The 249,852-nt window shown below is 38.4% G+C and overlaps 6 protein-coding genes across 17 annotated transcripts; 5 read left to right on the top strand and 1 right to left on the bottom strand.

Annotated features, from left to right (window-relative positions):
• Positions 1–7,314: 7,314 nt before the first annotated feature.
• BLTP3B (bridge-like lipid transfer protein family member 3B) lies at positions 7,315–64,136 on the bottom strand. Of its 3 annotated transcripts, none has more exons than XM_035551740.2 (21): positions 63,915–64,136; positions 46,732–46,894; positions 45,648–45,686; positions 42,512–42,603; positions 40,837–41,026; positions 38,505–38,645; positions 37,803–37,973; positions 36,311–36,491; positions 34,855–34,938; positions 29,313–29,495; positions 29,095–29,213; positions 27,145–27,286; positions 25,827–26,020; positions 23,334–24,823; positions 22,726–22,901; positions 21,158–21,294; positions 19,542–19,692; positions 16,353–16,609; positions 14,104–14,212; positions 11,403–11,572; positions 7,315–9,605 (listed from the first exon to the last, which is right to left on the bottom strand). In XM_035551740.2, the coding sequence occupies exons 1-21, from the start codon at positions 63,956–63,958 to the stop codon at positions 9,480–9,482; spliced, it is 4,359 nt and encodes a 1,452-aa protein (XP_035407633.1). In that variant the 5' UTR covers positions 63,959–64,136; the 3' UTR covers positions 7,315–9,479. The 3 variants fall into 3 exon arrangements, with proteins under 3 accessions (XP_035407633.1, XP_035407634.1, XP_035407635.1); XM_035551741.2 differs by lacking the exon at positions 63,915–64,136 and adding an exon at positions 56,499–56,616; XM_035551742.2 differs by lacking the exon at positions 63,915–64,136 and adding an exon at positions 48,399–48,475.
• A 4,903-nt stretch (positions 64,137–69,039) lies between these two features.
• ACTR6 (actin related protein 6) lies at positions 69,040–78,017 on the top strand. The gene is made up of 11 exons (XM_035551800.2): positions 69,040–69,286; positions 69,601–69,718; positions 70,709–70,777; positions 72,149–72,272; positions 73,015–73,150; positions 73,242–73,298; positions 74,022–74,120; positions 74,306–74,384; positions 75,719–75,890; positions 76,774–76,912; positions 77,729–78,017. Exons 1-11 carry the CDS (start codon positions 69,219–69,221, stop codon positions 77,856–77,858), a joined length of 1,191 nt encoding a protein of 396 aa, XP_035407693.1. The 5' UTR covers positions 69,040–69,218; the 3' UTR covers positions 77,859–78,017.
• A 1,731-nt stretch (positions 78,018–79,748) lies between these two features.
• Positions 79,749–118,991, top strand: SCYL2 (SCY1 like pseudokinase 2). Of its 2 annotated transcripts, none has more exons than XM_035551575.2 (18): positions 79,749–79,983; positions 84,769–84,966; positions 93,212–93,369; positions 96,284–96,428; positions 96,992–97,141; positions 97,785–98,006; positions 98,867–98,983; positions 100,566–100,691; positions 102,051–102,227; positions 104,886–105,008; positions 106,127–106,240; positions 106,714–106,846; positions 108,666–108,784; positions 109,466–109,566; positions 110,229–110,295; positions 110,418–110,507; positions 111,690–111,809; positions 112,436–118,991. In XM_035551575.2, the coding sequence occupies exons 2-18, from the start codon at positions 84,790–84,792 to the stop codon at positions 113,087–113,089; spliced, it is 2,793 nt and encodes a 930-aa protein (XP_035407468.1). In that variant the 5' UTR covers positions 79,749–79,983; positions 84,769–84,789; the 3' UTR covers positions 113,090–118,991. The 2 variants fall into 2 exon arrangements, with proteins under 2 accessions (XP_035407468.1, XP_035407469.1); XM_035551576.2 differs by lacking the exon at positions 79,749–79,983 and adding an exon at positions 82,704–82,781.
• Positions 118,992–127,633: 8,642 nt separating this feature from the next.
• SLC17A8 (solute carrier family 17 member 8) lies at positions 127,634–156,462 on the top strand. 2 transcript variants are annotated; one of them, XM_035551663.1, is made up of 12 exons: positions 127,634–127,734; positions 134,360–134,612; positions 136,956–137,074; positions 143,177–143,291; positions 143,761–143,848; positions 146,533–146,619; positions 147,385–147,524; positions 149,141–149,290; positions 151,085–151,217; positions 152,551–152,661; positions 154,053–154,180; positions 154,837–156,462. In XM_035551663.1, the coding sequence occupies exons 1-12, from the start codon at positions 127,634–127,636 to the stop codon at positions 155,173–155,175; spliced, it is 1,764 nt and encodes a 587-aa protein (XP_035407556.1). In that variant the 3' UTR covers positions 155,176–156,462. The 2 variants fall into 2 exon arrangements, with proteins under 2 accessions (XP_035407556.1, XP_035407557.1); XM_035551664.2 differs by lacking the exon at positions 149,141–149,290 and having other exon boundaries at positions 154,837–156,405.
• Positions 156,463–173,604: 17,142 nt separating this feature from the next.
• On the top strand, positions 173,605–213,642 carry NR1H4 (nuclear receptor subfamily 1 group H member 4). Of its 3 annotated transcripts, none has more exons than XM_050713919.1 (10): positions 173,605–173,726; positions 180,253–180,389; positions 189,790–190,152; positions 195,607–195,747; positions 199,127–199,260; positions 199,772–199,870; positions 200,919–201,018; positions 202,541–202,687; positions 211,141–211,254; positions 212,685–213,642. In XM_050713919.1, exons 2-10 carry the CDS (start codon positions 180,305–180,307, stop codon positions 212,921–212,923), a joined length of 1,422 nt encoding a protein of 473 aa, XP_050569876.1. In that variant the 5' UTR covers positions 173,605–173,726; positions 180,253–180,304; the 3' UTR covers positions 212,924–213,642. The 3 variants fall into 3 exon arrangements, with proteins under 3 accessions (XP_050569876.1, XP_035407542.1, XP_035407543.1); XM_035551649.2 differs by lacking the exon at positions 173,605–173,726 and adding an exon at positions 179,799–180,155 and having other exon boundaries at positions 195,607–195,759; XM_035551650.2 differs by lacking the exon at positions 173,605–173,726 and having other exon boundaries at positions 179,800–180,389.
• Positions 213,643–213,889: 247 nt separating this feature from the next.
• GAS2L3 (growth arrest specific 2 like 3) lies at positions 213,890–233,172 on the top strand. 6 transcript variants are annotated; one of them, XM_050713912.1, is made up of 11 exons: positions 213,910–213,953; positions 216,039–216,075; positions 217,272–217,381; positions 218,664–218,711; positions 219,698–219,866; positions 220,523–220,641; positions 222,081–222,222; positions 225,891–225,954; positions 226,682–226,820; positions 227,788–227,895; positions 228,609–233,172. In XM_050713912.1, exons 4-11 carry the CDS (start codon positions 218,682–218,684, stop codon positions 230,028–230,030), a joined length of 2,193 nt encoding a protein of 730 aa, XP_050569869.1. In that variant the 5' UTR covers positions 213,910–213,953; positions 216,039–216,075; positions 217,272–217,381; positions 218,664–218,681; the 3' UTR covers positions 230,031–233,172. The 6 variants fall into 6 exon arrangements, with proteins under 6 accessions (XP_050569871.1, XP_050569868.1, XP_050569869.1 ...); XM_035551787.2 differs by lacking the exon at positions 213,910–213,953 and adding an exon at positions 213,981–214,542; XM_050713914.1 differs by lacking the exon at positions 217,272–217,381 and having other exon boundaries at positions 213,890–213,953.
• Positions 233,173–249,852: the final 16,680 nt, after the last annotated feature.

Below are 249,852 nucleotides of genomic sequence, written 5' to 3'. Positions count from 1 at the left end.
TTGCTTACTATATTTTCGTACAGTATATATATACAACCGCAAAGTCAGTCTGATGTTAAGGCTGCTTCTCCTATCTGCCCAGAAGAACAGTTAAAACCAAGTTTGACAGAGATGATGATTTTGGGAAGCTGATACTTCACTCGCAGCACAAAATTAGGGCCCCTAATGTTTTATTCAGTTAGCCCAACAGTGAAAAGGCTCTTCATTCTTAATTACTTCTCCAAGTCCCACAAAACAACATTCTAGAGTGTTTATTGAAATTTGAAAGCTAGTCCTGTACTGCCTAAGGAAGAAAGTTATTGCTTTTTGCATGAGAGGACATGGTTATGCAGTGAATTTCTAAATCTCATTTATCTCTTGTGTAACTGGATTAGGGAGGAAAATATTAGCATGAGTAATTTGTTTGCTAATGTGACAACTCTCTCATTTTCAGCCTTCAGACAATACAATAGATTTTGGTCAAAAATAATAATTGGTAAAGTTTCTGGCTAAAACAGCCAATTCATTTGATTTATGCCTTATTTATCTGAACTGAAGGTGACTATCGACCCCAAGCAAAAAAAGCACTACTAATTTTAATTCAGCAGCTGAGTTAAAGCTAAGAGCTCAGGGGCAGAAACATACACAAAAAAATATTAAATGTAAGATAAATCTTTAAAGAACACAAAGGCATATTTACCTAGACCTAGTAGCAAAGGTAGTGGAGAGGATTACAGGAATACCAGCGTATCCACAACACTCTTCTTAGTGGAGCTGATTCAGCAAAATGCATTTAGGATTTAATCTGTGGATCCTTTTCCATAGGAAGAAAAGGGGCACGGCTATACATGGTAGATGTTTTACTTCCATATTCTGTTAAGAGGATAGAGAGTACAGAGACATACTCTGCTGTGGATATGAAAACAGGCTGACATTGTTGTAGAAAAACATGCAATAATTAATGCAATGTAATCTTTAATCAAATAATTAGGTATAAGACAAATCAAAGCAATTTAATATAACACAAATATTTTTAGGTCCTCACCTCTGCCCCCCCCAAAAAAAAAAAAAATATTCAGCATAAGGAGTGTGTATGAATGTATTTAAAAGCAGGGTTAATAATTAAAGTAGGAAAATTCTTCAGTCACATAAATCTGATAACTGCTGTGATGGTTTTAGTGGAGGACTTGTTAGTGTTAGGTCAGAGGTTGGACTCGGTGATCTTGGAGGTCTCTTCCAAACTAGATGATTCTGTGATTCTGTGAAGTCTTTTACGTTTTTTTTCTCCATTCACGTCTGAACCTGTCAAGCACTATATAATTTCTTGAAAATAAGTTTTGCTATGTCAAATTTGTGAGCTTGTGGCACTACTGTTTCATCACATAATTCCTTTTTACAGTGAAGAAAATACCATAAAACAATTGTAAAATTGAAACAGCAAAATACGGAACTGCCCAGTTTTATTTCGATGCTAGCATTTCATCAAACTGTTGCTTCTGAGAGCAATACCCCAGTGAAGACTGACCCTGCATTAGCCTAAGACCTTTTTATGGTCTAGTTTGTTTCCCCTCACCTTCTCCCTCTCCCTTATTTTAGCAAGGAAATGATTCAGCTTTAATGTATAAGCCAAGTCAACTGCTTTTGTTTCATGTAGGACTGCTTTTACATCAAATCATCTATCCCACTCATTTTGAATCTTTCGATACTTTTTATAACGCTCATACCACCTGTTTTAGTAATCAGCATGTCTTCATTTCTTGCCTATTTCTTTCTTGCTACAATCTTTAAACCTCCTTTCATAAAAATTGTCTGTTTTCTACTTTCTTATCTTCTTTAGTATCACTCCATATTTCTCACAGGGAAGATTACTCTGTTAGGATGGCTGTAGTGTACATCATGCTTCGGATACATTCGAGTTACAGCTCTGCCTCATCCTTTTTAAGTATGTGCTGCTTCAGTTACCTTTGTCCAGTAAGAACACTTTGCCTCCATTGCTTCTGAGTCTCAGATCCTTCTGGCTGGCCCATTTCCCATGGATCTAAGGAACTATGCTGTAGGTGAGCTCTTGGAAACACTACCTGATATAGTGGAGTCTCCTTTTATCCTAAGTCTCACTTTAGGTAGCTTATACCAATTAGTATAAGTTTCCAAGTGTCTGCAAAGTGAAGGGACACCAGCAAAGTGGGAAACCATGGCAGTGATACTCTAATGGCAGCGTTTAGCAGTTAGTAGCCAGCTAGTACGTACATTATGGTGTTGCTCCACATAAAAGTTTCTATCACCACATGGAAAAAACAAACAAACAAAAACCATTACTGCTTATAAATCACTAACACTGCTAGGTACAACCCTTGCTTTTGACTGCAGCACCCTGGACATAAAGGCAATCACAATGACCTTAAGGATGACAACAATTCAGCTGGATAGTAACAAGTTTTCTTAGAAAAGTTACTCAGAATTTGCTCTAATGTATTGTTTTCTCTGCACTTATTTCAAATACCCTTTTCCTCCCCTCTTCTGACAGCAGTGACTTACAGGAGCTGAACAGAGTGCACGTTTTGCATAATGGCAAAGAAAAAGAGAAACTGCGTTGTCTGTTTCCACTGCAATGTTTTCTTGAGCCCCATTTCACAGGGTCTTTTAAAATCTTCTTAATGTTATGACTGAAGGAATACTTTCCTGTGGTATAAGTTGAAGATACTTCTGATAATTGCAAAGGAAGATTTAAGGGCCTCAGCATTCAGGTCATGAACTCTCTCAGATATGCCTTCAGATGAATATGAGTTGGGAACTTTTAACTTGCAATTTTTCTTGAGAGTTACTTGTTGCCAGCTGTTAGTGATTTAGGAGGACTTAGGATGCAGTTAAGGCAAACAGCCCTGATGCTGCTTTAAAGAATTTCTCAATGACTGTTTGCAACTGACCATATTTCTTGCATTACTCCTGGATAAGTAACGAAATGCTGGGGATTTTATTATAATTTTTTAAGAAAGCTACTGTACTCAAGAAGTATGTAGATAGATTTTTTTTTGTGATTGTCTTCTAGCACAGATATTGAGTCTTGTTTTAGATGTAAATGATTTTTCAGGATTTTTCCTGTTAACTTTGAGCAGAGATGCCTCATTTCTACACCAAATTCAGTTCAGATTAAGTGCCTGTGATTATGTTGTTGTCCAGTATATTGACAAATTTTGCAACATGTTCTACAATGTGGCATTGCAGCATGACACCTTAAAAACAAACAACAACAAAAAAAACCACAACTCTCCATCATACCTATCTTGAATTGCAGTCTCTTACTTAAAATTAAAAAAAAAAAAAAAAAAAGAAAAAGAAAAAAAAAAAGAAAAAAAAGTGGAAGGAACAAACCACATTAAGATTCCAGTGGAATGAAAAGACATCTGTTTGCTATGTTATTTTTTCCAACTATCTGACAAAAATAAAGTGGCCCCATTCCTACAGTAAATTTTATATAGATTGCTTTTCTCTCTGCTTAGTCATTCTGCCTGTATGTTTTTTGGAAAGCTGAACAGGATATAAAAAGACATGACTCCAGATCACACACTACAGTGTTAATATAAACTATCTTGTTAGATTACCATCTGGTGAAGGTGGGTAAGGTAAGCATTTGTAAGGGATTATATATGGTTATTCCCCCAAAACACAGAAAAACTTTTCTATATGCTCCATTTACTAAAAATGAATAAATAAAATCAGAGGTTTTCTACTTAGCAAGATAATTGAATAAACTGATAATGTCAAGGTAGAGTTGTTCATCTGCACAATCCTAGGAAAAATAGAAAAAAAATCCAAACTTTCTATTTTAACAGAAAATGATGAAGCACTACAACCACAATAAATATTTTATTATGAAAGGCAAAAAATGTACAAGATTATGTTTTTATTATTTAAATCTAAAAAGAAGAAATAAAATCTTTAAGCGTTCAGGCAGTCCAAAACATGAATATGCCATAAAGAAGTCAGTAGAAACAAAGAATAGCTATCTAAATTAAAAGTGAAAAAAGCCTGACTTAAAAATCATGCTATGAAATTAATCATCAAAAGTTTATAATATCTCCAAATGTGTATCCTGACATTTTCTAGTTTAATGAGACTGTTCATGAGTCGAGAAACAAAGCAGATTGGTTCCCAGAAGGACATGAAGCTACAAGTGACTTCTTAGACTGCCATCTAGCGGTAGCTGGATGAGGGCAGACCTGCTCACCATGTTTTGTTCGTGTTTAAAGGGAGAATGAATGAATAATTCGGAATTCTGAGAGCTGTTAAGCACTATTTTTCCGTATTAGTAAAACAATAGTTACTAGTGCAATGTAATTACACTGTAAAATTTATGACACTTGCACTTTCCATGGTAATGGCTTACTGAGGTTTGGAGAAAATGTGTAGACATCCAGACTTGTTCCAGAGTCTCACTCATTATTCAGCCCTTACCAGTTCACACTACCACTTCTGAAGTACTCATCCGTGCATGCGTCTATCTGATGTTTGAGATGCTTACCAACCATCCAGCTTGAGTCAAGTCATGGTGGTTTCAAACCTACCCTAGCCTAGAAGAACTGCATTAACCAGTTCATACATCCCGATGCTACCTGCTTACTATCACAGAAGATATAGCATTAGTCCTTATCCCACACACTATGCAAAGCAGTCAGCATTTTCAGAAGCTCCTTGCCTAGTTGTGGTGCAACTTATTTTTATGTTCAAACTTATGCCCTCAGAAATTCTTAAACGAAACAAGATTTAGCACTGGAATTACAGGGGAAAAGCTTTAGGAAATGCAGATACTCCACTTCTGCTCATGTTAAAAAGAGTGACAGCAACAGAAAAGGAGGTGATAGCAAAGAAGTAACAAAATAGAGATGCTTTCATGTAACTGGTTAGGCGTGGTTTGGGCAGTGATGCATGAAAACCAAAATGACCTTTTAACAAAGTTAATAATGTTTACCTATTTAGGTAGCTGGCAATGTGAGAGAGTTCTCTCTTTGGAGTGCAGAAGCTTCCCCTTCCTTTGGGTGGGAACACAGGCTATTAGGAGAGTTCAGTTGGTTTTTGAAGATTCATTCACTCCTGCAGTTTTTTTCAGCTAGCAAAGTCATGTGGCATGCTTGAAAGATGTTCTATAGTATTTGAGAAGCTGCAAGTTGCAAAAAAGTCTTTTGTAAATCTTCAGAGTGTTCCAAAAATACCTTTCATAAAATTGTTTTGATTTTTCATATCCAAAATCCACATTAGCCAATAAGCAAAGATTTTAGTTAGTAGCCAGACAATGTAAAGATAAAATTCGAAATCCTTCCTTACACTCATGAAGAAGTTCAAACTGCTTGAAGCTTGTGAAGTGAAGTGGCAACAGGTTTGGTCCTGTACTTACACTGAGGAGACCATTAAATTTTAAAAAGTCACTTAAAATTCAAAGAAAAAATAATTTTAGAATTATGAGATTTTAAAATTTAAATTCTTTCATAAGAATGCTAAAAAATACATAGTAACAACTGTGACCAAACAACTCCTATTTATTATTAACTTTAAGATTGATGCTTTTTATTAATTGCATTGAGAAATAGTTCTGTTCCTCCAACAAAAGATCATGTTGGTAACCTCTCCCTATACACTCTTTGCATCACCTACTACTGATTCACCTGATCTTTGTGCTGCTCATCCTGTCACGTTCCACGTGGTTAATAAGTAACAGAAAATCAGGAGGTACATTGCCACAAAACTAAACAGTGTGCACCTCAGTGCAAGTTGTCTGCACCATTAGAAGCTGTGTGTTTGCCTCCACACATTGCACAGCTGAAGCACATCTCCAAAGCCTGCTAGGAGGTTCTTAAAGTTAGGTATCTTAACTGAGGCAATGGGGCTGCTGTTCAAAAGCTGTCAGCTGAAGTGAAATGGTACAGGTTGGAAGAGAAAAAGGTTGTATCACAGTGCTGCTGAAAAGCTCATTTCCCTACTGGGAAGGATGAATTAGTGGATTTCTCAGCAAGTACCCACTCTGCTGCTACTTGACATATTAGCAAAGTCATTTTCAGTTCCTACAACAGATAAAGAGACATTGGTTTAAATCAATACCTGAATCAGAATCCAAAGTACTCTCCAAAGTTCACAGATATCAACAGTGAGCTTAAAATCTACTTCAAGCATTTTGGGATCAATGCTTTTAGAACTTGACCAATACAAGAACATTTTTATACAGAAACTGCTTTCTCCATCTTTACGTACCCCAAATCTGGTCACTTGGAGCTGTTTACTTCTGCAATACATTGGCATGTTTTGTACTCTTGGAACTGTAGATGTTTGATAGAAGTTTTTACCTTGATCATCATGTTCCCCTTACATTTATTGCGACTAAAGATAACCATCACCACATCAGCCTCAGGAAATGTTCTGCAGCTAGCAATTACCCTTTAGAGATCAATTATGATTCCCACTTAAGCCTCTAAATCAATTCCTAGGGGAGACGGCTTATGGATAAACAGACATAGCTAATGGGACCAGGGGAAATGGATGCAGGCAGGGAAAAAAAAATCAGTTCCCTCCCAGCCAGTGCCATGGTTCCTTCTAACAATGGCCACAGTGGGCTTAATCCAAGGACAGGAAAAGCTACTGGTGTGAAGCAGGAACAGGGACGTCAGAGAACAGCCAGGATCTACACACCACTGCCTCTCCAACAGGTATTTTGTAAGTAATTCTGTAAGGCTATATAACTTAATTTAAAATTGGTGCTTATTGGTATGTTAAGAGTTAACGTAAGAACTAGGACAATGCTTGCCAAATGATTCGATGACTTTTCTTGAGAAAGTGCACAGCCTCTTCAAGGTGAGCCAGCTTGACACACTATTAGACTTTAGAACAGTGTTTCTAAATAAGTTGAATGAGTGTTAGGCTAACATGTAGACCAGTTTAAATTTCCACAGAAAATGTAAAATAAAACTTGGTAACAGTTTGCCTGTAAACCTTCTGGAGTCAGTTTTCTGCACACATTAAAGTTCTCCAAACTGTTCCCTACCGTTCTTTGCAGAATAAAAGGCCACGATTCATTTAAGAGGATCTACCAATGGTACAAATCTCACATGTATGAGTTAAGGAGGTTACAAACACTAGCAGAGCTCTGAGAATGAATTAAATCTTTTTATTTAGTCCGAGGACTTCTAATCACTATTTTTTGGGATAACCTACTAAGGCTTAGTTTAAAATCATTCTTTTGGACATTAATAAACTCTCTCTCCCTTTGTACTTTTTCAACAGCAAAACTCATTTCAGGGTGACACAGTACTATCATTCTCAGTAGTGTCAAATCCACAAGCAAACATACTCCTCTATATGAGGATATACAGAGCATAATATGAGCATATTATGCTCATTGCTACAAAACTGCCCTGAAGAGAAATGTATTCAATTGTAATGAAGTGCAAGAAGGTGACGCCCAGAATTTCTGCATCTGTACTGGAAAGAGCTGTTTTGGGATTCTTTTTGTTGTTGTTGTTGTTGCTAACAGAAACAGGTACTAGCTTGTGCAGTAAGAAGGAAGAGGTGTTTAATATTGCTGTTTATTTCTTTTTAAAAATTAAACAAGTCTCAACATATTATTCCAGCCACATGCTACTAACCACTCTATACATTCCTTTCTTTAGAATAATTCTAACTAGAGCTTGGCAGGGGTAAACTGAGTTAGAATTACTGACTTTAACAGTACCAATCAGAATTCAACCAGCTGAGAACTCCTCCCCTGAATCTGACATGACATTCATGTTAAATTGCACTACCTATATTTAATACTGTGTTGTCTTAAATACCTTTTTGAAATGCACATATTAAGTTTCTCTCTTAGAAACAGTCTTGTTCTTTTTTTTTTTTTTTTTTTTTTAAATCTTATTCAGAATAAGATAAAAGTTCCCATGGGTAATAAAGGGAGTTTCAACTATGGTTTTGGGAGGCAGGCTTTTAAATAGTGCCTGAACCAGTTCTTCCGTAGAGTCCCCGATTAAAATTACATACTTTCAATAACTATTTACAGCAGTGAAAATTTCGTGTCCTCCAAAAGTTTTGATGAAAATCAGTTTAGGCTATCAAACTGGTTTTAATTAAATATGCAAAGTCAAACCGTAGGATACTAAGTATTTTTGAGTTTTATCTGCATATCTACAAATAAAACTTCCCTCAAACATCCCATGGAGCAGAAACAACTGTGGTAGTAATTAAAATATTGTTAGTTGTCAGATTCAAGGTCACTAGTTAAAATATTCAATCATTTTTATTTCTAGCGAAAACAATCTCTTATGGGCATGTATGTTTTTTGTATGTTGTTTCCAAAATTGTTTAGAAGCACACTCTGATATTCTCTTTTAGTGTTGTGCTTTTTTATTTATCCATCTGTACCAGTTTTTAGCTGAAAATTATTAATTTGTACAAATCAGCCATGGTTTAAATTGTATAGTTACATCTCATGTAATCTCACCATTTCATAGGGTAATTGATTCTCTAAAGCTTTTTTTTTAAATATATATGTATATATATAATCAAAAAAGCAATATACAATTAATGAATCCCTGTAGGAATTTCCACCCCCACCCCCCAACAAGCATTGACATCACATATTTAAATACACTGGACCAAATCCTTGGTCATGTCTGATGAAGTGCACGGAATCAGACATGGAAGCAAAATGGCTCAAATCTCACCTTTCACGAACTGCTGGATCCTACGGCAGGGCCATCTCCTCATCACAGAGAGAGAAAAACAAATGTGTGAATGTCTAAATTAGACTAGCTGTACAGATGTAGCAGACTTTCATGCAGAAGGAAAGCCCAGTAGTATGCCCTCTTACTTAATTTCTCCAGCATTTACTGTGGTATTTTAGGAGTGCATGTGGAAAGGGTGTATGGAACAATATAGCACCAGAGGACTATTCTTAAAATCCTCTCTGGGCAAGTTATACTGAATTTAGGGACTAGTTTAGGGCTACTATTTTGATTTTCAATAGCTATACTATTCTAGAGGATCTAACCCATATTATCATAGTGCAAATGCAACCTCCTATATAGACATCTTCTGGTAATAATAGAACATAATCTTAACAAACAGAGGTACAGTTTGTTAATGAGGCATGGTACATTTTACTCAGTTATGCAGCTAGGCACCTTCTTTCATTGCTGAGCCATCTGGTTTTCAAAAAACATTTTAAAAATAACATCTCCTTTGATAATATTAAAAGTAGATGATATGATTTTTTTCTTCAGTAAATTAATAAAGTACAGTATAAACTGATTTCTCCAAAGTCATCTCAGTTTAAAACAGGCTGAAAAAAGTTACAATGTTTAATGATAATTTCAGAATAGTAGCTATTTCACAAACATTTTGTTTGTGATGAGAGAACTTTGTGACAAAAAAATAACCATGTCTTCCAGCAATTCACAAACAGTACTTCAGATGCTGTGATCACCCAAAATTCTGTTGATGCCTCACACCAACAGAACATTGTCCTACTGATGATCAACATTCATCTTCTTTATACGATGAAGGAGGGCATCATTTTCCATTTGGACCTCAGCAAGAGCCATTTTAGCTTTGGCTAGTTCCTGTTTGAGACATTCATTTTCTTCAAGAAGCTGAAACGATCAGGTTAGAAACACATGTTATTAATATTCCTGCATACTGCCGACTTTTTCCATTACAGCAACTTTTAAAATAATATAAACCAATGGTTACATTCATTGCTTGGTTTAGGTTTGTTGGGGACAGCTGACTGATACCCAGGTAATGACAGTGGAACATGGAGAGAATTGATGAAGATAGATCAGAAGGCAAGGTACCCTGGACTTCATGTTTTAGTTATGCCATTTCCATTCAGGAGAGGAGTGGAAATGAGACTGGGTTCTGAGCTCCAGGAATAGATTGGTATCCAGTAGGGGAAAAAAAGCTAAAGCGATGTGTGAATTTTTTCACCAATTCAAAGTTCATGTATGACTGACTGATAGGTTACTAAGGACCTGACTCAACCATCTAGTCCTTCACCTGTGGCAGTTGTGCTGTGCACGGATCAGGGAAATATTCAAAAGAAAGGAGAGAGGGTTATTACAGAATTTGTGAATCGCTTCTTCATAAAACTCCATCTGACGTAAAGGGGAAGAATTAGTCTGCAGTGTATTACTACCCTATTTAGAAAGTAGTATTACATTTATTTTGCATGCCTATGTACTGAACTATATTATCTGTATTTCATAGTTTCCAGCTCAGATCTCTAAACAGAAGTAACCCTCCCCCAACCTACTCCTGGAAAACCAAACAACTGTGATGATCAATTGTAGTGGGTTTACGTGGCAAGGTTTTGGTAGCAGGGGGCCATAGGGGTGGCTTCTGTGAGAGGGATCTAGAAGCTGCCCCATGTTTGGTAAGGGCCCCACTGCTGACCAGAGCTGAGCCAATAAGTGATGTTGTTTCACGCCTCTGTGAGAGCATATTTAAGATAGGGAAAAAAAATGCTGCGCCACACAGCAGCTGGGAGAATGAGAGGAGTGAGAAACAGCCTTGCAGGCGACAAGGTCAGTGAAGAAGGAGGGGGAGAGGTGCTCCAGGCGCCGGAGCAGAAGTCCCCTGCAGCCTGTGGTGAGGACCATGGTGAAACAGGTTGTCCCCCTGCAGCCCATGGAGTACCATGGTGGAGCAGGGTTCCACCCTGCAGCCCGTGGAGGAGACCATGGTGGAGCAGGTGGACCTGCACCGACGGAGACTGCAGCCTGTGGAAGACCCCTGCCGGAGCAGATTCCAGGCCGGACCTGTAGCCCGTGGAGAGGAGACCACACAGGAGCAGGTGACCTGGCAGGAGCTGCTGCCCATGGGGGATCCAGGTTGGAGAAGTTTGCTCCTGAGGGATGGACCCTGTGGTACAGAGCCATATCTGGAGCAGTTCTTGAAGAGCTGCTGCCTGTGGGCAGCCCATGTCGGATCAGTTCAGCAAGGACTGCATCCCATGGGAGGGACCCCATGGCACAGGGGACGAGAGTGACCGAGAAGGAGCGGCGGAGAAGAAGTGCTATAGACTGACCATAACCCCCATTCCCCTGTTCCCCTGCGCCGCTCGGGGGGAGGAGGTGGAAGAGGGTGGATGGGGGGGAAGGTGCTTTTGGTTTCTTTCCTTTGTTTCTCGCTTCTCTAGCTTGTTAGTAATAGGTAATAAATCTTACTATCTCCCTACGCTGAGTCTGTTTTGCCCATCACGATAATTACTCTGCGATCTCCTTGTCCTTATCTCAACCCTTGAACCCTTTTCATCGTATTTTCTCCCCGTTCCTCTTTGAGGAGGGAGAGTGAGAGAGCGGTTGTGGTGGAGCTCAGCCGCCCACCCGAGTAAAACCACCACATCAATGATTATTGCAACTTTATGGGAGTGAAGGAATTCTCATTACCTCATTTTTGAGGAAGTCAGCTGAATCACTGCTTGATTTAAAAGGTCTGGGAATTTCACAAGTAGTCTGTGTGGCTTGGTCCTGTGTTTTAAATCCAGCAGGTCTAGTTGCTTGTTGCAATGCACTACTTGAATTCTTCATCTTTGACACATCATTTACTCTTTGATTGTCTGTAACACAGAAAGATACTTGAGAGTAGCATTTAGGTTTTTGTATTATTTTTTTTTTATAAAGTTTAATTGTCATCAGCACTAAATTAAAAGCACCTCAGCAAACTCATTTTTGATATTAGGCATGTCTATATTTACCTTACAAAATCAAATACAAAATTTAAAATAAAATTAAATAAACATTGTATACCCGTTTGGAGGAAGAGAGAAAGAAGGCATAAGATGAAACTATATGTGCATCTCCCAGCTCAAAGAAAATTACCACATTTTTATACTGACTGCTATTATCACCACATGATATGTATCCTGAGTAATTAGCTATACAACAAAGACAACAGAGCTTGCAATTCAGAAAGTGTATCTAAAGAACTATATATTTCAGATCTTCATTATCCAATGCCTGAAACATGCACTGAAACAGGGGGGAGGGAGCACAAGTTTGGTAACTATTAATATTGCTACTGCAGTAACGTCTGCAGGTCCAAATTAGATCTGATGACTGCATTTATATTTGAAGACAGTGAGATAAACTTGCAGAATCAAGTTTTTAAATTAGAAAACAACTTTAAAGATTTACCATTAAGGAAACTTTCTAGCATTTATAACTGAAGTGCACTATAACTTCTATTAAAATATACTGCTGTACACCAAGGGTAAAATGAGGGCGCCACTCTTACTAGTCTAAAATTCCTTTTTCTTAAAGAATTTCTTCTAAATTTTCTTGTTAAATTAATATTTCCTCCAATGTCTAGTATCTAAAGATGACCAAAATGCATTTTTCAAGCATTTAAAGATATTCAGTCTATTAGATGGAGAAATTAAAATACAAACACATCATGCCACCATGCATCTCTGAGTAGTCTGGTCCATCTTTTCTATAACCTCCCATTAGGTAGGTGAAGGCAGTATTAAGATCACGCTGCAACCTTCTCTTCCTCAAGTGATACAATACATCATATATTGTCAGATTAATTTATTAAGGGCCTGGATGAAGGGGTGGGTGCACCTTCTACAAGTGTATAAACAATACCAAACTGAAGGGTAAGTGACTGACAAGATGAGCAAGGCTGTTCTTCAGAGGGACCTGAACATGCTGGAGAAATAGGTTGACTGGAGTCTCAGGAAATTCAGCTCGTGTGAAGTCCTGCAGGTGGGAGTAAATAACTTCTTACTTCACTGTAGGACAGGGATCAAATCAACAGAAAGCAACATTACAGGAAAGGATCCGTAGGCCTTGGTGAGCAAGTTGAATGTAAGTCAGCAGTGAGCCCTCACAGCCAAGATCAACCACATACAGGCTGCACTACCAAGGGTGTAGATGACCAAACAAAGAAGTTATTATCCCTCCCTATACTCAGCAGCAGTAAGACCACATCTGGAGTACTGGATCTAGTTCTGGATTCCCCAGTGTAAGAAAGATACTGACAGCAGAGGACTACCAAGATGATCATGGCTATGAGTACACGATGTACAAATAAGGGGATTAAGAGAAATGCATTTGTCAATCTGAAGATGGGAAGGCTATGGGGTGATCTGTAAGCTACCTTTGCCTGCCAAGTGAAAGGGTATTGAGAAGATGGACCAGACTTTCCCAGAAGTGTTTGGGAAATCCTCAAGCACCTCTGGCAAGACAGGTGGCAAGAGACATGAGCTGCAACAAAGGAAATTCTAAGTAGGCATTACTAAATGAAATTAACCATAAGGGTGGCCAAGGATTAGGACAGGTTGCTTAGGACACATTGTGAAATCACCTATTTGATGCTCAGAACTTGACTGGACAGGGTGTTTAGCAACCTGATCTAAATTGCCCCTGCTTTGCACAGGGAGAAGGACCAGATGACCTCCTGTGGTTTCTTCCAACCTAGATTACTCCATGATTCTTTGACATATCTGTGTAAGACAACAGTGCAGCTCTACCTCTAAATGTATTGCTTTGTTAACAGTATTTAGTATTTGCCTATACATGTAGAAAGAGAAAAGGATATACATAGTTCATGAAAGGTATAAAGTTAAATCCCTACTCGAAATACAGTTGCAGTGCCATCGTAGCCATAACCTGCCAAGATGCTACCATAATATACAAAATTGAAAAGTTACTTGGACTTTTCAGGTAAATTTTTGTTTTACAATATGCTCTACCTACTACCTGTAAGACAAAAACACAAAGACAACACAGAACTCTCTTGGCTAATTGTAAAGAAATGCAACTTTTTGTTTGATTTGTAGTTGATCTTGAAAGAATCTGAGACTTATTATGATGAAACACTGAGGAAACATACCCTCAGGAAGTTATATGCATATTTCTATTTCTCACAGATTGATTCAGCTGTAGGTTATCACAGACAATACATTACTCAAAAAGGTAACTTTCTTCTAACTACACTTAGAATTAAGGTTTATCGCAACGCTACTTACACAAATTATCAGCAATTATTTTGTCATTATTAGACATGTCTACACAAAAAAAAAAAACAGTGTTAATAATAATTAGATTACTATGTTGAGATATCCAGCGGCAAGAAGATACAAACCTCTAATGAAAAAAGAGCCATCGTCATTTCTTTCTATCCAGAGTATGTCAATATGCAGTTTTATGGGTACTAGCTCAGACACCTTGAGATTTTCACGTGGACTGTCATCCTAAAAAAATATTAATATTCAAAGATGAGTTTACTAGGAAATCAAAATAGCTAAGATGTTAAATTAAACATAAGTTCATTTAATGAACCTTGAAAGGGAACATTTCAGAGCAGAAATTTCTAACAGGACCTCCACTACTCCATTTTTTTTTCCTGTGGATCATATTAAAGGCCTATATTTATCTCTTGAGTAAATTCACTGAACTCAATATATACAATCTAACTGAAATACTTCAAAGTATTTTTACAGTCATCTCAATAAGATTAAATCCCAACTCAAGACATCCTTTAGCTCAGGAGCTTTCAGAGTCAGAGACAAGAACCCCACACTATATCTGATTTTCTTTTGAATGATTTAAAGATTCAAAGGGACATGTATCATTCTTAAGGGGACTTTGTCATTTTAGAATTTAGTTTGGGATGACACCAGCTGTAGTTCAGTTACATTATTATACTCATCAGAAGGGAAACGACACAAATTACTTCCTTTGAGGTCCCCACAGGACATTTTTTAAGTTCATTATCCATGTCAAGCCGAGTAAAGCAGTATAATCATAAACTATACATATCAGCATTAAGCACATAAAAATAAAGCTGTTGAGGTGTAACTGATAAAGTTTCTTGAAACATCACTGAGATTGCAGTAGAAAGTGCAAAAATAAATCAAGAGTTTAAGGAAGGTTATTTTCTTTTTTCTCCAGGAAACACACTGCATCAAGTCCCATTCAGAAAAAAATAATAATAATAATATACAGTATTGAATAGTCAGTGCAGCATACAGTTGAACTATATCTTCTTACTCTTTACTAACCAACAATGCTCTGGAAAGGAATCATCTGTGTCTCCAATCTGCCATCCGTCAGCCACCATGAGCAGCTTCCCTGTGACGTGCACAGCTGAGTGAGCACTTTAGTGCTAATGCTGCCAGGCAGACCCTTATTGCCCGTTTATTAATGCACAGCTGTTTTCTTGAGCAGTTTGCTTAAGCCTGCTTTCTTGCCAATAAATCAGCACAATCCCGTTTTTAAAATTTAGGTGATTGTATATTGAAACCTTTCTTTCTGCACTTGAACATTCACATTTGTGATGCACCTAAATCTGGGGAACAGATTCACAGCTCTTAGAGAACATCCTTGCGCTACTGCTGGTATAGAAATAGCCCTAAAGGAGTGTTTAAGAATCCTCAGGGGATGGAAAAGCTGCACCAAGTAGAGAGGGAATACTGGTGGATTTTGATATTCAAGTCTGAGTAGAACATTGTACAGGTAACATTTGACCTTCCAGTCCAGTAGGTTAGCAGGTTCAAGGCCTTAGCCTATGATGCAGAATTGGAGCTGCTACTCCAGTCCTTGCTATATTCCACATTTACATAGGTGATTATTAATTTCCAATGTAATGTTATAATGATTTTTTTTTTGCAAGTGTAATCATCCTTGAATCCAATGGTTGTGCAGCACTGACACTCCTTTTAAGTGTCCAAAAGGATATCACCTGGAAGACTGGAGTAGCACTGTCCTCTTAGTGTTACTATTTTAAGCTAGAGTGGTGAGAAAAGCTTGCACTGTTTAGTAACTGTTTCTAGGTAGAGCAGAACAGAAAAATCTGGGTTCTAAGAAGCAGTATTCAAGTGGTTTGAACCGGAGTTCTTGTAATCTCTTCCTTCTTTTGTACTGCACTTTCATTACATAACCTGTTCTTTAAGTAGGAAAGACAATTACCCTCAAAAATCTGTTTTGTAATTAAAATACCATCACCATGCTAAGCAAAAAAGCCCAGCCAACAAAAAACAAACAAAACCAAACCAAAACAAAAAAGCACACTGTGCCTGTAGGAATTTGGTATACATTACCTGTAATACTCCTAGATCTTGTCACTCTATAAAACTGACTAGGAAAGGATGGAAAAAAGTACAAAGTATTAATTCACGTAACTAGCTTGGTCATGCAGAGAATTCCTCTCTAGGCATACCACAGAGTTAACCAAATCTATGGATTTTTAAATTGTTTTACTGTTATCTAAAGACTTTACAGAGTATGATAGCAGTTTCTTTGAAGTTAACTGTATCCAGATTAGAAGGTTATCATCAAAGAAATAAGAACACAATTTCTTTAAAGCAGCCAAATAGCTTATCGTTAACATACTTTTAAATTAATCTTCGCATTAGAAACTTTTATCTTCATAGGCATCACTTCTGCAACAGTTTCATCTTCTAGAAAATGCTGAATGTTTGTGAGGGAAGAAGTTAGGAATTCAGCACTGAAGTTCTCTACATGACACTGGAGAAAACCATTTTTTACAGCCAGCATAGAATGTATGATAGCACTGGGCCCACTTTCCCATCTCAAACTAATCTCAGGTGATGAACTAACTGGTCCGGCCACAGATTTACAATCAGAACCTGTTACAAAAGAAAAATAAGTTTGCATTAAAATTTTGCAATGTACAAAAAGCAATTATGATGCAATTAATTCTGCTTCTATTGTCCAAATAATTTCCCAGAAGTACTTTGGAAGTATATTCCAGGAATTACAACACTGTGTATATATAATAAATTCAGACTAATTTTGTACGTATATCACTTAAAAGTACTATAGAAAAATAATATATAAAATAAATATAGTACTTATACTTCACTGTGACAACAGAAAAGGGTGATACAGAAGTATAGTTGTGCATAAAGGATTTGTGTTTTCTCAATGTCTTGAGAACTGAAAAACAATTATTTTACATATTTTTCCACTAAATCCTTCAGTCTTAATTCAGAAAAACATTTAAATCAGCTCACACTCTCAGGAGAGCAGGTATTCTCTTGAAAAGGCATAATTTCCTGATTCAGGAACTTACTTGCTAACACACAGGAACGTAAACAGCAATTTAGTAAGATAGAGAACATGAGCATGTGTTGCTTCTATTATTTGGGTGGCAGTAGATTTGAACCTTAAAGGAAACTAGCATTTTCTTGTTAGTTTCAGTATCTTTAACCAGTAAGGACAACTGTAACATTCAACTGAACAGTTCTAAAAACAAAATAAAAACACCTAAGGTAACAAGATACTGAAAAACTAAGCCCAGTATCCATGTGTAGTTCAGAAAAAAAGGGTTCACCACCAGAAACAGCTACCCCAAGGGATTTGTTAAAGGTCATATCTGTCACTATGATGTCTGACTTAGAGAAGTGATTTATACAACAAAAAGCATATAATGTTCACAACAATCATGTTAAGAAACAAACACTGAAATTTGAAAGATATTTTAAAAAGTAACTCAATTAAAACTAATTGAATTATGTCCGTTTATATTAGTAGAGCATCTACCTGTTAAATGAATTTGAGGACAGAATTAATTAAAAAAAAATCATACAGATGCTTCTTGGTTTAAACTCAGCAAAGTCCAATGCTTACAAGCTTAGAAGTTGGAAAAAAGGTAGGCCCTAGGTATTGTGGGACCAGGAAAGAGCACCTGCAACATTGCTCAAAGACTCCAAAGTGTAGAAAACTAAAAGACCATGCATTAAGTCTCAGCCATGAAGCCAACATCAGTTATCTTGTAGCTACCTGAAACTGCCATAGTTGAGAGAGAATGGGAGAGAAATTGGGTTAAGCAATTTAGAAGTTTCTACAAACTTCCACATGCACGACAAGGTCTCAGTGAAAAGCATTCTCTCCTATGCAGAGTACCTCTGCACCTCTTCTTTTGTTATTGCTGCCAGACACACGATCTGATGAAAGTCATCATCCTGTAGCCAGCTCTGCTGGGACGTGCACAGCTGCCACACTGCCCTCAAACTTACTCCTGCAATAGCACACTTTTCCCTTCCTACATTTACTGTGCTAACATTATAGCAAGCTGTAACTGGTTACAACTGTTAATTCAATATTTGAGTAAGTTTTGTTAAAGATCTAGGGGGGAAGTTGCTGTTTTTTGGATGCTTTTCTCATGCTTTTGCTCATTCATTCTTTTAGTTACCTTTTATTACTGTTAACTCATTTAAAGTGTTTCTTTCAACCCAATTCTCAAGCTTAATCCTAACCTCGATCCTCTAGAATTTGTTTTATTTTTAAATTGTTTCCCTCCTTAGTTCTTATATTAGGATATACGTAGCAGATATGGAGCAGCACTGGCTGCAGAAGATTCCTGACTTGTCCTTTTACGAGGACATGACAGATAACCAGAACTGGCCGCCTGTTGTCTGAAGGTCATCAATGAGACTTCCCTGCTGGACCTCCCTCATGCCTTCAGATGCAAGAACACGATTGCAACATCATGCAACAGCTGCTCAAGCAGCAGCTGCTGGCAACAGCTCAGCTTACCAGAAAGTGACTTTTTTTTTTTTTTTAAGCTAGGACATTGGAGGCTGCTTCACCAAGCAGAACCTCCTGAAGAAAATCCATACTGCTGCAAGGCTGGAAATAAATGGCAGCCAACTGCTGCTATAATTGTTTCCTGGGAAAGGAGATGAACCAGAAGCAGGAGGCAGGTGCATCGGGGATCTGCACCCCCCAAACCCTGCAGTGCAGCAGAGCTGGCATCTAGCAATCCATGTGGACGGCTGGCAAAGGGGAGCAAAACAAACTGTGACAGACTGGCATGCCAATACAGCATGCCAAGAAGAAAACCTCACAGTATGTGAACTAGGTTTCCTGGCAGATAATGTACATGTATCCATGCCCAAGAACAGCTCAGACTTAATATACTGGTTGATCTAGTTGTGCCAATATCTGGCATGAAACTACTCTCTGTATGCTTATCAAGTGTATTTAAAAAAGAAAAGAAAGAATAAAGGCTGTCATGGCAGCTTGTTTTTCCTGATACAAAGGCAATTTTAACTTTTCTTAAAGCACAGATTATAAATCGGTTTAAACTGTGGGTTTTAATCTGTTGTACAGAAAAGTATCTTTAAGAAACGAAGGAGCTGTCTTCAGAAACAGCCCTTCAAAACCAGGGTACAAATAAGTATCATTAGAGCAGTAAGAGTTCCATATTGATGAAACAATAGGAAAATGTAATTTATTTTTTTTTAAACTCAAGTTGTATTAATCAGGAGAAGTCAATGCAATTAATGCATTTTTTTTTACTCCCCCATCAGAAACGTTTCCATTTTCAATTTTATTTATTTATTTATTTATTTAATTTTTGCCTCCTATTCAATGTATGGCAATTAGGAAAGAAACCAGAGTAGATATTCTAAACCAGCATAAAAAGGATGTTACCATACTAGCAGAAGCATAAAACTGTTTTTGCGCTTTAAGGGTAATACAGTGTTTTCATTTATTTACAACAAATGTTTCCAACTCCAATTTCACAATAGAGATCTCGTTATTAATTCTTACCCACAGTTCTGTTGCAAAGATAGTGTCGAACGCTGATATTTCCCAGTTGATTTGGTATCACTTGGTTGACCTGAAGGCATATTTCTGTGTCTTCACCTCTGATGTCGATTTCACCATTAACACCAAATATTTGGAAAACCACAACAGACATCTGTCAACAATATTAAGATTAAAAAATGAGATTTAAAATTGAATTTATATTGGTTATTGTTTATGAAGTTACCTAAACCTTTCTCTCTTCCCTCAAAAGGAAAAGAATCTTTGCACCCATAACTCTTGCTCACAGAAAGTTTTCTCATTTCTTCTTTTCTTTTTGTACCCATCGGCTTGACAATGGGTTGGCTCGACTGTCTGCCCAGACAGACCCTTGTGTTCATAACCCACCCATAACAATTCAGAACTGGCCAGAAAAGTCATGAAAGCGAGATAGCCCTTCCCCACTCTTGTTAAAGAAGCATATGTGATACCTGACGTTTTTTGAGGCTGCACCCAGCTTCATGTGTATTATAAATGCAACCAAGCATTTCCAGTGCTGAACCAGACCACGGTGAAGAACCAGGACAGAATACTAAACTTCGGCAATTTGCACAGCAGTCAGCCCTTTTTCTGTACTTATTGGATTGCAGTGTCTTTTGAAAAAAGTAGCAGCCAGTTTCAAAAGTCAGCTTTGTTATTGGAATGTTTTATATGTCCATCATCACTACTACTTTGGGCTTTTTTTCTATTTTTTTTTGTTTTAGTTATATTCTGCAAATAGAAAAAAATGCCAGCATATATTTGTGTAACAAGCTGCGTGAATTTTATTTTCTTCATATTATCTATATGTGCAAGTAACAAAGTTTATTTGGAAGGAACCAATAATTCAGGTGAGCTTTTTTTTTTTTTTAAATGAAGGTGAAATTCATTGTGTTTTGTTTGACCCATACTCTCTTAGGTATCCAGTTCTCAACGTTAACTGATACAAGAACATAATTTGAGAAATTTTGATTAGTGCAAAGAACAGCAAGAAGGAGATAGGCAGATAAAGAAAGTTGGTGCCCTCATGGTGTCTCAGGAAGAGAATCTTTCTCCACAACTCCTGTCTTTATAGTCTTCTCTAAATACTGGCCATTGTCCTGACATCATCCTGGACAAGAAGCATTTCTCATCTGACCCGGCTGGACAGTTGTTAAGGTCCTATTTGCAAATAGTACAGAATGCTACCAGTGCCGATGAAATATCTCCATGTAATAGATGTCAGAGTTATGCTTAATATACCTTTGATATGAAAAAGCTCTTTTTAAATATACTCAATATGTAGGAGCATAAAAGAACATGCTATTACAAAACATCACTATGTATTAAAGCGGAAATATTTCCTGACACTTTAAAGTGGCTACTGTCATTTATCAATAGTGGCTACACAGAGGAGATAAGAACAGAGAATGCTCAGCATAACTTGAATTATAATCTTCATTTGTATTTATTACAATGGCACTAGATCCATAGGCCTACATAGCGCACTAACAAAAACTCCCAAAAATAGTAGAAAATCCCCTCAAAAAGCATTAATTTTATCTTTATTTTAAAGTTCAATTTACTGAACCATGTATTCTAATGCAATTCAATAGTATTACCATTTCTTCACTAGTCTCATGGGCATTCTCCGAAGCAGCACTCATGGCATCTGGAGATGACCCATCACAATTTTCAATCACGGTGCCTCCTTCATGGGCATTTTCTGATGGGCTTTGATAGTTTGTGGCTGTAATACCTTCCATACATGCATCAGAAAAAACGCAAAATTAGCAGAGCATAACCTGAATTGGTCCTGCATTAAGAATAAACTCAGTGTCTGATACTGCATGAATGCGTTAACTCATTTTTAAAAATGAATTGAACAGCATATTAAACAAATATTTATGACTGAACTGCCAAACCCATTCCTCATTCAGAGTTTGAAGTTTTAGATGCTATGAAAGTAAGGCAGGATATACTGACAAAAATGAAACAACACTCTGCAGGCATTGCATGAAAAACTGCGAAGGGTCTTAGTCTTCCAAATCAAATCTAAAACAGATTCAGCAGAAAAAAATGGTAAAGATTCCAAGGTGTGTATCTAAAATACTACACAGCACCTTTAAAGCAAATGCTTGCAGTTTTATATTTAGAGAAAGAAGTATATATTTTTTTTTCATTAGAGTCATCATGATAGTTAGTGTTTCCTTGACAACTGGGAAGCATGCAGACTTAACTAGCAGTTAAATATTGTTTAAGTTAAAAAGACACTAAAAGGTTATTAAAAATGGAAAAAATATTTTATGGCATACTCCTACATATGCATATGTAGAAATGCTCCTACAATCCAAATTTATAACAGGTCTGCAAGTGAAACATTCTTCTCATTATTGCTCTAGGCCAAAAAGAAAATCTACAGAAAAAGAATGTTGTTATTCCTCACTCAAAAATAGAATTTATCAGAAAAGAGGTACCAATAAAACCTTATTATTGTATTTCCTGACATTAGAAAATTATTTAATCAGTTCTACCAGAGAGTTAAATCATTATATTTGCACAAGTCCACAATGCTACAGACTACATAGAGACAATTACTGTACAGCTGAATTCCTCCCTCAGATCAGGAGCAAAGGCACATGCACAGATGAGCAAAAACTGGACAAGTATTTGCTGTTACACAGTCAATAGGAAGAAACTGCTTCATATGGAACAAGCTGCAAGGAGACTACCAAATTATCTTTCTGATGATTTTCATGACAAGCATTAGTGAATTTTTTTTTCCCCACCTACTCTTAAAATTGAATCTTCTTTACCACTTCAAGTGTAACACTGATTCAAGGTGCCACCCGTAAGCACTTACAGCCAAAAATGGGTGCTTAAAACCAAAGCAGGGAATAGTTCTGCTTAACTCAGGGTTCCCACACAGCACTGCAATGCTTTTACTCTCCTCAGGAGATGAAAACTGACTAGTGCTTAATTAAGTAGCACTACTTAAGTAGCACACCCAGCTGTTTTCCCTTGAAATGATGTGCTGTGAATATACTTGGTATTACTCACTAGTGAAGCTAACAGCAATAGTGTTGTAAGATACCCAGGGTTTGCTGTACCACAATCCTTTTGGGTATTATTTTAGTAACAAACAACATTTTCATAGATTGCTTAAAAATATTTTGTTAAATCTATTTACCTTTCTCCAGAAAGCTTTGGCTATCACTTCCGTCACTCTCCACCAAATGCTCCTCTAGCATCATACTATCAATAGAGATGGTATCCAGAGAGACTTGCGATGGACTTCTTTTCATATTCTTGTAAGAAACAGAGAATGCAGGAAGGCTGGACGGGCAGCGTTCCTTAGGCTTTGCACTTTGAAATATAAACACATAGGAAATTACTGCTTTACGTGAAGGGAATTTCCTAGAAGTTACTTTTAAAAATCCTCTAAACCAGATAAGATATAAAAGAAAAAAAATCTGATTATTCTATAATCCTTTGGCAAGAAAGAGTTAAGCAAAGAAACAACATGCATTCCTGTACATATTTGTGTCAATTATTTTCTCAATACATATTTTGTAACATTTAAACTGAAAGTTAAGTAAATTGTTTAACACAATTAGCTAACAGTTTGTTTTAGCTTTTACTGAATGTTACCACATATCTTCAGAATTTAAACACTTTTAAAATTTTCATCTACTAGACGTTCACTTTCACTGATCATTACTAGAAGTACATGGACAAAAAGACTGATAAATATTTTCAAATTGCAGTAAAACTGATTTAGTATTAGATCTTCTATACCTTGATGAAGGCTGGGATGTAAACATTCTAACTGAGGTCACTTTCTCTTTGTTGGTTTCAAGCTCTTCAGATTCTAAGGTAGTTTCTGTTTCCAAGTCAGTGACTTGGTTAAGACAGCCTTCAGTTGTACCTTCCTGTTCACTTAACTTATTTGAGAACATACTTTTGTCATCCTCTTTATCAATAAAAAATTCAGTAGAATCTTCTCTCTTATTTAAAATGGACACTGAGTCTCTATGATGTAAGCTACTTTTGTCACTTAGAGGTCCACAGACCTCCTCTGAATCACTTCTACTAAAAAGTCCACTGCTTCCTCCTTCACTGGTGTCTCCCAAACCTTTATCCGATGCATCATCTGAAAATGACATTCCTTTCTGAAAATCCGTATTACTCTCTGATTTAAACAAAAGAGGATCCGTTAAAATGCCTTTGTTAGGTTCAGCATTCATAGGCTTGCAGTCAGATACATAATCAAGCACTATCTTATTACCAACTAATTTATTCTCTGAAGTAAGAGCTACTCCATTTCCTGAAGGAGAGAGCTCTGATGCCACAGGGCTTTCTTTTTCCACAACTGGAGACTTACAAGGGTTTCCCTGAGTCACTGGGTGGAGTAGTAAGGCTAGTTCTGCGCTTTTCAGCAGAATCCCAATGCAGATATCTGTTTGCTTTGCAGGTTTTCCTGTCACTGCTTCTACATCATTCCTTAAGTTTTCCAGGAGCAATACAAGGGATTCATGGAGAAACAGCAAAAAAAGATACTGATAATGATTGATCTGCATGCTTACATGTTTTTGAACATGGACTAGAACATGTACATCTGCATCAGAGGAAGAGCTTTCAGAAAGCACTCCTGAAGTGTCTGAGAAATGAGACACTTGAATGCCATTGCTCAAGGGCTCTGACTCACTCCTGTAATATTCTTTTAAAAGTTTTTTACGTTGCAATCTATTAGCAAGATCACTAGATTCACTTTTTGGAATGTTAAAAGTTGTCTGATTATGCAATAAAAGCTCCTTTTGCGACTTTGCAAATCTTAATGGCTGGCAAATCCAAAGAGAAAGAGGGAAAGAGTCCACGAAGCTTATTGGTCGGCCCTTCCCACTTTTTGTTCCTTCGTAATCTATCCAAAACTGGGAAAAATGCAAGGCCCAAACATCAGTAGCTGCAGATGTCTTTAATGCATACTTATTCAACTTGGGGATGATATAACCTTTATAAACATCATGCATTTTAGTATCTTGTTCATGAGCATGTCTCTGGAAGATAGGATGCAAAAGATTAAAATTCTTCTGGGACTTAGGAAACGTTGTGAAAGTTCTACTGAAAAATTCACAGTCTTTGAAGTTCTGAAACAAAGCTTCCAGATCAGAGTGCCTGCAGTTTGGCGAGTATCTTGTATTTGTAGCAATCATCTCTGAACTCTGAATGGAAATTGCACGGGGTTGATCTTTATGAATTTCAGGTTTATTTTCAGATGGGATGATGAACTGCAAGAGAAATACATTTCATTTAGTTATAAAGATATAGATTAAGAAAGTATATAATTTTAAAAAATAGCAGCCACAAGAGCTAAAATACAGCAATATAATTATATATTAATTTTATATTATTAATTATATATATATAACTCAAGTATATTAATACAGAACAGGGGTAAGTCAGGCTCGCAGATTAACATTTATATTTCTTCTAATTTTTAAGAGGGATACTGTGGCATCTAAAACTCAGTGTTTGTACAAAAACATAAGGGACTCAGGTTTTTCTTCTCTGAAAGACTTAGATTTAAGACAGCTACGTTAGACTGATGTGTCTTATTTCTTAGTTCAGCCAAAAAAAAAAAAAAAAAAAAAACCCTCCTCGACAAACCTTCTCCTCCAAAGATGATGACAAGGAAGGCAAAAATCTGATGTTCAGCTGCATTAACTAATGTCATTCTTCTGAAATAAACATGTAGAGAACAAACTTCTCTACCTGAACTACAGCAAAGGGACAATATGAAACAAGAAATGTAAAGAATTGGTTTTAGAGAAGGACATATGCATTCAGATGGACTAGTTTCTTTACTCCAGGAATTCCTTAAGAAGACCAAAGAGCTTTGATATACTACAATCAGAGGAGCAAGGAAAGTCGCTTGCATTAATATGCAGAGTGCACATATGTTTGCTAGTTATTTTAACTGCAGTTCTAAGGTTTTTCCTTTTGCTATGTCAGCTTCATTGAACACATTGAAATAACGTGTGTTAATACTCCCAATTCAGATCTTCAGTTAAAAACACAAAAACACAAAAGAACACTAGGATATGAATTAGCACCTTAGACAAGTCTGTGTCCAAACCATCATATTTGCATAGTTTTCTAGAGCATTGCTGCTTACTGCATGGGTTGTTTGTTCACTTATTCCTTAAGCTGCTTGGCTAATGGCTTTTCAGAGTAAGAGAATAAGCATTTTCTTCCAAAGAAGCTCAAAACCCCTAATCAATGACAGTATACCTTTAACATTAGTCCATCAACTCTGACATCAACATGTTCATCTGATTTTGAGTTGTCATTTAACTTGTACATGGCCATGAACTGAATAAGACTATGTTTCAAATCCAACACAAACTGGTTTAGCCAAAGAATACTTCTCTCATCCAGGGTGAACTGTAAAGCATTCAGCTGGCCATACAAATTTGGACATGGAACTAAAAGAGAAGACAAAATAAAATCATTACAGTAAATTTATTTATTTATTTATTTAAAGTGAGTACAGACTTCCATTTCCATCTGTATTTTACGTCAGAATAATGGAAACCCACTCTTTTGGTCCAAAGGAAGACTATGTTGTCAGGGCATGCCTAAAGCAATACTCCTTTCTCTTCAAGCAACTAACTGAATTTTTTGTAAAATATTAAAATAGAATGGAGTCAGAGAAAAGGAGGAGGCTGTCCTCCTTATAGAGGAAGGGTAGAACCAAGGAGATTTGCTGTCCTCACGTCCTATCCCCAAGAAATCTACTGACATTTCTGTAATATAAAACAGGGCTAGTCCCGTAACACATTAATTAAATTAACTCCAGCAGATCTTTCATAGCATCTTAGATACTACTGCATTAGTCTGAGTTTTTATGTAGCCAGGCAGTGTAACTACAGAAACAGTATGTATTGGAGAATGAGAAATTTCTCAGTAAAAATCACAGAATCACAGAATGGCTCAGGTTGGAAAGGACCTCAAAGACCTTTTCTAGTTCCAACCCCCTTGCCATGGGCAGTGATGCCACCCACTAGATCAGGTTGCCCAACCTGACCTTGAATACCTCCAGGGATGGGGCATCCACCACCTCTCTGGGCAACCTGTTCCAGTGCCTCACCAGCCTCGGAGTAAAGGATTTCCTCTTAACATCTAATCTAAACCTCCCCTCTTTTAGTTTAAAACTATTCCCCCTTGTCCTATCATTATCTGCCTGAGCAAAAAGTTGTTCTCCATATTTTTTTTGTAAGCCCCCTTTAAATATTGAAAAGCTGCAGTGAGGTCACTCCGAAGCCTTCTCTTCTTCACAGACTGAACATCCCCAGCTCTCTCAGCCTTTCTTCATAGAATAATAAAAACGTTGTGCTTATTTTCACACTTAAAAAACAGTATTTATAAAAGTCAATATTTATAGGGATTTGCCAGACGCAAGCACTGAAGAAATGAAGCAGTATTATGTACTTTCAAATTTAGAAAACCACTGACCATTTTGAACTGTCAACCTGGAGTCAATATTAAGCTTCATAAAGGGGAAGATTACATAAAAATTTATGTATCAGTACAAAAAAAATCATCTTACTAGGAAAGTCCTTTCCATCTGGGTAGTAATATTCTGTGAATTCAAAATGAATAGCTGGCATTTCTGGTGGAAGATAAAGCGACTTTTTATTGCAGGAGACCAATGTTTTAGGGGAAGAACGGCACTGGTCTGCTGTTGAAACCTGTAAAAGACAAAAGATTAACTTCATTAATACATTATATTTTCATCAATCATTAAGCATTTATAGTTGCAAAGGACTGCCCCTGGTAGGGTAACATTCCACTGCTCTCAGATGTACATCCCTGTCTACACAAAGCGCAAACAGTACAAAACACCTGGTTAACTTTTAGTAGGAGTCTTCACAGAACAGTTGCACAAGAAAACTGTATGGTATTAATGGTACCAGATCCCGTTCACTCATGAGGCAGGATGCAGTAGGTCACTTTCAAAAGTATTCAGTAGAAGCCTAGAGTGGTCTGATATCTTTATTGCAAACACTACAATTCCTATATAAGCAGTTATGCTAGGACATGGCATATTTGCATACCAGTTGTCCAAAAAGGATCCCGTATCTAGATGATAAGGGATCAATAAGCTAGGTAAGTTTATTATGCAAACGTCATGAAGTCCTTGTACTATCAAAAGGACAGATTCCAGTACATGGGCCAACTCTGAATTGTATGTTGCTAGGCAAGGTATTCAGCATGCAACTAGCAGAGATATGTATATTTGGCTGTGCCCGAAGGTCTACTTTACAGAAGAATCAAAACACCACAGAAGAATAATCTACTACTTCTGTTTCTTTACAATATAAATTGTGAACCAAGGAGGAGATTGCCTTTTGGTATATATTGGACTCTAAATTTCATGGAATGTACCTTAGTTTAAAACATAACTTGTCAAAACAAAGCTCTTTCATCCAACACTTTGTAGGTCTGACTGCTAATTTGAAGTTGCCAACTTCTAAATACTCAATATATGATGATATATGTAATAGTTTCACTGGAAAAGGTGAAGCCTGCTTCACCTATATAGCTGTTTTCAGGTTACAAACATCTCTGTATTAACACAAATTTAAAGAAATGACAGATATATCTAGAAAAATTTTATTGTAATGTCATTATTTCTATATGATTTTTTAAAAACTGAAAAAGTAGCTGTATAGGAAGGACAGGGAGACAAGCGTCAGAAGAGTAGAAGACAAATGAAAACACTGACAGTACAAAAACACTTGAAACCCAGATGAAGGCTCCTGGAAGCAAGCTCCAACCTCCCACTCTACCAGAAGCGATATGGAAAAAAAGCCCTGGAAATCTGAACAAGAACAAATAGAAGTCACAATGACTAGGGGAACACACCAGGCGTTTTTGTTTGGACCTGAAATTTGGAGTTGGTCCTCCAGTATCACTACCATTCTGCCTTAGAATTATACTCCTCTAATCCAGTTGCCTCCTATCCACCCCAGAGTTAATCTGGACCACCGCCAGCAGTTAAAACAACTAGCTGAAACAAACAAAAAAAATGGTTAAATTCTACTCAAAATATCACTGGGGGAACAGGCTAGAGAAGAATAAAAACCATCATTTAACATTTCTTAAAAGCAAACAAAAAAAAGACAACAAACACTACGTACTTTGAAAAAGATATCAATAAGAGAAACATGAAGTACAAAATCACATTAAAATACTGGGTACCTAACAAAGTATAGTGAAGGATGAAATTCTAAATGTCAGGATTTGTGGGATGATAGAACCTGGATCCAAAACATAATTGTGGTATTGTGGTAGGGTACCATGCAATATAAAGTCAGTAAGAAAATATTCACCAGTTTTAATAAAGTAGAAGCAGGCCCATAAAAGTCTTAATACAACAATGAATGGAAAGACTTCTGTTAAATTTCAACAGCTTTAGAACTGCCCCTTAAAAAACATGGTTACATACCAGCCAAGGGCAAAGCAGCCCCAGTTTTACTAACTCAAAGAAATGTACCTGATATATATTGAAATCTGCAAGTCTAACCACAACAGGACTAGACATCAGTTTGCCCTTTGGTTGTTGGGAAGATACAGAGGAAGCCCTAGATGTTCCTTTCGGTATCTGTTCCTTGCCTGTAGGAAAGAACAGTGATGGAATCATTGAAAACAGTTGTCTTTACGATAGTTTCAATATTGAATGGAATTAGAGCATTAGCGATGTAAGCAAAGTACCTGTCTGTAGCTTTTGAGGAGATACAGCAGGTGGTGATGTGGCAGGAGAACCTATAAACTGATCCTTCACAGCCTGCTTAAGCAATTCAACATTGCTTTTGAATTCATTTAATAATTCTGTGGCCCATCCACTTCTGGCTTTAGTGGCGTCACTATAATGCATCCAGTGATTGCAGCTATCTCCTGCAAATATGAAGGATGGGAGAAAATATTAACTCATTTTATTTGAAAGTTTGCTTCTAACTGGATAACAAATTTTCACTACTTCACTATGTTTTCTTCAAAATATAATTCCATTGCATGCTGCAATTACAGAACTTAGATGCTACAACAAAAGTTACATATTGCATAAAAACAAGTTGCACTGCTTCATAAATTCACTCATAAAATAATATAATATTGCTACCTGCCTTTTAACACCGTTAACTAATGCTCAAAACATCACTGGGTATTTCCAGTTCCGAGAAATTTGATGATGCTAATTTCATATGCTAGAAGATGTCAAATATATATATATGCAGATGTACATATATATCTATACATATGTGTATATGCATGTGTGTTTGCATCCGTATATATGTTTCACTGAAAAAAAAAAGTAAGAGAATTTTCCCATGCTCACTCTTTCTAATCTTATCTTCCCCACCAAACTGTGTCCTAAGTTGTTCTTGGTCTCTTTTCAGAAATGTACTCTTTTTGTCTTGGTTCTTTAGCACCTTCACACTGAACGACCAAGAAGAAACCAATCAGTATTCTAGCACAGTACACAGCCTTAAAAATCAATACCAGTGGAAATTCTTTTATTTATAGCAAGTTTCTGTTTGTAAAGCATTTAAACCTCTGAAAGAAATTGGGATATCTTCTAAGAGTCTCTGTAAAGACAGTCTACTAACCTGTTCAATCGTAAGTATGCAATACAAGTAACTTTTACCAAGCAGTACATTGCTCTTTAAGTATCAGTATGTGAAAACTTACTTCATTTGGGACTTAATGAAGATGTGGAAACTAACACCGGAGTTGTGTAAATACAGTTGACATTAAAATAGGAAAATGCCTTGGGAAAAAATTCTGATTTCAAGTCTAAAAGCAAAGATTTCAGCATGGAAGACACAGTAACAGACAAAAGTACCACAGGAGATGGCATTTTTCCCCATCCTCCTACCTCGTAGTGTTTTGATGGCTATTTGCATCTTTCTAGCTAAGGAAGAAGAGAAGGGAAAAGGGAAGAAAACAGAAGAGTGCAAGAGGGCAGAGGTAGAATCATAGAATCATAGATTAAATTCAAGTCCATGAGGATGTTTTTTTCCAAAACAGGGATAAAGTGGGGTCACCCCAGGCATATGCATATAAACTACAGGACAGCAGCATTACAGGGAAAGGTCTCTTACCCTTCCTGGGAAGTCAGTATGGGTGGGTGCCTCTCTGAAGTAACTTTACACCAATGCATGCAGCATGAGGAACAAGTGGAAGCAGGAGTAATTAGAGATCTGCATGCAGTTGCAGGGCTATGATCTTATCGGGATCACAGAGACACACACAACTGAAACACCACTAAGGATGGATACAGGCTCTTTGGGAAGGCAAGGAGGGGGAGTGTCCCTTACTGTGAGAGCGGTGCCTTGCGATGCATGATCAACCAGCCGAGAGCTTACAGATCAGGTCATCTCATCTCGAAGACCATGAGGCGCTCCTCAGACAACTGGAAGAAGTATCACATTCACATGCTCTGCCGGACCCGATTCTTACCGAAAAGGAAGAACTGGCCAGGGATGTGAAGGTCAGGGGCAGCCTTGGCTCCAGTTACCGTGAGATGGTGGAGTTCAGAATCCTGAGGTAAAGCAACAAGGCAAAAAGCAGAATGACAACCCAGGACTTCAGGAGAACAGACTGGAGTACTTGAAAGAATTTCATGGTATATAACCCTGGATAGAGGAGGGGTACAGGAAAACTGGTTGATTTTCAAGAATCAATTCCAAGCTCAAGAAAGATCCACACTGAAAAGCAGGAAATCAAGCAGAAGAGGTGGGAGGCCTCTGTGGATGAACCAGGAGTTCCTGACTAATTTCAAATATAAAAAGGAAGGGTACAAGATGTGGAAGCAGCAGCAGGTGACCCAGAAAGAATACAGAAGATGGGGCTAGGAATGCCGAAGCTGACCTCACAAGCTGACATGACATCTGGTAAGACATGTGAAGAGCAACAAGAAACCCTTCTACAGCTGTATCAGCAGCAAAAGGAAAACTAGGGAAAATTTGGAGTTGCTGCTCTTGAGCAGGAGACCGAGTGATAAAGGACATACAGAAGGCAGAGATCCTCTTTGCCTTCTTTGCCACAATGTTCACTGGTAAAACTTGCCAAAACTTGCCACTTGTTCATTGGTAAAACTTCAAAAGTCCTAGGTCCCTGAGACCATGTGAGAGTTTGGAGCAAGAAGACCTTCCCCTCAGCAGAGGAGCATTAACTTAGGAAACACTTTAACAGATTAGACATGCCCAAGTCCACCAGATCCTGATGGGATGCACATGAGGGTTGAGAGAGCTGTCTAATGCCACAGGAAGGCCATTCCAAATTATCTTTGAAATGTTATTAGTGAATGGTGATCAAGAGAAGTTCCTAAGGACTGAAAGGAAGCAAGTGTCATTCCTATCTTCAAGAAGGACAAAAGAACAACAGCTTCATCTCAATTCCCAAGAAGGCAGCAGAGAAGTCAGAATCCTGAAAACCATTTCAAAACACATTAAGGACAGGAAGGTGACAGACTAGTCAGCATGAATTAATGGAAGGGAAGTCATGCCTCTTGAACTTCATAGCCTTCTACTGTAAGATGACTGGCTTGGTGATGAGGGAAGAATAGTGGATGTTGTTTACCTTGAATATTACAGCAAGGCTTTCAACACTGTCCCAAGACATGTTCAGTGACAAAATGATGACGTACAGACTAGATAAGTACGTGGTGAGGTAGACAGAAAACTGGTTTAACTGTTGGTTTCAAAGGGCTGGGACAAGCAGTATGAAGTCCACTGGAGGCAGTCAATAGTGGTGGTGTATCCCAAAGGTCAATACTGGGGACAATATAACTTCATTAATAACCTGGATGATAGAACAGGCTGTAACTTTGCAGATGGGAGAAATAATTGATAAACCAGGTAGTTGTGCTGCCATTCACAGAGACCTTAAAAGGCTAGAAAAGTGACCCAGTAGGAAGGTCAAAGGAAAATCTAAGTCCCAGACAGGAATAACCCTGTGCAACTGTACAGGCTAGGGGCTGACCAGCTGAGAAGCAGCTTTGCAGAACAACCTGGGAATCTTGGTGGACAAGATCAGCTGCACAGGTAAGGGATCTGGTATAAGCTTCTGTGAAAGCAGGTCTGGGAAGACCAGTAAAGAAATGGACTGCTGTACAGACAGGTTTACAACATCCAGCAACAGTCTGTCTTATGTTAGGACTATCACAGTCAATGGACCCACATCCTGCTTCACTTTTCTTAAGTACTATGAAAGGCTGTTGTTGGAAGGATTGATGCTCAACGGATTAGAAGTGTATCTTACAGCACACACACTCCCATTAGTCTTGCTGTGGTATGGAACAAAACAAAACCAAAAACCCACAATAGCTCCATCTGCAAATATTATTATTAATTATTGAGGACTTTTTCCTGAAGAGTTCATTGCAATTCCCAGAAAGACTATACCAAAAGAAGCATTTCTAAATATTCCATGGGCCAGAAAAGTACAAAACTGGAAAACAGCCTGGTAACAGTCTCAGAGATACATAGTTGTTTCTTCCTTGCCCGCTGTTAGGGAGTATTAATATGCTGTTTTCTTTAAGGACACAGTATTGCAGCATATCATCTCAGTAAAGTGCTCTGCATATCAGATGACAGTACCAGACTCAGCAGTATATATAAGCATGACACCCACATGGGTAGAGAACTCCCTTTGAACTTACAAAATTAAAAAGTGCTCCTTTTCCCTGGAGTAAAGGGGCTCTCCCACCTCTTACAATTGTTCGCCCATAGAATTGCCACATTATTCTAATATAGTGAGAAGATGACAACTTCTTAAATTGGAAAGAAAAAGTTCTGGCATGGGCCCTTCCCCTCCACAGACTGGACCAAAGAGGAGCACCCTCCTACATGTTTTTGTGGTTGCCTGCTGTTAGAGAGACTTTGATTTCTGCTACTTAAACGTACTGTATGGAACACTGTTTAAGACTGCAGGAGAACACTACCTTTGCCCTACAGATGACTGTTTCCATCTGTGTTTTCATGCTGTGGGAGTCATGCCCCAAGTATTCATTTCTTTTAAAGCATTCTCAGTCGGCTTCTAACATGCCGATCCAAGAGCCTACTGCTTCAACCTGGCTAAAAATTCTTCCAAAAGAAAAATCTAATTATTAGTCTACTTCTTCCATTTCTTCCTCCTTTCAAGAGGAGACCTCACAGAAAGTGTAAATAGCGAGACCAGATGTTCCCCTAGACTTGGTAGGAAGTAGCAATGAAAAACGGTATATGAACAGCTGAGTCACAAGACAGGCATGTTAAACACCTGTGACTTGAGTTCCCACTTTCACAGGAAAGAAAACTAACATTACACAACTCAACTGATATTGGGCCAATCTATAGAAATGAATATGCTTGTCTAACCCATGCTAAATTACTATAAATTTTATAAGGTGCTAAAACTATACTTGCTATTTAGAAATGAAGTAGATTGGCATTAAATGATTCCATCTGCATCCATGAGTGACAAGAATGACCTGCAGCAAGCTACTGCTAATTCCTGTCTTTAATGCGCATGGATATCACTCCAAAGAGACTGGTTTGTGTTTGTAAAAAGCAAAACAAAAGCACAATGCCCCCAGTCCCCCAAGCAGAAGTCCCTCTCACACTGAAATAGATTGCATTTGATCACAAATCCAACAGCAAACCTCTTTTGTCTCTTTTTTTTTTGATAATTGGATAATTGCTGCTGGAATTTTATTTTAAGACTTCTGAAGAACAGATTTACTAGGAATGCTTTGTGAGAAATTCTTGGTTGGAAACTGCTAGCAGATGTTTCCATAAAAATTCCCCAAAAATATAACTAAATGCTGCCCAGCTGACTCCCTACACACTAGCGTTCTTGTTTAGGAAAAAAAAGCAGTTTGTAAATGCCCATAAAATGATAAAACTTCTATATGGAAAGAAATCTGCCATATTAGAAGGCTGCATCTGACTCCCGTAGGTATCCAATTAGTGAATTCTCAGTCTGTCTTCTCCTGTCAAAACACATTTTTTTTCATGTCAGAAAAGTGCAAACACCATTTTGCTGGCGAAACGAAACAGTGAACAGGAAAACTGTTTGGTCTAGAATAGTTCATTTACAGGAATTTAATTGGTTCCAGATTGTTTTTGTTGTTTCATTTTACATACAGAAAGAGTATATTTCAAGTGTTTGTAAAATTATTACTATTCAAGCCATATACACATATTTATTTATTTTTTAATTTTAGCTATGCAGTTCCACTTACAGGCAGTTCAAAAAATGCTCACTTTCATACCTGCTTTGTGAAATGGATAATAGTCCACTGTTAAATAGCTGAAAGAAAGCTGCATGGCCCCTCCTGTGACACGTCTATTTGAATCTGTAAAATAAAGCAATGCTCAGCTCTGCAGATCTTGGATTTAGAACGGTAGTTCTAATGTTCCCTGAAACACCTAACAGCTATTCTTTCTTCCCCCTCTACTATCTCTCTCCCCCCCTACAATCTCATCAACTTCCCTCAGAATTTTCATTCAGGTCGTCTTCACTGTTTTCTAAAGATCAGCTTGTAGAAAGAAATCTATGTTCTGTGCTCAGTCACTACTAACAAACTGCATATTATTTTAAATGTTACTGAAAAATAAAGGTAACAAACTCTTTGTACACGTAATCCTGCAGTTTTTCTGAAACAAAACTTTTCATACTGAAGATTATGATCAAAGACAGATGTACAAGAATACTGTAAATATAACCTGTTTTCTTATCTGACAGATATTCCTGCAGTGAAGAGGGATGCTGAGAATCTCTCTGTCCTGATTTTCCACTAAATTTAAAATTTCATTAAAAAAAGGAAAAAAAAAGATTGAAAAAAAGAGATCTCTCTGAGAACAATAAATCTCAACTTCAGTAGACACATTTCCTTGCACGTCATTTATCTCTAGCCAGTGAGCTGTATGCTCTGCTGCTGTACAAGTATCTTTCCTAGTCATGGAAATACATTCATTAAGTCCTACGTTTTTCACTCTCTTTTACAGCAGACCTTGTATCCCTCTGTACATTTTTCAGTGACTAGCCAGCTCCTTGAATATACGCTGATTCTTCATTCTCTTCTGACGACTTTAAAAGGCATGAAATGGGTCATTTGTCTTTTTTCCTCTAATTATAAGCATGGTACACTGCAGTAGCCTTTGATTAAAATAGTACAAGTACTACAGACAAAAACTATAGGGCCTCAGAACACTTGTTTTGTTCCTCCAATTTGCTGCAGAACATCCTAAATTTTCAAAATTAGTAACATAGAGAAGATTGCTTGTTTATTAGTGTAAACTATCTGTATTTTATAAGGAATATTTACATGAACAGATTACACAGTGACCCCTTCAAGCAACAGTACTATTGCCACTGCAGTGCTGATAATACAGTTAGCTAGCAATATAAAGGAAAAATCAGCAGAAACCATCAGTCTGGACAGAATCAGTTTCTAGAAGACAAAAAAGCACTGAAGATTCTAGTACTATTAGCTATTTGTTATATTTATTTTAAAGTAATTGCATTTAACAATGTAATATTCTCCTGCTAGAGGCATCTAGCCAATTTTATATGTGTCTAGAGACACAGGAAGACAATTCCTCTAAAATAAAAGCTGTTGATTAACATTAGAAGACATTTTGAAGAATCCAGTAAAGACAATTACAGTTTATATGCATGTTACTTTAAAAAAAAAAAAAAAGGCAAAGCAAAACCTGAACAGTTACCTTTTTCTTTAGAGTGGATATCATCACATATATGTAGGTCCAAATGGGAAATTACTAAGTGATGAGAAGTTTCCTTAACATCGAAATCATTAAACAATTTCACTATTGCATCATTTTGATCAGCTGCTGCTGTAGTCTGGTGCGCTTTCACCTGCTGAGAGCTGGGTGCAGGAGCAGAGCTCTGAAAATATTTAGTCACATCAATTGGTAGAAATTTATCCTTTCCTTCAAGCTTAAAACCACCACAACTCTTCACTTACTATAAATAGGCCTTTCAAATAAGGAAAAATATGCATCATACACATTATATTCACTTTGGATTGTGAATGAGATTTAAGAGTGTTATTTTAGAATACAGATAGGTTGATCTAATGGCTAGGTGTCACAAAGAGACAATGTCAATTCACGCCCTGTTTTTCCCTTTCCCCACATCTTTATACCCTGTTCTTGCAGCACTGGTATTTTTCCAATTTTTGTTGCAAGCCAGACTAGCACAAAAATATTTTTTTGCTGGCATCATTTCTGCTAGTTTAGCTCCCCAAACTGTATCACTATAGGCTCAAACACAAGCCAGCGCCAGGATCAGGGAATCAGCAAGATGCAAGTACAGGGAATTGAAGAATCAGAACCTCCCTGCTCAGTGACAGCTAGCCATTTGATTGCTGTATCTGAACCATCAAATCACTTTGCAAATCATCAGGACCACCACAAGAACTGAACTCTGCATTACAGTACAATAGCTTTATTGTATGAGATTCTACACAAGTGAATTTATTCAATCAGTCCTAGTAATAAATTGTGGTTTACAGTCCCATCTTTTATCAGGGTATTTGTGCTGCTGCTTCACAGACAAAAAGAGATCCTCCCCACAACACTCACTAGAAAGACCAGTTGGTCTAGCATGCTATATGTGCTGAAAGATGACAAATGTTTATGTAAGACTATTTTACATACAGCATAAACATAACGTCTATGCCAGCAGATATGTTAAAAGTAGAATTATTTTTTCACCATGTATTCCAACAAGAGAGCTACATTAAGGAAAGCTCTGATTAAAACCTAGCATTTCAGTACCACGAAAACAAACTGGACCAGCACTTTAAACCATTATAGTAAGTGTATCTATTCATGCATTAAGTTTACTTTAGTGTCTCTTAATTTTATTTATTTATAATTCTTCATCAGAAACTATTTTAAGACCATATTTACTAAATAATTTATAAATTTTTAAGTAAACACAGAAGTCAAAATACTCTGTACATGAATATAGAAACATTTTTTTCTTTCCTGTAATTGACATTAATACACAAAATCTTGTAAAATTAAGTCTTTTATACTACTGTGATCATTCATGATGTAATTCAAGATAGACAGTTGAATGAAAATTAGTAACTTGCATCCTCAAAAAAAAAATCAACTAATGCAACTAACCACATTGTATTATATTTTTAAAAACTTGATACTCATAAAGTGAGACAACCAGTTATCATACCTGAGCTGTTTCGGAAGCCAAGCTTTTTCTCTGCTCTGTTGATTTCTCTATGGCTTCACTAAGAGATTTGGCATACTGCACCATGGCTTTCAACTGGGAATCAGTCAAAACCCACAGCAAGTCATCCAGAATCAGAACCAGTTTTGATGCCACCACGTTACAATCCTTTAGCTATAGAATGAAAATTTAAAAAAGTGTCTTATATCAAATGTATGAAAAAGACTGAATAGAACCTCACACTTCTTTAAAAGGAAGTTTCTCCCATATTGAATAAGATTTTAAATGAAAGATACTCTTATTATTTATCTTACCAACTAAAAAGTGCCTATGATGTACCACAGCATCTTTATTTGTGCCTAACTTATTATGTGCGTAGCATGCATTGAATTCTGAACTGCTTATGTAACCATAAGTAATGTAAATATCGTCTGAATCTAGAGAGATAAGACAAGATGCATCATCATAAATAAAGCTCTGGAGGTCAAATAATTGAATTAGTAGGACCTGTGGAAGTTCTTCATTTTTAAATTCTGCCTGCAGTTATTTAAATTCTGACCACTCTTTCAGTCTTACTGATTATATGTTATAAAAAATTAAACTAGATTAAATTAAAAATCTTTACAATATGCATATATGCATGGAGAGCACAAGTTAATTATGAATTCATAAAATAATAGAAGATTTCAAAGTTTTCAAGTTTACCCTTCTTTTAAGTGTGACCCTAATTTTTGACTGGTTCGTAATAAGTCGAACTGGAGCACTCATGATTTCATGCTTTGAACTCTGGATTGCATCCGCTTCTATTCTGATCATCTGCCAGTTGATTTCTTTAAAAGTCAAAACCTTTAAACAGAGAAAAAGAGAAAAACACCTTCATGAAATATGATGGTTTACTTCCAACAACGTATGTGAAGAAGCACATGTGGGTGTACGCATATATCTGTACGGACACACACATCCTTCACGGAGAGCTATATGAACAAGTACATTTTACTCATTTATTCCACTTAGAGGTGTCAAGAATAAAAGCCCTGATCCCGCTCTTTACCTCCAGAATATCGCAGAAATGTCAAGTGAGTTCAAAGCAGGCAGAAGGAAGAACCAGCATTTAAAATATTCAGAAAAAAAAAAACAACAATGAAGGCATATTTCATACTAGGTTGCTTTTAGTAGAGAGCAAAAAAGATTGTCTAGCGTGGTCTCAGAACGCTAAATCCTAGTATGTAGGAACAGAGTCAGGAAGGAAGCAAAGCTACAAAAAAGTAGGGGGTTTTAGTTTTTTGTTCCAATTAAAGAAAGAAAGTTAAACATTAAATATATTTTAAACTACATAGACTCCACAAACTTTCAAACCAGGAGATAGATTTCTAGAAGACAGTAGGCAAATGTGAAAATAACAACACAAGAACATCAAGTAGAGCTGGATATTGAAAGTCAAATATAGGAAAATGAGTGATTATCCAGTAGCAACATGGAAAATCAAATGAACTGGGACATCAAGAGGAAAAAAAGTTAATTCTAGTTTCCTTAAAACTCATCCCTACATTACTCTTTGAAGAAAAAAGTTCCGCCACAGGGAGAAGAGGAAGAGGGAAGAGTTTGTTAGGTATGTGTCTTATTTTGCAGTTGCCATTCTCTTGTCATTCAGAAAACTGTACAGCCTACGTCCTGTAAATATAAGCAGAGACTTAAGTAAAACATACCCAGTTTGTCTGAGGAGGTACACACAATGAAGTAGAAAAGATAGAAAGGCATAGGGAAAAGCAGCCTGAAAAATACTGTTTGCAGAAAAGGAAAGTATCTACCCTGTTTGTCCAGAAGCAGTGTAAACAGAACCTCCTAAAAATTCTAAGGAAGATTCCTCATTATACTATGTGTAGGTAGAACACGATCTAGAACTTACTTCCTTAAAATGTTTTTAGCATAAATTCCCTTTTAGCATAAATTACCTTTATAGTACAGCGTTGGTTTCGTTCTCTCACCATTTATTTTAATGTAATTTATCGCTAACAAATCACTTGTTACAGTTCCTACAAGTTTGTGTTTCCAGAACTCATTGAACCTAATGAAACGCTCCTCAGGGAAAGCACTGTTGTATAGGGGGAGACTATTCCGAACCAAATTCTTCTTAAAAAGCATAAAATCAAAAAATATAGCAATACAAAATTCCATCTATTCAAACTTGAATTCTTCCTATTTAGACTTCATTAACACACAGATAAACTGCAGAAGGGACATGATGGAAACTGTAATAATTAATAATCAGTAATAATTAGCTCTAAGTTTCACCTTTTTTTTTTAAAAAAAAAAAAAAAAACAAACGCCTACACATTCAAGGTCTGCTGCACATCAAAAGTAAGTAGTTGTCAATAGAAAATACAACATTCAGCATCAGCCTTGCACTAAGTATACATTTTACTTCAGTTACATGGGAGAAAACAAAAGAACGATGTACAGCAATGCAGGACTTGCATGTTAGTTTCCACGGAGAGCAGCAAAGTATGTACTTTACTGCTATTACTTTTTTGTACATGTATGATTTAATTATCCCCAGAAAAGTGTTCAACTCTTGCATAGAACCTTTATTAGAACTCAGTTAAAATTGTTTAAAGAAAAAAATCTTTTTTAGGAAAACTCTCACAAGCAAATAAATGACCAGCTAAAGCTTTAAAAATTAAAAAAAAAAACTTAGTTAATATTGACTTTTTTTTTCCTTCCTGTATTCTTCACATCTGCTGTAGTTTGCATTTTAAAATGGTCAGAGTCTTGGAGAATGTAACAGTGAAACTCTACATATGCTTGCCTTGGTATTCAGTCTTCCCTGAACATCCCCTTTGGGCACTGCTAGAGACATATCCTTTGATCTGACTCTCACCTACCATTTTTATGTCCTTGGGTTCTTAGGGAACAGCTGAAATTACTGAGTGCAGTTTCTCCATTCCTGGTAACAGCATGTTTCCTAGTGTGCATTTCAACTACCTCCTCTTCTACCACAAAAATAACATAAAAAAAGTTAGCAAAAGATAATATTCACCTCTCCACGTTGACCTTCTTGTATTCTGGTAAATCTCAGGTCAGCATGTTCCCAATTTGCATTTACACTATATATTCTTAGCTGGGAAAGTTCAAATGAAGCATTAAAGGCTTTTGCACCAATCCTTATTACAATGGAGTTCACAGAAACCGAAATTCCTTCTACCACTTTTTCAGCAAAGCCATATTCACTACAAGGTGAAATGACAATGTATTAATTACAAGACAAAGGAAATGTCACAAATTATACTTATTAAACAACTGAAATACAACATAACACAGACCATAATATAAGTTCATAATTTATTCTTTATCAGTTACAATTTTTTTGTTAAATATTTGACCCAATTTACACTAACTTCTTCTCTACCCCCGATCCTTATCTCAAAACAATCATTCTGTGAATAAAGAACATATTTTGGACAATGATCAAACTCCATGAACTATAACAATTAACACAACTTTCCATGGTAAAATACGCATAGATTGGTATACTTATAGATAAAAATTGCTGTGTTTGTATTAAAACAATCTACACTACTATGTAGATACATTACTCTTCTTCATGTATACAAGAGTAATTAGTGTTGAACTATCTGACAGTTCCAATCTGGCTGGTATTTCTCTCTATGAGCTAAGTTATACTGCCCATTAAGACAACTACCTTTTTATATGCAAAATAGTATAAACAGTTCGCTTTGTTTCATCCTACTAAAGAAAGGCATCCTAAATAGACAAATTTACAGACCAAATCAACAGGTATTCCAGCACTGAGATAAAGCAGTTGCAATTAAATTTTTAGTAAAAATCTTAACCGCTCTGAATGTTCTGGATTAGTGAATGGAAAATACTGTTTCATATACTCTTTTAACATGTAAATTTATTTGGCTTTGGGTTTTTTTCTGCTTGTTTTAAAAGTACAGTTTATGTGGTTCGTCATTCCTTTGCCTTTTTATAACTTTCATCCTACACAGAATCTCTATGGCAATGATTTTCAAGCTGTACTCTGTACAAGGAGACAGAGACTCATGGACTACTTCTAAGTATTATACATAAGTTACAATAAGAAAATGAATTGTATCATAAAATTCATTTCTCTATATATGGGTCCCTATGCTCACTGAAAAACATTTTGGGTCCATAAAAGAAAAAGATTGGGGAAAAAAAAAAAAACACACTGCTGTAATGATATGTCATCTTCCCAGATTACCAGATATATAGCAAGCATGAAATCTTTCAATAAGATTTGAATTATAAGATAAAGAAACTAGAACATTAAAATACCACACTAACAAATCTTAATAACATTCATTATACAAAACACACACTCGCACACCATTATAAATATTTTCCAAATAAGTTGAAAGGCAAGATATTTAAAATTTTGAAAATTAAAGACAAATCAAATGAGTATATTTTTAATGGAGTAGTTATACTTAAATGAAACATTTCTAGCAAGTTCCATATACGGTTTAGATGTTTTTTCCAGACACAGGTCTGAAACTAAACAGCTCTATCAGCATACATATGTAACTCTGTCCAGAAGTAATAATATTTTAGAGCTGCAACACTATATACTACAGGAAATATGCAGTGCATCTAAGTGTTCTACACTAATTCAAAAAGAGAAAATTAAACTTTTTTTAGATCAAGTACAAGAAAGGATCATTGCTGACCTCTGTCCTGACGCAGTTGCTATAGGAGAGGGTCCATTAGGGGCTCGTGGTTCTTCACATGTGCTCATTTCCATTACAACTTTATCCAAGGACTTGAAAAACAACAGAAAAAAAGTTGGAGACATAAGAGGTAAGAAAGTAAAAGGCTGATGTATGAAGAAAGAAAGAAAGAAAGAAATCACTGAAATTTTTTTTCTAAATATACGTAAGACATTCCGGACCATGGCATTTTCACATAAACTTTTGTAAAGTACCAGAATTACTTTTATTTTTTAAATTTGTTTATAAAGGTTTTCATATTTTGAGAATTCTAACACACTGCCCCGGTTAAATATTGGATTGTAGAATTCTTGATTCTTTGTCATTATTTACCCATCGTATATACTTTGAAAAATAGCATTTTGAAAAGGGCATTTAAAAAAAAATTGATTTAATGCATACTCATCTGGGTTTTCTTCCTATATGGTTGTTCTTTCAAAGAAATATTTAACACAGTTCAAAAAAATGTTAATGGAAACTATTTGAACCTAGTCCACTAAAATTCATAATAGTAGTGGAAGTTTAGCGCTGAATCTTTAAAACAGAATCCGTACATAAAAATTCATTATATGACTCTTGGCTAATCTAGCAGAAGTATTTTATAGAAAGATGCATTCTAGTATAATTTGCAACACACCATATTCTAGTATAATTGTATGCTGTTATTGTATTTTTGGTACTTGAAGTGGGATCCTTAAAAAAGAAGCTGGGAATTAAGGGAATGAGACCCAAATCCTGTTTTAATTGAAGGCTTTATTTAAATAGCAGAGCTATAACACAAATTACACATAATGCATAATAACAGGGATGAAGAAAAAGATGTGAATATACCAAAAGCAAAACTTTATTTCTAGCAACTGAATAAATCCATTAATCTCCTAGCTTATTCACAGTGCAATGTTTGTGACCTAAATTTTGATATAAACTGGGAAGGCTCTTGATTTAAGGCTTATAGTTCTGCAATCTTGTCCCATTTCATGCTCATTAGAAACTCAACAGCTAATATTATGTCCCTGTCTAGCTCTGAGTTCATACCACCTCTTCTGAATTCCTCCATTTACTCCCTTCGCCAGTCAGACGAAACACACCAAAAAGCTTTGTCCTCAAATTAGATTTTTTCACAGGTCAACCTGCCCTACCTACTGTACTTTATTATCATGCTGATCACCACAATTCACTTGATCCACAAACTATGCTACTCTTGTCCATAAAGTGATAAGATCATAGATCTTATCCGTGATCCCTGGCTACTACCTAGAAACTCATTAGCTTCCTACTCCGTATTTTCTTATACTTCACCATACTGTGAATACTGCTGTCTCAGTTAATGACTTGCTTTGCAAAACATTGGGGGGGGGGGGGGGGGGGGGGGGGGGGGAATCTAATCCCTTAGTCTGGGGAGGGACAGGAGAAGCAAAGGTTTATTCTAGTTATCCTACCATTTTGGAATGTTTGACCGTTCTTTTGAGGTTAAATTAAGACCTTTGGAACATTCTCCTTTGTTACACGATTCATGCAAACAGTAGGGCACTGAATACAGAATTCTATGTAATATAAATCAGAGTTAATTACGAACACCTGGATGTAGACATCTGTCTGTTGTTTCCTCACTGGAATCTATTTGTACTTTGTTAGAGGAAAAACTGCTGCATAGCATCCACAGGTCTACAAAGCAATCTTCAAAATTTTACTGCTCATCACATAGAAACAGGAGGAGAGATTGATGAAGAGCGAAGGAAATTTAATATTTGCCACTATGTTAACAGATGGAGTTTTACAAAGGATGACTCAGTTCCAAGAAAGTACTTTTGGCTAGACAACTGGGTTCTAGCTACCTCCTAAGCTATGCAAAAAAGGATGCCAACTAGGGAATGTTAATTAAAACGTAATCAAAGTTTCAGTGATAAAGATATCCCAACCGAAATAGTGGAAATTCAGATGTAATAAAGGGCTGAAGTTGGACACTTAGGCCTTTACATTTGTCTTCCTTGAGAAGTCAGAAAGACTGTTGTACAATCTACCATTGAACAGTTATCTTTTGATGTCAGTTTTCATTTAACACATTTGTTCAAGAAAAAGTTTATATAACAAAGTTGACCTTGAAAATCACCTTAACCTCAAAGATTACTAAAGTAAGTTCACAGCAAGCAAAGCAAACTGGCCTTGTTACTGTAGGTCAAAGTACGTAATCCTTAAGAATACCATGGCTTAAACTGCTTTCCTAATTTGGCAATTGCATCTTACAGGCAAGAGGTTGAACCATCCCACTTCAGCATTACCATCCTTTAATCTCTGTGTGTCAGGGAAAAGCGGCACAGGCATTAGTACATTACAACTAGGTCACTAGCAAATCCATCAAGTATTTGAAACAACATCTTTTTTTCCAAGTCTGATTCAGAGCTAAGGAATCAGAAGCACATTTAAAAAGTCACCGTGTGTCTGGGAAACACAACAGTTAAAGGCCTGTTCATTCCTAGGCAAGCCCAATTAAGAAAGTTTAACCACCATCAAGCAAATTACTTCTGGTGTTACCACGTTTCTCAGTAAACTCGTTAAAGAGAAAAATAAAAGAAGTGCAAGAAATAGAATCCATTCTAATTGGTTTTGAGTCTTACATACATCTTTTACATCCTATTTATATCCAAGCTGTATCCTAGGGTGTTATAGAAATCCTGTGAATGTTGTCTGTACCAAACCTGCCGTAACTGGGACCACTGGATAGACTGCAGATACAGAACAGAAAAGTCCTCAGAAAAAGATAGCTCTAAAAGATAGGTAGGAACTTGTAAAAGTACTACTTGAACAAATAACTACCCTTCAGATGAACTTGAGTTAAAACGTAACGCCTGAGGATCTTGACAGAAATCAGCTAACAGCCAAACATTATGACAATGCCCAAAGAAAAAAAGATTAAATAATTACAACAGTAAACTAACAAAAACATTATGGTATCTTGACCTGCTGCTACCCAGAGGACACTTCGTAACTGTCCATTAATGTTTCAACTATTTCTAGAATTAATTTGAGAGAACAATATAAATATTTGAGATAAATTCTGCTACACAGTCTATATTTAGGACTTGATCTCAGGACTCACCAAAGAGATGGGATGTGTTTTCAATTTTGTCCATGGTATCTGCAATGGAAAACATTATCCTAAGACAAAGTAAATATTAAAGATACAGCAAAATAAAGCACTTGCTTAGGATGTGGTTTAGGTATACAAATTATAACTCCTGGACTCAAAAGAACATTACTTTCAAGTTACAAAGTTTATCTGAAAGTACTGTATAAGAAACTTATGCACACATCTCTTTCAGGTGTTAAGAAATAAACTTCAAAATCTACTGAGCTCTGAAAGGAAAACACAGAAGAGCAAAACAGAACCTGTCTCTTTAATACTGAGTTGTCAAACATCCGCAAAGGCAACACTGCCTTCCACATTCTTACCTTTAAAAGGAAATAAAAATCCACATTTGCTCTCTTGGCCTATAAATAATTGCTTGTCTGTAACAAAGTATTAAGAACTAAAGTATTAAGTAAAGAAAGAAGAGACTGAGGAACTGCTAAAATTTGACCAGATAACTTCTGTCAAAACAACCCATAGCTTCATTTCTTACTCTAAATACAAGGATAATCTAGGAGAGGAGATACATTGCTTCAATTCTTCACAGCCACCAGGATCAAAAAAGTGAAGTTGGCTAGATTTAGAGCGTTTTCACATCTCCCACAGAGATAGAATCCCTCCAAAAGATATTTTTGGAGATTGGAAAGGAACAAGAGGGAAAACAGTAAAAAAAACAAGAGGGTGAAATAGAAGAAATAAAACATAAGAAAGAACATAGTGAATCATTAAAAGATACCAATTATATCATGGGCAAATATAAGCTTATACCTCTACTTCTATTTCTGAACATGCAAGAATACATGCCATACAAAGAAAAAAAAATTAAAATCACTGTTTATTTTCACCATTTCTTTATGTATTTCATGCCATCATAAGAGAAAAAAAAATAGTGAGAAATTATTGCTGGTAACAGCTTCATCTTTCTCTAAAATTTTATCAAGTATTCACCCCAATTTTCTGTTAATACAATGTTGCTCAAAAGTTTGCAGAGACAGAAAGGGGGAAAAAAAAAAAGATATGGTTAATTGCCACTTCAGCATAATAAAACACTCACCCTAATGGATGCCTTATTGCAAAAGACTTTGTTTATAGCAAGCCATGTTGGAAGATCCAGCATGTTCTGAAGCACCTCTTGATCCAACTCTAAATTGGTCAGCTGACCTTCCCCCTTTAACGTGCTCAGGTTGATCTTGTCAGGCGACAGATTTTTGGTGAACCTAAGAACAAACATGCAACTTAAGTAAATGCACGTACAGCAAATCGGAGCTGTCCTGCATGCAGCAGACAATTTAACTTAAAGGAACGGTCTGGCACAGTAGGCAGGGGAGATGGAAATTATCTTAGGTACAATTTCACCCTGAAAAGAATTAGTACCATGAAATTTCATGTTTGCTTTGTCTCACTAAATACATAGACAATTAAATACACTATGAGGTATTTCCCTACTTGTTCATCACCCAGAATAACAGACATTTAATTCAAAATACGTAACTACTTATTTCAAATTATAGAAAGTAGAATTGAACCCATTTCACTCTATTTTTTCAAAAGAAAAAAAAAAATCAAAACCTCTGTAACATATACCGTAATTCCTGGAGCATGCAGAAATGGCTGATAATTTAACTCAGGACAGGTAACAAAAAGGTACTTTTAAACAGTACCTATATTTATATATATATATACATATATATATATAGGTACTGTATGTGTATATATATATATATATATATATACTGTATGTGCGTGTATATATATACACACACACTATATCTTGCAAAGTTTCATTTATAACATTGTTTTAGTCAGAATTTAACAAAGAAATACATTTACATAAACAGGCACACAGCAGTATGGTGAATATAATATACTGGCTGGAAGCTTGAAAAAATAGTCTGATATGCAAAGGCTAAAAAACTGTAGCTACTTAATAGAGAAGACATGCAATATATGTCACTATACTTAAAAGGTGCTATGATTTGCTTATACAATAGAGCAGTCGATGTAACTGTGTCAAATGGTTGACATCCTTGTGAGAGAACACGACAAAATCATGAGTGCTCTGCCCTCAAGTCAACAACCATAGCATTATACCTACCACAAGCTAAAGACTGGCTGTATTTAACCGCACCCACATACAGCCATGGAAATCTGTTTCTGCTCATGAGTGGGTCTAATTTTACAAGATTAGATAGAAGAAAATACTGCTGCTTGCGTTACACTTTGAGACATTTCCCACTGAAATCCGCCCATGCTGGTATTTTCCAGGCAGAGCGCAAAAGAGTTGCTCTGTCCAAAATGGCGGTTCTGGTGCGACCCAGAAGTTCCCTTTCCATTCAGACTGGTTTCTGTACAAAGTCCCTATTAAGTAAGACACTCGGGGAGATGGTAGAAGAAGGTGAAGAAGGCTGGCAATCTTTTCCTCCTAACAGTTTCCAACTGTGGCTTGAAAACTGGCTACCATTTTCTTAGCCCAACTGTTTCATTGCTTTCTTATCATGGTAAGCTTTGGAAATGCATTTACCTAGCCTGACAAAACCAAAATGCCCATATTTACCAGTTCTACAGACATTCAGACAGACATCATAAATCTACAGAATTTCATCTCCCTGTCAGTTTAAGCATAAAGAAGAACTCTCAAAGACCAAAACATCTGGGGGTGGAGGGAGCACAGAAGCTTGTTCAGAACTTAAAGTTCAATTATTTTTATTTTTAAAACTGTACCAAGTCTGTAGTTATCCAGGATGTATTTGCAAAAAAATACTGGACGTGCTGCTTATGAGAGAACAGCTGCAGTTGTTTCTGTTGGCTTAAAAAAAAAAAATTAACCAGAAGAAATGAGCTTTGATTCAAGAATAATATATTTTAATAATTACAGTATTAAAAAATATATTAAGATCAGACTACTGACAAATATATTTTCCTTGACAACTAGTACTTCTAAATGCTCCATTTAGAAACATTAAAATTATTTAAGCCCTCTATTCCTCACGTAGTTTTCCAGTTACCCTTCTTTGTTCCTCTTACCAAGAAGGAATAAAGTGAAGAGCTGAATATCCTGCCTCAGTAAACCACCCTGTCAATAACTGCAAAATATAACGTCTCGTGTATCAGAAATCATACTGACAAGTCTCATCCAACTTCTTAATTGAAATTCCTAAAATAAACAGCCATTGAACATTTTCAGTCATATCACAGTATCTCTCTCTACTTACTAGATGATAATCACCTTTAAAATAACACCAGTTTGTGATTTTTAAGTCACATTTATACAGCAAACGCAAAATATTCTATCATCACATACACACATGGCTTACTGAGACTCTGATGCTCTTTGTAGGAACTCTATAGCTATGGCACACAAGAAACAGCACTCAACTCAAAGGCAGACAGATGTAACCACCAGCTTTGTCTTTGTACTGCAGACAAATCACAGTAAAACCCAGAGGATCTACAGGAACACGTTTCCAAATTTCACAGTGAGAAAGACACCAAAATACCATCAAGGATGAGAATAGAGACAGTAAAGCTAATCTTAAGTTACTTCCAACACCCTTGGACAAAATAAGAGCTGTATCCTACCAACAGGGAGCAGAAGGACAGGGAAGGCAATATCAGCAAGCAGTGTCATTTTTCCTCCCTTTCAGCATAGCTTTTTTTTTTTTCTTTTTTTTTAAATAATTCTTCTGAGTGCTGCTTTCAATTTTTCACCTTTCTTTGCAACCAGTGAAATGGAGAAAGCTCTGTGGGCTGCTTCATCTAGCACCAACCAACACAAGAGGATATCCACCTGGAAGTCTACACCTTTCATTTCAAAGGTCAGAGAAAGGAACTTTAGTAGGAAGGTTGTGAGAAGGTATTTCAGGTTTAGGCACCTCTAACAGATGATTTCTTCATTCCACTTCCCCAGCTGGAATGTCACTGATGAGCGGATGCTGGTGAGACAGTGGCACCTCCCCAAAATCCATAGTAACTTCATAACATATGACAACCACATCTGCTCTGCCCAGAGCCAGTTTTCCACAGAGGATGCCAATACTTTACGTTTCTCTAATAATTCCCTGCTCCTTCTAAACTTAATTGTTCCACAGAATATACTTATGATTGTTTAGCACTTTAGCACTATTTCATACACTACTTCAAATAACAGGAAAGTTTAATTTCATATGGTATTTTCTAATTTATAAATAAATAATTCAAAATTACAAGCTGGCATATTTGAGCAGCTAACCCTGCAAAACACAATGTGATCATACCAGTTCAAATTTAGAAGAATTTGAAACTTCATGGATAAAATTAAAAAAGGGCCAAACAACAAAAAGAACAGCATTTTGCATTAAAAACAAAACAAACAAAATCAACAACAACAACAACAACAAAACCCTCTTAGGGTAACTACAACTCTCCAAATGGCTTTGTTCTAGGATCCCACCATGTATCAAACCAGGACACGCCCAGAAGGTGAGCCATGGACACGTTGATGCATTTCTAGTACAGGTTCCAGTGAACTTGCTATGAGTGGGCAAAACCCACCACTGACAATATTGTTAAATAAAATAGATAAAATCAGATAAAATCTGAAACAATGTTTTAATACTATTAAATTTTAATGTTATTTTTCAATTTAATGTTAATAATATTTTTAAAACTCTGGTGTTAACAATGCCTTGGAGATGTTTTCAAATATTTACTGTCAAGGTTTAAGAACACCACAGCATGGATTTTTAGGCTGGCAAATTACCTCTACATCTAAATAATGACTATCTCTCTTAGCACTACAACCTGGAATGCTGAAATTGCTTAAACTTTGAGAACTTATTAGGCTACCATATTTACTATACAATTTTTTTATAAAATCGAGAAGTACGTACCAGAAAGTTAGAACAGAATCTTGTTATCCTGAATAAGCATTCATCAGAAATATTTGATAATGTTTGACATTGTGAACATGTTAGACAGAAAAACATTTTAAAATTCTCTGAGCTTTTCATGTAATTTCCTGGAACTAGCAGCGTCACCAACTTCACGACATGCACACACCCTTCTCTCTGACTCAGCCCATGCAAACAGCTTCCCCCATCCTGTCTTTTGTTTTTCACCCTAGCATACATTCCTTAGAACAACTTAGTTACTCCTTAAAAACTGGCTCAAACTGGGAGCAGAGGCCTTGACAACTGGGCCATGTCTCTGCATAACATCTCATGAGCTTCCTTTTTGAGGGAACAGACAGTGTTGGTGACCACTGCTTGGTGCAAGAAATGAATCAAGGAGAACAGAGGAAAGCAAAAGGAAAGGGCAAGAGGAACAGAAATATAATAATGTACATGGTTGAGTTCAACAAGGTTTTTTATCACATTGTTTTGCTGAGTTAGTAAGACATTCATTATTAATGAGACAATACATAGTTGGCTTGTTAATACCACGAGCTATTCTTAGCAAAAATGTTTTCATTGATTTAGTTTCAATTTAACAAACTATCCTTCCCTTCTCAGAACATACAATCTGAAGTTTGAATTACTACATCTAATAGCATGAATTTCAATCCAGTTTAATATTCAATTCTATAAGGTGATAGATTAATGCCATAAAATATCTGACACTTTAAATGCAAGAACCCTGAAATACAGAGTTAATACCACAAGCAACTTGACACAACTCCCCTGAGCTGTGTCACACACACAATTAATATAATTGTGCTGTTAGACAGACAGTTCAATCTTCTTTTTACAGACTATTGATTAGGAGTTCAATGAAAAGCATAAAAGGTCACAGAATAACAGCACGGTACTAAATAAACGTATGTACAGTAGTCAGGAGCACAATGAATAGTAATCTAGAGGTCTCAGTAAAAGAACTAAAAACCCATACAGAGATGATTTTTTCCTTGCCCAAAATATTTATATTCTGAAGTTTTGCTTGGACAAGAAAGGCTTGGAGTTCTGAATGGGATCTCCACGTTGCAAACAGGAAAGATGGCCAAAAAATGAAACTAGGAAAAAATACAGCGGAGTGGACGGGGGAAGAATCTGTTCTGAAAGGATTAGCTCATGTTTTGTAGAATCGAGCCCACAGATTACGTGAAGTTCAGAGCAGTACTCCACAAAGGTTTGGAGAGATGCCTTGTCACGTTCAATGAACAGAAACTCCGACCTCTAGATTTAATAGAGAAATTATGGAAGTCTGAATCTCATTTGGACATGGGACACTCAGATGTTTTGCTCATCTACTGAATAGATAATCTGTTCCACCTGACTCTACCATATGTCCCCCCTGCCTTCTAAATAAAATTCCCCCAGTGATTTGATCCTACATATATGCCCTGATCATGACAGACTATTGAATGTTAATATGAGCCACATGTCTTGCTTATGTCCTTACTATGAACCAGAAATCCTTTAGAAGATACATGGTTCAAAACAACAGGCTCAGAAAAAGGGCAGCATGTCCTAACAAGAACTGGCAACTGTATCAATAATAAAACAGTAAGAACTCACCAGGAAGATTACTTTCTTCCTGTTCCACCTGGCCGAACCAAGTTATTAGATCACTAAGAAATTCAATGTAATTTCTGAAGCAAGAAACACAGTCTTTTTTTAAATTGTAGTTCAGTGGAAGATAAAGGTTTCCATGACTCTTGGTAGAAAGGAGGTCTACCATTATTCTGCTCACTGTACCACTTTAAATTTTAAGATTTAGCATTTAAACTGAAAAGAACTAACTCTGTAAAATCTGTAAAAAGAAAAAAAAAAAAAGATCACCACAGCATCCACAGCATTTACTGTTATGAATGACTTCCTTGCATATTTGCATGTGTATCTCATTTATAATACTGCAGATCAAAGTTGATTTTCATTAACTGCTCTGATCTGAAAAACCTTTAAAGCCCTCCTAAGGGCTTTCACTAAGTCACAAAAAAAAAAAAAAGTGTCCCAGAAAACAGAAAATAACCTGCTGCAGGCGACATAATAATTTTCTCTCGTATTTATCTACTGTAACCAGAAGCAATAAATACCAAAGTCTCTCAGGAACAAAACATCACCTGCAGACACTAAGTTCAGGAGCATTGCAGTACTTCTCCTCATGACAGCGTATCATTAGTTAAGTCCAAAGTACCAGGATGCTTAGATTTACATGGTAGCAAGTCCTAGATGAGAAAAGACAGACTCCCTAGATTAAAAAAAAACAACTCTACATACCCATAATAAGCACAATGACCTTCAGAAGAGTTCTTAGTAACTGTCCCTTCTTGACCCATGTATGACAAGAAGGAGAAAGGATAAGAGAATGAAAACAGTTATACAGCATCAAAAAGATTTAGCTGCCATTGAGGCAAAAGTGTCATCTAAAGACAACAAACTTCACAGATGCAAAGTGCTTGACCTGTACTGAATACAAACAACACGCTTCTGTGGAAGCTGTCCATGCAACAAGATCAGAATCAAGCAACTTTATCTTTTCTTTGTACTTAAAAAAAAAAGAAAAAAGAAAAAAAAACCTGCAATCAAGATGTCACAAAAGCTGGTACAGAAATTAAGTATACATTAAGTGGCTTAAGGTTAGTAGAAATTGGTCAGGAGACTACAAGAGCACCATGTAATAAGCCCAAAGGATAAGTAGAAATATAAAGGTAGTGGAAAAGGTAGTAGATTGTGAGTAACAGAAACCTTTGAGTGAATTCTGGCTGTCCTAGCGATGTTCTATTTTTAATGCAGTGCATCACAGCAGTATTTCACCCAGAATGAAATCATTAACTATGGTTTATGTAAGATTTAGAGTAAATGAATTTTAGCTCCAGAGAATGAGTTAAAATGTGTGATAGCTGACAGGTAACATTAAAGTCACATTCATCAAGTCCTCAGAAAATTGACCTTCTGAAGAACTCAATAGATCAACAAACAGCTTTGCAACAACAGCTGACTCATTGATGATGCAAGATACTAGATGTTTGAAGATAAAACCCAGTAATTTCCATGAATTGTAAATGAAAGGGTTTTTTGTTTATTTGTTTTTGTTTTGTTTTAAGAAAATAAAATTGGAAGATAAGAGAAAATGATGAAAAACTGCCTGACATATAAGGCTCAAGTACTACTATATAAAAAGTATGAATAGGAAGTAGCACTAAATTTCACCATAAAATATGATGGCATGCCCTCATTTTGGATAAAACATTCATTTCTGAAAATATTAAAGCCAATTTAAAAACAGATAGGATAAACAGAAAAAATAATGATGAAGTAATGAACACTGCACAGAAAGTTAATTGGGTACTCATTTATCAATATAAGAACAAAAAAGACATACCAAGCCAAAAGAGAATGCCTTTAAAACCAATAAAGGGAAACACTCATTACAGAACATTTTAATGACCATGGACCACCAGGACAGAACACAGTACCAAAATCAAAAGCTTAGTAGAATTAAAAATAATAATAATAATGATAATGATCAGGCAGTCATGGTAAGATTTGTAGGGAGGGGTAATACCTTTTATGCCATCACCACAGTACAATTGACCAGACACACTTGCATAAACACTTCAAGTTCTTTACTGAAGAATGTCCACAGTACATTAGGCTGAAAATAAAAACTTGTGAGGATAAATTTTAATATTTCTGGACTAAAACCCTACCAAAAACAATGACTCTCCCAACCTGCACCACAAAAAGAATTGCCATAACACTGTAAAAAACTCACCACCACTATTAGCAGGTAACCAACAGGCAAGCCTACAATGGGCATAATTTTGGTGGTCTCAGAGGCTATCCTCCAGCCTTTGTCCAGAAGTCATCTGTATCGGCAAGGTTGTGTCTTGTGTGGATTCTCAAATACCATGTGCTTTTCTGCCAAGAAGCCCCTAACAGTAAATACACTGCAAGGGCTGCCGTTCCCTATATTCTCATATAGGTAATCACAGGAGACTCGTAAATGGCAATACCAACTGCAGCAGCTGCACCAACCTGCAAATTTCTCAAGAACACCTACCATTGTCTGTCTATAGTAGCAGACTGGCACCTTTTTCCACCCACTGACAACAATTTCTACAAGAGAAGAGTCTAACAACTTTACCCCAATGCCCTTTTAGAGGGCATTCCCGTTTGCACACCCTGCCTGGACCTACTGCACTCAACTGTAAAAAAAAAAAAAAAAAAAAAAACACCAGATGTGACCACACCACCACCTGTGACCCTACAGCTTCAGGCAGGACTTTTCAGGCTAAGAAACACGACCTGGAACACCTGAACAGCTCTTATCAGGCCTTCTGATTTGTCATAGTCTAAAGACAGATCTTCTTTCCCCACCCCTGACCAGGCAGATCACTAACTGGAATCCTGACTCAGCACCCAGCCCATGCTTCCACAACCTGTCGCGCCATCCCCCTTATCTCTCCCATCCTAGGGGGCGGGTGCCTGAATATTACATTCAGTTTTCTGATGCCTTCCAAATAACCGCTTCTATTTCATCACTACACAGACAGGCTTCAGCATGGACTTCTACTCAGCTGCCTTCCTAAAGACAACTTAATACACTCAAGGGCGCTCTAAGTCCCATTTCTAAGTCAACGCTTTCCCAAATACTGACATTCCCACCAACTCTCTTAACAGTATATAAATCTCCCCCTAATTAGTTCTGTAGTAATACATACAGGAAATTATTTCCCTTCTATTTGTAAAGGAAGGTCTTGGTTGTTCTTTGGGTACAGATAGAACCGAAACAGCTGCTGTCATCAATAGCTATTATCTAATTACATGTCATGCAGCAAATCTGCTCAGAAATAGCCAAGCATTGCACAGAGATGAGGAGCTTTCATTGCATGAATGCTAATCACCTTGTAAGTAAAATATTGCTCAATCGTTCATTTATGATAAAACCTCAAACAGACCAATATCAGCTTGTCTATTCCATGAGCTTTTTCATGCATCGTTAATCATGCGTACAAATGGTCAATACCACCAAACCCAAAAAAATTTGTTTAAAACTTGACAATCTTATACATGACAGACCTTAACGTGTATGTTGAGTACAAGAAAACAAAATCCTTAATATGCTAAGACACATCTGGGAAGGTACATGCTATTTCCATATTGCAGGCAGCAAAAGTAACACATCACATTGAGAATCTGTTGATACTTGGTAACTGTTCCATTCCAGTCAAAATATGACATTCTGTAACTAATGCACAGAAAAGGCACTTGACACAAAATAATTTTATAAATTTAAACCAAGAAACAAGAGTGCGGCATAAAAGCACGACACCATCTGCCTTCTGGAAACTGCACCATTTATTTACGTAACATTAGCAGATATCTTATTAATGCTAAGCAATCAGATTTTACAACAAAAAAAAGATTTTTCAATATGACAAACTACAAGGCCTATTTTAATTTTTAAAAAAATCAGCTATTCTCTTACATAAACCAGGATAAAAGCTGACTGATCCTCCAAATATCTATTGATAGAGAGAAAAAAAAGATTAAGTTACACAAAGGAATTAAGTAGGTGAAAGCAATAAACAGCAAATGTCAAGTAGCCTATAGATATGGAGATATGTCTAAAAGATTACACTTAGAAATTATACATAAATATATGTTTATAAGGGGATTGCTGGTGTACTTCCCAAATCAGTTTTGTAAATTTAGTTTAGGACTTTCTTGTTTTCAAACATACCTGCATAGCAAACAATTACTTTTTGCAGAATTATAAGTTCCAAAAACAAAAGAGAGAAAACCCAATTGACATTTTATAGAATTCATTTCAGTCCCAAATCTGTACAAATACATACCACCTCTTACATTTAATCTACAAAGGTGGGAGAGGGGAAGTTACCTGAGGGCAAGGTATTCAGACAAAAGGCCCCTATTCCTGGTGAAAGCAAGTGGTCAGTTGCCACGGTTTCTGAGAAGCGCCTGGTGCTCATTTTGGTAGTAAGGATATTCACAGCAAACCAATCTCCACCAGAGCCAGCAGGGATCGCTGCAGGGAACGGGACACAGGGGACACACAAGGGAGCAAGTTCAAAGGGGAAAAAGGAGTGATACAATAATGTAAGAGATTTTTAGCTAAAGAGAACCGCAGTCACAACAGTTTGCTATACATTAAGACATTCTATAGCTGAAAAGGAAATAGAGCTGTATAAAGTGCTACATTCCCATGAGAATATCCCTTACTGTCTCATACTAAGACACTGCAGCTGTGTTTAAATGAACAGCTTATGTAGAAAAATTCAATCATGGGGAAAAGGATCCATATAATACAGCCAAGCGGTTTCAGAGACACTCAGTAAGTATATTTGGAATGTGAGAAGGCAGCTATCCTGGAGCTGCAGCACACAAGAGGCTGTTAGTGTATTTTGACATGGGAGACAACTTTTCAGTTTTGTTTTGCCTGAGATTTCTCAGCCCACGTTATTTGTTCCCATTCAGCATCTCCACTACACCTGTTTAAAAGTCACCCTACAGAAACATGACTCTACAGAGATAAGGGAGCAGGACTTGCTGGGTTTCATTCTGTACTTGTGGCAGTGCGACGAGGACCAGCACTTTCTGATTTCACAGGGTTTGAAACTGTAGTACATTAAGCCTCACAAAATTAAAAAAAAAAAAATAGAATATTTAACTTAGCAAATCAAATGGCAGTAGAAGAAAAGAAATTCTTTGTTAACTGTCTTCACTTTGAAAAGATGCCTCAGACTAAATATAACTAATACTTACACTCTATTACTGCAGGGACAGTACAATCCTAGCCCTTCATAGGCTATTTGTTAGGATATCTGAATGATGTTTATGAGATTTATTACAGAACTGAATTACAGATATGTAGTTAATAATAGTAGTTATGAATGAGAATTTTTCTACAGTCTCCAGATCCCCAAGCAATGGGAGCGACTACGACATGAAAACTGTGGGTCCCAAGGTTGCTTCCTCGGGAGTCAGATGAAGAAGCCAGTCTGAGAAAACAAAAGCTCTGGTGTTCTCAAGCTGTACGGTAGTTGCATGGCAGAGCTGCCACAAGATTTGCGCTGGGGTCCTGCCTCACACATCTAGGAGCAAGGCTCCTAGATCCATGCTAGGAAGCCTGGAAGGATGGAAAGCCACAGCCTGAGCTGGAGCTCTTGTACTTGTTACATTCCTCTCCTGATTCTTCTAAGGAAAAGCTGATGGAATGAAGAGATCCAAACTTTGGTTAGCGTCAGCTCCTCAGAGGTGTACAGAAGAACTGTAGGACCTACTGTTTAAGAAACCTTGGTTCCCCAGCAACCTGCCAAAAATTAGGTAGGTATTTGTCACATAATTAGTTGTTAGCAATTATTCTCTTGATTTGAAAAAAAAAATAAATCATGAAACAAATTACTTTGTGTGAGCCTTCCTAATTCTGTTAGTTTTTCATCAGAAATCACCTGATATCCTTTGCCCAGTCTGTTTGTACAAGAAAACTGGAATTAAAACCAAATACCCTTTAACAAGTGCCTTCTACTCAAAGTTTTGTACATAGTTTTATACCTCTTTGATATAAAAAACACTAAGACTTCAGGAGAAATACCAAATTTCAAAAAAAAAAAAAAAAATCACTATGCGTTTTGTTTTGATTCTTCCCCACTGTATACTTGTTTAAACATAATTTTATTCCCCAGACATTATTTAAATACCCTTCTTCCTAAGAATGCTTTGCACTCGTGTATATCAGCTGCTTGTACATGAAGTAATCTTCTACATCATTTTAATTCTGGAAACTTATTTCCCTGTCAACCTATTGTGAGAATTGCTTCAAAGGAAATGATCACATACTATGCAACTAAAATGCTACTGATTAATTCATGGCGATTCTGTAAATGCATTAATTTTTAATGTGTATACACAAGACTTGTCTGACAAACAAAACTTCAGCAGAACTTTAATGGTACAAATGTCTGCAAAATCAGCATCCAGATTTATAATACCTTTGCAAAAATGATATAAAACAAACTGAAAGTTAGAAATAAAATTCAGTGAGTTTATTTTATTAACCCAAATGCTCCTGAAGTCTCAAGAGATTTTTATGAATGGGGACACACAAGAATTAATAATTTATATCTTAATATTAACAAATGTACTGATTAAGAACTCTACTAGCAAATAGATTATAGCCGGTTTATCTCCAAAATAAACTTTATAAATTCAAACAAAGCACCACAGCAATTTCAGTTTGGCTTTTTAGATGACATTCTGCTACAAAAGCTTAAAATGCAATACGATTGTGAAGCTACTAATAAAAATAGAAGTGAAAAGGGTTTTTTTTTTTTTTGATTGAAAAAAACACATTCATTGATTCTTTTATGCTTATCAGAATACTACCAACACGTTCACACAGGCAAAATCGTTGGCATGAAGTTTCCACTTAGAATCATAATGAAATTTTACATTGTGCTGTATTTTTTCGGTTCCTTTATGTTTGAAATTCAATACTTTTTGTATCTTTCTCTGTTTTCTTCTGCCACCCCAAGCAGTTTTGCTTTACTGCCTGTTCCATTTTTTTTCAGACTCAATTCTTTCACTAGGTTCAGCAGCACGATGTTTGTAATAAACAGATAACACTTTCTGTACGCATTCAGATTAAATATAGACTTATTCAGAACAATGTAGATTGTTCCACCCACTTACATTGTGCTTTGAAGTCCTTCCATATACCACATAAGCCAATAAAGTCAGTCATGTAGAAAACATCCTGTAAATACTTCAGTGTAAGCAGAGAAAGAACCTGTTTTGCGCTTATTCTAGGGAAAGTACACGCTCTGTGTTCTTTGGCTGGCTAAAAAATGGGGTAACTTTCACAAAACTGCAGTAAGACAGAAGTAGGATATTCAGTAGGGTGAAAAGAAGCAAACACCCCTTGCTTCTTATGCTACTAGTTGAAGTTGGAAGTTTCAAAGGTCATCCAAACAACTACAGGTAATTACAAGAAGAAAATAGTCCTTTCTGGCCAAGTACGTAACCCTGCTACACTAGCAGGTTCAAAGAGAAATAACCCCAATCTCTTGGGATGGCAACGTGCCCCGCCAAAGAGGTGTATCTCACAGGTACCGAGCAGAGTGACGTACAGGTCAAATATTAGCCGGGACTGATATCGGTGACGCCGTACCAGGTGATGTGATACCGCTGCTCACAGTGAGATCAACCGATCCCTTGGATCCATGCAATCCTTACATTACTCTTTGTAGAATTAATCTTCCTAGGCATTTTAGGATGATCTTCCAACTACATGATGGATAATAATGTTATCGTGAAACACACTGCGATTTTCTTCTACTGAAATCTTAGTGTTTTTGCATCTACTGCTGCAGGTGAGCTAAAGCAAGTTCACCCAGAACCACAGATACTGGCATGAACAGAAAGTGACCTGGATTTCTGCCACACCAAACGTTTTTAAGCCACTTAAGATTTTTCTTTGTGTGCACATGTGTAAAAATAGCAAATACGTATGACTAAAACAAAAAATGTGATTCTCTTTTTCAAGTTGAAGTATGCGCTATCATTGGTAAACTTCAGAGTTAATATGCAATTAAGATGAAGAATATCACAGTCAGTGGGGATGAATTAATGCAGAGGCAAGTTTGGAAGCTTTCCTTCATGCTTCTCAGACTTACACTTAAATAAAACTTTTTTTTTTATAAAAAGGCATGGATCTTGAAGACACATAGAGGGCTCCCTGTTAGACCACAGGTTAGCTAGAAAGGAAATTTTAGTCAATTATATTAAAAGACAAAAAAAAAAAAAAAGTCTTATACAAGCCTGTGTCAGCAACTCCTGAACCCTGATAGTATTTTGGATCTGAACAACTCAAGAGTCAAACCCTGATAGTGATGATGACACCTTTCTAACTACAGGTAGTACAACAGGCACACTATCGGGATCATGTATAGTGAAATCTAGAGTCCTGCTGGCAATCTTTAAAACTGCTGCTTTAAACACTCGTCCACAAAGTCTAACAAAGGAAAAAGATGCAAAACTGGAAGGTATCTGCTTATCACAGCAAAGCAGTCCACAGAAAATCTTGCAAGAAAAGCTGCTCTTCAGCAAGAAATCTCTCGCCCATGAAAAGACATAATGGCACACGTTAAGATTCAATGTGTGTTTCAGTTCATTTCATTCAGAGGAAAAGCCTGACAAGACGAGTAAGCGATACTAAACTCCTAGCCACCATGTTTCATTTCCACCTTTGTGAAGGGTATCACCATTATTCAGATATACTTGATTCATTGTAGGGCAGGTAATGTTATGAAACAAAGGTACTCCACCATGCATGTTCGCCAAAAAAAAATGATCCTACTACAATAAGCAGCTGACAAAAATTCAAGGTATCTAGCTTTCAAACAACAAACTCATCTCTTCAGCTTAGTAAACCATGCTTAGTTTCAAATGCTGTATCAAGCACCATATAATCCAAATAACAGAAAAATGTAACTGTGTTCCCTCTTCCTTCCTTCTCCACATTTTCTTCTGCAGCCTTGGAGAAAAGCAATGCGCATTGAAGGGAGTGGACTGAGCTAATACTTCAAGAAATTTCTAAAAGACTGTAAGAAAACTGAAAACCCATCAGCAGACCCTGAAAGAAGGTTCAGATTTGTTACAAAACTCTGTGTATCTCCATTGTTTCTAAGCTGCAATACAGTATTAAGAAAAATATTTTACAATCTAAAAAGCCATTTAGATATCAAAACGTTTTCAGAATCCAGTTTGGATCTCCCTCTTCTTCTTGTTTTCAGACCTTAAAGATTCATATCTATAAGAGTTTCCCCTAGATAACAAACATAGCATAAGGCTGCTTCACACCCCCAGTGTCCATCAGTCCATCTAAAAGCACCGTAAAACTGAATTAATGGAAGCTACAATAACTGAATGACACAAATTACGCTTTTAATTTTGCATACGCAATATCCAGATGGCTGTAAGAAAGCTGAAATTTGCTAATGGATGTGGTGACAGATATTGCAGCAATCTCTATAGAAAATATTGCTAAATCAATATCCAGGGGGGTGGGATTCGGGGAGGAAGGCCTGGGCAATATGCCATCCAGAGGGCCCTGCCAACCTCAACCATTCTGTGATTTGTGAACAAAAAAGAAAAAAGGAAAGCACAGAGAACTGTAACTGAAGGTAAAAGATTATGTCTTCTATTTGTTCTGTGAAGTACAAATTACATTTGGCTTTGTTCAAAGAGAAATCTAATCACCAAAAATGGAATACAAAGAGAGGAAACAAAGATGAAAATAAATCAAGATAACTGGATAATTCCTTCAACTTTTCCTTTATTATACGTGGACTTTTTCCAGCACGTTTCAATCCTGACAGTAATACTTCCCTTGGTGAAGATGACAAAAAGGCATCAGTTCTGAGGAACTATGAGAATTGCAGAACAGGAACCAATATAGTAATAGAATCTGAAGTGAAAGTGTCTTTTGGCACCCTCTCTATTACAGGAACTTCCTTATACCTTTGGCTCCAGACTGACACAAAACAATGTGTGAAGCCTACGTTAACCCCAGTCTTATAAAATCTAATAAGAAAGGAAAACCTGAAATAAAGAACGATGTTGTGACTTTTGTTGGGGAAAAAAAAATCCTTGAAATTTAAAGAGCCACCTGAATTTGTTCTCTGGTGTAACCAAGTTCTGCAATCACTGAAGTACCAGTTCTGCAGGGAGAAAAGATTATCTGATCATGTGCTTAAGAACACCCATAATAAGGGCCTTAATAATAAGGTCTGTATTTCACTATATTAATGTTGGTGTAGCCTCAATGATCGTGAGCCTCAGCTTTAAACTGCAAACCTCAGATCGTTAGACATATCCCATAAGCTTTTCAAAAATGCCAAAACTTGCAGCAATCAATTAAGGTAGTCTTGTTGAATAAGCGTCATCACATCCCACAAGAAAACATACAGATTTATCAACATCAAAAAGTACTTAACACTGGTTTTTGAAAGCTATTTATTTCACAAACCAGACAAGAGCCAGCTCACGTTACTCGTGCTCAGTTACTAGACACGTGTTTTACTTTAACCTGTAGCATTGAGACCAGTTCACTTCCCTTCTGATGCAGCTTGCTAAACGGTGCTATAGGAAGTGAACCGTATCAGTGATACAGCTCAGTGATTTCCTGCACACTGCTGACGGGCAGGCTCACTCAAGGCAGATGACATCTTCGTCCAGCATTCCCATTCTCGCAGTTCTCAGTTACCGTCTTGCGAAAACAAGACTTCTGCATCAGCATTCCCAGCTACAAAAGCTCACAGACAGGGTGGAGGAGAAAAATTACTTCACTGTTGTTTGATACATCATCTTTAAGGGACGGACAGCGACGGGTTGGGAATGGGAATCGTGCCTTCCCTGTGCACCGTTGGCACAATTGTCAAACGGCAATCTGGCATTTTATTTGGTTTTCTCTGTTAATTAACAGTAAGATAAAAAGCTTTGAAAAACCATAAAAAAACAGAATGAAACATTAAAGAAAAAAAAAGCAAAGTAGTATGGGCCAACTTTTCAAGCAATATTGAATTTATAAAAGTAAATCCTGAAGAACAACAGTGCTGCAGTATCGTGACAGATGAGGTACCTACTAGGCTTTTGTCTTTCTTTACAAACGGAAGAAATTTAGTTGTGGCTTTTGGGAATTGTTGTGCAGTTTGTGTGTTTGCATAGTTTCCACGACTTTCCCGCACAGGACCCTGACAGCCCCCAAAACGTTCCAGTGTGACAATTTTTCCTCCTGCTGCCCACGCCGGGTGCAGTTAAGTTCCCCACAAGACGCCCAAGTTGGCTCATCCCTCCGGCAGCGCCACCGCCAGCCTCCTTGGCCACCCGGCCCCACCTGGCGCTCCCACAGCTCGGGGGCGGCCGCAGGATCCGCAGGGACCCCGCACCCCTGCGCCCCCCGGCTCCTCCCCGCTCCCCGGGCGCCCCCCACGGCCGCCGGGGGTCGTCCCTCAGCGCCCCCCCGGGCACGGCGCGGCGGGCGGGGACTCGCTCGGTGTCCCCCCTCCGCCGCCGGGCGAGGGGCCAGTGGCCGTGCCCACGGCTGTCACGGCGGGACGAGCCCTGGCGAGCCGCCTCGCCCCCCTCCAAGCCCCCGGGAGGCGGCTCCGGGTCTCCCCTCCGCCGGCCAAACGATGCCCGGCTCCTCTTCGCCCCACGCCTGACCGGGCTTCGGGGCCTCTCGCCCGCCGCCGATCCCCCCCGCACGCCTCAGCCCACCCCGGGCAAGGGCGCTGACCTGGAGAGATGCTTCAGGATCTGCTTCTTGATGATGCCCGCCATGGCGTCCGCCTGCCCGCGCCCCTCACGACGACCGGCCGGCAGCAGGGCCGCGCCTCATCCCTCCGCCCGCCCCAGCCCGAGCCACTCGGGCAGACCGCGGGGCGCGCAGCCGCTGCCGCCGCTCCCCCTCACTCGGCGCCCGCCGCCATCTTGGCTGCACCATCGCCTAGTGACGGGGGGCGGTGGCACCGCCGCCCCGCACAGGGAGAGGCGGGCCCGAGGCGGGGCGGGAGGGGGGCACCGCCTCCCCCCGGAGCCTGACGACCTCTCGAGAGGCCGCCCGCTGCCTCTGGTGTCCCCCCGCGGTCCCGGTGTCTGTCCTTCGCTCTCCCTCCGTGCCCTCGGCTGCCCCGCGGAGCTTGCCTCCCGCCTCCCCCCCGTGCCCCCAGCCCCCAGCCACCGACACTGGTCGGTATCTGGGTGAGAAATCTGTCGTGAAGGGCGGCTGAAAGGTGTAATGTGTACCACAAACGGTTCTAATATGCGGCAGCAAAGATTCCTCCAGATGAAATGCTCATTTGCCTATGTGCGCTAATAGCTGGCGTAATACCTGCACATCGCGTGCTCCCCAAGTGTCAGAGCTGTGACAGATCCATCCAAGAGGTCGTTCACGGAAGCAAAATCTGGAGTTCCTCTTAGTTTTCCAGATAAATTCCATTACTCTAGCTCCTTTGTTCAGTTTCATGAGCCAAGTGAGACATTTATCCTTTTTATACCTCTCTTTACAAGCAATGCTTGTTTACAGCTACAAAAAACATTCCTAAAATTTGTTCCATCCGGGATCCCCAAAATCGGGCCAAAATGCTGTGCCAAGCAAACCAACATCCCCGGCAGCAATAAATTTGATGCTGTCAACTCTTCTTCCATAGGAAGTTGTCCAGGAACAGCCCCTGCTCCTGGGTCTCTCCCCAGCCCAGCCATGATCCAGGATGGCTACTGCTGCTCCGCGCCGCCCAAAAGGGACAATGCAAGAAACACTTACTAACATAAAATGCTATGGGAATGAATTCATGTGCATGTACACGTCATATTTCCCCTAAACTCGGTTTCTTGGCGCTTACTCAAACCCCTAGACTTTTAAAATCAGGTTCTTCTCCAGGTGCTTGTATTTCTCAGGGTAATCATGGCAAGTATAAAGCCTTATGATAATTGTATGAGGATAGCTTCTCATGCTGTGGCAAAATTTCTAACCAAGTTAAAAATTAAATGACCAGTAATAGTTTTGTTCTATTAACCATCTTCTCTGGGGCTCCCTCATTTTAGAAAATGCAACTTGAGAATTTCAGTGGTGGGTAACCAGGTGCTCTAAATAATATTTTTTAATCAGAAATAAAATAAAATAAAATAAAATAATAAAATAAATAGCTAAAACGGACATGTTTTTCAGGTGTGACCTCTTTCTGAAGGCTATTTGCTGGCTCTAGAATATAATCTAGGGCTGGAGAGGAAAGACATCAGACACTACTTTCTTTGCATCTCATATACATAACAGATTAATAATTTACACGCAATGAACCAAAACCCCAAGGACCTTCAAGTCAGATATATGAAGCAGTAACAGATGAAAAAATAGGTCAGGAAATTAACATTTTCAATTGATTTTTCTAGGCATTTAAAAATCAGTCAGTGTGTAATATTGACCTCATTATATTCTTTAAAGAGATTTATAAAGTGGAAATGAGCTGCTAACACCTTTATTTATGTTTTAAGATCTATTTTCTTCAACTAGAAAAAAAATACCCAATATCTTGGAATTCTTGGAGAAATGTTGTTTATCGTGATAGATTAGTTTCCCACCAAGGAAGAAAATATATGGGACAAGGTAAGCAGGACCCATGCTGTGTGTTCTCTTTCAAGTGTTCTGCTCACATAGCTCTGGTAGAAAAGGGTAAGTCCAGAGGACAGGCTGATTGAAACTGAAAACAGAAATATTCCTGCCTAGCAGGGTTGATCTGAGTCATGACTTCACTTTCTCCCCAGTTTCCTGGAGCACATCGACTGGAGGAAAATCCATAGATCAACCCCTCTTGCTCGGAGCAGAATATCTGGTACTTTTTAGATCCTGACACAAATTACTATCAGGATATCCCCAGACTATATTAATTAGACTGTGGTCTGATTCTTCAGATCACAGTCCCATGTTTTCAAGCAGATGAATTTCTGGTAAAATGCTCATGCTAATTAGACCACTGCTACGTGAAAATGATGCTTAAAACAACATCCCAAAGATCTGCTCTGAATGGAGGAAAGCAATCATTTATGAAGAACCTTGTGAGAGTCTCATCAGCTGTCACCTTAATACAACCACAAGTAGGAAAGACTGGTTTAGTCTTCCTGACTACTTTGCCCTTAACATTGCTATGTAGGATTTCTTCATATAGCAAGCAAGGCTCTTTGCTCTTGATTTATCATGTTGAACCCACATACAACAAGAAACAACAGTCACAGGAGGAGAAAGGAAAGGGAGGCTGTAGTGGCAGATCTGTGCATGTATTGCTATGGGTCCTGCTGATCTGGAACCTGACCCATTGATTTTCCTTCTTGACCTTAGATCTGCCTGGTCACAACAGACCTGCCTGATGAACCTTGGGCTTTGTCTGTCCCTGGCTGACCCCACCAGATCTGCTCCTGAGAACTGACCTGAGAATTGACTTCTGTGCTTGGCCTCAGGCCTGCTTCATCACCAGAAACCTGCCTGATGACCTGGGCTCTGGGCTGACCCCCGCAGCCCTGCCCTGCCTGCCCTGCTCCCTGGCTAGGGGTGGTGGGACAGACCTGGGCTGGGAAGGCCCTGCCCTCGTGGCTGCAGAATCTACCTCAGCTCCTGGCTTTCCTCCTTCAAAGAGCAGTTGGCCCTCATGGCACCAACAAAGAACCCCACTAATGGGTGTGTCCGGGATAGTAAAATGATCTCAAAGAAGATCTTTGGCTCATATTTACCACAGATAGTTTCTACAGCCTATCTGTGAATTCCTTCCCTTCAATAGAAGACCCTAGAACCCAAGGCCGTACAGCATTTCCCATCAGGCTGCTCATCTTTCACCATCAGCTAGGCAAAGAAAGGCGCACTGTGTTCAGTTTATGGATGCCAAGTCCAGGATGCACTTCTGGCGTCAGGATCAAAGAATGCAATAACGTATTCCTCAGGGATGACTTCCGGATGCTTTAAACAACCTGCAAATTCACAGTTGGCACTGTTTGACCATTCTGAGGCCGTGTATTCCCACAGAGCACAGCAAATCTGCATTTCTGTGCTTTGCAGGGGGTGTGCAGATGGAGTCCAACTTTTCATGCGGTGTGGATTTCTTCACTGTGTAAACTGGAATGGAATACAGACAGGGAAAAAATACATAACTAGAATCAAAGTAACTTCAGAAACATGAAGAAAACAGAAGAATTAACAAAAATATTTTTTTTTCCATTAAATGAGGCAGTAGAGGATGTGGAAAAAGAACAAATAAAATGTGACCTAAGAAGTTCTGATTTGCTTTCAGTGTGTATTTTGTTTTATACTTGCTGCATGAGAAATTCAGCATGGCTTTGTAGGGATAATGGAAAAAAAAAACAATTCCAGACATGCAAAGCTTGAGTAGTCTGATGGACCATTGCTCTAAGTTGAAAACCATCACAAAATATGAATTCTAAACTATTGTAATATACAATATACAAATATCAATGTACAAAGTTTGCTGCTGTGTAAAAGTGACTTTGAAGGTCATATTTTTGTATCCTTCCTATGGTACTGACTTTGTTAGGTACTCCATTAACAACAAAGAAGGTTTATCAGAAGTGCCATGCAAATATCTGGGTGAGTGTGTAAGCAAACACAATAAATACGTATGCAATCTGTCCCCAGTTAGCAACGATAGTAAAAAAAAAAAAATAATAATCTTTAGTTCCTAGTGATTTAAAATACTTATATACATAAACGTAAGTGAACTGTTAAGGGCCTGATATTTATTTTATGAGATCTAAAACAGAAGAAAAAAAAAAAAGAACAGCTAACTGAATTCAATACAAGTCATTACATGATAACGAATGATAATCTAATAGAGCTGGAGCTGGTATCTAGAAGAGGAAAAGGAATTAATTAAATTCTGCCTTTCTCATTTAATTTCATAAGACAAAAAGTTAGCAACAGCTATAATGAATTTGTCTCTTACTCTGAGAACTTTATGTCGTTAATAAAGGGTGAAGTAACGTTTACATGATTTTATGAATAATGTTGTGTGCTTCATTGTAAACCTGTGAATACCTAAAGCATTGTTTTGTGTGTTTTGGGCTTGGAGTTTTAATTACAAAACCAAAATTTACTGTTATGGTACCTGTCAACGGACAAAGAAGGAAAACAACACTTCACAGTGTCCTCTAACAGGATCCTGGAACTCCTGACCTGGAGAAACAGGCCTCTGGTAATTCCTGTGACCTCACCTCAAGAGCCAAAGAACGGATCTGCTAGTGCAGGGATTAATGATGCTGTCCTTAAGATCTGACAAGCAGAGATTGGTCTAAAAACTGGTGTGTTCCGCTGCACATGGTGGCTCATGGAAAGATGTCTGATGTTTGTTAGGATGAACAAGAATCACACGGAGTAGCGGTTATCCTTACGGTTTATATTTCTGGGGGAGTTACGTGGAGATACAAAGTGCTGCATTACCTATTTTATTGAATGACAGCAGGCACTGTGATGGTATGTAACAGATAAAGCAAAATCATGGAATCATTAAGGTTGGAAAAGACCTCCAAGATCATCTGGTCCAGCCGTCCCCCTCCCACCAATGTCACCCACTAAACCATGTCCCTAAGCACCAGGCCCAACCTTTCCTTGAACACCCCCAGGGACGGTGACCCCACCACCTCCCTGGGCAACCCGTCCCAACGCCTGACCGCTCTTTCTGAGAAGGAATGTCTCCTCGTTTCCAACCGGACCCTCCCCTAGGGCAACTTGAGGCCGTTCCCTCCAGCCCTATCACTGGCTATCCGCGAGAAGAGGCCGCCCCCAGCTCCCCACGCCCTCCTGTCCTCCCCGCTAGGGGGCGGTGCCGTGACGCAGCCGCACCGGGCCCTACACTCGTCACTTCCCCCGGCGACAGCTTCCGGCGCCGGAGGCGGGCTCTCGGCGTGGGGCGGTCCCGGCGGCACGGCTGCGTCCCGACAGGCAACGCGCGCGCGCTGCTCCTCCGCTCTATGGTAACCACAGAGACCCACGGCGGTGGCGGATCAATACTGGGACGGCGGCGGCCGTGGCGCCGTGGGGAGCATGGCCACGCTGGTGCTGGATAACGGCGCCTACACCGCCAAGATCGGCTACAGCCACGCGCACGTCAGGTGAGGGGCGGGGCGGGGCGAGACGCGCGCGCCCGGGCCCCTCCCCTCCCCGGCCCACCGCCGGTACTGCGCCTGCGCACTCGCCACCGCGAGGCCCCGCCCCCGCGGGCGGTGGGGGGAGGCCCCGCCCCTCTCCTTCAGCACCGGGATGGGGGAGGGGGGGATGGGGGATGGAGGATGGGGTGGGCGAGGGCCGAGCTCGCCCCCCGGTAGCCCCCGGCCCCGAATGGGCTCCAGGCGACCCGCAGCTCGGGGACGTGACGGGACGAGGCCGGTTGCGACGTGTGTCATGGAGCTGTGCTCCTCTCTCGCAGCGTTATCCCCAACTGCCAGTTCAGGTCGAAGACGGCGCGCTTGAAAACCTTCACGGCGAATCAGCTGGATGAGATCAAGGACCCCTCGGGCCTCTTCTACATCCTCCCCTTTCAGAAGGTAACGGGGCAGAGCCTGAGCCGAGCGGCGCTGCCAGGCAGCAGCAGGTGCTTCCTGGCATACTTCTTGTGCCATGCGCCCCCACGGCAGGTTTTGATGTCGTGGCGTACAAGAGGCACGCTGGGCAGCGGGCAGTGTCACAGCGCTGCTGCCAAGCACAGTAAGTGCGTGCAGGAAGCGAGTTACCTTGCTCTTCTATGTGCACAGCTCCTGGCAGCCTTATCTGTGTGTCACACCTCAAGTTCCCTAGCTGGAATTCAAAATCTTCATGTAATCTTGTTTCCACCTGGTGCTGCCCCCATATGCTGCATCTGTCAAGTATATAACGTAGATGTATAATATATATAACTATTTGGAACCTGTACGTATGTGATTTAAATTTATATGCTAGTTGGACAGTTGTTATTATGGAGAATCTCTTTGTCAAATGTTAGACTGCCTTTTTTATCTGTCTGCATACTGTTAAAAACTGATAAACACGTGAATATGGTTTTTATATAAGAGTACGCTGTATATATCAATATATAGAGTATGTAGTGGTATGAATGAAATAGGATGATTTAATGATTGCTCAATGTCAAATCATGTATGTCTTCCTCTGTAAAGATAGTCCCTGTCGACACAGCTCCCCCATCCCTGGAGGTCTTCAAGGTCAGGCTGGATGGGGCTTTGGGCAATGTGGTTTGGTGGGAGGTGTCCCTGACCGTAGTAGGAGTTTGGATTAGATGGGCTTTAAGGTCCCTTCCAGCCCAAACCATTCTGTGATTCTTTGATTTAGGTGGAGGATATTTGTAACATTGTTTATTTCATGTTACCTTAACTCTTGGCATAGAATTGTGAGAATTTAGACACTTTCACTCTCAGATTTCTTTATACTGTCAGATCATCAATTGTTTGACATTTTTCGATCTCTAGTAATTGTTTAAAAAGTGAAGTATATTTTTATTTTCTAAATAATGGTGTTTTGTTTTTTTTTCAAAATTCCTACAGGGTTACCTGGTTAATTGGGATGTCCAGAGACAAGTTTGGGATTATCTTTTTGGAAAAGAAATGTATCAAGTAAGAGCCTCTTTCCTTCTTTCTCTTTTTTTTTTTTTAATAATCAATTTGTGTAGGTTAAGCCTTGACTATTGGATTTAACATAAGTACATCAAATATTAAATAAAACTGCTGAGCTTACTATTCTCTTTGTAAGTGACTTCCATTAGAAATCACAAGGATTTATTGTAAACTGACGAAAATTATGACTTTGAGCTCTGGTATAGGAATTTCTAAAGTATTTAACTTTCCAGTTTTGTGTGTATCCATACTGAGGTCAATTTACATATGTCGATCTTAAATTCACATCAATATAATTAAGAGTTCAAGTTTGTAAAATAAAAAAACAAAAACATCATTATAGACAGATACAATGTGGTTTAGAGATTAAGAAACTGTTCATTTAAGATAGGGATGAACTAGGTCAGTAGGCCAAAACACAGGCATTAAGTAGCTGTATCTTTGGCTAACCATTTATTGCCAATGAATTAACTGAATTTATAAAATATAAATATATGAAATGCAATTTTCTTGTTTGTCACACCAACTGGATGTAGCCCAAGATGTGTAATAAGGCTTCTCTTGTACTTTTTTTTTTAATATGGTGTATTGTTACTTACTCTGAAAGTTTTTGGTTTGTTTTGTTAACATGTAGGATACAGAATGAAAGAGTACCTTAAATGTCTTAATCTTCATACTTAAAAATATACAGTTCTGGCTTTTGGTATTTAGCTTTCATTTACATTTTGGAACTAGATTCCATTCGTTGACAGTTTTTGTTTGTTTGTTTGTTTGTTCATGAGTAAAACCTACAGAGGGAGATACAGCTGGTAATATGTTTGGGGCCGTATCTAGTTATGGTGAAAATAACTATGTGAAGTTTTCTCTAATGGAATTCGAGGCATTAGCAAACGCAGAAAGTCCAGGATCTTTCGCAGGCCTTGTAAGAGGTCACTGGGAGTTTTGTTGTTTCTGCTTTGTGCTGGTTTTTGGTTAATAGATACATGATTTCTTGATGCAAATGCTGAGCTGTTGAAAAGAAATCTTGCTGTAGTTGATAGAATTGGTGTAAAGTATCTTTTATGAGTATTGTAGTGTTTTTCATGGGTATCTCATTACAATATCTAAGGATGGTAACAGGAGCAGAGTATATAAGGAGGTGCTCCCTTTTATTATGTTTTAAACCATGAATACATTAAATTGTATCACTGCTCATAAAGTCTTCACAAAGGGAAAAAAAAAAGTAAAACTTTATAAGCCCAGCTTCTGCTAACAGATATGGCAAGTGATAATCATGTCTTCAAATTTACACAGTCTTCAATTGCTGCAAAATGTCATAGTGGATTATTTTTAAATTTTTGTTTAAGGACAATCTTTGTGTATTTTTCATAGGTGGATTTTGTAGATACCAACATTATTATCACTGAACCTTATTTTAACTTCAGTTCAATACAAGAATCCATGAATGAAATCCTATTTGAAGAATATCAGTTTCAAGCAGTTCTTAGAGTAAATGGTGAGTATATCCCCTTCTATTTCACTTATTATTTTCAAGGTTAAAATTCCAATTATGTTTAAATGCATACACATACAAATCACTTAATTTCTTTCCTGGTTCTTGAATAATACGCTAATATGTGTACTCAGACTCGATTAAAAATTTTTATGGAAATTGAACCTTTACTTTTATACTACTTTTTAAGGAGTGTCTTGCATATAATTAAAGCAAATCTGGGAGGAGAAAAAGATGGCAGAGATAATGAATATATTTTGAAATAAGATATCATTTGAGGAAGTCTACCAAAGATTTGTGTGGAGACTTTGACAGCGTTCCTCTTTTGGGGGTGGTGGTGATTTTTAATTTTGCTTTGTATTTCAAATAAAATGCAGCATTGTGGTCGAGAAATGCATTACCTTGCAGGGATCACAGGGAATGGTAAAATAACATCTCAACCCTTTTGAAAAATAGATATCCCTTTAGATTGTTTTGATAAATTGTGGTGTGATCAATCTGTTTAGGCCACAGAAGAGGGAACAGAACATGCACTGGAATCCATGAAAAAGAATAAAGGGGGAGAGGATATACAATACTTAATTTTATCCACTGTCAAAATTAGTTCACTTGTTGGCTATAGTGTTTTGTATTGAGTTCTTACAAGTCTGAAAAAAGCATTTAAAATTTGAAGCACTTCCATATCAATGTGAATTCTGAAAGTGTATATTCGTGTAAAGTTTGAATGAAATTTTCTGTTTTTCAGCTGGAGCTCTTAGTGCGCACAGGTATTTCCGGGATAATCCATCTGAGCTATGTTGTATCATTGTGGATAGTGGATACTCTTTTACACATATTGTACCATATTGCAGAAGTAAAAAGAAGAAAGAGGCAATTATCAGGTAAGCACTATTATTGATTTTTTAGGAGAATTGTTTGTTATGCCTGAAGTTAGTAACTACAGAATTCCTTGTGTTACTTTTTTTTATGTAGGATTAATGTTGGGGGAAAACTCTTAACCAATCATCTGAAGGAGATAATATCTTACAGGTAAAGTAAGAGATTAATTACTGACCATCATCTTGAGACTTGATATAAAATGTGTGGGAAGTTTGTGGGGATATTCTTTCTGGTTATGTGAATTTTTGATTAAATGCTGTTTAAAGGGGATTTTTGTCTATTATAATCTGCTAATTGCCATCTTGAGCTTAGGCCACCAAAAAAATAATTAAAAAACAACAGCCTAATTCATCACAGTGCCAGCGCTTTTGAAGTTGCCAAGGGTGTGTGCATGTTCACAATTATACAGGTTCTTATGTTTTCTCAGATGTTTCAGTAGTTCATAAGTCAGCTGTCAAATAAGTGCTACATTTTGATTCTATCTACACCACAAATAAAATTCAATAGAGTTGACATTTTATTAAGTTCTTTTAGCTTGAGACTTTACCTAGGTAAAGAGAGAGCAAAGGGGTAATACCTTTGCTATTAAAACTAATTGCAGAGTTACGGCTATTCTTCTTAAGACAGGGCAAACGCAGGTAGATATTTGTGTTTATTAAGTTGCAATATAATAAAATACTAAGTTCTGGTATGTCAGGTATGCTTTTGTAAATTGAATGCAAGCTTTAGATACTAGTACATCTCTGTGATTTGAAATTATGGTAACCTATCTCCAATGCAAAACTTGAACAGGTAATACTAAGAATTATAATTATTCTCAAACTTCTTTGTTTTGTTTTTTTTTTTGTTTGTTCGTTTGTTTGTTTTGCACAGGCAACTGCATGTTATGGATGAAACGCATGTAATTAACCAAGTAAAAGAAGATGTGTGTTATGTGTCTCAAGACTTTTACAAGGACATGGAGATTGCCAAGTATGGATACAATGCTATTAAATGTAAAAGTTGGTACTTCTGAATAATCTATTTGTACAGAAAAAAATATATCCTGTAAATTAGAAATTTTTCCAGTTAAGTCAAGAGAAATCCAGTCAGTAAAAAATCGTTGGGTTGTAGAACTTGTTCTTTATTCTGTTGTGTTTTACATTCTTCTCTTTTAGATTGAAAGGAGAGGAAAATACTGTAATGGTAGATTATGTTTTGCCAGACTTCAGCACAATCAAAAAAGGATTTTGTAAGGTAATATTTTAAGTATTTTTTGGACTGTTTTCCGCTGCACAAATACACTCCTGATGGTCAAAAAGACTTTTTTCTAGTGCTGCATTGTAACTTCTTTCTGTGCTATGCATTAACTGGCTAAATTTTCAAAATGCCCAAGTATCACAAGTTGTATAAATTTTCAGTGGCAAATCCGTGAAGTAGCTCAGATGCTTTTAAAAATATTGTGTATTGTTTGAATAATGAATGATGGCATAGGCTCCATCTCTTCCTTCCATATTCTGGTAGAAAAATGACAAAATCCGTCATCTATTTTTGTTGACTTTGTCAAACGGTATATTGTTGTTTTGTAGGATGATTCCACACACTCTGTAACTGCTCAAAATGAAGAATTTATTTAGCTTGCATTCTTCCTGAAGCTTGTTTGTATATAGCAATTCACACATACAGTGATACTAACTTGTAGTATACATCTAAATGTAATCACAAAGCCAAATGCACTTGACTATCCTCAGATTTCAGATTGCTGTCAGTGCAAACCTAATAACACGTGTATTTAGTCGCTGCATTTGTATTAATTTGGTTGCAACCACTGTAGCTAAGAAGTAATTCCACGTGCTGACTTGTTTTTTTGCTACCTCCTTCTTCTGGAGGTAGGTTTTACCTTCCTTCTGAGAATCCTGTGAGCTTTGTGGAAAAAACGGATTCTGAGCAGTTACCTAAAGTTTTCCTCTAATTTGCATCTCAGATGAGAGGGAAAGTAGACAGCGGGTCACTTCCTTAGGAAGTTGGCATGAAAATGAAATGCTACATCTCTGGCATAGGACTTTATGTTCTATTATTTAAAACTTGCAGTTTTCTATAGTTGTGCTGTCACGCACCCTACTCTCAATTATCATGTAACGTTATTGTATTGTGCCTTTTTTTTATTATTTGTTGAAGGAAGTTTGCTTTGCTTTGTTTTAGTAAGTCTCTGAATTTCATCTAAATGCTCTAGTATGTAGAAAGTTCAGAGCTGTTTAGTAGAACAGCCTGGAAAATCTTCATAGGAGTGAAAATTTAACAGTGTTACCTTATTTACTGAGTTGGCCAGAGTTTCAAAAGCAGTCCCTATATCTTAAGTGTCACTCCTGCGTATATTCACTGTATTTTGCATTGGCAAACCTGCAGCTGATAAGTTGATAGACTCAAATTTAATACCACAGTTTGTATTATTCTTAAAAGACTTCGTAGGTAGTATAACTTAATGTAGAATATTTGGCCTTCCACTGCAGTATATGAAAAAGATTAGCTAAACACTCCAGGATATAATTTCTTTTCCTAAACTGTGGTTACTATCCTTATCTTTAATTTAGCCAAGGGAGGAGATGGTGTTAAGTGGAAAATACAAGACTGGTGAACAAATACTTCGTCTAACAAATGAAAGATTTGCAGTTCCAGAAATACTCTTCCATCCTTCAGATATTGGTATTCAAGAGATGGGAATTCCTGAAGCTATTGTTGATTCTATTCAGAATTTACCTGAAGGTATAACTTCAAGTGTTTTGAAATTTGTTGTCGTTGTTTTTTTGTTTGTTTGTTTGTTTTTTGTTTGTTCTAGCTTCTTAAGACTCTTTGGATGCTAATACTCTCAATATGCCAATTATTAAGATGTGAACTGTTCTGTCTTCTGGTATGTGTCACATGCCCTAGGACTGATTATTGTCTACAAGATGCCGTGTTATGCAAACAGAGCTTTGTGGCGGTACATAGGTTGGCTTCTATTTCTGTTTCAGTTAATCACTGTATACTGAACTCTTCCCAACATCATCTACTAATGTGACTTACATGTCTTCAATGATAGAATATACCCGAAATTAGTTTTGTGTTTTAGAATATTTCTTCACTGAAAGAAAACTCAAACTGGCCAAAGCCAGTCCAGTCATTCAAGCATCAAAGTCTAAAACCTTTCTGCCTACTGTGTTTGTCAGGAGTAGTATTAATGCTTTCATGTTACAGATTATGTACACTAATGTAGTAGTAACATTAATGTTACTACAAAGAAGACTTCCATAGGTTTTGTGTTAACACATAAGTACGGAGGTGTTGAGCCTATGAAATGATATATGTATATATTTTTTTTAAGTACAAAATAAAATCCCTTTTGAAAGGGAAATGTGTTGGTAGGCATGCAATGTAACAGAAAATTAAAACGTGATTTTTTAGACTTTGGCTTTGATAATTAATGAACAGACTGTGATCACTTTCCTGTTTTGCATTAACACTATTTAACTGATGTGATCACTATATAATCACTACTTTATTTCTTACTCCATTTTGAATTCATAACAAATTTGGGAATAAACTTCAATTTCTAAATAAATCTTTAGTCTCTAATTACAGATATTATTATTTCTTTTTAATTTTAAAGAAATGCAACCTCATTTCTTCAAGAATATAGTTCTGACTGGAGGAAACACCCTTTTTCCGGGCTTCAGAGATCGGGTCTATTCTGAAGTTCGATGCCTCACTCCAACTGACTATGATGTTTCTGTTGTTCTTCCTGAAAAGTAAGCCCTAAACTGTACAGAATAAGCATTTTCTTCTAGCAGAAAAAAATATAAAGTAGGATTTCTTTTGCTGATAAAAGGATAATTAATATTTAAATTCATCCCCTTAATTTAAGTGAACCAACATTGTACAAGAAGGATGTTTTAATCTGGTGTGTTTTCTGACAAACAATGTATTAGAGACCACCTGCTTGCCTGTTACTTTGCCTAATAAAGTTAAGCACACAAGTAGGTGTTTCCAGGAACAGTCCTATTACAAATAGATCAGTAAGACTATAGTTTCATCAAGAGAATTGGATACATAAGTATGCACAATTAGAGTTTAGTCCTTTACTTGAAAGAATTTTCAGCACAGGAATGCTGGCATGTCATTAGTATTGTAGCCACTTCATGGATTTGGAAGGGATAACATCTTTGCACCAAGTGAATTTACATTTGAGCCAAAACAAGTAGTCTTTGATAGTACAAAAAAATTTTACCTTTTAAAGTATTATTAAAGAGTATTTTTAAATATTAAGGAATTGTTACCTGTGCAAAGTAAATACAAAGACATCTCTACTTCCTTCCTCACAAAAGGTACTTAATATTTTATAAAAAGGGAAGCCACTTAGCACTGGTAAAATTTGAAACTGTCTCAAAATTTGTCTGGTGCTGGATGGTTTCATTTAGCAATCAAAAAATTATCTTGAAACAGTCTCTTCTGATTTTAGATATTTTTTGTTAGGTATAGCTAAATAATTACTGGAAATCATCACTGCATACTTATATTTTAAATGAACTTGGATAAAATTAACAATAGTTTTATTCATTTTTCAGCCCTATTACTTATTCTTGGGAAGGTGGGAAGCTCATTTCTGAAAACGATGACTTCGAAGACATGGTAGTAACTAGAGAAGATTATGAAGAGCATGGGCACAATATCTGTGAAGAGAAATTTGATATATAAGTAGTATAGTTGCTTATATTGTTATACCAGTGTTTTACTCAGAACTGTGAACTGTGGCTTGTTCTCTGTCAGTTAGGATTGTGTTTTAGCTTTCCTGTACTTAACTGGATTGGGGAAAATTCATTTTCAGAGTTTAAAAATAAAGTTTTACAAACCTGATACTATGAAATGTGTGTGTTGCATTTCATTACGTTCTCATCTTTTACTGATAGCTTCATTATTATTCTTACTGCAAAAAACTGATAGCATGAGGCGATAAAAATAGTGAATGCTCTTACTGGTGTAACACACGTTAAGAAGAAATTAAGATACCTTAATTGGGGGGGGGGGAATTTTTATGAAACTGACTGGACATTAAACACTTCTTAAAAGGTCACTCAAAATTGCCCAAGAGTAATCTGAACACTTCCTTCTTAAAAAGGGGTTTTGGTGTTTTGGGTTAGTGGGTTCTTGTTTTGGAGAGCAAACAAACCTCTTCCCCTTCCTCTCACCTTTTGGAATTTCTACCAGGCTTATATAGTCTGAGGTGAACCAAGTTTGCAGCTGTGGCTTGGTTAATCCTATCTGTGTCCTAGACCTGCATTCCACACAAACAGAAATGACCCAGCCTGTAGTTACTAGTTCTATTTACAATGCAACTGTGGCATCAGAAGAAGCTCCTTTACTCTGCCAGCAGTGCACGTGGGGCAGGAAAGAGCAACGTTGACAAGCAACAGCCAGATGGGAGAGCTGTGCTGGTGTGTGTTGCTACACCTGGCTGCCTTGGGTGTCAGGACAGTTAGGCACTCACTCAGGGTGGCAGGTGCTGACACTGATCTTGACTCATGACTGTAGGTGAATTCTTCTCTAGTTGGGCTGGTGATACTCAATGGGCTCAGGAATGGCCTATTCCCAGCTGCAGGGCCATATTCCCTCTCTCGTCTGCCCTATGTTAAAGCACTATTTACCTAGCCTGGAATGAAGGTGGCTGGCTTAGACAGTTGATGACATGAGTTAAGCAGAAGCTTCACCAGATTTCATGCCCTTCAGAGGACTTTAACAAGTCTCCTTCCAGTGAGGGGGACTGAAGCAAAACTAGATGCTATTATTTTCTGAAAATTGTTTTTCATATCTATACGATCCAAGGGTAATCGATCTAGTTGAACAGTCAGAGTTGACCAAATGAACAGGGGAAACAAAGGTGCATACTGACAGCCCCCAGGATTACTCAGAGCATTAAGATACATACATATCCTCATTGCTGGCTTGTGCTTCTTTTCTTCTTCAGACGAGCATGTGCTGTTACAGCCATCTCGTTCTGATCGCCATCCCAATTTGGTAAGCTCCTGTTACTACCCAGAGGTCTCGGAATAAGAGCAATACAGATGGGAACTAAACCCAGCACTCCAGGGAATGAGAAATCTGGATAACGAGCTGTCCCAATTAAACAGTTTGCTGAGATGATCCTTCTTCACAAATACAGTTTCTTATACTTTGGACTTGCAACTCCTGGTGGCTTTCCTCTAGTCTAAGTGGAAGAGGTATCCTCCTGCTTCTGTGTATTAGCTGTAGAGGGGACAACTAAGATATTCATGCAGAGCAGTAACTTCTACAAATTCTTGAATATAACTTGTATTATTCTGTGTAAGAAAATATGGGACACCACTCCAAGGAGTGTAGTATGCTGTTACTTTGAAATCTTCATATAGAGGTTGTTCATATACGGATTCATGCTGGGAACGGATTTGATGACACAGAACCTACAAACAGAGGTGGGGGTGCGGCCAGAATCCCCACCCCCCAGGTGATTTTGGGTGGAACCGTCAGAAACGAGGGGCGGGAGGGGAGCCCCGCGCCCTGCCCCGTCCTTAGCGGCGAGGCCGGGGGGCGGGCGGACGAGCGGGTAGGGGCCGTCGACTGCCGCCCTCCGGTGCAGGCAGAGCCGCCCGGCGGCCCGGCGGAAGCCGGCAGCGCCTCACTTCCCGCCGTCCCCCTCGGCCGCCGCCCCGCCGGGGCGGAAGTGAGGAGCTGCCGCCGTCGCTATGGAGTAACCGGAGCGGGACGGGGCCGAGGCGGAGGCAGCGGGACGGGCGGCCCGCCGGGCCCGGCAGTAGGGCCCCGTGCCAACGGCTTCCCCCGCGCTGAGGTGGGTGAGGGGCCCGCCCGGCCCCGCGGCACGGCGGCTGCCCGCGGCCTAGCGCCGCTGGCTCCGCCGGGGCTGCGGAGCGGAGGGGAAGGGGCCCGGCCTGGAGCCGCGGTCGCTGCCGGCCGGGAGCGGCCCTGGGGCGGCTGGGGGCGGGCGGGGACCCGCCGCGCACCGCTGGCGGCTCCGGGCTCGCAGTGGGTAAGGAGCGGGGCGCGCTGCGTGCGGGGGGCCGGCCGCGGGAAGCAGCCCCGCGGGTTGCGCAGCGCAGGGATCGCCCCCTGGCAGCGGGTGACGGGCGGGGAGAGCCCCGCTCAGAGCCCTGTGGGGCCCGCTCGGCGAATCTTCAAGGTTTCGGTCGCGGCTCAGTCCCCAAATGCTGGAGAAAAAAGTCATGAAGGTGACTTGCTCGGAGGCAGCGGCACCGTGCGCATTACGTCATCGTGTTGGATCCTCACGTCATTGTTAAAACAAGTGCCAGAACTCGGTTAAGCCCGATTTTCCTTTTCCTTTTTCCTTTTCCTTTATTTTCCTTTTTCTTTTCCTTTTTTTTTTTCTGAGAGTCAGTTGTTCAAGCACCTGTTTGTTTTTTTTTTTTTTTTTTTTTCTTCTGTGAATACATCATTGCACAAGTCCAGCTGGCGGGCTGGTAGTTTGGCTTGTGTGGCCTGAAGTAGCCGTGCACCTGCCTTGTTTCGCAATGGGGAATCCTGGCTTCTTATGGGGTCAGAGGTCTGGCACTGTGTATGTGTGCTGCTGGGGGCTGTGCGGGGTGCACCCCTGTAGTATAGCAGGTGAAGCTATGAATTACTTCAGGGATAAATTAATAGCTTTAAGTCATGCAGTTAGTTTAAATGAGAATTAAAGTGGTGGGGAACATTTATGTAGGATTCACTCTTACTTAAACATTTTGAGTGTTTTGTCTCAGTTCTTACTTTTGGGCGGTTGTTGCTGATTACCCTTGCCAAGTGGTTAGATTGTTGCTGTGCTGATGTATTCTTGCTGATGTATACTAGCAGAGACACCACTCAGTTGTGAGGGGACTTCATACTGTATACCAGATGTCTTCTTAGGGTTGTTTCTAGATTTCATACACTTTGTATTGGGATCAGGTTCTTGCTTTCACAGACTTGATATCAGTAATGTTAAGAATACCCTTCAAATTGAAACAGGAGGAAGGCAAAGTTCTTAAATGTTATTGCCTGTCCTGGGTTGCTTGTCTGGACACGAATACTCATAAGATCTTGTATTTTTATCATTTATTACCTTTTAACTTTAATTTCAAGTTCCATTCTGGGTAACTGACTTGCTTTATTGTCCTGTGGTTGTTAATTTTTCTATAAATAGTAGTTAAGTCTTAAAAGAACTGAACAATCAAACAGCTTCCTACAATTGAGATCTAAAATGGCATATTTCAGATATAGTTAGGATCATGATGTTTTCTGGTATTTTAGTTATTACCCCAAATAGTTTAGTTTTTAAACTGTTTTTGTATGGATTTTCTAGGTACGCTGTTCCTGTTGATGTACGTTTGAGTTTTTACTGAAACTGGTAACAACAATCATTTTTTATAGAGCCAAAGAAAAACGCTTTTGTAGAACACAGTCCAAATGTTGACATGAGGATTTCTACAAATGTATAGATGGTGTTAGATGGACATAAACTTAAAACTCAGACTGCTTATCAAGAAGTAAGTTTCTCAGTACGAGTTTTCTCTTAGCTGAATTAATCAGTAGTTTGCATACTGTCAAGCCTGTTGGACAGGGCCTGCCAGGATTGCTTTTTAAACCCTAACCCTTCAGACACTGGAATGCTGTTAGCATTCTCACCTTGCGGCTTTTCCGGGCTTCTCACTGCAGTTAGTCTGTCACCCGCAGCACAAGGCGGTTCTCATACGATTAGTACTACATTTTTCCACTGTCTGTATATATAGAGAAGTTGTTGTTTGAGTTTATGCAACTAATTTGAGCATGCACGCGCATACATTTTCTTCATCCCATCACTGCAACTATTTTTGTGAAGTCTTTCTCTGGATTTGAGAATTCCAACATAAGATTATGTTGTGTTGATGCTACAGATTTGTTGGCTGGGAGTGAACAAAACTGAACACAAATAGCACAAAATTTAAAAACAAATTAGATTAGTGGTAATCTTAAACTCATTAGGATTGTTTTTATAGTCCTTTAGTATATAGAGTTTTTTCCTACAGAATAAAACCTAGAGATACCTATTGCTCCTAATTAGAATACTCCATGATCCTTGTTTCTAACAACTTAGCAGGTTAAGGAGAAGTTCCTTTATAGAGGGATCTTGGACGGTGTCCAAAGCTGTTTGGTCTTGGGCTGCACGCTTAAGAATTGCACGTGTTTTTCCATAGCAGAATTGATAGGTAAAATTGATATATTGTAATAAAGTATCGCAAATAATACAATTATTTACTAAAGGAATTCTGTGATTCCATAGTTTATTTCCAGCAGTGTTCTCAACAAAGGAGTTAGTAAATACCAAGCAAGCACATAATTACTCTTAAGATTATCTCACTGTATTCAGGCTCAGCTCCTCATATCAAAAGCTCCTCATCCCCATATTAAGACCTACGTCATCCCAAATGTGCTTCATAATCTGGTTCTGCTCCTGAGTGGTCCTGATGAAGTCATAACTTTTTCCGATTTTAAAGCTGATACTTTTATTTTTTATAATATGTTTTCTTAAGTCTCCTAGTCTGGCTCTCCCTTTAGAGGCACAAAGTTGTGTTACTCAGCTGAAGTGGACATTGGAGAAGTGTCTCTGGACTCACAACGGTAGTGTAATTGCATGTTTCGCTGTGGAAGATTACTGAGGGTGGGATATAACTGCTGTGGTAGTCGGGACACAGCAACATCCTGCGTTGCTTCCAGCACAGGGCTAGCATTTGCGTAGAACTAGGTTAGCACCGTGCCATACATCCTACGCTGGAGTGAATTCTTCAGTTACTCAGAAAATTCTTTTAAGAAAAATTGCTTAGTGTTTTTGTTACCTCTTTTAGGAAACAAGTCTGTCTGTCCAGTTTAATACTAACCAGATTATTTGCCTTGTGTTTGTATGGAATCAGCCCTGTAGTACCAGGGGGAGAAGGTGTGTATGTCTGAATAACTTTAGTGCAGTCATTTCAGTCAAGTTTGACTGAGATACGCAGTTGCCAAAGATAAATAACTACGGGTTTTGTGAGAGTGAGGAACCGTGGAGAGGAAACAAACTCCTATCTGTGTCATGAATGTGAAAAACGCTGGCTGATCAGACACCAGATAATCTGTGTAGACCAGAACAATGCTTTATAACACCTGAGCGGTGGGTGAAGGTTTAATTCACTGCAGATAGGCACTTCACATCAGATCTGATGGGCATTGGGGCTGATTAGTCTCACTGCTCCCTGGATTGCTTGTTAGTGCCTTCTGCTGCTTTTGTCCTCGTTAGTATGACTTGGAAAAATTCTTTATCGCAACTGAATCTAGTCTCTTCCATTTGAACAGTAGTGACATCTGCTATTTTTCAAGGTAGTTTTGCACAAATTATGTACCAATTGTACCAATTAATTGAGTAAATGAAAAATAAAGCTGTAAGTGAAAATAGCATTTCTACAGATCTCAACGTATTTGCTGATGTACTGTTTTAGGTTTATTCTCCTATAGGTTGAAGACATTAGTATTCTTATTTGAAAAGTCAGATGAAGAAATATCCTTAGATGTTGCATTTGAAAATACCACATAATACTGATTCCAGGAAATCATTTCTTTGCCTTCTCTATTCATCTTTGCACACACCGATAAAGAAGATGAATGTCTGTGTCTCTCTTTCACTATTTCTTTCATGTCTCCATTCTTTCTTGTGTATCTGCTATCAGAGAGACAGTTGTATAAATGGGATATATTCTTCAAACTTTTGTCTCATGGAATAGACAAATCAGATTTTTGAAACTAATTATGACAACTAAGGAAACCAGGAAAGTGCACAGTAGAGGGGAAGGTGAACTAAATGATAAGCAGCCACAGTTAGCTCTTAAATTTGCAAGGTGATATAAACAAACTTGCACATACAATTTTGCTGCATAAAAAGGCAGTTTGTTGTTCCCTACTCCATCAGGAGCTGATCAGCTCATGAATACTCAGGTCAGACAGGTAATGTCAGCAATTCTGATGGGTAAAATACTGAATTTTGAGCTTGCATTTTGGCAGGCACAATGTAGGAAAGAACATATTTTATAATTGTCTTCTGTATAATACCAATCTTTTCACTTGCTGATCTGGGATTTTAAGCAGTCTTTCCCTGCAGAAAATGTGTAGTTCCATAAGCGCTGGAATTAATGGAGCCTGGTTTCATTTGGACTTGGTTTTCCTGCTTGATTGATATTGATGCATAAGGTGTGAACCTTTCCTTTCATGGGAGCAGTTTGTAGGTTCTCTGCTTTATTCAGTCATTCGTTTTCAAGAAATGGTTGTGTGTTTCAGTCCTCAATTGCTTTGATAGATCTAACGAAGAATGATTAACAGATTCAAAAGTTTTTGAGGAGGGGGAACAAGGACGTACAGTCCCCACGTGTGTGCTCACAAATTTGCTTGTGCAGTATGAATATGTCCGACTGCAAAGTCCTGGAAATTCTATTTCAGTATTCTTTTTTGGGGGGTTTACTCCTATATCCTATTGGATCCTTGGTTAGATGTCCTTTAATATTATAATTTTCAACATTTCTTTTATATTAATAGAATTTCTGAGAGACTGTGATGCTTTTTTTTTTTTTTCCTGTCCTTTTAGGATACTACCTTGGTAGAGACCATGGAGTCCATGCTGAATAAGCTGAAGAGTACCGTTACGAAGGTAACGGCAGATGTCACCAGCGCGGTCATGGGAAATCCTGTGACCAGGGAGTTTGATGTTGGCCGACATATTGCCAGTGGTGGTAACGGTCTTGCCTGGAAGATATTTAATGGAACTAAAAAATCAACAAAACAGGTGGGTTGTCAAGTAAAGTCCTGTGTTTATAAGCATTAGATAACAGGCTGGTAGGTAGCAGCTCTTAAGTGGTATTTAAAACAAAACCCAACTGGGCAGACGAGTTCTAAGGGTGTAAAATGAATTGAAGACACCAAAACTATTTAAATATAATGTTCTCCTCTACATAAGTTATAGATACATTCAGCCTTCGCTGCCAGAGAAGGAAGTGGTTCTGTATTCATAGCGTAAAACTTGACACGAAGATCAAGAATTAACTTGAGTTAAAACTGATCTGACGAGAAGGAAGAAGCTTGTTTGTTTTAACATAGATCAGTTCTCCAGTTTAGTTTACCTTGCAGTTCTGGGGGGAATAATACTAACTCTTTACAATATTAAAAGATCGTGAACTGTGCCATTATTTGATCTCAGAAAAATAAGCTGTATTTTTTTGCTCAGCTGCCACACAGAAATTGAAAGGTTAGAGATATTATTAAGTCAGGAGATAGAGTGACAGAAGGGTGTGGGGCAGAGGAGGAGGGTGTGGTGGAAGTGAGGTTTGCCTTTCTTGTGCAACTTTCAGCCAGGTATATTTGCCTTCTAAAGTAACTCTGCTTAAAGTGTTAGTATGTAGAGCACTAGTATATAAACTTTTGCCTCGTGAAGCCACGTGTAGGTAAAAGTGGAATTGTGGCTATCCTGGTTTTGGCTGAGATAGTTAATTTTCTGCGTAGTAGCTGGTATGCTGCTGTGTTTTGGATTTAGGAGAGCAATAATGCTGATCACACACCAATGTTTTAGTGGTTGCAGAGCAGCTCTTATACTGAGTCAAGGACTTTTCAGCTTTTCATGCTGCTGTGCTACCGAGGAGGCTGGGGGTGCACTAGAAGCTGGGAGGGGACAGAGCCAGGACAGCTGGCCCAGACTGGCCAAAGGGATGTCCCATACCTGTGGTGTCATGCTGAACAGTAGAACAGGAGGGAGTTGGACAGGGCAGCAAACGGCTGCTGCTCAGGGACTGGCTGGGCATCAGTTGGCAGGTGGTGAGCAATTGCATTGTGTATCGCTTGTTTTATATATAGTATTATTTTTCCCTTCCTTTTCTGTCCTATTATGCTTTCTTGTCCCATGAGTTTTACCTTTTTCCGCAATTCTCTCCCCCATCCCAGATGGGGGAGTGAGCAAACAGCTATGTGGTGCTGAGCTGCCAGCTGGGTCGAACTACAACAGTGACTTTGGAAGAAGGTTTGTCAGAAACAGAGTTTAAGAGCTGTTATTATAGAGCGTGATTTTGTTGTATGGGAGAAATGTGAAATATCTCTTTCAAACTTGGGAGAGGAAATAGAATTTTCAGTGAGTAAATAGAAGAGTTAATAAGATACAGCCTTCCATTAAACTTGATGCTGAAGTGATATGAAGTCACTTAGAGAATGAATCAATGCTACAGATGTGCCAAAAGGAAAAGGATACAAGGGAATAACTTTGGAAAACATGGGTATAATCTGTTAGATGGTAGGAAAATAAACTGTAGCAAATGGAAAAGAAACATAACATGCAGAGTGAATAATATGTGGGGAATGTGTGATCTGATAGTGTCAGAATCTGCATAATGTTAAGCATATATTGTGCTTATATGATTCTCCTGCATCTGTCTAGTTGTTCCAGGACTCAATACATCCATTGTTTACTGAATTTACCAAATGTAATGATTTTTTTTTGTCTTATTCAAAGCAGTGATAACATTGAAAATATAGTTTTGATAGACTTGATACAATCTCAGTGTTCAGTGAGTAATTGACCTGTACCAGGCATAGCTTTGAGGGTAAAGAGAGTTACTGAAACTTCCTTTCAGTCTGCCCAGTTGACAGTATATGGAACTTGTTTCCAGTCAGTCATGTTTTTTCAGCTTTGGATGAGCATTCTGATGGCTGACTTTACAGAAGGTTAGTTCAAGTGTTACCGTATTTAAATCTGTATTGTCTCCATAAATTCTTACAAACACCTGTGCGTTTGTATGCCATCCTCGGTCATTAAAAATACAGAGGCAGTTGTATTGCAGAGAATTTTAGCTGGCTGGTGATTTGACATGTAATTACCATTCATTATTAATATTGCCAGTTAGGTAACATCATGTCAGCATAGTTTGATATTGCAGAACCAAGCTGCCCATCAAGACAAACACTGTGCTCAATTGCATTGCACTATATCTGTTGTTTAATGTTACCTTTTTTTTTTTCTTTTGCACGTACCTTTAGAGTGTTGCTTGGGCAATATGGAAGTGGCTGGCTGTCTTTTTTAAAAGTGGTAACAGTTATTGCTGTGAAGTCATGCATGGAGCTACAAGCCCTTACCTTTTATTTAATTACTTATTTATGTATCTTTACAGCAAATGTATATTGTGATCTGACAAGCTGGATGTAAGACTTAATCACCCTTCTTGTTACTTTGTAACAACAGAAGTAATAAGTCATTGTAGCCATATAAAAACAGCTATGTTTGGATCACTAGTTTTGCAACAGTAGCTTATCTGAAATGTTTGTTCTCAGAACAAGTGAAAGTCATCTGTCTTACAGAAGTTGGTCAGCTGAAGTTCAGATTTCAAATGTATATTAATTCGGTTTCTATTTTAAGTCTGTGACAGTTACAAAATTCCCTATCTTGTGACAGTAGATCTGTATGATACGACAGTAGATACATTCTTTTCAGACTTCTACCTGGTTCCTCCCTTGCTGTTTTTCCTGGTTTTCCGAATGCTTACTTTTTTTTAATACGTCATGCCTTTTCTTGCTTACTTTCTTGGTGACTGAATGGTAACCTAACAGAAAGTGAGGAAAATACTTACCTGTGTGCATGTATTTGTCTCGTGCTATTTGATAGCTGATTTACTGCTTGTTTAAAAGATTTTTTTAGTCTTTCTAGTTACACCCTTTCTAGTTACACAACATTACATCTTTATATGCTTAGGTTTTTCTGGCATAATGTGGTACTTGTCCTTTTTTCTGTGTAGAAAGAGCAATGAAAAAAAAGATAGGGTAAGATTGCTTCAGAATGTTCTTGCCAGTTTAATCATAAAAACTAGCAGAATTAAAGAGATAATGGTTTGTACTTCAGGGATCCTACAGTCATGTTTAACTTTTATTGTGATAGTACTAAATATATTAATGGTAGGTAAATCAGCTTTTTGGTTTTGGCTAATGTACATGCAGTATCTTTAAAATTAAAGCTTTCTGTTATTCAAACTATAAAGGTTAATTAATTTCAAAACTGAAATAGTTGTGTTGTATACCTTATGTCTGAAACAAATTGATGGGAAAGCAAGGTTAAAAAAGGCAAACTTTTTTTTAAACGTATGAGTGCATATAAGTAAAAAGGAGAACGTGTGAAAGGCAAAACGAAGTTCCTAAAATCAAGCACTCTACCTTAGAATTCCCTTTGTTTCTATGTTTAGAACTTAGTCTTTAACAACTTGATCACATTTATTTCCACAAGATCAATACATCATTCAGTTCACAGGATAGATGGTGAACTGCAGTTATTCAGTATTGTGGTTTTTTTCCTTTCCTTATTGTTTTGTGCTTAATCTCTGCCATTATTCCTGTACACTATTCTATATGTCCTTGAAAGTAGAGTGATGGAGTACTGTAGTACTTGCATGTGTTTTGTATCGTTAATGTCCTTTCTAAGATGCAATGAAATGGATAGGCAGAAGTGTTGCTATTGCATTATCATTGTATTTCCACAGCTTTTAGAGTCATTACGTAGAAATTCTTAGTAGTTGTGTTTGCTTCTTTATCGACACAGAAACCCGCTGTGTTTCTGCAGTCTTTGGGTAGCTTGCCTTTCTCCTGGGGGCAAAAGAGGAAAGTATGACATGGCTGCCTGGTTGCCTTTTTCTGGTTGGGGGTAGAGGACACCAAGAGCTAGAATTGAAGCGATGGGGCACAAGTTACTGAGAAGCACCAAAAGTGCTTAGTAGGTGCACTGTTTATATTTGTTTCCTTTGGTCATGGCATTTGTTGATGGACATCAGTAATACTTCTTTTTCTTTGCATGAGAACAGGGTAGGACTTGCTTTTAGTTTTGACTCTTCATTACCTGGTTTCTTAAGATTCAGGAATTACTTTTTTTCCTTTTTTTTTTTTATAGCAGTTGTATTGGCTGAGATGGGAGCTGGATTTTTGTTTTCTGTTTGGCTTATAAGGTGTTTAGTTGAGTAAATATGGATGCATATTTCAAACTGACAATGTTAGCAAGTCTCCAGAGCTGGTGTGCCTTTCATAAGGAATGCAGATCCCACATGAAGCAGGACTGGAAGTGGACTTTGAGGATGTGTTGGGAGACTTCAAACAGCACCCACACAGTTGCTCACTCAATGTCCTCAGCAGGACAGGGGAGAAAAATAGGAAGAACAAAAGTGAGAAGAGTTGCAGGTTTCATGGCTTAGTAAGTGTAGAAAAAGGGGAGGGAGCACAAACCAACAGGCAGAGCAAAAGCAATTGTTCACCACTTCCCACAGGCAGACTAATACTCAGCCAGTCCCTGAACAATGGCCACCTTGGAAGACAAACCTCCCCCTACCCCTTGTTCTTCCTCTACGTTGTTAATATTGCAGAATGTGACATTATATGGCATGGAATACCCCTTTTGTCAGTTTTGATCTGTTGTCCCAGCTGTGTCTCCTCCCAGTCTCTTGCCTACCCCCAGCCCACATGCTGACAGGGCAGAGTGGGAAAAAGAGGAAGCCTTGAACCCTGTACAAGCTCTGTTCAGCCACAGCCAAAAGGTAGATGTGCTATCAGCACCGTTTCAGCCACAAGTCTGAAACACAGCACCATATGGGCTGCTATATAGAGAAAGTGAACTCCATCTCATCCACACCCAGCACAAATAAAAACTGCCCAAAGAAGCCAGAAAAAAAAAAAAAAAAGGAAGTTGGAACATTTAGTGATTCGTACTACAAGGATACAAAACCTTTACAAATGCAAGTATTGGTGAAAAACAGGTCTTTGGGACAGTGGTCAACAGGATTCCCCTGAAATAGGTGAGCACAATCCAAGAACACTGATTTACCCTCTTCTGCTTAGGGTTTAAAAGTGTTACAGGTGAGCTAATATGATTATAGCCCAATTAAAATATGTCCTGTGTCTTTTATGTTGTGGGCAATGTTTACTCCTGTTTGCACAGTTAACAGCATTTTTACAAGTTGTATGCAAAATACTTAGTGATATTTAATTCCTTGGCAAAGGTATTGTAGAACTGTTTGTTTTTTTTCAGTGATTCATGATAAAAATTCTAACAACAGATGATTTCTTTAAGATCTTTATCTTGGCAAGTATTTGTATGGTGCATATCATAGCATACAACTGTGTTAACATCACTGAGCTTTACCTTTCTAATACTGCTTTGAAGTAAAGCACTTTAAGCATGTAGGAGGTGAGAAAGAAGGTGCGGACCGGCTCATGTTTGTGAACAGGATTGTGATCTAAACTGAGATCTCTTGAGTGGCTGTCTACAGCTCTATGTACTTGTCCGTTCTTCCTGGCTCAGGTGGTGGAGCTATCAGTATACTGCTGAGACAAGAGCGTGCTGAACAAGGTGTGTTTACTTTCTGTCACGTAATGAATGGAAGTTTTTGTAATTAAAGATTTTGCTGTTTTGCCCCTAATTTCATAGAATATCCCGAGTTGGAAGGGACCCTCAAGGATCATCGAGTCCAATTCCTGGCACCACACAGGTCTACCCAAAAATTCAGACCATATGACTAAGAACATAGTACAAATGCTTCTTAAATTAATTTTTTTCACTTTCTTTTTTTTAAAGCAGTTGTATTTTTGAATGTATTTTATTCTCTTTTATGCTGGATTTATTTTCATATCATAAAGTTGGAATTATGATGCAACTGAAGAACTAAATAACAAGTCGTCATTTGCAGAGGGAAGTTTCTCTTCTTTTAAGCCTATGAAGTAAAAAATACAATTGGAAGTTTTCCTAGGTCTTTCTGTGGAAAGAATTACTAACTTTACATAAACCTTTGCAGTTTCAAGTTTCCATGAAAGGAATTATATCACCAGCAAATGGAACCTCTATCAGCTACAGTCAGTAGCCCTCCTTCCTTTTTAGGGTTGAATATCAGGTGTTGTAAAATAGAAAAGGAAGAACAAAAATGTGTTCATAGTCAAAATCTGACAGGGTTATTTGGCTTATGCAGTGCAAAATTCTGAATGCTTTTAAGTGTTTCCAGGTATATTATATCATTTCAGTAATTTTTGTAACTTGAGTATGTTCCGCGGTCTCTCTGGTCTCTCTATAGACTCAGCTCTTCTGTCATTTTTCTGCACGATACTTGGTGACTTACGGGTGTGAAGATACTATGTTGTTGATGCTTGCATATAAAATTGGTGTAGGTTATGGAATTGAATATCTCCCATTTTGGAATGCTGTATTTTGAATTATTAATACCAGAATGCATCGAACATCTTAGGGGACGTGGGTAGTCCATGGGCACCATGGTGATTTTCTTCTGGCATCAGATGTGTTACATGAAAAGGAAGGTATTGAAAGAAAGTTGCCACACAGCTCAAATTGTTTTGATTCTTGAAACTTCGTAACGTTTAAAAAAAAAAAAAAAAGGGCATCTGTACCTACAAAGTCAATGTGACAGCAATCATTTTCATATCTAGAATACCGCAATTTCATATACATATAAGTATTTGAGCTAATTTTGAATATGTAAAAGTTCTGAAAAACTTCAAATCATGCAGGATTGCAGCAAGCACCAACAGGACTTATAGCCATCATAAAATATTCAAAATATGGCTGATGTCCCATGCTTTCTGATTTAAATATTCACTATCTGATATTGTTGACTGTTGAAAACAGAAATGTTTTCAGAACTGCGATATTAGTTGGAGATCTTGTTATTGGTCACTTCACTGCTCAAACCATTAATGCGCTGTACTGGAAAACGTGTGTTTCTTTTGAATTGTGAGTAAAAAGTATGTCTGCCATCCCCTGTGATTGGTTCTTCCCTGCGTTATGTCAATGTTACTGTTCGACTCATCCCACTTGGGGCTGGAACAGGGAGAAGAGATGGACAGAATCAGGAAACGTGTGTTTAGTTGAGTTAGTTATAGGCATTCACCTGCTAACAGTTTAGTGAAACAGGCACCAGATAAAAAATATAAACTTATTTTTGTGTATTGGACTGATTTATTTATTTATGTTAGTCTATTGCTAGAGGTCGTCTTTTTTTAATGAATAATGTGACTGTTCCTGAAGATTTTAATTAAAATAATGGATATAAAATGTGCAGTACTAGAGCATGTGCTTCCTCATGGAACTAAAACTGTGTGTTTTCATATTATTTTCTACTGTTTTTTAACTTTATTATTCATCATGACACTGTTGTAGGAGTATAAAAAGGCTTCAGTTTTGTTTCATGATAAAATTTTAATTCCTTTTTTCTTCAATTGATTTATTTCTGTTTAATGGCCTCCATAGTGGAGATGTAGTCTAATTTTTTTTATTTCACATCCAATTATGTAATTTTGAAGTTTCATATAAATTCCTTAATTTTCTCCTTTTCCATTTGCAGAGGTTGGTTGGAAGAATTCTTTCCTCTATTTTAAAATCTGTTGCATTTCTGGCATTTCATTTTACATGTGAAATGTAAAAAAAAAAAAAAAAAAAAAAAAAAAAAAAAATTCCAAATGTGTTATCTTGTGAATGATCAGGTTAAGTGATTACTCACATGTTCTGTCACCATAAATTCTCTCATGAAAATCTAATTTAATATAAAACATATTGGTTTGGAACATAACACTGAGACAGGGTGTAGTTTAATAAAGTACCACTTGATATATTTAATGCCAAATGAATGCATATCCTCCGAATATTTTATTTGTTCATAGTTAATGTAAATGCTTCCGTCTACTTAAAATCAAGCAATTGTCTGTCTTGTGTATCCATTGCTTGGTCATTCTATAGGTAGACATTATAGCTTATGCGTTACTGTTTGTAAGGTTGGGAGCAGTAGCACAATAATCTTAAAATATATATTCCAGAGTTTATATGCAAACACAATGATTATGACTAGGACAGAGTAAGTAGATAAACATTGATATATACGTAGATACACATTGAAATACTTCTTGCATTGGTAGCATTGAACTGTTGATTTAAAAAATGTGTGCACATATGTAATTGTGTATAGGCTTTGTTTTTTGGATGTGTTATATACTGAAAGATTTTTGTTGCTTATTTCTAGGAAGTGGCTGTTTTTGTATTTGATAAGAAGCTAATAGACAAGTACCAAAAATTTGAAAAGGATCAGATTATTGATTCTTTAAAACGAGGTGTTCAGCAGCTAACCAGACTTCGACACCCTCGACTGCTCACTGTTCAACATCCATTGGAAGAATCCAGGTAACCTGTGGTAAAGTTTAGAACAGACTTTCTTAGTTTTTGTTTTATTGAATAAAAAAAATACCTGGAGCGTTCAGCATGTACATCTGATGTATATATTTATATACATCTCAATATATTTACTCATGTGAGAACGGTATTCTGCCCACCCTCAGATCTTTTTTCACCAAGTCATAGGATGCATCCCTGTTGTAAATCTAATTGATAATCTATTGTGTGATCTTAGCTGTAACTACGCATGACCCTTACAGCAAGAATATGTGGTAGTTCAATTAATTTCACTTTTAAAGAACTCTCTTATATTTGTTTTCCTTTAAAAGGTTGTTCATTCATTTGTTCCATTTATGAGATACTTCATGCATGGGAGATTGGAGACTTTGGGTGAATTGTATCCGTTGTGGCCACATGTGTTTATAAGATCCTCAAACGCCAAATGAGGGAGACAAAATTTGGTGCATTTTTGTAGTGCTTATTTGATTTATGTATGATTGGTCGCTAGGCACAATAATGGGTTAGTCTTACACATTTATTATTCAACTGTAGTGATAACATCACACTAAAATCTGACAAATAAAACAAAGGTTTTGTGTTAAAATAGAAAGCTGATCCTACTGGGGAAGGTCATGAGAGTTTTCAAGTTTTTATTGTCACTCTGAATGTCATTTTGATGTTATTCAGGGAACAGTTAAAGAAGCTGCACTGTACGGCAGACATCAGCCCTTGCAGTGTTCAGTTCCTTTAATTAGATTTGCCTATCCTTCTGTTACTCTGTCTTGGGTCCTTATTTAATTAACTCCTAAAGTAAAAAAAAAAAAAAAAAAAAAAAAAAGCCTTTTATTATTCCCTCAAAACAACAGCAACCAGAGTATGTGTGTTGTGAAAAACACAGAATAACCATTTCCTAGGTATTTTTTATCATCTATGCCTTAACTATAACTAAATGTATAAGTTCCATGGTAAAGCTGAAATTGGATTAAAAATGAAGAACTTTGTCTTTCTGTGCTCTGATTCTTCCTTGTGATTACTCCCGAATGAGTTTTGTAGCCCTAGTTGTGTTAATAGAAGTGGAGGGGATGCTCTCAACAGAATGGTGATGAGGGTTCAGTCAGGGTAGCTGAGGCTTATGAATCAGGGAATTTTAATTTTCATTTTTTTCCCTTCAGAAAGGCAGCAGGAAAGACTTAAGTCACTTAATCTGGATGAGTAGTAAGAGTCTTGCATGTTTCATCAGCCTTATTTTACAAAGAACAAGCATGTTAATCTATTGAGATACAGAAAAGCTTTGTTGTAGATTCATGCTGAGACATTGTGTCTGTGTTATTTTTAAGGAATAAACAAAAAGTTAGGTTAGTCTTCTTGCCTTTAATTTTATTATTCAGAAATATATCTTCATTAGTGGTACTCAGCCTCGTTTTCTGTGTTCATACTGGTGCAATGTTTTAGTGTTCTCATGAAATATTCCTTCTTTAAACCAACAACGTGCACTACCATCTACACTGTGCTTTCTCCAATAAAAAAAATTCAGGACTTCAACATTTGAAATTTGGAAGCACAGTGTTACAACTAGTCTACTTTATGTGTGGAAACTAGCTTCATCTATGCTTTTTAGATACCACTAATACAAAGATCCGTAAACAAGACCTTCAGTTGTTCACGAAGAAAGCAGTAGAACAAATAATTAGGAAAGCAGTCACTTTGCAGGCGAAGTGCAGGTCATATAACAAGCATATTTGTGTGTATCACAGAATCGTCTAGGTTGGAAGAGACCTCCAAGATCACCTAGTCCAACCTCTGACCTAACACTAACAAGTCCTCCACTAAACCATATCGCTAAGCTCAACATCTAAACGTCTTTTAAAGACCTCCAGGGATGGTGACTCAACTACTTTCCCGGGCAGCCCATTCCAATGCCTAATGACCCTTTCAGTAAAGAAGTTCTTCCTAATATCCAACCTAAACCTCCCCTGGCACAACTTTAGCCCATTCCCCCTTGTCCTGTCACCAGGCATGTGCGAGAATAGACCAACCCCTACCTCGCTACAGCCTCCTTTAAGGTACCTGTAGAGAGTGATAAGGTCACCCCTGAGCCTTCTCTTCTCCAGGCTGAACAATCCCAGCTCCCTCAGCCACTCCTCATAAGCCTTGTTCTCCAGACCCCTCACCAGCCTCGTCGCCCTTCTCTGGACTCTCTCAAGCACCTCCATGTCCTTCTTGTAGTGAGGGGCCCAAAAGTGAACACAGTACTCAAGGTGTGGCCTCACCAGAGCTGAGTACAGGGGGACAATCACTTCCCTAGACCTGCTGGCCACACTGCTTCTTATACAAGTGTACTTGTTTTATATTAATTTGCAAAGTAAAAGAATATTCAGATGCTACCTTACATGTTATTAATTTTGCTTCTGATTACAGTTTGACTACATTAAGCATTGCTTCAGTTGGGGGCATGCCAGTTTTAGGCACAGCTAACAGCCTGATTTTACAAGGTTTAACAATAGCAAGAATTATTCATTTGATTTTTCTTGAGTCAGGACAAGAAAAGTACCGATTTAAAAAAAAAAAAAAAAAAAAAAAAAAAAAAAAACCACTTTTTTTGAAGCTCTGTGTGCATCATCGGTGATGTTATCAGAATAATATCATCAGAGTGTTATCAGAATAGAATAATTCAAGCTGATTTATATATTTTCGTAAGATTTTTTTGAAATTTTAAGTTATTTTTATATATGTGTAAATATATATAAAACCTCTAATATAAATGCTTACAATGATTCAAAACCTGAAATAAAACATGTTTTTAGGTTAATACCAAGTCTAATAATGTGTGATATGATGTCTGTATTGTTCTTTGTTTGCAGTCAAGAGTTCTATTACATTTATTTACAGGAAACTTTTTGTTTTTAATCTGTTTTCTCTCTAGAGACTGCTTGGCATTTTGTACAGAACCAGTGTGTGCAAGTTTAGCTAATGTTCTTGGCAGCTGGGACAATCTACCTTCTCCTTTACCATCCGACATTAAAGAATACAAACTTTATGATGTGGAGACCAAATATGGCTTGCTTCAGGTATGGCAATTTTGCATTTAAAATTTTCTTGTGCGTTTAGTATTAATCATCATTTTACAAAGTTTACCTTGTCTGTATATAGTAAATCAAATAATTGCAAAGCGAGAGATGATAGTGGCCTGATCACTATAAGTTTAAGAGAGGATGAATACTAGAGGCTCTATAAGTTGCTGCTATTTTTGCTTATTCTGACATGGAAAATAAGAAACGGAATGAATTTTTTATATTCTATATAAATGTTTGTACTAGAGCTGTCATTCGTGAATCTTTACTTTCTGTGGAGGGACAATAGCTTTCAGGTTTTATTTGGTGAAAATTTTGTTCAACATTGATAGTTAATCAATGTTAGTAATTTCATCTGCTGCTTACCTATCTGTATTTAATTTCCTTCATACATAATTTTTAAAATATAGTCTAAAGTCAGTGGTGAAAAATTCCTTCTCTGTTAACATCAATATAACCATGACCACAAGAAATAAGGTTGTAGACGTGACAGAAATTTTATAAATGTTGTACAGCATATCTAGGGAAATATTTAACCTGAAATAATCTTTCCTTAACAGGTTTCTGAAGGCTTGTCCTTTTTGCATAGCAGTGTGAAGATGGTCCATGGAAATGTTACTCCTGAAAATATAATTTTGAATAAGAGTGGAGCATGGAAAATTACAGGCTTTGATTTTTGTATCCAATCAACAAACCCATCTGAACAGGAGGTAATAGATCTTTATATTTTTCATTATTAAATTTCAGATTCAGATTTTTATCTGAAACCAGGTTCTTGAGCTTGCATGTTAATACAGAATCATTTATTTAATGTTTACCTCTATTTTGTTGGCAGAAAGTTTGAACATACGGTACAGGCTTGAACATATGGTACAGGTCTGGACTGATGCCTTTGGTCATTGAAGAGAAAGAGGCCAGCTTGGCTCAGTAGGCTCAGAATAGGCTAGTGATGGTCTCAGACCAGCTGAAAGTGCCTGTGGCACTTCTGCTCACCTGCAGCATATACAGGAGAATGCTCACGTGTAGGAGTGTGCCTAAATAATTTAGTCTGTAACATCCATTCTGTGCCCGCTTGCTATCTCCTGAAATGAATTCCTATCATAGTTTGTTTCCCTCTTTACAGCAGTGCTATCACATTCACATTACTGGTACTAATTCTAATGTTCAGACTGAACCGCGAGCTGATCACTTGAAGTTACAGACATAGATTCTTAATAGTTTTGCCTTACTCCATTTCTGTTTCATGCATAATTGAATTTGAGTGGATTAGTTTTTCTTTTTTTGCTGCTCGAGTTTCCTATTTAAATTCTATAAAAATCCCTAATAAATGTACTTTTTTTATTTCTCTCCTAGCCAAAGTTCCCTTGTAAGGAATGGGATCCAAACTTGCCATCCTTGTGTCTTCCAAATCCCGAATATCTGGCACCAGAATACATTCTTTCTGTGAGCTGTGAGACAGCCAGTGATATGTACTCCCTAGGAGCTGTTATGTATGCAGTGTTTAATAAAGGGAAACCAATTTTTGAGGTCAACAAGCAGGATATTTATAAAAGTTTTAGTAGACAACTCGATCAGGTATTCTATTTATAAATATTATACATTGATTTTCATATTTGAAAAGTGACTGTTTTAAAGCAGATTTAAATATCTTAAACACGATACCAGTGCTCCACCACAACCAATCCAGTAATGTTATCTTACTTTGCATGCTGTCTTTACAATAAGGAAAAAAAATCCTAGTAAAATATGGAAAATTAAAATATGTGTAGAGGAAGTTACGTGTACCAACTTTATGAACTACAAAGTTTGTTTTTCAGCTGTTTGCTCTGTAACCATGTTGAATGCTGGTCTTGTAGGATAAATGCTTTACCTGTTAGAGTGAACAGTGTTTAACAGAAAGCAATGAATGACCAGTGTAGGACTGGCGAAGATTGCCAAGTTCAGAGTGATTTGATCGATTGGTGTCCATTTAATTACCAGCTATTTTACATTCTTTGTGGACTATGAACATTAGCAGAAGACAGTCAGTTGGAATAGCTGGCATAATGTACATTCATGTGCAAATTTCCTTTGTATCTTCTTTGGGTGCCCGTTGTTTTAATATTATGTAATGTATTTTAATATGTCTAAACAAGACTTCAGATAATAACGTGTACCTCTTTAAAAATACTGCTTTTTGTGTTCTCTAATAACCTGAACACAATTAGAAGTTGGGAACAGGGGGATGTGACCTGACACAGGTAGGCTATTGGGAAACGGAAAGAAAACCGAGGTATCAGAAGCAAATGGATTGTGAAAGGGGAGGAGGGAGGGATATCAAAGGTGTGGGTAGAGAAACCAGCAAGAGGACAAAGTATAGTCCTAATGTATATTGGAAATAGTCATATGCAGGATTTTCTGACTTCATGGTGCATGTGCTTTAATTACTTGTGCAGCTGAGCCGTTTAAGCTCCAGTAATCTTCAGAATATACCAGAGGAGGTGCGTGAACATGTAAAGCTACTCTTAAATGTAGCTCCAGCAGTCAGACCAGACGCAGATCAAATGACTAAGGTAAGTTCATGGAAACTACAGTGGCTATAGGAAAGAGGGAAAATAGTGTTTGACTTGTAGAAACAATAGAGCTATTTTAAAGTTTTTTTTTCTTGTTAATCTTTTGGTTGAAATGTTAAATGTTTTTGAATTACTTGGGAAATAGTAGTGTTAGCTGGTGCCTAAAGTTGTCCTTACTCTAACCTTCGTTAGTATGAAAGAAGTGTATGCTGAAACAGAATTTAAAATAATCATTCAGTACAACAGTATTTTGTTACTTTCCAATACAGTATTTTCTACGATACATTTTATTAAATTCAGTCTTTAAAAATGTACTGGAAGGATTTTAAAGCCATGAAGTGACAAAGAGCAGTGAATTTCAGGATTAACTTTTGGCTTATGATTTTTGTGTATTATCATGTAGTTCCAACCCCCCAGCCATGAGCAGGGACACATTCCACTTGATCAGGTTGCCCAAAGCCCCATCTGACCTGGCCTTGAACACTTCCAGGGATGGGCCATCCACAGCTTCTCTGGGCAACCTATGCCAGCGCCTCACCACCCTCATAGTGAAGAATTTCTTCCTATTATCTAATCTAAATCTACCTTTTTCAGTTTAAAGCCATTACCCATGGTCCTATCCCTACATGCCCTTGCAAAAAGCCCCTCTCCATCTTTCTTGTAGGCCCCCTTTAGGTACTGGAAGGCTGCTTTAAGGTCTTCCTAAAGCTAATGTGGAGCTTTACATGGGCCTTGCTATTTTAAATGAGGTTAAGGTAACCTGTGCACAGTGCCATGATCCTGTACTTAAGACTTCTTTTGGTATGTGATTTAGAATATAGAATTTAAGTCTACGCTTCAGACTAGCTTGAATTCTATGCAGATTTATTTTTTTGTTTATTGCTCTACTCCTATGAGCTTCTCTTTCTGCCTGATGGCAGAAATTCTTTATATGATGTTATATCCTTTCAATTTGCATAAATTTTTCAAGTGAAAACAGTTGTCTAAATGGTCTGAGAGACATTCTCTAAGCATGACAAGACCATGAAGTTTGATATATCCTGCCCTGAAACAGAACTAGCGGAAAGGAGGATTCTTAACCATGCAAGTTTTCAAATGCAGAACATCCCATTCCAGTTTGCGTAGGTCTGGGATAGACACCCTTCTATTCTTTTCATTCAGCTGCCAACCAAAAGCTGAATATTCAGGGATGAATTTTAGATTTAACAAAAATAAATAAATCCTGTCCACATTGTGCATTTGCATCAGTCTTTCATGAATGATGTTCTGTTAGTATTAAAGTTTATTTTCCTTTTTTGTAGACAAATTATTATTTCATATACGAAGTTAATTTATATAAACATGATGTGCATTATTGTGTACTTTAAAATGCTAGGAAAATTGTCTTAATCAACCTTTATCTGTGAATGTTACAGTACTTAGTATGTAAAAATTTACTTTTCTAATCATTAATTGCAGCTACTTTGTTGTAAAGGTTTACTGTGATGCATTGAGAAGGTAAAAATATGATTGTGTATGGAATCTTTGTAGTATTATCAATATTGTATCCCTCCAGATCATAAACGTTTTCTCTTATTTTTAGATACCATTCTTTGATGACGTAGGAGCAGTGACACTTCAATATTTTGATTCGTTATTTCAAAGGGATAACCTTCAGAAATCACAGTTTTTTAAAGGGCTACCAAAGGTTCTGCCCAAGCTGCCTAAGGTATGTCTGTATGATTTCTTAAAATAGTTTAAAAATACGTAGTGTTGTACCATAATGAACTGCCATGAGGTTGTCAGAATTGGAAGGAGATTGGAAAATAATTTGCGGAAATTCGTCTCAACTATCAATAAATTTGGGAACAGGAAATGGCAAATTGTGCTATAGCATGTGTAAGGAATCATTGGTTGCATGTCCTGTTGTAGTTCATCCCACTTTGAAAGGACATTATCTTCTTCCCAGTTATAAGGCTTTCCCTTTGTTTCCAGATGCTGTCATAGCTATTTGAAGTTATCTTGCCACGTTTTCTCCCAGTTTGTATCTAGGATTGCTTCAGCGTCTTTGTGGCACTTTAATGTTGAAGGATGTAAAGCTTCCTTCCCTCAACAGACTAAATGCTTTGCTGTACTAGCAGTACCCAGAAACCTCAAAGGGTCTGTCATTCCACTTTTCTCCTCTGTAGTGCTAGACACTGTCTAGACTGACTCCTTTTCTTTTTGTGGTATTCTTAAATTTATGTAAGACATAATGCATAAATGATGGAAAAGTAGTTTAATACATAATAGAATAGCTGAACTTCTCAACCATCGTTACATTTCTTTATTTTTAATTGAATTCAATTTTGAACTACACAGTGCAAAATTCAGACTTCATCTTTAATGCTATCTTCTTTTTAATTTAGCTTTTCCCTTTGATCAAAAATTGTTGACGTTTTGAATTTGGGCATAGATAGGGCATAGATAGGATAACCACATTGTCTTTAGTGCATTCACTTTTTTTCTGTCTTAAAAACAAATTATGGAGAGGGTCTGTGCCCTTGAGCTGCATATTTCTCTATTGATTTTAAAAGCATTTAAGCTTGCCTAACTCTGCAGTAAACCTCCACATTGTAATTGTCTGTATTTTGTCAGCTGAATCCTACTTGTAGTGGGAATGTACTTGGAGTCTATGGGGCAGTATAGTAGCTTCGTATGTTCAGAAAAAAGTGAGTGATAGGGTAGTGAAAAACTGATATATACATTTTCTGGTGGTAAAAGTTTTTATTTTTTTTCTAAACCAAGTACGTAGAATGAGTTTTCATAATTCATATAAGTGATTTAAAGTCCTGTTTTCTGTACGTTTAATAGCTTTTTATTGTCCTTCATAGGTTGTAGTCTCCAATTGTGTCTTGAGTGCAAACAGAAAAGTAACCAAAGTAGCACAGTTTAAATTAGCTTAAGTATACTGTGAAAATATTTTCAAAATTGAAAGTTGTCTTTTTGGGAGTGGGGGGGGGATTAATATCAGGTTAATACAAAAGCTGTTGAAATGGCACAATAGCAGCATGTTATAACTTGATGTATGATTGTTTTTGTCTCTCAGCGTGTTATAATTCAGCGAATTTTGCCTTGCTTGACCTCTGAGTTTGTGAATCCTGATATGGTACCCTTTGTTTTACCTAATGTTCTACTAATTGCTGAGGAATGCACCAAAGAGGAATATATCAGGCTCATTCTGCCTGATCTTGGTCCTGTTTTTAAGCAGCAAGAACCAATCCAGGTATGTTACAGTTGTTTCAATTACGGTTCAGATTACAGATTTTCTCTTCAGTGCTTCTTCTCTGAAAAATGACTGTTCTAGTTCTCTTCTCTTACCTTCACACAGGTTGCCCAACCTGCTCTGTAATTGTCCAGACAGTCAGTCTTGATTCATACAAAACAGATTTTTTCAGAAAATTTACCTCTGTTCCTGCCTTTTTATTTGGGTTTTCTGAAGGTATATTTGCATTTATACATGAGATTAGATTAGTATAAAGGAAACATTCAATTTTCTACTCAACTCTTACCTTCAGTTGGTTGTAGAAGGTATATTTTAAATCATTATATCACTATTATGGCTGATCTCCACCGGGTTGTACAGTACAATATTTGCACATATTCAACTGGTAACTGAACCGATGTTTTTTTTGCTCGTGTCTGGATCAGTAACACTGGAATCTTGGGGTGGAAGAGTTCAAACTTTGACGCTCTCTTAAACTCTCTTAAAAGTGCTGTTTACTTATGATAATAAAATCATTTATTTGGGGGCTGTGCACAGATTTGCAAACTTTTTCCATCTTACTCGACAAATGTACTGAGACAGTGCAAGTAAAATATGTTTTTTAATTGTTGTTTATATGCATAAAAGTAGTAAGTTATAATTACTGTAAAGGAGCAAAAGATTTGCATCCTTTTTTCAACTCTATGTATGACAATTTTTGAGAATTTTGTTGCTATGTTAGGCATCACACCTCAACAGATAAGAGGTAGCTATGCATTCCTTCTAGCTCACCTTGCTTTAACGCTGGCTGCTGTTACTTCTTTGCAAAGCACTAGAAGGCTTTAAATGTAGGAATGAACAAGTAGATGTTTTATTTCTGTGAAAACCACATCAGAGAACTCCCATTATTCTGGGGAGGGGAGAAAGGGTACAGCTGTATTACCTCAGAATAGCTCAGAAAATTAGAATTTCTTAGTGTTCTTTTTCTTTGGTACATTGTGGTTTTTTGTTTTGTCTTGAAAAAGCTAAATGTCTAATTGACAGGAAGCCAATAAATGTTTCACTTCTACTGTTTCATCCTAAAAGATTACATTGTGTTTTTCTACCTTTAACGTCAGATATGTGAGGCATCCTCTCTGCAAAAAGTTTGTCTCAAGGTTATATCTGGAGCACAATGGGTTTTATATTTATATATTGATATTTTTAATGTGCGCTATGTACTAGATGACTCATTTCACTTTTATTTCTATGGACTTTAAAGTTTGAGAGAGTTTTTCTAAGACGTCTAGGACAGGTTTTCAAAGTCAATATACCATGAATTTGGGGCAAAAAAAAAAAAGTTTGTGGTCCCAGAGAACAGAATTCCAGGTCTGATTGGCAACATCGTGTCTGTGCAAGGCACAAACTTAGAGTTCCTGTGTTGTTTTCGTTTTTTTTAAACTAATGGGGAGGGTCTGTAAGTGTTTCTTCCAAACACCCTCTCAGGATGTTTTAGATCTGTTTGAAGCTTGTTGCTTGGCTTTTGTAGGACACTTGAGTTTGAAGCAAATGTATCTTGGGAGGCTACTGCATTTCAGTATGAAGAAATTGTTATCCAGTGTTCACAGTGTCTTCATATGATGGAATTTATAGTATTAACATTGAATAATTAAACTGTTTGTTCATATCACGCTCTTGGAGTTAGTGTGGAATAACTGGAGTGCTATAAATTAACATCCTAGTACACTTGTATTTTTACTCTGATGCTTCTGTTTATTTGACCTTCAAGCACTGATAGCTACATATTTTTAGACTTAAAAATTGAAATCACTTTTTCCTGTGAAATAGCTGGCTTTTTATTATGAACGTAATACCATCTACCACACTTCATCCATCCACTACAACCCACTTTCTATAAGGAGCCTAGATATCAGTGGGAAGTCAGTCAGCAGTAGAAGGTTGTCTCACCTATTTCAGATGGTTACCTTGAAATGAGTTGCAAAGCTCTCTGTATTGGAGACCAAGTCTGGATGAATAAGACTAGCAGCTAACTTTTGGATGGCTAAGCCTAAGCAAGATGAATCCCACTTTGCAAATGTGCTATTCTCGTTTTGCTTTTTAGTCAAGCTAGATGTGAGTTTTTTCTGCTTTATTTTTTTTCCATTTTATGATATACAATACCAACATGAAATGGAATAAAGCTATTTTATGTCCATGTGGTAGCTGTAATATTCATTTCATCTGTTCCCAGTTTTGATTTCAGATTCACATGGAATGCGGCTTTTACAGGTGGAGTTGTGATTAGATGCTTTGAAGGCAGCATTTGATCCATGTTTTTGGGGGTCTTTAGATTTTTCAGTAGTGATGTGTGTAAAGAATTTCTGTGGGTTGATTTTAACAAAAGACCATGTTGTAAATAGAAACAAGAACGCCCTCCTCAGTCATTATGGCTACTTATTGCAGAAATATGTCTAGAAGACATTTTGTTTGATTTATATTTGCTGTTCTTAAAATGCAATAATATGTCAAAGTGTTTTTTGTTTTCCATGCCTTCAGGCAAGCAACATGGTAAGTGATACCATTTACTGAGTTACAAGAAAACTTCTGAACATTTAATGATAGATGCAATATACTTTAAATTGTAAGTATACATTTCTGGAGTTAAAACTTTTGGCTTCTGAACTGTCCTTCTTTTCATAGATCTTACTGATCTTCCTGCAAAAAATGGACTTGCTCCTAACCAAAACTCCACCGGATGAAATAAAGAACAGTGTTCTACCAATGGTTTATAGAGCCTTGGAAGCACCTTCAATTCAGATCCAGGTATAGCAATTGCCACCTTTATTTAAAACTGCCTGATTTCACATGGAGTAACCACTTAACTGTTGTCCTAATGCTCTTATCCTGGATTCTAACTAAGTACCATAGCAAAAAGTAGGATGAACCTTTATGACACATTACCTGTGCTGCAGAAACTGTGCATGCATGCATGCTCTTACCAGTTAGAGATAGGTGCCTTACGCTGAGGTCCTGCTGATATGAACATCTGTGTTGACAGTTAACGTGGAAGGTCTGCTTTGCTGTAAAATCATGTTAGTACAACTACCTTCCGGTGGCATTTTTACATATATGTATTTTAATTTCTCTTTATGTTTTCTATACACTTCTAAGGTGTTTTTTGTTGTTTTTGAAAATGGAATTTTCCACTAGAAGTGGATTAACTTCCACTGGAATTAACTTCCATTTAGCCAAAGGTATTCAGGAGTGGGAGGGGGGAGATAAACACAATATTAATTAAAGAAGGATTTGGATAAACAGATGTGACTCTTACCCTTGCAAAGCCTTTGCAGTATTATGGAGAGAAGTTTTTGTTTCTACATACTTGGCTTGAGATTTTTCTGCAGTAGCAGTTCAGTTATTCAGGTATTTACTTGCAACCTATACCTAATATTGCTGTCTCTCTTATTTTTTGAGATTGGGCTGAAACTGGGTAACTTTTTTTTTGTTGTTTCTTAAGTATGTTAAATATGCTCTTTTATAATTCAATCTGCTATCATACTGCTGCAGAGCATTATTGATAGCGCTCAAATTTGCTTGACGTTTGTAGAAAAACATTACATTTTGATGACCCTCGTAATATAAGTTGTGGTTTTTGTAAAGGTGCTTTGTGAAAATGCAAGATATTCTTGTTATCTATGTATTTTATTATAAATTTATGAATACTCTTTCAAATACATTTTCCAAGTTCTATCTGTGTGTCATTGTTTTATCATTCTAGGTATTTTTAAGTGAGTCTGCTTAGCTGAACATGATGAATATTTCCGTAAAAGGAAAGCTTGAGAAGACATTTTAAACTAATTTTGACCTTGAGTAATATTAGTACTACTTTTATAATAAACAGGCTTCTTTCTCTTTAAACTTATGTGAAATATTTTTTATAGGAGCTTTGCCTAAACATAATTCCCACGTTTGCCAATTTAATAGATTACCCATCAATGAAAAATTCTTTAATTCCAAGAATTAAAAATGCATGTTTGCAAACTTCTTCTCTTGCTGTAAGTATTCTAATAATTTTATCTATTTCTTAGTCCTCAGAAAATGTTGTTAGTGTTAATTACATTGTTTCTTTCTGCTGTTGTGTTTTCGAAGGAAAGATCATCAATGTGCCCAAATTTCTTTTGATTTTTTTACTTTTTTCAAAATAGTTTACTTCTTTGTTTACTTTAACAATTTTTAAAGTGTTGTTGGCAACTGCCAGCTGTTGTTAACAATACTGTAACTATTGGTAAAGTGTGTTCCAGAGTATTATATGTTAACAGTGTTTCTCTTGTAGAAAAGCTAAATTTTTTGTGAGCAATATGCAATTGTATATTTTCCTTTCATAACACAAAAATTTGCTTTAAATTGTCTTGAAATTTCAGATCTGAAGGTTGTAGTTTCAGAAATGCCTTTCTTCTGAGTTTTGTGTGTTCTTAGGCAAAATACAGTTAAGATTTTTGTTTAAAATTTTTGTTACCATACTTCATAGGTCCGGGTAAACTCACTAGTCTGCCTAGGAAAGATTTTGGAGTACTTAGATAAATGGTTTGTGCTTGATGATATTCTGCCTTTTCTACAACAAATTCCATCCAAGGAACCTGCAGTGCTAATGGGAATTCTAGGTAATTAATATTTTCAACTTTCTCTTTTATGCTTTTGATGTTGTAAATTTCAGAGATTCTTTGTAATCATTGATGATCTTTACATAGTGTGTTGCTAAAAACGTCTATGAAAAACTATTTGTTTCTGTTTCTTCAGTATGTCTCAGTTCGGTTACTTTATGTATTGTTGGTACTTCTGATCACTAGTATATATATTTGTAGACTTCAAGGCCCAACATAGTTATGAGTGTTCTTTGCAGTTCTTAAGCTGTGACACTTTCATGGCCCACACAGTGACAGAGCTTCTTTTCTTGAGAAGAGTAGATAATCTTTTCCTTCTTCGGATGCTGAGCACCTTGCTGGAGCTTTTAAGGTGTAATTATTGGCTTTTCTTACCACTCTCGTGTGTCAGGTGCTATAAATCATTGTCTGTACAAATGTATTGCTCTTCACTGCCGGTTTTGTTAGACTTATTTTGTTGGAGTTTTAAGCAAACATACAGTGCCTTTGCACTGAAATGGAATGTAGTCTGGGTGAGGTTTCACAAAACTGCTAACAAAACCTGGCACGGCTTATTACTTCTAGAGGGGGAGACCTCACTCCCACTTGTGCTTTTCTGGTGCTTGGCTAACTTAGGTTGTGTGATTTTAACAGCCTGAATGGGCTTGCGGAGACCAGTTGACCAGAGTCACTGCCAAGAAAGAGGTGACTGTGTGGCCAGGTGTGGAGGACAGTGACCATTTATCTTACTGTTAGCAAAGCGGTAGACAGAAGACTATTTGCAACAGTTGAATCATACACACAGCAATCCTCGTTAAGCTGTAACATCAGAGTAACAAATATGTGATGGCAAAACTATTTTAACATGCTCAAAATCAGCAAGAGGGCATCTATCTGTAGTAATTTTAGCTGCCCTCTCTTCCTTAATCCGTGATTCTTTGGCTTGCATTTGCTATCTAAGAATGAGGGAAAGTGTATCTTTTACCTCAGTTGTATTATTCTGGAATTCTACTTGGATACTGCGATAAGCGAACCGCCGTTTGGAAATGATGGGTTGAAATCAATTCATTATACTAGGGTCCCCCCCCCCCTTTTTTTTTTTTTGGAATAATAACGCTTTGCATCTTGTGTGTGGTATCCCCTTTAGCCAGCTAACCACTCTGTTCTAATACAAACCATAGCAGATGAAGCACTTTCTGTGCCAGTATGTTCAGTGTTTGCCACCAGAAATGAACTATTTAAGCACACAGGAATCCTCCTCTCAGAAGCTGTATAGAACTGGTATGCTTAACGCTGTATCCCTTGTGCCTGTCACTGTTTCTTTTTCAGTGATTTCACAACAAATAAAATATGTCCCATGATTTCTGATCCTATGTATAACACAGACCCAAACTTCTAGGTAAGAAGAGTCTTTGTAAAATGCAATCAGTGTTAGTTACAGCACCATAATAATTACTCCTAGTCACTTGTCCTGTTAGGCAAGAACACTTAGTTAATGCAGGTTAGTTTCTTTTGGCAATTTGTCAGTTAGTGGTAACTCATTTGCTCATGGTGATCTCTTCAAAGGTACATATTCTTAGATAATTGACCTGAACAATACATTGACTAGTAATACCAGGTTTCATAGCTGCCAAGTATTACTTTGGGTGTTCTCTTGTTCTGAATGTTAGCAAAACATCTTGCTGTAATGTGTTTATATTGTGGATGAGTACTTGCTTCTTATTTTCAGAGAAACAATATGTACTCACTCAGGTGATCAATATACAGAGAGTGCAACTTGGAGTTTGTTCACTTTATTTTCTAAACTTAACAATTTTGCTATTTTGATATTGTATGTCAGGTATTTACAAATGCACATTTACTCATAAGAAGTTGGGAATTACCAAAGAACAACTTGCAGGAAAAGTATTGCCCCATCTGATTCCTCTTAGTATTGAGAACAATCTTAATCTCAATCAGGTAGGAACAAAAATGTTCTGCATGCTTTTACTTGATAAATTTGCAGAGAATATATTTAAACTGTTGTCACAGGGAAAAAAAAATTGCTGTTTGTCTCTTTTTTTAAAAAAAAAAAAAGTAATACAAATGCTTCCAATATTACTGTATTTGCATGCTTAATTTGGTTATTTTCTCAGTGGAGATAACTGATCTAGTATAAAACTTCAAAGTGAATGCTGTCACCTTCCAAATATCCTGCAAAAGCAGTTAACAACTAGCATAATTATAATTCAGATTAAAAGTTAAAGTGCAATCTTAATGTTTCTTCATTTAGTTTTGTATGTAAATGTTGCAGATAATGTAAAAGTTTAGCAGTGTTCCTATGAAATAATTAAGAAATGGAATACCTAATAGGATTTTTCTGGAGGAGGGGAAACGTATCTGGTAGCATTCAGCTGTGCTTTTTGTCTGTTATCTCACTTCTGTTTTTTTCAGTAGTATATTGTTTTCACTGTTTCAGTATACACTCCACTTGTAGTTGAGTATCTATCACAAGGTATTGAAACTGGGTTATAAATAATTTAAAAGCCTGTAGTTTATCTCACATCATATACTGTAAGTTTTATGAGATACTGCCTTTTAAGTTACACGTCTGAATTCTGTCACTGCAAAATCCAAACTTCTTGCATGTTTCTTTTACAGTTCAATTCTTTTATTTGTGTTATAAGAGATATGCTTAATAGATTGGAAGCAGAACATAAAACAAAACTTGAGCAACTTCATGTCATGCAAGAGCAACAGAAGTAAGTACATGTGTATTAGAGATGAACTAAGTAAGCAGAAATTTCTTTTTTAACAAATATGAGAAAACTAGCCATACCAATAAAATCTAGGTAATTCTCAATTCAGTGGTTGAGAATTACCTCAAATAAGCGCAATTGTTAGCAAAGATCTATTAGTCCTAGAATGATAGTGTTATTTTGATATGTGGTTTTATAAAGTAAAATCCTTTACCCTTATGTTGTTCAGTCACAGTTTATTATAGTTCATACTCAGCTCCAGTAGTACAGTTGTGCCTTACATGTATATGCCAAGAATAGTTGCATTTCTGTAGTTGTTGAAAACACAAGCCACGCTGGAGAAACATAAACATAGTGGCAGTGGTAGAAGGCAGCAGTATTTAAATGTTTTGAACTCTTGAAGTTTCTGAGTCAAATTAACTTGAGCTACCCAAAGTCTGTGTCACCTCATTCAAAGGGAGGAACTAAAAACCACGTGAAATGATTGTTAGGAAACCTTTACAAATTACAATATTATAATTTTCCAGTCTTTTGTAAGCATTCTAAATATGGCAGTGCTGTTGTAGCACTTTTTATATGTTATTTAAATGCAGAAGAATTTTCTATGCTGCTGAATTAGTGTTGTGGATGTGACTGTAAAGCTATCTTTTTATAATATTGTATAGATCTTTGGATATAGCTAATCAAATGAATGTGTCCGAAGAGGCAAGATCTAGTAGTACAAGTAATCAGGTAAGAGTCAGTATTTCATTGCATTACTTAGATATAGAAATTTAAAATTTAAAATAAGTCAATATTTACATTATCTTAAATTTTAGCATTTCACATAATTTTGTTTGTGTGATCTTAAATAGATTGACAAGGTATTCAATAGTACTGGAACGGACCTTCTAACTAGTGGGCCTGACAGTAAAGACAATGAGTTATCATCAAAACAGAAAAAGGTATGGGTTTCTTTCTTTGTTCTGGAATTCTCTTATATGTGTCTGTCTACTACAAGTTTGGTATGGTTGCATAAAATGAGTATGTGTAAATATTTACCATATTTAAAGCTTTAAAAGAAAAACTGTTCCTGTATTATACAGTGCAATGCCTACTCACATGTGAAAGTGTACTGAAAAATGTTCAAATCACATCCTTGAATTTCTGTGAAAGCCTTTCCTTAAAAATAGCTCTGCACAAAGTAGGCAAATTAGGATTATAAATTTTCATCACTTTCTTCCTCCTTACAGATATTAGTAAAACTAAAGCTTCAGTAGATCAGGCAACTTTTTTTATAAAATCACAAATGGAGATGAGGATCAAAAATAGATTTTCATGTAGTAACCAACACTAACTTCTAGTGCACAAATTCAAAGTTATGTGAAAAAGAACAGTCAATATGTTAAGGATTGTTAATGTTATGTTTAGGATATGTTAAATTATGCTTCAGTACAGGAAACAAAGAAAAAGCATGACATAGCTTATGCTTGCAGTTAATACTCAATTATAAAATTATTTTCATGGCTATTAACTATTTGAATGCCTTCCCAGATTATATATGTTTTATCGTTTCTATTTCGAATTATCTGAAGCCTTTCCCTAATTTTAGGTGGAGGGGGATTGTCCCTGTTTGAGCGGGGTGGTTGGACCAGATGACCTGTAAAGGTCCTTTCCAACCTCAACCACTCTGTGATTGTGTGATTTTTATGATTTTATCCTTCATTAAGAAGAGTTAAAATCCTGAAAGGCTTCCTAAGCAATCTTAAAATAAAATTCCCTTTCAATTCCACTGTTGGTTGTAGTTCTGTATCAAATACCAGCAGATACTTACATGAACTCAAAAACTGGGAAGACTTTATCTTATGCCCAATATTAAGAAGTCAAAGCTAAAATGATTTTGTTGCGATACCTTTTTATTTCAGATCTGCCCAGAATTTCTCATTATGGTGCTTTTAATATTGTATTTATTTAAGTACTTTTTAGCAATCTATAGTAAGAGATTTTGTGCTTATCCACTTTGTTTTATATAAGTAATATTTTCTGTTCTACCACATATTGTTGAATTGACAGTGCTATTTATAAAATAAAAATAACAATAAATAACCATACTGTCCAACTTAGTGTTAGTACTTTCCCTTTTCAAGGCATCACTTACACTTGAAGAGAAGCAAAAGTTAGCTAAAGAACAAGAACAGGCACAGAAACTGAAAAGCCAACCACCTCTTAAGCCACAAGCAACTGCAATAACACCTTCAGTGAAGCAGGTGAGATACAGCAAAGTATTGTACTGTTTCCATTGGAGCCGTGATGCTTTTTTCTTTCAACTACTGTATGTATTTAGCATTTTTGTCCTGTGAATCACCTTTGTTCCAACTGGTACTACAATGGTACAGTTGAGAAAAACTAAATTTTGACCTCCCTTCCATTTGTATCATTAGCAATATTTCCCACTTCTAAAATTGTAGCAGTTTCTAAAGGCATTGAAGGCCATTGTTTAGATATGGGAAATGCATATAGGGGAAAGAAAAAAAAATAAAAAGTCTTCAGAGCAATTTTTTTCTTATCTAAATACATAAAGCTCTTGGAGTTAGGAATGGGAGGCTTGCAAGCAGATTGTGCTTGGTATATACCAAGTAGTACTTGATGTAAAGTCTTCGTTGTGAAAGAAAAACTGCAAAACAATTAGTTCCAAGTAGCAAAGAATGAGAATAACCTAATTCCACTTATACATAATTACATCTGATGCCCAATTCCATGCAATAAATTAGAGTTTCTGAAAAATGAATGCCACTTCCGCAGGAGCAGTGATAACTACTGTTACTAGTGTGCATATACAGGAAAAGCATTTAACTACATTTTATATATTAACTACATTTTATATATTTTGCAGACAAAAGACTTGACAGATACACTGATAGATAATATGTCATCTTTGACTAGCCATTCCATCAACAAAGCTATAGTGACATCTTCAAACAGCTTCTCGTCTGTCCCTTCTATGGGTGTTGGAATGGGATTTTCATCACCTGCTGACAGCACAAAGAGAAATGTAACAACAAATGGACTGAATACTACTATGGGTTTTCAAACTGCTGGATTCAGTATGGGAAGTGGTCCCACTACTCAGAATTTCTTCGGTGGTCCAAGTGCAACAGGAACAACCAAGATGAACATTGTACCAACTGCCAATATGCCAAATTACAGTCCTATGAGTGCTGCATCTGCAATCTCTCCACTGACACAACAAAACAGACCCCCAGATATGTCTGCTTTAGATAACCTTTTTGGTCCTCAAAAACCCAAAGTTAGCATGAAACAGTTGGCTCAACAGAAGTCAAACCAGTGGGTTAATCAGTTTGTACCCCCACAAGGGTCCCCAAGTGTGAGCAGTTCAGTCATGGGACCTCAGTTGAACATGATAGGACAGCCTGGCTTTGGTATACAGGGTAATCCTTTCTTTGCTCCTCAGAACTTTGCACAACCAGCAAACATGATGACAAACAGCAGTTCAGCTAGCAATGACTTAAAAGATCTTTTTGGGTAAAATGTTTTGTTTTCTTCTTTCAAAGATTGATAAAATTTGAATCACGGGTAAGCTGATTAACATCTTTTTTGATTAGTAAAAGCATGGCTTGGGGAAACTTTCCACCCACCAAAGTAAAGAATTCTGCACTGGAAAAAAGACTAATTCTTGCATTCACCTGGTAATGCAGTGGAATTGCGTAAGTGCACAGCCATCTTATGTACTAAAGATTTCCCATCTCTTTACCCAACTTCAGAGCACTGAAGGTAGGATGCATGTATTGAGTTGAAAAAGGAGGAGCTAAAATTTCAAATATATTTAGAAGTGTATTCAATCAACTCCTGGATTTATGCAAAACTGTGTTTCTTCAACAGAAGTGCTTAGGGGGTAATAACACTAGCAAATACAACTTCGTGCTATCCTGTCCTGTGGATCAGTTTTTTTGGTGTCTGCTAAATTCAACTTTTTTTTGATAAGCTGTCACCTGAATTTCACACTGTCATTATGCGCTATTATGACAGTTTGCAGAAAGTACATTCTTATGTTACCTCAGAATGCTTTGTTAGCCATGCTATATAGTAATATCTCTAACTGATAACTGTGAAAGAGGCTAAGAAAAAATATCTTGCCTTTCTTCTCTTATGAGATGATTGATGAGGTAGTAAACTGCAAGATTGAGTGGTTATAAAATTTTGTCCAAGTTTGGAATAGAGGAAGAACTTTGCTCCAATTGACAACCTGTTTTACAATGTCAGATCCTTGTTACCAAACCCACAGCAAAAGCCACATACCACTTAAGTGGGATTTTAAAATGCATGTGGTGACTTGGTCGTGTTTACTATACATTTCAGTGTTTTGGTTACCTTGATACTGCTTCCAACTGGTGTGAAAAAGAAGAATATGACTTATTATGGAACCTCCCAGAAAAAAAATGTCTGTAAAATTCAAGTGTTGACTGCCCCAGCTTCTTACAGTTGGTTTGGTTACACAGAAATATCTTGGATTAATTGTTTTGGGCTCTGTTGGGAAGACGAGAAAGGGCTGCCTGGTAGAAGTTTCACATGGTTTTGTGAAAAAGCAGACTGCCATAAATTGCCTTGACTAGAATAAACTATTATATTTTAATTTTGTTTTAATTTAAGTCCTTATGAAGGATAGATGACTATGAAGTGAGTTCTCAAATACAGATTTGTAAGCTCTAGAATATACGGTAAATACACAGGTATTTCAGATCCCTTTTATTGTATTATTCCAAATTTAATAAAGTTCTCCAGAAAATGAAGCAGTAGTTTCTTCTACTTCCCAGAAGGCTGATGTTCAGCTTGCCCATGATAGAATCTCTGCTCTGTCAGATACTACTGTTGGGTTTTAATTTCTGCTTTCCTAGGAATTTCAGGAACTTTCTTATGTAATATTTCGGAGACCCTAGCTGGCTATTTTGAGAAGGAAAGAACTAGTTACCTTTTTTATGGAAAGCCTACATGCTTTATTTTTCAAAGCCTTTCACTGAAGAAATCGTTCTTTCATTTGCTGCTTAAGAAACCAAAGGGCCTTATGCTGTAAATGTGACTTGTATTTTGGTATATTTCCACAGTTCTAAGCGGTAATAGCATTAAGCATATTTCTTAAAGAATTGTTTATGTATTATAGCTGCTGCCTTAGTCCTATTATTTTGAAATACCTGGGACCAGTGAAATTGTGGTTTAGAAAACAATGCCTAACACATTGTGATGCTTATGTGCTGTTAATATTCATGGTAAACATCGTAGGTTATGTTAAAATATCTGTGTAAACTTAACTACGATACTAGAACTGTTAAACTATTTAAGTTCATTTACAGTCACTAGTACTCTATACTCTCAATCACACTAATGTCTTCTTTTATGTCAACTTTAGAAAGCTACATTTTGTTAGGGTAACTTAAGGCAAGACTTTGCAGAATTACTTGAATCTGTATTCCTCTAAATTATTGAGAAAATAAGGTTATATTAAAAATAACATCTCTCTGGACTCTACAATATATTACATTAACATATCTATGGTAAAGGCAGTCTTACACATCAGTGTCGTGACTTGGGTTTTCAGTACCTGATCCTTCTTTTGTGAGAAGCATTCAGAACTGGATTTAGGTTTAAGTTATGGAGGGAAAGTTAACTGAAAAAATTTGATCAGATTGTGATAAAATTTTGTATACTAGACTCCGAAACTCTGGGGTTTGGGGCATGTACTTTTGGCATGGGCTGTTGGAGAATATAAAGTATTTTGTAAGAAAGCCAAAAAAATGTACAAGTTAAAAGTAAGAGAAATTCTTCCATGCAGTGCTAATGTGTTGGAATAATATTTTTATCTCACTCAAGTAATATGAAATGTTTTCTATTTTGTATTTCAGAACATAATTTTGATTTGTCACAATTTTCAGAATGACCAGAGTAGAAGAATAGCTACCAAAAAAAAAAAAAACTGAAAAGGGAGCTTATGAAAACAATAGCAGTTTTTCTTTTCAGTTATTTAAAAATACAAATGGAAAAGTAATTTCAGTTAAAATCAGAGGGTCATATCCCTCTTCCATGCAGGTACTTCCTATTTAGTGTGTCAGGAAGCTATATATTTGTGAACTTCTCCAATTATTTCTGCTTAACTTAGAGAGAAGAGCAGTTGCAAGAAGTAAGTCACCAAGGCCGTATGCCACTTAGCGCCTGCTACAATAGCTTTTCTCTAGGAAGCCTTGTCCAGATCATCTTTCCCCTTGCATGTCATCATTCTGTGGCTCTGAAGCTGAAAGACTCATGTTGTGGCCAAAGTGAACACCGCTGTCTGAAAGCAACAGCCGTACTTCAGATCCAGTTCATTGTTTGGATAAGAGTAGGAGGAAGGGACTATGTTATAAATTGTGGGCCTTCCAGGGGCCTTCTATTTTCTGGACTTGGATGGAAAGCAGTTACATCTAGTCTGGCCTGAAGTAGAGGGGACTATCTAACCTTATTTTTTTAAAAAAGAAATTTGAAATGGTATCTGATGAAGAAATTGCAAATTGTGTTACAGAAATAGTAAGCTGATATAAAATGCATATTTATTATAATGCTTTGACAAATTTAAGTTACATAAAATTTCTGCACTGTATATTCAACCTAATTTAAAGGAATAATAATATATGGAAACGTGGCAGGTTATATCATCATACTACAGCCCTTTACCCTGCGCATCCAGTGTGCCTGCCCAGCTCACCTGGTTCACTTTCTGCTCATTTGTAAAGGAGGAGCAAAGAGGAGAGGGGAGTAAGTTCCTGTTCTTTAATTGATTTATCTATTTACTACAAAAGGAGAAATGCAAAGAAAAGTGGAAATATCTGCACATTTTAAGCATAAGCATTAATGGTGCTTTGGCTGTTCTGTTGTATGCTAAATGAATACTTTTGTACCAAGCAAGACAGTCTTTTCCGTATTAGAATTGTTAGCTCAATGTTTTTGTATTTTTTTAAGTTTAAAAGTCTCTGAAGCATTCTGTGAAAACCCAGTCTTAGAAAACTAATCCTGTAGATGGAAGGATTGTACTGAAGAGGCTTCAAAAACCTGTTCTGCTGGGGCTGTTGGAGAGGAACCTTGAAACTATTGACTTACTGAGCAGCTTAAAAGCCTGTAGGCCTGCCTTTCTCAAGAGGAGAGAAATGGGAGTGAAATGCTATGAGTGTCATTTCAAGGATGGAGGAAGGAGCAGGTTTTCTGTTTCTTTTTGTACAAGTTGTATGGATCAGGCAGCAAACAGCCTGTGGAACGTGCATATGTAAAGAGGACGGCAGTACCAGTCTTTTGAAAGGTAATGGAGTCCACCAGCTATCTGGGAGATGAAGAGAAATTTTACTGGGAGCATGGGTAGAGTGTCCTAGTTTGTTTTAATGAAGATTGTATGTCTGCCTCTCTCAGTAGTGCTGTGAATTAGAAATGGCTTAGGGAAGTTGTGTCCTTAGAGGTCTGCCCAGATGTTGAGTACTCCCAAGTAGAATGCTGAATTTTTGAATGCATGGGTGTGCGATGTTTCGAGCCTTATTGTTTAAAACATTTCTTTCCTGTAAAGCTTTGTTAGCAATATCTCTTTCAGGTTGATTTGGAACTTCCAGAAATATCCCAGTGGCCTCCTAAAGTTAGAAAAAATTATCTTTTTTTACTGTAATTCCTGTTGTGTATATGTCTATAGGTAGGTAGGTGTGTATTTGGACTGCAGGATTACAGATTTTTAAGATCAATTTCAGCATGAGAGCAAAGATTAAATGAGAAGTTAAATTTAAATCAAATCCCACAAGACTTCCATACAGGCAAGAAATTATATGATACTTCTGTTAAGTGTTATAAATTCATATTGTTTAGTCCACCTACATCTACGTGACTTGAGCAAAAGAGTACAGTTTTTAAAAGGTAAGTTTATGAAAACTGGGTCTCTCATTACAGATGAAATTTTTGGACTCTGCAGTGATTTTTGTTTATTGATGAGTTTTTTATGGGGGGAGTGATATCACTAATTTGTGCCATTTCCAATTAAAGAAATGTAGGGAAGGGGAATACAGAAGTATCCTGTTGTATATGTGACCCTTTTTTGTTCTTTGTTAAGAGAAATGCTGCATTTTGTATACTCATTGTGAACTTTTATTCTGAAATAGCTGTGAGGAAAACTATCTGGAGAATTTCAGATGATTTAGCTGATTTTCAAGTGAGGTCCTGCTTCGCACCTATCTTTCCACTAGGTTTTGACTGCTGTACAAGGAAAGTACACAGGGCAGTAAAACCTTGGATTCATACACCAAATCCTCTTGCCTTCCAGGCCTCACACCTGTATCAACTGAACATATAAGCAAGCCCCTGAAGTTGTATTGTCTTTAAGTTCTCTGAAACAGTTCTAACTGCTGTACAGATTTCTGAGATGAAGTTGTAAATCAAAATGTGTTATAGTGAACTCAGGCCTTGTGCAAAATATTTAATATGTTTATTTGTCTAATTGTACAGTCTCTGTACTAGTGGCAATTCTATGTTTTGATTGTAAAACATGAAAATTCTCATGTATAAAGTGGTGTTACTGTAGTGTCAGCTGTGATTCATAATTAGAACTGTCATAGCATGGCATTAGTGTATCTCCAACTTAATGGACAGCTCTTCAGAAACAAATTTATTCTTGTATCAACTTTTAGATCAGTTACTTAAAAAAAAAAAATGTAAAAGGTACAGTGACAGTTTTGAGAAATTCATAACACTTTGTACTGTGAATGAGGTTGCCTATAGAAATAAATGAACTTTTCATATTTTGGTGTTGGATGATAATTTTATTTTCAATTTCTATAAAATAACTTGTGTGGAAAACTTTCACTTTATATTTTGTTTGAAACATAGTTTATACAATGTAATTTTGAGTTTATTTCTTATCGTGGTTGCTGTCCACAAGTGGTTGCCTTGAAATGTGATCATATTTCCTGTACAAAAGAATGAAAGTTGTTAGGAAAAACTGACAGACTAGATATCTCAAGTTAGCATTTACTTCTGAAAATACACTAAGCCCATGCCCGAATCTGGGGTTTTGATGCTACATAGTGATCTCAATTTGCGTTTTCATCGCTCATTTCCCAGAAACTAGCCCTTACTCTGAACCTGGCTTTCAGAATATGCTGCTTTGTCAGGCTCACAAGTTTGCCAGTGCTTTGAAGGAAGCCAGTGCTCAGATCTGTGTATGGCATAAATTGATCAAGTATGAGACATCTAAGATCAGATGCTTAGAAGCGTCATCCTTGGCTGGAGCTGATACGAGGGAGAAGAGTAAAGGAAGAAAGATGTGGATCAGGTAGAAGTTGAAAGGTAGCAAGTAGCTCCAATTCCCTCTTCATGTTTGTTTGCTGTGGATGACAGCATCCCCATTCCTACCCTGTCTGTATCTCAAGGGAGGACAGCCTTCCCATATGCCAGCTTTCGGTCCATGGTAGTAGATGAGAGAGTACGGTTTCAGTACAGTAGTGATGTACTTGATGGTACCCTGCAATGAAAATCATGGTCCTGATCTCTGACTTGAGAGTCCTTGACATGCTAATGTTCTCTTTGTCCCCTCTGTTTCTGGGTCTGGGCGTTGGTGGGGTTCATAACTATTGTCTTTTTCTTGAGCAGGAAAGTCTTTAGCGCTGAAATCCAGTTGTTCTGGGTTGGTTTGCAGTGGCTTAGAATTCATAATTTCATACTTTCTTTCATGAATGCAGGTAACTGATGACTTCAAACAGGAAAAGATGGAAAACTTTGCAGTTTATTGTTCCTTGTGTCAAATACTTTGATACTGGGAGCTAATTATGTCTCCATCCCTTTATTTGGTATCTCTAGTTCCTCCTTTGGTGTATGTGGTACACCAGAGCTTTAAGATTATAAACACTGATCTAAAACTGATTAGAGCTGTGTTGCCCTATCAAGTTTGCAGTCATGAGGAATGCAGCTCGGTAGATGTAGGAAATGAGCTGTTTGTCAGGAGTTATGCAAAAAGACATGGTTCACTTGGTGTTCTTTTCCTATTGCTAGGGGAAATGTACACTTCTGATCTGGATCTCTGAAGCTCACTGTGCTCACATCACCAGCTGGAGACCACTGCAGTTGCTTGGTAGATTGGAAGGCTGGCTCTTGGTGTGACAAGGGGGATTCCAGTCTGTTTTGTAAAAACATTCCCCCCAAAGCAATACAGTTTGCAATTCAGAATTAAAATCCTACCTGTGCACAAACTCAAGAGCAGCTAAGTAAATACTAGTTATTTGATAGCTTTCAAATAATTTACAGTGTACTTTAAACATCAATTTAAGATTTAACAGTAGAGGTCTTAAAAGTTTTTTTTTTTAATTTCCTCCTGCATATGACGTCTATCTTTGAGCTATGTTGTTATGGTTCTAATACAGTTTTTTACTGCAAAGTAAGCCAGTTGTGGACGTGGAGCAACTTGAAAATTAGAAATGGTAGAGATTTATGTCCTGCCTGTATCTACTTACCAGTTCTTGAAGGTTTTTGTTCTGTCCTTTTTACTTGTGCATTAATCATTATTTTGCCTTTTGAGTGGAATTTCTCACAGTGCATCTTTTGCAGAACATTCAAAAGACTTTTTTACACTGTTCTGCAATAATTAATCAAGGATAATCAAAGGAGAAACTCCGTTCAAAACTCCTCACAGCATCAATAAAAGCGTTATTATCATTGGCCTGAACACAGCGCTTTGGTGATAGAAGCTGCTTGTGTCAGTTACTACACAAGCTGGGGTTTTTTTGTGTGTTTACTTCATGCTAGTGTAAGTCTCTGTAAGAGTAAACTAAGTAAAATAAACTAAGTAAAACTTTGGAGAGTTTGCTTTCCATCGGGTGTCTTAAGAACTCAAAAAATACAAATAAATAAAAATAGAAAATAAATTTCTGCCTCTGTCATGCTGATAAAATAGATGCTTACCTACGTCGTCAAAGCTGTAAGTGCTTTGCTGAAGTCACAGAAATAACCTCAAGTAAGTTCAAATAGCCAAAAATGCTGAAGAAACCATCAGATACGTCTATAATTAGAGCAACAAACTTTTGTCTAAACAATCTGTCCTAGCACACCATCAGATAAATTTTGGGGAGATTTGCTAAAAATAATTTTGTCTTACAACAATTATATATTACTAAGTCAGGGCAAGAAGATCAGGAAAAATAAAATGACTATGTATTTTGATTACCTGTGTGTTCCAGACTGCTGAAATTGCTGAGTCCAAGAAAATAACTGATGTATTTATAAAATACTCTTTGTTAAATGTCCTTTTTTAAATTCTTCACTTTAATATAATTCTTCTTTAGGTCATTATTTCAAGCTAATACGGCATTTAAACTGATGTGATGAGTTTCTGATTTTGATCAACTATTTCTTTGTAATTAGTATCTGGTTTGGGTATTTATGTATTCTACAGGTTTGGTTTTCAACAACATTTAAAGGGGGAGAATGTTTTCATTAGCTTCTCTCATGCTGTTTTCTTTTAAAGAGTTCAGCTTTGGGATTAGAGGAACACAATGAACTACATGACAATTTGGTGAATCAGCTCAGTAACAGCCTGTATTTGCCATAGGTAATGTTTAGTAGAGCGTATGCATGTGCTGACTGGCATAGATAACCTGTTAAACATGGTGAGAAGACAATTCCAAAGACTATGCATCTTTAGAAAGCTATTTCCTCAGTGAGAGTGAAAGGAAAACCAGACTATTTTGAGGTTTTCAGTAATTTATAGGTAAATGCTTTCTAAAAACATCAAAGCAGTTCCTCGCTGATAATGACAGGCTTTAACAAGCTGTAGATCTTAACTTTCCAATCGTTCTGTAAAATATAATAAAACTGCCATAAGGTGTCACTATAACCTAAGTAACTTTCAAATAAATTGCAGACATCACACGAATGTTGTTCTGGTCCAGCTACAAGTTATTTTGCCTTGTGAAAGTAAAAAAAAAAAAGAAAAAAAAAAGTTTTTATAGTAGTTTATCTATGCACAGAAATAGAATAGTTATTGTGGTTGTTTTCTCTTAGGTGTGTTGTCACCCTTTCTTAGCATTTAGACCTGTTCACTTTTGGGAGAGCAGTAAAGACTTTGCAAAGTTAGCCACATTTAGCTGACTACATTTTGCACAGTGGTAACTGGCTCTATGTCTGTAACATTTAATTTTTTTTTTTAGCCTTAGAGAGGGCTTCTATTGAAGTTCATGCTAAACATACTTACTTGTATGAAAGTGAAAATTAAAAAAAGTTTTTCTAGCATTAAGTATATCTGCAGAAATGAGTTCAAATTTTGTGCCTTTTAAAATTATATAGAAGCTCTGTCCTTTACCTGATACCTTCCACACAGAAATGCTTTAAACCCACCCCTCTCCCCCCCCCCCACCTACTGTGTAAGGTGTAAGAAATTACTGCTCATTTAGCAGTTTCCAGTAAGGGAAACTATAAATAAGACTTTCTGTTTGTTATTGTTTTATTTGCTGCTAGCATGCCAGCAGTCTCTTTTTATTTCTCAGCTAACTGTGATAAAAACGTTTTTGGTATCAGTTACCTGATCAGGAAGAAAAACCAAGAGACTAAAGATGACTTTTTAACCCTTTGAAATTAATGCAATTTTTTCCCATGGACATCAGGGAAATAAACACGTCATCTGAACATCTGATTTGGGCTGACTCAACACAAAGCATTTTGACATGGCAGGAAAGAACTTGTAGATGGTTAAATAAAAATCAGAATCCTGAAGTCTTTAAATCCACCTTCATTTATGGAGAAAAAGTACAATCATAGTAAAGCCATAGATTTCAAAACGTGAAGGACTATTTCAATCATTTATGCTAAATCCTTGTATAAGATGGGATTGCAGGTCACCCCATTTATCTTTGATATCAGATGCTGTAGACCCCGAAGGCTGAACTCCTACAGTGCCCTTCTTTTGTGTAATGTTACAGTGACTCTTAGGGATGCCAACAGAAATAGGGTCTCCAGTTCACCAGGCAACATGGAGAAATACACAGGGACATATGGTTTCACCCCAGAGTTTCAAGTTTGATAAGAAGTTCTTGTCCTTTGAGTGGAGTTTTGCATGTGCAAAGTGCTGGAAGAAAGTCTGCTGAGAAGGTAATAGGATCATGGAAACACCTGATCTTAACCTCTGAATCCCAAGCTCATACCCTGATGTGTCCTGATAATCTTATGGTTCCAGGGAGCATGGAGCTGCTGCAGGCTCCAGAAATTAGATGCTGTGACAAGGTTTGTGATTTGAAGTGTTATCACTTAGGTTACCTTTCAGGCTCTGAGGGGTTGAGACTTGGCCACATGATGAAAGAAATGATCTTCGCTCACACTTACCTATTATACAGCCACTGTATAATACATGACAACATGGCTACAACATGTCTAAATGTGTTCTCTCTTTTGGTTTTATTTACTGTGCCTATAGTTGTGATTTGTGTTGGAAATATGGCTGAAAGAGACTCTCGTACAAAATTCAGTTGGCGTTTTTTTGAGAATAATGGGCTTCAGGAGAAAGCTCAGGCTGCTGCAGTTTCCTCCGCTGAAGAAGCTGACCATCAGCAGGAGTCACAAGAGCATTTTTGTTCCTTGTGGTTGGTGCCCTGGTCTCTGGAGAAGTGCAAAATCGCAACTTCTGTCTCTCAGCATGAGATTGTTATTTATCTTATTTAATGCTCTGCCTCCTGAGGTGAATTGACAATTTCAGCTTTGAATGCCTTTAATTCTCCCTGAAACTTCAGAAGGGAGGAAGACAAAATAAATTCATTTAGAGAAGAGCTCTCATGCTTTCTAAACTATCATCTTGTGATTTCTTGGGGCCCCGACTGTGATTTTTAGCTTTGTGTCCTACCACTACATAGCACACTTGATCATTCTGTCTCATCTTCCATGTCTCCTCATAACTTTTGAACCAATTTCAACACTTTTTACAGGAGTAGAAATTTTCAAGATCCTAAGTTGCTACATTTTATAAAAAGTAAGCATCAGGATTGCACACACTTGAAAAAATACCAAAAAATCTATGAGACAAATTTTACAAAGTTGACCATGCACTGTGAAGTGAGGGTGTTGTATGCTAATTTAACAGAGACACCAAAAGGTTGAATCGGCTTTCCTAGGGTCTTATGGTCATGGTGAGAGTGACTATGATGATTAAATATTTGTAAAGACCTCAAGTTTTTCTGTTTTATAAGCACTAGTAGAAGTGGCTGCCTGCAAGGTTATGTCAGGGGCCATAGCAAACAGAATCATGCTGTTTAAAAGGCACCTGCATGTGAAACGTGTACGCTATCCAGCCTGCATTGAAACCAGTAACAAAATTCTCCCCTGAAATATGACAGGCCAAACATTTTGAGGACTCAACAGCAGGAGTAGTATAATGATGACTTTTCTAGGCTTTTCAACTAAAGAAATAACTAACAAAGTAGATAGCCTCCAGGTGTACATTTTCTTACGCATGTACAGATTATTCTTACAGCTGAGAGTTATCTTTATTGCTAGCTCAGATGCTTTCATGCCTTGCATTCTTGAGGGGATGCTGCCATCCTGAATATTCCACAGGTCTTCAGTTATAGCTAGAATAGCGCATCTCCTATGTGTCTATTTGATCAGTGTCCAAGTTTTCTTACAACTCATTCTATTCTTGAGCATCCAAGGTAATGATAGCATGTGAGCCCTCAGCGGCAGCTGTCTGCATGCTGGTTTTATGTCCATATTGGCTTGAAAATACAGTTTTAATACAGCCTTACTAGAGGCCTTTGGGAATATGAGTCTCTAGTTTCAGCTATAACTACAAGTTCTGGGAGCCAGGAGTAGTTTTAATTTTGCAAAATATTTCTCTGCAAGTGCAAAAGAAAATTAAGGTATAGGGTTAATTCAGGAAAAAAAAAATAGGTGTAATGACAGCTAGGGCCAGCAGGGCTATCACATTAGGTGTTGTAAAGGAAGACAAGAGAGTTCCTCAGTTGACACTCCGAAACACTTACAGGGGTTAGTCTGGAAGGGTTGCCATCACCTCATCCAGCAGCAGCTGCTTGGGGTCAGGGCGTTCTGCCACCTGGTGAGCCTAGAGAGGGGGAAGTGGAGAAGCTGCACTGCTCCTGTCTAGCAGCTTCCCTGCAGAAAAGCAGGAGTTAGCAACACCCTTTCTTTAAGCCTTGGGAGAAAGGTCAGGAAATTTCAAAAGGGGCCACTGCTGTGGCACAGCAGAACTGCAGGTAGTGGAGGGATTTCAAGGTGTAAAGAGGGGGCAGAGGTGAAAATCGCTGTGAGAAATGGACAGTTGTGCTAGTGGTGAGGTGAGTGACATCGCCAATGAGAGCATCAACAGCACTGAGGGGAACGTACCCAGCCAGGTGCCACCTAGGACGTATCCCCAGGGGAGATGCTTGATGGGTTCCCAACTGCATGAAGGATGGACTTCAACTTTCACACTAAGGGCAACTACTATATGCGTAGGAAAGTGAACAAAGCATTAAGTTTTGAGCACAGAGCCTTTAGGGTGTGTGGTCTGTGCTCCTTTCATTTGAAGCAGAACCAGAAGACACAGGAGAGCAAATTAAAAGCTTCCACTCCAGAGCTGCTGGGAGAGATGGATTTTGAACCCCGCTTTCCAAGCTGAGCCCCCAGTCTTTCAAGGCAAGTTCCTTGCACTTGAATTTGCACCCTTTCCAGTCTGGAGCTGGGTTCCTACACGGCTGTGGGTGTCCAGCTGCCCCATGCTGTCCCAAATATCAGCAAATAGACATCTGCTGAAGTGCAAGACAATTTCATTACAGGCTTCTACATGTGTATATCCCTACAAGTATTTGTACCTCGGCTGTTTGGTGATTACCCTGCCAGTGTTGTTTTATGGGTCCCTTTTGAAAACTGGAGACCCAGTTTTGCTGTGTGTATTGGGTTGTATTGGGCCTCTGCTCCCTCCCACAGTGGTGACCTTGCTGCTCTGTCATTGTGTCCCGATGGGCTGGGGTGTGCTGTGGCCAGGGTCTGGAGTGAGAAAACAGGAGGAATTCAGCTGTGGCGATGGCCAGGCTCAAGCCTGAACAGTGTGAAGAGGAGGAGGAGGTGCAGCTGCTGAGCATGGGTTGTTGTGCTGCCATGCTGCAGGGGGGCTCCAAGGCACACGGGTGGGCAGTGCTGGGAGATGGCCTTGTGGCCCTCACCTCTGCTGTGGGTGGGCTGCCTGCGAGGTCCAGTGTGGGTCACCTGTGCTGAACCTGAGCTTTCCAATGCTGCTGTACAGCACATGAATTATTCAAAAGGGAGAAAGAAACCATAACCAGTTCTGCAGCAAAAAGACCTCCTCTCCTCTCCTCGCCTCTCCTCGCCTCTGTATTTATACTTGGAATAAAGGATTTCAGTGCATGCCTTGCTCTTTTCTTTGCTCTCCCAACCATGAGGAAGTGTTTTTCCTGATATTTCCTTACAGTGGAACTGGGATGATCCAGACATTTGGTATTTGTACTAAATACCAAAGTCTTTGTAATTTATATATAGTATTTGTAATAAATACTAAATGTACAGTGACATCTAAAACCCAGAGGCTGGTGGCCCATGTTGGGTGCCAGGGGACAAGTGGAGAGGAGGACAGTCCTCACCAAGCTTTGGCCCAGATGCACATCCCTCTCAGTCCCACTGACACAGTTCAGACACCCAAACTCGGAGCCTGGAAGTGCCACAAGGCAGATGAAAACAGCCAAAACCCATGCTGTTTTCTGGAGGAGCTTGTTTCTCTTCTTCTTCTTCCTTCTCTCTCCCCAGATTGCATGGGGAGGGAGGAGAGCCCAGGCCAGTGGCAGAGCAGGAGTGAAGCTCCTCAGGAGTGGGGGCTGCTGTCCCATCTCTTCCCTCCCTGCTGGTGGCCTGGCAGGCTCCAAATTTAACTCCCCTTGGGGGAAGGTGGAGAATATAAAGCACTCCATTTTTCTGACAGTCAGGACAGTTTCTGCCTTCCCCTCCAGCCAGGGAAGCTGGAATTGCTGACAGGAGCCCAAAGCTAATCTGAAATGGGAGATCTCTCTTTTCTTTTTTTTGCTTCCAGAACCCAAACCCGATAAGTGAGGTCTTGATTCATTTGACTCCAGACAACACGCAGGCTTGATGAGGCTGCATTTCCACAGGAGTTTCCATTAAATGCTTCTACACAGCAGGAAAGGTGTGCTGTCATCACAAATTCGTGTCGAGTTGGAATGGTTTGCCTCTTTCAGCCACTTCGTGTTTTGAAAACACAATGCCTTTCATTTACAGGCACTTTCATTGCTTTTTCAAACAGCATCACACTAACACACCTCTGTATCTGTCTGCCCGCGGGCCCAGCAGCACCAGTAATAAATGCCCGGGCTGGGAAGGGGGTGGTGGGCCCACATGAGCAGGTGCAGGGGGGCCCATCCAGACGGGGGTAAATAGTGAACGGGAGCTGCAGCCTGTGTTTCCCTTCCTGCAGAAAGGACTCGTAAATGTTTAATAAACTTCTTGCCCTTGCCATAGGTGAGGTCCTGCTAATGAACTGGCGCGGCCTGAGGACAGGTATTGTGTCCGTTACTATAGCACCACCTTGCACACATCTTGGTGTGAAAGAGGAGGGGAGGGAGGGAGGCAGGCACGGAGGATGAGTCCTGGCAAGGCGGTGTGAGGTCCACCCGTGATGCAGCAGCAGCAGCATCCTGCCCAGGGACAGCAGCCCTCAGCAGTGCCTCCTGCTTGCCTGCTGCAGCCGCTGGACCAGCTGCCTGCGTACAGGTGCCCGACCCTGCACGGATGCATGGCAGAGCTGCTGCAAGTGTGCTGCTGAGTCCCTGAGCACGTCCCGGGGGTTTCGCACCAGGGCTCTTCCCGACTGACTTGCTGGCTTGGGAAGAAGATCTGTGTCCTTTCTTTTTTTTCTTTTCATTTTTTCTTTTCCATGCTCCTTTCTTGAGCAACTGGTTGTTATAGGTAGCGGTCACGAAGGGGACCGGCACAGACTCCTGAGTCTGGAATCAGGAAATAATGACAGCAGAAGCGAACGCTTGTTAACATACGGGATTTACTGAAGAAGGACGACAAAATGCCTTTCAAAGGGTTCAGTTCACTGAAGGAAAGATTTTTTAACCCAGGAAAGGAAGAGGTGAAGAACACCATTAGTGACTCGCTGGGGAATCTGCGAAGGTAAAATCCTATAGAAAACTCCCAGAGGGATCCCCTGGTTACATTTATTAAAGATAAATGAAATATAGAAAAATATCTAAATATAAAACAGGGTTGCAAAATTAATCTCTGAGTCCAGATAGTGAGAGATACCTTGCTGCAAGACAGAAGATTAAAAGGAGCAGTGTTACAACAGCATGTGGCTATGGATGATAGAATATTTATATTAAATCAAAGAAGAGGTGAAAATAAGTTATAAAATATTGTTCTAATATTACAAGAAACATGAAAAAAGTGTTTTAATTAAAAAAAAAGTTTTAAATAATTAAATGTGAATTCTTCTTTTTTAGCTTGCATGAAAAAACCTGATGATTTAATGGGAATTAACATTCCAAAATGATGCCGTTCCTGGAATTAAAGTCCCTAAATTACAGGGACATTTTAGAAAATCTTGTTCTGAATCAGTAAGAGAAATTATATGAAGCAGATCTGTATATGTGTGTATTTATTGAGACTAACACATTAGAAAGAAAAAAAGCAGTTGTTTGCAAAAAGAAGATTAAAGATATTTATCTTAATCTGACACTTTATGAAAAATAAACAAATGTATATTTTTTGATGAATGAAGGTATGATGTAACAAATGACAAGTTTCATAAAGGGATAGAGATTGTTCATTTAAATGGAAGATTATTTCGATTAGTAATGGCCACTGACAACATTTACTTGTGTAACGGATAGCTGACAGCCGGAGAGTTCAGTGGCATTTCTTGCATGCTTCATGTTAAGTGTTTTAAAACTTTGCAAGGAGCAGGACAATATTTTGATTATACATCTTTTCAGTGTTTGAATTGCATTTGCTTTTGTATGTATCCTGTTATTTCCTTTTGGGAATGTTATTTTGAGTCAAGATACAGTTCCTGGCACATCTGAACATGCATTTGATCACAAGAAAACGTACAATAATTTGCATGTATTGCATTACAGCATGCATGTGCAAGTAAATAAGAATGTACACTTTTATGGAAGTTATTAATATGCACCATTACCTTGCCAGTTACACTGTTCCTATGCCATGTGAACAAAGTATCTGTGTTCCACAGAGCTTCAACTTAACTTTTTTTCATTTACAGTCTTATAGATGAAGTCTGACATTTTGCTTTTTTGACTTTTAAGATATCCTATGGTGATTCAGGGAATGTTTTCCTTTCAAAACATAAAACTAAGTCATTTATTCAATCATAAATTCTCATTGCTGTGGGCTGTGTTGGTCAATTTGACCAAACACATGCAGGCTTTCTATTTAGTGATTATATAATGTGGCAGTACAAAGGGTTTGCTATGTGGATATGGCATTCATGCTTTGAATTATCTGGATTATTTTCCTCTTGCAGCTGGGTATCAAGGATATCATGCTGGCTCCTATATAGATGATAGTGCTGGTACTCAACTTCATCAATGTTGCTGCTGAATCAAAACAGAAAAAATCTGAGCTGAGATACAAGAAAGTTTGCTGGACTTCATTCTTTTCTTTTTTAAATATCTGAATGTCAGTGCCTTTCCTAGGTGTACTATTTTGTGGGCGCTGCAAAACAAGAGTCTGCCCACAGGTTACCTCAGGGTAGCTGGCACCTGGTGAGGAGGCAAAGGGGATGGAGCTGGAGAGACCTGAGAGGCATCCTTTCTCTGGGCTGTTGCCAGCAGTTTCATTTGCAAGATCTCAGAAGAAGATTCGTTTGTTGCTAGAGTATCACCAGCTGCAATAAATACACCAGATGTTTCAGAAAATAGATAGAAACATACAAAATTATATTTTATGCAACATAGGGCTTGTTCTTAATTAGTTAATTACAGTAGGGTAGAAAACAAACCAACCAACCAACCAAACAAACAAAAAAAACAATTTAGAGGAATCAAGGCTTGGGTGAATAATATCAGTCAGAGCTGGGGCTCTGCAAACCTTGTAAGTTTCCCTGAAAAGAAACCTCCTTTTCCTGCAGCGCTTCTTGACAGGTACGAACACTTTGGGCCTTCTTTGTACTTAGTGTATGCAAAGAAAGAATCATGAATTCAAGTAAATTCTTAGTCTCTGCCTCTCCTGAGGATTTCAAGAGTCCTTGACCAGCCAACGGCAACTGGGGGCTTACCAATGAAGTGGGAAGTGACTAAGTGTGTTTACTTCCCAATAATATCACTGTTAATACGAAAAGTAGTATGGGCTATGCCCACAGCATAGCTGTACGTAGTCTGGGTTCTACTAGGTGTAGCTCTGACTCCTGCAGACCTTCCTTAACGAATTAAACTGCCCAACCTGCTAAAAACTGCAACCCGAAGCTGGGTGAATTACCCCTGAGTTGGACAGGGCTCCTCTGCCTGTGCTGTATCATAGTCTTGGTCCTCTCAAAGATTTCCTTTACACAGAAGTACAGAAAGTTTAATGCACCACAGAGCAAGCAACACCATGAATACAGTGTGGGGTGCCCTGACTCAGTTGTGTGAGGCCCCTTGTACAAAGGTGTTAGTGCAAGGGCACACTACGCGTGTGCAGTGCCGCAGCACCCATGGGCATGAGCCCATTGCATTGAGGCTGTGCTGGGAAGGTGCTGGGATTCTGCCCTACAGACTGAGATTGCAATGCCTGAGAGATGTAGTAGTCCCATCATGTGTAAATGCTTGAACTATGCCATGAGTTTCATGCAAATATAACACAGAAGTCAGCTTCACAGGTCCCATGCACCAAGCGACTTAAGAGGGTTTGCCAATCTGTCCTGGGATATTGTATGAATACAACAGGATTTGCTATAGAAAATTATCACCTGGGCAATCCCCAGAGAGTAGATGAGATCTCAGAAGATTGTATGTGTTTTTGGATAAATAATATTTTTTCAATAGTCAGTGTATAGGCTTCTACATCAGGATCATCAATAATTGTTGCACGTGGTGACTGTTGTTGGTTATGCAGGTGTAAGGTTTGAACACCTACAGGTGCTGTAAAAGCCTGTACTATCTGGTAAAAGTCATTTGGGAATGCATTCTAACACATGGCTGGTATTAACATTTGCCTGTTTTTGTAGAATCTATGTCGTTTTAATCAAATGAAACGGAACAATGTAGTTCTATTCCACTTACACAGTTTGAAGAAATGACTAATTCCTGTGCTAAACTGAATAAATACCAACTGGTAAATGTCTACGTGTTCTAGTTTTTTATTATTATTTTTATTTTTATTACTGATTTGGATTTTAAAAATTTCTTTCATACTTCCAAAACTCTGGATATGCCAGAGTAAAGCCATTCAGAAAAGAAAAGAAACAATGTCAGCTGGAGAAATTTTGAATACCATAGTTATGACATTTGGGCATGGGACATGGATGCAGATATCTTCAAATAGCCAAGCTTTTCTTACTTGCTGAGTGTTGCATGTTTGCTGAAAAGAGCAGAGTGATGTAAAGACTAAACATATTCCCATGCAGCAAAATATTCTCCAGTGTTAGTCAGATAATTAAAGCAGCTTTCTTCTAAATTATTGGTGTATAACAAGTAAAAATTTCAGTGGCACTACCAAAATATAAGTATCAGTCTTTTTGTGGATTTGACATACCTTCATTTTATGTCTACAGTGTTTAATAAAATAAGACCAAAAAGCAAGGTCAAACACTGGCTCCATGATTGCTTGTACTGCTAATGTTTCACACCAGTTCCATTTTTGGATTGCTATTGCAAAATCATTTTCTCTGATAGAAATCTTCCACAGGGGGTTAATGTTGAGCTTTGAGGGCATGAAATATTCTGTGAATATTTGGGGTCATGAATCAGTCCTCAACCTGCTTTTATTAAGGAGTAGTTGAATACAATAGCAAAACAATTAATTTCACTGCAGAAACAATGTTGAACCATAGTGCTAGTCCTCCTGGCTCATCACTTCTATCAGTGAATTTGGAGTAGAAGGATGTTTTCATGCCTATGTGAAGTGACAGCCAGCTGAAAATGTCCAGATAGGAACAGATGTTTTGGCTTCACATGATGTGTCTAATCTTTGCCAGCTGTCCAAAATAATGCACAAATTAACATTTAATCTCTCTCATATAAATGGTGTGGTAAAGGTATGAAAAATTGAGGAATTGTGCTTTGATTTAATTCATTCAGTATCTTAGATTATGCTAGAGTAAGACAATAAAATTACTTCTTTTGGTTGTTAATAACTCTTTTAAGATAACAACAGCACTAAAAAAATAATTATTCAATTGTCTTTTCACTTCCTGAGGTCTTTATTTTTGAAATTCTATTCAGTGTACACCTACTGATATAAGCACACTGAGCAAGAAATATATAGTGTCTTCTTTTTTTTTTTTACGTGCCTGGCTATATTACTCTCTGTACTCTCATTTCACTAACAATGCTGTCTCCCTGCCAATGAATCATAAGATCTCAATCACCTTCAATAACACCATAGTCATATCACATTTCCTGTGTTACCTTGCTTTAATGCAAACTCCAGCTTACAAAGAACTGATTTAACTTAGAAGTTAGCACTGCTTTGAGCAAGGGGTTAAATCAAATAACCCCCAGAGATCCCTTCTGGCCAAAACACCCTGATTCTGGTGCTTATTACACATGCAAACTGATGGACTGTAGCATGCTTTTTCTTGTTGCTAAGAGTAAGGCTACAGTAGCAGTTTTATGGTTCAAATTAAAAAGGAGTAATATAGTGAATGATGCACACCTTAGCATGTAGCTATAAAGCCTAGAAATACTGATGATATAAGGGAAAATGCATATTGGAAAGATATGTTTAAATTCACAGGAAGCACCCCAAGAAACCATATATACGATCTATATTTGTAAAACCCTTAATATAGAATACTATCCACTAAGTTATGGGCAGTACAATAGACTTACAGCAATTGGAGTGATTAATCAAAAGCTGTGATTAAACCAAAATTGGTCTCCTGAAAGAGCCAACCAACTACTGTGTAGATCAGCCAGGTGCAGCCCATCCATATATGCTTTGGCAACATTCTTTAATAGCTGATTATTATATGGAAAACTGAAGTCCATTGGATTTCAAATAAATTTCAGGCCAGGTGTGTGAAAAAAGGAAATAAGTTACTCCTTATCAGAAAGGAGTGAATTAAATCATTTCATCATCTTATACAGCAAGATGGGCTTCTTTTATATTAAGTATCTGTTCATATTTCCCTAGTAGCATGAGCAACTCCATGGCATACACAAAAGGAGCTGGATCATGTGCTCATTGCTTCACAGCAAAGCCAAAGCTGAAAGGCTTCCTAACGTAACTGCCCATCAAGGTTTGGGGCTACACTTTAGTGAACACTTAACCTTAAGCTCGTGGGCAGTGTTCAGTGGGCTTTTCACATATTCAGAGCTAACCGTGTGCTTGAGTATTTCAGCATGTTAGAAAGTCTATATTCTGCATTTAAAACAAAAGCATGAGAAGTTAATGTTAGGAAAGGAAGTATTTATCTCCAGTCTAACAGTGTGTCTTCAGTTCCTTCTGATCTCATCTTTCTTACCAGAGACATTCGCTGTTCATATAGCACAGGATGTTAGTATCTCCAATCAGATTGGGAGATCAAATTAATTTTTAATTGCACTACCACAGGAAAAACTTCCATAAGTGCAGGAAATAGTGATGGGCAACAGCTGTACTGATGAGACCATTTGCCTCTTAAGCTGCTGCTCCTGCTTTGGCTGATGGCAGCAGCTGTTTGCCCCCCATGGGGTCCTCCATTTCACTGCTGGTGGTGCTAGGGCTATAGGGAGAACATTTGCTCCTATTCCCAAGTAAATGGGATGGCCCCTGTCCCTGGCTCTTTCCTCCCTATTCCCCCCGGTCTCACTGCAGTGCCCACACTAAATTTGCTCCCAGGCAAAGCTCATTCAGCCTCTTCTGCTGAGGGGTGGTGAATCAACAGACCAAAAAGTCACTCAATCTTCAGATCTTGTTGCGTATTAAGTACTTTAAAGAAAAGGTTGAGTTTTGCAATAAGCTAAAGCCTCGTGGTGAGAGGATGTTTCGGAGCAGAGGGAACACTTGGCGTCAAATCCCTCCAGGCAGAGAAAGCCTGGGCCTGGCTCTTCCATGCCTTCAGTAGGTACCTTGGGGCCTGAGCCTCTGCCCCTCTGCAGCTCAGCCCTGATGTTTGTCTCACAGGTCAAAAACTCACAGCAAGTTTGGGGCTGAGAAAAATAAATAAATACATAACACCATGCTTTGTGCTGTATTTGCCCTTTCCTTGAAACCTACTGACAGCTCTGCTTAGTGGATCTAATTAGAAGCTACAATCTTTTTTTTCTTTTTTTTTCATATGTATATATTCCTAACAACCAGCACGATTTATCACAACAGAGCTCAATACACCTCTCATAATCATTCTCATGAACATCCTGCAAGCATTTTTGTAGCTAGCTGTCCAGCCAAGTGTTTAGAGCTTAGAAACTTCAGTGTTTGTTGGTGAAAAAATATGCAGGCTGTGCCGACCTTTCGAAGTCTGACCAGCTTTAACTCATCACAGCACCAAGAGGCAAACACCTCAGACAGAGGTGATTTAGCAGCTGACTGGAGCACCTACCATCTATATTTTACTGTGTTTACATTTTCATTTTCTCTTGCTTCTTTCATTTAGGAAAATTGATGGCACCAACATGGAGGAGGATCACATTGAGCTGACAGAAGAAGGGCGGCCTGTGCAGGCCAGCGCCCGCAGGCCAGCCCTGTGTAACTGCTACTGCTGTGGACTGCCCAAGCGCTACATCATTGCCATCATGAGCGGCCTGGGCTTTTGCATTTCCTTTGGGATTAGGTGCAACCTGGGTGTTGCCATCGTGGAAATGGTGAACAATAGCACTGTTTATGTCAATGGCAAACCAGAGCTGCAGGTGAGAAACAATCCTCCTTTCCCTGTTGTGACCGGGCCCCATTGCAGAATCATTGAAGTGCCACATATCAAAGTACTGTATATGTGTAGGTTAAAAACTTAGGCAGGCAGACACGTGAGTTTGGATTCCCGTATATGCGCAGATGATTAACCCCTATTTAGGTCTCTAAATCACACTAAAAGTCTGTAAGATCTGAGCATTTGCAATGTCATACAGAGTGTAAGTAACAGAAACGAGAGCTGAGTTGGCTTGTATGTTTATCAGGTCCCCAATCTTTTTGTCATAGACGAATTTTGTTGTGGTGGCAGAAGCTTTTGCTGTTCACTGTCTCTCAGGGAAATGCACCCTGATGCCAGTACAGAAGGAATGATCAACTGCTGTACGTAACGCTGGGCACACTCTATTCAGATTAGTGGATGACTTTCAAGACCTTTAAGTAGTCGTTTGGCAATCTGGCAACAGGTTTTATGGGTTATTGACAGTGTGGATTGCTGTCTAGAAGTATTTGGAATTAGGTGGCAAGCTATTTCAAATTTGCAGTAGATGACATGGTTCATAGCAGATGCCTACAAACTTTTAAAAATGCACCCAAGGAAATGTAGATTCAAAGCATATCTTTGCTTCTCCACTCCTGCCTTGGTTCAGGGTTGTGATATCATAAATCTCTTTCTGGACTTTATGAACAGGAATGTATAAAATTGACTTATTTTTGGATCCTTTTATAATATATTATTCACAGGAATATTGACTCTTACCTGACTTTTCTGCGTATTTCCCTTGAGATATCACAAGTCTCTGCTCTGTTTTGGGCATGATACGTGAACCCTCCTGATATGGGAACTTTCTCCATGTCTCATGGTGTCTTTGCCTTCAGAAATTAACACTACTTAGAAACTAAGCTGGAAAACACTAGCAGAAAATTAGGTATTTAAAAACAGAAATGCAGGTCAGCACAGGAAAGCAGATCTCTTGACAGAGATTACATTGTAGGGGAGGGAAATCCTTTAGCCCCTGTAAAACGTGCCTGGCTAATTAATGCCATCTTTCTCCCAGCAAGTCAAATGAGGAGCTGTTTTGTAGTTTGCTTGTTTGGAAAAAAAATCAACCTACTGAGGAAAACTGGTTCTTGCTTTTACACACACGAAGTAATATAGAAAAAAAGAGATGTTAAGATCTGTCACTTTAGTTTTCATATTTATGTAGTGTTTTAGTGACAGTTTTAGTTCAGATTCTAAAAGACAATCTGTGCCGTTTTCTCTTAAGACGATTAAACACCTTTCCCTGCCACGTAGTTACCAAGAAAATAAGCATGAAGCAAAACATCATGGTTTCTCTTTGCTCCAGAACAGCCCTTCTGAACTGAGAGTTCAAGGAGAAAATGTCGACGCTAACCTTATGTTAGTGTGATTATAATGAGTCAGGCGCTGTTCTGACCTCCCAGAATGAAGGGCAGGAGGAGCACCTTGGGTCACCTTTTCTTCACTGCCCCTATGTTTTGTTCTGGGCTTTGGCCATTGCTCTTCCAAGCAAAGTACATCAAAACGGGCTCATCACAGAGCAGGAATGACCTTATTCAGGATGAGTTTCGAGAAGACTGAAACTGCTTGCTATCCAAGGCTGAGGTGCATTGCAAAAGCGTTTGTCTTGGCTGTAGACATTTTTGACTCTGAAGCATCTCTGACCAGCCTGGGGGTGGCCTTCAGTATCCAAATGCAGCTCAATGACTGGCATCACTTTTAATAAAAGATATACTAGTCAGCTAGCTAATGTTACCTAGCTTTATTTCTATATTGTCTTGTCTTCAGGTGTTACACCCTCCTCTCCTTCTCCTGTACACATTTTCTGCTCCCATACTACTACTTAATGTAGATGCTGGATGGTCAGAGCTTGACCCTGATGAGAAAAAAACATGGGTAATACAGAACCAGCATGACCAGATCAGTTCAAAGAGGATGAGCAACCTTGATAACTGTGTAAATGGATGTGTTCATTGAAAGGTAGCAGGTCCTTGTTATAACACTAAGCAGGCCTGAAAACAAAGGTTTCAGCCCAAAGGGAAGCAGTGGCAAGAAGCAAAGATGAAGGTCCATCACCAGCTGCCCTTTGGCTGAAACTTCTTCCTCTCATTCACCCTGATTCTGCTAAGAGCAGAAGCAGAATCTCACAAAGCAATTTGATGTCATTTTGCATTAACTGGGAGAGGGTTCAAGCTCAGCAACACCAGTGCAAGGAGGCTGTCTTGATTTGCAGGATGGGGTGACTTCCATTTGACTTTCAAATAGCGTTTACCTCATAATCAGTATGCTTCATTTTACAGCATTTTTTTGTTTGTTTCCTTTGCAGAAAGCCCAATTCAATTGGGATCCAGAGACAGTGGGACTCATACATGGCTCTTTTTTCTGGGGTTACATTGTGACACAAATTCCAGGAGGGTTCATCTCAAACAAATTGGCTGCTAACAGGTAAGAAAACAATAATTGAAAGAGTTAAGATCTACAGCTTTACAGATGACTGTTTTACACAGTTTAAATGATGATTACAAAGTAGTGAATAAAAGTGTTTCAGGAATCTGAAGCTGAACTTGCAATATGTCTATAACCAAAAAAAAACCTAACCCTAGATTTCTATTATTGATCTGATTTCTGATAGTCCCAATTTAGCTCATTCATCTCAAATATGTACACATTTCTTGTTTTCTAAACAATAATGCTTTCTGGAGACTGTTAGGAAAATCATACCTGGTATTTCAAACAATGCTTGTAACATTTGTCTTTCAGAAGTTGCCTTAGTGCTTCATAGCTCAGCTTACCAGCAAATGAATTTTTTTCCAATGAAATTTCACTTTTCTCCTTTAAAATTTCCCAGTGAATTGAAATGTCTTCCAGAATTTTTGAAGCTGGGCACGTAGGAATTAAATGTTCTGAAGGCACAAACCCGTCCTCGTGCACATGGACATCTTGTCTGTGGCTGGATACAATACTTATGTCTGTAATTAGGATTGCCTAGAACTTTTCTAATAGAGCTAATGATTTCTCTTTGGCAAACAATGAGCATCTATATGGATTTCTTCCATGCTCATTGTGTTTGTGGGCTGGCATTTTTTTTAATTCAACTGTTTTTGAAAACGATAAAAAAGTAGCTAATTTTGCCAAAGATCACTAGTCTTAGTCTTTACTTCAGAAAATCTTCAGAATTTGGGCCACGATCACATCTGAAACAGGGAGGTTGTCTGAAGACAGCTGGTTGTAAATGAGCTCATGAGATGTGCATGTGAAGGATGTTTGGGATCTACAGATGAAAGAGGATTGGCACTCATACCATTCTCTGCAAATAAGATAAGACTTATCTACAAAGGCTTTCATAATAGGAAAAAAATCTTTAAGACCAGATCTACATGGTTTTGCCCGAATTCAAAGTACTTTGCTCTCTGTATTCTACAGAGAGTTATAGGGGTTACAAGACTGGACATTCTTCCCACCCATATCCTTTATGAAATGACTTCAGGATAGAGTCATCCCATAGAATTCTCCAGAAGTTCAGCCCCAACTCTCCTCTGTCCATAACCCAAAGTTCCTCTGCATTCAGTTTGTACTCCTTCTTCAACACTACTAGCAATCTGTTTTTCATTTCTCTACCACATAAAGTGCCTAAACAGGGTACTTTTCACTCTGTTGAATAAGCCAAACAAATTAGCTAAGCTTAATAATTTCCCCAGTGTTTCCACTCTTGCCACCAGATTTTGCAGCAGAAGGGCCCAAAACCACAGATGTGCACACTGTTGGCTGAATAATTCAGCATATTATTAATTTGGCTTTCGTTCCCACTATTTTCTTACAACCAGTAAAATCAGCTAAGTTTACCCTCTAGCTCAATTTATTCTGTCAGATGACTGCTTTCTTAGGTACATATTATGCATATGCACAGAAAGCTATACTTCTGTCCCCAGGATACTTTCAGACTCTTTCTTTCAGAAATTTCAGACAATACAACACCACATTATAGATTTGATTAACATAACTGCATTTAGGAGTAGAATTTGCTCAAGGAACAACACCCCAAAGGATGATCTCAAAGATAATTCCTGTTTGTAATAATAGGGATCACAAATCTGGCTGACTCCACATTTTTCCTTTATTTGTTGTTTGCCCAACCAATTTCAGCTTGGGTAGATTCAGCAGTGGTACTGAGTTTCTGTTTCAGGGGGGTGACATCTGCTTGCTAAGACCACAGGGCAGGAAACAGAGAGCTGGGGATTGTCTGTGTACCCGCCTCCCCTAGAAAGACAAATGCTTTCTATTTCCCAACTGCACACTGGTAATGATATGCATTATTCTGTCCTGTTATTGACATTATAGATTTAGGTATAGACTCTTTTGTCACCTGTTTAAATCCCGCTCAGCACTGTGGAACCTTGAACACACATGGACCCTTCCACACCTCAGGCATTTCTCTAATGCAAATAGTTATCTATAATAACGTGGGATTAAGATGGATCTCAGAACAGCTGAAAATAATGAGTGATATACGGTTTTGCACCAAAGCCATCTGAAACTGCATAAATTGCTTTATACATGTCCAAATTTGTATGGATCTGCATTCCCCCCAAAATTTCATGAACCATTTAGTGACTATGTCCCTTTATATTGCTGCTTATCCTCAAACATGCATAATAGCAAAATTTCATCATTGTTTGGTGGTGACAAGGAGACATGAAACATAAGGCAATCCATTATATCAGTTTTCAGTAACAGCACCCTGCTGACCAGAGGAGTCTTTTGCTGGAGAATTCTGTTTCGATCCAAAAGTAGCAGCTGGCCAAGGATCATGGTGGTGAGGAGAAAAGAATATGTCAATGAACTGAAAAGAACTGGGATATTCTTGGTCACGGTGGAGACCAGTTTCTTTGGGATTAAAGGCAGTGAACTGCTGGAAAGATGCTGGCTATTTGTGAAAACAATACTTAGCCTCTTAAACAGTAACACAAGAGTGTCTGCTTCTAACAGTATAAATCATACATTTACAATAGGCATATTATGGTTGGCATTAAATGAAGTAGCAAAAACTGGAAAATCAATACACAGAGCTAGCTGTTTGGATAAGAAAACATGTTCTCTTTCTTATGGCTTATTCTTCTACTTGCTCATTAACTTACATTTTAACATAATTTGCTGTAGTTCCCTGAGATGGTTAACCGTGTTATGATAACAAATGCGATATCTGTATTAGTGGCAAGGAAGAGGCAAAGTGCAAAACTTTTTTCTCCTCTGATTATAACAGAGAGCTAAGTAATACTTATTTCTCAGCTAGATGCTTACTTGGCTTTGAAAACAGTCTCCTAAATGTCAAGATACGATCACAGGCTTTGTGTGCCATTTCAGATTTTCAGACCGCTTTCTATATAAATTCATTCCTTTGTCACTTCCCTCTGTCAGCCTGCCCAGCCTCTTTGCTTTTGTGTTCATTTGCTAAGTGCTTTCTTGTCATTCAGATTATGAGCTGTCTAGGCATTGGCTGTTGTTTTCCTCAATAGGTGTACAGAATTTAGAGAAAATAGCGTTGATCTCTGACTGTAGATTCTTTGCGCTATAATGCTACCGTTAATACTGCTATCAACAATAAGCCCAGATTCAAAATATGAGGTGATGCATATTTCCTGTGAATGTTTCCAAAAAGAAACTGAAATAGAAACAATCAAAATCCTTATAAAAGAAAGAAAGAAAGAAAGAGAGAGAGAGAGAGAAGGAAAGAAAAGGAAAGAAAGAAAGAAAAGAGAAAAAGAATCTGACAACAAAATGTTGTGACACAGCAACCCCATGCAATGCTAAAACCTTGGGGCAGAGTGGCTGGAAAACTGTGCAGAAGAAAAGGATCTCATGCTTGAACACGAGCTGTCAGTATGCCCAGGTGGCCAAGAAGGCCAATGGCATCCTGGCTTGTACCAGGAGTAGCGTAGCCAGCAGGACCAGGGAGGTGATAGTCCCCCTGTACTCTGCTCTGGTGAGGCCGCACCTCGAGTACTGTGTTCAACTTTGGGACCCTCAGTACAAGAAGGACATCGATGCCCTGGAGCGTGTCCAGAGAAGGGCTACGAAGCTGGTGAGGGGCCTGGAACACAAGTCCTATGAGGAGTGGCTGAGGGAATTGGGGGTGTTTAGTCTGGAGAAGAGGAAGCTCAGGGGAGACCTTTTTGCCCTCTACGACTACCTGAAAGGAAGGCGTGGGGAGCTGAGAGTCAGCCGCTTCTTACACGTAACTAGTGATAGGACTAGAGGGAATGGCCTCAAGTTGTGCCAGGGGAGGTTTAGGTTGGAAATAGAAGACATTTCTTTTCAGAAAGAGCAGTCAGGTATTGGAATGGGTTGCCCAGTGAAGTGGTGGTGTCACCATCCCTGGGGGTGTCCAAGGGAAGGTTGGACATGGTGTTTAGGGACATGGTTTAGTGGGTGACATTGGTGGTAGGGGGTGGTTGGATCAGATGATCTTGGAGGTCTTTTCCAGCCTTAATGACTCCATGATTCTATGAAAGTTCATAAATATTTTGAAGTAGAAGATGATAAATAGCTATGCATAGTAAGATCTGTGTATGTATTTAGTAGAAAAATGAAAAAGAAGATATTTCTACTATCCAGATCTCATGATTTCAGATCAAATATCTGTCTAATACCATTCATACATCAGAACGAAGCTTAATGTGCCATTTTTGAAATGTCACTGGCATAGCAAGCCAATTCAGAACTTGTTCAACATCACTGAATTTGAACAGTTTGAAAAAGTAATGTGAATTATGGTCCTCAAACAGCAGCATGATGCCACCTAGCATCAGTGTAGCTGGGAACTGAGGCCCTTTGCCACAAGGGAGTTCTTGACTCTCAAGGTGTCACCCAGAGTCTTGGAGCAAGACAGGGCAGCTCTGAGCTGAACTCCCATCTCCTAACCTGCTGCGGTCCCCAGGACTATCAACATCTGCAGCTTTCTATCTGCAGAATGAATGATATTCCACACAAAGGCAGTCCACAGGGAACCAGGCATGGTTGCTTTGGGTTGCAGACAACACAAAGAGGACAGTAAACTTCTGAGGATTAACAGGAATCTATTCAATTTAAACAGTGCTCAGCAGTTGTGGAGAACCCTTTCTGCTGGTTCTGATAGTTTTCAGTTCTTTAACAGGATCAAAGAGGGGATCCTCCTGTATATCAGCTTCCACAGATGCTACAGTCATGAACTCTTGATATTCAGAGTGTGTGACACAGCTTTTGAAGACCATTTGTGGTACAGAAAGGAAACCAAGGCTTCAGTCAGCCAGGTGTGAAGATATATGAAATCCTTATGGGTCCCTTCCAACTTGGGATATTCTATGATTCTATGATTCTAATAAATCAAATATAGCTCAAACTTCCTAATGGTATTAATTTAAGTGGTTGTTCCAAAAGGTTGTTCTCAGTCTCTTTCTTGGTTTCCAGTGGTGTTTTCCATGGTGCTACAGCCCCAGCTCTCCAGATGTCCTTTTATGAACTATATAAGGGAACATAAGTGGGCACCCAGGTATGCTTTTTCCTTGCGCTTCAGCATCAGTGCCTGGCAAGCCTGCAGCCCATCCCATACTGCAATGACTTCCCTGTGTCCCAGCTGTCCATCATGTCTATTGTCACTATGGTTTATTATTGACACAATAAGTAAGTGTGCACCACTCTTTGGCTAAACTTAGGAAACCCCAAGTCTGTGCGGAGAGAGCTCCCACAGACTGTGGTAAACGAGGCAGACCCAGCTCTGAGTGTCATCCAAGGGCCTCTGACTGTCCTGGAGTTTCAGTGATGCTGCTCAGATCTATAACTACCACACAGAGGATTCTGCTGCCTGTTTCTTTAATGGGTGGTAATACCTGGAAAACTGCAAATGATTTCCCAAAAGCTACAGGCTTCAGGGGCATTTAGACTTGTACCCAGCTCTAGGAAGTGCTCTTCCTGAGCAGGATAACAGAATATTTATATCATGGTTTTCATAGAAACCCTCTTGTAGAAACATCCCTTCTATGCCATCGTTATAAAGGACACTTGCTGCTATTATTTAGAGAACTAATGTTGGAAAGGAGTTAATCTTAAACTGTTCTGTTCTATGTTTTAGCAGCAGGAAGTGAAAATAATCAGCACACTCACACATTTCTGAAAGGCACTTACATTAGGCTTTACTTGATTTAAGTTAAACCCTACTGATATAACTGAATTCAAGTACTTTCAAGGATAGATGTGCTTCTCACAGTTCAGGTCTCATATAAACAGCTTAGCTACCAGCTGGTGGCATAAAAACACCTATGTCTAGTTCTCTGGTATAAAGAAAAAGCAAAGAAACAAACTCAGAATCTTTGTTTCTGTGTACATTAAACTCCTCTTTCATTCAGGGAAAAAATGCATTGACATTATGGGGACTTACCCCCTTTTAATAATAAAACGGCGTATGACTTGGTGGGCAGCGGTGAGATTGTCTTTGAGACTGAACCTAAGTACAGTCTGAAAAGTAGATAATAATTATGTTCTCTTCTATTGTTACCTTTTTTTTTTTTCCCAAAGGGTATTCGGAGCAGCTATTTTTCTAACATCTACACTGAACATGTTCATCCCTTCTGCAGCAAGAGTGCATTATGGCTGTGTGATGTTTGTAAGAATTCTGCAAGGTCTGGTGGAGGTAGGAACACTCACAACTTTTGTTTTGGGAGATTTGGTTCTAAAACATTATAAAAATTTTGGTCAGGTTTTTCTGATCTCTCTGCAGTTTTACTTGGTACTCATTTTTTTCCATTGGTATTTTTAGGATGATATTTTAAAATCATGTTAATTTATATTTTTAAGTTTATCTTAAGAGGAGATAAAGAGTTTAGGTTTATAGTGCTGGAGTTTTATCTAGTTTAGAATATTTGTGCCATCCATGGCATATGTTAAACAGCATTTTTACCCCAGCACACCTTACCATTTGACTTATTATTCAAGTAAGTTTACCATCTTCATACTGCAAAAATAAAGGTCTTCCAGGCTTACTTTACCTTTTCTACATAGTTCCATAGTGACAAACAGTTAGACAGGTTGACAGTGTCAGCAACTGCTTGAAGTAGAAATGCAGTGAAAGCAAATCATATGATGTGTGAAATGTCTAACAGGGTGTCACCTACCCAGCCTGCCATGGGATGTGGAGTAAGTGGGCTCCTCCACTGGAGAGAAGCAGGTTGGCAACCACATCATTCTGTGGTAAGTTGATAGGTTTGCAAGTATATAGCATATATTTTAGTCATTTTATGATTTACAAGAGAAATGCAAACCCTCTGCCTTTTGCTGCATCTGCCCATGGCCACATTAGCTTGCACTCTGAGCTCAGGAACATGAGTCTTTTTTTTTTTTTAATGTCCCCCTTTTATTATTTAAAACCAATCCTCAAAATGACTCCAATAGTAAAGTAAAACAAGTCTAGAGATGTCAGATGAGAGAAATTCCACATTTTTTTTCTTTTTCATTTGCTCATCTTCAGGGATTCTATTTGTTATATGCATTGAATTGACTCTTCTAATCAAGTATGCACTTAATGATTATTTTAAAGGACTTGAGGACTTGGTCAGGCTTGTACTTTGCTCTGCTTACTGGGTCCCTTTCGACATGTCGACAGCCAACTTTCTAGAAGATGGTTGGTGGGAAGTTTGAGAAGTCTCTGGGGAGAGGAACCCAGTGGAAAGATGGGAGAAATCGAATTCTTTTATTCCCTTTGGAATCTTTCTAGCCTCCGGCAAGAGCCTTAAACCTTGTTATGGAACAGGGAGCAGAAAAAATACTGAGGTTTACACCTTGTTCTTCAAGGATACTCTCTTTTCGGTCACAGCCACACTACAAAAGTAATTTTTTCTTCTTCTTTTAATTCCATTCCCTGGGTAGCAATTTTTGAAAAGAGATGCTGCAGGTCACTCTGCACCACCAGATTGTCTTGCTAGAAAAAATGACTGTGACTCTCACACCTTTCTGGCCCTTTCATTTCTTCTTTTGGTGAGCCTGCCTAGCTGCTAATTCCAGGGAAAACTGTGAATGCTAGTATCTCCTCATTGACTCCAGGCTAGATTTGTGTAGATGGCTACATGGGAGGATGATAAAGCATAAACAAAATGTACTCCTTACACTCTCACCCTAAAAGGTCCACACATGTGGAGTACAGAGCTGAAATGTTTCTGCTGCAATTTCAGATGAGCTGTGTTGGGAATGATGGAAAAGGCACTACTCATTAATTCAGTCTGTCATTTCTCATCCTCTAAGACACACTCATCATCTGTATTTGGTGTCCTTTCCCATTTGTAAAAGTGAAATTGGACAGGTGAGCCAGTGTCTAATAATACTGAAGAAAAAACAGAAACAGTGATATTTTGAAGAGTGAGCAGGTCAGAATGGAGGAGTAGAAAACAATAAAAACAAATGTAGGTGGTAGGATAAAGCCACCTGTAGATAAATGTCTGTTAGAGATAATATTCAATAGAAAATGTAAGAGTCACAGGAAAAAACAGTCTGTCCATTAGCAGGGGAACTGGAAGTCTTGGGAAAACACAGCACTAAAATACATGTAGAAAGGTAAAAAGAAGAGCAAAATGTGAAAAAAAGCCTTCTTTAATACTGTGGGAATTTTATTTTTCTACAAATGACTCCGGGATATAACAATTATTTACGGGTTTCAAATTACTGCATAAGAACAGACCAAAAAAAAACCCTTCACCCTCAATGCTGAATTCCTAGCACTGGGTAGAGAAAGATCTACCTTGTAGCTCAGCACCCATTTCAGTTTCTACAGAGCACCAATTCTTACACTTGAAAGGTGAAGAGGAACAATGAAAAAATTAGGAAACACATTCCCTGATTCTCTATTTTCTTGCCTGGGGCTTTGCTACTGCTGCAAGAATACTGACTTACACAGAGACAAAGGAGAAGGATCACTTCTGATTGCAGAGAAGTATTTGGTGAAGAACAGAGTGAGGTGTTCCTCTGCATTTGCCAGCAGTTTTAGGTTAAAGGTGTTCATTAACAAAGCACGTAATAATGTCAAAAACACAACTATCTGATTCTCTGGAATAATTCAAAGCAACACGTCTCATATGTGAAGCCACTGGCATTGTTTTGAACTGAAATCAAATGTCCAGATTACAAAAATTCGCCTTTGGATCTTCATGGAAATTCCTTGCCAAACATTTAAATACTCAGCACTTTCTGCAAATCACTCAGCAATATGTTTCACCAGTTTTACATATTTCCCAATCTGAAAACCTTGGCACAGCCCACTTTTTTATCTTTTTTTTTTTTTTTTCTGTTTCCTGACAATATTTGGCTGTATATTCCAGCTGTTTGTCCATGCTGCTGACATGAACTAAACATGGTTAAACAGACTCATGGTTGGTCTGAACGCTCCCACCACTCATGGTGCTTGTTGGGTGGTCAGACTAGAGCCACAATACAAGCTTCTCAGCATATCTGCAGCCATTGGGATTTCTGGACACCAAGAAGGCTTTTGAAACTTGGGCTGCTAGCTCCTCTGGACTTTACCTTCTATGCCGCAGGGTTAGGAGGGACTCCCCTCTTCAGCTTATAAAACATGCCTGAATGGTTGTACGCCAACACTGTCAGTTTTGCGAATCCCATTTACCCATTTTACAGACACAGCCCTTCTAGCTGCAAAATGAGCTGGGTGATCCCATCCCACTGAGGGCGAGTCCTTCTCACCATCCCAAGAAAAATTTCACAGTTCTATCACATATCCTATCATGTATGTTCAAAAGAAGACAAGATGCTGCTCAAACAGAAGCGTCCCTCCAGTTCTGCCCCTGTGTGCACCTGCCTATACTGGCTATAGTGAAGACTGGGCTCATCTATCATTGCTGACATGTTTTCTTCACCCTTTTTCTCCTCAGGGTCTTATGCAGGTGCAGTGGTCGCCATGCCATTGGCAGGTGTGCTAGTACAGTATATAGGATGGTCATCAGTCTTTTATATTTATGGTGAGTTTCTTAACAAAGGATCTCTTCTCCTAGACTGGTACTGCCAGCAGTTTTATTAAGTCTATGTATCAGGTATGAATCAAAATCATTCTGGGGAGTGAAGTGGTTACAAATTGGTCTTCCACTTTATTCTCTACTTATTGCAGCTTCTAAAACTTTTGTTTTGTAGTCTATTGTAGCATGTTTTAAAATTCTAAAGGCCAGACTACAGCCCATGGTCACCCAGTGACAGAACTGGATGCAGTTGTGCAGGTTGCTCCATAGCACAAACACTCAAGTGTTTCGTGTCCCAGAGCACACGCTACAGTGCGTGGGGCAGCATGTGCTGCCAATGGGGAGCCTAATGCCTCTGAAACCTTCTGCTCTGAGAAATCTGCCCCATGTGGCTGAGGTGGGTTTTCTCTGTCTTCTCTGGAGACACGGAATGCACCATAAGATTTGCCATTGAAATCTGATTGTGAAGTCCTTGTATGCAGAGCGTGACCATGTTAAGATGAGTCTGTTTAGTTCCTACTCCTGGTCCCACATGAAACTTTGCTTCTGCCTTTTCTCTGTCCCACATGTACCATGTCACATCAGTGACAGAATACTCAAATGGCATACAATATACACAGAGTTGGGAATCATTTTTTCTTCCTTCCTTTAGCATATTTTCTATGCAGACTTTGTTTACTTGGCTCTTGAAACAAACTTCAAGGCCTGTAGATATTGACGTATGACTTTATTAGCTTTTAAAACCAAGCTTTGCTTTTCCTGCCTCTCCAGGAATGTTTGGGATAGTTTGGTACTTGTTCTGGCTGCTTCATGCCTATGAGAGCCCTGCTGCACATCCAACAATAACCAGTGAAGAAAGAACATATATAGAAACAAGTATTGGAGAAGGAGCTAACCTAGCTAGTGCAAATGTAAGTAAAAAAAGCTTTTTAGTGGCTGATTATAATTTATGAGCATTTTGCACAATGTTAGCATATAATGGGATGGATACTGTTAGCTTCATAAGAACAGCAAAGCTATTTGTGTTGATGTTTAGGGGCTTTTCATCTTATGAAATTTGCAGGATCAAGCTCATGCAGCTGGAGAAGTTCAGCAACAGGCAAAACATTTAGTGCTGTTTCATCTCTTGACTTATAGAGCACCCCCGATCTAGGGAGGGGAAAGAAGTGGGGAGAGCAGGGAACAACACACTCTGATCTCCTGATCTTGAGTAATCACCAGGTTAGTTAAAAATAAAAATAAAAAAATTACCAGGTTTGTTAAAAAAAAAAAAAAAAAAAGCTTATGGAAATACCTAAATAAGAAACTGAATCCAGTTGTTAAATTATCCATCTGCCTTTTGGGCTCCTGCCAAGGATGACTGAAATCCTGAGAGCTCAGGCCAGGATTTCTGCCCTGCTCTCTCTCACAGTACCTCAGTGCATTATTTTAAGACTTCTCTCTCCAAGAGGATCCTGGAAGATCCTGCCAACTTAAAAGCAAAATCCTATTTTCCTATCACAATTCTCTCCGTTCCTTTAGGTTACAATTTTTTGCTAGATGTTAAAACCAAAGATATTTCTTGATATACATTTCCTTCTTGGCTTTTAGTCTTGAACATTATGAAAAAAAATAACTCCAAACTCTTTCCTCTACATGTTTTGGATAACAGTCTTGGTGAAAGTATGAAGTATCAGACTCCTTTTGGGCATGCTCCTGAAAATTGGCTGAAGTTACTCAGGTTTTGTTTGGAGACACACACGTGTTCCTGGTCATGCTTTTGCTCTTGCTGTACAGTGGTTTTACTGCAGAGGACACTAGTAGCACCATCATGTGTTCACACGTCTGCAGGCAGACGGTTGCTTGTAGAACACAACTACAATTTTAATGAAAGATGAATACTAATGTGTATTGCCATAGTTACTTGGTTTACCTTCTGGTTTCAAGTGAAATCTGAAGTGGTTTTTTTTTTTTTTGTTTATTTGTTGTTTTCATTTTTGTTTTTTCCTGCTGTATGGAATACTGAAGCATAAATAGAAACTGGAAACGCCAAAAAGAAGTTATATAAATTAAATGCTCTGCCACAGACTTTTTTTGCTGAATTAAATGAAATAGGTTGAAGCTGCCTGCTGCTGCGCTAGCAGGTGTTTTTTAGCTTGGAAAATACTTTTTTCATAATCCGTTTGCTGGAATGTCTCAAACCTCATTATATCAAAGAGTTAGGAACAGCACAATATTTTATCTAGTTTTCTTTGACTCTGATTGATCCTGCTATCCCAGCTATGGGATTTCAGAAGACCATTTGTAATTTCAGTAAACAGAGCAATAACAGTACAGTAGTCATCCTAAAATTCTTATCTATTCCAAGAAAGTTTCTCTGACTCTCTTTCACCACTAATTCAGGACATATCTTTTCATCCACTTTTGTTGTAAATTGGATGCAATATACTGAATAGTCCTGATAATAAAAGATACTCATCTCTTCATTCTGCCTTATGCCTACTCAAAAATGCCTTTTTTGTTGTTGTTGTTTTTTTGTTTTTCCTAGAAATTTAGTACTCCCTGGAAAAGATTTTTCACTTCAATGCCAGTTTATGCAATCATTGTGGCGAACTTTTGCAGAAGCTGGACCTTTTATTTGCTCCTTATAAGTCAGCCTGCTTACTTTGAAGAGGTCTTTGGATTTGCAATAAGCAAGGTAAACATCTGAGATGAAGCAGTGACCTTCAGACCCCACCATAGGAGATCCAGAGTGCTTGAGGATCTCCAGATCCCTCTTGAGCCATTTCAGTAGATTATTCCCAGTAGCTGGGATGGCATACTTTTACTGATCTGACAGATATGAAAGCTTGCTAATATCAAATTATTAACAAACAGAAAGAACTGGAAAGTTACTTTCATTGATAAAAAAGAAACACATCATCAAAAACACCAGGTAAGTAAAGAGAAATGCACGTTTTGTTTAGTGTTACTTGCCAGGCAACTTTTTATCCTCCTTTTCTTTGTTTTTCATTACATTTCATTGACAATCAGGGGTCAAATTCTGTATGGATTGATATTGCCTGCCACTACATTAAAGCCAGTGTTCCTACACTACCTCTTCGGAGCTTGAATGAGGACTGAAAAATGATTGTTCCAGAAAAAATTTTCCAACTTTCCTTTAAAAAAACCTACTGGCCACGTTATAAATTATTTCAATATAGCACTATATTGTTTCAATATAACAATAAATTATTTATTCAGAGCAATGACGCTCTGAATGGCCAGGTGCAACACCAGTATGAAGAAAAGGGCTATTGAGACAGAATATGTTTGTTTATTCTGAATTCCCTTTCATAAATGCTAGAGTGTTCACTAATTAAAAACTGATTGTAAAACTGACTCATTGTCAGTATAAGGAGGCTATACATCCTAGAAAATAAACTCAAACTTCCCACTAAATTACTTCTTCAAAGACAAACCTCTAGATGGTGACATGCTGGCCACTAAAATTTTGCAAAATAACATCTTTTGGTGTATATGGGATAAGTACCAGAGCTAACAGTAAAAGTAAGAATCCTTTGTCAGAAAATGAGAGATGAACAACAATAGGCCCTAATCTCACAAAAGTAGAAGAGCATGCATGACTTCAAAAGTATGCTTAATTATTTGTAAAATTATATAATAATGTCAGGTTTTATGTTGAATATTCATTTGTTGCCTACACAATGTGCAGGTGCTACCTTCATTAAAATAGTGGCAGGTAACAAAGAGAGATTTGTTATGCAGAAAGGCACTCCTTAAGAACATGAATAATAAAAATACATAAAACTAGTTCAAAACTGAGGCAGAACAGTCTAACATAGAACGCATAAGGAAGGGCTTTCTGGTATCTACAAAAGAAAATGTTAATAGTTCTCTATGCAAGTCTTTACTGCAATCACTGGAAAGCAGAGATAGTGCATGATATTTCAAAGGTGAGATTCTCACTTTTGCTCTGGCTTCTCCTCCTGGGCCATGAGGAGGTATTCACATCACCCTGCTTTGGGCATCTACTCTAACTAGCTAAATTAAAGCAGACTTGTGCTCCTTTGCTGGTCGTTGGAAAGAGGAAAAACTACTTTGGAGCACCAGCTCCAGACTTTTTAGACAGAGTTCTCTTCTTTCTATTATAGCTTGGGTCCTTTTCCTGTGCCTGTTGCATAGGCACAAGGACTCAGAGCTGGGAAATACCTGGGAGAAAAGGTGGTACTGCCTGGATGGGAGCATGCTGGAGTCTCTCAAGCTCCTAGAAATCCTTAAAGCTGGGATAAAGGTAGCCTAAGGTCACCCAGATTTTGTTTGCAGGTCCTGTTGGAGGAAGGGTCCATAATCCACACAAAGATTCATGCTAAAAATGTGTCCAAGAGAGGAAAAAAAAAAAAGGTGAAGAAAAGAGATACAATTATTGATCTTTTCCCCCTAAATCCTGAGGAAGTATATGAGCAGTAAGCACTCGTTTGTCTAATTGCAGGTTGGCCTTTTGTCTGCAGTTCCCCACATGGTCATGACAATCATCGTACCCATTGGAGGGCAGCTAGCTGACTTCTTACGGAGCAGGAAGATTTTAACCACTACCACTGTAAGGAAGGTCATGAATTGTGGAGGTACTGCTGGATTCTGAAAATACAATATTACAGTTGTGTGCTGCACCTGATGCAGATATCATAGTTTGGTCCACATTTTATTGTAATAAGAGAAAAAATTCTAGTTTACTTTTGCAGTTGATTAATCTGAAACATTTAATGGAGAGCAGATGTTAGATGTCCTCATGCTGTAAATCCTTACTCATCCTTTTAAAAAGGGAGGAGGCAAGATGCATTGTTAATAATTAGAAAGGCAATAAGGACTCGCTCAGATGAGATTGTGATAAAATAGGTCTCATTCTGAAAATTTGTATCAACTAAGCTACCCATGTCCTGTGGTGCTGGAGAGACCCCTTCCCAGTGGATACAGCTTCGCATTAACTGGCTGTGTTCCTGTGTGCTACTTCCAGCGGAGCCCACTGACAAATTTAGGCTGGAGATGTCATGTAAAAGAAAAGTGGGGGATGGACTGACTCATTTTTACTCAGCACAAAATAATTTATTTCTAGTTTAGTCACTAGAACTGAAAAATCAATGACATCTGCATGTAACTGGGACATACTAAATTAGAGCAAAAATTTGGAGCCAGATAGCCTGTGGAGTCATGCTCCTGTGCCAGATCCTGGCTTACATTATTTACGGATGGCACAGGCTGCCTGAAACAGAGATGCCTGCAGTTAGAGATGCCACACAGTTTGGCTATACATCTTCACAAAGAATTCTCATCTTCTCATTATTCATTGTATTTTCAAGGAGTACTTTCAGCGTCATTCAAAAAAATAAACAGAAGGACCATAATGTTACATGTTAGAAGATGATAATTTCCAGTAATGCCAGAGACTAGAAGTTGCCTGCGACACCCAGGCATGTCCTATTGTCTTGATGAAACACTTATCTGAAAAATACTCTTTTGTTCCATCTGCCAAGAACTTGTCACATCGCTACAGCCATAAGAAATTGAAGGCAAAATGTATTTTTCTTCTTACCCTGTCATGTATTTTGTTCTGTGAATTTTACATTGCTTTTCACAGAATCACTTTTTCATCGTTTCTCTTTACTGCTCAATGAATTAACTTCCCCTGTTCCTTGGGTCATTTATACAACAGCAAGGAGTAAAAAGTATATTCTGAACAACAACAACAAAATATTAAAATATTCCTGCAAGTATATTCTCAACAATAAATATTTAAATGTTCCTGTGAGTCCACAAGGCTGCCAAGTATGTTCAAGAATAGCTTTAAGATATGACAGAACTTTGAGTCATATTAAGCTACTATTTTGGCTAGACCTTAATGGTATCTCTGTGACTAATAGCAATTAGAATGTAATTTATTCCCATGTGTTTAATTTGAAGGCTTTGGAATGGAAGCAACCTTGCTTTTGGTGGTTGGCTATTCTCATACAAAAGGTGTGGCTATTTCCTTTCTGGTTTTAGCAGTAGGTTTCAGTGGCTTTGCAATTTCAGGTAAGAATAATCTTACTATTGATTTTATTATTAATAATAAAAGTGATGTTACTGTTGTCACTATCATAATTTCTACTATTGTGTTTCCTCTTAGCATGGCTGTTTATGGGGTATTCCATACTACTTCCTAGATGAGGAATAATTTATTTCTATATCTGTGAAACATGTTGCATGTAGAACATGAATCTTTGAAAGAACCTGCTCTATATTGTTTCCATTTTACAACAGCTTTGTGCTGTTTGGTTTCTAATGCCTATTTATGGTGTTGGACACCTCTTATCCTTCCATAAAGGGTATCTCTTAAAAGAGGGAGAAAGAATTGCTCTGGAATTAATAGTTACTCAAAGGGTATTGGTTGCAACCCCATGGCCAACTGTAGCTGCCAGTTTGTTCTTTCTAGGCCAGTTCCATCTCTGTTGTGTCCTATAACCACCCCGTCTCCAGAACAGCTGTTTCTGCCAGTTGCATGGGGCTTGCCAGTCTAAGACTGACTTTGTAGCTCCACCACTACCTCTGCTATTAAAAATAACATAACTCTTATGAAAATGGAAGCCCACCAGCTGGAAAATGCCAAGGAGATGAACCTACTGAACAAAACTGACCAGCAAAATAACTGCTGGTCTTCAGTCTTCTCAGGATTACACAGATGGGAAATAGTTGTGCTACTCAGTTATGAGGTTTTTGCTTGGCAGGCCATTTCTATCAATCAATTTTTATTGTAGAATTTTCCCAGCACTCAGCTTTTTACTGTAATTAATCCCACGAATTTGCAATTCATCACCATTTCCTGTGATCATCCATGGTTCATATGACTAATTTTCATTACCTAAAGCATGATTATTATCTGAGCTGATTTTTACTCTTTGTTTTTATTTCTTAATGAAATATTTACCCAGAAGATATGCTATAGTCAGGGTAATTAATTTTCTTACTGTTTTATATCCTGATTTTGTTGTTGGCTTTTTGTTTGTTTGTTTCAGTATGTTGTTAAAATATTCTTTAAGGAATTGGAACATGTATTTAAAAATCACTACTACATAAATAAAAAGAAAACTTTTTTAAAAATATCAGACAAACAAACATCAGACCTTCACTTCCTAATTAAAAATGTTTGCTGAGTGCATTGTTTCAGTATAAGATGGGACTTCCCACTACCAAGAAGCAAGAACAAACTATATTTTCTATACAACATGGTCCCCATAGGTGGGGAAAAAAGGGTGTTTGAAAAAGAGTAAAGAGTTACAATGTATCTTCCATCTTTATCACTAAGAAAATACTACCCTTCTTTTATGTGTTTTCCTACCTGTTTCAGCCTTGTTCAGCCAGAATGGCTGGAGAAAACCCTGTTGGCTTGGTAGCACAAAGTTGACTATTTCTCTTATGTGTTGTAGGATTCAACGTGAATCACTTGGACATAGCCCCGCGTTATGCCAGCATTCTGATGGGGATCTCCAATGGTGTGGGGACGCTGTCAGGCATGGTGTGCCCACTCATTGTTGGTGCAATGACAAAACATAAGGTAACAATTCTCCATGTCTTCTAGGAAAAGGATTACATTATGCAGCAAAAGTTAAGACATTTCAAAGCTTTCTGGGAACCCCATTTCATCATCAATCTCTGCAGCTTCTTTCTGCTGTTGTTAGTTTATTTTAGAAGTCCACTTCTACAACAGTGCAGGGGCCAGATTCTCAGCTATTAAAAACTAATTATCTGTGTAGGGAGATATTATTTTATACCACCTCAGGCTGAGTCTCTGCAATGTATCTATTCTACTAGGAAATGATTAAGGGGCCAACATGGGAAACTCCTCTGCAATGCAACTCTGGTAGGGTTCCTAAGCAATCACTGATTTACGATTGAGATTAACTCAGTTTTTAGTGAGAGCTCAGCTTTTCCAACTCCATGAATATTTCACATTGCAGAGAGAAACTTCACTGTACTAAAATATAAGCAAACAAAAACCAAAATAACAAAACCCAACATTTTTCTACTGTATTAGCCATTATTATGAAATAAAAAATCTTCACAATACATCTCATATATTTTTCTATCTGTAACATCAGGAATCAAACAGTGATCACAGTCATTGTTCAGTATGTGCTAATTCATGGTCCAATTCACGCATTAATATTTCTTTTTACTGCAAACTTAATGAGACCTGCACTGTTCTTTCAGACCCGTGAAGAATGGCAAAACGTCTTTCTGATTGCAGCCTTGGTGCATTACAGTGGAGTGATATTCTATGCTATCTTTGCTTCTGGGGAGAAGCAGGAATGGGCTGACCCTGAAAATCTCAATGAAGAGAAATGTGGCATAATTGATCAAGATGAACTGGCTGAAGAAACTGAGATGAACAATGAAACTTTTGTAAGTCCAAAGAAAATGTATGGTGCTACCAGTCAAAACAGTGAAGTACAGAGAAGTGAATGGAGAAAACAAAAGCAAATAACTCAAGACATGGAAAAACAGACTTCTTACCATTATGAAAATGGAAAATTTCAAGATTTGTCATAGTACTTGAAATTGTAAGGTTTGTACAGCAGCTAGTCCCATCTCCCCTTCTGGCTAGCTGCCCCAAATCATCTGGTATCCATATTTATTTTCTTATTCAACTGTGTAAAATTGGCCTTGTGGCCAGACACAAGGAGTCGTAATTCCCTTCTAGCAGTGTGGAAGATATCTAACAGTGGCACTGAGAGAAGTGACACTAGGTCTTCACTCTGCCACTGGATCCCTTTGGGAGAAGCTCCTGTGCCTGACAGGAGATGAACAGCCCTGGTAAAGATCCTGCCTGGTGGAAGCCTATGACTGTGGGAGCAATGAGTGCCCTCACCTTCTCATCTGAACAGAGAAAGGACAATGTCATATGAAATGGTGGATCCACAGTGATATATGTGGTTACTGGGGCTCTAGCAGTGTGAGAGTTTGCCCTGAGGGACCCTGTTTTGCCTTTTTAGGATTCTTGTAGGTTGGCATTTGAGCTGCTTAACCCATGTCAAACTGCAAGCTCATGCCAAAAGATCAAAGTGGAGGAAAAAAAAGATTTATGACATGAGGCTCTAATTAATTACTAATAGTCGCTCAACAACAGGAAGAGGAACATATAGCAAAGATGGCACAGTATTGCTTCAACAGTTCCTTTAAATTGATCATCAGCCTGCTTTATATGGATAGTCCACAGGGTCTGGATAAGGAGATAAAATGGATACTTTTGAGATTTGTCCCCCTCTAAAGATTTTGTGCCGGCATGAAATAATTTTGAATACAAAATCATCATTAGTGATGCGATATTATTAATCCTTATGAAAGGAAATCATCATCCTGCTGGGATTAGGTTTCTCACTCAATTCATTATTGTGAAGTAATTTAAATATATTTTTCTAGTATTATAATGATAGAGTTCCTGATGTCAACCCCAACAATCTTTATTTAGGCAAATGAGCTTACGCAAGTAAAGCCTTTAGTTCTGGATCTATAACTTTTTCTTCATCTATGCCACAGTCTCACTGTTGCTACAAATGAAGCACTGTACCATCTAAGAGTTAACAGAATATCTGTGTCTAAAAGTAATTTTATTTTGCTATAGGTATATGGTTTATAATATAAAGTGGCTTTAGCATTTTCCTACACATTTTAGAATCAACCAGTGGAGCATGCTGTGTCATCACAAACAGTTAGCTGCAACTCAGAGACCCATTGTGGCATTACTATTCATTTCGGAATGGAGAATTTCAGTAAGATATTATTTAAATTGTCTTACATTATTATTGTTGCCTCATTAAATCAAGTGAAAGCAATTCTGTCTAGTCTATGATGTGCTTTGTGATATTTCATTATTATTGTTCTCATGTACCGTATATAGCCACTGTGATGCACACAAGATGAGAACATTTCTAATATTCATTTTGCTGTTTTGTTGAAGCACAATTGAATACTATGAGTGGAATTACACTTGTACATTCATTTGAATCTGTGGATGATTTATATTCCCTACAAATGTAACTAAACACGGAGATTGGGAAGTTAGTGAATTCTCTTTATATGTCACTCGTTCATTTCCTACCCAGCAAAATCCAAACTACAACAGTATTTATGGATGAGAAGTAAAGTGAGGTGAAGGCACGTCTAATGTCATTTCAATGAGGATTTTTAATTGGTATTATCAGTTAATTTAATTATATGAGCATTGTTATGCTACAGTGTAATCCTACCTTGACACAATGCAGTTTACTAACAAGCCTCTTCAAATACATATATAGATATTTATTCAAAATTTTACACTTCAGTTTAGACTAGAGTTGTTTATTTCACTATTGACTTTTAGAACAGATACAGAAAAATATAATCTTTCTTGCAGGTTGTTGTGGTTTAGCCCGGATGGCAGCCAAACACCACACAGCCGTTCGCTCACCCTCCCCCCTCCCTCTCCGGGATGGGGGAGAGAAACGGGAAAGTGAAGCCTGTGAGTTGAGATAAAGACAGTTTATTAAGACAGGAAAAATAATAACAATAATAATAATAATAATAATAATAATAGTATTAATAGTAATAATGCGTACGAAATAAGTGATGCACAATGCAATTGCTCACCACCCGTTGACCGATGCCCAGCCTATCCCCGAGCAGCCGGCCCCCCACCCCGGCTAGCCACCCCTATATATATTGTTCAGCATGACATCAGATGGTATGGAATACCCCTTTGGCCAGTTTGGGTCAGCTGTCCTGGGTCTGTCCCCTCCCAGCTCCTGCTGCATCCCTAGCCTGCTTGCTAGCAGGACAGAGCGAGAAGCTGAAAAGTCCTTGGCTTGGTGTAAGCACTGCTCTACAACAATTAAAACATCAGCATGTTATCAGTGCTCTTCTCATTCTAATCCAAAACATAGCACCCTGCCAGCTACTAGGAGGAAAATTAACTCTGTCCTACCTGAAACCAGGACACAGGTGATAGTCAACATTTGGGGATTTAAGTGGCAGGAGGCGGACAAATGCTCTCACCAGTATATCAAAAAAGCTGGACCGGCTGATGTCAAACTAGGTTGCAACATCCATCACATCTTGTGATAAAAAGAAGGCCACTTCTTTGCATATGCACAAAACAGCCAGCTTCTCCTTCCCTCTTCAATCATGTTATACATAGTTACTACAGGAACTCTTTATCTGGAAAACAGCATTATGAAAGGATTTAATATAAGAATCTAACTATAATCTGGCAGAGAGGAAAGAGGAAGAGAATCAACTAGCTTTAGCAAGAGAAGAGCATACAATGATTTTTCAAGTAATAAAGAGGGCTAACACTACTGTTTCACTAAGAGGAACACAAAGTGAGTGAATGTTTTTATTATGACAAAGAATTACAAACATCCTGAAAATTTCAGAAATAGCCAAACATGAGAGCTTGGTTGCCTCTGTGGTCAGTGTAGCTGCTATTTCTTGCTGACATAGATATGCATCACAGCTGTCAGAAGTGACACTTGGTACAGTGTGGAAGAATCATTTCATATCCACAAACAGACTACACTGATTTAGTTCAGAAAATGTTTGACTTCATTGAACAGTTGAGCATTATTTAAAACCTTGAAAAAAATGGTTCAAAAAAGTTTGAACAAGCTTTTGCATATAAGCACTTTATTTTCTAAACGTAACTGCCACAGGCACAGTATTATGTCTGAGAAGCTGAAGTTATTTACGTACTGCAAAGCTTTTCCCGGCAATCACATTCAGATATTTGGGCTTTCTCCCTTTCCTTTTCATCTGCTTTAAAATTTTCTGTTGTATTGCATAAACTGTAAACACCAGCACTGGTTGAAGTTACTTTTCTTTCCTGGAAATCTTTGTTACTTAATCAACTGTTTGATCTACTTTGTGGTTTCCACATTACTGTATGACCAAGAATGAAGCCAATTTATTGAGATTAAACAGGCTTCACAACTCCAGGATTGCTGGATCTCTTTATCTGCAATCTGCTTCAGGACTCCTCTCTTGTGGGATCTGAGAGAACACAGTCACTGAGGGTGTTTCTGCTAAAACTGTCTTCTTAAAATATGTTAGAATTTGAAACATTTAAAGAACCAGTAAAACAACTGACATAACCCTAACCTGACTCCTAAAAAGTTGCAGCTCTAATGTTAATGGATGCAAATAACCCAAATGATGTTTTCTAAGAAATATTATTTTGATTAAAATTCAGTTATTGCATTATTTGCAGATTTTTCTTTCCCCATGTCAAAAATTGCTTCTTCACATTTTCAAATACAAAACAGCACTAGTACACTCAGTGTTTGATTTGAAAATAGTTTTCTGATTGTAGAAGGAAGAAAGATTTGGTTTATACCAGAAAAGAGATCTGAATCAAGCTAGAGGAAGATACATCCCTCCTTAATGTCAAACAGTAAAATAGACAGGCCACAAAATAATAATTTGAGTAGAGGAAAAGTAGCACAGTAAGTCCTGGGTGTAAATTGTTCACCAGTCTTTCTTAACAAAGCTGCAGCTATTACTTCCTTGACACCTGTTTTTTTTCCAGGTACCACAACAGAAGCTTAACGGTAGTTAATACTCCTCTTACATTTATGTAAGCATTAAATGAAACTTTCCTTGTAGTAAGAAGGGACAAATTAATGACAGAAACAATGAAAGTTCACCCGAGTAGAAACTTACCCAGGGAAATAATCACTTGGTCCAAAAAAGCACACAGACTTCTGGGTAAAATACATAACAAGCGCATCCAGATGTTAGCAAAGTGCCAGGAGGAGTCTCATGTGTGTAACATAATTAATTTGAAAGTAGCAAGGCAAAAATTAATTCAAGGTCATGTAAAATGTGTCATGGCTTTAAATGAATATTTCCAATTGACTCCTGATGTCAGTTAGTTGCAGAGAACTTTAAGTTTAGTTGTATCTTTAGGGATTTTTTAAAAGGAAAATTCTGTAAAAAACAGATTCTTACTTCCCATTCTCCTTTGAAGACCTTAATTTGAAAGTGCTATTTAACTATTTGTATTTTAAGAGAGAGGGATGAGCATTCCGTGTGATGAAAAAGCAGAAAGCAAAAAAGAGAAAAAGTGAACACAAGTTGTAGTTGAGAGACACTGTAGACAGAGGGCTGATGAAGGGCTTGAATTCAGCATCAAAATTCCAGAAACAGAACATCGTGTTTTGCAGATTTTTGAGTTCAAAACCTACAAGATGGGTCAAAACCTGATATTCTGCATGGCATGAAAGTTCAGGGAGATCCACTCAGGTCTGATTTCAAAGTTTAACTGTCATGAAATCAGGAATAAATAAATGGAGAGATTCAAAACCCCCTTATTCTTATGCCACATGCATGCTTATGTTGTGTAGATAACACAACTCGCACTACATAGTTCCGTGTATATGCAGAAGAAAGTCTGGTAGGCTTCTTTCTAAAAATGCTTTTAATTACTCACATACTGATATCAGTTATTTTTTAACATCCAGTTGATAAGAGTGTTTAGATGTGACAGCAAAAATTGTCCCCTTTTTATCTCAAACTTTTTGTGATTTAGTGCTTATAATGCCTAGCATTTTTACAGCTCTTCTATATGCAGAATTGCACAAGGAAAATGAGGAATATATGTTAAAAATGCAGTAAGATTTAGTTTCTTCGTGCTGAACTATCTTTGAAATAACATAATGAGAGCCAACAATTTCTTCCCTGAGAGCATACCATTTGGATATTTTAAGTCTCCCTCATAATAAAAGCTTGACTCATTTAGCCTCTCATTTAATTAGTGTATTAGATATCTGCAGCAGCCAACAGACTATGGTTGTTTACCTATAACTGAGTTTATCTGCTCAATAAAGCCAGAGCTCGGAATCTTGTTGTGGAAAATTGGCATCTACTTTGCTCCTTGTTTTAGACTCAGTTCTAGCACACCACAAATTTACAGCTCCTTTGAGCAGGTCATGGCAGCTCAGTTAAATATGTGTTAGGCAAACCAGAACTCATGAAAAATAAATCTTCATTAGCTCAGAGTTATGGTTGCCCAGAGGTTTGTCATGAATCTTTGGAGCACCACCTTCAGTAAGAGAACAACTTTTGTAAACCAGGAAATATTTAAGGTAGCCAATAAAGATAGCTGTACTCTCAGGAATTGGCAGTCATTGCCAGCACTGTGCCAGGTGTTTTCTGTCTGCTGGGCATAGCTGTAATGAACAGTGGGGGAATTAGTCAGAGAAACTTGCTGATGCCATGATTAAGATAAGGGGAATGGGGCTTTCTCTTGTTTTAGGGAGAGGACTTTGATCCCATCTGCTTGTTCCCTGCTGCCTCTCCATGTGTGTAATCAAAAGAAAGATGTCCTCAGAGACTCAATTTATTTCCTGACAGCGATCAGTTTTGTAGTTTGTGCTGGTAGAAATTTGCAGGGGTTATAAGCAGCTTATGGATCCCTGCTGATTCACAATGGGAAGGGAAAATCATAGTACTAAAGGGTAATCTGAATTTAGAAGAAGACATTACCTTTAATGAGAAAAACAAGTGAAGGACAATCAACATGAATGGGCATATTGTTACTCCTGTGGAATAATTCAGTCATATGGGGCAGGCAGAGTCAGCTTGGAGAACCCTAGAAAGTAGGTTTTCCCTTAGCAAGGGAATGCAATATCCTCTGTCCTGCACTGTTCACTTCCCATTTCCCATTGCTCTATACTGGCTGCAAATTAAGTGTTTACAGGGCTTTGGGCATGGTGCAGAAAATAGCTACAATTGCAGTGGACCTTATCTTTATAGTGTATGTTCTTGTTTTTACCAGTGGTTTCTCCTGACCCTTGCCACCTCGTGAAACAGTACGTGAGACACTGGGACAACACGCAATCAATAATAACAAAAGTTTGGGTTTTTTTAGTAACTTCTGTGTTTTTTTTTCTTTTTTTTTTCATTTTTTATTTTTTCCAAAAGGAGGGTCATTTTGGGCTGATGCTCTTGTTTGCAGCAGCAGTGCAGCTGCAGCAGTAGCTGAAGCGTTACCCTGGCTGGCCAAAGGTCAAGGGTGCACTGGCCTGCCCTGCGCTGTCTGCTCTGCCAGTGCACAAAGGGAACGCCACCCTTGGACAGAGCTGAGGGGCAAAGTCACTGACAAAACTGGGAGGGAAACTGCAGTCAGGATCTCTGTGCCCTACCCTTGTTGGCTGAACTGGTTACAGGAACTGTAAGAGCATGAGAAACGGCTGGTGTTTCCAAGTCCATTTCTGCATAGTTCATGAACATTTGTCCTAGTTCCAATCTCTGTCCCAGCTTTGCTAAAAGCTGTGAACAGCTTAAAGCTACCCCTTGCTGATCAGTACCCACTGCTGCTAGATTTACTTCTGGCAAGGTGCAGCCCGCTGATAGTTCCTTCTCTTCTAAGCTGTATCCAAAGCTGAGCCTCCTTTTTTTCCCCAGGGCTCCTGGTCCAGCTCAATGCTCTTGAGTTGCGCCTGTGGCCCTTGTGCACCTCTGCATGCAGTGCATCCATATGTGCAGTCGGAGGGCATATTCGTATCCCCACCATGCAGAAGCTTGAATGACTTCAGCCTGCGCTGGTGGTTCTGCTCTTCCTTAACATTGTGGAGTCCCCTCAAATTGTGGCATGCACAAGACGGGTAAGGGCAGGCTCAAAGCCCACTAGGCTGCTGGCTATCACATGCCATGGCTCAGGCAGCAGGATTATCTAGCAGTTGTTCTTGGGCAATTTTATATCTTTCAGAGATGAAATGGTATTGACTTGAGCCAATTATTGAGAAAGACTTCCCCAAAGTTTTAGAAAAGAATTTGCCTCTTCAAAAAGGCACGTAGGAGAAGTTTGCTAACAGGCTGTTCTCTGGCTTGTGTCAATGGTTGAGTTTACTCTTAAAAGACACAGGCACTTGTTACGCTCAAGAATCAATAGTTGTTTCCTTGAGCCATCAAATAGTTGTAACAGCTGAAGCTCAGCAAGCCCTCCAACCCAACATAACAAACATGTAGATTTCCTCATCAGGAATGTTTTGTTTGAAACATTTTAGGGAGCATAGTTTTTTCCTTCAGCAACATTTTTCATTAGTCATTCCCCAAAGAAATTATGAAATAACTAAAGATGAGTAAAGCTGTCAAATTTGTGTGGAATTTGAGTTTCAGCACATGGTGTGCCTCCCAAAGTGTAAGTAGGCATAGCATTTTATTTTGTGATGCTACATTTTCTTCAGGAAGCTGGATTTCTGTAGCTAGGGACTTATTGGAAGGGTCCTTAATTAGTTTGTTTACTCCAAAATACATAATTTATTACAGCATCACAGAACAATTGAGGTTGGAAGGGACCTCCAGAGCTCATCTAGTCCAAACCCCCTGCTAAAGTAGGGTAAGCCAGAACAAGTTGCCCAGGACTGTGTCCAGTAGGGTTTTGAGTATCTCCAAAAATGGAGACACCACAGCCTCTCTGCACAATCTGCTCCAGTGTTTAACCACTCTCACAATGAAATATATTTTTTTGCTTATGTTTAAAAGTTTTTTCTTGTATTTCAATTAATGCCTCTTTCTTCTTGTCCTGGCTGGGGCAGAGTTAATTTTTCCTTGATCCTTGGCTGGGATAGAGTTAATTTTCTTCCTGGTAGCTGGTATGTTGCTATGTTTTGAATTTAGGAAGAAAATAACATTGATAACACCCTGACATTTTAGTTGTTGCTGAGCAATGCTTACACTAAATGAAGGACTTTTGAGCTTCTCCTGCTGCCCTGCTATGCTATGTTCGGCATAGCAGGTTGGACATTGGTTGGCTGGCGGGGAGCAATTGTGCTGTGCATCCCTTTTTTTTTTTCCTTTTTTTTTTCCCCCTCTATATTTTTGTATTAAACTGGCATTATCTCCACCCATAAGTTCTTGCAATTTTATTTTATTTTTTCAATTCTCTCTCATCTCACTGGGTTGGGGAAGCATTGAGCAAATGGCTGTGTGATACTTTGCTGCCTGCTGCATTAAACAACATCTTGTCACTGAATATTACTGAGAAGAGTCTGTCTCCATCTTCTTTACTTCCCACCTTCAGGTATTCATACACACTGATGAGATCCCACTTGAGCCTTCTCTTGTCCAGACTGAGCAGACACAGCTCTCTCAGCCTTTCATCGTATATCAAATGTCTCAACACCTTAAACATCTTCATGGCTCTTCACTGGACTTGCTTCTGCAAGTCTGTGTCCTATTTGCACTGGGGAGCCTAGAACTAGACCCAGCACTCCAGATGGGTCTGACTGGGGCTAGGGGGAGGTTTCACCACCTTTGACCTGCTGGCCTTTTTTGCCATGAGGGCATATTGCTGGCTCATCTTCAATTTGTTGTCCGCCAGGACACCCAGGGCCTTCTCTGCTAGGCTGTTTCCCAGCCGGTTAGTCCCCAATATTTACTGATGCACAGGGTCACTCCTTCCCAAGTGCAGAATTTGGATTTCCTTATGTTGAACTTCATGAAATTCCTTTCAGGCCGTTTCTCCAACCTGCCAAAGCCCCTCTGAATGGCAACACACTCAGCCAGTGTATCAACACCTCCTCTCAATTTTGTACCTTCTGCAAAGCTGTTGAGGGTGCACTCTGTCCCATCATTCAAGACATTAAGGAAGATATTATTGCCCCAACACTGACCTTTGGGGTACATCACTAATGACTGCCTCCAGATGGACTTCATGCTGCTGATCACAACTCCTTGAGACCAACAGTTTCTCCAGTTTCCTATCTACCTCACTGTGTGCTGATCCAGTTTGTACTTCATCATTTTGTCAATTAGGATGCTATGGGAGATAGTGCTGAAAGCCCTGCTAAAGTGAAGTTTAAAGCTCTCCCCTTGTTCACCAAGAGAGACCTGTCATTGTACAAGCCTGATAGTCTTTCAGCACTGTCTCCCATAGCACCCTACTCCATTCTAAGGCAGACCTCCAAGCATTCCTCCTGCTCTTGCATGCAGGGCAATTCCACTTTCTCACTGCCTTGCTCTGCCCTTCTTAAAGAACCTGTATTCATCCAAGGCAGCACTCCAGTACTGTGAACTATCCCACCATGTCTCTAATATCCCAATGAAATCAGAGCCCAGCAGTTGCACACAGACCTGTAATTACGCTTGATTTTCCCCCACGTTGCATTAGGGAACAGCTAATTTTTCAGCAAGAACTGAGTGAGTATCCACCTTATAAGGAAAAAAAAAATTAAAAAATGGAGGCACTATAAATTTTTAATTCACTTCTAAAAATCCGGACTAGGAAGTAGATTGCTAAAATACTGTTACACTGTGATACTAAGTGGAGGGATGAAGGGTGGGTACAGGAAAATAGTGCTTTTTCACACCTCAGTTATTGCCTTGAAGTAATCCAAGGTCAGGTGTAAAGGCAGTCAAGGTCTCATTTCATTTCAGCACTTGCTGGCTGACATTCCTATTACAGAAATCATTATGTCTCTGCCCACTTTTGCTGGCAACCTCAGAAAAGAATACAGTTATTTGGGCCATTATAGATCAAGCTTTTCCACTTGAAGAAATAAGGGAGAGCATTATTTACGGAACAAAGATTTATAACATTCAAGAAGCTTAAAGTATCTAGTTACATACAGTTAAATTCCTGGAATATATTGACAATATTCCAAATAAGACTTTATCAGCTTCTTTGCAATACAGTCAGTTTTACTGGCATGCTGTTCAAAGGTTTCTGTTGCAACTCATATTTAGGAGGGTTACGTAAAACGATGTAGGAATGAGTGACAAAGGTTTTATTTATTTCATTTTATTATCTGTTGACTTTTAAAGACCTAAGTAACAAGACAGGTTAAGCAATGAGTTAATGATTAAACTGATAAAATAAGTATCAACTATGATAGTTTCAAAAGCTCTTTAGAAAGTATAAAGTATATAAAATATACTTCTATGAGTTGTAAGTTGAAATGATTTGCAGCTTCAGTGATGGTTTGTCTTTTTTTGTGCTACCACTTAATTATAGTCTCCAATATTTATTCATTATCATATTTCTTGGGCAAATTATTTTTGTATAAATTTTAATGTCAGAGGAGAGGCACGTGTTTGGTATATCTCATTTTTAACTCAACTTTACAGTACAACATGGTTATGCTTTGCTATATTTTCTTTAAAGATTTAAGAATTGATGATTTTTCAAGCAAACATCTGAATATAGAGGGTATTGTGCTACAGCATTGACACTAATGTCTGGCATAGTTCAAGGCACTCATTACCTACTTGGATAGCAGTTCTCTCACTGGGACAAAAGCAGTTCCCTAACATTTTCTAATTTTGAGTTATCTTTCTTGGACTAAATTGAAAACGGTAAGAGCTAGGTATGCCCTTCTTTGGCCCTCCCTGGAATGAGTTGGATGTGCAGCAAACACAATGCTGTTTCAGGGTTTATGTATACTTCCATGTTGATATCACATACTCAGGAGAAAAATACTTTCTGTTCTTAAAAATTGATGTTGCTACAATGATTTTTTCCCCTTATATCAATCTTCTATTTGGCAGGATGTGTATTTATTGGCTACACATTAATGAAACATCCAATCTGAAATAGTCATCTGTGTAATTTCCATGCATAAAGGAAGGAAACCCTTTTGTTATGTTTACATGAACAAGTGTTACATGTGGAAGTCATCATTTTAATAGCTTTAGAACAGCATCTTTAGAACAGCATTAATTGTATCTAATAATCATACTGTTGTTCTAGTTATTGGTGCCTTTGATGCTTTCATCAGCTTCTACTTCTGTTTTTTATCATTAGCAGATATTACAGGGAAAAGTACTGGAAAAAAAAAGGGCACAATATTTGCCCCTCAGGTGTCAGTGACATTAATTTCTTTGTTAATCACAGGTGCAGATTCTGTTTCCTTTGAGTAGAAATAGCAACAGCTGCACATATGCACACACATATGCTTCAGCCAAACAACTTTCTTATATAAGTTGTCTGCAGCTAAGACTCAGCTGTAGTCCACATGATAACCAGAACAGCAGCTCCCTAGTTCTTGATCATTTGCTCTGTCTTGTTTTAACTTTTCACTCAAATTTAATTCATGACTTTGAGTTTGTCTGTTTCTATAAATAGCTGTGTAGGACTGAGATAATTTATGTGAACAAGTGGGAAAAAGCAGTTCAAAGCATGGCATTGTTCTTTTCTCTGTACAGTCTCCTCACAAATATGGAGCCAAACCAGATCAGAAAGCGAGACTTAATTTTCCATGCTACATGGAGGCTGTTTCATGTGGCCTGGAGAATTTTTCATTGAGGAGTTCTGTACATCAAAGTGGCTGGTATGAGGGTTCCTGATTGCTGCTGGAGCCCATTTCTCCACTAGGTCTTGCTAGACAGAAATGTTAACACCAATACCAGCTGCTTGGTCCAGCCTTTTTTCAAAAGAACTTCCTAGCCACTATTTCTGTAAAAGGAACACCTCTCCTTCCCCCTTTCCCATTGTGGTAATTGGTTTATTTGCTCAAGAAATACAAGTATGTCTAAAATAAGATGTTGGAACATTGTGACTAATCCCAAAGGCTCTCGAGGACTTATTCTACCATGGATTAGCTGCTGAGGCTGAGAGCAGCCTCCTGTATGAGCAGGGTTCATCCTCCTGGCAGGACACTCCATTGCTCAGGGGAAACACCAGTTCTGGGGAAAGACTTGTCAGTGAAGAGAAGGAGACCACATTCCCTCCCTACCTTGAGGCAATTTTGTGGAAACCTGGAGGGAAAGGATAGGAACTTCTAATTTGGCTCCAAATTTGTGAGGAGCCCATGCAGAGGGAGGAACAGTGTCATGCTTTGAACCAATTTTTCCACTTTTTCACATAAATGATCTCAGTTCTACACATCTATTTATAGAAATAGGCAAACCCCAAAAGTAAAAAATTTGTAAGACTCTCTTCCTTGTCAAGGTTTGGCAGGAGGCATCATCAAAGACAGAAAGAGAACTATACAGTTTTCTCATGCATATAATCTACTCTAGATAACATGTTTTTGTTATACTATTTCTGATGTTGGGTGAGATGGGAACATGAAATATATCTGCCAAGTGAGATTTGAAATAAATGAGGGATCTGCCAATGCAAATGTTCATGTTTTGGGATATAACCCAATTTTGGACAAAAGGGGTATTCAGATTAGGTTTTGATAAATAAAGCTTTTCTTTATAGTGAGCCCATGTTAATACTGCTATGAGATAAGTAACATCTGCATTTCCTGGTTTGTGTTGTTTAAATCTAATAAAATTACTATTGCATTTAATTTCTTTCTTCCATAAAGGGAAGTAATATATTTTTTTTCAGAATGGCAAGATGTAAATTGAAGATAAGAAAAGAAAGGAAAATAAACTGAATCCCTCAATTCTCCCAAGATCTACTGTTTAACATTCTCTTCTTCAACTTTCACACTTTTATTCGTCCTTCAGATTTCCTTCTCTCCTCAGTACCAGCTGTTTTCGAGGTGGCTGCCAAGAGGATGGTATCAGTGACCTGGGCCCTAGTGCATGGAATAAGGATCCTCTGCCCATCTGTCTGTGTTCACCCTTACTGTTTTCCATTTCACCTGTGTTTCTTAGTCCCCAGTACACAGGCATTGCCTACTCACTTGCTCTTTACTGCACCCCACATAACCATGCATAGCCAATGTTACTCCAGATTAATGAGCACTTCACGTGTGTCACAGCAGGGGACTATTGCTGTACCTCATGCTTTGTTTGTACCTCTGTGGGCCCCTGTGGCTAAGGATACCATTGTTCTGGGAAAGCCATGGCCTCTTTGCTGGAACGTGTCTGTGAGCTGTGCAGTTTCAGTCAGTCATCTCACCAAAATTCCCTACACTGGGGTGGGAAGGGCTCTACAAACACATTCATGGATGCCTCTGTTGGAATTAAGATGGGGATAATCAAAAGATAAAGGTTATATACTTTCTCACTTCTCCGAATTTGACAAATTTCATCTATGTCCAGGATCCAAAATTATCTAATTTTCAGCCCCTTTTGTTTTTCCTTAGGTGAGTGGAGTCACAAATACTCTTCAGCTGAACTTGTGACATGGACTTTTCATCTTAGTCTTTCCAGCACAAGTTGGACATTAGGGGTCCAGTCCTGTTCCAGATGTCTGAAACTGTGTTCACCAGTTGTCCTGCTTCTGACAGGAATAAAGAAACAAGCTGCTCTTAAAATCAGCGAAGGCTTTGAGAGCAACTGTACATCAGGAACCAAAGGACATTAATAGGTCTTGATGGCCCTGACTGTCCTCTGCTGGGGCCTCCCATACACAGAGCCAATTGGGTCAGGGTACTATTTAAGCTCAAGCCAGGGCCTTCATTCCTGGCCTGAGCAAAGCATGGGGTGTGCTTGGTTTCTTCTCCTGTGCTGGCTTAATGTAGGTGATTGACTGTGGGTATGACCTGTAGCCTGCTTCATCTCTAGTCCTGGGTGGACATCAGGCTGACACTGCAGGTAATGTATCTCTAGTTCTGTACCTGGCCTTGACTGATCTCTGGATGGGCTGTGGGGCCCGATTTGCTACCCTGCTTTTTCTGGGCCTGTTGCTATCAGAACCTGGGCCCTGCTCAACCATTGTGGGACTATCTTTGGTTCTTGACTCCTTCTCCTCATGAAGCAGCCCTGCTCGTCCCTGACCCACGAATGTCTTCCTTGCATAAGGAAGAATGCAGTTTCTTCCAAACTGAATCCTGCATGACTTCTCACAGCCAAATCTGATGTTTCCCTTCCCTCTGGATGTGTAGGCAGATATAATGAGCTTTCTATCAACTACTAAATGTAGGATAGTCCCCTGTGCCCTGGGTGGTCATGGAGTTATTGGGGTAGGATGGGGCAGTTCTCCTGAGCTCTGGGCCCCCATCTGGGGTGCAGCAATGCAATGAGAACAGTTGTTTGTGTGCCATGCTTCAGAGCATGATAGTTCCTCTTCTAGCACAAAAAGTACAGAACAGAGGAATAGACAACTTAAAAGGCCAATAGTGACTCTGACTTGCTAAATTGCATGAGTGGACGCTCCTCCTACACCTCCAAAGGTCTATCGCTTACACAGTCTATTCATGATATGCAGACTGTACTTCCTCCCTTATCCTAAAATAAATGGCTTCTTGTTAGCAGTTGAACTACTGTTAAACGTCTTTCTTTTCCCTTGATGCAAAACACATTATTAAAAACAAGTTGAAGTTTAAATGTTTGTAGAAGGAATTTCCTTCATATGTTTCAGACAACAATTTAAAAGCCCAGTTAAAAATATCCCGATATCTATTTATTAATGATACTTCACTCATCACCTTTGACATTTAGTTTAAAAGAACTGCTTTTTAATGAAAGGGTAGTACATTCATTTACTGGAATAGATCAGCATTTCATATTTTTCTTTCTCTCTCCAAATATTTACATAAATGAAGGCTAACCCTTATTGAACTCAATCACTGTCTTACTGTATAACATCAAAATATCAAGAGGAAAAAGCTTTACTTTGAAGCCTCTAGCAGGACTTCTTATCAGCTAATACTGTATGAACATATTTAACTGAGTTTCCTCTAGTAACTTAGCTGTGATTCCTTTAGTAACTTTTAAACTTGTAACCCCTAGCAGGAAGTAGAACAATATATGCATGTAGTATCAGTGCCTTAATTAAAATTTAAAATAAATGAGAGAGAATCTGATGTTATGGAATAACTGGAACCTATTTATAGCAAAATATATTCTGAATTTCAGTTGCAGTCAGCTACAGGGAGGTATACCATGTTCCACATACTGAAGTGCATTATCTGACTCTGTTGCTGATTCCATGTATATTCAGCTCTTCCCTTGCACCGTCAGCTGTAAGATGGTATCTTGTTAATAACATATATCCTCTTGCCAGAGCATGCTAGCTAACTATTAACTGCCTGCCATCAGAGAGGAATTCCCCCCTTAGGACTGATTGTTCCATGGTCATCTTACAGTTGCATGACTCTCTAAATATGTGAGTGATAAAGACAAAATACTGCATTACATCAGTGCAAAACATACAATTGTTGAACAAATTCATCCCTATTTAGATACTACATAATCAGAGAGCAACTTATAACTAAAAGGCTCAGGTCAGTGAAAGGCTTATTCAATAATCAAAGTTAATCTTAAAAGTGGAGTTAATTCTCCACTTTTGAAATACAGGTAGGGGAAAAAAAGATGAACAACTTCTAGGGTTAATTCACTGAAACTTCGCTTCCCATTTCTTTCCTATTTTTTTAGCCAGTACAGAAGCACCCTTATCTATTAAGATTACTTAATTATCTTTGTATGATAAAATTTATTGTAAGCTGCTGATAATTTTGGCTATCCTTCAAGAAATAAAATCCTTCCTTTTCATTACATTGATGAACAGTGATATTTCTGAGAGTGCCTAAGAGTAAGGAATGGCCAGCCCAAGTAGACAGACACCAAAAGAGATTTAAATGACTTGTGTACTCTGTGCAGCAACAAGAAAAACAATGCTGAAGGGATGCAAGAAAAGGTGTGGGTGACTCTGTTGTACGGTGGCCAGGCCACTTTTTATAACCAAGTCAGAAACTTTCCCAGCTGAAGGCAATGGCTTGTTCTGGGGCACAGCATGGTCTGAGTAGGCCATTTAGAAAAGATATTCTATATATAGGTAGCTGGATTTGGATAATTTTCCACCCACTTCTCTCCCTTAATGCTGTTTAGATAGTCTCATTACACTACAGAAGACATTTGTTTTGCTCTAACTGCTTTTTATTAAATTTTCATTTGCACATCAGGCACAATAAAATATGAACACCTGGCTTTAACTAGTAATGTCACATGTCATTGCTACATGCAACATCTTTTTTGATTATGTGGATTCTTTCTTTGCTTTTTCCAATAATGTGTTGAAAGTATTGATTACTGGACAAAGCATCACTTTGCCACTTGCCTTTTTATTATTCTAGGGGAAAGGAAAAACATTTTAATGCAACAAATTAATTGGTGAATGGAGATATTAAATTTTGATTCATTTTATTTTTTGTGAGCTCTTCTCTGTCTGTAAAACAGCATCCACACAGTGAGTGAAAAATGTTTTTTGTGGAAGTCTTAACAGAAGGTTGGTCTCTAAGGGGTTCTAAATAGCAAATGTGCTATGGCACTAAATATCTAGGACCAGTCTTGCCAGAAACTGAAAGCTGAAAAAGGATTTAAGGTCTTCAGGACTCGTCAAGAGATGAGACATAATATGATGACATATGACATAACATAACATTTGTTGGACATCTTCATGCAGCTTCTGCTGCTTCACCTGGTAAAGGGCAAATCCCATTACTGGCCTCAAGATGACCGAAGAAAGATTTTTTTTTTTTTTTTTTTTGCATGTGTTTCCTAGACACCACTGTAGTGGACATTTACTGAAAAGTATCAAATGGGATGTTGGCATGGTCTGAGTTGTGGAGACCACCTGCTTCCTGTGGGCCAGACCATTTTGGAAGAATTCTTAGCAAGCACTGTCAATTTTGCTAAACATGCATTTGTAAAACAGAAATCTCATCATTTAGAGTGGTGACGACATTCAGAGAGTCAGCCATGAGGACTGAGATAATGTTGGTCTTAAACGTCCTCGGTAGTGCCTGATAGAATGAATTGCAGGCAAAAGCCCCTGAAAACAGTGGTGTCCAGTCTTATGGCTTTGATCTCTTCAGAAACCTGACAGACCCGTGAGTGTTTGACTACCAGGTGATTCTGCAAGGGAAAGAATATGAGAAAGACATAATTACATTTTAAAGAGAAAGATAGACAGTTCCAGTTTCCATGAGGCAACATTGAGGATGAATACACCTTTTATAATGTTTTTTTCTTTTTCTTTTTCTTTTTTTTTTTTTCTTTTTCCTCTTAAATGGAAGGGAATGTTACTGTTGATAACTTCAGAGCCAGTAACTCTCACCTTTCTCCCAGAAAGGAATGTGTTTGTTGCCCAATGCCTCTCTCCTGGAGTAGGAGGCACAGCTTTTGTGTATGCACTCTTGATCAGGCAGTGCAAATATGAAGAGGAGAAGGAGGGAGAACATATACTGTGGGGCAGACATGAACTCATTAACCATGAGTGATGCTGCCAGCTGTCCTTCTGGCTGAAGTTTGTCTCAATTCCATTGCCAAATCAACTGATTCCCAGAGGATATGTTGTCAATACAGAACAGAGAATTATTACTCTTGCTGTGTAGGTGTGATGTTGTAACAGAACAGCCTGCATTCATCCTTTATTTTAGTCCTCTACTGGGTAAGTGAGGACATTTTTGTTCAAGGCTACATTTTTGTCAGTAGCAAGAGATCAGCATTTTCAGGTGCAGTGCAACCATGATTTGATTCACCTTCTACAGGTACCAATTTCTTCCCTTTTTGCACAAACGGTGCATGAGTCTGCTAGGCTTAAAGTAAAGGGTCTCAGTTTCATTCCTAAAGCTTTATGGGATGAGCCCAAATCAAAACAATGTGGTTTGTGAGAGAGTGTGGCAGATCTGGGAACTGAACTTTCGTGTCCCCAAATCCCTGAAATGCTGTAAATGATTCTGCTTCTTCAGTACTTGGTGTAATACTCTGAAATGCTCAATTGCCCTCATAAGCATAAAATATAACAGAAATACTTAAAAGTCAAGTATATGTTTTGGAATGCCTTTTGGATTCCTTGGCTGGAAAAGAAAAAGATGCTGAGAGCGTCGTAAAAATGTATGTGTGCAAGAAAAGTGCACAACACTTTTCAACAACATGGTGCTACTACCCCACCTTTTGAGCCAACCGCCCCCCTGCACCCAGCCAGAGTATTAATGAGAATTTCAAGTCTCTATCTTGATGGACAAGCTGGGATTCACAACATTTTAATACAGCCTGCATTTAGGAAGTTTCGCAAAGAAAGAATTGTTAATGAGTAATCCTTGTCCATTAGGGCACTGAGCCAATGAGCCCAAGCTTTGATTCATTGTGTTATCACTACAGGCTTCTGCTAAACCTAAAAACAAAACAAAACATAAATGTTCCTGTGTGAGAATCACTAGGATACTGAACTGAGTGCAGAACTGTTTTACATCCTGCCATCCACAATCTTGCAGAAAAGGACAGTAAGTAATAATTCCTTAAATCAATATATTTTGCTGTGAAGTTGTGTAGTATGAAAAATTTTCTCCTCTGAATTAGTTAGAGTATATTAATGGATTCTTGGCCAGAAAAGAAGGAATTTTTAAACTAATAATTTATGGAAGAATAATATATGGAGAAGTGATTTAATCTATAAAACTGGTGCAACAGCAGAAACTCCGCTTGGGAAACATGTTAAGGTTATGGAAAAAAAATGACAGTGTCGGAATTTGTCATTAGAAAGCTGAGTTCAGTGTCTGTGTATCAGTAAAAAAGAAAGCTTAACTTTGACATAAGTTTTTCCTTCAGTAATGCAATCTAGTTAATTATGTGCCTCAGCTTTATGATTGTACTGGTTTGCTCTTTTTTTTTTCATTTTTAGAAAAGAAAAAAAATAAAAGTGGTTAATGGGAAAATGGGATGATCTGGGAGGGGATAGTTACACTTGTTTTATGTAATTTCTTTAACTGTCTTGTGTACAGATTCCAGGTGCATCTTCCGAAGTCCGGGACTTTAGCACTTATTTCACAAAACTAGTAAAAGTGAAAGGGGGTTTCGCATTTCAAGTGGTTACTGTTTAAATCTCCTGCTGTTTTTTTAAGAAAACCATAGTTTATTTTGAATGCTCCCGCTAGCCATTTATCTTCAGAATAGTCCAAGAGTGGCACAGATTTGACTTAAATTTATTTTTACTTCTATTGCTCATGTTACAGATAGTTTAGACTTGTATTAGATGGAGGTCCCCCTAGGCTAGAAGGGAGTTCAAATACAGGTTAAGATAGAAAGTTTGCAGTTTTATGAGGTGAGCCAGGAAAAAGGTGCTAGAGAAGGGAAGGTGCAGAGAAACGGTATTTAGTGCATCCCAGGGACAGTCAAAAGCTACCCCACTCTTTGAAGTTACATGCCTAGGTTCAGAAATGGCATCAACTCTTTTGTCAGAGTTTTCAGTTCTACTTGTGCCTGAAGATTCACATTTTCCCTCAACACAAGCTGTATGAATATCCCACACTTCATCTGTGTTTTTTATTGTTTTGTTCCTTTGATTTTAAAGATCATATTTAAACAAAACAAACAAATACACAGTAAATTTCAACCAACCACAGTAACAGTCCTGCCCTTGGTTCTCAAACTTGCTGGTATTTTTGCTTGTATTCTGCATCAGTTGCTGCGTAGCTGCCAATGGTGCCATGCATGCCAAAGCGCTCTGGCAGCGAAATGCTAGAAACGAGGAGTGCAAATCTTCGTAATGCTTTCATGTCTTTGATACAGTTTACAACAAACAAGAAGGCAAATAAAAAAGCCTTTCATATATGTGAGGCACCACATTAAATATTCTACAAAAAGGCTATGAGGCCAGATCAAAAGCTTGTGAACTAGATGGGAATATTCCCATTAATATTAACAGTGTGTGGATCAGGCCATAGATTAATGTTGTTACAGAAATTTCTCTTTGAGAATTGGCAGCCAGATGTGTAAAGAATAGGACAAAATTACAGGGCAGAAGGAAGGAAATGTATCTCACTATTTGTAATTTTTTTTGCCAGTGCTTTGATACATCTGTCTTTACTGAGAACTTGAAATATTCAATCATTTTTTTCTGACACTAAAATTCAATTTGATTTTTATGGAGCCTTTCTGATGATCACACATATTTATTTTACCTGAAAGGATGGGTCTATAATGCTTTTGTCTTTCAGTGAGCCCAGTTGATTTTGACTTTAATTACTTCATTAAGAGGCTTGGTTTTGCTTACACAGAAGCCAGGAGAAGCTTTGGTATTGACTGTAGAAGGGTCAGAGGCAGTCCACTGATAAGATTCCACAATGAAACTGAAACCTACACTCACATGCAAGTGCATTTGTGTATACATATATATATCGGAATACACCCAGGAACATATAACCCATAAGAAAGCTGAATAAACATGTATGTACATATATACTGTATTATGTGACTTATTTCACCATATGTATCTCAATTTTGATGTTAAACATGAGCTATATAGACATGCATTGACTGACTATTTTGAAATATGCTAAAGAGTGTGTGTAATAAAATTGTGTAATTTGAAGCTCTTAATATGTAATTGGTGAAAATAATCTCAAGTAAATGGGCATAGATTTTACTTTATATATTCTGATCTTTTTCTTTAGTGCATAATTTAACCCTATGAAATAATCTCAAAAGGTGGTGTAAATAGTTTTTTGAATAAACTTAGCTAAAGTAATTCTTTAAAATACTGCTTTGTTACTTACATCATGACTCTTAATTTCTCTTGAGAGGTATTTATTTTGAAGAGCACTATTGATTTTCTGTGCACCTATTGAATTTATTTCAGCTTTTCTCCTGATATGATGAGTATTTTTTTTTAGTTGTGCATCAGGATGGAACATAGACTCACAGAATGGTTTGGGTTGGAAGGGAACTTAAGGATCACCTGTTTCCACTCCCCCTGCCATGGGCAGGGACACCTCCCACCAGACCAGGCTGCCCGAAGCCCCATCCAGCCTGGCCTTGAACACTTCCAGGGATGGGGCATCCACAGCTTCTCTGGGCAACCTGTGCCAAGGCCTCACCACCTGAGTGAAGAATTTCTTCCTAGTATCTAATCTAAACCTACCCTCTTTTAGTTCAAAGCTGTTACTCTTGTTTTGTCACTCCACTCCCTGACACCATGTCCCTCCCCAGCTTTCCTGTAGGGCCCCTTTAGGTACTGGAAGACCACTGTAAGGTCTCCCCAGGGCCTTCTCTTCTCCAGGCTGAACAACCCCAACTCCCACAGCCTGTCTTTAGAGGAGAGGTGCTCCAGCCCCCGATCATCCCTGTGGCCCTCCTCTTGACTTGTTCTAATACATATGTGTCCTTCTTGTGCTGGGAGTCCCAGAGCTGAGTGCATTAAATATCAGTCAGGTATGCTAAGTTAGTTGAGTTTAATCTAGATAGAAGTAGATAAAAATACACTTCATGTAAGGAAACTAACAGAAGGTACAAATAACTATGAAAGTTTAGTCATACCAAAGGTGAGAATATCAAGAAGCACTTCACAATTTTGTGAGTTTTGTGGATAAAGAAACCTGAATTAAGAGAGTAGTTGCTGATCGCACTTCATATAAATGAACTAATTCTGGAAACTGAGATGACATAGTTTTGTCATCAAACCAAAAAGCCTTCTATCTTTGGAAAAAAACATTTCTGCAGAGAGGTTCTGTGCATAGGTACTGTGCCACAGATGGCACTGTATGTCACCTGGCTGTGTCACCAGCAAGTTGGGTACTGGGTACCTCTGTATGTCTGCTGGGTGGGACTACCCTGACAGCCAGAGCAGTGCTCCTGGAGTTGTGCCATGGGAGCTCCAGCAAGCTGGGACCCCAGCTGTTTAACTGCAGCAACGGCCTTGGAGGGTTAGGCTGAGAAGTGGCTAATAACAGGACGTAAGTCATGGAACCAGCTCTTTGAAAGCAGAGGAGTCCACCTCTGGGTCTACGATGGCTTGCAACACTGACTTCTGGTGCCTATACTATTTTCTAGAACTGAATGTGTGAAAGAACTGATGTTTAAATGCTCTGTATTGTGTATGTGGTGTAGGTCTGAGAGCTGGAAATCAGTTGCTGCTGTTTTTAAATTACTAATGAAATTAATTGTATAAATCTAACAGGATCGATGGTTCACAGTAGGTTGGATTCATAAGCATATCAAAACAAAATATCAATCAATATTTAATGAAGAGTTTGGTGTTCAGGAAAACTTACAACAGCAAAGCTACCTGTAATGGAAGGTATATTTCTAGCATTTTAATGGTGATCCTCTCTTATGCATTGCAGAAATCCTCAGAAAATAGGATTAATTTATTTAATGAAATCCAGTAAATGGCCTACATCAGCTGAATATATTAAGGGAAATGAAGTATATCTATCTATCTTTTTATCTATTAAAAAAGAAAAAAAAAAGAAAAAAAAAGGGAACTCTCTAAAATCATCATGAATATTTGACTGGAACTGAGTTCATCCAGTTCAAAATTAATGTGGTAGGAGAGGTGGAGTTACAAAATTCATAATATCCTAGCATACTAAGAAATTGCACTAAATACATCCCCAAATTTATTACCATGAACAAGGCACTATTAATGACATGTGTGTGTATGTGTAAAGAATAACAGATTCTAAGAAGTCTATCTTGAGGTTAAAGAGTGATGTTAATTACTGGTGTTAAAACAAAACAAAAGAAAAAATGTGATAGCGTGAAAGGAACCAAAATGTTTATATACAGCTCAGAGGCTGTAAAAATACAAACAAAATATTAGGGCTGAAAATGCAGCTTGCTTTCTTTTCCCTATTTGCAGCACAGACTAGAGAGATGTAGGTTATATACCTGATAATCTAACAAACTGCTCATTAAATATCTAACTGTATACCAAAATACTTTGTAATTGATGTCTTTTTGGGACTCTGTTTAAAATTTCCTGATATAATGCCCAAAATTCCCTAAGAAGATAAGTTCTAGGTTTTGTATGAACATATAGAAATTCACAATCCCAACATCACCGTTTCAGACATAGCAATGTTAGCTCCTCTTATAAAATCTGATAAAGAAACACGAGAAGTAACAGTTGTGATGGAACTTCATCTTCAAGTTTGGCTGCAGGGAGAGAGAATACTGCAAGGAACTGACAGAGTTGCACTCCTCTGGGCTGTAAGAAATCTATTAATGGTCTTGCACTTGAAGACAGGGTGGGGATAGCCTCTCTCATATCTTCAGCATGAAAATCCAGAGAAAACTTCAGAAGCCCTCTGAAGATGCCTGATTTTGATTTTTCTCTTTATAATTTCCCATTATAAAAGTCCTGACTGTGCTGCTGTCTTGTCCATTGTAGGACCCTTAGAATGGAGCTGTAAGAGAACCCCCATTCCCTTTTCTTGAGGTGTTTTGGCAGTGGATACCTTCCCCAGCAAATGTGATGGAGATGGTGACATGGCTGGAAGTAGATGTGGGCCTGCTGGGATGGCTGGGCTGGTTGTTAAATCCCATCCCAAGATATGTGGAGTTTTTTGCTGATGCAAAACTGTTTCTGTGCTAGATTTGAGACTGTGTGTTTACATGTTATTTGCTGCAGGACCCATATCTGGTCTGTGACACAAGCAGCTTTTGACATTTCTGAGTAAACTGTTTAAATTATCTGTGGGCAGATATTTAAGATGCATCTGTCTAATTAGAGGGCCTTTGTTTATGTTAAGAAAGAACTTAATGAATCCTTGTGGACAAATCTGAATATAATTACACAGTGTGCTTGCTGGTCTTGCAAACTACTTCCCAGTCTGCTCAGCTCTGGGGCCTCCTGCTGCATTCACATTTTTGTCAGATGACTTCACTTTTGCTAGAGAAACATGCTGAGCCCTCACTGGGAAGCAGACCAGGCTCTATCTCTCAAACGACTACTGTGAGTGGAAACATAGTCCTACGGACAATCCCATGGGAATGAAAACAAAGAAAGAATTGCTTTTTTAAAAAAAAAAAAAAAGTTTTTTTATCAACTTTATTCAGAATCTTCTTGGTGCCTGTGTGAGCTCCTGAGACACCTCCTTCCTGGAGCTCTGTTCTGCTGCCCCAAATGTAACCTTGATCTGTCCCAGCTCACCCACATGAGCACAACTGCTTTTCCTCCACCCAAACTGGCCAGACCTGGGTATGGAAGCCTCTTGGCATGCCTTTGTCCTGAACGCAGTGCTGCCCTAGCTATAGCCCCCACTTCAGTAGGAGGCAATGGCAGGGTCCAACCCCTAGTGGTTGGAGCGGGAAGGAGACGACCCCGTTGTTTTTTCTGGGTTCAGTGCCAATGTCAACCTTGGGAGATAGCAGCTGCTCTTACCCATTAGGAAAGTATGCCAGTGACCAGGCACAAACATCTCCCAACTTCCTGATGTGAGAGAGTTGTATGGCTGCTTGAGACCACAAAGGGAGGTGGTGGGTAAGCCTGATTATTAGAGCAAGGCTTTGCTTTCTGGTTTCTGCCACCGTTTCTCTTCTTCAGCCAGTAATTACCCAAGGCAAGATAAATAGCCAGTCACTGGAAATTAAATTCAAGTTTCCTGACTTGGAGTCTTCTGATCTAACCATAAGCTCTCACTTTTTCAGTAAGTGAAACCAAAGAAATGATGAAAGAGTGATGAAAAAATAATGCAAACAATTAGTATTTCCTGGGAAAGGGGCTGGGCAGCATGTCCTCAGCAGGTCAGCCCAGTGTTTCAGTCTGTGAATATTTGAGCAAGGTTAAGCATAAACTGCCATTGGTTTTAATTGAACAGCAGAAGGATGGCAAATAAGATACACCACAGCAAGGAAAAAACAAACAAACTATATGTAGCATTTTATTTGAAGACTTAATTAAATATTGTAACTTCAAGCCATGTTTTGTTACAGTAAATATTGAAACAATCTCCTCAGTCCTGCCTTACAAAAGGTACACAGAAATGAAATATGTTGTTTTAAATATCCTTTTTGTTTTATATCTTCCAGGATCTCCTTTTGTTTTTTTTCTTAATTATATTCCTCCTGAACTGAAGAATAAATGGGATCTGAAATGAATTTAATAGGACATCCCCAGCTAGCTACTGCAGATGGATTTTCTCTTGTTGAAGGTCCTCATTTATTTGGTAAGTTACCAAATTAAGGATAGTTTGCTCTTTTAGCTTTACTTTGAAACCTAGAAGAAAATGCATCGAAATCATGTCAAAGTCAATGATGTGTAGTTGAGACATGCCAACCTTCTTGAATCATCAGTTCCTATGGAAAGAAAGATAAATAACGAATCTGTGGTATTATATAATATAATCTTTCACCCTATTGCTCTCATCAATGCTGATAGTAGGTTATTATTATAACACTCTAATACCTAACGGACAGAAAAAAAGACACTTAATGTACAGGCTGGATGTTATCTTCACATGAGTCATTTAAACCAAGCTAAGCAAATGTATTTTCAGTTAATTACTAATAAAAATATACTGCAATATATTTGCATTGCTATACTATGCATATTTATGAAAGTAATTTCACCTAAATTAAAACCGTGGGATTACTATTAAAAACTTACACTATTAATGTCAACACACAAGAAAATGTGTAATGTGGGCTGCAAACTCACTCCTTTTCCCAGTTCCACTAATTTTTTAAAGGCTAAACATGGGCTTGTTAATGAATGAAGAATTCTTGGTCAATATTTTGTGACCAAGGGGAAGCTGTCTTCTACTCAGAGAAAAAAAAGAAAAAAAAAAAAAAAAGAGAGAATAACACATTTTTTTAGCCTTTCTTTTGGCAGCATAGGAAGACCTTTGTTAAGTGACATGATATATTGAGAGCCTCACACATAATGCAGACCCCCCACAGAAAGTGCTGTAGGTACTTCAGAAATTTCTACTCCAAATAAGACCAGAATTCTGTCTTTTTGAATGATGGAAAAAAACTGCAAACATTTAAATTTCATCTATCTGAAACAAGAATAGTATCTTGGGTTCTGAGAGACTCTGAAATGTAGAGCCACTCCTGCTGCAGAGCACCTAGAAGTTGGGAGTGTTTCTCTGAAGAGGACCACCTCCATGCAACTAACCTAAAGTACTATTATTAAAGATAACCAAAAACATTGCATTACTGTATGTTATTGCGTTTTTTTCTCTAAATGTGTTATTGTTTTGTTTTGTTTTGTTTTGTTTGTTTTTGTCTGTGTGAGAAATACTTTTTAGCAGAGGAAATGTTTTGCCGATAGTTAAAAAAAAAACAAAACTACATATAAATAGCTGAAACATTACCTGTTAACTCCAATGTCAGGTCATAATACCCAAAGAAGAGGATGATATCCAAATTTAAGGTGCCAAATTTTATATTCAATCATCCCTTTAAAAGTCCTGATGAATTGAGCTAATTCAGATCTTCAGGTTTTTCCTCTGCTAGTGAATTATTTTGAAAGAGAATCAGGCAGCTTCAAAACACAAGGGAATATGTTAATGTAAAAGACTTTTCCTCCACACTGATGTCTCGTTCAGAAACTTTCAGGTCTTCAGAAGAGGGATTGTCTTCCCCATTATAGATATTCAGAGCTTACCACAATGGAGATTAAATTCACACTGACATTTCTGTAACAGAAAGAAATAACGTATTAAGGGGTTGAATTAGGGGTTCTGTTAGGAAGGAGACTTAGCCTTCTTGCTGTTTCACTTAAGCTGATTTCCAACTGGCTTTTATGGTCACTTGGTCCTGTTTTGTGGGTTGTCACTCAACTAAGTCTCAAAACTGAATTCTTTATAAATTTTGTGTCTTTTGCTTTTAGAGATGGAAAAGAAAAAAAAAAAAAAAAGAAATAACATGTAACTGAGTCCATAGAACAAATTACTCATTGTGAAGTGATTCATGATTCCATCAAGATTCTTGTAGGAACTGGCGTTGTCTATCAATTTTATATTTGTAAACTATCTGCATTTTTTTGACATTGACATTCAGTTTTGTCAGGTAGAGACTTGTACACCCAAGGAAACAGGAAATAATTTTTCTCTTAAATGACCCTTAGATTATACATTTCTCACAGAAATTCTCACACGTTACAGCTCTGATGTAATACAAATTAGAAATTGCTGACTTACAAACATCAGCCTTTATTAAAAAAGTGTCCTTTTCAAAGATATATACTCACTTTCTAGGAAAAAAAAAATAAAAAAAAATCCCAGAGGAAAGAAATTGCAGAGGAGTGTGGGCCTCCATGGGACCTGTCCTATTAAGGTACTTCTCTTCCTCAGTCAAATCCTGTTCTTATTTCACAGGCCCCTTTGAATCAAATAGGGGCAGCTTTGTGAAGACTAGTCCAATTTGCTAACCTGAATTTTTGAACCCCTGTAACTTAGGACCATAATCCTGGTCTCATTTAAAACCTTTGAGCTTTGTAGCACACTTTAGAGCCATTAGTTTGTTCTGTGAATGCTCCCACAATGATATCCATGGGCTGAATTGAGCTCCTCTGCTTTGCTCCAAATCGGCTGGAGGTAAGCTCTGACCCAGATGATGCCGAAGGACATCAGCAGAGCCCTGTGCTGACACTAACAAGCCTAGCTCCAAGGTTTAAAAAATCAGCTGGGGTGGCACTGTCCTAGAAAGACTGTTGCAAAATGATATTTGATTACATCTTCCAATTGCCTTAGAAAGTTCTCTATTTTAGGGCCAATACATACGTTAAATACCCATATATCCAGTATCTCCTCTCTTTCAGTGGTTATCACTTGCCATTTTTTACAAGGGACTGAGGTAACTTTCAGACACCAAAAATATCTCCTTCATATTTTAAATGTGGGGTGTAAGCTTACATATTTGTATGGCATTTGAAACATATACATTTCACTCAAACCATAGGTGGCAGGCCTTTAATGGAATAGCCCCATTCTATTTTCTGTTAAAGCACCTTATATAGGAGTTATTAATATGCAAGATATCAAGTGTGAAACTTCAATTATGACCGAAGGAGTTTTTGAAAAGAAGCTGGAGAAATAAGTCAATACTATTACATGTTTAATTTGATTAGAGATATATTTTAAGTATTTTTGGTCATCTGACAATGTTTTCTTATAATGTAATGTCAAAACAATGTGACAAGAAATGCTATCCTCATTGTACATGTCCCTATCTGAGAAAAGTATTTTGCAGTGAAAAAGCACTCTTAAAATCTGTATTGATGTGGACAATGGAGAATAAACAAAATAAACAAACAAAAAGGAAATGTAACAAAGGGCAAAAGAAAGCAACACATCTAAACTTGTTTTACATATTTGACAATGTAAGAACAACAATTGCCACTGAAAATTGTAGGCATAGAACTGTACCTAAGATGAACTAAAGAAACTCACTCCTTTCAGATAAATTTATATTTGTTCTGGTTATGCCTTTAAAAAAAAAAAATATATATATATATATATTTTTTCAATAGTAGTAGGAACAAGTGTCCAAACTGATTAAACACCTTCCAAATCATAAGATATGTTAAATAACTATTTGTCTTCAACACCACCTGGCAGGTGATTAAACATCTGTCTTCATCCCTGCACAGAAGATAATTAGGCCTTTAACAAACCCCCAAATCAAAAAGAAACAAAGCAAGACAAATTAAAATAGAAAATCATGTGTATGTAATAATTATTGTGAAGAGAGCCAAAGCAAACAGTGTGGGATCTGAGGAAAAAAAAATATCAAGAAAAAGAATGCAAATGAACGGGACTCTGAGAATGAAGATTGCACCACAGAGAAAGGCAAAACCAAAATGCATGTGTGATGCTTCCTTTTGTGTGTATGTGTGAGTTCTATGGATCTTAGCCTGGAAAGCAAGACGTTTTGTGAAATTACACAGTAATTTTGCACTCTGGGGCTTAATTCTCTGGCTATTTACTTCCAGGTGTGGTCCTCAGATGTACTTCTGGCCACAAATCTGATGTTGGGTCTCAGGGAGCATATTCACATTTCTAAATAAAAGAGGCTGAAGAATGAAAGGGGCACAGCACCTCTGACTGTCCATCTTGACACTACTCAATTCTTAGCTTGCTCTAGGGCTCTGTTTTGGATTGTTGTAGTAGGTGTCTTTAAGACATGGCCTAACTCCAGGAACTGTACCCAAAAAGGCAGCTTGGACAAGACTGCAGTAGGTTTCTATGCCTTTGCCCTACATTGTCCTCTAACACTGTCTCAGTGGGTTCAGATCTTAGCTGCCATCAAACCAAGGCATGCAACACACTCTCATAGCTTCATGCCACTGTGGTGGCATCCAACAGAACCCTCACATTATTATAGATGCTTTGAGCTGAAATGACACATATTAAACACAAGTATCTGAGAGCCACAGGGGGGGCAAGTGGGCCCAGAAGAGTAAGGTCAGCAGCAATGCCTTCGAAGTGCAGACGCGTCCTGTCAACTCTAAAGAGAGATAGCTTTACCCCTAAGTGACATAGAGGAGAACTGATCCTTGGTACACGGCCTTGAGTTAGGCACTCTTCTCTCTGGCACTCTCCCTGGCACTCTTCTATGTCATCTTATAGATGTGTCCAGTAAGGCCTAAGCACTCTGGCCTGTTTAGGAGAATACAAGCATTTCTGTGCTTAAAATGCATCTGTTAATCCAGTCAGCTAAAAACACGCTTTTTGTGACATCGAAGTGGTTAATATATTGCACAGGACTGCCTGATGTTGTTATACCTTTATTGAGGAATATTTTGTTTTAAGTAAACTCTAATAGTTAAAAAAAAAATGTCTCAGCTATGTGGAGGCACCCCCTTGAATGGTAAACAAATTTTATGCAGGTAAATTCACAGTGGGAGCAGATGTTGCTATTGTTTCAGGCATTTACAAACAAGTTTCTCTGTAATGAAGTTAATCAGTAAACTATATAACCTCTGGCCTGTGTCACTCCTTTGCTAGTCTTAAGGAAAGTTTTCACTGTAAAGAAGTCAGCAAGATATAGACAAAGCAGAACAAAGAAGTTTTGTTTCTAAATAGTCTTTAGGGAAAAGGAGAGAAAGAGAGAAAGGACTGGGTACCTTGAAGACAGAATTTTTCTTCAAGAAATGGTCTGACTGAAGACTACCTAAGGTAGGATAATTCTGTGATCTCATTTAGGTGTGTGTGTTATCTGATCTTATGTTCTTCATTGAAACTGTAGGTTGTTATAAAGTTGTGTTGCTAAAATTCAAGTGGTTTTTCAAGATCTGAAAATAATTTGTTTGGAATTAAATCAGGATTTCATTAATGGTTGTGCTATGGTTTCCAAATAACTTAATCATGAATCTTGTGCCTATTTCCTTAAGTTCCTTCATGTATATCCCACATTGTGCCAGAGGCTCATATTTCAAACCTGCTCAGAATTTTTTTCCTTTATTAGCTTTATTTTAGTGGAACAAAAACTTTTACATTAAAATGTGATATCATTGTACTTTCTGTAATATTCTGAATAAAACTGTATTATTCTTGAATCTGCACATAGCCTCAGTATAATTGAAAGCACTTTCCTTAGGTTCTACATGGAAAATTTCTTTTCATTTCTACAAGCACTTAAGCCTACATCAAACATTTTTAAAGTTGTATGTAAAACAATCTGTGCAAAATTTAAAGAAACAAAAGCAAAACTCTGATGTGTTTCAGTTGCAAATAGAAAGTAGATGAAAAGTAGAAAAAATTTATAAAATTGTGACCACATCCATGTAAGTGTTTCACTTTGATATTGGTGAATGTTTCAGACTTTTGTAAAACGTTTTAATTGAAAAACATTCTTTTATAAAATATAACCTAAAAGATCAACTATAAGTAATATACATTTGTGTATGTTTAAATAGTCTTTAAAATTTTAGGAAGTAGGCTTCCGAAAGGAAAAACAGATCAATGTTTCAAAATAGCTAAGAATATGCAAATAGAAAATAATACCATATTCCAGTGAGTTCATTTCTGACTTCACTTTCACTCCTTTTTTACTACTGCACCTCCAGCGATTTCAGTGGGCTGTCTCATGCTTTACAGTGGCAGGAGACCAGCCCATCTCAGACTACTTCTGATGTCTTGATAAAAGCATATGTGCATTCTGGTTAACAAGATAAGATTAATATTCTTTTGTGATAAGAAACTATTTGTTCTAGACTTACATATACTTTGCAAAGCATAATTCTAAAATTTGGTGTGGATTTAAAATGTCATGCAAGACAGTGCAGTGCGCTGTATGCTTCTGAAAGCAGAATCCCTCCAGCCTTTGTTAGAAGCCCTGTGCACACAGCTGTCTGGGGAACACTGCTCAGACCACATGTTTTGGATTGGGTCATAGAAATTCTTTGCTCCGGTAATTTCAAAGCAGTTAGTTCCTATTTCAACCTCGCCATTTGTTTCATTTTTAAACAAAATATCTCAGAAAAAAAGGACATTTCAACCAAAAAATGAGATAGTTTCATATTTATAGTGTCTTTATGGAACACCTCTACATTTCAAAATATTTTTAGGAAAGATTTAAATCACTAATGCTTTGAAGCAGACCATTTCTTGTAATGTTTAATTCTAGCCTTATTGATAATTTTGTGGGAAAATCATCATTTGACAATTGTTGTTGATCTGCTCTGGGTAAAAGGCATCTCACTTAACCAAGAGAAAGGCATCTCGCTTAACCAAGTCAGCTAAGTTCTAAGGATGAAATAAAAGTATCCACCAAGCTCTTCAAAGAAGAATAATCAGGTCAACATAAAACAAATAAAAAAACAGTCTTAAGCTGTAGTGGGAAAACTTACACAGTTACAACATAAATATCCTTAAAAATCACTCTAGTCTCCATGAAAGTACAATCTATACTCTTTCCAAAGTTTTAGCTGTAACTTTTTTTACATAAAACAAGATTGTGTTCTCTCAGTCTCTCTCTCAACCCTGCCTATTCTCCCTTTTCCCTTCCGTTGTTCTGAGCAAGGAGAGAATTCAGCTGATTTTTTTTCTCTGTCTCTTTCTTTTGTATTTTACTTTTATAGATTGACTCAGATGATTTTTATCATTCCCCAGAAGCAGAAAAAAATATTGATTATGGAGATTTTTGTAAACATCTGTAATGCAATTGGTCTGCACTAGTTTAAATAAATACCCAATATTGTTAAAGAACTGCAGCATATACTGAGACAATCCTGACTTTCTAATAAGTCCTGAGATAGTTTTCTGCTGTGGAAGGAATGTTGCCTTCTCTTGTTCTTTCAAAGGCCCAAGTAGTTCAAGAGACTGATATAGAGCTTTTGGGAATTTTCCAGTGGATGGCATAGAGATAAAAATCAACAGTTTCTTTGTTTTCGTTTTGGAATATTCCCACTTTCCGTTAAGAAAATCAACTAAGTAATTACAAACTAGCAAATGACAGCTTAGGTTTCCATGGTGAACAGATTCCTTTCCAAAGAGACTGGATGATTTGTGTAATGATTGAACGTCTTGCAATTAAAATAACACTGGTTTTTGTACCTAAACTACTTTGAACGGTCTCAGTGAACAGCAGTGCCAACAAACTGGAAATAAAATTAAAGAAAGACCACATTTTAAAATCAAAAAAAGACCACCATTAAACCTATAGTTTGCAAGGCCTTTCTTTGCATTAGAATTTCGTACTGAACAGCAAAGGTCAGCATCAAATCATTGCTGTCTTCACCCTTCACACATTTTGTCACCGCTGCAGCTGACAGTTATCAGTGACAGTTTAGTTTTGATGCACAAAGCTCTGACTTCACCTCCAGACTCTTCTATGGAGTCCTCAAATGCCTGTGTTTTGTCTGAGGTCTCCATATTACTTATATAAAGGACATAAGCTTTGGCTTGGGGAGTGCCTTCTGCTATACGTTAGTGTAGTAATCGGGGCCTTGGCATCTTCTGGAGCAACTAAATGCAACCATAACTGAAATAATTGTTAATAATAAATGGCACCATTACTTTTATTTGGGATTATGTCCCATTTTTCAAGACTTGCATCTTGCTGCTTATTCTTGAACCAGGATCTCCACATTTGCTATTGGCAAAAATGTTCTGTGGACAATACAGTGCTCAGGCAAACCCAAACCACCTGTATCACTTCTGCAGCACAGTCAAGTAGGAAGGACAGAACGTTGCAGAGCAAGAGCACAGGACCTTGAAAGTGAAAAAGTATTTGTAAAGCAAATGTTAGTTTCTGTCATTAACTGAAGTGAGACAAAGGAGAGGGAAGAATCTCCTTCTATAGATTTTTATTCTTGGCTGACATGTTCCTCCTTAACTGTTAGCATTTCTTCATTGTTTCTGATTCCTCAGAAGTGAAGGAGCCTTTCCAGGAAACCAATTTTATGTCAGCAAAAATATTTTTGAGTGCTTTAGAAGCACTGCTAAGTAATGGTCACCAACAAACATTTATCTATGATTTCCTTAGAAATTCTGCTGTTGAGAGTGGCATTTGGCATCTTCCTGGAAATATGCACTATTTTTCTCAGACTGTCTTCTTGGAACAAATAAAGGAACTGTCAGAAAATATGAAGTAGTTTGCAAATAACTTTTTAATTAGTTTTCCAGCTGGTTGACATGGGCTTGCTTTTAATTATATCATCTAGCATCTGTTAGATGTCATTGTAATTGTGTTATTGAAAAAACGAGATATAAGTTGTTTGTATTTTGAATACAACAGACAGAATGTGATGGACAGAGTTAAAGTAGCCTCCAGATGCTTCTTTGATACTGACTTTACGAGCTACTTTTACAGAAAAAGGATGCAATTCCTTGTCATAGCTCATTCACCATTGTCAAGTTTGTTGCTGGCTCAGAGATGAATAGTGCCAGCTTATGGAGGTGTTTCACACGAGAAGTGCACCAATGCTCTAAGTCTCACAGGCTTGTAGGGGCTGGGGACCAGGCTGCAGAAGATGGCTTACAGGGAGGTCCCATTTCATCACGTATGTTAAGAATATCTTCCCCACTCCTTCATGGAACCCCTTTCAGGCTCTTCTTGAAGGTTTATTTCATCTGCTTAGTCTTACAATTAAGCCTCAGCCTTGCCTTCTTTCCCCAGTCCAGTTTTCCCCTGTCAACAGTGTATTCATTTGAAATTGTATAGAAATTAACAAAATGCTTCTGTCTTGATCTAACTTTCATAAATACTGTAGTTTGTTGTTTTTTTTTTTTACTTTTGTTTGGATTTCTTTTATTCTGCTGTGAGACCTAATTCAGGTTGCTAGCTTCTCTGTGGAGTGGATTGTTCTTTCTTGTAAACAAAACATTACTACTTGCTGCACGGTATCTTCAATGTTTTTGTGTGTAAGTGGCAGTGCAGGACATTCCAACGATAATGAAGGAGTGGCTGAGAATGGGTGGTTACTCTGAAAACATCTTGCAGTGAATGTGTATAGGACTAGGACCACATCAAATCTAAGCTCAGAATGTATGGTCTTCATGATTATGCCTTATTGTTTTTGAGACAGATGTCTTAGGAAGTGGAAACTTCTCTGACAATTGTGGTTTCATAGTTGTATTTTTTATTATTATTATTTTTGGTGTTATTATTTTCCAGGTGTCCTTTCAGAGCCAATGAGTTCTCCAGTGCAAGAGGCAGATGTTTCACCTTACACACAGTACAACAGTGTGCCATTTCCCCAAGTTCAGCCTCAGATTTCATCGCCACCTTATTACTCCAACCTGGGCTTCTACCCTCCACAGCATGAGGAATGGTATTCCCCCGGGATGTACGAGCTCCGAAGAATTCCCTCAGAGACATTTTACACAAGGGAGACAGAGATAATGGATATCCCTGCAGCCAAAAAGCCTAGACTGGGTCACTCCACAGGAAGAGTGAAAGGAGAAGAGCTCTGTGTGGTCTGTGGTGACAAAGCCTCTGGGTACCACTACAATGCTCTTACCTGTGAAGGATGCAAAGGTATGATGAAATCAATTATAAAATACTATCCAGGTATTAAGCACAGCACTATCAGATTTTCTTATTCTTATTTTTTAATTTCTTGATATTTTTATCCAAGTCATTAAGTATTGTAGAGATTTCCATTTGGATATGTTGTGCATTATTCTGTATTTTCCCCATGACAAACTGTCAGCATCCTCCACCATTGTCCTGTGAATACAGAGCACAGTTGGCAAACCTATGGCTCTCAAGCCATCCTTAGTTCTCTGTAAGCTTAAGAGTGACTTCCATGCAGAGGGCTCTGATGTCTTGGTGGCTGTTGATCCTGCTCTGTGCCTGTGGAAGGAGCCAAATCCATGGAGGCCCCTTGGGATCCATCTCAGTGCTAGATTGCCCTGAAAATCAACTGCAACCCCAGCCCAAGTGCCTCCTGTAGTGTGTATTGAAGTGAAAGCTGTCAGCTCCCATCTGCAAAATGTTCCCAGAGAACTTTTTTCCCTCCACTCCCAATGCATATGGAGTGGATCCTCAGGTTTGTGAAATGAAAGGGCTTTTCTAATTCTAGACTTATTTCTAGGGACAGCCACTATTCCTAGGGAGGGAACTTCAGGTTGTATTCATAGCATAAAAATCTTCCTTCCTAGGAGAACAGCATTCACAAATTGGTGTCAGGATAAAACAGGATACAGAAAATGATTGGCATTATTGGAAACATTATTGCCAGATATTTTATCAGAAGGGAACAAAAAAGATATGCTGATGGAATAACTATTATACCTAATGATGGGGCTGATGTACACTATAGGAAGAAAAATAATGCCCCAGTTTTTCATTCTATTCTGTGAATAAATATTTCACTATAGTTTCCGTTCTACAGATAAGGGCTAAAAGCTCAGACATTGCAGAAGCACTGAAATACATGGCTGCTAAACTTAATGTGGAGCTCATTGTCATGGAGGGTGGACTTTGAACTAATTTTGGGCTTTGCTTTACCTATTGTGGATTCATTTGAGTGCAAAACAGACCAAAATGGTCAAACACTCTAAACATAAGTACAATCAAGGGTCATAAAGCTTATCTCAATAATACCAGTAAATACGAGATTTCTTTCTTTCTGCTGCCTGTGTGAATTGTCTCAAAGTCAAAAAATATGAATTAATTTGTACTAATTCTGTCATTATAAACCCAATTAAACTCAGTTTTAATGTAAAGGTTCCAATTCATGATACATTAATTCTGTTAGTAAGCTACTCCTACTGTTTATTATCTTGATTATGAAATGACTTAATAATTTTTTCAAAGACTAACAATTACAAAATGTGGAATGTTTAAAAAATGTCATTAGGAGCGAGGTTAAAATCACTGGGTAAATACACAGACTAAAAGCTATGGCAGAAGGAAATATGTGTCCACCTCTCTACCAATTCAGTTTGAATCACTCTACATAACCATAATTTTACTGCTTTATTGGGATAATTTACTTTATGTTTTCACTCCATTTCATGACTGCAACATCAATTAGAAGGAATAGTACCCTTGATCAAACATGGTAAAAGTTCAATTATTTAAAGATAATGCATTCAATTTCTACAATAAACTTCAGAGGTGGTTAAAGTAACAGCTGATTCAGTAAAAAGATGTGCTGAGGACAGTGATTCTGTTTGATGAGGTGAAGACGATACTGTCTTTTCTAGACCTCTGATCATTCTTGTGTATCTGTGGAATTTTTCACATTGCTATATATTACCTCAAGACACAGTGCACAAATGGGGCTCAGTAAGCCAGTTGAGCTCTTATCAGGCATCCAAGTATGAGACTAACTCCTTTTCAGCAACAAGACTGTTAATTCATGTTCTATGTGATTCAGAATAATACACAGATCCCTTTCTGCAGGACTGGTGCCTACCCCGCAGTATCCCTGCTCCATTGATGCTGTGGACACTCTAATTCAAAGGGGGAGACTTAGCATGCATGGAATTCAATCCTCTGTGATGAATATATTTTGTTTTGTTTTTCTTATTTCTTTCTTGGATAATGCATTCAGCATCACCCTCCATTCTTCATTCTTCCTTCTTGGGCAGAGCAATATTAAGATCTTATTTATCTTCCCTCATGAGAACAGCAATCTAAAGACATGGACAGAAATATACACACACATATATGTATATATATAAAAATACATTATCATCCATTAAATAAATATGAACTATTTCATTAATATTTTACAAATTAAACAGAACATTTGCTCTCAGAGGATAGTTGCCTGTGGTACTAATAAAAAGAAAAAAAAAGGAAAAGAGAAAGAAAAATAAGAGGCTATCCCAAGGTTCCTCCCACCTCTAATACATCACTTTAGTAAATGCTGCCTTGATCTAAAATAATAGCATCACAGTTGTTGTCCATAAAGGACCATTCATGGGTAATATTACAGTATAAGGACCATCATATTATGCTTTAAAGCCTGCTGCTGTAAAGGTCATTTCTGAGACAGTCTTTGCAGACAGATATCAAAGACTTTTTTGTATAGCCTTAGTCTGTATAGTGGCACTGGGTTTTAAGGGCCATTTTGAGATGCTACAGAACGAGTGTGATATAGCATTGCCCTTGTTCAATAGAGACACTGAATATGTTCTGCTGAGGGAACAGCTGGTTGTGAATTCCCTCTACAGAGAGCAGAGGTAAGAGTTCTGGCAGTTTTCAAACCATTGCTGATAATGCTTGATGTCTCTTACACCAGAACAAGCATACTTTCTGTGAAGCGTGGTGCTACATTAATCTTCTCTTCGTGTTGGCACCCATCATGTGAGGATAGGTGGAAGGAATGCTATTCTACACCCTGATAGTCTGATAGAGTGGAGCAGGTGCTTTGTTAGCAACAGTGAACTTCAAAAACTTTAAACTGAGATCCCCAAAACAGTTAAGACACCAGGATGGCAAACTGAGATATTTACAAAGCTTTCATCTACATTTTTAACAGCTGTCATCCTTCAATGTTCATAATTTCCATAAGAAAATCAGCATCAGTAATATTGGAGCAACTCTAGGCATAATTAATCATATTCATGACTAGCTAAGAGAACAAAGAAAAATCAACATTTCCAGCCAAATGGTTTTTGTAATTTGGTAAGATCAGATAAAAGTTAGATGGTGCCAGAAAAACCTTCACCTTTTGGGGCTGCCCCTTTATTATCCTAACAGATGCCATTTCTGATTCATCTCCAATTTTATTTTTTTTAAACTTCCCCTGGTATAGATGGTCACTCATAAAATATTTCAAACAATTTAAGTTAATTTGTAATCTTTAGTAAAGAAAATTTATTACATTTTTTTTTACTCATACCTAAAAGCTAATTTAAAAATAAATTATGAAGTCTGTTCAAGAAGACCATGATTCAAGAGTCACTTCATGATAAAACTGAAGTGAGGGTAGGGTTAAAACTACTTTTTTTGTGTGTGTGGAAAAAAATACATATTTCATTTCTCATTTCACTTTTCCAAAAACCTTGTTTTAAAGAGCAAATATTTGACCACTTGAATCCTATTGGCTCCTATCATGTTGCATCCCTATTTTTGCATTCTTTCACATTTTTTTGTGTTTTTTAAACATTCATTTACTAAAGCTCTTCTTCTTTGTTCCCTCATGAAAAAGCAAACACACACCTTGTAGAGAGGGTGAGTGATAAATTGGACTAAGAATGTAAAAAATATTTGACTAGAGCTTTTTAATATTTACTACTAATTAATATTTGTCACAAATTACAGGTTTTAATTTAACAAATAATTGCCTTTAACTGACACTGAGAACCTACAGCTTAAATCCAGGCCTTTATCTCCCTTCCCTGAGCAGTAAATGGTAATGTATTAAACACCACGTGAATGATGGATAAAAATAATGCCTAGGGCTGCAGAAGGTTTTAAGCAATCTGCATTTCAAAGGAGACTGGTGCCAGTCAAGTATATTTATCTGAAAAGAAGCCAATAAAACAGTATGAAAGAGATTTCAAGCAGGAAATAAAGCGGATTCAGAGAAATGCCAGATTTTTTTGTGACCAGATAGTGGAATTGTTTTAGTGGTAGCCACACACTGGTGCTTGAAAGAGATAATACAATTATAATAACTTGGGCCAAAGTTGGGAAATTGTCATCTGACAATGGCAAAATCATCACATCCTCTACCACGTTATCTCGCCCAGATTCAACAGGATGTTTTCCCAGGTCAACACATTCTGAAAACAAGCAGACATGTCCTTCAATGGACAAAAATTCAGATTCACATCTGAGTGTGGGAGACTGTGTGTTATCTGGTGCCTCTCCTACTGCATGAAAGTGCCAGGTTGGAAAACAATTGTGTTTTTATTGCGCCAGACAGTGGCAAGGAGAAAGCAAAAGTTTTGTGAATAGTTTTTGTTAATGTAAATTTACACAGAGCTCTACTTTGAATTGCGCTATAAATAAGTGATCTGCCAGCAAAAGCTCCCAGGAGTCTATCTCAAAAGCCTGCTGTCGGGTGAGAAGGAGAACAGAGCTTCCCGCCTGTGCCATAGAGAGTTAATTCCATCTGCAGCTGATGCTAAATAGTCTCTGCCGTATGAAGGATAACATAAAAGATAGTGATGGTACAGCAAGTACCACTAAAAATTCAGGAGACGTTCATTCAAGTCATGATTGGCAGCAATGACTCTGTTTTGTGATGACTTTTATTGTATTAAATTTTGTATCTGGAGCATTGCATGTTTTGCCCATGGTTCTTCTCTCCGAGATGTGCTAGGCAGCAGCCAAATAGTAGATTTCTACAGAGTGAGTCAACGTCCTGTAGACTTCTGGGATCAATTGTGGTTTGCAGTTACCACTGTGCAACTTTGCTGTGAATCCAGTAATGATACCAGTTCAGCTGCTCGTGTAGTTGAATTTATGTGACTGCTTAGCTCATCAGGTGGACAATATTTAGTGAAAGAGGCTGGAGTATCTTGTACACAGAGTGGGAGGCCACATGTACACTAAACCTGGGGGTAGGCAAGCAGACCAGTACTTGGGATTTCCTGCTTCCAGGGGCTGAGGGAAGTGTACCTAGTTACACAGCTCTCTTCCGGTGCGTTCTGTATCTCAAGAGACTTATCAGGCTCATATTTTTTTCACTAACTATTTGTACGGCATCATCTCTACAGCTCTAGTGCTGTAGGCATATTTCAGATTTAGGTCTGAATTTTCCTAAGGCTGACAGTTCCAGGGCCTTATTCCTAATGTATGTGCATGCAATCTTCAACACCCCACCCCACCCCCCAATTAAATTATACAACTTTGATACTATTCTCAAACCAAAGAGCAAGAATGTAGTCACCTAGGCACTGAAAGAAACTGGCAGTGCAGCAGAGCTTTTGTCATTCAGAAAACCCAGATGGAGGTGCTCATCAATTTGATTACTCTGCCGTTTTGAGTGTTTTCTTTTATCTATGTCACTGTTGTGTTGTGCAGGGTTCTTCAGAAGAAGCATCACAAAAAATGCAGTATACAAGTGTAAAAATGGAGGCAACTGCGAGATGGACATGTATATGAGGAGAAAATGCCAGGAGTGCCGTCTAAGGAAATGCAAGCAAATGGGAATGTTGGCTGAATGTATGTATACAGGTATTTGCATCATATAGTGAGAGTGTGCAGAGAACACATCAAATACTGTATTTGTTTAATCAATATGGTCTTAATAATAAATCTATAAAAGATACACTCTAGCCAGTAGAAGGTGCATTAAAGATAATGCTGAAACTATGCATCAAATCCTATTGGAATAGGCAAACACATTTGCTTCACTACTCCTTCTGGGCCTCTCCCTGTCAAGTTCTTGCTAGTCCAAATGCTGGTATTCAAACAACATTGTTTTTCAGAAAAGAGGAAGACTGCCATTAACATGAAGTTACTGTGGGCTTGCCAAGTGTATGTTCCCAGACCTCACCCAGCAATCACGCAAAGCCTTCTGAGGGCTAGCCCTTTTTTATAGTCTCATTAGCTTTTTGTGTGGTGCTATGGATTTTCCTGCCTTGAATACAGACAGATAGGTAGAACTGGGTCCAGAAATGAGGCTGATGGACTTTATTAATGTTTCATATTAAAGTGAATACTCTATTCAGGCTGACAGCTTATAAACTTCACTGAGCAACTTAGAACAACAGGGATATTGGAGTGCAACTTTAAACATGTTTAAAACATTTAGAGTAAAATGTTTTTGCAGGCTGGCTCCTGAAAACGGTCTGTAAACATCTGCTCTTCTGCCTTTCATGAACAAACAGGGCTACAATTTATTTTTCTTGACGGATCCAATCATTTTAGCATGCACGTATGTGTGAAACCAATTTGGGTTCATACAGGAAATTAATCTACTTGGAATTTTTAATATACTTCTATCCCTCAATCTGATCAGAAGATGCTATATTAACTGTTGGTTTTGTGAGAAACAATAAGCTCCATCAATATTTGGAACACACTGCCAGCATAATGTAATTAATCTTTCATTCTGCAAATTGAACAGGCTACAAAGATCCCGAGATATGACATATTCTCGTGCAGTATGTAAATATATGAACAGACACCATCACTGAGATGACAGCACTCAGTGGGTCCCTGAGTGTCAGAGGAGAATGAGTCCCCTTCGGTGCTGATCCCAGATCCATTGTTCCAATATTTGGAGGGTTCAAAATGCCTGAGTGACTTAGTACGACAAAAAGCAAGTGATCACTGAAAAAAATAGGTCAGCGTAAATAATACTGACTAGGCAGACATGAAACTTTTAAACTGGCTGATCATTTTCACAAATTGGCACATGTGAAATAAAAGCCAATGACTGCCACTGCTATTTGACTCTCTCTCTGCAATGGAAACTCTGGGTATCTTGTGTTGCTCATGACTTAAACATAAGCGTGCTCTAATGTACTGCAATGAGGATGTTCTGCAAGGTACTATTTAATGGCTTTTAAGTAGGAGTGTGTTGTATAATTGCTTTTAGTTCAAGGCAATCCAGGACAGTAAAACACAAAGCTTCTAGGAGTATAGAGCATTTATTTGAAAAAAAGTGACTAGGAAATAAAAGGCTACCTTGAACTTTGTTTCACTTACTCATTTTGTAGGATTGTAATTACAAGCACTGTGGATTCTTTTTTTCCTCTGAACAAGGAGGTAAAGTCTTATAAACATTTATGGTATGTCTACTCAATAATCCTACTCCTGCCCTTTATACACAAAAGATCAAAATTGCTAACCATCAGGTTTGGTTGTTTGCTGTGGTTTTGTTATAAACTGTAACTTTCTTGTGTGAAATGTCTACCTAGGGAAGACACAGATTATGCCACTCTTCCTGGAACTTGATAGCCAGTTAATACTCATGGAAGTCCAGCTAGCTCTGAGGTAAAAAGTAAAGTCCTGTTTCTCACATGAGTTTTGCAGCTAACCTAAATGGAGTCAGAATAAGAAGTCAACGTACAACTCAGCAGCAGAAAGCATAAGAAAGTCTAGTCTTACTGCTTAAGGCAAAAGTAAACAACATTTTCCCTAGGAAGGATAGTATCCTAAGTTGGTGGAAAATGGTACAAACCCATTAACACCACCAAAGTATCCATCAAACAATATTTAGAAAACGAAATCTATGATGCTGGGCAGCAGCACAAATTACATGGCTCAATACCAATTATTATCTCCACCATTCCTATTCCCCCCTTTCAAGGTATTATTTGAAGGTCTTATTTGAATCATGTAAATTTCCTCTTTTCTCAGCAGTTCAGGTAGGTTATTTTATATAGTGCTTAAACAGGAAATTAAAAACATTCACAACGAAATTCACTGTTTTCATGGTATCTTCCTCTACCATCATATACTCACTGAATGAGCCTCTTTTCCTGCTCTGCATTTTCAGAGGTGAAGAATGGGAAGGATACTTGAAAGCAGCTCTTTTTTTAAAGAAAAAAAAAAAAGCCCTGCGCTGATAGGTTTATTTTTAGATGAATACTTAGCTGTTCGCTTTTTCATTTGTGCTTTCTGGCTGTCTTCCACAGGTTGTTTAGGGTACGTATTGTCCCTTTCTTTTGTTAGCACAAGCAAATTGCTAGTTTTTTGTTGTTGTTTTTTTTTTTTTTTTACATCCACATACGAATGCTCCTTGGTTCAAGGGACTGAAATGTAGCCTAGAACAAAAAAAAAAATACAGCAATGCAAATATCTCTTCAGTAGGGCAAATTAAACTTTAGAGTAAAACCATGGCTTTATTCAGTCCTCTAAGACAAAGGGATGCAAAATATCAAGGCATTTTAAACATCAAACATTAATATTTTAAATTAATACATTTTTTCAGGTACATTTGCCAGTCTGAGTTACTTATGAGCCAAAATTTTCAGCTGTTGGTCTATTCATATAATGACACTCCAACAGCTAAAGCCTGTGAGTCCTCTTCTAAGAGGACTTTGCAAAGAATCTGCACTATAGCCATAGTAATGCTTAAAGATTATTGAAAATATCAACTGCCCTTTGTGTAAGAACAGCAGCACCTCAACTACTCTTTTGGGTCAGATCACAAGCACACTTTTAACTACAGTCTTCTAGTTGTCCCTGTTTACTGTGCATTGGTTCTGGTCTTGGAGCACAAGAAAGGGCTTCATTTTGGATGAAACAAAACCAAAAACATACTCCATCACACTCCCATCACACTCTGTCTGTAACACCATATTAGAGCTGGTCCAAAAACAAGCCCCCTGACATGCACACTGTGTGAATGCTGAGTCAGTAGCACCAACTGTTTTGCTCTGTAGATGGGCTCCTATTGGGCTAGAGTACTCATTAGTGTATAGTTGTATATCTCATTAGGCTCACATCCAAGGATAATGACATGTTCAGGAAACATTCTGTACAGGTAAGTAGATTTGTTAGTGTAAAGGGCATTCATGGGCATGTTTATATAGTTAGTGCCTAAAGCATATATAAATCCAAAAAATACCTACTGTATTGTGTGTTCTAGGTCTGTTAACAGAAATACAATGCAAGTCAAAAAGGCTACGGAAAAATGTGAAACAGCCCCCAGATCAAACGGTCAATGAAGATAACGAAGGACATGACATGAAGCAAGTGACATCTACAACTAAAATGTATAGGGTAATAAAATTCTTGTAATAGTAGTGGCAATGTTTGAGGTAAATGTGGCTTGTACAGTGAATAAGTACTCATAAACTCTATGGAGCTATCCGCATTAATTAAAAATCCATCTCCCACCCATGTCAAGGAAATACCTTGCATATAGAAGTAGTTTTGATATTTTTAGTCAAAACTCTGTAAAGCATCCATAAAATATTTTTTTCTGTGATGTATCTCAGGTATATATCATATATAGTGAGGAGTGACAGTGAAGTTTGAGCATACTTAGTTATTTGATAATTGTTTCCTAATTTCTAAGAATAAACTACATAAACTCATGCTATTTAAAACCCTTAAATGCTTCCCTGTGGACTTCTGTAGAAATCTGATTTCTTGTGGTGGCAAGCAAATCTCACCTGCTTTAACTCCAAGTGTAAGAAATAGCTGTATATCTTTTGCCTAATGCACAAGATGCTAGATCATTTCTATTTAACTGCATTTCATGATGGGCTTTTTTTTTTTGCCAGTATAGGAGAAAGTAGAATTTACCCCAGAACAGCAGAACCTTCTTGATTACATCATGGATTCATACAGTAAACAACAAATACCTCAGGAGGTGTCAAAAAAGCTAGTAAGTACATTGATTGATTGATTATTGAGATGTGGATGAAAAAACTGAGGATTAGGTAGACTATGGGTATAAATTTACAGCTTAAACATGCTGCAAGGGGACATAAACTCTGCCATTTAGTCATTAGTTAGACCACATCATTGTTTACTAAATTTAAATGCTAAGAAAAAGCTTTCTACTCTTTGAAAACACACTTTTATACTCAAATGTAACTTTTGCTGATTGGAACTTTGTTTTTCTTTTATCAGTATAGGCAGTGATTTGAGTTGGACTTCCAAGCTTCCTTTCTTTAAAGCTGCCAGCCTGGAAGCTTGAAAGTCTTTCCATTTATTGGACCCAAATTCCCAATATCTTCCAGGTTTTTGTTTAATTCAATTTTCTTTCCTTTTCCTCTATACCTTCTAGAAATTCTGTTTTCCCTTTAAAAATTCATTTTTTCATGCTAAGATGGCAAAATGTTGGGAAATAGGCAGAAGAGACAAAAAAGGATTTAAACAAGATTTTTACCATTTTCTTTTCGCAAAACGGTCATGTAAATTCTTTAAAAACAAACAAACAAACAAACAAAACCAAGCAAAACAAATGAACAAGATTATTTTCTAAGTTCTCAACTTTGAAAAATAAAAGGAAGACACTTGCAGGGGGGTGGCTGTATAACCTGTAATTAACTCGTGCAACTTATTTCCATGGGAGATTGAGGAGGTTAAAAATAAAGACAATTCAAAAAAGAAAGTAGACAAATTCATGGATAACAAGGCTTTTGGTTAAATATTATGGTTCACATATAACTTCTAGCTCAAGAAGTGTCTAAATCATTGACTTTTGGACATAGCATTGAAAATGTGACATGCTTCACGGAAAGGACACTGTCTACTTCTATTTCTCACATTGCCTTCCAAAATACTTGTTTTTGTCAACCAGTGGAGACAAACTGCAGGATTAGATAGACCTCTTACATGATCCACTCTATTAATTTTTGTATTTTATATTTTTAAATGTGAATTGATGATGAATATTAACAGATTTTGTTTGGTCTGATTTTTAACAGTTACATGAGGAATTCAGTGCTGAAGGGAATTTTCTGATTTTAACAGAAATGGCTACCAGTCATGTTCAGGTTCTTGTGGAATTCACTAAAAAACTACCAGGTATATCCAGTCTGCTGGGGCAAATTTTGTTATTGCGAGACTTAGATGCCTTCAGTTGCCATTTGATTATTGTATTTTGAATGCTATATGAAAACACCACCTCCTCTGACACATGTATTCTTCAGACACTGTCTAAAGAAAAGGAGATTTGTGTTCTGCAGTGAACATTTTGAATAATTCAAATTCTGGCACTCTGGGATGTGGCACTTTTTATCTATTGACGAACAAAATATTCAGAGAAGAGGTTAGGTCTCTAGAGACTTTTCATGTATCAGTGCAATGCCAAATAGTTTGCCTGTAAATTACTACTAACATCCACCAGACTTGTGCTTTGCTGCCTTTCTAGAAAAGCCTTTAAGCCATGACATCCACTGAATTACGAGTCTTAAACAAGAACTTTGTCTTGTTGGAGGCACCAGTACTTATAGACCTTGCAGGGTGTGTTATGGACAAATACTGAAGACCTGAGTTGTTTATTTTTGTTATTGTTATTGTTGTTATTAAACCCCCAAGTGGATGTTACCTCAAGAGTGAATGCTGGGCATAGTACAGGTTCCTTGTGAGACAAGTCCCACCCCTCCTTCTCTGCCTGGAAGCTGTGTTTACAGGTGTTTTCTCACCAGCTTCAAGCCTTTGCCCACCCTCTGAAGCCAGTCTCCTGCTACTGCAGCACTTGGAGCCGTGCTTCCAGCTCCTTTCTCTGCACTCAGCCCTGGAGCCACAGACCAAGCCACCCCTGAGAAGATTCTTCAGGCACTTTTTTTTTTTTTTTTTTTTAAAGGAAGGTGCACTGTAATGCCTAACTGTAGGAAAATATTATTTTCCTGGCATTCCCATGATATTGACCCTTTATTTGTGTGTTATGAGCTTGCTTCAAAGGCTAGTACTGCAGCTGTAACTTTAATTTTATGTTAACTGGAATACCAGCTCTCAGGACATAAACAGAGTACAAATTAAGCAAAGGGGTACAGCAGTGTCAGCTGACAGATGCTAACACAGCTCCTTAACGTAATAAAAGAATTCAACGTGCTATGTGCTGCTCTGGTTGAATGCAATCACTGGTCAAGTTCAGGATTATGTGTGCACATAATACACCTGAGAGTGAGCAGAGCTATGAGCTAGAAATCTGATAGTGGTTTGGTAATAAGGAAAAAGCCCTACCAGATTTCTGCAATCCAAATGACTTTATGCTGCAGAAAAGGCAAAGGCTTGTGATCTTAAAGTCTCCACAAATGCTGCCTGCCTGGCTTCTGGAGTTTGATTTTCAAAATCAATTGCCAGTAGTGATAGGGAAGGCCCCCACTGAGTCTAATTCACCTAAACTTCAGTGGGGACCAAGTCTGTGTTATTTTATGGAATCTAGGTTTCAGTCTCTGCAGCGCTTGTCAAGCCAGCCAACACCAGCATCAAGGTTACACAAATGTGTAGCACCTCCTGTGGAAGAAGTTCAGGACAAAAAGTACTTTTCTGTTGCTGTGGGAGTTTTCTGCTGCTGCCTTACTTATCTACAACGTCTTCCCAGGCTTCCAAACCCTTGACCATGAAGATCAGATTGCTTTGCTGAAGGGCTCAGCTGTAGAAGCCATGTTCCTCCGTTCAGCTGAGATCTTCAGTAGGAAACTTCCTACAGGACATACCGTTCTTTTAGAAGAAAGAATTCGTAACAGTGGTGAGTATCTTCTTTACAAGGAAAAAACAGAAGACACCATTGCAGTTCTGTGTTGGTATTTTGACCTTGAAAAGTTAGTAAATTTGTTTACTAGCATTAAAACAGGTTTATCTAAATGCTGTTCTTTATATGAACTAGAACAAATCTATTTCAGCCTTGAGTCTAAAGATCATAAGGTAAAGGTTTATTCATAAATACATTGCAAGCATTATGAATAATGCTATATCAAATAAAACCAGTGCAAGTCTCCAATGACAAGCATAAAAGAATGATGAAAAAATCCACCATTTCAAATTATTCACATAAAATATTATTATTTATTATTATTGCTTGCAAATACAATTACTGTAAGAAACAAAGAAAGAGAGAGAGAAGGAATGAGGGAAACAAAGAAACAAGGAAAGAGAGAGGGAAGAAAGGAAGGCAAGAGAAAGAAAAAGAAAAAGAAGGAAGGAAGGAAAGAAGGAAAGAAAGAAAGAAGGAAAGAGAAAGGAAGGAAGGATTTTAGGATATTACTGTAGATATACTGTGGAATGTTATCGTAGAAGGGAAATATCTATTCTCGGTGTCTATTTAGTAAAACTGACTCAGTGCGTAGAAGAATTATAAATATGGAATATTCTCAATATATTTTCTGCTTCTTAAGGTCCTGCTTAAGGTGTAAGACCAGAAAATGATGAAAAGCCAAACTGGGCTTGGTATTTGTTCCTTAAAGGAGGCAAAGATGTATTTTGCTTTGTTACATAGTCTTCGTTCTCCACTGATGCAATACAGAATGTGTTTTGCCTTTTTCTGTCTTGACAAACAAACTTTACCTACCCCTCATCTACTTATCATTAAAAATTCAAAAGTAATAAAAATTATCAATCAAAGAGGCTGTCTATACTCAGGCTGCTTTGATTCTGGCTTCCTTTATAATGATCAGAAGGAAAATATATGGGAGAACATTTAACCTCAATACTAGTCGTGAAAATGGGCTTGAACTCAGCTCTGTAACTCTTAAAATCCATGACATGAAGGGACTAGCAATGCATGGAAAATGATGCCAATATTTATATATTTGCAACCATTAAAAGGAGTCAGAAAATGTGAGAATAATTTCCTTGCTAAAGTTTCGGTTTTAGTTTGACTTAGCACACTCATTTCTAGGTTTACATTTTGTAGTTTTTAACATTTCTTTTATTTTGATTTATTACAAGAGGCTGTTGTTTGAAGGACTGGAAATGGGTGGTTTTGAGAGTGATATGGATAGCTTGTAGGCCAGGCTCTGCAATCAGAGTTAAAATGAGTATTGGGTCAGACCCTGGGTTGAATAGTTTCCAAGAAATGAAGCACTGTAACTTTTTTAGTGTGTGTATATGTACACACTGCATATATACATCTACGTATCTTACTGCTCATGGAAAAAAAAAGGCTTTCTGAAGCATCTTTCCTCAAGACAGGATCAAGTTGGGAGCATAAAAAGACATACTGCTGCTAGAATTGCTCCCTTCCTATATTGCAGGAGGATAAAGCATTACCCAGCTACTTGCTGCTGGCTGCATTTTTACCTTCCACTAATGACCAGAATGCAAGATATAATACTCTTTGCCATGTATTCTATTTCTCCACGCTGTGCAAATTCAAGCCTACTTAAGAGCATTTTCCTTGACTGCACGCTGTGCAAATTCAAGCCTACTTAAGAGCATTTTCCTTGACTGCACTTAATGAGCTTGCAAGAGTAAACAAAAGCAGCTTGTAAATCTTTGCAGCTGTAGCTGTGTTAACTTTACTGCTGCTACTGCTGCTACAGATGATGATGTTAACTATAAGATCTACAGCACAGACCCAGAAGTCACTCAGAATTTCCAAGCTCGCAAGAGTCCTTCATTTTGGACAGACATTGGCTCATTGTCATTGCTGTATGCTAGAGCATAGCCGTTCAAACTGGCAATGTCCCTTGCATGAAAAGACTTAAATGTGGGTTTAAAATTCCTCTTTGCCTGCTTGGCAGGCTTTGCTGGCTTGAACAGCAGCCTGTACCAAATTTGATATTAGGGTAGAAACTTTTATAGCCTGTCTCAGCCTTAACCAGTAACGACATGTGCTACTTACAAAAAGCGCTGCAGCTGACCTTTATCATGCTGTAGAGTGGTCCAAGAGAGAAACTGGCCAGAAGAGATTAAACTCAAGTCAAACAAAGAAGAAAGCCCAAAAGAATTACACATAAATATGGAGATAGGAACTTCACTTTAAAATACACCTGACTGAGAAAAAGACTAAATACAGCAAACCAAAACCCCACAAAATCAGTTGAGAGCAGCAGAGGAAACACAGTGATAGCTGAATGAGAGTTTAGAAATCAATTTAAAGGTAATGAGTGAAGAAAAAGCACCAGGACTATTCATAGCTTCTAGTGAGGTCCTAAGTACTGTCAGGCCATCAGCCATAGATCGTCATTAGTCAGAACTCCTATCCACATATTTTAGATGCAGACAGGTGTCAGAATGTCACATAAGTTCTATTGTCAATCCTTGATATCTGTATCCATAAAATTGAGGGTATAGGGAGGGATCCTGCCTAAAAGTCACAAGCTGTCCAGACTCTTGTCACCTGCCACCATATCAGTTTGGAAGCTGCTCTCGTCTATTAATATTTATGCCTGTATTTTTATTTATTTTTTTTCTGATAAAGAAACCAGAGATCTGATGGTGATGACCTTTGAGCATGAGCAGTATTCATTTTTATTCTCATGCTGATGAGGTGTATTTTTATTTCTTAGCTTGAGCGTATTGCCTAAGTCCTGGCACATCTCAGTGACTGCCTTTGTGCCCTTATAGTCTCTCCACAAGGTGTTATGGAAATTCTTTCATTTACTGCTCCTGAAACTGAAATCCTCTCTTACTCACTCTAATATTGAGACTTAATGAGAAATACAGACGTTTTATGTAATGTTAATGAGAGCTTGTACAACTTACTCATCTTACTTGATGCTTCACTTACACATACACCATGTTGTCACTGATTCACTTATTTCGTGAAAAGTTGACATCTGGGTAATTTAATGCTTAGTTTCTTTCTGTTATTTTGAAAGCAAATTGTCTGCATTGTCTAGCAGTAAAATAATTTTAAAAACACTGCTGAAATGCTGAATGTTTTCACAGAGAGCATTTATACCTTGTTTTCCTAATGATGTTTGCTTTCAGCGATCATTACGAGCCACAGATATTTATTTAATCATTTTATTCTTCAGAACACTTCTACTAATTTCAGTATCGGGGAATTAGATACTACCCGATATGAATAGAAATGGAAGAATCTGGACCCAAACTTTCAGTTGGCAGCAGGACACCTGTCATTGTGAAACATGCTCTTGTTTTACTGGATGGGTTACAGGTGCTGAGGTACGATGAAATCCAAGGCAAAAATGAAATAGACAGTATTTCAAAACATTGGAAAGAGGCCACCTTTCGCCCTTGAATGTGGATACAAAGTTCCCATTGATTTGGACGAGACACCCCTACAACTTAGGGCAAAATTTGGCAGAGGAACAATGGATACCCAATCACTTCCGCTACCTTTGGCTTTCATTGTTTGATTGTTAGTACTGAGTAACCATAGTGCTTCAGAACCCCACTGTGCTGCCCGAGGTTGTGCAGAGAAACGAAATGAAATGATTGCCACTGCTGAGTCCAGATAATGTGTGAGAGAGTAACCTGGCCTGTATCTTGCTCCTTGTTTCCAAACATACCTGCACATGAAGGCTGTCTAGCCCTCCCAGTGGTTGTGTGCATCCACACAGAAGACATTTGCCATCCTGTGACTCGATCCCAACGTGGCACCCTGCCAAAAACATTTAGAAATTAGGGCCACTTTTAATTAGAGTATAGGAAAGAGCTTTTCTGTTCATATACAGTCCTGCATGATCTACCATGCTGACTTAGCCAGTGCCATGAATTACACAGTTTACACAAATGTATAAATCATATCTACAGAGTTAATTTATGCACATGAAAATAAGAACAGATGTTAGAGGACTCAATCTCTTTTCTTCTGCATAAGTGTGCCTCTCCAGGCCAAAAACGTACTTAGGTAAATAGCCTCGACCTATGAAGACTAGCTCATGGCAGTGCAGATGCTGCTGCTGTGTGCCAGGCTGCACCTCTCTCCTGACAGCAGGCACGCAGGCTGCTGCCAGAGAATGGGATGTGACATGGTCATTTGCATCCTCCTTGCAGGTTTACTGGGGTTTCTGCTCTTGCAATAATGGCTCCACAGTGGTCCTACTACTTGATTTTGAGAAGAAGCGATTTTGCTGTCCAACTTGTGAATTCTTTTTGGCACACAGTAACCTCTCATTTAAGTTGCTCACCTGCAGAAGATGAGGAGAGAGGAGAGGTCAGATGTCCATGTTCTGGTGTACCTTCTCTGCTGGCTAGACTTTCCCCTTTTCAGCTCTCAGCATCAATAAGGGGAATTCGGTCAGTGTTTGAAGGGTCACTGATACATCTGAATAGATTAGAAGGCAGTGTTTATAACAAAAACATTGCAGCCTGGGAAACAGTTCTGGTAGATGAAGCACTGTGAAAGATAAGATGTAATTTTGAGAGTAATTAATATATTTCATTTTCATAAAACAGCTACTAATAAACTCTTGGTTTAACTCCCACTGGCAGCTCCATGTTTATCAAGAAAAAAAGATCTCTTCATCCATATTAATCACGTAGTGCTAGTTACTATTAATTAGTACTTACTCTCAAGCTTTCCTCTTGCAATAGATCAATCTAATCTGTTTTACTGAATAGCCAGAATGAAAGAGAGAATACTGATCTCAAAAAAAAATGGCAATAATGACTTGATATCACAGGAAAAAAAAAAAAACAGTATATGCCAGGGCTATGTTAACCAGATGTAATCATTTACAACTGGAAACTGCAAACCTTATGAAAGCAACAGTCCTTTTATTTTCAGTGTAGGGAAATCATAGGAACAAAACTCTAAAACACAAGGCAAAGTCTGAAACAATACTGCATCCTAGGCTACAGAGATGAATGAAATTGTGTAAGAAGTAAGGGATGCTGAATGAATAATGCTCACAAATTTGAATCTCCTCTAGTCTAATGCTGAAGGCCATATTCAATAAAGGTAGTATTTCTCGTTGACTGCCCTAGGGTTATGCCACTCAGGCATTAACATAGCAAAATCAATTAAATTGAATTGCAGTGTCTTCAGCAGATGATAGGGTTGGGCTGGTGGTTAGGTAGAAATCTGTGTAATTCAGAATGATGCACCACAAAACCCAAAGGAAGGGCCAGTTCTTACTGCCTTAATACCACATGATGCGAACTTTTTGAAACCTTTTCGAAAAAAGTTAAGCAGGAGGCATCATTAACACAGAGCAGGAAGTTCTGCCTATCTGATATAGTATGTACAGTGCTCTCATCTGAACTTAATAAAGAAGGTTAAACAGAGCTAGCTTTTCTGTTCTCACTGAGGCCAGAAACACATTATAACCTTATCTATTTGATTTTTTTTCCACTTTTGGAGTATGATTGGTAACACTGACATTTGAAAAGCCATATAATTCATTTCTCCTCCAGCCCTTCTAGTTACAAACAACAAATCACCTTTAATTCTTTTTCTGATAACCTGAGTGGAAGTGACATCTCACACAGTAGATAAGAGGGAAAAAAGCGAGAACTATAAACATCTGTTTCCTGCTTTTTTTTTGCTTTCTGGTGGAGCTTATTAAATCTAAACTGAAGCACTTTCAATCACATTAGAAAACAGCCCCCTCTTGTGATGGAACAGCAGTTTGTGTAACGTTCATCCAGAATAAGGAAATAACCAGGAAAGGCCAGCACAGACAGGATAGAGGCAAAATTAGTAACCAGGAAAAAATTCCATTAGCCTAGCCTTAAAATTGCCCTTTTGCATGATTTTGTTCATAATTGCATTGTGACATACATCTATTTAAAGATTTCATAGTTCTGGTGGGTTTTGTTTTGTTTTGTTTTTAGTAAATGCAGTAAACTTTAGCAGCATTGCTATAACATCTCTTTTTATTTATCCCTTTCTTATTTATCCATTTTTATCCCTTTTTACTCCCTCTTCTGTTTTGATTTATTTCTCTGTTTGGATTGCAGTAGTGCAGAGACATGTTCTGATGCAATTTTATTTGCTTTCATGTCTACACTCCCTCCCTCCCATGCTTTAGTTTCTTAATGTTAAATTATAAGCTTTCTGGTGCAAGGACTGTTTTACTGCATACTTATGGGTGCAAGGAGGACCAGAATTTAGATATTCCACACCTTGTTCTTCACCAGCATCATTTTCATCCCACTCTTGTTATATTGACATCAGGACTTGAGGAGCTCTGTGGTCAGTAAATCAATGAACAATTTAATCCAGCTGAAAAGTAACCTGACCTCCCCCTCCCCCCCCCCCAAAAAAAAAGGTAATAATAATAATAATAAAAAAGAAAAATCAAATGATGAATGTGAGAAACAAATGAGGAGAGTCTTAGTCACAACCCACTTCTTCCTGTTTCCCGCCCGCTGCCAAGATGATGTGCCCAACGGCATGACACCTTGCCTGGGGAGTTCTAAAAATATCTGCAGTTGTCTTGGACTTTTCTCATGACACTGTTGAGCTATTCATGAAAGGAATTTGTTTGCTCTGCTTTAGGGCTCAGTTAGACTTTTTTTTTTTTCATGGTTCTAGATTCACATGCACTTTAAAACACACGCATGTGTTCCTTACGTGTGTCATATTGTAAGGACCTACAATAAAAACTGCCAGAGACATGCGGTTGCCCAAAAGTTAGCAATAACAAGTGTTCAAAATTTTAAATCGTTAAATAGTTTGAATAGTTAACTCTGGTGGCTAATGACATAAGTTATACAGCACACCAGATGCTCTGTATGAAGCTCAAGCTGTGTTACTACCACAGGATGAGCTGACTCTTGTCATACAGATCTGCTTAATGGCCGTAGACTCTTCTCAATATCATTGAACGTGTTGCAAAAACTGGATCTGTGGTTTGAAATGTGAAGCAAACTTAGCTGCTAATGTCATGTGTTTAAATACCTTTCAGCCACAAAATGTGCCACACTCTGCAAGACTATACTTTCACTCTGCTGGGTCACATAACTATTCCACTGATTGAAATTAGTTGTCACTGTCACACCAAAATGTGACTTGTTCACAGTTAAGTCAAGTGACTTTACATTTCCTGTCTTTGAGTTGCATCTGCTCAGTTTCATTTTGAATTTCCCCTGTTGGAGGCACTCCAAACCTCAGAGCAGCCTCTGACTACCAGTCTTGGATTTCGTGTTGTATAAAATACTCAAAACCACGTTATTTCACAGTTTCCAAACTAAGTTGTAAAGTCTCATTCCAGAACAGCTCAAAACTAAACAGAGTGAAATGATGAGAAATCCTATAGCCCTACCCTATAGCTCTAGAGGAGGTTTCTGTCCTTTCAGCCAAGAACCATTGGTTTGGATCTCTAGACCTTGTAGGCGCTGCTGCATCAGAGCTGCAAGCATCTGTTTTCAGCAGTCTAGTGACTGCTCTGACTGACCCTGACACACTACTTACAAAAAATAAAAAATAAAATAAGAAAATGGATGTCACAGGACCTACTTCTCTTTTACACCACAGGGCAGAGTGAAGTACATCTGTAATCTAAGGCTACGTCAGAACAGTGTGACCTGATGACAAAGTCCGTAAGAGGAAGCCCAGTCGGCATGCCCCAGTGCAGTAACCCCAGTGGGTTTCACTGATGGATCAAGAGAATCACATGATGCCAGCTTAAACTAGGCTGGGTTTTAATTATTTATGGCTCTGTACTTTATAATACACTAGTTCATGCTGGAAGGTAATAATAGTTGCAAGCAAGTTGATCTCGGACTACAGGTAATCCTAGCCCTAGCTAAAGTTTCAGGCTACATAAAAGGAGCAATTAAGGCTCTTCATGGAGACAACCAAAGCAGCTGCCCAAGGCAGTTAGCTGTATGGTAGAGTTGGGCTGGAATTAAGCCATACACCCTGAGAGGTTTCCTATATAACTAATGTAAAGGTAGGGAACATGGGACTCTTTCACCAACTGTGAATACTGGAAACAGAAGACATCTAGGGTATCAGCAGACAGCAAGAAGAACACACATGAGACTTGTCCTGAGGAGCAAGATGGACAAACCTGTAGAGAAAATGAACTTACTTGAAAGTCTTTGAAACAAGGTGAAAAGAAATTGCCAGGGCTTGCCTATTTCTACCCTGTTCTGGAAAACAAGGGCATGCTGGCACTTTGTAACTAATTGTATTGCATCAGACCTGATTGGTGTAGTAAATTTCTCCCACTAAGACAAACAGTCAAGGTTTCAAATATTAACGAATTGCTCAGTGGCAATAAACCAGACTATTTCAATAATCAAAGAAATAATGCAACTTTTTATTTTTTTTCTTCCCAGGTATCTCAGATGAATTCATAACCCCCATGTTTAATTTTTATAAAAGTGTTGGAGAGCTGAAGATGACACAGGAAGAATACGCGCTGCTCACAGCAATAGTTATCCTGTCCCCAGGTAACTTCTATTTCAGAATTAAATATTGGTGCATTTGGAAAGAAAGCGTGAGATGTGTGACCTGAGTCTTGTAAAAACTTACTACACAGAGTAAGTGAGAATACATTCTCATTCAGTATATTCAGTTGTTAAACCAGAAAACAAGCAAATAGAAACACCAAGTGTCCTGCTGCACCAACTGGTTTTGCGTACATGGAAAAAAAAGTGCCTAAATTGTGCTTGAAGTGCTTGAAAAACATTATTGGTAATTTATCACTGCTCAGCATGATGGGTTTGCACCTTCAGAAAATCCCAAATGTGGTTACATGTGTATCACTACAGCCCATTGTGGAATGTCACATTTTTTAAAAGGCAATTGGAAGACCGTCTATGCTAGACCTGAGAATGGCAATGAAGGTCTTCAGCCTCTATTGCACAAATAGCAGCCGGCAAAAGCAGGACAGTGGTGAGTTGTTCTTTAGGCTGTAGGGAGTTGAAAACTGACTTTTCAGTAGTATTGTTGTAATAATGTCAGGCTTTGGTGTAAAAACTAATTCTTTAACAACACAGAAGTAACCTGCAAACTATAAAGAAATTGCATAGTGCCTCAGACAAGCTATTGCAGGAAGGGAGGAGAGAAGCCTGGTGGTTTAGGAGAAAAGACAGACACTACGGTTTCCAAGTAAGGCTTCACTCAAAGTGGGAAAGGTGAAGCAATTCCATTGCTCTTGGAGTCAGTGCTGATCAGGATTTTTTTTTTTTTTAACACTAAAAATTTCAGTAACATAAATAACCCAATCTTCCTCCTTCCTCCTTCTTCAAGCATACTTTCATACTTCCACAAAATAAAAAGAGAAGTATTGTCCAACATAAGAGACTTCATCTGAGGGTGAAGGTGTTTGATTTTTTTTTTCCTGGTGACCTGTAAGCACACTCTTCTACTGACCAAGTTCCCTGGTTGTACTACATCTCCAAGGATTTCTGCTGTGCTCCTCAGTTTTTGCAGTGCATCACAGGACATCCTCGAGAGCAGAACTTCACTGGGAGATGATGATAAAACCCCAGAGAAACATTCCTTAGTTAAAAAGCAAACAACAACAAACCACCACCAACAACCAACCACGTTAAAAAACAAAGAAACAAACAAACAACAACAAAAAAAAAACCACAGCAATAACAGAAAGCAACCCACCACTCTTTACTTTTGAAAAAGTTTGAAGTTTTCCTTGGATAGAAGTGGGACACATGTATGAGAACCCTTAGCCAAAAAATACAATGTTAAGGCATTTTTATTCCCTCTGAATTTGAAAAGAAGTATTCTTGGTAGGTGTGAAAATCAGTGCCCAATGTAAATATATAAATATCTTGATATTTGTTTATCGAATAAATATTTACACTGTATCAGAGCATATGTTTGCTAATTACTTCTTTTCTTTTGAAACCATAACCAGATCGACAATACATAAAGGACAGAGAGTCCGTGGAAAGGCTTCAAGAACCCCTGCTGGATATTCTGCAAAAGTTCTGCAAACTTCATCACCCAGACAACCCTCAACACTTTGCATGTCTTCTGGGCCGCCTCACAGAATTACGGACATTTAACCATCATCACGCAGAGATGCTGATGTCATGGAGAGTGAACGATCACAAATTCACGCCTCTTCTCTGTGAGATCTGGGATGTGCAGTGATGGATATTGTTTATTTTATTTTAGGGTAAATATATTATTAAAGGACCACAAAGCATTTATTTTCATAGAAAAATACACCACAATACATTAAATTCTCTTTATTGCATTTTTATAGAAACATGCCGTGGATTCATAAAAGTCATTTTGTTCATTAGACACAGAATACCATGTAGCTATGAGATTTTCATATAAGTTGTAACTCTTTCTGTATTTATATTCTCTGATCAGGAAGAATTCACCATCTCCTTGGAGGAGCCCCATTAATTCCTTCTGCAATTAGGCTGATTGCAGTTGCAGTTCCTCTTCAAAAACGGGGCAATGCATGTTTCCATTTGTATTTTTTTTTCATTGCAGCATCTTTGCGCTTGGTCTCCATTAAAGAGTAGATGCCAGATACTTACTGCAATAAACCAGCAGACTTGACTAACGCTGTAGCCATTTGCTGTCTAACCGTGGCGCGTGTTCGCGTAAAGATGCACAAGCCCTGATTTCTGCAGGCGGTGAGGAATGGTGGAGAAAAGCCACGCACACAAGAAAAACATTTTTGTGACACGGATGTGTAACTTATTTTGCATTACTATTTCGCAGTAAAAGTTATACACCTATATGCTTTGTGTGAGCGCAGCACGGGTCATTTTGCTTTCCACCGCCTTTATAACGGTGCCACCCATAAATGTATTGCGAAGCAGCAGTCCTATAAACACACTTGCCTTTTCCCCTGACGTCTCAGTTGGCTCAATGTTATTCTCAGCACCGCTCGTTTCTTGCCTGGCTACAAACAGGAGGGAAGCTCACCGGGACACCAAGAACGACGACAAAACCACAAAATGGCCGGGGGGGCACCCACACCCCCTCCACACACACACTCGGCCCCGCCCCTCACGGCCCCGCCCCGACAAGCCCCGCCCCCGCCCCATCCAGACCCCGCCCTTCGGGCGCTGATTGGCTCTTTCGAACCGAGCAGCCGGCGCGGGGCGGGGCGGGGCGGGGGAGCGGAGCGCGGTGCTGCGGAGGCTGCCGGCGGGTCCCGGTGAGTCCCGGGGGGTCTCTCGGAGGGGGGCGGCCGCCACGCGTGGCCAAGCGCTGCCGGGGGTCGGGGACAGCTGTGGCACCGCAGCCTGCAGGGTGGCCTCCCAGGTGCCCGGGGCTGCCGTGCTGCGCTTGTGGGAAGCGAAAGCTGGGTGTATTTCAGGGATGCTGCGTGTCACCTTTGGCGTGGTGTCACGTAGAGACATGGGGAGAGTGCATGGATGTGTTTAGGAGCTACAAGACACAGCTGGTCGTTTATCACATTTATCGTTTGTAGTGATAAATGCACGCGTGGGTCTTTGGGAGTGATGCAGGGTTTCCTATTGAAGTCCTAGGATTTTCCTCCTGATGCCGGCCAGCCAGCAGGCTGCTCGCTGGGCGTCAAGTGATGATCCCCTCCGTGAGGCTTCTGTGGAAGAGGCAGGGAGGGAGAGCAGTGAGATTGTTTTCATCACCCTGCTCGGCCAACCTGGCTCGCTGCAAGCAGGTGGCGGGGTGAAAGCAGACTGGATGCTCTTGTGGTGGAGGAGCCGGCTGCACGTCTGCGGAGATGGCAGCTGTTGTGATGAAACCCTTGTTCCTGAGCTCAGGTGGGTTTCCTGAGCCCCGCGGGCGCTTCCCCCTTTGCAAGAGGAGAGTGGGTGCACGCTGTGCCTGCCCTCGTTGAGGGGTGCGGAAAGGCAGCCCCTGGGGAGCACCATCAGCACGCCTTGATGGAAGGAGAGGGCTGCCACCTCCGAGCCCTTTGCCGTGGACTGACCTGTCTGGTTCCTTCTCCTTCGTGCCTCTGAGGCCTCCCCAGGGAAGCAGAGCTCCTGCTGACTCAGCCATGTGGCAAAAGAGCTCTGTAATTGCTGTAGTGACAGAGTAGCACTCCGAGGACGTCTCCTGTTGGGCTAACCTCTCTTTTTCTGCATGTTGGGATATGTGCACAAAAAAAAATTTGGATATCCTGGGGATATCTTTCAACAGATCCTGATTTGACAGCTTCTTTCATTTCAGAGCATTTTAAAATGTGGGTTTCAGTAGGTGCTGTCAAGACAAATCCACAGTTTCCAGCTGCTCTGGGTTAGTCTGTTGTGACTACCTTGGGATGTTGATGGAATAGAAGATGATGTGTGATATATCCTAAACAAAGGGTGAAGATGTAAAACTACATATCCAAGGTTGTTTTTTTTTTTTAATGAGTCTGTGAATCCCTTCAGGTTCCACATAAGCTAGATCAGTGGCTGCTTCATCTATGTTTTACATAGCTGCAGAGTTGTGGATTTTTTTGTTTCCTTGTAATCTGTGCCATCTAATAAAATGGGATTTGGATGTGGCTCATCTGCTAAAGAGCAGCTTGTAATTAGTGTAGCATGTCTTGCTGGTTGGGCCCCATCTGTAAAACCTGATACAAGTGATACTAAGCAGGCTATCATGAGTAGTATCTAAGAGCATGTGCTTAGCATCCTGAGGTATTGGCGTGAAGTGCTTTAGTATTAGGCTTTGGTGCTGTTGCTCAGGTTGCCTGGGGGCAAAGTGGTGGGCAGCACTCTGGGGAGCAGAAGCAGGCAGTATGGTCTTGTGAAGCTGTCCAGGGTGTCTGCACCCCCTTTCCTGAGAAATGCCCTGTGTCTGTGGATATTTCCTCCGTTGCTAATGTTGGTCCACATCTCCAGTCCTTTACTTGAGGCTTGGCAGTCAGGCAGCTGAAGGCAGCTCCTGCCTTCCCCAATATATAATTTGGGGCTGACCAGCCATCTTGCAGCAAATCAGCGTTGCAGTATCGGCCCTGCCATCAGGTACTACTAAGCAGTGTTTTTCCTCTCCTCCCATCCCTTGGAGCCTGTTGGCAGCAGAAGGGCCAGAGGAGATGAGGTGTTTTCTGGGAGTGGTGCTGGTGGTCAGGAATTTCTACATTTGCCAAGCTTGGAGCTGTTGGCCCCTGGACGGGAAGCACTTGCAAGTTTCTCCTGCTTCCCCAGTTTAAAGGGGTGCTCCTAGGCACCTTAGGGGTACCAGCTGACCTGGAAATGGGAATGGCATGGCCAGACATGGCCAAATGACATGGTATCTTTTCATTCTGGGACCTTCTCTTTCACAGCTGTGACACCTGCACACTAAATGCCTGTTGAATGAAGGTGAGTTGTAAAAAACTGATGTGCATGGAAACTGATACAGTTTTAGCTGGAGCTGTCTGAATTCGGTATCAAATACTTTCCTCGTCAGTTGCGTACAACTTTTTGATGCAGGGAACCCTACTGGTTTTAGAAGAAATCAGATTTGATTATGACTACCTATTCCTGCAATGGAATTATTTTATAATATTTAATATTAATAATATTAATATTGATGTTTATATATTAACATATTAATCATATTATATTATTTATTTATTTTAATGTTAATTTCATTATAATTATATTATATTAATATATAAATATATCGATATATTAATAATATTTATATATTAATATTTATTATATTTAATATTCTTTTCCTTGCCATGACATATTCTGCACCTTTGCATGTTGGCTGCTTGAAGATGGGAGATTTCTGGGTCTTCTCATCCCATTCCTCTCCCTGTCAGTGCTGAGGTTGTGTTGATCAGCACTCCTTGCAGTCTGAGAACAGGACTGTTTGGGGTTCTGAGAATGGATAACACTTAAGCTAAATTAAGCTTTCAGCTCAAAATCCACTCAGGATAGTCTGTCTCATCAGAGTTTTTTTTGTTAAACGCGATTCAGTTGCCCCAATAATAAGCGAAGCCATCTGACTTTCTAAAGAGCCCTGAGGAATACGGGCTTACAAAATAACTTGTTTTAGAAGAACAGGCCCTTGAAGTTCAAGTGCCACAACTTTCCTCAATCTCCATATTTTTTTAAGACTGGATTTTTGTCAGGCATTCTACAAAACTGCAGATGCTGAACATTCTTGTGATAGCTGTCGTGTGAATATTTCGCTTTGTTCGTGTTTTGAGCACTCCCTGTGAATTAGGCTGCCTTTTGTTCTCCTCTTGGCAGTTAGCATGCTAGAGCTCTTGTTAGCCTATGTGGAGCTCCTTATTTTAATGAGACCAACTTCTCTACTGGCTCTTCTGCTGTTGTTTTATTTATTTTTTTAATCAATGGAGGCTCTTACTGTGACTCTCTTGGGACAATAGCTTTCTTATGCTAAAGGAAAATGTATTCCCCTGGACGGAGCTGTGGGAAGCATAACTTGCTCATTAGTAATGCTTGGTATATACCCTGTCCTTCCCTTGTTCATTCATAGAAGGAAAAATAACATCAAGGGGAGGATGTCTTTCTTTTTTTTGTTGTTGTTTTTAATTCCCTAGAAATAAAAGTAAAGGAGAGGGAAAGATACCACTGAGTATCTTTGAGTCCTGATACAAGGAAGTGCCTGTAGTCCAAAGACAAAGCAGTTGCTCAGTTGCCTATTGTAGAGGTAAGTTGTTTGAAATTTCTGATGTGCATGGTCCTACGTGATGCATGAGGCTCAAGGTAGTGCGAGGGGAAAACCAGCAGCACCCCTCTGCTTTCTAGTAAGGAGGAAGGGGGATTTTTAGGAGCGATAGGCCCTCTTTGTTGGGTCTCATGTCTTACCAAGGCTATGTTGTGAAGCAGATGGAGAAGGTGAGAAGTATGCCATCTATGTATAACACTTAAGTGTTTGAGGCAGTAGAGTTGCGTTAGTAATTTTTAAAGGAAATTACGTGATTTACAACTGCTGTTGACTGTCTGCAGTCTGTTTTTCAGCCTAAGGTGAAGTTTTACTGTAACTCTTAAGTAATGTAGCAAGAAAATTGTTTTTAACTGGCTTAAAGACTTGCGTGGGTATGTTTGTAGGTAATGCTCTCCACAACCACTGTGGAGAATTATGCTGAGGAAATTCCTTCCAGTATGTGCTTATACAGCTAACTTGGTAATACTGCACATCTCTAAACCTGGAGCCTATATGGAGAGACTTCCTGATCCCCAGCCCAGCACAGAGCTTGTACTGGGTTTTTCTATTATTGAAAATATTGCTGGAAAATACTGTGTTGGTTGCAGGAGAGGAGGTGTTGACCAGGTTGCCTCTAAACCTTTCCTTAAGGATTGCTTTGCAAAGGTATTGTCCTGATAACCATATTGTTGCAACAACTTGCAACATTCTGTTGAAAACTTAGGTTTATGGTAGCTGCCGGGAAATCTAAGTGAAAATCCATATAGAAACCAATAAAAACATAGATTTCTCTCATGTATCTATGCAAGAAGAAATTTTATTCTTCAAAATGTTTTTCTCCTTTTAAGATTCTTCATAATCTTTGAACTATTTAAAGTAAATTCAGGATGCATACGTGTGTCTGAGTGCATGTACAAGATATACTTCTGATAGGTTAGAAGGAGAGAGTAAATGCCAGAACTATTAAGTCAAGAATGGTTCGAGTATTAATATTTCTCTTTGGCAAAGTAAATGCCTTACAGCTCTTTAAAACAATGCAACTCTTTGAGTATTATTTATGCACATGAAGTTCGTCGCTACTTTGTGCTGTAATAATTACTACTTTATTCAAGGGCAGAGAGCTGAAATAGCCTGAACACTGGATCAAAACCTTAACTGCCAAGATACTTCCTTCTTTCCTCCCTCCATTCCTGATTAGACATGCTCTTATTTTGCCTGGTGAGTTTTTATTGGGATCTTTCAGAAAGCAGGAATGACTATTAAAAATTCTCTTCTCTTTCCCCAGGGGGAGAAGCTAATGTAAATGCAGGTGACCATGCAGAATGCCGTTCAGGTAAATGTCTTTTGCAATGTTCAAGTTCTGTATAATACTTGTTTACGCAAACTCTTCTACCCTGAAGCAGATGAAATGCTAGAAACCCCGGAGTAATCTCTGGACTTTAAAAAAAGTATTCCCTTTTTACAAATAGACTAGTGTGGCAAGATGGTTAACCCAGTGTTGTAATCAGATACGTGATACTTTCTTTTCCTAAGTGCTATTGCCTAAGAAGGTTTCTAAGTTAAAGGATGAGATTATTTAAAAACTTTCTTGATAATTAAGAGGTGTTTTTTAAAACCCTACATTTTAGTTAATCACTTAAAAATATTTTGGACACGCATACTTCCCGAACTAAAGGAAAGTAGCCAAGAATATGGGAAGGACTCTTTCTCTTTGTGAATTCTGTACATGACATTTCTGTGCGGTCCTTTTCTTGAAATGAGAAGGTACCTATCAGTCTGAAAATACGCACTCCTTAAGAGAAATGCTAAGGATTTATGTTCAAGTGTGTGTGTTCTTACATATGAATATTTCCTCTTTTAACATCAACAGTTTAATGATTTAAATACAAATGCATCAGAAAAGTTTGATCAGATAAATCAGTAGTTTGCAGTAAGTTTTATGTTAAACTACAGACAGTATTACTTAATATGTGCTGAAGAGGGAAAAAACCAGCACAGATATTATGCATGTTTTGTTTTGTTTTTTTTCATATGCAGTAAAGTATGTCTTTGTAAAGCCAAAGAATATTTGTTTATAGCCTCATAAAAGTAACTGTGAAGCCAAGAGAATGAATGTAGTGGTGCTTTTAATACAGGAGTTACTAATGAGAGCTGCAGCATTCTTGATTACTGTTGTGTTGGTTTGGTGTGTCTGTCTGAAGGGAAATTAAAACTTACTCTTTGAATAATAAGTATTTAGCATAATTCAGAGCTGAGATTTCATCATCTGACTGCAAATATTACACCTCACTGTGTTGAGCTTACTGAAATCTCCCACAGGTGTGGTTTGGAGATGACCTTCCCTTAAGTCCCCGAAGTCCTCTGACCCCCAGACATGGCCCAGGCTTGGCAGATGTGTGCCTGTATGACCAGTGGATATCTGTGCGACATGAAGCAACTTTGGTGCCTATGCAAGAAGATCTGTCAATCTGGCTGTCTGGCTTGTTGGGTGAGGTTAAAAATAAATCACTGTCCAATAAATTTCAAAGCACATTCCAATATCCAGCTGAACACTTGACACTTAATATCCATTATGCTATTAAGGCTTGGTGCATTTGAACCTGAATGGTTAGGAGAATTGCATTAAAATGCATGTTCTGGTTTCAGATTTTATTAGCTTCCAACTCTTAAAGGCAAGATGATTAATCCTTCTAATTTATATTTCTGAATCTTGCTAGTCTAATTAAGTGAATATTTGATTTTAGTTTACTTAGATATTTCTACTAGTTTTCAGTCTGTTACATTACTTTTTTTTTTATATGGGGGGATAGCTGTACCATATAGATGGGCGGGAGGAACAAGTCTTTCTTTAAAAATAGCATTTCAGAAATTCCCTTGTAAATGCTTTCATTATTTTATTATTTCAGTGGCAATTTCTTTGTGGTCTGGCCCATAGATGGGAAGAACTATTCAAGTTCGTCAACCTGTGTTAAATGAGCCTAAGCAATAATAGTGCTTAGTGGTGATCACCAAACATCTCTTCCTTTATGGACCCTAGTTTAAGGGAAGTTTTTAACACTCAAACACTGTTTGAGTTGCCTGTAAGCTCGTATGAAAATTCTTTATCTTCTGTGGAGTAACTCCAATGTTGGCCTTCTTTTTTAGGAATAGAAGTCACAGCAGAACAACTGCTAGAAGAACTTGATAATGGAGTACTACTCTGCCAATTGGTTGGTGTTCTTCAAAACACAATTAAAAAATGTTGTAGCTCAAATAACTTAAGGGTGAGTTATTTTTTTAATTCATATATAAGCTCTTTGATTTATGAAGTAGTAAAAGGAAAGAAGGTGAGATTTCCCAACGTGGTGTTCTGTATGCTGTGTATCCAGACACCAACAGCAGCGTGGCTTTATAGATGGGTAAACTGGTTCTATGCAATAAATGTCACTTTTTTTGATCGAATCCTAAGGTCCTTACTAGGTTTTTAGTTTGATTTCAGGGGAAGTCTTGCCAGAGGAACATCCAGTCTAAGACTGGACTCTGCTTGCTCCTTTGATAACAGCAGTGTGTGTTGGTAACAAGATACCCATTGACTCTTGGTGGTATGTTTTATTCCAGAAACTCGTGGGTAAATTCTATATAGGTTAGCCATGAAAGTGTCCAAATTGAGATGTACTTGGAAATGGGCTTCAGTGTTTTTGTTAGGAACCAAGGCTGAGCTGAAATGTGACTCTCAAGCAACTTGCAATATATGATTCTGTGTTTATAACATGAAAAATAGTGCTCTGTCACTTTGGAGTATAATACCATGTACACGCACAGTGCATGTTCAAAGTACAGGTACTCAGTATAGTTACAACATTGCTTGGATTTGTCAAACAGTAGATTACCAGCTAGTGTTCCTTGATAGATAGTATTTCCACTGGTGAGGGGGAAGCATTTCTTACCCAAACCATTTTTTTGGGTGTGTCTAGATTTTAGTGTTTTATCTGTATGAGGGCATTAGTGCTTATTTTTACGAACTTCAAGTCTTAAACAATAGATATTTACCAGTAAGCAATATGATGACCAATGCTAGAATTATTATTAATGGGGAGGGAACAAGACAACAGTCTTAGGATGCCAAATGGTATTTATACAAGAGCTGTATGAATGCTGCGAATCCTTAGTTGTTTTTTTTTTTAAGGAGGGCAAGATGCCTAACTTCTGTACCTTTGTCCAATAAAAATAAACTGTCCCTTGCTGATTGATCTGATTTCTTCTGCTTTCTAGACTGGGCTTTAAAATGTTGCAACTGGGCAGCCAAATGCTGTCAAGTCTTGTGCTCCAAGTCAGGGAGTTTAGTTGGCTTGGGGTTCTCTGTCTGTGCTCATTCTACTGGTGTGAACAGAGCCTGGGAGGAGGGAATCATTGTCTAGCCCTCTGAAAACGCCAGTAAGACTTATACCTGGGAAATGGGAAAGTCAACTGTATGGGCAGTTTTGGGAGAGGTTGCAGAGCTATGGTTTGTTCATTCAGTTACTGTTATCATAGATAAGGCTGAATGCCTTCTACATTAGAGTACCTTTTTTAACAGAATACATGGTGTCTTTCCTGAACCCCAAATAATTATCAGCCACCGTTTCTGTACTCCAAATTTAGGGCGTATTTTACTTTGAAAAATATGGTTTGAAATTTGTTGGTAATGTTGATGTGTCCAATGTACTTTTTCTTCCCTTGTCAGAATTTTCCAATGAAAAAAGTTCCATGTAAGAAGGATGCTCCATCAGGATCTTTTTTTGCCAGAGATAATACAGCCAACTTTCTTAACTGGTGTAGGGCCATTGGAGTTGATGAAACTTACCTCTTTGAATCTGAAGGTTTAGGTAAATGTACCTTTTTGTAAGACTTGTTTTGATCTGTATGTGGATAGCTACCTGGTCCGGGAGAACTGTTGTATATAGTCTTGTGAAGTCTATATAGTCTTTAAGACTGGGTCTGTCTGGTGCAAGCTATTAATGATTTTATTTATTTTAAGGCAGTGTTTATGTAAAAGCCTTGAAAGACCAGTAACGTGAATAATGCTTTTCCAGCCTTCTAAAAGTGCCGTGTGGGAGGAAGAGGGGAGTGAGAGCTGGGCCGCAAACTCTCATGTTTTCCTTCAGTAAAAAGGCCGACTGAGAAAAGAGGAGTTGTGGTGTCCCTTCCCCTCCCCTCTCCCTATGCTTACCCTGTGCTGGAAGATCACAGGGCCATGGAGTCAACTCACAATAAGATCCTTTATTTGGTATTAGAGCTCGTTCTTATTGCAGAAAGTACTCAGAATAATGCATTCATGACTGCTAAATTTGGTAACTACATTGGGGCGTTGGGCCTGAAGTGACAACAGTCTGTTGGTAATTAGCATTTACTTCAGGACCTACTTGACATAACTCTAAGCCATTTTTATTTTCCTGTCTAACAAGATAGTTATAAAAATAAATATTACCAACTGTGTGTATGCCTGCTCCAGCACACAGCCTGTCACTTGTAACAGCTACTAGATAGATACTTACAGATGGAATAAAATTTTTTGACTGTTAATTAAGAGAATGTGCTTCCATTGTATGGCAAATAATAGTTGGTAGAAGAACATTTCATTATGTCAATGAAAAGGAATTAATATAAACTTTTCTTTGGTGAGCCAACTATTTAAAAAAAAAAAAAAGGGCAAAATATCTTCTCAACCAACAGCAAAAAAACTGCAAAAAGTCTTAATTTTCAGTAATCAAATGAATGTGTCACAATATTTACTAGATTTTCTTGAAGTCTTTGTATCATTTAATGTTATTTGAGTGGGAGGTGCTCCTTTGACTAACTGCTTTTCTTTTAAGTTCTTGCTAGTTTGACTACCTATGTCTTCTCTGCTGCATCACTCATTTTTAAAGCGGTTGAGAAAACATCCTTATTTGCATCTGTCTAATTCTCATTTAACTAGGGAGTGTTTCTTTTTTCAGAGCCATGAAATACAGATGAGTAGGAGAACTGGGGTATAAGAAAATTAGTTCTAGCATTCTGTGTTTTTTTCTTTCTTTTAATTTCAGCTTGTATGAATTTCATTGCTTAAACATCTTAGTTCCTTTACTGGATGGGTTGCTAAAACCTGTTTAGCCTCCCTGAGATAAGCAGACAGGATTTCCTAATGCTGTGGCTTTTGCTCATAGTCAAGAAGTGTTTTGAAGTCTGATTGTAACTCATGACACAAACTTGCTTTGTGGCATAAATATCGTCTGTGAGCCTTTTTGGCAGTTGAAATGAGCAGACTTGCAGCCTCCTTGATGACACATTCTTTCCATTGATGTTGTCCATCAAACTTTCAAGCCATTCTTTATGAATGAAATAGGGGAAAGACAACTTGATATTTCTCCTTTCCTGCCAGATGCATGTAGCTGCAACTCCTGAAAAGTAGGGATGGCCATGGAGGAAATAAATTGCTTCTGAGATATCAGAGCAAGTAGCCATCATGGGATGCCTTTGACATCAAGTCCAATATCTTCGTTTCTGCTAAGAGTGGTTTTTTGTTGTTGTTTACACCATTTCTTAGAGCTGACGGAACCACTTAGAGAAAAGAAGATGAAATTACTTCCAGTACCTTTTGGATTATTTTTGGGTCAACTTTCTATTGTAGATTTACCCTTCATAATCAGATCTTTTAATAAGTAGACTAACAAATGTAAGCAAGAACATCTGACTTCATTCTCTTGTTACACTTTAGGAAACATTTCAGACTTATTTAAAGTGAAGTAATTTTAAATATCAAATTGAACATCCAAAAGATATTAATTTCATCTGTAAATAAGGAGCTGGATCATTAAGCTTCTCTTCAGAGTGAATTTTCAGTTTCTACTGAATATTGTTACTGCACAGCATGAAGGAAGTCAGACTTGTTTATATAAATGGTACACTATATAAAATTATATATACAGTTTTTCCTATTTCTTATATTTGATATGGTGGGGAAAGAACAATGCCCATTTGTATTGATGGGAGTTGAATGACCTTTCTCCCAGCCTTTGGTTTCTGAGTTATTAGACAGCGTTCCTAGTTGGCTAAGAAAGTACGGGGCTGCCTTGTTTTCTAGAGCATTCAAACAACTTCTTATGGACTACTTAGAAAATGTTGACAGCATCTCAGTTTTGAGGCTTAAGTGGAGGCAGGGGAGGAAGTAATTACTTGCGTGAGATTTAAAACTCTTTTCTTTCTCTGTCCTTTTCTCTTTTTCCTGTTTGTACACCTAAAGATGGAAGTTGCAAGAAACCAAAAACAAATCAGACATTGATTTCCTTCTGCCTTTTCCATTCTGTAGTGTGGTAGTAAAAATAATTGAATCTTTTCATTCCAAAGTTGTCAAGAAAACCCTGAATGGCTACCATGGTCATCTACATACCATTTGGCTATCACTCTACCCTTCTATCTTTCTTCAGCTTCATGATTCATCCAGATTCATGATTCAAAATTCAGGAGCTCATGATTTAGTGGGCCTACACAGTCAAGTGCATGAAACTGTTAGAGCTGTTCTGAAAAGAGGCGTGTGCAGAGCAGCTCATCTAGGTACAGCCCTGGAAAAGCAAAGCCTAGTGCAAAACTCTGCTAATAAGCATATCTGAGCTCGTGTTGCTGGTTTGCTGTGATCACTGCCAGTACCTGATATTCAAATCTGAGTGTTTGCTCTTAAACCAAAGTCATCCTCACCCCTTACAGGGGGTTTGGCCCTCTTTCTCAGAGTACAGACTCACCAAGATTCCAAATTCTGAAGAAAACCTTTGGGTGGATAGAGTGGGGACTGATAAGCAGGGAGGGTGAAAGGAGCGTGTAGTACGAGGTAGAGCTTCCACTGGCAAAGTGGTATCTTCTAGTGTAACTGAGTGAATCTGCCATGTGGACAGATCCTGAATTTTTAAAGCAGTAAGAAAAAAAGATGAGTTGCTGAAATGGTGACAGTCACCTGGACTATTCTTTCACAGTCAGTGATTTAAACCACTAAGGCTGACTGGCTGTGCATAGGCATCCACTGGTCAGCTAGACCTCTTGTGTTGAGTTCTCCCGTGGTTGTTCACCCATAGAGTGTGTGGCGCGTATCTTTGTATGCACATATATTAACAGACAATATATTTTCTTATTTTTCAGTGTTTTATGCTCTTTATCTATAAGACTGCTATAATGTATTTAAGGGTAGGGAAAGAAAAGCTCTTCAGCTCTCTTGCTTTCCAGTTCATGTCTAGAAGGAACAGCAAAGAAACACGTACAGCACATTTTTCTTAGGAGATAAAGAAGAATGTAATTTCAGGAGTGCCAGGATGAATTTAGACATTTTATGGACAAGAAAATTACAGTTGAAAAGCATTTTAGTGCTTTATCCATGATACAGTACATGTCAGATTGGCTCAGTAGACTAACATAGCATGCCTCTAGGTAGAATTATGGCTGAGTTGTAATAATCTATTCTTTATTTTCTGTACCTCATTGCAGAGGCCTTCCCACAGTAAATTCCCTTTTATTTTTAATTCAATTTTAGTTTTGCACAAGGATCCAAGGCAAGTGTATCTTTGTTTGTTGGAAATTGGACGCATTGTATCCAGGTATGTGATCCATACATCCTCTTAACCAGAAACTGAAGAATATATTCTGTTAAGTAAAAGTTAAGGCAATTCTTGGTCATTAAGTGCAACGCAGTAGATGTTAATTATGTGCAGAAAGTAATGAGTAGTATTTCTAGGACTACTGTACAATATGAATATTTTTCTCAAATATTTATTTCATTCTTTTCATGGAGAGGTGCTGATCCATTTATTTTTATATGTTTTTATTGTGTAGGTTTATTTTATATAGGTTTTTATAGCTGTTTTTAAATGCTACCATCGGCTGATAGGTATGTGTACATCATGGAAGAATTTTGTGAGCAGTAAATACTCTCTTAAGGTCTTTATTTTTTTAAGCTTTTTAGCAGCTTTATGTAAGCTTTAAATATGAATCAACTCTATTATTCACTAAATTTAGAACGCCAATTTCTTTTTGGCACAGAGCAGGAAGCTTTAAGATAGTTTGTTTAAATTGGTCGTGACCTAAGTTGTGCAGGTTTGACTATATTATTATTGCCTTCCCTGGTAGCTCTAGGACCACCTTTGAGAGGATTTCCACCAGAAACTTGGAGCTGCTTCTTCGCTTTTGATTATCAAAACAATTATTCCTCTGAATAGTAGTTCTGCTCCCTCTTAGTCTAGCTACTCAGAATTTTTCTTGCTTGTCATCATCACTTCTTTGTTTTCTTTATATTATTACTTAAACTTTCTACTTAATTGTGTTGAGGTATGGAGTTGAACCTCCTGTGCTAGTAAAACTGGAGAAGGAAATTGAGCTAGAAGAAACATTGCTAATGACCTCTGGACCAGCATCACCTGTTAGCACAGCAAAGTCATGTTGTCACCATGGGGAACTACATGAGGCAGTAAGTACTTATTTATTGTGAAAAGGTCTTTAAGTCAAACTTTTAGCCTAGTACTTGTGTGATCTGGCTCAGTAATCACAGACTTAGTTTTTCATCTAATATATGTGAGCCTTAAATAGAAAACAGAAGCGTTGCACCTCTTTTAAACAATTTTGTTGTTGGTTTTTTGTTGTTGTTTGTTTGTTTGTTTTTGGTTTCGGAGGTAGTGCCTCGGTGCATATAACTTACTTTGATTCTCCCTTTCTTTCACTGCTGCTTTGAGTATAGGAATTAGCCTCTCATTCAATTGTTGTTGTGCATCAGTATTCTATGACTGTATATGAACTTCATCAAATGTTAAAGTAGGCTTTGAAATGCTTCAACAAACACTTTAAATAAAACTTTTCCCCTCTCCCCTTTCTCCTTTCCCCACCTCCTCTAACTCTGGACTTTTTTGGGGACTACCTTCCTCCTTTCATCAGTCATTTGCTTCTTGGGTGTTACATAGAAGAATAACTTACCAAATTCTTCGAAAAAGTGAGGGAGAACGCTGAAGTGCCTCTGGGCAAGGTGTAGCAATGAATTTGGTTCTGTTGAACACCAATTTACTCACAGGAGAGATCCAGGCACCAGTATTTCACTTTCTTGAGACCATAACCATGTCTTCAAAATGTTATGGTTGGAATTTGATGCTACTATGAACAAATCTTTAAAAGGAAAATAGAAATATGTTTAAATTAAAGAAATCATGAAAATTGGAGTTGGACAACTCCAAAATATTTGTCTGCATGTACTCTTTATTTCTTTTAATCTTTTGTTCTCCATTTTGAAGCTTTATGTAGCTGAGATTCTCTAGTGAGGGAAGAGAATTCTAGTGTTTTCTTAGATTCTGGGGTGATAATATTTAATACAACAAGAGGTACTGATTATTTCATCTATTAAACCTGCATTTGTCAAAATACTAACAGGTTTCAATTTTAATAACTAGGTTAAACATATAGCAGAAGATCCTCCTTGCAGTTGTTCCCATCGATTTTCAATTGAATACTTATCTGAAGGACGCTATAGACTGGGAGATAAAATACTTTTCATACGAGTAAGTGGTTTCTCAGTACTACAGTTTATATTCTAAATGGGTAAAAAATACTTTTAACTTAAATACGCTTTCTTTTTTTTTTTGGAATTGTTTTAAAATTACAGAATGATTTAGATTGGGATTCCACATGATCCAATCCACTATTCAAAACAGGTCTAGCTAACTAGATCTTACAACCATTGATTTTGCAGTTACAACCACACTAAACTAAGCAAGTTAATGCTTTTCTGAGTTTCTAAAATTTCAGTAACAACTTGCAGCATAAATAAGGATAATGCAATAGAATATCCTGAGAAAAGTGCTTGTTTGAAATCCGGACACTTGGATTTATAATTTGCAGCTAGGTGAGCATTCTCTTCTGGAATTAATGGGCTTAAAAAGTTATGAGGATGTTGATAATTTGAACAAAACCTGTATCCAAAACTCTGTGTACTAAACAAAAATGCTGACGGAATGGTTGAAATGCATTCTTGTATATATTTTTTCATTACTTCCTGCAGAGAATCATTATGTGTCAGGAGAAACTAGTAGAAGAATTGGGAAACAAACTTTATTTGCTACATAATTTCTTAAAATCTTTCCCTGTAAGAAAGGAGGTCCTATTTTTGGTTGATTTCAATAAATTATAATGTATGAAGAAGATTTAGAGCTGCATAAAACAAGATTTCTCATGTTCTTCTCTTGTTCCCACCCCCCTCTTCCTCCATTCTCAGATGCTACATGGCAAGCATGTGATGGTACGTGTTGGTGGAGGCTGGGATACTCTTCAAGGTTTTCTGCTTAAATACGATCCCTGCCGAGTGCTTCAGTTTGCAACTCTGGAGCAGAAAATCCTGGCGTTTCAGAAAGGCGTCACCAGTGACAGTGTTCCCAGCTCGTCAGCCAGAATTCAGGAACCTCCTGTCATGAATCCAATGTCAGCTGTCAATATGTTTCAAAAGCAACCATCAAAACCCCCTACTCCTGTTCCAGCAGTAAAGGCTGTTCATGGGGCAACTGTGAAGAAAGTTTTATCTAAACGTCCTCAGTCCCCTGCCCTGGAATCACCAAAAGTGCCAGTGCACCCATCCTCTGTTGCCAAGTTGTTGTCAGCCAGGCCCAAGCTACATGGGTCTTCAGCAATGGGCTCACAGTCTCCTTTAAAACCATCAATGGGCACCTCAAAGAAACTGGAGTCTCCTGCATGCAACTCACCAGCTCCTGCTCCTGCACAGCCTGCAAGCAAAAGCTCTTCATCTGCAAGATCAAGAACAGCTCTCGTTCACTCTGAAACGTTACGCAAACGTATTCGGTCCCCTGATGCTCCAAAGGTGAGATTTGCCCTGGCCCAAGGCTCCCCAGCACCAGGGACACACTCTGTTGTCTCATCCTCTAAAAAACAGTTGTCTCAGTTGCCTGCAACAATTGAAACAATGGCTTCAAAACAGAAGCGTGTCCCCTCTAAATGCAAACCTGTATCTGTCACTAAAACCAAAATTAATTCTGTTGCTCCGAGGTCAGCTCGGCCACCCGTTACAAATCTGCGTTCTGTTGCCAAATTTTCACATTCTCAGCAGCTCCTTGCAAAACCATCTGAAAATACAACTCAGGCTTCAGGAACTGGGTCTCAGAAACCTCAGAAAGCTCCACAAACAGCTTCTGTCCTGGCAAGGAACCTGAAGACTGCTTCAGTACTAAAGCACTCAGCTTCTGCACCTTCCCTGGCAGTTAGTAAAGTGTCAAAGCCCCCACCTACACTTGTATCTACAAGCAAAAATGTACCATCAGCTGTCAATAAGAAACCAGCCACAGAGTGTCTACAGACCCAAGATATCAGTAAAACCCCTGAGATTGTATCCACTTCATCCAAACCTCCTGAACGCACTCCCCTGTCTGTTGTACGGCTTCCTCAAACTTCAGCCAAAGCGGCAGCGACCAAAAACCCAGCACAGCCTTCCACAAAAAGTCAGCCTTCAACCAGAAACTTGCAAGTGAATGGAAGCTTAGTGCCAGCAGCCAAGAAACCTCTCTCTAAAGCAAAATCAGCAACAGTGTGTAACAAAGGAGCACCTAGTGTATCAAAAGGTCCGCTTCTGAAGAGCAGACAAGATGATCACTATTTTGTTATGACAGGGAGTAAAAAGCCCAGAAAGTAATCTTTATTTGTTACCTTCTGGGGAGATCCTAATATTGTTCAAATGGGCCTCTTGCATCTGCTACGCTGAAGGGAAAAACAGGTTAAATAACACTACATGTGCCACGTCAAACGTTAGGCATACTGTAAATTATGCAGCAAAATGTACAGTAAGAACTGTATTTATTTTGCAGTTTAAAAACTTCTACTTAGATATATTTAGAGGTGAGCTTGCTTGCACTGTGGAATAGAGAATATCCCTGTTTGCTGCTAGCCTGACCTGCTGTGGGGAAAGGCAGGAGAGAGGAAGGGAAGCTGGAGCTGCTGCTGCTCACTTTCAAGGGAGTGAAGCTTGTTCAGGAAATGTCTACCTAGGGCACAGCCTGAGCAATTCTGCTTTTTCAGGCACATCTGCATCAAGGCCTGTGATAAGCGATAGAGCTGTGCACATGCTATAAAATTTCTAATACCTCAAAACTATTGTTTTATTTTTTTTAATTTGTACTGTTTTTTAAGTTCAGCAGTATTCCAGAACACAAATTTGTGTGACCTGCATGTATTAGAGAAAGAAATCTCTAGTCCTGTTCAGTTTGACAGCTGCAGTTTTCGCTGTTCATTGTGCCCTATATTCCTTAACGTGGCTTCAGCTTACTTGGATGTGGAGCCTCCTTGTCTTGGGTTAAGTTGGACATGGAAAGTCATGTCCTTAATCACACTCTCTTGCTGTGCCTTAGTGATACTGCTTCTAAAAGCTGGGGGAGACAATTTTGCATAGTATATGTTCAGATGTGACTACAGGTAAGCTCAGTTTTCCTAGAAAGCTCTTGCTGTGTGGGCAGAAGTAGTACATGAGTTGCTGCACGGGTGCTTTCCACTGGGATGGACCCCAAAGCAACTCCTGTCATGGCGACACTGGGCCATGAGTCCTGACCTGCACAGGCAGAGCCTCGCTGCTCTGCAGAAGTGGCCTTTATCCTTAAAACTGAATCATTAAATACTTCTCAGTGCTAGAGGTCAATTTTGTGGGCAGTCTTAGTCTGCAGTGGCCTTTGTTGTTTTGGAGATCTTATTACTGGCTCTCCTGTATTAACTTTTGGGAGGTGAAGAGTAGTTTTCCAAAGAGCTAATGAGGGCCTACATTTGCCTTTTAACATCTGAAAGTGCCAGAAAGCTGAGCACCGTTTATACTCAGCTCCTGAAGGCTCTTAGTGGGTTAAACATCTGTGGTGCTCAACCCTTAATCCTTAATAGAAATGAGTTTCATGGTAGATGAATAAAACTACTGTCTCTGGGAGTAGCATTGTTTGAGATATTTCAGGTGTAATGAACCTATGAATGCCAAGGAACTCTCAGGTTCTGTGAGGAGACACTGCTGACTTCTACAGACTCTTACTTCTCTCCGTTCCCAAGATGTTTACTTATGAGGAGGTGCACGGAAATCACAGCTTCTGATGCTTATGTTATCTTTTTTTTTTTTTTTTTTTATTTTCCTGGAATAAGCAAGAATACAATAAGCAAGCATCATAAACTAATAATGAGTTTTCATATGCAGTGGCAAAGTTATTGAGCTACCTTTCTGAGCACCTTGTTAGCTTTGTTTATTTATGATTTTATTTATGCATCTCTACTGTACAATACTGCTTACAACCTCCTGGGAGTAAACAGTAAATAACAATATGCAAACTGTAGGAGGACAAAATCAATTTTAATACTGTGTACACAAGTCCCACAATCTTACAGACAAAGTTGTATGTTTGGGGACAGCCTTATCACATATTTATTTTATAAATGCACTGGTCTAAGTCATTACTTCAAATGTTAAGGATAGTATTGACTGTAGGGGAGTGTTTTCATGTTTGATAAAATTGACAGTTTCACACTCTGAAAGCATTTTGCAGTAGATGACTTGCATTTGATTTTGGGCTTCCAAATAGTGAGCTATGATGCAATATCTCATGCAGATTAATAGTGAAATTCTTGGGGTTTCTTTCTTTACTGAGTCTGGCTGGGGTGGAGTTCACTGTCTTCACAGCAGTCTATATGTTGCTGTGTTTGGATTTGTGGCTGAAATGATGCTGATGGCACGGCAGGCTTTGGGCAGTTGCTGAGCCCTGCTTGCACAGGGTCAGGGCTTTTTCTTTTCCCCACTCTGTCCCTCTCAGCAAGTGGGCTGGCAGTGGGTGAACGGCTGGGAGGGGAACAGGGCTGGGACAGCTAACTTGAACTGACCGAAGGGATGTTCTGTGCCACATAACATCATGCTCAGTAATAAAAACTGTAGGTAGAGGAAGAACGTGGCGGGGGGATTGTTTGGAGACTGGCTGGGTATTAGTCTGCCTTTGGGAGGTGGTGAGAGATTACCATTGCATCTCGTTTTTTTTTTTTGTTTGTTTTTTTGTGTTGTTTCTCTACCCCTCCCCCCCTTCTTTCATTTATTAAACTGTCTTTGTCTCAACCCATGTGTTTTCTTGATTTGCTCTTATTCTCTGCTGTCCCAGAGGGGAGTGACTAAGTGGCTGTGTGGGTGCTCGGCTACGGGCTGGGGTCAACCCTCAACACTTTTTGAACTGTTTCCAGGTTTCTTAGTAGTACTTTAAACACTGAGACTTTTGGATCTCAGCATCTAGCTTTTTTTAACAATGACTTCAGAGAAAATGAAGTGGATGGCTTCATCTTTGTGATCCGTTAATCTCGTGTAATACACCAAATTTTATGGTTCAAAATGAAAAGAGTGAGATGAGACACTGGCACTGAAAAAGGAAAAAATAATCCTTTTACTTTTGAAACCTTAAACAGCTTAATCTAAGGGTGGTTCACCTGTTACATGTGGGTAGGCTTGGTTTGGTTTTACATTCTTACAAAAATAGTATGAGCATGGTCTAGCTTGTGCAAATAATTGCAGTCTCCAACTTTGTAGTCATTCCTGTTATAACTAAGGATGATACATGGCATGAAGTGAGCTAATAATCAAAATGTAACAAAATACCTCCTACTGGAAATACATACTTTCTGCGATGTTTATATTGCCAAAGGGCAAGTCTAATCTTCAGCTTGTATTACTTTTTGCATGGGAAAGATAACTTGGAGCAGGAATCTGACTGAATTCTCCATGTGTTACCAGTCTGTCTTTGAGTACTTATTTGAAATAAACATATTGCACCTTTTTACATGCACACGCTTTTTACTGTCCTTTTTTTTTTTTTTGGGGGGGGGGGGGGGGGGCGGGGACTGCATATTTTTCAGAAGGCTTATGTTTTTGCTCTACCACCACATAAATCATAGTTTCAATATCAGGGTATTATAAAGACATAAATAGCTGCATCTGGTCTATTGCTTTGTTTAGAGTTCAAGATCTACGAACCTTGTTTTAGTAAAATACTATTTGAGTAGAAGGAGCCCCTCCTAATCCTTTTCTACCAGGCAATGTGCCTGATTAGTTTCAGGTACACCTCTGGGTTTTATTCTTTGGAGCTCTACTTGAAATAAAAAGCACTTGTGTGCCAGTCTTTTCAGCATTTACAGCTTCTCGACACACTTTAGACCCATCTCTGCTTCTGTGGTCATCAAATCAGAACAACTTCTATGTTGGATTCCAGCTGCTTAACTGAGGTCTCCGGTTTCTATGTTTCTATTCCTGTGTGGAGTTCTGAAGCGGGGGAAGCCAAGTTTTTTTTTTTTTTTTCTTTTACAAATATATATACTGTATAATGTATCCCTAAGAATATGTTCCAAAGTCATACTGAAGATTGCAAATGAGTTCACATCAAGCTACAGGTCATTGTTTTCTTCCCAAAGTCCTACATATTCACGCAGCAAAATTTAGCTCTGCTACTAATGGTTTTCTATTTATAATGGAAGAAAACAGTTGGACTACCCTGCAGTCATTTTGTTCAGAATGGGGCGACCAAAAGGCAGAGGCCATCCAAATGGGTTTTGGGCCCTGTAAGAAGTTGCCTTGAAATGGCTAAAATGTGCCTCACTTAGGGCTGACAATAAAGCCTCAAGAAACAGCAGCAAAGTCACTGAAAATCATAGCCCACTTTAATATGCACATAGGGCTCTGAGAGTTTTGTTTGCATGTGGCTGATACAAGGGCCCTGTAGAGCTGGGCTGCTCTGTAACACCTCAAAACTTCATTCTCCTTTCTATGCCAATACCTGGTTCAGGAGAAACATGAAAACACAAAAACCACAAGCATCAGGTAACTGCTAACAGCCAGAAAATTTCTGAACCTGGATTTGAGCAACCTGATCTAGTGGGAGGTATCCCTGACCTTTGGCACCAGGATGGAATTACATGATCTTTAATGTCCCTTCCAACTCAAACTGTTTTGTGAAGTACAGTTGACTGACTGCAAAGTATATATCCATGTAGTGGGTTTACGTGGCAAGGTTTTGGTAGTGGGGGGGGTATAGGGTTGGCTTCTGCGAGAATCCAGAAGCTGCCCCATGTTAGATAAGGGGCCTGCTGCTGGCCAGAGCTGGGCCAATAAGCAATATTGTTTGTGCCTCTGTGACAGCATATTTAAGACAGGAAAAAAAAAAACCTGCTGCAGAACAGTAGCTGGGAGAGAGAGAGAGGAGTGAGAAACAGCCTTGCAGGCGCCAAGGTCAGTGATGAAGGAGGGGGCAAGGTGCTCCAGGCACCAGAGCAGAAGTCCACTGCGGCCTGTGGAGAGGCCCCTGGTGGAGCAGGCTGTCCCCCTGCAGCCCATGGGTCCCACAAGGAGCAGATCTCCATGCTGCAGCCTGTGGAGGAGACCATGGTGGAGCAAGTGGACCTGCACTGACAGAGGTTGCAGTCTGTGTAGGACCCCCGCCGGAGCAGATTCCGGGCCAGACCTGTAGCCCGTGGAGAGGAGCCCACGCAGGAGCAGGGGTTCTGGAAGGAGCTGCCGCCCGTGGAGGACCCAGGTTGGAGCAGTTTACTCCTGAGGGATGGACCCTGTGGTATGGACCCATATCTGGAGCAGTTTTTGAAGAGCTGCTGCCTGTGGGGAGCCCCCACAGGCTCAGTTCGGGAAGGACGGCATCCTGTGGGAGGGACCCCACGTTGGAGCAGGGGACAAGAGTAACCGAGAAGGAGTGGCAGAGACGAAGCTCTGTAGACTGACCATAGCCCCCATTCCCCAGTTCCCCCACGCCGCTTGGGGGGGAGGAAGTGGAAGAGGGTGGATGGGGGGGAGGCGTTTTTGGTTTCTTTCGTTTCTCACTTCTCTAGCTTGTAAGTAATAGGCAATAAATCTTACTATCTCCCTATTCTGAGTCTGTTTTGCCCGTCATGATAATTGTTGAGTGATCTCCCCATCCTTATCTCAACCCTTGAGCCCTTTGCATCGTATTTTCTCCTCGTTCCCTTTGAGGAGGGGGAGTGAGAGAGCTCGACTGCCCACCCGAGTAAAACCACCACAATCCAGTTCAAAGGACTTCAGTTCTGGGTTGGTTATTTTATGTATATAAATGAATTGGTAAAATTCAAGGCAGTTTTCCTTCTAAGACTTAACCAGCCATAGCTTCAAAGTGCACACTCTACAGTTTGTTTCTCCACTGGGGAATCAAAAACTGTTCATCAGGTCAGTGAGTGTTATGGGGCCCTCTGGTGTCTACAAATTTAATAGATGTTCCTTAGACAAATTAACTTCTCAGAATCCACAGGCAAAACATTTCTCTTTGATTCAAATTAAACCTTTTGGCTAGAAAAATCCAGACGTGGCATGCAATAAATAATGCAAGAGATGTTTAGTTTTGTAAGACCCTTTAATTTCATGCAAATACATTTTGAAAATCTTCTTTTCATGAGAGCCAAGACTGAAGAAATCACTTCATTATGAAAAGTTTTGAAAAATAAATAGTGTGAAATTTAAATAAGCTCAGCACTTTTACAGGTTTCAGACATTAAAAACATTAAAGCTTTAAAATATCTGAGAGGTGTGGTCTGCTGACAGTACAGCCTTCCTAGGTAGCCAGTAGTCCCCATTAACTCAGAACTTTCTGGTGTGTCACCAGTGCAGATGCCAGCAGCAGATGGCTTTCTAGTTGGGGAGGGGAACTGCTGCTGTCTAAAATCAGTGCTGTTACGGCACTTTGTGTGAAGTATTGCATTCCAGATGGAAGAAAAACCTTACAGGGCAGGAGACAACTGGCCATTTCCCTGAGGAATGCAGATAGGCAGAAAATGTTGACAGATTAGTGGTGTTAAGAGTTTTTTGGTGGTAGATTTGCAGCTAGAACTTAGATAACAAATTGGTATGTAATGCTGAGTCAGAAAGTACTGTGCAAAGCTGCAGTCCTACAAAAATAAAGCTAAACTTGCACGTTTCCTCAAAAAAAAAAAAAAAAAGTTTGGATAGTCACACAGAGGAAAAGTATCATAAAATAATGTTTGTCAAAGTACTCAAACATATCATGTCACACGAACCATATTAAGATTAGTTTATATGCATATTCACATTGTAAAATCATAAGTTCTACCTCTTTTGCATTTGAGGATAAAAGTAATTGCTGAAGTTCAGAATCTTGTAATTTGCTGATTCTTTATATAAACATTATTTTTACTTTTCTGAAGCATAGCTACTGTAACAGAGAACTTCCTGTACTGGAACCTATATTCCCAGAAGAACATAAGTAATTACCATGGTGTGTCATTCTGATGAACTGTATGCTTCTCCATAGCTTTTTTTATTATTATTATTTTTTGCTGAGCATACTATTCTATAGACACCTGTGAAACAGGACCATAATAAATTATTTTTATTGTGTACATACTGCAGCATTGACCCTTGCAGTACTTTGAAATAATTTATTACTGCATCCAAATAAAAGACCAGCAGAATGAGTTTATTTAAATGTCTAATTAAATACATACGCTTTGGATCTCTAGTCCTGGAATTAGACTCCTGTATAGTACAACAGATTTGGGAGGGTTTTGTGAATACACAGTTGTATGGTCTGGATTTTAAATATTCTCATCTATAGCATTTCTGTTATCTGATGATCTATATGAAAATGTTCATAGAAACCTCTATGATAGCTTATGCCTGATTTTTGGCCATGTAAATGAAAATGCTGGGAAGTTTTCTGTAATAACTGTTAAAAAACCCATCAGTTTCCTCTGAGACTCAGGACTTTAAGTCACAGTCCATTTACATTGAACTCTGAAAGTAACCTATTAGGACTGTTAAACCAAACATTCATAGTTTAGAAAATGTGATGATTCTGATGGTCAGCACTACCTTCAAGTTGCATGGATGGATTTTGACACACACTTCACACTTTCATTATAAATTATGCTTTTTTTTTCTTTTTTTTCATCAGGATGCTATTTCTCTCAGCATGTAGAAGAGAGTTCTGACTGCAGGAGCAGTTGTTCAATACTTGGGATTCCCCCTGTACTTCAGCATGTAGCCCCTTGCCCAATTCTCTACCCTGTGCTGAAGACCATGATTCATTCTCACAGGATTTCTTCCAGGACCTTGTCACTGGCCTCTGGGTATTTCTTGAGGTGTAAAGCAAACAGCCTTATCTCCTTAAACAGAAGGAAAATCAGGGCGGAAAGTCACTGAAATTAAATTATCCACTCAGCTGAGGTAATTGAGTTGTCTTGCACTTCATTATTCAAAGCAGTTAGTGTGGTACAGGACTGAATAACCAGAAAACAACTTCAGGGGACTTTACTCATAGCTGGGAGTGTTTAGTAGCCTTACAAATTTGACTAATGGGCTAAATCAGGCACCTGTATAAAGAGGAGTAATCCTCTTGTGAGACGGGGAGTTTGGCTTATTTGTCTGGTGCTGGTCTGAAATTCACGGTGAGCTCATGTTCCTAGAGGCAGAAATTAGTTGCCTGATGCAGAAGACCAAAGAATCATTCAGTTTTCCTGCAGTAAAGAAGTGGGCCATCCCTGTCTATTGATCCCATAAAAACAGAAGCAGGAAGTATTCAGGAGATTACAACTCAGCTCTTAAGTATGGAGGCACAAGCAATTCTGATCAATTTAATTTTATTTCATGAATTTATACCGCCTCGATGTTATTTATATTTTTAATGTGGTTTTGTGCGTTGCTCTGTAGAATAAAACCTGAAATATTCTTGGTGCTCTATAAGCTCTGGATCTTACTGGTAGACATGTTACTGCCACAAGCATTCCTGTTCAAATCAAGTAAGAGTTGTTTTTTCTGAAAGATTAAGCCAGATTCAGACAAAGCCCTCAGTTTGGGTTATAAAGGGATAGTCCAGTCCCTGCACCAAAAGTGAAAAAGCAATTAAGAGAGTAACTGCATACAACATCCAGCTGATGTTTTATTAATCTTTTTATGTGTATATATATAGATCTTTGTATTTTCATAGCCACTGATTAGTTAGTCAACAATCTTCTTGTGAACGTTTTAACAGAAATGAATACTTGGAGGACTATGGTTAGTGAGAGAAATTGTTCTTGCTGTGCCTGTCCAAAAAGACACTGCATGACTGGTTTTCCAAAAACTGGGTTTCAGAGTGTGTTAAAAAGTTTAAAAAGTATGTAAACTTATTTTAGGTCCCTTACTTCTTCTTCCTCAACCCTTCCCCCGTGCAGCAATTGTATTCTACAGTCACAAATTCATATCTGTGATCTTGAAATTCTAAGTTTCTATAATGTCATTCAGACATTGCCTTCTCCATCTTCACCCCTGGAATGACAATCACAGCCTAAAACCACCTTAGCCACGTGCTATGCTCTGTTGTTTGAGACAAGAAACATTTTCATACTTGGAAGAGTAAGAAGCACTGTCTCTATAGCATTTTATCATGTCTACAGAAACTCTCAAACCCCAAACTAACGAACTAAGAAATTTTGACCAAGATCATCTTGGTGACTGCCTATGGGTTGGATCAGTAGGAAAATTGCCTTTGTGGTGCTGGATTACTGAATAAGATCTCTGCAAAGTAAAGGTGTGCAGTTAGCAGGTGACCTTGTTCCTGCTCTCAGACGGTCTCTTTTCTTCTCTGGAAAGACGACTCTTTGGAAATGTTCATTACCAAATGTTCTACTAGATAATGAATTAAAGTAGCATTAAACTTTGCTTGCCTTCACTTGTCACAAATAAACATAAAGGAATTTCTAAAGACACATAAAATTCTATATTTTAGAAAATAGCAAGTGGTTGTAAGTGCTGCTGTTTATCTTGTGTGTGTGTGTGATAATAAAGCATTTAGTTTTAGCTGAACAAGTACTGACCTCTCTAAAATCTGATTCCGTACAAACAGACTAATAAAAGTTCAGGGGCATGTGCTATTAAGCTGCATGATCTTCCCAGGCTTCTGTAATTCATAAAGTATAAAACCAACAAGAAACATAATGATGTTTCTTGAGGCTAAGGTCAACCCAGTGTTTTAATTGGAGCTTTTTGTGTAATGGTGTCTTGATAGGCTCTTTGGAAACAAGTTTCAGACTCCATGTGTGTCTGCATGCTGCAGCTCTATGCAGGAGGAGTTTTCCAGCTGTGCTAGCATCCTTCTGTGTGTAATGTAAGACCATGCTCAAGATGCTGTGAGAGATCTGTCAGGTGAGCCAGTACAGCCCTCCTTTCATCTTTTCCTCAGCTGTGCAATAAAATGTAGTGAAAATGTAGGCTTGCCATTAAATTCAACTGGTGTAAGTCAGTAATAACAGATGAGTTTTAAGCTAAAAGCTGATATTTTATATATCTGTTCTTTTGCTCATAATCATAAACACTGAGCTAGAAAACAATCCCTTATTTTATTAACAATGAAAACTGTGTAAGGCTCAGTAATTTAGGGCCAAAAGATGCAATAACTGGACAGAAACAAGTGTTTTAGGATTGAAGTAAAAATGTTAGAAATCTGTGTGAGATCAGGAAGGGGGTCAGAAAAGCTGAATAGTCATTCCAATTTGGCTGAAATTTCTAGTGCCACTACACTATCTGATAACAAAGAAAAACAAGCTGCTCCATGTGCCATCTATCAAACTGTTCGTTTTAGCTTGGCAAACCTTACGGAGCCTGATACGCTGAAACGATGCTCCTCTGGTGGAGAAGCAAGAAAGTTTGCCCTACCTTCATTCAAACTGCAGTCTGCAATGTGGAGGTAAAGTGGTAAACTGAGAACTTTACACTGATATTTAAGTTATCCATGATGTTAGATAGAGAGCCAGTGTCTGTAATGTATGTCTGAATATGTATGACTTCGGGAAGTCTGTTCCTAACTTGCATCCAGTCCACAGTAAAATTTCCCAAATAGATTGTGATTGATGTTCTCATTTATTTTTTTCTGTCAAGGTCTACAGCAAATCCCATATTACCTATTTGTCAGCACTTGCAACAAGAGGGTGGTTTTCTGAATGCAGTTCTCCTTTTTCTAGGTATGAAATCTTAGTTAAATAGAGAAACCTGAGCAAATTTCTTATTGCTGTGAAGTATAATCATTTCTTCTCCTCTTCCATAGAAAAAGTAAATGTTTTAAGATTTATTAAACTGCTATTCAGCCAGAATATCACAGTTACTGTTGGGAAGAAAAGCTGTTAGGCTTGTTGGTTGTGGTAGTTAGATGTCAGACCATTTAAAGGTTTCTTCCTGTATAGACTAGAGAACACAGCAAGCCAGTCCCTTCTTAAAATGCTTGTGTATTCATTAAAATGCCTGTATGTAGTATCAATAGCATATATATATTTAAAAAAAATGAATCTATAAAAAAAATACTTTAACCTTTTGGAACTGCTACTGGGAAAGAGGACAACTAGTAACTCCTCATCTTGAATCACGTAGGTTCCAGACTCTAATTCCTGCAATAGCCTCTCTTCCAATGCTTTGACCCAAATGCATTTAGCAAATATATGCCATGAACATGAACAAGAGAGAATTATACTAAAATTAATAGAATGCTTTTTACTGCTAAATGCTTGAAACAGATATTGAATTGCAGGTTAGAGTGATGTCCAGACAAAGAATTAAAGAGCTCTCTGTTCCTGTGTGGGCTTTAGCAAAATACCTGTATTTGGACTTATGACTATAGGTCAGCAAGGAGAAAAATACTTGGGAGGAAGTGGAAATTAGAGAATAATTTATACCATCTGCAGGGCATGAGACTGAAGTGGATTTTAACCCCACCATAGCAGAGGGGTAAATGGCTTTCTTTCTTTGGCAGTGCTTTTGCTATCTCAGTGAGATATGAAGGAAGTAAGAAGAACACCATTAGGATGTGCATTAGACATTTTCAGGGATAATGTTTGTAATGATTGTTCTCCAGGGCTTTTTCTGCAGTGGAGATTTTTAACGAAGTTCTAGTCCCCAATGTAGGCATAAAATATTGCTGTAAATCAAGTCTTTTTCCTGTTCAGTATCCTCAAACTTTCCCCAGTCACTCCACTATGGTTTGCCTATGCCAGGGATTTGCATTGCTTCTACTGCATTTTATATTGCTAACAGATTATCAAGAAAATCCATCCTGCTAATCCCACCATTGATAGAGTGGACATCCATAACAGTCTGCTCTATTGCATTAAAATGAAAAGACCCACCAATAGCTCCCAGTCAAGTTGAAGTCATCTGACAGATAAGCATGGTCTGAGTTGATCAGCTAAAACTCTAGGCTTATGTTACTGACATAGATCCTTCTGTGCAAAATACCCAGGAGAAAAGTTTTTCTCCAATTTTCTTTTATGTGTTTCCAAAATTGCTATTTCAAATTTCTCTTTCCATAGGATGCACTCTCAAAATCCTTAGGTAAGAAGACAAGAATTTTTTTTTGCAGTTTTTGAACCCTGGGCTGATCTGTTTCTGCCAGGTGTTCTGCCCTGTGCTCTGCAGTGAGACACGGGGGAATGACACCTTGTCATTATTATCAGATTTTGCCTTGCCCATATACATAGGCAGTGTGATCTCTGTCATCTGCTTATGATTATCTCTCTCTCCTGGATTTTGGTGCAAACCCTCTGTAGAGCAGGGCCAGTAGCATTGGTAGTGTCTGGTGCTGCTTTTTCCTGCAGAACTGGTAAATGCACTTGTAGAATTGCCTCTCCACAACAACCTCAGTGCTTATTGAACCCAGCAAAAATTGGAAGAAGACTGAATCACAAAATGGACGCTTGGAATAATCGTTCGCACTGCCCATCTTCAGGAGATTAATTTGACCAGCTAAGTAGGTAGTTAGTTCCTTTATGCTGTATCTGTACTTAATGGAGTCAGAGAAAAGTTCTTCTTGAGAATAATTTACAGACCACAGTTATGATCTTGCTACAAATGACTCTTGAAATGGTCTTTGCTCTTGCTATTTATTAAAAGAACCTGGGGACACTACCCATCTAACTCAGTTAACTGAAGTAATGCAAAGAGGATATATCCTTCTGCTTTATGCTGTAGGGTCTGCTATGTGTCTCTTGTTCTGTGGTTGAAACCCAAACTCTGTCCTTGGATGTGCATGTGTAGTCTTAACATGAACCATAGGAAAGTGCTGCAATAGTAGGTTCAATAATAGTACTCATTTTATTTCTTAAATATTTGTATCTGTTTGTGTATGTATACATATATATAAAAATGATACTTAGCAATTTGTTTCCTCTGTTAAAGATCTCGTTTTAGCTTTAGCTTTTAGCAAAAATTTGCACAAATACCAGTTCTCATCCATTCTAGATGTGAAGCAATTAATAACAACCATGGGAAATCTGGCAATATATTATAGCCATATATATTTGAGAATATCCAAGAGTACATATCTGAAATGAGAGGCAGTAAAAGGCTAAATCCCTTTTCCACAAAGGGGAAAGGGTAGACTGCCAAAATGGAAAATAAATATGTCACTTCAAATCCTTGTTAACATTACATGGATAAGCCACTTTTTTTGTATCTGGTTGTGTTAGACATTCTTCTGCTAGCTAATGCCAGCATTTGAAAGCTGGACAAGGAGACATTAAACTCAAAAGCTTGAACTGGGACACATATAATAAGGCTAAAAGCTGTTTTTCTGCTTAACCCAAACTTTGAAAAAAGTCCTACATATGCATTTTCAGTTTTATGCTGTGTGCAAATGTCAAATATGCTTAGTTGACACAGAGTTTCTTGAAAGTAATTATTGTCATCCCATTTGGCTAAATTAATCTATATATACGTATACATACCAGAAATATGCAAGATTAAAAAATGCTGATATAGGCTAATGAGTTGTTTTACTTTCTATAGAGTGGTACTGTTGTTCTGTGATTTTTGTTGCTGTATTACCTATAAGTTGTCTACACCCTAAATATATCTTTCCAGGGCAAAGAAAGGCAAAGTTTTATTCAGGACAAATTATTATGAATTCATCCAGGAAAATACTCTGGATAAAACCAATTCCTTTCTGTGTAGGCTAGTTAGCACCTGTTCTGCATGCAAAACTGTATTGCATTAGCAGATTGAAAAAAAATAAAATTATTTAGTAAAAATAAATAAAGTCTCAATATATAATCTTTTACTTAAAAAAAAACCACTGCTTCATAATATATATTTATGTACATGTGCTTTAATATACAGAAAAAAATACAGCAAGTATGTTAGATTAGTATATTGACAATTCAACTGTACTCCTGCAGAGTTTGGACAACTTAAACCTTTGTTTCTGTACACATGTTTATACTTCTTAATATTTTCTGTGGAATACTTGGTGACTACATTTTTTTTTTTTATTTCTGATGAAGAACAGAGGTGATGGCTATGAATGTGCTATGCACATCTGTCTGTTTAATTGCAATAGGAGTATCATGTAATGATTCTGTAACCTGTTAATGTGTATGCTGGACCATGGTGACTTCAAGTGGCCCATCAGTACAGACGAGATGATGTGCTCTTCCATGGTGTGCTTCTGCTTTCTGGATCATGAATGCCAGATTGCTAGATGAATTTAGATATGGATGATGTAGGGTTAGGGTGAAGAAGAAAGACAAGGGTAGTGCTGAAGAGCAAGGTGCTGATCTATTTGGAAAATAGATTTTGTCTGAATACATAGGGGGAAGAATCTGCTGGGGACAGAAATCCTCAAACGGAATAGTTAGGGTGGGAAAACAACTTGGAAAAAACAGACTTTCCTCAGCTTGATCTATACAAGATACATGCATGTTGGCTGTTGGGCTCATTCCTCAAATGCTCTGTCTCCTTGGCCAATAAAAACATTTTCATTTGAACATTTTCCTAGCAATCATTCATCTGTTGGATTTCTCTACGACGGTTAAGTCTCTTAAAGACCCAGTGTAGCTGGACTTATTGCTGCAATTTGATTCAAAATAGTGTGCAACTTGATGGAGACTAGAATACCATTGAGATGGGAATATTCCAGTTGCTGACGATGAATCTCAAAGGGGACTGCACCAGATTCAATTTTGAACCAGATGTTTCAAACCTTTCCCCACTCCCAAATCCTGTTTTTGTTTCCCCATCACTACCCACTTAAAGTTGATACATCTCCTTCTCTTTTAAGGATGATGCTTGTGTGTTGTGGTTTAGCCCGGCTGGCAGCCAAACACCACACAGCCGTTCGCTCACCCTCCCCCCTCCCTCTCCGGGATGGGGGAGAGAAATGGGAAAGTGAAGCCTGTGAGTTGAGATAAAGACAGTTTATTAAGACAGGAAAAATAATAACAATAATAATAATAATAGTATTAATAGTAATAATGTGTACGAAATAAGTGATGCACAATGCAATTGCTCACCACCCGTTGACCGATGCCCAGCCTATCCCCGAGCAGCCGCCCCCCCCCACCCCGGCTAGCCACCCCTATATATTGTTCAGCATGACGTCAGATGGTATGGAATACCCCTTTGGCCAGTTTGGGTCAGCTGTCCTGGGTCTGTCCCCTCCCAGCTCCTGCTGCATCCCTAGCCTGCTCGCTAGCAGGACAGAGCGAGAAGCTGAAAAGTCCTTGGCTTGGTGTAAGCACTGCTCTACAACAGTTAAAACATCAGCATGTTATCAGCGCTCTGCTCATTCTAATCCAAAACATAGCACCCTGCCAGCTACTAGGAGGAAAATTAACTCTGTCCTACCTGAAACCAGGACATTGTGACATATGGCTTCATTAAGTTTTATTTTCTATTTTTATTTATAATTTCTGTGGGCTGGTCACTGGTTTTGCTATATGACCTTTTAGACTGTAGATGGCACTTTAAAGTTCATTATTAGCATATGCATCACCCTCTGATTCAGTCAAAATGGAGAAGAGCAGGATTTCCCAGTATCTTCAAGTTATTGTATTCCTTTTAAGTAGGTCACTTGGAAACAAGATCATCACTGTCTATACAGAACAAAAGGGACCGAGACTTTTCATTCTGCTTAAGACATTTGGAGATAAGGCACCTAACCCTTCTTAACTGCTTAAAAGGATTAACCAAATACAGAGAGCATCTTCCAGAGCAGGTACCCCAGGTAATATTTCGGGTCAGGCTTGTAAGCAGGCTGAGCAGGCAGCAGGGTGAACTCTGATCTCAGGCATGGTCCTGCTCCTGTTCTGTCCTCCTTCCCTGCATTACAGGGCTTTTAATTGTCCTCCTGGGAGAGCCCCAGAGGTGCTGCTAGAACTAGGTGGGGGGGTTACACCAGGAGATGAGGGGTGTCCTGCCCCACCTGCTTTAGCTGTGACCAGCGGCAGCAGGCCCTCCCTGGTGAGTTGAGGTCTCTCAGGGGGTTGCTCTGCTAGAGGGGTTCTGTAGGATGGTATCTTACCAGGAAGGGGTTTTAGGGGTTTCCAGACAGCTGTAAGCCAGGGACAAACAGCTGAGTTTAAGCCTCTGAAGGAGAACAGCAGGGCCTGCAACTCAGGTGTCCTTGGTCTCCTTCCTTCCCAGGGCCTTTGCAGAGGAGGGAAGGGAGGAGCTGGCCCTGCTCACCACAGCGGGCGCTTACCATCAGGCCCAACAAATTTGTTGGGCTTCCTGCCCTGAGCAGGGGCAGGTGAGGCAGCCTGGTCAGTAATGTAGGGATGAAATCTGTGCCCAAAGTCTCTTGGCTTTGTGTTTCCTGTAGAAGATACTATGTGGGGTTTGCTCTCCATTCCTACATACACCTTACTACACCATCTTTTGTGTGGGTGTGTTTGGCTCATCCCGAAGCAGCCTCGCATCCCCATGTGAGGCAGCCGCGCCTGGCTGTCCTTAACACTGTCACTCACGGAGGCTGTGCGCTGGGAAGGTGTTAACTGAGTGAACACGTGTGTATCTCTGCAAAGCCTCCTGAGCATGTTGGTGCTTTTTTATCTCCTGTCATGGAGTTTGGCTCCCTGTGGAGCTCCCCAGCTGGAGCAGCAGCCGTGCAGGAGGGGAAAGGTGTGTCTGACTGCGAGGACCGGGACTAGCTGCCAAAGTGAGAGAGAGAGAGAGAGAGAAAAAAAAAAAAAAGCTTTAAATGGCAAGACTGAGCTTGCAGCATGTGGCCAGTGTGTTCCCTGCAGGCTTCAGGAGGCAGCAGGAGCAGCGGTGGAGGGGAGAAGAGGTGCTGCAGGATGGGGGCTTCCCGCATGCCAGCTGGCAGCAGGGGTCTGCAGGTACATGGGGCAAGAGGGACAGGCCACCGTCGCGCTGCAGCAGCCTGCAGCCCAGGTAGGATGGGCTCATGGACCATTTGGGGTAAATAAATTCTTTGTCTCACTTGGGTAGTTTGGGTTTGTTCTGTTGTGGGGCAGAGGCAGGAGCTTACTGAGTTATGTTTGGTGTATGGCATTCCTGTGGTGATGGGGGAAGCAGGAATTGGTTTTGAGGATTACTATTGCAGGAGGATACACAAATTTTTAGGTTTTCAGGGAGAATTTTTGTGCATGGTGGTGTCTGTGAGAGAACCAGCCTGGGAGCAATCCAGGAGCAGCAGACAACTTTTAGGAGATGCAAATCAACCATCTCATATAAAGCTGCAGAGAGGAAGGGAAACATTCGTAGTGGCCAGGGCAGTGCCTAAAGAGTGGTTGTCTGATAGGAAAAGCTGAGTGACTGGGGTAGCCAGGTCTGTATCCATTTTCAAGCTTCAAGATTTATTCCTCGCGGCTTTGATTGCATCTGCAAAGCTCTAGGGAACTAACAAGCCCCTTTCTGTCACCTTCACTGGGAGAAACAGTTCCAGAACATGCAATTTAATTTAATTTACATATTGCTAATAAAGAGTGCATGTACTTGTTTTTCTGCAAAGCGTAGCTGTACCTGCACATCTGGGAGGAGCGTTAAGCTTGCAGCAGGGACATTGTCTGCAGATCCGTAACTGCTGCTGTGCTTCCAGCCATAAACTCTATCACACCGCGAAGCAGTCTCCTTCGGCACGCCTCAGCAACCCTTTCCCTGCCTTGGGATCGAGCAGCTGCATTGAGAGCTAGATATTGCTTTCCCTGCCTGCTTTAAATTGTGAAATTCTTGGCACAATTAAAAAAAAAAAAAAAAGTGTAGTCACTGTAGAAGATTTTTTTTGGGGGGGGGAGGGGGGGGAGTATTTTATTCTGTTTCAGCTGCTGCTTTGCTGTCAGCTGGTAAAGCAAAGCAGGCAGAAAGAGCCTGTGTGTGTATCGCGCAGTCAAGCACATCTGTCCATGCAGCAGCAAGGTTAGACAGTTCCTTGCTTTTGGCAATGATTCATGAAGTTGTGCATACCTTGAAAGATAAATTTTTGAACTCTGACAACTTTTTAAAATGGTTTCTGCTGCTTCTTTTTTTTTTCTTTAAGTGATACACCTTCAGAGCTTTTTCTTTCTTTCTTTCTTTCTTAAAAGCTTTCTAGTTCATCAAGCACAAAAGAAACCACTTCTAAGGCTTTGAGATTTAGTAATTTAGACTTATAACATTAACTGAGTGTCCTAGATTTATTAATTCTCTCTCACTCTTGTGCTTTCATGTGTGTGGAAATATATCTGTATCTAGACATTTATATCTAGGTACACTTATGTGCTATCAATATATATGCATTTTTTTAGACGATTATTCTAATGTGGCTACAAGAAGTGGCTATGGCGATAGCTGTTGTTTACTTGTTTAACCTCAATAGCCACATCAGCTAAAACCTTGGATGGTCTGTCTTCACTCAAGAGTTCTGAGTAGTTTTATTTACACCTTCTCCATAGTGTAGCTTAGTTTGTCAGTCTCAGAGTGTATGTTACATGCTTATAGCTGCAGCATATGCTCCCTTGCATACAAACCTCAAAGAGTAACTGGAGGTTTCAGTATAGGCAGTATGTTCCTGAATAGATTAATGGATAAATAAGAAAACGAATGGTCTCCTCCATCTGTAGAATTTGTGGTTTGTGGTGTCCTCCTCCCTCCCCACAAAAATAAATTCTATGTGCTTCCAGATGAGTTTATAAAATGACTCTCTATTGATAAAAGTGAAAATCAATGTGTACTGGAAATGATATTGGAGAAAGGAGGGGCTGCAAGCTTATTTTAAAAATCTGAACATAGAGTGAAATGTTAGAAGTGCTTATTTTTTCTTATTATATGTACAGTCAAAAACTAGCTATAAATTCTATATCATATGTACATATTAATGTTTTCATCTTCCTGAGCATTCATAATAAAGCTGTAAGACACTACGGTATAACAGTATTCTTCAGTTAGTGTGTACCTGCATACAGAGAAATCCAAATGACCACAAAGAAAGCGGAGTAAAAAGCTGTGTTTTAGGTACACTTAGACAAAGCCATCTGCTGCCAGCTCCATGGTCAACATTATTGCTATGCTGAAATGTGTTGCAGGTTGCAACAGAAATCTAATAATATAATGGAGGTTAGTCCCTTAGAAAATCCACCAATTCTGTTTCCAAAAAAGCATGAACCAAAATTTTATCTAAAGAAAGGGGTGAAAGTAGGAAGGATGGGGGTTAAATGTCATCTACTGCAATCCTCTCTGTTATCTAGTAATATTCTACTGTATTTCACTGAACTTTCTGCAGTGCCACTCTGTACTTTCTCTGGAGTGGCCATACCTGAGAGTCCTTGACATATGTACATATTTGCCTAGTGATTGCCTCAAATAAATAAACTCAAAATAGGAATTTATATTACTTTATTATAGCTTTTTTTTTCTCCAAAATCATGAGTTATTACATAACAAGGGCACAGGTTTTAACTTCAGATGTTTGTTGTTAGGTTCTGATGCTGTTGGCACCCTTGCAATAGGACTGCTTCGTTGGAAAAATCTGTATACATATGGAAACCCTCACCACCCTCTCACCTTTTCTGAAGATGTCTGTAGTCCTGTATTTCAACATTTGCCTACGCAAAATGACTTATCATATCCATTATCCTGCCCAGCTTCACTTTCTATCACTCCAGTGCCTTCATACAGCAGTAGTAGTCAAGAAACTTTAAGTCAAGACTGTACAGGTAAGCAATTCTTTCTTTCTTACACTTCGGAGCTTAGTTTAATCAGCAGTTTTAGTGCTCAAGTTAAATAGCTGTTTCAGCTGCCAGACAGCTTTGACTGCTCCTAGGGAAGGATTAGACCATGGAAACTCCATCAAGGAATTAGTTTTTCCCAAGTAATGCTTGTTCAAACAAATTATTTCATGGTTTAAAAAGTATCAGAAATAGTGACGTGTTTTCAACCACAATAATACGTTTGCTTTAAAGCTGGTAGACCACCTTTCTGATGAGGATGGAGCCATAGTAGCATATGGAACCATTTAGGGCAGTATCATCTCTTCCCTGCCTATAAAACTGTGTGTGATGGAGGATACTCCCATATATCCATCATGCATCCAAAATGCTATGAGCGCCTGACTAATGACAAGATAGGATGTAAAAGGAGCATCCAGTCACATCCATGGGAATGCACTTGTGCTTCCACCTGTTACAGGGCTTACATCTATCAGAAGCTACAGAAAGCAGCATGCCTGTCATGTCGTGTCTCAGACTTG

Source organism: Cygnus atratus, chromosome 1 (assembly GCF_013377495.2).
Source record: "Cygnus atratus isolate AKBS03 ecotype Queensland, Australia chromosome 1, CAtr_DNAZoo_HiC_assembly, whole genome shotgun sequence".
In the NCBI taxonomy this organism is placed as follows: Eukaryota; Metazoa; Chordata; class Aves; order Anseriformes; family Anatidae; genus Cygnus; species Cygnus atratus.
This window is presented reverse-complemented; position numbering and strand designations above follow the sequence as displayed.

What these genes read in the sequence shown, in the direction of transcription:
- BLTP3B (XM_035551740.2), bottom strand. Translation starts at nt 63,958, where the DNA reads ATGGCGGGCATCATCAAGAAGCAGATCCTGAAGCATCTCTCCAG. An exon ending in TGGCTTCCGAAACAGCTCAG is followed by an intron (nt 36,492 to 37,802) that starts GTATGATAACTG and finishes AAATATTTTCAG; the next exon opens with AGCTCTGCTCCTGCACCCAG. An exon ending in ATGAGACTAGTGAAGAAATG is followed by an intron (nt 19,693 to 21,157) that starts GTAATACTATTG and finishes TATTGTTGACAG; the next exon opens with ATGTCTGTTGTGGTTTTCCA.
- ACTR6 (XM_035551800.2), top strand. Translation starts at nt 69,219, where the DNA reads ATGGCCACGCTGGTGCTGGATAACGGCGCCTACACCGCCAAGATCGGC. An exon ending in ACATCCTCCCCTTTCAGAAG is followed by an intron (nt 69,719 to 70,708) that starts GTAACGGGGCAG and finishes AAATTCCTACAG; the next exon opens with GGTTACCTGGTTAATTGGGA. An exon ending in TATTCAGAATTTACCTGAAG is followed by an intron (nt 75,891 to 76,773) that starts GTATAACTTCAA and finishes TTAATTTTAAAG; the next exon opens with AAATGCAACCTCATTTCTTC.
- SCYL2 (XM_035551575.2), top strand. Translation starts at nt 84,790, where the DNA reads ATGGAGTCCATGCTGAATAAGCTGAAGAGTACCGTTACGAAGGTAACG. An exon ending in TTAGTAGACAACTCGATCAG is followed by an intron (nt 98,007 to 98,866) that starts GTATTCTATTTA and finishes TTACTTGTGCAG; the next exon opens with CTGAGCCGTTTAAGCTCCAG. An exon ending in AGTGCTAATGGGAATTCTAG is followed by an intron (nt 106,847 to 108,665) that starts GTAATTAATATT and finishes ATTGTATGTCAG; the next exon opens with GTATTTACAAATGCACATTT.
- SLC17A8 (XM_035551663.1), top strand. Translation starts at nt 127,634, where the DNA reads ATGCCTTTCAAAGGGTTCAGTTCACTGAAGGAAAGATTTTTTAACCCA. An exon ending in ATCAGTCTTTTATATTTATG is followed by an intron (nt 146,620 to 147,384) that starts GTGAGTTTCTTA and finishes CTGCCTCTCCAG; the next exon opens with GAATGTTTGGGATAGTTTGG. An exon ending in TTGGATTTGCAATAAGCAAG is followed by an intron (nt 149,291 to 151,084) that starts GTAAACATCTGA and finishes GTCTAATTGCAG; the next exon opens with GTTGGCCTTTTGTCTGCAGT.
- NR1H4 (XM_035551649.2), top strand. Translation starts at nt 180,305, where the DNA reads ATGGGATCTGAAATGAATTTAATAGGACATCCCCAGCTAGCTACTGCA. An exon ending in GGCTGAATGTATGTATACAG is followed by an intron (nt 195,760 to 199,126) that starts GTATTTGCATCA and finishes TGTGTGTTCTAG; the next exon opens with GTCTGTTAACAGAAATACAA. An exon ending in CTACAACTAAAATGTATAGG is followed by an intron (nt 199,261 to 199,771) that starts GTAATAAAATTC and finishes TTGCCAGTATAG; the next exon opens with GAGAAAGTAGAATTTACCCC.
- GAS2L3 (XM_050713914.1), top strand. Translation starts at nt 218,682, where the DNA reads ATGCAGGTGACCATGCAGAATGCCGTTCAG. An exon ending in ATGGGGAACTACATGAGGCA is followed by an intron (nt 226,821 to 227,787) that starts GTAAGTACTTAT and finishes TTTAATAACTAG; the next exon opens with GTTAAACATATAGCAGAAGA. An exon ending in ATAAAATACTTTTCATACGA is followed by an intron (nt 227,896 to 228,608) that starts GTAAGTGGTTTC and finishes CTCCATTCTCAG; the next exon opens with ATGCTACATGGCAAGCATGT.